Genomic DNA, 217500 nt, shown 5'->3' with positions numbered 1-217500 from the left:
CCAAATCATTTATATATATTACAAACAGCAAAGGTCCCAGCACTGATCCCTGAGGAACACCACTTGTCACAGCCCTCCATTCAGAAACACATCCTTCCACTGCTACCCTCTGTCTTCTTTGACCGAGCCAGTTTTGTATCCATCTTGCCAGCTCACCTCTGATCCCGTGTGACTTCACCTTCTGCACCAGTCTGCCATGAGGGACCTTGTCAAAGACCTTACTGAAGTCCATGTAGACAACATCCACTGCCCCACCCTCATCAATCATCTTCATCACTTCCTCAAAAAACTTGATCAAGTTTGTGAGACACGACCTCCCCTTCACAAAACCATGTTGCCTCTCACTAATACGTCCACTTATTTCCAAGTGGGAATAAACCACAGACACACACAGACACGCACACACAGACATGCACATGCACACACACTAACACACACACACACACACTGACACACACATACACTGACACACACACACATATACACACACACACACACTGACACACATACACACACACACACACAGACACAGAGACACACACACACACACAGACACAGAGACACACACACACACACACACAGACACAGAGACACACACACACACACAGACACAGAGACACACACACACACAGACACAGAGACACACACACACTGACACACATACACACACACACACACAGACACAGAGACACACACACACACACAGACACAGAGACACACACACACACACACACACACACAGAGACACACACACACACACACACACACACACAGACACACACACACACACACACACATATATAAATACACAGAGTTGATTTGACACATGTCCAGCAGGGATCATTGGGCAGTGATTGGGAGCAGGAACCCTGGTTGATTTCTCTCTGTTACCGTTGCTGGGATAATGGGCTGGGAGTCTGTACTCAGCTCTGTATGTCTGAAGGGCCTGATTGGTGAGCGCTTTGTAATATTTTACAAGGAAAATATTTTGAGTTCAACAAGAAGCTGTGCGGTGATTGGTTAATGGTTGATATCTATGGCCACAAACTGGAGTGACCTTTGAACTGTAAGTGCAGCGACACATTTGGTTAATGTGTAACACGGGGACCTAATCATCTGTTTTTAGCAAGTTAATGAGTGGTTTGTTTGGAGTGAGTGCCATATTATCCACATGATTGCCTTCTCATTAGGATATTGAAGCTGACACAGGGCTGGCGTCACGGAGAAACACAGGAGAGCCTCGGGACTATTAGCAATGCCTTATCTCTGAAATAGATCTTTAGATAGTAGATTCAGTGTAAAGGGCATGTCTGTGTGTTTATATGTCATGTCACATATGTTTGTCTGTGTCCGTCTGTCTATTTCATAATAACAGTGGGATAGCTTGATCTTGGGTTTGGATATAGCTCAGCACGATATTGAGGGCAGAGGGGCCTGTACTGAACAAAGAACAAAATCAGCCCGGGAAACAGGCCCTTTGGCCCAACGAGCCCGCGCCCCCATCTCAACACCACCAGTCCCCCCCTCCACCCTCGACCCCTATCCAATGTTTTATGGCCATCCAGATTGAGGGAAACTGATTTAGGGACAATTTATTCCTGCTAATCAGCCTAACAGCACATCTTTGGGGTGTGGGAGGAAACCGGAGCACCCGGAGAAAACCCACGCAAGCACGGGGAGAGTGTGCAAACTCCCACAGACACCGGCCCAAATCCATGTGTCTGCACAGCAATCAGCGATAGTCACTGAGCTGTCGTCTTGCCCAGTATCTGGTCCAGTTTAGGCACACACTAACGACATGAAGCACTCGGCCAATCTCGAACAACCAAGAGCAGCCCCAGTACGACCCATCGCGTGTATGCCCCTCGTTGGACACGAGGTGGACCGACTTAAAACCTGTGAATGAAAAGAGAAAAAACATTATTATCATACTATACCCATTTACATTACCAGGGACGCCCCAATGCTAATGACCCTTATTTAAAAGGTTCTCCTATATCCACCCATCTCCTGTCTAAGTTACTCTTAAATGACTCTGGCGTGTTTGCCTCCACCACCTTACTTGGCAGAGCATTCCATACCCCCACTACCCTCTGTGTGAAAAACCTCCCTCTAATATCTGTGTTGTACCTCTCCCCCCTCACCTTAAGTCCATGGCCCCTTGTCCTACATGTCTCTATCATAGGAAATAGCTTACCTCTGTTTACTCTATCTATACCCTTCATAATCTTATATACCTCTATTAGATGCCCCCTCAGTCGGCATCTTTCAAGGGAAAAGAGCCCCAATTTCTTCAATCTTTCCTCATACCCCAGTCCTTCCATACCAGGCAACATCCTGGTAAACCTCCTCTGCACTCTCTCCAGAGTCTCCACGTCCTTCCGGTAGTAAGGCGATCAGAACTGGACGCAGTACTCTAAATGCGGCCTAACCAACGTTCTGTACAACTGCAACATTAGACTCCAGCTCTTATATTCTATACCCCTTCCTATAAAGACTAACATACCATAGGCTTTCTTCACCACACTCTCCACTTGCACTGCCACCTTCAAAGACTTGTGCACTTGCACCCCCAGGTCTTGCTGCGATTCTATACTCCTTACGGGCTTACCCTTTATCATATAACTCCCCCCTACATTATTCAGGCCAAAATGCATCACCTCACATTTATCCGGATTAAACTCCATTTGCCGTGTATCTGCCCAATATACCAGCCTATCAATATCCCGTTGTATTGCCAGACACTGCTCCTCACTGCCTGCCAATCCAGCCATCTTGGTGTCATCAGCAAATTTGCTGATCACACCACTTACTCCCTCTTCCAGATCATTTATATACACTACAAAGAGAAGAGGTCCCAGTACTGAGCCCTGCGGCACACCACTAGTGACAGACCTCCAGCTAGAAAAGGACCCCTCCACAACTACTCTCTGACTCCTCTTTGCAAGCCAGTTCTCTACCCATCTAGATACCTGGCCACATATCCCATGAGCTTTAATCTTCTGTACCAACCTACCATGAGGGACTTTGTCAAATGCCTTACTGAAATCCAAATAGACGACAGCAACGGCTAGTCCTTCGTCGACCGTTTTTGTCACCTCCTCAAAGAATTCTACCAGATTCGTAAGGCAAGACTTCCCCTTGACAAAGCCATGCTGCGTATCCTTAGAACAGCACAGTACTGATCTGATTATGTTCTATGTTCTAACATAAGAAATAGGAACAGGAGTAGACCATTCAGCCCCTCAAACCTGCCCTGCCAGTCACTAAGATCAGGGCTGACTTGATCGTGCTCTCAATTCCACTTTCAAAGAACAAAGAAAATTCCAGCACAGGAACAGACCCTTTGGCCCTCCAAACCTGCACTGACTATGCTGCCTGACTTAACTAAAACCCCCTATCCTTTCTGGGGACCACATCCCTCTATTCCCATCCTATTCATAGATTTGTCCAGACACCTCTTAAAACTCACTACCGTATCTGCTTCCACTCCCTCCCCCGGCAACGAGTTCCAGGCACCCACTACTCTCTGTGTAAAAAACTTGCCTTGTACATCTCCTTTAAACCTTGCCCCTCGCACCTTAAACCTGTGCCCCTGAGTAATTGACTCTTCCACTCTGGGAAAAAGCTTCTGACTATCCACTCTATCCATGCCTCTCATAATCTTGTAGATTTCTATCAGGTCTCCCCTCAACCTCCGTTGTTCCAGTGAGAACAAACCAAGTTTCTCCAACCTCTCCTCATAGCTAATGCCCTCCATACCAGGCAACATCCTGGTAAATCTTTTCTGTGCCCTCTCCAAATCCTCCACATCCTTCTGGTAGCGTGGCGACCAGAATTGAACACAATATTCCAAGTGTGGCGTAACTAAGATTCTATAAAGCTGCAACATGACTTGCCAATTTTTAAACTCAGTGCCCCGGCCAATGAAGGCAAGCATGCCGTATGCCTTCTTGACTCCCTTCTCCACCTGCATTGCCACTTTCAGTGACCTGTGTACCTGTACACCCAGATCCCTCTGCCTATCAATGCTCTTAAGGGTTCTGCCATTTACTGTATATTTCCTATCTGTATTAGACCTTCCAAAATGCATTACCTCACATTTGTCCGGATTAAACTCCATCTGCCATCTCTCTGCCCAAGTCTCCAACTGATCTATATCCTGCTGTATCTTTCCCCCTGATGTTCCTCATCGCTATCCGCAAATCCACCAATCTTTGTGTCGTCCACAAACTTACTAATCAATCCAGTTACATTTTCCTCCAAATCATTTATATATATTACAAACAGCAAAGGTCCCAGCACTGATCCCTGAGGATCACCACTTGTCACAGCCCTCCATTCAGAAACACACCCTCCCACTGCTACCCTCTGTCTTCTTTGACCGAGCCAGTTTTGTATCCTTTTTTGCCTGTTCCTCATAACACTCGACTCCCCTTTCAATCCAAAATCTGCCCCACCCAGTGTAAGTGTCTGTGTGTAAGTGTCTGTGTGTGTGTGTGTGTGTGTGTGTGTGTGTGCACTTGCATCAGTCTGAGTATCCGTGTCAGTTTCTCTGATGGTCAGGGTCACGAGGGTTATGGTGGGGTTACAGTGGGGCTTACGGTTGAGGTTAAGATGGGGGGTCACAGGAGGTTACGGCAGGGGGTTATGGTGGGTGGGATCATAGGGGGTTACAGTGGGGGAGTCATGGGGGGGGTTATGGTGGGGGGTCATGGGGGGTTACGGTGGGGGGCTCACGGGGGGTTACGGTGGGGGGCTCACGGGGGGTTACGATGGGGGAGTCATGGGGGGTTACGGTGGGGGAGTCATGGGGGGGTTATGGTGGGGGGTCACGGGGGGTTACGGTGGGGGGGTCACGGGGGGTTACGGTGGGGGAGTCATGGGGGGGTTATGGTGGGGGGTCACGGGGGGTTACGGCGGGGGGTTACGGTGGGGGGGTCACGGGGGGTTACGGTGGGAGGTTACGGTGGGGGGGTCACGGCGGGGGGTTATGGCGGGGGGTCACAGGGGGTTACGGTGGGGGTTCACGGGAGGTTCGGGGGTTACGGTGTTGTTTTTGGTGAGGGTTATTCTGGGGATTATAATTTGAGTGTTTTGGTGTTTTTTCCGGATCTGATGGATTGAATCATTGAATTTCTCCCCAAGATGAGCTGTCTGCACAGTTACCAAGCAACAGCCAATGGAAATGTTACTCACACCCCCCAGGGCTGCCTGAAGCAACCAAAATATTACAGCTACATTGCGATATTGGCGCTGATTGCGACCACAATGCTGGTTCAGGTCAGTCACATGGTGAAGATTTGCCTGATGCTCCTGATCAGTACTGCCTGCGGATTGGTCAGTACCCTGGGCTGGAGAGAAGTCTACGACCAATACGATCGAGATCGCTTTAAGGAATTTCAGTAAGTGGATCACTGCGACCAATAGGGTGCTGAGGTTAGAATCATTCCAGCAGCGTCCAGTTTGTGAGGTTCTGAAGAACTGGCCAGCTTTGCAGTTTTGCACTTTCAGTGGTCAAAAAAATTAAAGGTTTGGGAAAATGCTGCAACTCAGCGAGATCTCAGAGGAACAGAGTGTTTACAAAGTCGAGGGAGGGACACAGGACATCAATCATAGAATCCTAGAGTGCAGAGGGAGGCCATTTGGCCCATTGAGTCTGCACCAACAACAATCCCACCCAGGCCCTATCCCCATAACCCAAGCCAGTTTTGTATCCACCTTGCCAGCTCGCCTCTGATCCCAATCGACTGCACCTTCTGCACCAGTCTGCCATGACGGACCTTGTCAAAGGCCTTACTGAAGTCCATGTAGACAACATCCACTGCCCCACCCTCATCAATCATCTTTGTCACTTCCTCAAAAAACTTGATCAAATTCATGAGCCACAACCTCCCCTTCACAAAACCATGTTGCCTCTCACTAATAAGTCCACTTATTTCCAAGTGGGAATAAATCCTGTCTCAAAGAATCCTCTCCAATAATTTCCCTACCACTGATGTAAGGCTCATTGCCTGTAATTACCTGGATTATTCTTGCTACCCTTCTTAAACAAAGGAACAACATTGGCTATTCTCCAATCCTCTGGGACCCCCAAATCGGTTGGACTTAAACCTGGTGTTGTCAGAGTTCTTACTGTGTTTACCCCAGTCCAACGCTGGCATCTCCACATCATGACCTCCTCTGTTGCCAGTGAAGATACAAAGATTTCTCTCAAGGCCCCAGCAATTTCCTCCCTTGCCTCTCTCAGTATTCTGGGGTATATCCCAGCAGGCCCTGGGGACTTGTCTACCTTAATGTTTCTCAAGAACCCCAATACCTCCTTTTTAATCTCAACATGACTCAAACTATTGACACATCCTTTCCCAAACTCATCATTCACCAAGTTCTTCTCTTTTGGTGAATACTGACACAAAGTACTTATTTAATACCTCACCCATTTCCTCTGGCTCCACGCACAGATTCCATCCCTTGTCTTTGAGTGGGCCAATCCTTTCTCTCGCTACCCTCTTGCTCTTTATATATGCATAAAAAGCCCTGGGATTTCCCTTGATCCTGCTGGCCAATGCTTTTTCATGACCCCTTTTAGCCCTTCTTACTCCTTGCTTAAGTTTCTTTCTACTTTCCTATTGCTGATTGCTGTGCAGACACATGGATTTGGGCCGGTGTCTGTGGGAGTTTGCGCATTCTCCCCGTGCTTGCGTGGGTTTTCTCCGGGTGCTCCAGTTTCCTCCCACACCCCAAAGATGTGCTGTTAGACTGATTGGCAGGAATAAATTGTCCCTAAATCAGTTTCCCTCAATCTGGATGGCCATAAAACATTAGACAGGAGTCGTGGGTGGAGGGGGGGACTGGTGGTGTTGAGATGGCAGCGCGGGCTCGTTGGGCCGAAGGGCCTGTTTCCCGAGCTGATTTTGTTCTTTGTTCTTTGTTCTTTATTCCACACTTGCTTTGTGTGTATATGACATATAAGGAGATTACAGATAGCTCCAAGTAAAATAGGGTGGTAATACTCGGAGATTTTAACTTTCCCAACATTGACTGGGACAGCCATAGTATTAGAGGGTCGGATGGAGAGAAATCAGGAGGAATTTCTCATTCGGTATGTGGATGGCCGGACTGGAGAGGGGGCAAAACTTGACCTCCTGTTGGGAAATAAGGAAGGGCAGGTGAGAGAAGTGTTAGTGAGGGATCACTTTGGGACTTGGGCCATGATTCCATTAGTTTTAAGATATCTGTGGAGAATGATAGGTCTGTCCCAAAAGTTAAAATTCTAAATTGGGGCAAGGCTAAATTTGATGGTACCAGGCAGGAACTTTCAAAAGTGAATTGGGGGGGTCTGTGGGAAGGCAAAGGGATGTCTGGTAAGTGGGAGGCTTTCAAAACTGTGTGAACCAGGGTTCAGGGTAAACACATTCCTTACAGAGTGAAGGGCAAGGCTGGCAGAAGTCAGGAACCCTGGATGACTCGGGATATTGAGGCCCTGGTCAAGAGAAGAAAGAGGCACATGATGTGCACAGGCAGCTGGGATCAAGTGAATCTCCAAGAGTATAGGGGGTGTAGGAGGTATCGAGGGTTAAGAGAGAAATCAGGAGGGCAAAAAGGGGACATGAGATTGTTTTGACAGATAAGGCAAAGGAGAATCCAAATAGCTTCTACAAATACATAAAGGGCAAAAAGTAACTAGGGAGAGAGCAGGGCCTCTTAAGAATCAACAAGTCACCTATGTGCAGATCCACAAGAGATGGGTGAGATCTGAAATGAATATTTCTCATCAGTATTTACTGTTCAGAAAAGCATAGATGTTAGGGAACTTGGGGAAATAAATAGTGATTTCTTGAGGAGTGTATACATTAACGATAAATCCCCTGGGACAATGTATCCCAGGACATTGTTGGAGGTTAGGGTGGAAATTGCGCATCCCCTAGCCGAGATATTTGGATCATTGACAGCCACAGGTGAGATACAAAGAACAAAATCAGCCCGGGAAACAGGCCCTTTGGCCCAACGAGCCCGCGCCGCCATCTTAACACCAGTCCCCCCCTCCACCCATGACCCTTATCTAATGTTTTATGGCCATCCACATTGAGGGAAACTAATTTAGGGACAATTTATTACTGCCTGAAGATTGGAGTCACTAGGGAGGTAGTGCCTGATCGACCAGCGGGACTGACGGTGGACAAGTCCCCAGGACCGGATGGAATGCATCCCAGGGTTCTGAAGGAAATAGCAGAGGTGATAGTAGATGCCTTAGCGATTATTTTACAAACCTCGCTGGATTCCGGGGAAGTGCCGGAAGATTGGAAAATGGCTAATGTTACACCGCTGTTTGAAAAGGGTAGCAGGCAAAAGGCAGGGAATTATAGGCTGGTTAGTTTAACGTCTGTTGTGGGAAAAATGCTTGAATCCGTCACCAAAGAAGAAATAGCGAGGCACCTAGAGAAGAATTGTTTGATAGAGCGGACGCAGCACGGATTCGTTAAGGGGAAGTCGTGTCTGACGAATTTATTGGAATTCTATGAGGATGTGACTAGTGCGGTGGATAGAGGGGAACCGGTGGATGTGGTGTTTCTCAATTTTCAGAAGGCGTTTGATAAGGTGCTGCACAAAAGGTTGTTGCAGAGGGTTAGGGGGCATGGAGTTGGGGGAAAGGTGTTAGCGTGGATAGAGGATTGGTTGTCTAATAGGAGGCAGAGAGTTGGTATCAATGGGTGCTATTCTGATTGACGGTTGGTGACTAGTGGAGTGCCGCAGGGATCGGTGCTGGGGCCTCAGCTATTTACCATTTATATAGATGATCTGGAGGAGGGGGCTGAGTGTAGGGTGACGATATTTGCTGATGACACAAAGATGAGTGGAAAAGCAAATTGTGCGGAGGGTGTGGAAAGTCTGCAGAGGGATCTGGATAGGCTGAGCGAGTGGGCGAGGACCTGGCAGATGGAGTACAATGTTAGCAAGTGTGAGGTTATCCACTTTGGCAGGAATAATAGTAGGAGGGATTACTATTTAAAGGGCGAAAAGCTGCAGCATGCTACGGTGCAGAGGGACCTGGGGGTCCTTGTGCATGAGTCGCAAAAACCCAGTCTGCAGGTGCAGCAGGTGGTCAAGAAGGCGAATGGAGTGTTGGCCTTTATAGCGAGGGGGGTAGAATATAAAAGCAGGGAGGTCTTGCTGCAACTGTACAGGGCACTGGTGAGGCCGCAGCTGGAGTACTGTGTGCAGTTTTGGTCGCCGCACTTGTGCGAGGATATTTTGGCCTTGGAAGGAGTGCAGAGGAGGTTCACTAGGCTGATACCGGAGATGAGGGGGTTGGACTATGAAGAGAGACTAAATAGACTGGGTCTGTACTCATTGGAGTTTAGAAGGATGAGGGGGGATCTTATAGAGACGTATAAGATGATGAAGGGGATGGATAGGGTAGAGGTGGAGAGATTCTTCCTGCTCAGAAGGGACAGCAGGACTAGAGGGCACAGCCTCAAGATAAGTGGGGGGCAGTTTAGAACGGAGTTGAGGAGGAACTTCTTCACTCAAAGGGTGGTGAATCTCTGGAATTCTCTGCCTGTTGAAGTGGTGGAAGCTACCTCGCTAAATATATTTAAGACGCGGGTAGATAGGTTTTTGACAGACAAGGGAATTATGGGTTATGGGGAGAAAGCGGGAAAGTGGAACTGATCCACTTCAGATCAGCCATGATCTTATTGAATGGCGGGGCAGGCTCGAGGGGTGGAATGGCCTACTCCTGCTCCTATTTCTTATGTTCTTATGGAGGGTGGCAAATGTTGTTCCTTTGTTTAAAAAGAGCTGCAGGGAAAAGCCTGGGAACCACAGGCCAGTGAGCCTCACATCTGTGGTGGGTAAATTGTTGGAAAATATTTTGAGAGACAGGATTTATAGGCATTTAGAGACACAAGGACTGATTAGGGACAGTCAGCATGGCTTTGTGAGTGGAAAATCATGTCTTACAAATTTGATTGAGTTTTTTGAAGGGGTAACCAAGAAGGTAGATGAGGGCAGTGCAGCTGATGTTGTTTACATGGACTTTAACAAGGCCTTTGACAAGGTACCGCATGGTAGGTCGTTGCATAAGATTAAATCTCACGGGATCCAACGTGAGGTATCTAAATGGATACAAAATTGACTTGACAACAGAAGCCAGAGGGTGGGTTGGAGAGAGTTGTTTTTCAAACTGGAGGCCTGTGACCAGCGGTGTGCCTCAGGGATCAGTGCTGGGCCCACTGTTTTTGTCATTTATATTAATGATTTGGATGAAAATTTATGGGGCATAGACAGTAATTTTACAGATGACACCAAGATTGGCATAGTGGACAGTGAAGAAAGTTATCTCCAATTGCAACGGGATCTTGATCAATTGGGCCAGTGGGCTGACGAATGGCAGATGGAGTTTAATTTAGATAAATGTGAGGTGATGCATTTTGGTCGATTGAACCAGGGCAGGACTTACTCAGTTAATGGTAGGGTACTGGGGAGAGTTACAGAACAAAGAGATCTCGGGATACAGGTTCATAGCTCCTTGAAAGTGGAGTCACAGGTGGACAGAGTGGTGAAGAAGGCATTCAGCATGCTTGGTTTCATCGGCCAGAACATTGAATACAGGAGTTGGGACGTCTTGTTGAAGTTGTATAAGACATTGGTAAGGCCACACTTGGAATACTGTGTACAGTTCTGGTCACCCTATTATAGAAAGGATATTATTAAACTAGAAAGAGTGCAGAAAAGATTTACTAGGATGTTACTGGGACTTGATGGTTTGAGTTATAAGGAGAGGCTGGATAGACTGGGACTTTTTTCTCTGGAGTGTAGGAGGCTGAGGGGTGATCTTATAGAGGTCTATAAAATAATGAGAGGCACAGATCAGCTAGATAGTCAATATCTTTTCCCAAAGGTAGGGGAGTCTAAAACTAGAGGGAATAGGTTTAAGGTGAGAGGGGAGAGGTACAGAAGTGTCCAGAGAGGCAGTTTTTTCACACAGAGGGTGGTGAGTGTCTGGAACAAGCTGCCAGAGATAGTAGTAGAGGTGGGTACAATTTTGTCTTTTAAAAAGCATTTTGATAGTTAGATGGGTACAGTGGGTATAGAGGGATAAGGGCCAAATGCAGGCAATTGGGATTAGCTTAATGGTAAAAACTGAGTGGCATGGACAAGCTGGGCTTAAGGGCCTGGTTCCATGATGTAATCCTCTCTGACTCTATGACTAATGCTGTCCTTATAAACTCCTATTTGAATTTGCACCAAGTCCCATTCTCCTGTTACCCCCGTGCTTGCTGACTGACACTGAGTCCCAGCCCAGCAGAAGCTTGATTTTAAATCCTCCTCATTATTTTGAGAATTGATCATGTCCTGGGCTTCTGCTGATATCTTTAACCCCTTCCAGCCCTACAACTCTCCCAGATCTCTGTGCGTTTCCAATGCTGCCTCTCAAAGCATTCTTGATTTTAATCTCTTTGCCATTGGTGGCCGTGCTTCCAACTGTTCAAAGAACAAATACAAAGAACAAAGAACAATAAGGCAGGGAATTATAGGCCGGTTAGTTTAACGTCTGTTGTAGGTAAAATGTTAGAATCCGTGATCAAGGGGGAAATAGCGAGGCATCTTGAGGAGAATTGCTTGATAGAGCAGACGCAGCACGGTTTCGTTAAGGGGAAGTCGTGTCTGACAAATTTATTGGAGTTCTATGAGGATGTGTCTAGGGCGGTGGATAGAGGAGAGCCGGTGGATGTGGTCTTTCTTGATTTTCAGAAGGCGTTTGACAAGGTGCCTCACAAGAGGTTATTGCAGAAGGTCAGGGGGCATGGAGTTGGGGGTAGGGTGTTAGCGTGGATAGGGGATTGGTTGTCAAATAGGAGGCAGACAGTGGGGGTCAACGGGTGCTATTCGGATTGGCGGTTGGTGACTAGTGGAGTGCCCCAGGGGTCGGTGCTGGGGCCTCAGCTATTTACCATTTATATAGATGATCTGGAGGAGGGAACCGAGTGTAGGGTGTCGAAATTTGCTGATGACACCAAGATTGGTGGAACGGCAAATTGTGCGGAGGGTGTGGAGAGTCTGCAGAAGGATCTAGATAGGCTGGGCGAATGGGCCAGGAAATGGCAAATGGAATTTAATGTTGGCAAATGGGAGGTTGTCCACTTTGATAGGAATAACGGTAGGAAGGATTATTACTTACGTGGCGAAAAACTGCAGCAGGCGACGGTGCAGAGGGACCTCGGGGTCCTTGTGCATGAGTCGCAAAAACCCAACCTACAGGTGTAGCAGGTGGTCAGGAAGGCGAATAGGATGCTGGCCTTCATAGCGAGGGGGATTGAATATAAAAGTAGAGAGGTCTTGCTGCAGCTGTATAGGGCATTGGTGAGGCCACAGCTGGAGTACTGTGTGCAGTTTTGGTCGCCGTACTTATGCAAGGATATTTTGGCCTTGGAGGGAGTGCAGAGGAGGTTTACTAGGCTGATACCGGAGTTGAGGGGGTTGAACTATGAGGACAGGCTGAATAAACTAGGCTTGTACTCGTTAGGGTTTAGAAGAATGAGGGGAGATCTCATTGAGACGTATAAGATGTTGAATGGGATGGATAGGATAGAGGTGGAGAGACTCTTCCCGCTCAGAAAGGACAGTAGGACTAGGGGGCACAGCCTCAAGATAAAAGGGGGGCGGTTTAGAACGGAGTTGAGGAGGAACTTCTTCACTCAAAGGGTGGTGAATCTCTGGAATTCTCTGCCCGTTGAAGTGGTGGAGGCTGCCTCGCTAAATATTTTTAAGACGCGGGTTGATGGGTTTTTGATAAGCGAGGGGATTAAGGGTTATGGGGAGAGGGCGGGAATGTGGAACTGAGACACGACAGATCAGCCGTGATCTTATTGAATGGCGGGGCAGGCTCGAAGGGCTAGATGGCCTACTCCTGCTCCTATTTCTTATGTTCTTATACAGCACAGGAAACAGGCCCTTCGGCCCTCCAAGTCTGTGCCGCTCATTGGTCCAACTAGACCATTCATTTGTATCCCTCCATTCCCAGTCTGCTCATGTGACTATCCAGATAAGTCTTAAACAACTCCAGCGTGTCCGCCTCCACCACCCTGCTTGGCAGTGCATTCCAGGCCCCCACCACCCTCTGTGTAAAATACGTCCCTCTGATATCTGAGTTAAACCTCACCCCTCTCATCTTGAGCCTGTGACCCCTTGTGTTTGTCACCTCCGACCTGGGAAAAAGCTTTCCACTGTTCACCCTACCCATACTCTCAATTTTATTCACCTCTATTAGGTCTCCCTTCAACCTCCGTCTTTCCAGGGAGAACAACCCCAGTTTACCCAATCTCTCCTCATAGCTGAGACAAGCTCGGAGCTTGTTCAGCTCCAAGCTCTGGAATTCCCTCCATAAACCTCACTCCCTCCCTCGCATTTTAGAAAGCCTAAAAACTCACCACTCCTGACCAGCTATTTTGGCCACTTGTTCTCGCATTTCCTTCTCTGACTCAGATAATATCCCTGTGAAGAATCCTGGGATAGAAAATGGGAGCAGGAGGCCATTCAGCCCTTTGAACCTTTCCACCAATCATTATGATCATGGCTGATCATCAAATTCAGTATCTGGGTTCTGCCGTCTCCCCGTGTCCTCTTGCCCCGAGAGTGAAATCTAATTCCTTCTTGACCATGTCTCCCTGCCTTCAATTCCAGAGTGAGAGGTTTGACCTGTTATCGGGTCTTGCCCAATAAACCACCCAGCTGGAAGCAGCGAGCTGACAACTCTTCCAAAAGGCCCATTAGTTCCTCAGGGCAACTGGACGCGGGTAATGATCATATCACAAGGGAAGGGCAATAACACGTGTGGGTTACAGCTGCATGGATACGATCATGAATATCGGGATCAAGGGATGTTCCCAAGGCTGAGCATGTGGAAAAGCAGGGTCAGGAATATCGCAGCAGAAGCGAGATAGAGTAGGATAGTCGTGTAGGATGGAGAGGCACAGGGGCACCTCGTGTGGGGGAATCAGTGCAGACATTGGCAGCAACGTCCCAGCAAAAAATAAACTCCTCTCGTGGCAGAATCTAGAATGAGGGGTCACTGTTTAATCAGACACTGACCCCGACCCTGACCCCAACCCCAACCCTGACCCCAACCCCGACCCTGACCTCAACCCCGACCCTGACCTCAACCCCGACCCTGACCTCAACCCCCACCCTGACCTCGACCCTGACCTTGACCCCGACCAACTCTTGAGCATGACGGACTCTTGACCTGATTGACTCTGAACCCAGCTGACCCTTGACCTTGTTTGACTGGTGACCCTGTTTGACGCTGACACTCAGCGATGTATCAGTTGATGATTAACTTCCTCTCCTGTTTGTTTCCACAGGTCCCTCATTCTGCCGTCTCGCTTTTCAATGGTCACCATGATCTTTGTCATGATGATGAGTTTTTACTATTTCACTCGACACGTAAGTGCAGCTTGCGGGGGTGTGTGAGGGGTGCCGGGTTTGGGACCTGGGCCTGCAGCGAGGGCTCAGGACACCTGGGGAGGGGGCCCAGGGTCAGGCGAACTCCAGAGAAACACCGTCATTGATTGATGATGATGCACTGGGATGCAGTGTACAATATTCCACATGGTGACATACGAAGGAGCAGCAGCATGGAATATTATTGCTTGTAGTTTATTCTTAGTTTTATTACCCAGTCTCCCTCTCTGCCAGGTGGAGAAATTGGCACGGACTCAGTTTCTGTGGAAGATGGATGTTCACGAACAGAAGGAGAGAGTTTATGAAATGCGACGATGGAATGAGGCTCTTGTCACCAACATGTTACCAGAGCACGTGGCTCGACACTTCCTCGGCTCCAAGAAGCGAGATGAGGTGACTGACGTGAACCAATTATTCCCCATGCTCTCTCCGTCTCCCTCTTCTCTCATCCTGCTCTCTCAGTCTCTACCCTCATTCTGGCAGCTGTTACTAACTATATTTTCTCCAATGTTTTTCTACCTGCAGGAACTGTACAGTCAGTCATACGATGAGATTGGGGTTATGTTTGCATCGATCCCCAATTTCTCAGACTTTTACACTGAGGAGAGCATTAACAACGGAGGCATTGAATGTCTGCGATTCCTCAATGAAATAATCTCAGATTTTGATGCTGTAAGTAAAGGTTCCTGATTTGTAATCCAAAGCACAATGTGTGAGAGGCTGTGGATTTAAATAAAAAGGAAAGAGTGTGACTCACTCTTAAAGCAATCATGCAACCCTTTTAGATGTCAGACAGTAAGGGAGCTGGGAGCCAGTGAAAGAAGAGGAAAGATCCCCAGCCAGGGACAGTTTATTAACCAAATAGCAAGCGAGTGGCAGAGTGAGCTCCCAAATACATTGATACAGAGAATGTTGATACATCTCCAGAGGGAAGAGATTTGACAATTTGGACATTGGGGTTGATGGCATAGCTGAGAGAAAAGAATCATAGAACCCTACAGTAGAGAAAAAGGCCATTCAGCCCATCGAGTCTGTACTGACCACAATCCCAACCAGGCCCTACCCCCATATCCCGACATATATTTTAACCAAGAATCCCTCTCACCTACACATTTCAGGACACTAAGGGGCAATTTTATCATGGCCAATCAACCTAACCCACACATCTTTGGACTGTGGGAGGAAACCGGAGCACCCAGAGGAAACCCAGGCAGACACGAGGAGAATGTGCAAACTCCACACAGACAGTGACCCGAGCCGGGAATCGAACCCAGGTCCCTGGAGCTGTGAAGCAGCAGTGCTAAACACTGTGCTACCGTGCCACCCATCTTTTCTTAAAAGTGTGCAAATGTGTACCTGGGGCTAAGGAAAGGATAACAAGCTTGGAATTCCGGGATATGATATTGTTATAGTCTTTAGTTCAACTCTGTTCCTTACCCACTGATTCCCCAGACTCTGTGTAAGGCTGACCCACACTGTTTGCACCTTCAATATTCTAACTGACCTTGAGCTGATCCCCGACCCAAATCCTCGCCATCACAAGAAGATGGACTTTTCTCTCTTCAACATCACTCGTCACTACCCTGCCTTAGTTCATTGGCTGGTGAATCCCTCATCTGTACCTTTGTTACCTTGTGTATGGAGAATTCCGATGCATCTGATGTTCTAATCTTCCAGCCCCCACAACCTCAGCACATCAAAACTCTGTAGCCTGTACCCAAACTATACTCAATTCGGTTACGTTCACCTTAGTGATGGAAAGGGATAGGCATGAACCTCGGGTCAGTAGTTTTAGCTGGGGGAAGGGTAATTATGAGGCGATCAGGAGAGAATTAGGAAGCATAGGTTGGACTAGGAGATTACAGGGACTGGGAATGTCTGAAATGTGGAGTTTTTTCAAGGAGCAGCTACTGCGAGTCTGTGATAGGTATGTCCCTGTCAGGCAAGGAGGATTTGGTAGAGCTAGGGAACCGTGGTGCGCTAAAAAAGTTGATTCGTTGGTTAAAAAGAAAAAGGAGGCTTATGCTCGGATGAGGCTTGAGGGCTCGGGTAGTGCACTAGAAAGCTTTAGATTGGCTAGGAGGGAGTTGAAGAGTGAGTTAAGAAGGGCTAAAAGAGGACATGAGAAGACTTTGGCTGATAGGATTAAGGAGAATCCTAAGGCGTTCTATAGGTATGTCAAGAACAGAAGGTTGGTTAGGGCAAGATTAGGGCCAGTTACAGACAGCAGAGGGAAATTGTGTGTGGAACCGGAAGAGATTGGTGAGGCATTGAACCAATATTTCTCTTCGGTGTTCACGCAGGGGGACATGAATATAGCTGAGGAGGACACTGGGTTGCAGGGGTGTAAAATAGACAGTATTGCAGTTGATAAGGAGGATGTGCTGGATATTCTTGAGGGTTTGAAAATAGATAAGTCCCCTGGGCCGGATGGGATTTACCCTAGGATTCTCTGGGAGGCAAGAAAGGTGATTGCAGAGCCTCTGGCTCTGATCTTCAGGTCGTCGTTGGCCTCTGGTATAGTACCGGAAGATTGGAGGATAGCGAATGTTGTCCCATTGTTTAAGAAGGGGAACAGAGACTTCCCCGGGAATTATAGACCGGTGAGTCTCACTTCTGTTGTGGGCAAGGTTTTAGAAAAAATTATTAGGGATAGGATTTATAGTTATTTGGAGAGTAATGAATTGATTGGAGATAGTCAGCATGGTTTTGTAGCGGGTAGGTCGTGCCTTACTAACCTTATTGAGTTTTTTGAGAAAGTGACCAAAGAGGTGGATGGGGGTAAGGCAGTTGACGTGGTATATATGGATTTTAGTAAGGCGTTTGATAAGGTTCACCATGGTAGGCTTCTGCAGAAAATGCAGATGAATGGGATTGAGGGTAGTCTAGGAAATTGGATCAGGAATTGGCTAGCAGATAGGAGACAGAGGGTGGTGGTTGATGGTAAATATTCGTCTTGGAGTTCGGTTACGAGTGGTGTGCCTCAGGGATCTGTTTTGGGGCCACTGCTGTTTGTAATTTTTATTAATGATCTGGATGAGGGTATAGTTGGGTGGATTAGTAAATTTGCTGATGACACCAAAGTCGGAGGTGTGGTAGATTGTGAGGAAGGGTGTCATAGTTTGCAGGGAGACTTAGACAGGTTGCAGAGCTGGGCCGAGAGGTGGCGGATGGAGTTTAATGCGGAAAAGCGTGAGGTGATTCACTTTGGTAGGAATAACACATGTGTTGAGTATAGGGCTAACGGGAGGACTTTGAATAGTGTGGATGAACAGAGGGATCTAGGTGTATGTGTACATAGATCCCTGAAAGTTGGGAATCAAGTAGATAAGGTTGTTAAGAAGGCATATGGTGTCTTGGCGTTTATTGGTAGGGGGATTGAATTTAGGAGCCGCAGCGTCATGTTGCAACTGTACACAACTCTGGTGCGGCCGCACTTGGAGTACTGTGTGCAGTTCTGGTCCCCACATTACAGGAAGGATGTGGAGGCTTTGGGGAGGGTGCAGAGGAGGTTTACCAGGATGTTGCCTGGTATGGAGGGGAGGTCCTATGAGGAGAGACTGAGGGATTTGGAGTTGTTTTCGCTAGAAAGAAGGCGGCTAAGAGGGGATCTTATTGAAACATATAAGATGATTAGAGGTTTAGATAGGGTGGACAGTGATAGCCTTTTTCCTCGGATGGAGAAAGCTAGCACGAGGGGGCATGGCTTTAAATTAAGGGGGGGTAGTTATAGGACGGATGTCAGAGGTAGGTTCTTTACCCAGAGGGTGGTGAGGGATTGGAATGCCCTGCCTGCTGCGGTTGTAAATGCACCTAGTTTGGGGGCGTTTAAGAGATCCGTGGATAGGTTTATGGACGAAAAGGGATTGGTTTAGGTTAGTGGGTCATTGTTTGTTTTAACTGGTTGGCACAACATTGTGGGCCAAAGGGCCTGTTCTGCGCTGTAATGTTCTATGTTGTTCATCAGTCGCTCTGCTTGCAGACTGCAATACCCTGGCTCCTGTTCCAGCAGCACTGGCTCCCAATCCAACTACACTGCCTCCTGCTGCAGGAACACCTCAATTTTAAAATTCTAATTTTGCTGCGGTTGTAAATGCGCCTAGTTTGGGGGCGTTTAAGAGATCTATGGATAAGTTTATGGACGGAAAGGGATTGGTTTAGATTCGTGGGTCAGTGTTTTTTTTTTAAAAAACTGGTCGGCGCAACATCGTGGGCTGAAGGGCCTGTTCTGCGCTGTAATGTTCTATGTTCTATGTTCTATGAAATATGGCCTCACATCCTTAATGGTTCCTCAAGTCATCGAGATTTACAGCATGGAAATAGGCCCTTCGCCCCAACTTGTCCATGCTGCCCAGTTTTTACCAACAAGCTAGTCCCAATTACCTGCATTTGGCCCATATCCCTCTATACCCATCATACCCATGTAACTGTCTAAATGCTTTTTAAAAGACAAAATTATATCCGCCTTAACTATTACCTCTGGCAGCTTGTTCCAGACACTCACCACCCTCTGTGTGAAAAATTTCCCCTCTGGGCACTTTTGTATCTCTCCGCTCTCACCTTAAACCTATTCCCTCTAGTTTTAGACTCCCCTACCTTTGGGAAAAGATATTGACTATCTAGCTGATCTGTGCCCCTCTTTATTTTATAGACCTCTATAAGATCACCCCTCAGCCTCCTACGCTCCAGAGAAAAAAGTCCCAGTCTATCCAGCCTCTCCTTATAACTCAAACAATCAAGTCCCGATAGCATCCTAGTAAATCTTTTCTGCACTCTTTCTAGTTTGATAATATCCTTTCTATAATAGGGTGACCAGAACTGTACACAGTATTCCAAGTGTGGCCTTACCAATGTCTTGTACAACTTCAACAAGACGTCCCAACTCCTGTATTCAATGTTCTGACCGATGAAACCAAGCATGTTGAATGCCTTCTTCACCACTCTGTCCACCTGTGACTCCACTTTCAAGGAGCTATGAACCTGCACCCCGAGATCTCTTTGTTCTGTAACTCTCCCCAACGCCCTACCATTAACTGAGTAAGTCCTGCCCTGGTTCAATCGACCAAAATGCATCACCTCGCATTTATCTAAATTAAACTCCATCTGCCATTCGTCAGCCCAATGGCCCGATTGATCAAGATCCTGTTGCAATTGGAGATAACTTTCTTCACTGTCCACTATGCCACCAATCTTGGTGTCATCTGCAAATAAGAACATAAGAAATAGGAGCAGGAGTAGGCCATCTAGCCCTTCGAGCCTGCCCCGCCATTCAATAAGATCATAGCTGATCTGTCGTGGCTCAGTTCCATGACAGATCTTACTAACCATGCCTCCTATATTCTCATCCAAATCATTAATATAAATGACAAATAACAGTGGGCCCAGCACTGATCCCTGAGGCACACCACTGGTCACAGGCCTCCAGTTTGAAAAACAACTCTCTACAACCACCCTCTGGCTTCTGTTAAGAAGTCAATTTTGTATCCATTTAGATACCTCACCCTGGATCCCGTAAGATTTAATCTTATGCAACAACATACCATGCAGTACCTTGTCAAAGGCCTTGCTAAAGTCCATGTAGACAACATCAATTGCACCGCCCTCATCTACCTTCTTGGTTACCCCTTCAGAAAACTCAATCAAATTTGTAAGACATGATTTCTCACTCCCAAAGCCTTGCTGACTGTCCCTAATCAGTCCTTGTGTCTCTAAATGCCTGCAGATCCTGTCTTTCAGAATACCTTCCAACAACTTACCCACCACAGACAGTCAAGTTCCAAACAGTCTCTGCTTGTCTCATCCTGGGACACAAATCAGTGTATCTCCGATTAGAAAGCCTTAAAGTTTAGCCTCAATCCCAACTTCTCATTTTGTTTCTTTCCTCAGTTACTGGATGAACCACAGTTCCGAAACATCACCAAAATTAAGACCATCGGTAGCACCTACATGGCAGCATCAGGTTTAATACCAGACACCAATCCCAGCAGCTATAATAGCAATGTCAAGGTAAGCCTGACTGAACATTGTATGTGAGAGAGAGTTTTTATTCGTATGATCAGATGTGGATGTGGATGTGGGAATCTCTGGCTGGGCTGGAATTCCGAGTTGCTCTTGAACAGAGTAGTTTGCTCAGTCATTTCAGCAGATGGCTGAGAATCAACTACATTGCTGTGGCTCTGGAGTCACATGTAGGCCAGACTAGGTAAGGATGGCAGATTTCCTTCCCTAAAGGACATTAGTGAGCCAGCTGGGTTTTTCTGACAATTGACAATGGTTTCATGGTCGTCATAGAAAAACATAGAAAAACTACAGCACAGTACAGGCCCTTCGGCCCTCAATGTTGTGCCGAGCTATGTCCAATCCCAAGATCAAGCTATCCCACTCCCTATCATTCTGGTGTGCTCCATGTGCCTATCCAATAACTGCTTGAAAGTTCCTAAAGTTGTGCTGAACATGTCCCTACCTTAGAGATTAATGCTGTCATCAGTAGACTTTGCATTCCAGATTTGTATTGAATTCAAATTTCACCATCTGCCATGGCAGGATTCGAACCCAGGTCCCCAGAGCTTTATGCTGGCTGTCTGGATTACTAGTCCACTGACAATACCAATGCACCACTGGCTTCCCTCATATATATTTGTATGTGTACGCATGCATGTGTAAAACCTCCCACAAGAGTACATGTATGTGTGATCCCCAGATGGAGATACCAACTAGGGTGTAATTTAATTATTTTCCAGAAGGATCAGCAAGTTGCAGCAAAGGAGCATTGGCAGCATCTCGCAGACTTGGCTGACTTTGCTTTGACGATGAAAATCACCTTAATGAACATCAATTATCAGTCGTTCAATAACTTCATGCTACGAATTGGTGAGTATTTTTCAAATGTGTTTGTTACGGGGTGTGGGCATCAGCATTTACTGCCCGTAGCTAGTTGTCCTTCTGGGTGGTGATGAGCTGCTGCCTTGAACTCGCTGCAGTCCATGTGGTGTAGGTACACCCATAGTGCTGTTAGGGAGGGAATTCCACAATTTTGTCCCAGTGACACTGAAGGAATGGTTTTATAAATCAGGATTGTGGGTGACTTGGAGGGGAACTGGCAGGTGGTGGTGTTACCATGTATTTGCTGCCCTTGTCCTTCTAGATGGAAGTGGTCATGAGTTTGGAAGGTGCTGTCTAGGGATCTTTGGTGAATTGCTGCAGTGCATCTTGTAGACAGTACACACGACTGCTACTGAGTGTCGGTGGTGGAGGGAGTGGATGTTTGTAGATGTGGTGCCAATCAAGCACGCTGCTTTGTCCTGGATGGTGTCAAGCTTCTTGGGTGTTGTTGGAGCTGTACCCATCCAGGCAAGTAGGGAGTATTCCATCACACTCCTGATTTGTGCCTTGTAGATGGTGGATAGGTCTTGGGGAGTCAGGAGGTGAGTTACTCGCCACAGTATTCCCAGCCTCTGATCTGCTCTTGTAGCCACTGTGTTTATGTGGTGAGCCCAGTTGAGTTTCTGGTCAATGGTAACCCCAAGGATGTTGACAGTGGAGGATTCAATGATGGTTACACCAGTGAATGTTAAGGGATGATGCTTAAAATGATTCAAGAAAGGCACAGATAAATGTAACCTCACTGTTTGCTAGATTTATGTAACCTCAATATGTCTCATATTAAAGTAATCTCAGCTTGACTACCATTACAATATGTACCTAATACACATCTACTGCTAACATTCGCCATGTGTTATATCCTAACGAATGGAGCATTGAGTGTGGATTGTTTTCAGTCTTTTGCTGTTATTCCAGGAATGAACAAAGGAGCTGTTCTGGCTGGAGTGATTGGTGCACGCAAACCACATTATGATATCTGGGGAAATACAGTAAACGTGGCCAGCAGGATGGAATCAACGGGTCAAATGGGAAATATCCAGGTAATGGAGGCCAAACACTGGGTATAGGGTCAACGATCAGAGTTCAGGGCCGGCTGAAGGGATAAGATTCGGAATGGAAGAGAGAAGACAGTGAGGGAGTGTGAAGTACCAATGAAAGTAAAATCAGTAAAGTTGCGAGGTGGTAATGTCAGGAGATGGATCTTTGTGAATGAAAGTTGTGTGTATGAAATGGTGAGTTTCTGATGCTGTCCTGCCCGAGGTGCTTCTCAATATCAGCCTGAGCCTCAAGTCTTGGGAACTCGTTAAATGTTCACCATTGTCTATCCCCCATCACTCCTTTAAGTAATGTTTCCTAATCTGTCATCGCCAACTCACACCTCATATCATCCTAGTTTCCTTTATTAAGATTCAGAATCCGAGTCTCAGAATCAACTACATCACTCTACATCCTGATGAAAAATTCTATCATGGGATCTCGCACAACCAGATTGGCAATGATTTCTTTCTCATTACACAACACCCAGTCTAGAACTGCCTGCTCTCTAGATGAATCAAAGAACAAAAACAGCCTGGGAAACAGGCCCTTCGGCCCAATGAGCCCATGCCACCATTTTAACATTACCAGTCCCCCCTCCACCCATGACCCTTATCTATGCTTATAGCATTCCACATTGAGGGAAACTAATTTAGGGACAATTTATTACCTCCAATCAGCCTAACAGCACATCTTTGGGGTGTGGGAGGAAACCAGAGCACCCGGAGAAAACCCACGCAAGCACGGGGAGAATGCGCAAACTCCCACAGACACCGGCCCAAATCCATGTGTCTGCACAGCAATCAGTGATAGACACTGAGCTGTCGTGTCGCCCAGCATCTGGTCCAGTTTAAGCACACACTAATGACATGAAGTACCAGGCTACACTCGAACATTCAAGAGCAGCCCAAGTACGACCCATCGCGTGTATGCCCCTCGTTGGACAACAAGGCGGACAGACTTAAAACCTGTGAATTAAAAGAGAAAAACATTATTATCATTCCACATCCTTATACATTACCAGGGACGTCCCAATGCTAATGAACCTTATTTAAAACAATCTCCTATATCCCTCCATCTCCAACCCACTCATGTGCCTGTCTAAGTTACTCTTAAACAACTCCAGCGTACCTGCCTCCACCACCTTACTTGGCAGAGCATTCCATACCCCCACTACTCTCTGTGTGAAAAACCTCCCTCTAATATCTGTGTTATACCTCTCCCCCCTCACCTTAAGCCTGTGGCCCCTTGTACCATGTGTCTCTAACATAGGAAATAGCTTACCTCTGTTTACTCTATCTATGCCCTTCATAATCTTATATACCTCTATTAGATCCCCCCCCAAGTCGCCGTCTTTCAAGGGAAAACAGCCCCAGTTTGCTCAATCTTTCCTCATAACCCAGTCCTTCCATACCAGGCAGCATCCTGGTAAACCTCCTCTGCACTCTCTCCAGAGTCTCCACGTCCTTCCAGTAGTAAGGTGACCAAAACTGGACGCAGTACTCTAAATGTGGCCTAACCAACGTTCTGTACAACTGCAACATTAGACTCCAGCTCTTATATTCTATTCCTCAACATATTGTCCAAGAAACCATCCCGTATAAACTTCAGGAATTCTTCCTTTATGGTTTTGGAGCTGATTGCCCAATATATATGCAGATTAAAGTCACCCATGACAACCCCTACCAACGTTTTTTTGCCGCTGGGGTTTCTTATCTCTACCCATAGAGATTCCACATTGTGGAACTAATATCCTTCCTCAGTATGGTGCTAATTTCCTCTTTAACCAGCAGTGCAACACCACTGCCTTTTGTCTGTCCTTCCTAAAAACAGAATACCTCTGGATGCTCAGTTCCCATCCCTGGTCACCCTGCCTCCATATCTCGAACTCAGGACAGAGCAGCGCTGCCGCTCTCACTCACACACACACACACACACACACACACACACGGATGTCATGCGCAGTCAATGTGACTGAATGGGGCAGCCAGCTCCATGTTAACTGCAGCACGGTATTATATCAAAGCTGTTTGCATTTATTTGTGATTAATTCATCCACTTTATTTTTTAAATGGAGACTGACAGGCGGTGATTCCTTTCTCCTTCACACCATTTTCTCTTCCTGTTTACAGATGGTTGAGGAGATGTACCTGGTGCTGAAGGATTATGGATTTCGCTTTGTGCGCCGGGGACCTGTCTACGTCAAAGGCAAAGGTGAACTCATCACCTACTTCATGAAAGGTCGAGAGAAACAGGGTTCCTTCATCAACAGCTCAGCAGTGACACTGCCCCATCAGGTGGTGGAGAATGCATGAGGACTTCCATTCCATCACTGTCCCAGGGCTCCATTCAGTGCCACGGCAAGGCTGAGGGAGGAGCCAAAAGCAGCTGGAAAGGGGACAGGTAGTGAAACAAAGGGCAGCCTCAGTATGAGTGGCAGAATGAGATGGGAGTTGGCTGGCCTGGTGATGAATCTGGCTGATTTCTGTCTTTGCTGCAAAAGGCAAAGTTCCAGAATGATCTCTGAGTGCTCGGGAGACATTCAAACCTTACTTTGAACCTGGCTACAGAGCAACTGAAGTAGGTAAAACCTCAGCCCAGGCCCCGTCAGAAATGCCTGTGAGCTGCAGCCGACACTAACTGTGGGAGGACAATGCCAGGTTACATCCACCTATTTTGTTTTGCTTTGTTCCTTCTTTCACATTGGCTGCTAATGTTATGATGTGTTAGCCTGTGGCACTGCATTCTTTGGAAACTGTCCAAGTGAATTTAACATCCTGTTGTGTATGTTGTTTGGCTGCAGTTGTTCAAGGTGTTTGCACCTATTGCTGTTCCAGTCTGTGTGACTCCCTCTTCTACTGTTTTTGGTTTATTTATTTATATATGCGTAAATAAGTGACTTTTATGTTAGCACAGGACCAAAGGTTAAATTGTGTCCTCCGTGTCTTTATTACCAACTGTCAGGTCTGTACCATTCACGGTCGGTGTTGATGTGGAGGCGTCACCAATTAGAGCACCTTTATCTTTGCGAGATACAGACCATCTGCTTCCAAATAGAAGACCCAACACAAGATCATTACAATCCAATCCTCATTACAACCCCATCACAATTATTACCCCATTTCCATTACAGTCCCTAAGCTATTACAGACCCATTGCTAGTCCACTCGTATCACCATTACAGCTCCATCCCCATTATAGTTGTGGTAATTTAGCCAGAACAAAGTAAGTTGAACACATTGTGACTTTTAATCTTATAAAAATATCAGAATACAGTACAGCACGGACTCAGAACAGAGGCAGCAAGTTACACCATTCCCTCATGGGAAAACTAGACCCGAGAAAGCCCGTACCATTGACGACGGCACTAGTGCAAGCTCATAACCATTAACGACGTTAGTAATTATATTCAAATAGGAAGATGCTCGACTGTAACACTCCAGAACACTTCCTCCCTCTTAATTTCATTCTCTGCTAAGGACAGACACATAATGAAACTCATGCCCCACCATCGATCAGTCTTTCAGGAGCTCTACAACCTGTGACCCTGTAGACACTGGGAGCCTTGTTTCACTGGAGCTTGACTTGTGGACTCAGGATTGGGTGAAGTATCTGTGAATCAGTGTCCCTCATCCGCTCCTGGAATAGATGTACTGGAAATTCTTGTACAATAGGAACCATCTCCTGTTGAATGTTCAAAGCAACATTTCCTTCAACTGTTTTATCTGGAATTTTTGCTGTCTCTGAGTCATAGTATTGATGCACTGGTCAGCTTCACTAACAAAGTTACTATTCCACACTCTGACTGGAAGATAGAATCCACAGAATACAATACAGAAGGAAGCCAGTTGGCCATCAAGTCTGCACAGTCTCTCCAAAAGAACATTCCCCCCCCACAACCTCACCCCATCCCACCCCACCCCCAACACCATCCCTGTAACCCCACATCTTGGAACATTAAGGAATAATTTAGTATGGCCAATCCCCCTATCCTGCACATCTTTGGCCTGTAGGGAGAAACAGAGCACCCAGAGGAAACCTATACAGACACAGAATCACTCAAGGCTGAAATTGAAACTGGGTCCCAATATTACAGCCCTGCCCCATTCCCACTACATTCCCATAATTGACCCATTGCAATTACAGGTCCATCAATATTACAACCCTAGCCCCATTACATCCCCATCCCCTTGTTTTAATTCATGGGACATGAGTGGCGCTGGTTGGACCAGCATTCATTGCCCATTCCTAATTGCCCTTTGAACTGAGTTCTTTACTGAGTAATTAAAAATCAACCATATTGTTTTAGTCACGTGTAGACCAGACCAAGTAAGGACGGCAGATTTCCTTCCCTAAAGGGCATTAGTGAACCAGGTGGGTTTTTACAGCAATCAACAATGGTTTCATGGTCATCAGTAGATTCTTAATTCGAGATTTCTATTAAATTCAAATTTCGCCATTTGCCATGGCGGGTTTTAAACCCAGGTCCCCAGAACATTACCCTGGTTTCTGGATTACTAGTCTAATTTCAAACCACTGCCTTCATTACTATCCCATCGACATTACAGCCCCATCCTCATTACTGCTTTATCACCATTACAACCTCATCTTCACCATTACAGGCCCACCACCATTATAGCCCCACCCCAAGTACTGGCACATCATTACAGCCTCATCACCATTATAGCCCCGTCGCCATTATGTTCACCGGCACTGCCTGACCAAATCCAAGATAATAAACAACCATATTCCAGCCTAGGCCCTGTACTTTGTAGTGCCTGTAAATGTAATGCCTGTAAATGTAATGCCTGTGCTTGTCCAAGTTTTAACAGTAATGGGTAAGAGTAAACACAACATCTACAGACAAAATCAACTGTCCTCAATTTGGACATTAAATTGCAGGTCAGACAGGATCATAATGATTGTCAGATTGATTTGAACGATGAGGGTGACTTTTTAGAAAAAGAAGATCCTGAGGGAAGTTGACAGGGTAGCGAGCAGGAGGGGAGACAGGAAGCAGCAAACAGTTTGAGACTAAAAGGCTGCCTTTTTTGAGATGGGGATGGGGAGAATTTTATTCTCTGAAGGTCTTTTAACTTTTGGAATTCTCTTCTCCAGAGTGTTGGAGGCTCAGTCATTGAATATTTTTCAGTCAGGTGTTTGACAAGGGAATCGAGGGTAACGGGGGGGGGCGGGGGGCAGATAGAAAAATGGGGCTGAGATTACAACCAGATCAGCCATCATTTTACTGAATCATGGAGTAGCTTCAAAAGGCCAAATGGGCTACTCCTGCTCCTAAGATCTATATTCCAACCATAACTTGCTGTTTAGTTACTGTGTTGATAGCAATGCAGATACCATCAAGTTAGAAAGAGTTGGAGAGAATGTGGAGGATGTCAGAAAGTGATTGGGAGCGGTCTCATGGATTGTGAGTGGAGGGCAGAATGAGATCAGTGAGTGTTGCTAAGATTTAGCATGAGTTTTGGTGAAAGGATAGATGATAGGGAAAGAAAGGCAGGACATTGGGCGTTTTGGGAAACTTTCAAACTCTGAGTGGGTGACAGGATTAAATCTGAAGCCTCCAGGTATCAGGAGTGAACAGAACTGTTTCAAACACAGCGACTATTGCAAGAAAAAGGTTCACATTTATATCATTGCCTTATCACATCTCCCAGAGTCCACTCACTACGAACCATATACAGCTAATTACTTACAAACATATCTAATCGTTTTGGTGCAGTGATAGTCCATAGATAGAAAGAGAGAAAACCTGTTTTAAATAGCCACAGTCTTTTCCCCAGACTAGGGGAGACCAAAAGTAGAGGGCATTGATTTAAGGTGATGGGGAAAGATTTAAAAGGGCTCTGAGGGGCAACTTTTTCTCACAGAGGGTTGTGTGTGTATGGAATGAGCTGTCACAGGAGATGGTAGAGATGGGTACAATTACAACATTTAAAATAAATTTGGACAGGCACATGGATGAGAAAGGTTTAGAGGGATATGGACCAAACACAGGCACATGAAACTAGTTCAGTTTAGGAAACCTGGTTAGCATAGACGAGTTGGGCCGAAGGGCCTGTTTCTGTACTATATCTTTATGACTCTAAATGATATCAAGGGATTATTTTGGTCAGAACTCACGTACTCTTCTTCCAGTAGTACCAGGGGATTAGAAATAGTAACAGGTGCTTCGAACAGTTTGTAGCACTATCCAGCCTGACACTTGGAGACTGGGCAGTGCCAGAAAGAACGTGCAAAGCATTCAAAGTATGTCATTGGTTTCTGCACTGATTTGAGTGTTTAATTATTTCAATTACCCATTGATGGTATAGCTTTCAGTTAACCAGCGAGTTAAATAGCACCCCACAAACAGTGGGCTCATCATTACACTGCCTCCTCTGTTAGTGTTGTGCCTAGCATAAGGAAATCTGAGTTGTACTTGAAGGAAACCTGTATTTGGGAAGGTTGCTGATAACTAACATTTTTTGCACAGAGGACCTCAAACCCGCAACCTGTCCTAGTGAAGCAGGGTGGCAGTGAGCCAGCTTGGCATCACCAAGTTCCTAGGGCAGCAGGGATTGCTCAGTGCCAGCCCATTGGAGGTTCTGAACCAGCTGCTGCTACAGTGGCTGGAAAGGTGGGACTGAAATTGATGCAGTGAAGGTCAGCAAACTTTTCAAAACAAAACAGTTTTCCAAACAGATCATTGTACAATCTTTGTAAAGTCTCTATTAAACAGTAATATTGTGACTTAGTCTGGTCCATTCCTTGTGTTAGAACCTCTGCTGCTTTGCTTACTAAAGACACTCAGTGTTAAAACTTGCTGGTTGTGGAGAGGCAGCAGTGATAGAGACTGTAGCCGTGCATGAATGTTTAAACCAAAGGTAAATACAGAGCTGTGGAAAGAGAGCAGGCACAGTTATCAATACACAGAATAGCTGCAAACAATGGATTGTCAATTCTTTTGCTGTCCGACTCCATTGGGTAGATGGTATCACATTCCTGGCATTGCCTGAATCCAGGACCCATCCCTGGGGAAGATGCTGCAAGATCCATATTCTCATCTCATATCTCTTGGAACAGTTTCATGGTAGTGTGCAACACAAGGCCAGCATGATAAACAAATCAGCAGCACCAGCAACTGTTGGTGCTCAGCACATTAGGAAATGGAGCATTTTCCAATTAAACAAGACCATATAGAACAATGGATCAGATCGAGTAAAGCTCCCTCTACACTGTCCCCCATCAAACACTCCCAGGACAGGTACAGCACGGGGTTAGATACAGAGTAAAGCTCCCTCTACACTGTCCCCCCATCAAACACTCCCAGGACAGGTACAGCACAGGGTTAGATACAGAGTAAAGCTCCCTCTACACTGTCCCCCATCAAACACTCCCAGGACAGGTACAGCACGGGGTTAGATACAGAGTAAAGCTCCCTCTACACTGTCCCCCATCAAACACTCCCAGGACAGGTACAGCACGGGGTTAGATACAGAGTAAAGCTCCCTCTACACTGTCCCCCATCAAACACTCCCAGGACAGGTACAGCACAGAGTTAGATACAGAGTAAAGCTCCCTCTACACTGTCCCCATCAAACACTCCCAGGACAGGTACAGCACGGGGTTAGATACAGAGTAAAGCTCCCTCTACACTGTCCCCATCAAACACTCCCAGGACAGGGACAGCACAGGGTTAGATACAGAGTAAAGCTCCCTCTGCACTGTCCCCCATCAAACACTCCCAGGACAGATGCAGCACGGGGTTAGATACAGAGTAAAGCTTCCTCTGCACTGTCCCCCATCAAACACTCCCAGGACAGGTACAGCACGGGGTTAGATACAGAGTAAAGCTCCCTCTACACTGTCCCCCATCAAACACTCCCTTCACCAGCCTTTGCATAACCGTTGACCTGCTCACTCAGATTCCATGGTGGCACAATGGTTAGTACTGCTGTCTCATAGTGCCAGGGACCCGGATTCGATTCCAGCCTCGGGTCATTATCTGTGTGGGGTTTGCACATACTCCTTGCATCTGCATGGGTTTTCTCTGGGTATTCCAGTTTTGTCCCACAGTCCAAAGATGCGCGGTTAGGTTGAGTGGCTATGCTAAGTTAACTCTAGCAACAGGGGGATTAGCAGTGTAAATATGAGGGTTTACTAGAATAGAACCTGGGTGGGATTATGAGTTGTGCAGACTCAATGGGCCGAACGGCCTCTTTTTGCACTGTAGGGATTCTAATGTCCCCTCTACACCCAATGACTCTTATATTGAATCTTTGTCTCCTGTTCTAGAATTCTCTACAACAAGAAACTATTTTATCCTGTCCACTCTCTTCTCATCATTTTGCACACCTCCATCAAGTCACACCATCAGCCTTCTTTGTTCCAAGGAAAATTACTCCTATCTATCTAATCTCTCTTCATAGCTATATTTTCTATTAAGTCTGGCAAAATTCAACTACATCTTTATTCAATCCAGGCCAATAAAAATTTTTTCATATTTTTGCTCTGGTTTTCCTTACTCTGAAATGACCTCCTACTGATACCTTGTGCTTGATGCAACACCCCCTTTCTGTACCCCATTAGCAATACCACTCGAACCTCTGTCCATTTTCCATCTGCCTGAATATGTAAAGAACAAAGAACATTACAGCACAGGAAACAGGCCCTCGGCCCTCCAAGCCTGCGCCGCTCAACCAGACCATTCGTTTGTATCCCTCCAGTCCCAGTCTGCTCATGTGGCTATGCAGATAACGATCCCAGTGTGTCCACCTCCACCACCCTGCTTGGCAGTGCGTTCCAGGCCCCCACCACCCTCTGTGTAAAATACATCCCTCTGACATCTGAATTAAACCTTGTCCCCCCTCACCTTGAACCTGTGACCCATTTACAAAAGGTCTCCATTTACTCATTAAAACATCTTCTAATGAAATAAAACTCCAGTACACACACACACATTCTTCAATGTATTTTTCTGATGCAACTGTTTTATCTCTACATCTTTCTGTTTAATTCTGCCAACTTTATTGAACTAAAAATATCCATTTCATCCTCCACCTGTCCTTGTTTTTTATTGACCATCTGGTCAAAAATTGTTTCTAATAACTGAACCTCAGCCTCCTTATCTTTACTCTGATTTCTCCTCCGGTCTCAACCTGTGGCTTTGTGATCTTGTTACCAGTCAGGAAATATATGCTTCCTGCAACACCTGTTTGTTGTTCCACTGGCTTTTCAAATACAGTAGGCATCATTCCCACCCATGAGCCACCTACATCGTTACCCAGGATAAACTATACCCCTTAAAAAAAAATCATTTCTCCATTACTCCTACTACCACGTTTCACCGGACTCTCCAACCTTTCCGTTCTGCAATTATCTCTCCCTTTCCTTATCCCATTGCTTCGAATTCAAGCTGTTCATTTGTAAACAAATTCTAGCCAATTCCAATTCTTCAGACTGTGACGCTGATAAATTTAAATGCGGAGTTATCGCTGGAATTCTGCCTTCCTCACCACTTCAGGTACAGCCAACTGCAGCATGCCCACCAAATCCAAAAGTGGTGCTTTAGCCAGCCTCTTTAAAATCACTCTGAGTGACTCTTCCACACTCAGGAAATCTTTACTCACTGAAAGAAGCATTTTTCAACACGGCAGGGCAGGGTGGCACCGCTGCCTCACAGAACCAGAGACCCAGGTTTAATTCCTGGCTTGAGTCACTGTCTATGCAAAGTCAGCACGTTCTCCCCATGTCTGTGTGGGTTTCCTTCAGGTGTTCCGATTTCCTCCCACAGTTCAAAAGACATGCTGGTTACGTGCACTGCCCACGCTAAATTCTGTGTACACAAGCAGGCGCCAAGTGTGGCAACTAGGGGATTTTTACAGCAACTTCATTGCAGTGTTAAAACAAATCTACTCTTAAAACATAGAACAGTACAGCACAGTACAGGCCATCGGCCCTCAATGTTGTGCCGAGCTATGTCCGAACCCAAGATCAAGCTATCCCACTCCCTGTCATTCTGGAGTGCTCCATGTGCCAATCCATAAAAGAGTAAAAAGTCTTGGGGTTTTCTTTTATCCGACCCACCAAGGATTTCTCATGCCCCCTCCTAGCTCTCCTAAGCCCTTTTGTTAACTCATTCCTAGCTACCTTGTAACCCTCAAGCGACCCAACTGAACCTTGTTTTCTCATCCTTCCTTTCTCATCTTGATAAGACATTCAACCTCTTTTGTGAACCATGGTTCTCTCACTTGGCCATTTCCTCTCTGCCTGACAGGGACATACCTATCAAGGACACGCAGTACTTGTTCCTTGAACAAGCTCCACTTTTTATTTGTGCCCATACCTGACAGTTTCTGTTCCCATCTTATGCTCCCTAATTCTTGCCTAATCGCATCATAAATACCCCTCCCCCAATTATAAACCTTGCCCTGCCGTGTGTCCCTATCCTTTTCCATTGCAATAATGAAAGACACCAAATTGTGGTCACTATCTCCAAAGTGGTCTCCTACAAACAAATATAACACTTGACCTGGTTCATTACCCAGTACCAAGTCCAATGTGGCCCCAACCTCTTGTCGGCTTATCCACATATTGTGTCAGGAAACAGTCCTGCACACACCGTACAAAAACTGCCCCATCCAAACTATTCAACCTATCAATATTCCAATCAATATTTGGAAAGTTAAAGTCACCCATGATAACTACCCTGTGACCTCCACACCTATCCATAATCTGCTTTGCCATTTCCTCCTCCACATCTCTATTACTATCTGGGGCCTATAGAAAACTCCTAACATCGTGACCGATCCTTTCCTATTTCTAACTTAAGCCCATATTACCTCAGTAGGCAGATCCCCCTCAAAATGCCTTTCAGCAGCTATTAAACTATCTTTGATTAACAATGTTACTCCTCCACCTCTTTTGCCGCCTTCCCTACTCTTACTGAAACATCTATACCCCGGAACTGCCAACAACCATTTCTATCCCTGTTCTAACCATGTCTCCGTAATGGCTACAATATCTTAGTCCCAAGTACCAATCCACGCTCCAAGTTCATCTACCTTATTCCGGATGCTCCTTGCATTGAAGTAGATACACTTCAACCCACCATCCTGTCTGCCTGTACACTCCTATGACCTTGATACTTTCCCACGAACCTCAACATTGGCTTTTGGACTACAGCTCATTTTCCCATCCCCCTGACAAATTAATTTGTCTTGACACTGTTGTCAAGACTATTGTGACACTTGACACAAATTATCTTTCCTCAAGTTGTGGGGGGGGGGGGGGGGGGGCGGGTGGTGTGGGCAGTTTAGATCGGAGTTGAGGAGGAACTTCTTCACTCAAAGGGTGGTGAATCTCTGGAATTCTCTGCCCGTTGAAGTGGTGGAGGCTACCTCGCTAAATATTTTTAAGTCACAGGTAGATAGGTTTTTGATAGACAGGGGAATTAAGGGTTATGGGGAGAAAGCGGGAAAGTGGAACTGATCCACTTCAGATCAGCCATGATCTTATTGAATGGCGGGGCAGGCTCGAAGGACTAGATGGCCTACTCCTGCTCCTATTTCTTATGTTCTTATCTTGACACTAATAAATAAACAAATTTAACCAAACTCAACACCTGGAAATAAACATCTATTCCTCAACACCCATTGTCTTATAGCTTTTAATCCCAGAAAAGAGCCCCCAGTGTTTGCAATGTAGTAGATCAGAAACCCCAGGGTATACTATGAAGCCAGACTAGACCCCAACAATTTTTCTATTTTTACATTAATATGGAGATAGGATGTTTCATTGCAGGCACAATTCTACTGACAAACTAGGGAACTTTTATCAAAAATTTAACATAGTTTAACTATGACAAATGAATTAGCTTAACTTTTAACATTTATAGAATACTTAAACATGACAAGATACAATTCTTAACTGCTAACCTATTTCTACGGGTTTCTAATCAACATTTCCCTTTGCAGGCTTAAACCCCTCTTTATGATGAGTTAGCAATACACAGGTACATTTGCTTGTGACTTAGGTTAATAGTCCTGGAGCTTTCAGAAAACCTCTAGAGAGAGAGAGACACATTTGTTTCTTCTGGCAGATCCAGGCAGCAATTGCTGGCATTTTGAAATGCAACTGGATCTGGTCTTTTCTGCAAGCTTAGCTCCTCCCACTAATCATATGCCTCTGTCCCTGTCAATCAACCTAATCAAAACTGTCAGGATTCTGCATACCTAGTCTAAAATCCCAAGATAAACTAAATAAATAAAGGTCTAGTAACTCTATAAAATAACACATCCCTAGCTAAAATCAGTCTGCATTTTTTGCATCTGCCATATGTTTCTCATACAAATTGATTCTTGTAAAACAGTTCCTCTTTAAAGCAACCCCATCTTAAACATAAAATATATCAAAATAGCACAGTGTCATCACACATAGGAAATGAGGTAAAAAGCTAGCTGTAGACCTGATCTGTGTACTGCTGCTGAGATAGCAGTGTGTGTGACACAACAGGAAGGGGCTGGGAAAGCTTGTAGACACAAAAGGATTTCTCTGCTGCTGGAGAAGTTCAGCAAAAACCACACGCTTAATTGGACATCTTTGCAGTTACCCTGCAAATTCCAGCAACCCTACAGTAACTGCTAGCCTGCCAGTCAGCTTTACAGGAATCACCCAATTTAACAGCCACAACGTAGCACCAGCTTCTACCATCCCTGACAAGCCATAGCTTGATTCAAATATTCTTCATTTTTATCACGACTTTTAACTTTGTGTGTGTGTTGCGTTCTTTATTATTTTCTGAATCTAATGAAACTTACTCTTCCTTTGACTCAAGAAAGCCCGGTTATGTTGGCTCCTCCTAAAAATACATTTGAATAAGAAAAGGTTTTCCTGAGAAAAGCGGTTCCTAATAAACCTTATTATGACCAAGGCAGAAGGACTGAATAAAGAAGGGTATGTGGCTAATTCATCCCCACCTGGGGGCTAAACAAATTACAGGTTCCATTCATCAAGTTAACAAATTAGGGGACCTCATCCAGATACTGGTAATAACAATGGTATTAAAACTCTTGATAGTAGCCATCCAGGCAAGTGAAGGCAAGTTGATGGAGAGGATTCTTAGGGATAGGACGTATGAGCACTTAGAGCGTTGCGATCTGATTAGGGATACGCAGCATGGCTTTGTAAAGGGGAAGTCTTGCCTTACAAATCTGGTAGAATCTTTTGAGGGGGTGACAAAAACGGTCGACGAAGGACGAGCCGTTGCTGTCGTCTATATGGATTTCAGTAAGGCGTTTGACAAAGTCCCTCATGGTAGGTTGGTTGAAAAGATTAAGGCTCATGGAATACAAGGCCAGGTATCTAGATGGGTTGAGAACTGGCTTGGTAAGAGGAGACAGAGTAGTAGTGGAAGGGTCCTTTTCTAGCTGGAGGTCTGTCACTAGTGGTGTTCCGCAGTGCTCAGTACTGAGACCTCTTCTTTTTGTAATATACATCAATGACTTGGAAGAGGGAGTAAGTGGTGTGATCAGCAAATGACACTAAGATGGCTGGATCGGCAGGCAGTGAGGAGCAGTGTCTGGCAATGCAACAGGATATTGATAGGCTGGTATATTGGGCAGATATTTGGCAAATGGAGTTTAATCCTGATAAATGTGAGGTGATGCATTTTGGCCGAAATAATGTAGGGGGGAGTTATATGATAAAGGGTAGACCTATAAAGAGTATAGAAACACAGCGGGACCTGGGGGTGCAAGCGCACAAGTCTTTGAAGGTGGCAGTACAAGTGGAGAAGGCTGTGAAGGAAGCTTATGGTATGTTAGCCTTTATAGGAAGGGGTATAGAGTATAAGAGCTGGAGTCTAATGTTGCAGCTGTATAGAACGTTGGTTAGGTCGCATCTGGAGTACTGCGTCCAGTTCTGGTCGCCTTACTACCGGAAAAACAGAGATCCTGGAGAGAGTGCAGAGGAGGTTAGAACATAAGAACATAAGAAATAGGAGCAGGAGTAGGCCATCTAACCCTTCGAGCCTGCCCCGCCATTCAATAAGATCATGGCTGATCTGTCGTGTCTCCGTTCCACATTCCCACCCTCTCCCCATAACCCTTAATCCCCTCGCTTATCAAAAACCCATCAACCCGCGTCTTAAAAATATTTAGCGAGGCAGCCTCCACCACCTCAACGGGCAGAGAATTCCAGAGATTCACCACCCTTCGAGTGAAGAAGTTCCTCCTCAACTCCGTTCTAAACCGCCCCCCCTTTGTCTTGAGGCTGTGGCCCCTAGTCCTACTGTCCTTTCTGAGCGGGAAGAGCCTCTCCACCTCTATCTATCCATCCCATTCATCATCTTATATGTCTCAATGAGATCTCCCCTCATTCTTCTAAACTCTAACGAGTACAAGCCTAGTTTATTCAGCCTCTCCTCATAGCTCAGCCCCCTCAACTCCGGTATCAGCCTAGTAAACCTCCTCTGCACTCCCTCCAAGGCCAAAATATCCTTGCGTAAGTGCGGCGACCAAAACTGCACACAGTACTCCAGCTGCGGCCTCACCAATGCCCTATACAGCTGCAGCAAGACCTCCCTACTTCTATATTCAATCCCCCTCGCTATGAAGGCCAGCATCCCATTAGCCTTCCTGACCACCTGCTGCACCTGCAGGCTGGGTTTTTGCGACTCATGCACAAGGACCCCGAGGTCCCTCTGCACCGTCGCCTGCTGCAGTTTTTCGCCCCGTAAGTAATAGTCCTTCCTACCATTATTCCTACCAAAGTGGACCACCTCGCACTTGCCAACATTAAATTCCATTTGCCATTTCCTGGCCCATTCGCCCAGCCTATCTAGATCCTTCTGCAGACTCTCCACACCCTCCGCACAATTTGCCGTTCCGCCAATCTTGGTGTCATCAGCAAATTTCGACACCATACACTCGGTTCCCTCCTCCAGACCATCTATATAAATGGTAAATAGCTGAGGTCCCAGCACCGACCCCTGGGGCACTCCACTAGTCACCAACCGCCAATCCGAATAGCACCCATTGACCCCCACTCTCTGCCTCCTACTTGACAACCAATCCTCTATCCACGCTAACACCCTACCCCCAACTCCATGCCCCCTTACCTTCTGCAATAACCTCTTGTGAGGTACCTTGTGAAACGCCTTCTGAAAATCAAGAAAGACCACATCCACCGGCTCTCCTCTATCCACCGCCCTAGACACATCCTCATAGAACTCCAATAAATTCGTCAGACACGACTTCCCCTTAACGAAACCAGGTTTACCAGGATGCTGCCTGGTATGGAAGGACTGGGTTATGAGGAAAGATTGAGCAAACTGGGGCTGTTTTCCCTTGAAAGACGGCAACTGAGGGGAGATCTAATAGAGGTATATAAGATTATGAAGGGTATAGATAGAGTAAATAGTGGTAAACTTTTTCCTATGTTAGAAATGCACAGTACGAGGGGCCACAGGCTTCGGGTGACCGGGGAGAGGTATAACACAGATGTTAGAGGGAGGTTTTTCACAGAGGATAGTGGGGGTATGGAATGCTCTGCCAAGCAAGGTGGTGGAGGCAGGTACGCTGGAGTTGTTTAAGAGTTACTTAGACAGGCACATGAGTGGGTTGGAGATGGAGGGATATAGGAGACTGTTTTAAATAAGGTTCAGTAGCCTTGGGACGTCCCTGGTAATGTATAAGGATGTGGAACGATACTAACGTTTTTCTCTTTTAATTCATAGGTTTTAAGTCGGTCCGCCTTGTTGTCCAACGAGGGGCATACACGCGATGGGTCGTACAAGGGCTGCTCTTGAATGTTCGAGAATAGCCTAGTACTTCATGTCGTTAGTGTTCGCTTAAACTGGACCAGATGCTGGGCAACACGACAGCTCAGTGACTATCACTGTTTGCTGTGCAGACAAATGGATTTGGGCCAGTGTCTGTGGGAGTTTGCGCATTCTCCCCGTGCTTGCGTGGGTTTTCTCCGGGTGCTCCGGTTTCCTCCCACATCCCAAAGATGTGGTATTAGGCTGATTGGAGGTAATAAATTGTCCCTAAATTGCCATAAGCATGGATAAAAGTCATGGGTGGAGGGGGGGAACTTGTAATGTTAAAATGGCAGCGCGGGCTCGTTGGGCCGAAGGGCCTGTTTCCCGGGCTGTTTTTGTTCTTTGTATATATGGACGACAGTCTTTGGAGTCAGGAGGTGAGTTACTTGCTGCAAAACTCCTAGCCACTGACCTGCTCTGGTAGACACAGTATTTATACGGCTAGCCCAGTTCAGTTTATTGGTTCTGGGGAATTCAGTGGTGATAATGCCATTAAATGTCAAGGTATGTTGGTTGGATTCTCTCACATTGACATGCCCTTGTGTTGGGAGAATGTCACTTGATACAGGAGTAGCACATACCTGACTGTAGCTGTTGAATTGTGAACACTCAATGTAATGGACCAATCTGCAAAGGGAATGAAAAAATCCATCTCCTACAGTTCTTTTACATAACATGCATCTCTCTGGAGAACCAAGATGGGACGGAGAAAGATAGGCTGTGTTAGAACATAGAACACCACAGCACAAACAGGCCCTTCGGCCCACAAGTTGCGTCGATCATATCCATACCTACCAGGCCTATCTATCACTCTCAATCCCATTAAATCCTATGTACTCATCCAGAAGTCTCTTAAAAGACCCCAGCGAGTTCGCCTCTACCACCACCGACGGCAGCCGATTCCACTCACTCACCACCCTCTGAATGAAAAACTTGCCCCTAACATCTCCTCTGTACCTGCTCCCCAGCACCTTAAACCTGTGTCCTCTCGTAGCAACCATTTCAGCCCTGGGAAATAGCCTCCGAGAATCCACCCTATCTATACCTCTCAACATTTTATAAACCTCTATCAGGTCGCCTCTCAATCTTCGTCTTTCCAGGGAGAAAAGACCATGCTCCTTCAACCTAAGGCATGCCTCCCAATCCAGGCAACATCCTTGTAAATCTCCTCTGCATCCTCTCAATAGCTTCCACATCCTTCTTGTAGTGAGGCAACTAGAACTGTGCACAGTACTCCAAGTGGGGTCTGACAAGGGTCTTATAAAGTTGCAGCATTACCTCCCAACCCCTAAACTCAATCCCTCGATTAATGAAGGCTAGTACACCACACGCCTTCTTGACATCCTCCACCTGTGAGGCCAATTTAAGAGTCCTGTGGGCCCGGACCCCAAGATCCTTCTGCTCCTCAACACTGCTAAGAGTCCTACCCTTGATATTATACTCCTTCATCCCATTGGACCTGCCAAAATGGACCACTACACATTTATCCGCATTGAAGTCCATCTGTCTCTTCTCTGCCCAGTCTTGCATCCTATCTATGTCACGCTGCAACTTCTGACATCCCTCCAGACTATCCACACCACCAACCTTCATGTCGTCGGCAAACCTACTAACCCATCCCTCCACTTCCTCATCCAGGTCATTTATGAAAATGACAAACAGCAAGGGTCCTAGAACAGATCCCTGGGGCACTCCACTAGTGACTGACCTCCATGCAGAAAAAGGCCCATCCACAATCACTCTCTGCCTTCTGCAGGCAAGCCAGTTCTGGATCCACAAAGCAACAGCCCCTTGGATCCCATGCCCTCTCACCTTCTCAAGAAGTCTTACACGGGGGACCTTATCAAACGCCTTGCTGAAGTCCACGTAAACCACATCCACTGCTCTTCCTTTGTCAATGTGTTCAGTCACATTTTCAAAGAACTCAACTAGGCTCGTAAGGCACGACTTGCCCTTGACAAAGCCGTGCTGACTATTTCTGATCATACTAAACTTCTCTAAATGTTCATAAATCCTGTCCCTCAGTATCCTCTCCATCAACTTACCAACCATTGAGGTCAGACTCACCGGTCGGTAATTTCCCGGGCTATCCCTGTTCCCTTTCTTGAAAATAGGAACCACATCCGCAATCCTCCAATTCTCCGGAACCTCTCCCATCTCCATCGATGACACAAAGATCACCACCAGGGGCTCTGCAATCTCTTCCCTCAACTCCCACAGTAACCTGGGGTACATCCCATCCGGTCCCGGCGACTTATCTATCTTGATAGAATTTAAAAGTTCCAACACATCCTCTTTCTTAACGTCCACATACTCAATCTTTTCAGTCCGCCACAAGCCTGCAGTACAACCTCCCAGATCACTTTCCACCGTGAATACTGAGGCAAAGTACTCATTGAGCACCTCTGCCATTTCTTCCGGTTCCACAGACTTTTCCCCCCTTCACCTTTTATAGGTCCTATCCCTTCACATCTCATCCTTTTACTCTTCACACATTTGGAGAATGCCTTGGGGTTCTCCTTAATCTTACCTGCCAAGGCCTTCTCATGACCCCTTCTGGCTCTCCTAATTTCCTGTTTAAGCTCCTTTCTACAAGCCTTATACTCCTCTAGATCCTTACCATCTCCTAGCTCTCTGAACCTTTTGTATGTCTTTCTTTTCTTCCTGACTAGGTTCATCACAACCTTTGTGCACCACGGTTCCCACGACCTACCAAAACCTCCGTCTCATCGGAACGTTGTCGTGCAGAGCTCCAGACAAACGTTCCTTGAAAATCCGCCACCTTCCTTCAGTGCTTTTCCCCAAGAACACCTCCTTCCAGTTTACTCGTCCAATTTTCTGCCTGATGTCTTCATATTTCCCCTTACTCCAGGTAAACATCTTCCTTCCCTGCCTGATCCTATCTCTTTCCAATGCTATCATGAAGATAGAATTATGATCGCTATCCCCGAGATGCTCTCCCACCGAGAGATCCGACACCTGTCCTGGTTCATTAGCCTGCACCAGGTCAAGCACAGCCTCTCCTCTCGTAGGCCTATCCACGTACTGTGTCAGGAAACCCTCCTGAATACACCTAACAAACTCCTCCCCAACCAAACCCATTAACTTAGGGACGTTCCATTCGATGTTTGGGAAATTAAAGTCTCCCATCACGACAACCCTGTTATTACTACCTCTCTCTAGGATCTGTTTCCCTGTCTGCACCTCAGCTTCCCTGTCACTATTGGGCAGCCTATAGAAAACACCCAGCAAGGTTATCGACCCCTTGCTGTTCCTAACATCCACCCGCCGAGACCCCGTAGACAGTCCCTCCATGGCATCCACCTTCTCTACAGCTGTGACACTGTCCCTGATCAACAGTGCCACTCCACCACCTCTTTTGCCTCCCTCCCTGTCCTTCCTGAAGCATCTGAATCCCGGCACCTGAAGTACCCAGTCCTGTCCCTGAGACATCCAAGTCTCCATAATGGCCACCACATCACATTCCCAAGCAGCAATCCACCCCCTAAGCTCATCCACTAAGCTCCTGGCATTAAAATAGACACACTTCAGACCCTTGGTCTGGGTGCTTCCCTTCTCCATCACACGTGTAACCTCCCTCTCATACTGCTTATCAGAAATACGTCACAAGGATTATTTCCCTATTGATGAGTAATTTTATTCGGCTTTACAAAATCTTCATTGTAAACAAGTAAAATTTAGTGAAAGGAAGATAGAATATGAGCATCTTTCACAACTCAAGATCCCTCAAAAGCTTTCAGCTAACTAATGTTTGAAAGGTAGTCACCATTATAATAGGGCTAAACATTAGTTAAATTATCAGTTGCAACATTTTTGAAGTTTGTTGAGGGAGGAACATTGCACAGAACAGCAAGGAGCCCGTTCTCTTCTGCTGATATTACGCAGATATTGTAAACATCCATTGAGGAGGCATGGACACTCGGAACATCTCATTCCAAAGATGGCATCTTTGACAATGCGGCACTCCCTCAGACTGACCGTCTGACAGTGCGGCACTCCCTCAGCACTGAAAAGTGCAGATTACGTGCTCAAATCTCTGGCCTGAGATTTGAAACCAAAGGCTTTTTAGCTCTGATCTCCAATAATACTTGAGCTCCAAATGACTCATTCCCAATTTGAACAAAAAGATGCAGAAAACTAAAAGTTTCAGAATCAATCATCCCTTTAAATGAATAATTCATGGCTTCAAGATCAAACCAGCTTGTCTCCTATCTCCTCTTCCATCTTTTTGTACAGTAAATGGTGAGGTGTGTGTGTGTGGAATTCAGTAGCAGTAGGAGCTGGCTGTAGAGAAGTTTCAGCTCGAGATGGCCACTTCTTCCTGCAGCTTTAAGCTGTCAAATACTCGGTGAAGTTCCACATTTTCAAAGAGCTGCCGATGACATTCTAACTTTGCGTCCGTGGATTCCGCATCTGCCCCTAGTATAATACAAGACAACTGTGGTGAGCAGGACACATTTGAACTCTCGCTCTTTTCATTCTCATACTAAATGAATATCTACATATAACGCCTCAGCCTCATACTAATTGTGCCCCCTAGCGGCTGGAGGCTGAACTAGGGAATTCACAGCAGCTAAGTTTCAACGCAATGCAATGTGAATGGTAGCACTGTGGTGTTACTGGGCCAATAATCCAGAGGCTAGACTAATACTCTAGGGACAGGAGTTCAAATCCCAAAAGGCTGGAGTCTTTTAGATATAATCAATAAAATCTGGAATATCAAGCTAGTCTCTGAAGTCAATTACGTATCTCCTTTTTACTCACTTTGGAGAAATTGTCATCGCACCATTTCACCACATTCTAAGGGCTGGATTTTACAACTTTGCTCAGGCAAGGTCATAAAAATCCCACCTAAAGCCAATAGAGATTTCTATTCTGGAAACCTCACCCACCCCAACCTCTTTCCTATATTCTGCCTCATCATTGTTCTGAGGTCCAACACACACATGCTTGTGTCATCAGCAAACTTGAAAATGGAGTTGGAGCAGAATTTGGCATGTCCACTACAACTTTTACAGAGGCACCGTAGAAAGTATCCTTTTCGGATATATCACAGCTTGGTATGGCTCCAGCTCTGATCAAGACCACAAGAAACTACAAAAGGTTGTGAACATAGCCCAGTCCATCACGCAAACCAGCCTCCCACCCATTGACTCTAAACTTCCTGCTGCCTCAGAAAAGCAGCCAGCACCCCACGCATCCCAGAAATTCTCTCTTCCACTTTCTTCAGTTAGGAAAAGATCAAAAGTCTGAGATCACGAATTAACTGACTCAAGAACATCTTCCCTGCTGCCATCAGGCTTTTAAATGGAGGAGCCTACTTTATATTAAGTTGATTTTTCTATAGCTATGGCTTTTATTCATTTGTGGGATACGGGTGTCACTGGCTGGCCAGCATTGATTGCCTATCCCACATTGCTGTTGAGGTGATGGTGAGCTGCCTTCTTGAAACACTGCAGTCCACGTGCTGTGGGTTGACTCACAATGCCATTAGAGAAGGAATTTCAGGATTTTGACCCAGTAACTGCAAAGGAACGGCAATATTTTTTCATGTCAGGTCCTATCAAAGGATCTTTAGTAAATTGCTGCAGTGCATCTTGTAGGTTGTACACATTGCTGCGGCTGTAACACTCTGCAGCCTCTCCTTTCCTTTTCCCCAATATACAAATGTACTCTATGAAAAGTATGCTTTGTATAGAACATAGAACATTACAGCGCAGAACAGGCCCTCTGGCCCACGATGTTGCGCTGACCAATTAAAAAGCAATGACCCTCTAACCTAAACCAATCCCTTTCCATCCATAAACCTATCCACAGATCTCTTAAACGCCCCCAAACTAGGCGCATTTACAACTGCAGCAGGCAGGGCATTCCAATCCCTCACCACCCTCTGGGTAAAGAACCCACCTCTGACATCCATCCTATAACTACCACCCCTTAATTTAAAGCTATGCCCCCTCGTGCTAGCTTTCTCCATCCGAGGAAAAAGGCTATCACTGTCCACCCTATCTAAACCTCTAATCATCTTATATGTTTCAATAAGGTCCCCTCTTAGCCGCCCTCTTTCTAACGAAAACAATCTCAAATCCCTCAGTCTCTCCTCATAGGACCTCCCCTCCATACCAGGCAACATCCTGGTAAACCTCCTCTGCACCCTCTCCAATGCCTCCACATCCTCCCTGTAATGTGGGGACCAGAACTGCACACAATACTCCAAGTGCAGCCGCACCAGAGTTTTGTACAGTTGCAACATGACGCTGCGGCTCCTAAATTCAATCCCCCTACCAATAAACGCCAAGACACCGTATGCCTTCCTAACAACCTTATGTACTTGATTCCCAACTTTCAGGGATCTATGTACACATACACCTAGATCCCTCTGTTCATCAACACTATTCAGAGTCCTACCGTTAGCCCTATACTCAACACATCTGTTATTCCTGCCAAAGTGAATTACCTCACACTTTTCTGCATTAAACTCCATCTGCCACCTCTCAGCCCAGCTCTGCAACTTGTCCAAGTCTCTCCGTAAACTATGACACCCCTCCTCACTATCTACCACACCTCCGACTTTGGTGTCATCAGCAAATTTACTAATCCACCCAACTATACCCTCATCCAGATCATTTATAAAAATTACAAACAGCAGTGGCCCTAAAACAGATCCCTGAGGCACACCACATAGTGCTCAAGAAATAATACTTTTCACTATGTACCAATGCATTAAACAATAATAAATCAAATCAAAAATCACCATCCCCAGGGCTCAGCAGATCACATCCAGCAGAGGTGGTGGCACAGTGACATAAAATCAGGAGGGAGTTGCCCTTGGAGTCCTCAACATCCATGTGGACTCCAAGAGGAGTCAGGTCAAACAGGGTGAGGAAACCTGCTGCTGAGAGGTGGGTGCGAGAGAGGGGAGTGTGCAAGAGGGCAATTAAATCCTTCCACTGAAAAATAACAAAAAGGTAAGCCTCAAGAATGGTTTTTAATAAGATAACTTTTTAATTATATTAAATGTATATACACGGCACAGTGGTTAGTACTGCTGCCTCACAGTGCCAAGGACCAGGGTTCGATTTCTAACTCGGATCACTGTCTGTGTGGACTTTCCCGTGTTTGCATGGGTTTCCTCCCACAGTCCAAAGACATGCAGGTTAGATGCATTGGTCATGCTAGATTGCCTCTTAATGTCCCGGGATGCGTAGGTTAGAAGGATTAGCGGGTAAATATGTGGGTTGACGGGGATAGGGTCTGGGTGGGATTGTTGTCGATGCAGACTCAATGGGCTTAATGGCCTCCTTCTGCACTGTACAGATTCTAATGATTTCTATGAAATGAGAAGTAGAAAAAAACTACAATAAATTCTTGACACCGAGATTGGCGGAGTAGTGGATTAGGTGGAGGGCTCTTATAGGCTGCAAAGAGACATTGATAGGATGCAGAGTTGGGCTGAAAGGTAGCAGATGGAGTTTAACCCTGATAAGTGCGAGGTAATTCATTTTGGTAGGGAAAGCTTGAATGTGGATTATAGGGTCAACGGCAGGGTTTTGAGGAACGTGGAGGAACAGAGAGATCTTGGGGTTCATATCCACAGATCTCTGAACATTGCCACTCAAGTGGATAGAGCCGTGAAAAAGGCTTATAGTGTATTAGCATTTATTAACAGGGGGTTTGAGTTTAAGAGTCGTGGGGTTATGCTGCAACTATACAGGACCTTGGTGAGACCACATTTGCAATATTGTATGCAGTTCTGGTCACCTCACCATGAGAAGGATGTGGAAGCATTGGAGAGAGTTCAAAGGAGATTTACCAGGATGCTGCCTGGTTTGGAGGGTATGTCTTATGAGGAAAGGTTAAGGGAGCTGGGGCTTTTCTCTTTAGTGCGGAGGAGGATGAGAGGTGACTTAATAGAGGTTTATAAGATAATGAGGGGGGTAGATAGAGTGGACGTGCAGAGACTATTTCTTCGGGTGGATGTAGCTGTTACTAGGGGGCATAACTATAAGGTTCATGGTGAGAGACATAGGAGGGATGTCCAAGGTAGATTCTTTACTCAGAGTGGTTGGGGTGTGTATCACTGCCTGCTGTGATAGTGGAGTCAGACACTTTAGGAACTTTCAAGCAGTTATTGGATGGGCACATGGAGCACACCAGAATGATAGGGAGTGGGATAGCTTGATCTTGGGTTCGGACATAGCTCGGCACAAGATTGAGGGCCGAAGGGCCTGTACTGTGCTGTACTGTTCTATGTTCTAAATTCAGTTTTTGTCTGTTTGCACCCCTTGTGCAAAAGCAATGACTTTTTCATTGTGGTTTAGCTCTTCAATACAATAAGAACTCAGCAGTTCATCGGTACATTTGGGAGGTCAAAAGCATCGTGTGGCTGGAAAATTTGGTAAACCCTGATCTAAATCTTGGTGTGCAGGGGACAATTTCAGTTGACACAAAACTTGGCAGTATTGTAAATTGTGATGGGAACAGCGTAGAACTTCAAATGGACATAAACAAGTTGGTGGAGTGTCAGATAGGTGGCAGATGCAGCTGAATGCAGAATTGGTTTAGTGACAGGAGGATGGTGAAAGGATATTATAGTGACTAGAAGCCTGTGTCCAATGGTGTACCACAGAAATTGATGCTGGGTCCCTTGCTATTTGTAAGTGTACAGTAATGATCTAGAAGTGAACGTGGGGGTATAAATCAGTAAATTGGCAGATGACACAATAATTAGAAACATAGAACATTACTGCTCAGTACAGGCCCTTCGGCCCTCGATGTTGCGCTGACCTGTGAAACCAATCTAAAGCCCACCTAACCTACACTATTCCAATATCATCCCTATAAGAACATAAGAAAACAAAATATGTTCATAAGAACACAGATATCATATGTTTATCCAATGACCATTTAAATGTCCTTAAAGTTGGCGAGTCCACTACTGTTACAGGCAGGGCATTCCACGCCCTTACGACTCTCTGGGTAAAGAACCTACCTCTGACATCTGTCCTATATCTATCACCTCTCAATTTAAAGCTATATCCTCTCATGCTAGCCATCTCCATCTGTCCACCCTATCTAATCTTCTGATCATTTTGTATGTCTCTATTAAGTCATCTCAACCTTCTTCTCTCTAATGAAAACAGCATCAAGTCCCTCAGCTTTTCCTCATAAGACCTTCCCACCACATCAGGCAACATCCTGGTAAATCTTTCCAATGCTTCCACATCCTTCCTATAATGCGGCGACCAGAACTGTACACAATACTCCAAGTGCATCAAAGAACAAAGAACAAAACAGCCCGGGAAACAGGCCCTTCGGTCCAACGAGCCCACGCCGCCATTTTAACATTACGAGTCCCCCCCTCCACCCATGACCCTCACACGTCGCACCAGAGTTTTGTACAGCTGCAACATGACCTCATGGATCTGAAACTCAATCTCTCTACCAATAAAAGCTAACACACCGTATGCCTTCTTAACAACCCTATCAACCTAGGTGCCAACTTTCAGGGATCTATGCACATGGTCACCAGAGGTCTCTCTGCTCATCCACACTACCAAGTATCTTACCATTAGCCCAGTATTCTATATTCCTGTTACTCCTTCCAAAGTGAATCACTTCACACTTTTCCACATTAAACTCCATTTGCCACCTCTCAGCCCAGCTCTGCAGCTTATCATTTTCCCTCTGTAACCTGCAACATCCATCCACACTGTCCACAACTCCACCGACTTTAGTGTCATCCGCAAATTTACTAACTCGTCCTTCTACACCTTCAACCAGGTCATTTATAAAAATGGCAAACAGCAAAACAGATCCTTGCGGTACACCACTGGTAACTGAACAACAGGATAAATATTTCCCATCAAACACCACTCTCTCTCTTCTTACAGCTAGCCAATTTCTGATCCAAACCGCTAACTCACCCTTAATCCCATGCCTCTATATTTTCTGCAATAGTTTACTGTGGGAAACCTTATCAAAAGTTTTACTGAAATCCATATACACCACATCACCTTCTCAAAGAACTCAATAAGGTTTGTGAGGCACGACCTACCCTTCATAAAAACGTGTTGACTCTCCCTAATCAAATTATTCTACATGATTGATAGTGTGATAAATGGCAAAGAGGTAAGCCTTGGATTACAGAACAATTTAGATAGACAGAACAGTAGCAAATGGAATTTAACCCTGAAAAGTGTGAGGTTTTTTGGTTGGACAGCAAAGCAGTTTTTCATGTTTTGAAATTTATTTATTAGTGTCAGAAGTAGGCTGGCATTAACACTGCAATGAAGTTATTGAAAATCTTCTAGTCGCCGCACTCCGGGACCTGTTTGCGCACATTGACAGTCAATGCACCTAACCAGCATTCTTTCAGGCTGTGGGAGGAAACTCCAGCACCCGGAGGAAATCTGCACATACACGGGGAGGACGTGCAGACTCCATGCAGACAGTAACAAGCCAGGAATCACACCCAGGTCCCAGTTGCTGTGAGTCAGCAATGCTAATCACTGTGCCACCCTGCAGCCCTAAGGGAATGAACATTAGAACTCTAGGAAGTACAGAGGACAAGAGGGACTTTGGGGCGCATGTGAATAAATTCATGAAGGCAGCAAGACAGTTAGATCAGGCAGCTGAGGTATCAGGGATGCTTGCCTTTATTAGCTAAGGCATAGAATATAAGATAAGAGGTCATGATAGAACTGTATAAAACACTCATTAGGCCACAGCTAAATTCTGGTCACCACACTCTCTCCAGCACCCATGTACAGTAGCAACAGTATGTTGTATCTACAAGATGCACTGCAGCAACTCACCAAAGCACCTTCAACAATACCTTCCAATCCTATGACCTCTAACACTTGGAAGGGCAATGACAGCAAATGCATAGGAACACCACCGATGCAAGTTCGCCTCCAGGCCACATACTATCCTGACTTAGAAATATATTCTTTTTTTACTGTAGAACATAAAACACTACAGCACAAACAGGCCCTTCGTAGTTAAGTAGTTGGGTCAAAATCCTGGAACTCTCTCTCCCTAACAGCTGTGCCTACAACAGCTGGACCACAGCGGTTCAGGAAGGCAGTTTAACACCATTTCTCAAGGGAATTATGGATGTGTTATAAAAATGCTGGACTAGCCAGCAATGCCTACATCCTGTGAAAATAATAATTTGCAAACTGTCTTCTCTCGAACCCAGAGGATCGCTGAACAGAGAATAGGTGTAAAAGACAGCAAATTATTGTGGATGTCAGAATCAAAATGAAAAGTAGAACATCTCAGCACATCTGTGGAGAGAAACCAACTAACATTTGGAGTATGACTGACCCTTCATATAAATATATGGGATATAAATTGCCCCATCGATAAGACGCAGAATAGGTTCATGAAGGGCAGGTCACGTTTGACAAATTGGGTGGAATTCTTTGAGAACATGCACAGTGAACAATGGGGAACCTGTGGATATGGTGTATCTGGATTTCCAGAAGGCATTTGACACAGTGCCACACTAAAGACTGCTACACAAGATAAAAGGTGAACAGTGTTACAGGTAATGTATCAGCATGAACACAGGATTGGTTAACTAACAGAAAGCAAAGAGTGGGGGTACATGGGTGTTTTTCTGGTTGGTGATCAGTGACTAGTGGCGTGCCTCAGGGATCAGTGTTGGGATCGTAATTGTTTACAATTTACACAGTTGATTTGGAGTTGGAGACCAAGTGTAGTGTGTCAAAATTTGCAGATGACACTAAGATGAGTGGCAGAGCAAAGTGTGCAGACAACACTGAAAGTCTGCAAAGGGATATAGATAATCTAAGTGAGTGGGTGAGGGTCTGGCAGATGGAGTACAATGTTGGTAAATGTGAGGTCATCCATTTTGGTAGGAATAACAGCAAAATGGACTATTATTTAAAAGGTAAAAGATTGCAGCGTGCTGCAGTGCAGGGAGACCTGGTTGTCCTTGTGCAGGAATCTCAAGGAGTTTGTTTGTAATTAAGAAGGCAAATGGAATTTTGTCCTTTATTGCTCAAGGGATAGAGTTTAAAAACAGCGAGGTTATGTTACAGCTGTATAAGGTGCTGGTGAGGCCACCTCCAGAGTACTATGTACAGTTTTGGTCTCCTGACTTGAGGAAGGATATACTGGCACTGGAGGGGGTGCAGAGGAGATTCACTAGGTTGATTCCAGAGTTGAGAGGGTTGGCTTATGAGGAGGAAAGACTGAATAAACTGGGGCTATACTCATTGGAATTCAGAAGAATAAGAGAAGATCTTATAAAAACATATGAGATCATGAAGGAAATAGATAAGATAGGAGCAGGGAAGTTGTTTCCACTAGCAGGTGAAACTAGGACTAGGGGGCATAGCCTCAAAATAAGGGGAAGCCGATTTACTTAGGACTGAGTTGAGGAGGAACTTCTTCACACAAAGGGTTGTGGATCTGTGAAATAGTTGAGGCTACCTCATTGAATGTTTTTAAGGCAAGGATAGATAAATTTTTGAACAGTAAAGGAATTAAGGGTTAAGGTGAGCAGGCGGGTAAGTGGAGCTGAGTCCAGAAAAAGATCAACCACGATCTTATTGAATGGCAGATCAGGTTCGAGGGGCCAGATGGCCTACTCTGCTCCTAGTTCTTAAGTTCATCAGAGCCATTGCCAGGTGCAGATACCCTGGCTGGTCCACATTCTCTCTAAACTGCATTCACTGCATAATGATCAGGAACAAATCACAGGACAGGCAATGTCATGGATCAGTTCCCAGTATCCATCACACAAAGTTAAAATTCACGTGCACCTCAGCAAGGCTCAGTAACAGCACATGGAGAAAGAACAATGCCATTGTCTGATTATCATGTACAGGAAGCCAATTCCTATCAGTTCTTACCTGTATAGGTGAGTGTAACTCCAGTTGGAAGATAGCATGCAAGATCCTTATAGACCAGTTTCACCTGGACGTCTTGCTCCATGTCCCCACACAAAATTGGATACCGAAACTTCAGTAAGTTATAGGCAGCATTCCTCTGTACTTGGCCAGTTAGGAACATGCTGTGGAGTTTCTGGGAAACAGAGTGTTACCATTGGTGAATAGCTTCTTATAACCCCACAGATTTGCAGCATAACACTCCCAGGAGCTTTTACTCTGTATCTAATCCTACGAGTGTTTGATGGGGACAGCGTAGAGGGAGTTTTACTCTGTATCTAACCCCATGCTGTACCTGTCCTGGGAGTGTTTGATGGGGGACCTGTCCTGTACCTGTTTGTGCTACCAAATAAACCTGTTGGACTTTAATCTGGTGTTGTGAGACTTCTTACTGTGTTTACCCCAGTCCAGCGCCAGCATCTCCACATCAGTGTTTGATGGGGACAGTGTAGAGGGAGCTTTACTTTGTACCTAACCCCATGCTTTACTTGTCCTGGGAGTGTTTGATGGGGACAGTGTAGAAGAGGCTTTACTCTATAACTTTAGCCTGTGGTTGCTCTGCTTTATACCTGTAACTGCTCCACCTGATATCTTCTGCTGGTGTAGGCATTCAGGGCGTCACGCAGTACATCCATGAATCGCCGCAGGTCCAGCTGGAGGTAGGTGCAAGCCATCTGCTCCACAGGGATGAAGGCAGGAATGTTGTGACAAATGATCTTGCGAGGATGCTGGGTCTGAATGTCCAGGTAATAGGAATCGAGGTAGGTGCCCTCATATGCAGTGTTGATGCAGAAAGTGAATGCAGAGTTCAGCTCTCTCACTTCAGCACTAATCCCTACACAGGAACAGCAAAAGACCAATGATAGCCAGCAATCAGCATCTGAACATCTTTTCACATCTTTCCCTCTGACTGCCCCAGTAACTCTGATATCTGACTCAATTTCCACATGGACAAATATGGTTAAATGACCTCTTTCTCTGCAATAAGTCTCAATGATTCAAAATAAATATTCAAATAAAAAAGAGCGGAGTTGAGGGGGTTGAACTATGAGAGGCTGAATAAACTAGGCTTGTACTCGTTAGAGTTTAGAAGAATGAGGGGAGATCTCATTGAGACATATAAGATGATGAATGGGATGGATAGGATAGAGGTGGAGAGGCTCTTCCCACTCAGAAAGGACAGTAGGGCTAGAGGGCACAGCCTCAAGATAAAGGGGGGCGGTTTAGAACGGAGTTGAGGAGGAACTTCTTCACTCAAAGGGTGGTGAATCTCTGGAATTCTCTGCCTGTTGAAGTGGTGGAGGCTGCCTCGCTCAATATTTTTAAGATGTGGGTTGATAGGTTTTTGATAGGCAAGGGGATTAAGGGTTATGGGGAGAGGGCGGGAATGTGGAGCTGAGCCACGACAGATCAGCCATGATCTTATTGAATGGCGGGGCAGGCTCGAGGGGCTAGATGGCCTACTCCTGCTCCTATTTCTTATGTTCTAGCATGCTTCAAAATAGGAATTACAGATGAAACAGAACTAAGAGTAAATAGAACCTACCACTATGATTATGGAAGCAGAAAACAAAGCAGGAATAGGCCATTTGGCCCTTCAAGCCTGCTCAACCATTCATCTTAATCATGGCTGATTGTCAAATTCAATATGCTGATTCCTCCCCCCGCCATATCCATTGGTCCCTTTAGCCACAAGAGCTAACTTCTTCTCAAAAATCTGATGATGTGTTAGCCTCAGCTACATTCTGTGGTACTGAAGAACATAAGAACATAAGAACATAAGAAATAGGAGCAGGAGTAGGCCATCTAGCCCTTCGAGCCTGCCCCGCCATTCAATAAGATCATGGCTGATCTGTCGTGGCTCAGTTCCACTTTCCCGCCCTCTCCCCATAACCCTTAATCCCCTCTCTTATCAAGAACCCATCAACCCGCTTCTTAAAAATATTTAGCGAGGCAGCCTCCACCACTTCAACGGGCAGAGAATTCCAGAGATTCACCACCCTTTGAGTGAAGAAGTTCCTCCTCAACTCCGTTCTAAACCGCCTCCCCTTTATCTTGAGGCTGTGCCCCCTAGTCCTACTGTCTTTTTTGAGCGGGAAGAGTCTCTCCACCTCTATCCTATCCATCCCATTCATCATCTTATACGTCTCAATGAGATCTCCCCTCATTCTTCTAAACTCTAACGAGTACAAGCCTAGTTTATTCAGCCTCTCCTCATAGTTCAATCCCCTCAACTCCGGTATCAGCCTAGTAAACCTCCTCTGCACTCCTTCCAGGGCCAAAATATCCTTGCGCAGGTGCGGCGCCCAAAACTGCACACAGTACTCCAGCTGCGGCCTCACCAATGCCCTATACAGCTGCAGCAAGACCTCCCTACTTTTATATTCAATCCCCCTCGCTATGAAGGCCAGCATCCCATTTGCCTTCCTGACCACCTGCTGCACCTGCAAGCTGGGTTTTTGCGACTCATGCACAAGGACCCCGAGGTCCCTCTGCACTGTCGCCTGCTGCAGTTTTTCGCCACGTAAGTAATAGTCCTTCCTACCATTCTTCCTACCAAAGTGGACCACCTCACACTTGCCAACATTAAATTCCATTTGCCATTTCCTGGTCCATTCGCCCAGCCTATCTAGATCCTTCTGCAGACTCTCCACACCCTCCGCACAATTTGCCTTTCCCCCAATCTTGGTGTCATCAGCAAATTTCGACACCCTGCACTCAGTTCCCTCCTCCAGATCATCTATATAAATGGTAAATAGCTGAGGCCCCAGCACCGACCCCTGGGGCACCCCACTAGTCACCAACCGCCAATCCGAATAGCACCCATTGACCCCCACTCTCTGCCTCCTATTTGACAACCAATCCTCTATCCACGCTAACACCCTACCCCCAACTCCATGTCCCCTGACCTTCTGCAATAACCTCTTGTGAGGTACCTTGTCAAACGCCTTCTGAAAATCCAGAAAGACCACATCCACCGGCTCTCCTCTATCCACTGCCCTAGACACATCCTCATAGAACTCCAGTAAATTTGTCAGACACGACTTCCCTTTAATGAAACCGTGTTGCGTCCGCCCTATCAAGCAATTCCCTTCAAGGTGCCTCGCAATTTCCTGCTTAATGACGGATTCTAACATTTTACCTACCACAGATGTTAAACTAACCGGCCTATAATTCCCCGCCTTTTGCCTGGCACCCTTCTTAAACAACGGCGTAACATTAGCCGTTTTCCAATCTTCCGGCACTTCCCCACATTCACCACCCACTGGGTGAAGAAATTCCTCCTCACCTCAGTCCTAATAGGTTCTCTCCTTATCGTCAAACTATGACTGTTAGTTTTGGACTCTCCACTATTGGGAATATTCTTTTTGAATCTACCCTGTCTAACCCTGTTAGAATTTTATAAGTTTCTATGAGATTCCCTCTCATTCTTCTAAATGCCAATGAATAAATCATAAACAACTTAGTCTCTCCTCATTTGACAGATCTGCCACCCCAGGAATCAGCCTGGTGAACCTTTGCTGTACTCTCTCTATAGCAAGGACATTCTTCCTCAGATAAAGACATCAAAACTGCACACAATACTCCAGGTATGGCCTCACCATCACCCTACACAATTGCAGCAAAACAACCCTATCATGTGCTTAAATCCACTCGTTATGAAGGTCAACATACTGTTTGCCTTCTTTACTGTCTGCTGTATCTGAGCACTTACTTTCAGTGGCTGATGCAAGAGAATACCAAGGTCTGACCGAGTATCCACCTCTCTCAATTTACACCCATTCAAGTAATAATCTGTCTTCCTATTATTGCTACCAAAGTGGATAACCTCACATCTATCCACATTACATTGCATCTGCCTTGCACATGCCCACACACTCAGCCTGTTCAAATCACACTGAAGGATCACTATTAGCAAATGACACTGAAGCATCTTTGTAGACAGTGTGAGAGCCAGTCAGACACAGATCTCACCCTACAGACGGTGAGAGTCAGTCAGACACAGATCTGTAGACAGTGTGAAAACCAATTAAAACAGTTTAATTGTGAGAGAATGGGCTGTTACTGCTTTGTTTTTCAGGTTGCTGTCTGAAAAGAGTAGTGTAGCAACATGTCAGATCACAGTATGAAGTTCCATACGAGGGACTGAGCGGTGTTTAACAAGCTATGAGCAATAACACAAGGCCCAGGGCATATTCACAGTAACTTCATTGCAGTGTTAATGTAAGCCTGCTTGTGACACTGGCAAATAAACTTAAAGTTACAAGAAAGAATATCTACTGCTGATTTCAGATTCGTTTGAAGTTTGTTTTGCTTACATTTTCTCTTGTCTAAAGTTGTTAACCCATTTTGGATAATGTGTTTTCTTGATCAGTGTTTAATGATGAGTGGCACGGTAGCACAGTGGTTAACACTGCTGCTTCACAGCTCCAGCATCCTGGGTTCGATTCCCGGCTCGAGTCACTGTCTGTGTGGAGTTTGCACATTCTCCTTGTGTCTGCATGGGTTTCCTCCCACAGTCCAGAAATGTGCAGGTTAGGTTAATTGGCCATGCTAAGAAATTGCCCCTTAGTGTCCAGGGATGCGGGGATTAGTGGGTATAATATGTAGGGATATGGGGGTAGGGTCTGGATGGGATTGTGTTCGGTGCAGACTCGATGGGTCAGAGGGCCTCTTTCTGCACTGTAGGGTTCTATGGAAAAATGATCCTTAGAATGCATTAATTTGCATATTCTACATTCTCTCCAACAGAAAGAGTTCTGCATACAAACTTCCCCTCCGTTCCACTAGGTTGTATACCCAGTGTAGTTTTGAAAGAGTGAATCATATGAAATGATGATCACAGTCATCAGAGGGCTAATCTTTACAATACCATTGCACTGAATGAAATATATAGTGGAGAGGATGAGATAGCACAGTCTGAATTAAAGCTATTACTGTTCATGATGCTGTTAGCTGGTCATATCTAGCACCGTCAATGAGCATGCCAAGTTTAATGTGGCCTAGTTCCACAACTCCCTCTGGGGGCCTATATCAACATTACAGTTCAATGAATAACTAAATTTGCTCAGAATTTAGCCTATTCAGAGCTTTGGTAGAACATAGAACATTACAGCACAGAACAGGCCCTTCGGCCCACGATGTTGCACCGACCAATTAAAAAAGCAATGACCCTCTAACCTAAACCAATCCCTTTCCATCCATAAACCTATCCACGGATCTCTTAAACGCCCCCAAACTAGGCGCATCTACAACTGCAGCAGGCAGGGCATTCCAATCCCTCACCACCCTCTGGGTAAAGAACCTACCTCTGACATCCGTCCTATAACTACCACCCCTTAATTTAAAGCTATGCCCCCTCGTGCTAGCTTTCTCCATCCGAGGAAAAAGGCTATCACTGTCCACCCTATCTAAACCTCTAATCATCTTATATGTTTCAATAAGGTCCCCTCTTAGCCGCCTTCTTTCTAACGAAAACAACCCCAAATCCCTCAGTCTCTCCTCATAGGACCTTCCCTCCATACCAGGCAACATCCTGGTAAACCTCCTCTGCACCCTCTCCAATGCCTCCACATCCTTCCTATAATGTGGGGACCAGAACTGCACATAATACTCCAAGTGCGGACGCACCAGAGTTTTATACAGTTGCAACATGATGTTGCGGCTCCTAAATTCAATCCCCCTACCAATAAACGCCAAGACACCGTATGCCTTCCTAACTACCTTATCTACTTGATTGGTACGAGTTAATATACAGCCAAAATGCAACATGTTGATTATCAATGCTTTATGTTATACGTGCAGTCAGTCAGTCTGTGCATGTATGTCAAATAAAGAGGCTGATAAAATATATAGACAGGGTTAGGTGAGTGGGAACAAGATGGCAGATGGAGTGTACTGTGAGGTTATTCACTTTCTTGTAAGAATAGAAAAACAGAACTTCTTTCAAAATAAAAGTTACGGAAAACTTTTAAATGTTGATGTCCAAAGAGATTTGGGTGCGCTCGTACAAGGAGCACCAGAAAGTTAGCATGCAGGTAAAGCAAGCAATTAAAAAGGCAAATGGCATGTTGGCCATTAATACAAGGGGACTGGAACACAAGAGTAGAGAAGTCTTGCTACAATTCTAGGTCTTTGGTGACCACATCCGGAATTGTGCACGCAGTTTGATTCTCCAGATTTAAGGAATTATATTACATTGGAGGTAATGTGGCAAAGGTTCACTAGATTGGTTCCTAGAGTGAAAGGCTGAGTAAATTGGGTCTATATTCTCTGAAGTTTATAATAATAAGAAGCAATTTCATTGAAACATTCAAAATTATGATGGGACCTGAGAAAATAGACAGAGGTCGTTTCTCCTGGCTGGGGAGTCTGGAATATGTGGCACAGTATTAGGATAAAAGAACATAGAACATTACAGCGCAGAACAGGCCCTTCAGCCCACGATGTTGCGCCGACCAGTTAAAAAAAAACAATGACCCACTAATCTAAACCAATCCCTTTTCGTCCATAAACCTATCCACGGATCTCTTAAACGCCCCCAAACTAGGTGCATTTACAAACGCAGCAGGCAGGGCATTCCAATCCCTCACCACCCTCTGGGTAAAGAACCTACCCCTGACATCTGTCCTATAACTACCCCCCCTTAATTTAAAGCCATGCCCCCTCGTGCTAGATTTCTCCATCCGAGGAAAAAGGCTATCACTGTCCACCCTATCTAAACCTCTAATCATCTTATATGTTTCAATAAGATCCCCTCTTAGCCGCCTTCTTTCTAGCGAAAACAACCCCAAATCCCTCAGTCTCTCCTCATAGGACCTCCCCTCCATACCAGGCAACATCCTGGTAAACCTCCTCTGCACCATCCCCAAAGCCTAGATACATACACCTAGATCCCTCTGTTCATCCACACTATTCAAAGTCCTCCCGTTAGCCCTATACTCAACACATCTGTTATTCCTACCAAAGTGAATCACCTCACGCTTTTCCGCATTAAACTCCATCCGCCACCTCTCGGCCCAGCTCTGCAACCTGTCTAAGTCTCCCTGCAAACTATGACACCCTTCCTCACAATCTACCACACCTCCGACTTTGGTGTCATCAGCAAATTTACTGATCCACCCAACTATACCCTCATCCAGATCATTAATAAAAATTACAAACAGCAGTGGCCCCAAAACAGATCCCTGAGGCACACCACTCGTAACCGAACTCCATGACGAATATTTACCATCAACCACCACCCTCTGTCTCCTATCTGCTAGCCAATTCCTGATCCAATTTCCTAGACTACCCTCAATCCCATACATCTGCATTTTCTGCAGAAGCCTACCATGGTGAACCTTATCAAACGCCTTACTGAAATCCATATATACCACGTCAACTGCCTTACCCCCATCCACCTCTTTGGTCAATCATTCAGGACTCAGAGGAGGAGAAATTAATTCACTGATGATCTTTGTGAATCTTTGGAATTGTCTGCTCCAGGAGTCATGGATATTCCATTGTTGAACATATTGAAGGTTGAAATGGATAGATTTAGTCTCTCAGGGAACCAAGGGATATGGGGAGTGAGTGAGGAAATGGAGCTACGGCCAATGATCATGTAACATGACAAAGCCAAGGGGCTATGTGAACCACTCCCACTTTTATTTTCTCATGTAGTCAGTGCACACCCCACACTAACCTCTTTTGGTTCTACCCAAGTGACCCACCTGTAAGATGATAAGCCTCTAGAATATGATGCAGAGTCTCGATCCTCTCTTTCAGTAATGTGGTACTGACATCTACCTGGTCCAACTGTGGTGTCGAGGCTGCTTGTGTATCTGCTAGGATATCCAACATGGGCTGCGCATAAAAGAATCCTGGTGTTAATGTGGGAATGTGAGACCAACACCAAACTGGTACTAGCTGTCTTGAGAGAATATTACACCTCAGCTTGTTATAGATACACTGAAACGCTATGGCACAGGAGGAGCCCTTCAGTCCATTGTCTACGCCAGCCAAAAAAAAAAGAAACTAGCCACTCATTTTAATCCTACTTTCCAGTACTTGGCCCACAGCCTCGCAGGTTACTTCAGGTGCAGGTCCAGGTACTTTTTAAATGAGTTAAGAGATTTTACCTCAATCACCAATCTAGGTTGTGAATTCCAGACACCTATCAGCCCCTGGGTGAAAATATTCATCCTCATACCCTCTCTAATCCTTCTACCAATCAGCTTAAATCAGTGTCCCTTGATAATTGACCCCTCAGCTAGGGGAAGCAAGTTTTTCCTGTTTCACGTGTCTAGGCTGCTCATAATTTTGTACACTGCAATCAAGTCACCCCTCAGCCTCCCCTGTTCCATCCTTGTACTTTTCGATAATGATGCTAAATCTAACTGTATTGGTCACTTTCTCCACAATGTTCCCCTCTGCACCTCATCCACTTGCCCAGCATCATTTCAAGAACGTCGTACCCTCTGTGCCTTCCACACTGTTTGTATCCCAGTTGATATCAGAGTAGTTGAATTCCCCAATGATTACAGTCACGTTGTTTTACACTCACAAATCTCTCTGCATATTTGGTCTTCTTTCCACTATTTGGGGATTTGTAGTACAGTCCTAACACTGCAGTGTCCCCTTTTTATTTCTAAGCTCAGCCCAGACAGCCTCATTTGGTGTTTCCTTCAACAAGTTGAGTTTTGAAGAGGTGACAAAGATAATTGATGAGGGAAAGGTTGTGGATGTAGTTTATATGGACTTTAATAAGGCGTTTGACGAAGTCCCACATGGCAGACCGAAATAAAAACTAAATATCATATGGGATTCGGGGTGGGCTGGCTACATGGACACAGAACTGGCTTGGTTATAGAAGATCCAAAGAGCACACCCGTCAACTCAGACTGATCAAGACCTTTGATCTGGACCTTCAGAGCACCCTCCGCTCTCATCCCACGTACTCCCCACGTTGGGAATCTCTACTGCCTCCTAAAGATTCACAAAGCAAACACACCCTATCATCCCATCGTATCGAGCAATGGGACCCTATGTGAGAACCTCTCCGGCAACGTCGAGAGCATCCTGAAACCCACTGTACAAAGAACCCCCAGCCAGGCTTCCTACAGAAACTCAGCACACACGGAGCAGTTGAACCAAGAGCACTCCTCGTCACAGTGGATGTCTCGGCACTCTACACCAGCATCCCCCACGACAACGGATTGCTGCAACTGCCTCAGTACTCAACGCCGACAACTGCCAGTCTCCAGATTACAACTCATCCACTTCATCCTGGACCACAACGTCTTCACCTTCAACAACCAGTTCTTCATCCAGATACATGGAACAGTCATGGGGACCAAATTCACACCTCAATATGCCAACATCTTCATGCACAGGTTTAAACATGACCTCTTCACCGCACAGGACCTTAAACCGATGCTGTGCACTAAGATACATCGATGACATTTTCTTCTTTGGACTCATGATGAACAATCACTGAAACAACTATATGACGACATCAACAAGTTCCATCCCACCATCAGACTCACCATGGACTACTCTCCAGAAATCGGTTACATTCTTGGACACGCACATCTCCATCAAGGACGGTCACCTCAGCACTTCACTGTACCGCAAGCCCACAGATAACTTTATGCATGATGCTCCACTTCCCCAGCTTCCACCCTAAACATGTTAAAGAAGCCATCTCCTACAGACAAGCCCTCTGTACACACAGGATCTGCTCAGATGAGGAGGCTCGCAACAGACACCTCCAGACGCTGGAAGATGCCCTCATTTGAACAGAATATGGTGCTCGACTCATCGATCGACAGTTCTGACGCGCCACAGCAAAAAACTGCACTGACCTCCTCAGAAGACAAACACGGGACATGATGGACAGAGTACCCTTCATCATCCAGTACTTTCCTGGAGCGGAGAAGCTAAGGCATCTTCTCTGGAGCCTTCAACATGTCATTGATGAAGACGAACGTCTCGCCAAGGCCATTCCCACACCCCTACTTCTTGCCTTCAAAACAACCACACAACCTCAAACAGACCATTGTCCGTAGCAAACTACCCAGCCTTCAGGAGAACAGTAACCACAGCACCACACAACCCTGTCACAGCAACCTCTGCAAGACTTGCCGGATCATCGACACGGATGCCATCATCTCACGTTAGAACGCCATCCACCAGGTACACAGTACATATTCTTGCAACTCAGCCAACGTTGTCTACCTATACACTGCAGGAAAGGATGTCTTGAGTCGTGGTACACTGGGGGAGACCATGCAGACGCTACGACAACAAATGAATGAACACCACTCGACAATCACCAGGCAAGATTGTTCTCTTCCTGTTGGGGAACATTTCTGCCATCACAGGCATTCGGCCTCTGATCCTCGGGTAAGCGTCCCCCAAGGCGGCCTTCATGACACACGACAGCGCAGTCACTGAGCAGAGACAGATAGCCAAGTTCTGCACACAAGGACAGCCTCAACCAGGATCTTGGGTTCATGTCACGCTATCTGTAACCCCCATGACTTGCCTGGACTTGCAAAATCGCATTAACTGTCCTGTCTGGAGACAATACACATCTCTTTAACCTGTGCTTAACCCTCTCTCCACTCACATTGTCTGTACCTTCAAGACTTGATTACATAGAACATAGAAAAACTACAGCACAAACAGGCCCTTCGGCCCACAAGTTTCGCCGATCATCTCTCTACCTACTAGGCTTACCTATAACCCTCAATCCTATTAAGTCCCATGTACTCATCCAGAAGTCTCTTAGAAGACCCTATTGAATTTGCCTCCACCACGACCGACGGCAGCCGATTCCACTCATCCACCACCCTGAGTGAAAAGCTTACCTCTGACATCTCCTCTGTACCTACTCCCCAGCACCTTAAACTTGTATCCTCTTGTGAAAGGACCTATAAAGATTTATTACCTATAAAGATTTGCATTCCAACCATTATTTTGTAAATTGAGTTTGTGTCTTTATATGCCTTGTTTGTGAACAGAACTTCCACTTGCTCGATGAAGGAGCAGCGCTCTGAAAGCCAGTGGATTTTGCTACCAAATAAACCTGTTGGACTTTAACCTGTTGTGAGACTTCTTACTTGGTTATAGAAGACAGACGGTAGCAATGGATGAATGTTTTTTGGAATGGAGATCTGTAGCCAGTGGTGTTCCACATGGATTACTGCTGAGATCTCTGTTGTTTATAGAAGAAAATATGGATTGTATGATTAGTAAATTTGTGGATGACACAGAGGTTGGTGGAGTTGCTGTTGGTGCCAGGGATCGTCAGCGGATACAGCAGGATTCGGACAGATTGCAGAATTAGGCACATAAATAGCAGATGAAGTTTCATCCAGAAAGTGTGAGGTGATGCACTTTAGAGGATCAAATTTAAGTATGAATTATACTGTAAATGGCAGAAACACTTAAGAACATTAACATACAGAGGGATCTGGGAATGCAGGTCCATAGTTCCTTAAAAGTGGCAACACTTAATCACCGAAGATGATTAAGAAGGCATGTTTATCATCATCAGCCGGGGCACTGGGTGCAAAAGTTGGGAAATCAAAACCTTGGTTAGGCTGTATTTGGAATGTTGCGCGCAGTTCTGGTCACCACGCTATCAGAAGGAAGCTTTAGAGCGTGAGTGCAAAGAAGGTTCACCAGGATATTTCCTGGTCTCGAGGGTGTTGACTTAGCCTTGTGTTTACTTCCCTAACTCTCTCATCCCTATGCCAATTCATAGGCTTGGTTATTTCAGCTGCCATTTATGCCTCTCTTCAAGGGTAGTCCTTCAGACCTTTGCTGCTGTTCTGATCCTTGCTGCTGTTCTGATCCTCCAGCCGAGACAATCAGTTAATATCAACTGAGACCAATGTTCAACAGCATTCATGACTCCAGACACTGAAGCTGTCTATGTCTATATGCAGTAATATAATATCCCAGGCTGCTGCTGATAATGGAAAGTAATGTTCAAACCACAAAAGGACCAGACAATGAGCATTTTCAACAAGAGAGAATCCAGCCATTTCCCCTTAAAACTCAATGGCAGCTGGATTCCACCACTATCAACATCCTGGAGGTTACAACTGACCAGAAACTGAACTGGACCAGCCATAAAATACTGTGGCAGAGGCTAGGAATTCTGCAATGAGTAACTCACCTCCTGACTTCCCAAAACCTGTCATTCACCCAGAAGGCACAAGTCAGAAGTGTACAGAATAGTCTCCATTTGCTTGGATGAATGCAGCTCCAGCAACTCAGGAAGCTCAACACCAGCCAAAACAAAGCAGTCCACTAGATTGGCACCCCATCCACCACCTTCAACACCCAATCTCCAACAGTGACATACAGTGGCTGCAGTGATTGTACCATGTGCAAGATGCACAGAAGCTGCTCCTTCAACAGCACCTTCCAAACCAGCAACCTCCATCACCTTTAAGTAGAAGGGCAGCAGATGCATGGGAACATGACCTGCAAGTTGCTGCCCAAGCCACACTCCTGACTAGGAAATACACTATTCCATCGTTATTGCTGGGTCTAAATTCTGAAATTCTCTACCTAACAGCACTGTGGATGTACCTATACCATATGGACTGCAGTGGTTCAAGAAGGCAGCTCACCAATCATCTTTTTAAGAGGCAATTACAGATGAACAATAAATGCTGGCCTCACCAATGACACCCATATCCTGTGAAAAAAATTTAAACATGAAGTATACATTGGTTTCATACAGAGTTCCCATTTTTGAAACACAGCCTCTCTCACAACTGAGACACTGCAACAGTGGCAGAGGACATAGTATTTTGGTTTGAACTCTAACAGTTTGTGAGGCGCACACACCCAGCAGCAAATAAAGCACAGATAAATTCAGATGAAAAAATCCCATTACAGTTACACCCCAAACCTCAAATTCCCACCCCACTATACTACATCTGCACTTCCGCGTTTCTTTCTCTATGAACGGTATATTTTGTCTGTATAGCACGTAGGAAACAATACTTTTCACTGTATGATAATATGTATTAATAATAAATCAAATCAAACCCTCACCCTTCTCTCTCTCATGCCCTTCGTTCTCCAGTCCATTCCCTCCCTCCCTCCCATCCCCCCCCCGCCAATCCAACCTTCCCTTCTTTTATTGTCCTGCACTTGTATTTTAACAGGAATGATTGATCTGAATATGTTCTCTTCTGCTTTAAGGTTCCCCTCTCAGTTACAGCTTTTGCGCTGAATTGAGAGTGTTTGAATCTAGTGCCTCCAACCCTGGAACTATACTCCAAATCTGTCTCCCCACTGCTACAAACATGAGAAAAGGGTGAAGGACTTTCCAAAAGAAAGAGGTGAAGGGAAGGATCTTGTCTCACACTTGTATCACACTGTAACAAAAGCACAAAGCACACGCAGGCTCATGCCATTGCTTACTCCAGCAGATTGTGCCGTCACTCTGGTCCGCAGTGCATCCCTTTTTGATCGCAGTTGCTGGATGACTGCTCTCTTTTGCTGCACAGCCTGCGCTCTGTGCTGTGCTTTCATTTGTTCTATGGCCAACGTGTTAGCACATTTCTCTAGTTTTCTCAAGCGCTCCAGTACACCTGCAAAGACAACAATGGGTCAACTGCTTTTGAAATCCTCAAGATTCAAAACATTACAAAGGAACACAGATGGCACGGTGGTTAGCACCGCTGCCTCAGAGTGCCAGGAACCTGGGTTTGATTTCCGGCTTAGGTCACTGTCTGTGTGGAATTTGCATATTTTCCCCATGTCTGCGTGGGTTTCCTTCCACAGTTCAAAAGGCATGCTGGTTAGGTACATTGGCTATGCTAAATGTTTGGGGTTACGGGAAACAAAAGAACTAGGAGCAGGAGCAGACTACTCAGCCCTTCGAGCTCACTAACCAAGATCATCGCTATCTTTTTGTGGTCTCAGCTCCACTTACAAAGAACAAAGAACAACACAGCACGGGAAACAGGCCCTTCGGCCCAATGAGCCCGCGCTGCCATTTCAACATTGTGAGTCCCCTCTTCTACCCATGACGCTTGTCTACGCTTATGGCACTCCACATTGGAAACCAGATTGAGGGGAGACTAATTTAGGGACAATTTGTTACACCAATCAGCCTATGAGCACATCTTTGGGGTGTGGGAGGAAACCGGAGCACCCGGAGAAAACCCACGCAAGCACGGGGAGAATGCATAAACTCCCACAGACACTAGCCCAAATCCATGTATCTGCACAGCAAACAGCGATAGTCACTGAGCTGTCGTGTTGCCCATCAGCTGGTCCAGCTGCCTGCTCACCATAACCCTTAATTCCTTTACTGTTTAAAAATTGATACATCCTTGCCTTAAAAACATTCAATAAGGTAGCCTCAGCAGGCAGGGAATTCCACGGATTCACAACCCTTTTAAATGAAGAGGTTCCTCAACTCATCGTAAACCTGCTTCCCCTATATTTCGAGGGTATGCCCCCTAGTTCTACTTTCACCTTCCATGGAATCTCCCTGCTTCTATCTTATCTATTCCTTTCATAATTTTATATGTTTCTATAAGATCCTCCCCTCATTCTTTTAAATTCCAATGAGTAGAGTCCCAGTCTATTCAGTCTCTCCTCAAAAGCCAACCCTCTCAACTCTGGAATCAATCAAATGAATCTCTGCATAGGGCAAGGGGGGTGGGCTTGGGTAAGATATTCTGTCAGAGAGTTAGTGCAGATTCGATGACCCAAATGGCCTCCTTGAGATTCAACGATTTTATGGAAATTAGAGAGATTTAGCTCAGTCACATTTTGTGCTCAGTATCTGAAAAATTTAAGGCCTTGCTTGTGCCTGAGTGTACCAAGGGGTCAGTTTGTCCCCTTGGTTTTGAAGCTTTGTTAAGTTGGGGCTTTCTCACCCTTATTCAGGGCTGTTGTAGACTCATTATTAATAAATTACGCCCGTTTTGAGCTCTCGCTGACCTTTCGTTCAAAACGGGTGTAGAATGCATTATTTTTATGAAACATAAGAACATAAGAAACAAGAGGGGGGGAGCAGGAGAGCAGGGTGAAGGGGGGTGCGGGAGGGGTTCTTTTGGGTCAAACCAAGTAGGCAAACTCAAACTACATTAGGACAAAGTAAAAGGGGGCGGCTCCCCAATTCTTGCGGGTCAAACCAAGTAAACAAACTTAAATTACGTTCGGACAAAGAAAAAGGGGGCGGCTCCCCAAAAGGAAAGGGGGACGGCCCGAACAAAAACAAAAGTACAAAGAAAACTTAAGACACCTCAAATCAAAATGTGATTGTCAGGGTCTATAACGCACCTCAGCCCCTGCGGTGCCAGCAGGGACGGAAGGCATCGACTGTGCCCACAGACACTGCATGCTCCCTCGCCAGGGACACCGAGCCGCGAATGTAGCCGCGGTAGAGGGGCAGGCAGTCGGGATAGACGCCCCCCCCACAACTGCCGGGACCTGTTGATGGCGCGTCTCGCCAGGCCCAGGTTCACGAGAAGATCGGCATCCCGACCCTCCCCTCTCTGCACCGAGTGTCCGTAGATCAGGAGCGTGGGACTGAAGTGCAAACAAAACATTAATAAAAGGTTCTTCAGAAAATCGAAACGGGAGTGTAATCTATAACACAAAACGTAGACCTGGTCCACGGACACCACAAGGCCACAGAAAGGGCAGTCTCGGGAGGCCGTGAACCAGTGAATCCTACGGTTGTGCAGCAGCCTCCACCCCAGGTCCCCGATATAATTGGGGGAGATCCCTCTGTAGAGCAACCTCCATTGGGGAAGGTGTGGGGTGTTTACCTGCGGCGGGATCTTGCGCCATTTCCAACGCTCGGTCGCGGCTCCTTTTCAAATTAACCGCCAAAGTTTCGCGGAACGCACTTCCGGTAGCGGGGATTACACTTCCGGTAGTGGTGATGGCGGATCCGGAGTCGGGGAACGGCGGTTCGGCTACCCCGGAGCCGGGCTCCCCGTTGGTGCAGTATGTGGTGCTCCGGGCTGATCTGCAGCCGGACCGTGGGTGGAGCCTCGGGGCTCTGGTAGCCCAGGCCTGTCACGCCAGCACCGCCGCCATTCACCTGTTTTACCCGGAGCCCAACACCCAGAAATACCTGAGAGAGCTGGAGAGCATGAGGAAGGTGGTGCTGCAGGTGAGGGGGGAGGGGGGAGGGGGGGAGGGGGGGAGGGAAGGGGAGAGGGGGGAGAGAAGGGGAGAGGGGGGAGAGAAGGGGGAGGGGAGAGGGGAGGAGGGGAGAGGGGGGAGAAGGGGGGAGGGGAGAAGGGGGAGGGGGGAGAAGGGGGAGGGGGGAGAGAAGGAGGGGGGGGGGGAGAGAAGGAGGGGGGGGGGGAGAGAAGGAGGGGGGGGGGGGGGAGAAGGGGGAGGGGGGAGAGAAGGGGGAGGGGGGAGAGAAGGGGGGGGAGGGGAGGGGGGGAGAAGGGGGAGGGGAGAAGGGGGAGAGGGGAGAGAAGGGGGAGGGGAGAAGGGGGAGAGGGGAGAAGGGGGAGAGGGGAGAAGGGGGAGGGGGGAGAGAAGGGGGAGGGGAGAAGGGGGAGGGGAGAAGGGAGGAGGGGAGGAGGGGAGAGAAGGGGGGGGAGAGAAGGGGGGGGAGAGGGGGGGAGAAGGGGGAGGGGGGAGAGAAGGGGGAGGGGGGGGAGAAGGGGGGGAGAAGGGGGAGGGGGGAGGGGAGGGGAGGGGGGAGGGGAGGGGGGAGGGGGGAGGGGAGGGGAGAAGGGGGAGGGGAGGGGAGAGAGGGGAGAAGGGGGAGGGGAGGGGAGAGAGGAGAGGGGGGAGGGGGGAGAGAAGGGGGAGGGGAGGAGGGGAGAAGGGGGAGGGGAGAGGGGGGGAGGAGGGGGAGAAGGGGGAGGGGAGAAGGAGAGGGGGGGAGGGGAGAAGGGGAGGGGAGAAGGGGGAGGGGAAGGGGGGGAGAAGGGGGAGGGGGAAGGGGGGGAGAGGGGGGAAGGGGGAGGGCGGGGGGGAGGAAGGGGGGAAGGGGGAGGGAGGGGGGAAGGGAGAGGGGGGGAAGGAGGGGAGGAGGGAGAGGGGGGCGGTATGATCCCAGTTCAGGCTGTCCTCTTGTGTGCAGAATTTGGCTATCAGTTTCTGCTCAGTAATTCTACATGTTGTAGTGCGACATAAACCCATCTTGATCTATACGTAATCCCCATGTCTTGCCTGGGTTTGTAAAACCTCACTTACTGTACAGTTTGGAGACAATACACATCTCTTTAACCTCTGCTCAGTGCTCCTTCCACTCACATTGTCAGCCACTTTAAGACTTGAACAGCAGGTTAGGTGTAAAGACTCATATTCTAATCAGTAATCTGTAAACTGTCTGTGCTTTATATGCTCTGTCTGAGGCCAGAACTCTTCATTCACCTGACAGAGGTAAACCTCGAAAGCTTGTGAGTTTACTATCAAATAAATCGGTTGGACATAAACCTGGTGTTGTCAGACTTCTTACTGTGTTGTGAACAGCCAGAGATCATGGTACATGTTGGTACTACTGACATAGGTGGGAAGAGTGATGAGGCCCTGCAGCAGCAGTTTAAGAAGTTAGGTAGAAAGTTAAAAAGGACCTGTAGGGTTGTAATCTCAGGATTACTCCCTGTGCTATGTGCTGCCTTGGAGAACGCTTAGTCAGATATCAGAGACTGAATGTTCTTGACCACTGAAATGTTCCTCAACAGGAAGGGAACACTCCTGCCTGGTGATTGCCGAGTGGTGTCCGTCCATACGCTGTTGTCGTGTCTGCATGGTACCATGCCTCGGGACATCCTTTCCTGCAGTGTATCAGGTAGACAATGTTGGCCAAGTTACAAGAGTATGTACCGTGTATCTGGTGGATGGTGTTCTCACGTGAGATGATGGCATCCATGTCGATGATCCAGCACCTCTTGTAGAGGTTGCTGTGGCAGGGTTGTGTGGTGTTGTGGTCACTGTTCTCTTGAAGGCTGCTTAGTTTGCTGCGGACAGTGGTCTGAGGTTGTGCAGTTGTTTGAAGGCAGGTAGTAGGGGTGTGGGGATGGCCTTGGTGAGATTTTGTCTTCATCAATGACATGTTGGAGGCTCCGGAAGTGTTGTATCTTCTCCGCTCCGGGGAAGTACTCCAAGGCGACACACAACAGGGCAGAATCACTGAGCAGAAACTGATAGCCCAGTTCCGCACACAAGGACGGCTTCAACCAGGATCTTGGTTTCATGTCACACTATTTGTAACCCCCACAACTTGCCTGGACTTGCAAAATCTCACTAACTGTCCTGGCTGGAGACATTACACATCTCTTTAACCTGTGCTTAACCTTCTCTCCACTGTCATTATCTGTACCTGTAAAGACCTGATTACCTGTTAAGACTCACATTTCAACCATTATCTTGTAAATTGAGTCTCTGCCTTTATGTCCCTGTTTGTGGACCCAACTCGTCACTCACCTGATGAAGGAGCAGTACTCCGAAACCTTGTGATACCAAATAAACCTGTTGGACTTTAAACAGGTGTTGTGTAATTTCGTACTGTGCCCGTCCCAGTTCAATGCTGGCATCTCCACATTCTGGAAGGCAAGGAAGGAAATTGCAGAGGCTTTGACCCAAATTTTCAATTCCTCTCTTTCTTGGAGGAGGTGCCAGATGACTGGAGAACAGATAATGTGGATCTGCTATTTAAGAAGGGTTGTAAAGATAAACCAGGGAACTTACAGAGCAGTGAGTTTCATGTCAGTGGTAGAGAGACTGCTGAAGAAGAATATCTGCCTACACTTGGAGAAACAAAGGTTCATCAGGGATAGTCAGCATGGTTAGCACTGCTGCCTCACAGCACCAGGGATCCAGGTTCAATTCCTGGCTTGAGTCACTGTCTGTGCGGAGTCGGCAGGTTTGTCTTAGAATTGACTAATTTTATTTTCAATGCAGGCAGCGGATGAGGAGACTCTGACCAAACTTGCTGCAACTTTGAGAGAAGCCAACATTGATCACAAGCTCTGGATTGAACAACCAGAGAATGTTGCCACTTGTTTAGCCTTGAAGCCCTATCCCAAAAACCAGGTACAGAAACTGCTGAAAAAACTGAAACTGCTGAAGTGAGTGGAGATCGAAAGGTTACATCCATCTAACCATGCTTCTCCAGAGATGTTTCTCTGTCTAATCACACTCAATCAATGGACCCTGTTTTGATCTGGGATTACAGATCTGACTGCCATGTCTTATTAAAGATGGATGATGAGTTGCAGTGTTATTTGTCCTGTTACCTTTCATGTTGATGACTTCAAGAATCCTACATCTCGCCTTTCTGTCCCTCCCTTCCCCACACAATTTAGGAAGTCCTAAAGTAAACTGAAATCTCCTATATGACTGCTTGAAAATTTTGAATTCAGTTTTGGAAAAGAAAATCAAACAAACAGAACTGCTGCCAGAAAACTGGTCATGAACCTCGTAAACTGTCAAAACTTCAACTGCCAGTCTAATATCTTTTAAGCAAGATGCAATCTGCTTTAAACATGGTTTTAAATTGCAGTTGAGTTAATCGATGTCCATAATCCAGGTTGCAGCATTTGGGTTTTTTCCAAACCTCTATCTCTTAATGATGTAATCAGTACACATGATGCATGAAAAAAAATTAATATATAGATTGTTGACACAATATAAGCAGATCTTGTCACCGAGTGAGCAAGTCTGAGATCCGCGACAAATAGTTAAAATTAACAACGGGAAGATAGTGTAAGAGTCTTGGAAGAAAGAAGTATGGTGAAATCTTCACCCGATGTAGAGAGTGGAGAAACCGGGTTTATAGTGGGTAAAATGGTGACCCAAACCCTGACACAATTTTGGTTATATCAAAGTCATCAACCGTTCCCACTGGCAAAATAACAAATCTCAGAATGATGTCTGAGAGGAGCTGGAATTCCACTCTGACAGCTCCAGATTTGCTAAACCTGTCTAAACTTATACAACAACACCAAACAGCCAGAGTGGAGTTAGACCATAACAAATGAAAAAAGCTCCAGCCTTTACAAGGTAGGCCATTGTAAAGTTTGAATAAAGACTTTTTCACACTTTCACTGCGTGACTGTTTTCATTCCCTATTCAAATCTTGTTTTCAACAAACTGCATGTGTTTAAGTGTTAGCATAGTTTGAATTTAAAATGTGTATTCTATAAGAGGAAAGTAGTGATTTTTGTAGTTGCTGAACTTGTTGCTTGAAATTCCTGTGCCTTGTGAGAATTTAGGACTTTTCATGGGTCTTGGGGGAATTGTGTTTCTAAGAAATGATCCCATGGAATTTAGCATCTAAAAAATAATCCTTTATAATGGCCGGTAAGAATCTCAGACTGGTCAGCGCAGAAGATCATTTGGCCTGTTGTATTTGGTACAGTGGTTAACACTGCTGCCTCACAGTGCCAGGGATCTGGGTTTAATTCCCAGCTTGGGTCACTGTCTGGAGTTTGCATGTTCTCCCTGTGTCTGCATGGGTTGCCTTTGCGTGCTCTGATTTCTTCCCACAGACTGAAAGACATACTGGTTAGGTGCATTGGCCATGCTAAATTCTCCCTCAGTGTACCCGAACAGGCACCGGAGTGTCTGGTAGAGGTGGCTGAGGGACTTCACTGGTGCATTCTGGGACAAGTCTGACCAGCAACATCTACCAAGAAGTGGCAAGCGGAAGATCTGGTGTCAAGGAGCATTTTGGCAAGGTGCAAAAGTAACAGGGTTATTGTGATGGATTTCAAATTTCCCTATATTGACTGGGACTCGGTTAGTGTGGGGGGGTGAATGGAGCAGAGTTTGTAAGGAGCATCCAGGAGGTGGTCTTGAAACAGTATGTAGATAGTCCAACTAGGGAAGGGGCCATACTGGACCTGGTATTGGGGAATGAGCCCGGCCAGGTGGTTGACGTTTCAGTAGGGGAGTTGTTCGGAAATAGTGGACATAATTCAATAAGCTTTAAAGTCCTAATGGATAAAGATAAGTGTAGTCCTCATCCTAGAAGCTTAGTTAGGCCTCGCTTGGAATACAGTGTTCAATTCTGGTTGCCATACTACCAGAAGGATGTGGAGACTTTGGAGAGGGTACAGAAAAGATTTACCAGGATGTTGCCTGGTATGGAGGGTGTGAGCTGTGAGGAGAGGATGGAGAAACTTGGTTTATTCTTACTGCCATGATGGAGCTTGAGGGGCAACTTGATAGAAGTCTACAAGATTGAGGGGCATGGACAGGGTGGATAGTCAGAAGCTTTTTCCCAGGGTGGAAGAGTCAATTACTGGGGGGACACAGGTTTAAGGTGCAAGGGGCAAAGTTTAAAGGAGATGTCCAAGGCAAGTTTTTTGCACGGAGAGTAATGGGTACCTTCCACATTCTCTCGCTGTGGTTGGGGGGGGGGGGGGGGGGGGGCCATGGATGCCGATATGATAGTGACTTTTAAGGGGCGTTTTGACAAATACGTGACTAGGATGGGAATGGAGGGATATGGTCCCTGGAAGGGTAGGGGGTTTTAGTTTGGTCAGGCAGCATGGTCGGTGCAAGTTTGGAGGGCCGAAGGGCCTGTTCCTGAGATGTAATTTTCTTTGTTCTTACTGTGGTGATTAGGAGATTTTCACAGTAACTTCATTGCAGTGTTAATGTAAGCCTGTTTGTGACATTAATAAATAAACTTTAAAAACTTTAGAGTCAACCACATTACTGTGGATCTGGAATTGTGTGTAGGCCAAACCAGGTCTACACATAATAGATCTCCTTCCCAACAGGTCATCAGTGAACAAGATGGATCTTTACAATAATTGAGAGATGTAAGTCCATACAATTATAATTGTTCGCCCCGGAACTATTTCAATCCTTTCCCCTCCAAAACCATCATGTCCCTTGTAAAGCCCAATATTGGACAGTACTCCACCTGGGGTTAAACTACAGGTTGAGATTCAGCATATCTTCCCACCATTATACTGAACACTTTTGTTTATGAAACTGTATGTTTTATTAACTCCTTTGTGAACTTGTCTTCCCACGTTCAATCATTGTGATATAGGTAGTGTTAGTTATGTAAGTTGGTGATTAAAACTGATTTAGAGTATTGCATTCAGTTCAATGCACCACACTTCAAGAGGAATATATTGACCTCACAGCTGCATTGCAAATTCACTGATAATTGGATTGAGGATTAAATTATAAAGAGGTTGGATAGCATAGCTTATATTTTCTGGAGTTTAAAAAATGCATGAGATCTAAGAAGGTGTTTTAAGAACTGGATTTGATTGTGCTGATCTTTCCCCTTTGTTAGGGTACCAAAGGTAGTTTTAAGGATTTTGTAGTGGTTATATATTAGGGATAAGCTAAATTTTTGTGATTTTAATTTTAATATTTCTGTAAGGAAAGGTAAAACCTATAGTTGGATTCATTGCTGGACAAAGATGATTACATGGGGGTTTGTTCAATTCAAACTGTGCTTCTGTTGCGCTTAGAGAGGGTTACTACATGAAGAGTAAATAAAGGCTGGCAGAAAGTGCAACACAATAAGAAGTCTCACAACACCAGATTAAAGTCCAACAGAACCAGATACGGTCTAGATAATCAGGAAATTTGGTCAAAAAGAATGTCTTATAATTGCTGGCGTTGAGGACAAAGACCAGGGTATTGTTCAGGAGAATTCAGGGGACAGATAAACAAAGTGTTCTGAGTTAGAGAGAGTTGCAGTAACCAGATTTTTTAAAGTTGGAAAGTAGATTTCAAAGGTAAATTGAATGTTTGGTGCCATTTCCCTCGAATCTGGAAATCGACAGTTAAAGCAGTAATGGTTGTACAACAGGTGAGACAAAGAAATCCTGAAGGGGGAATTGAAAATCCTGGATTCATTGTTAAAAGTGGACGGGAAGCTTTATTTAAGAATCATTTGGAAAAACTAGATTCTGGAATGCAAATTTTGGATGGAGAGCATTGCTGTGGAAAAAGATTTTAAAAATATGTTTTGGAAACTCTCATGTGACAATCATCTGGGTGGATTAGAAATCCACAGCCATTCATTGTGTTCAGGTGGAGAGCATATTTGACCACAACTAGCCTGTGCTTAAAAAGGACTTTGTGTTACTGAGACCATTGTAGTTTCAGATATGTTTTGTAATCTGTTAGACCTTAAAATCTGTATATTTGTTAAGCTAATGGGGAGTGAAGAAGCATTATATCAGCATCCAACTTTTCATGTTCAACCATATTTTGTTAAAATAGTTAGCAGTCCTGAGACTCTGACTCCACATTTAAGTTATGGTCACTTGAGCCAGATTTCCACTGAGATCTTCCCGTCCAGTTGTAACATTGAGTAAGATCGTAACACACTTTCCTCTCGAGAAAATGTAAAATTTGATTCCTGGTTTGGTTGACTCTGTGTGGAGTCTGCATGTTCTCCCTGTGTCTGTATGGGTTTCTTCCCACAGTCCAAAAAATGTGCTGGTAAGGTGCAGTGGCCATGCCAAATTCTCCCTCGGTGTACCCAAACAGGCACTGGAGTGTGGTAACAAAGAACAACCCAGCACGGGAAACAGGCCCTTCGGCCCAATGAGCCCGCGCCGCCGCATCTTCCTTCACCTACCCTGCCCTGTGTGTATGTGAGTGGAACCCCTAATGTAGCCAGATTCAGGGGAGAGTAGTGTCAATTTGGTACACCAATCAGCCTAAGAGCACATCTTTGGGGTGTGGGAGGAAACCCACGCAACCACAGGGAGAATGCGCAAACTCCCACAGACACTGGCCCAAATCCATGTATCTGCACAGCTAGCAGTGATAGTCACTGAGCTGTTGTGGTGCCCGTCTGCTGGTCCAGGATTAAGCACACACAACAACACCAAGTACTAGGCCACTCCCAGAACCTCCAAGAGCAGCCCACGCATGACCCACCGTGTGGCAAGGGAAGTGATTGCAGAGCCTCTGGCTCTGATCTTCAGGTCGTCGTTGGCCTCTGGTATAGTACCGGAAGATTGGAGGTTAGCGAATGTTGTCCCATTGTTTAAGAAGGGGAACAGAGACTTCCCCGGGAATTATAGACCGGTGAGTCTCACTTCTGTTGTGGGCAAGGTTTTAGAAAAAATTATTAGGGATAGGATTTATAGTTATTTGGAGAGTAATGAATTGATTGGAGATAGTCAGCATGGTTTTGTAGCGGGTAGGTCGTGCCTTACTAATCTTATTGAGTTTTTTGAAAAGGTGACCAAAGAGGTGGATGGGGGTAAGGCAGTTGACGTATATATGGATTTTAGTAAGGCGTTTGATAAGGTTCACCATGGTAGGCTTCTGCAGAAAATGCAGATGTATGGGATTGAGGGTAATCTAGGAAATTGGATCAGGAATTGGCTAGCAGATAGGAGACAGAGGGTGGTGGTTGATGGTAAATATTCGTCATGGAGTTCGGTTACGAGTGGTGTGCCTCGGATCTGTTTTGGGGCCACTGCTGTTTGTAATTTTTATTAATGATCTGGATGAGGGTATAGTTGGGTGGATTAGTAAATTTGCTGATGACACCAAAGTCGGAGGTGTGGTAGATTGTGAGGAAGGGTGTCATAGTTTGCAGGAAGACTTGGACAGGTTGCAGAGCTGGGCCGAGAGTTGGTGGATGGAGTTTAATGCAGAGAAGTGTGAGGTAATTCAGTTTGGTAGGAATAACAGATGTGTTGAGTATAGGGCTAACGGGAGGACTTTGAATAGTGTGGATGAACAGAGGGATCTAGGTGTATGTGTACATAGATCCCTGAAAGTTGGGAATCAAGTAGATAAGGTTGTTAAGAAGGCATACGGTGTCTTGGCGTTTATTGGGGATTGAATTTAGGAGTCGCAGCGTCATGTTGCAACTGTACACAACTCTGGTGCGGCTGCACTTGGAGTACTGTGTGCAGTTCTGGTCCCCACATTACAGGAAGGATGTGGAGGCTTTGGAGAGGGTGCAGAGGAGGTTTACCAGGATGTTGCCTGGTATGGAGGGGAGGTCCTATGAGGAGAGACTGAGGGATTTGGGGTTGTTTTCGCTGGAAAGAAGGCGGCTAAGAGGGGATCTTATTGAAACATATAAGATGATTAGAGGTTTAGATAGGGTGGATAGTGATAGCCTTTTTCCTCGGATGGAGAAAGTTAGCACGAGGGGGCATGGCTTTAAATTAAGGGGGGGTAGTTATAGGACGGATGTCAGGGGTAGGTTCTTTACCCAGAGGGTGGTGAGGGATTGGAATGCCCTGCCTGCTGCGGTTGTAAATGTGCCTAGTTTGGGGGCGTTTAAGAGATCCGTGGATAGGTTTATGGACGAAAAGGGATTGGTTTAGGTTAGAGGGTCATTCTTTTTTTAACTGGTCGGCGCAACATCGTGGGCCGAAGGGCCTGTTCTGCGCTGTAATGTTCTATGTGTGCATGCCCCTCGATTGACAACAAGGTGGACCGACACCTGTGGCGACTGGGGCATTTTCACAACTTCATTGCAAAGTTAATGTCAGCCTACTTGTGACTAATAAATAAACTTAAGTTTTTATTCAGTGCATGACTCACACATAGTCCACAGCCAGAATCACTTGGAGACTTTATTCACAGCTTTGTAGTTAAATGTTTGATAAATGGTAAGAATACAGGAGAAGCAGATGTTAGTTAAACTCCTCTGGCTTACGTTTGTAGATTCATTTTAAATACATCAAAATACATCTTAAACTCTTATAATTTGAAGACATTGCCTGTGCCGATGCAGGTTTCTTGCATCCTTTATGTATAAAACCCAAATCATTTTACCCACTAACAACCCTGTTTCTCCACTCTCTGTACACAGTGAACAGGTTATTAAAGGATCTTTTAATTAGTTATTGATCAGAGAATGGAGAAATCCTACCCAAGAATCTCTCAGGAGAGGAAACTGAAGACAATTGAAAAAAATCAATCAAATTAGGTTACAGCGATAACCACTGCCCCGCACAGTCAACCAGACTTGGTTACTGTAAATATTATGTTGTCTGATTGGACTTTATTTTTTCAGTCCTGGGATGCAGCTGGGCCAGTGTGCACTGCCCATCTAGAATTAACTTTGTGAAGAAGGTGATGAGCCACAATGTTGACGATTGCAGTCCATGAACAACACCCATAGTGCTGTTCAGGAGTGAGTTCAAGGAACAATGATATGTTTCCGAGTCAGGATAAGCAGCAGGGAAGGGTCTCAATAAAAAAGGTGATGGTCCTGATGAGGCTGCTGACCTCTACCCCACATCTTCCGCCCAGTTATTGATTCACTAAGGGTGATGTGTAAACAGGACATGGGCAGGGTTGCCCACCCTGCAAGTCTCCTAGAGGGCCACTTTACTAAGGGCACCATCCTCTCCTAGGACACAATTTCCTCTAAATGTATTTACTCCACCCACCATCCCCAAAAGGCTGTCATATTTGCTTAAACACAGCTTACAAATAGAATGATCATCCTCCTCCAGGGACCCCCATTGCAGTTCACTTGTAGATATGTCTGCAGGAAGGAGGGGATGGTCCAAGGACCATCAATGGAACTGAGTGTTTCCACAACAAAGAAACATTCAGAACAAGACTGCAACATCCAGAAATATTTACAGTGAGAAATAATCTACTTTGGACCATAGAATCTTAAATACAATGCTGCGCTTAACACAGCTGGAAATGTTCTCAGAACCTGCAGGATCAAGAACTCTTATCTACAAATATTTAATATCCCAATCGCTAATTATTGCTTCCATTGTTTTCTAATGTCCTCTTTCTCATTCTTGAATTATACAAAGCCAGGACTAGAATTACTGCAAAAGTTGGGACGTGGAGCAGTCTCTTGTAAACCATGGCTGGGTGCAATGTCAGATGTTGGCTATATGCTGAAGCTGCTTTTGTTGTGACCTGTCCCACGCACAGTCTGCTCCGACCCTCTAACCTCACGCCTTCTTTGTGCCACAGCAAACTCTCGCCTTCATCTGGTCATCTGTTGCTGCTCAGCTATATTCTTTACCTCCTCTTGCTGAGTGACTGGCAAGAGCTCCTGTACAGGTCTGAGACCATCCATGCCCTAACAAGAGGCAAAGAGGAATTGTGGACCAGTTTTGAATAGTCATCTGTCACTCCCTGCAGAACCTGTTTACTGTTTGAATCAGTGAGATGTGCAGTTTGTTCTTTCCTCTTCAACACTGTCACTCACTCTGTCAGCAGTTGCTGAAGGAGGCTTTTCTGTTGGCCCTGCGGAGCTTGTCCACGCGCTTGGCTTTTCTGGGACCCCATGGAGCCTGACTGGTTCAAGTAATTGTCTCCACCAACCACATTCACTGTACACTGAACGTCAGCAAACACTTGGACCTGTTGTACCTGTCAGGAGAAGTAGGACAGCAGTAAGCACTTGGACATGAGTGACCAGTTGAGGTCAGATGTTACAAAAAGGAATCTTTGCTAAACTGTTTACCTGCTCAGGGCACATTGAACTGATTGAAGGCAGCTGCATGGTCCCCATGTGCATCTGTCCAGACACCTGGCTGAGGTTGCTGACAGAGCCAGGTCCACTGTCCATTGACACAGTGATACTCATGTTGTTATACATCCCCAGATTGCCTGGTTGCTGTGGTCCGGCCTGTGTGTACACACTGGAATATAAGGAAGTCCGCATCAGTTACACACACAAACACAGACACAGCAAGGTACATCGATCAGTGGCTAACTGAAGCAAGCAGTGGATGGGAAGTTGCAGTACCTATTGTTTTCCAGAGTGTCTCTCTGCCACACCTTTGCTTCTGGTGTGTCATATCCAGGTGTGGCTGGAGCTTGTTGCATCACAGTACTCTGGGCTGGCTGGACAAAAGCAGACAGTGTTGGGCTGTTGGGGCTTAGACTTGGAGCCACAGGTACGTCTCCCTGTTGAGGTAAAGCTGCACAATAATTGGTACCGGTTATAAACTGTCAGTGTGAAAGCAACACATCACAAAGCAGGAACTCAGACTGATATCCCCTTGCTCCAATTCCTGGGAGCTTCAAATGCCTTATAGAAAAACTGAATCACAACAGAAAACTTGAGCTGAGTTCCTGGGACCTGATTGTGTCAGCCTGTTAACTCAGATCAATCGTCATGCACTTCATAGCACCTATTTCTTACCTGAGGTTGGGTACTGTGAAATCTTCTGCTGGATTTGGGGCATCAGACCTGCCCTGGGCTGTGGCCCTGTATGACTTGGCATTCCTGTATTCGACATTCCCAATCCATGGAGAGAGTTGCACGGGTTCGGCTGGGGATCAGCACTGGACACCGGTGGTGTGAATGGGCTAGCTGATGAAGACTGGTTCCCTGGTGTGCTGAAACTGGGTGGGTACTGGATTGGTGGAGGAGGGCAAACCAGGCGGGGTGAGACGTGCTGTCTCATCAGTAAGGCATGTTGCTGCATCATCTGCCACTGTCTGTGCTGCTGGCTGATGTATTCACGTTGTCGCTGAGCAACCATCTTCGCATTGAGGGGGGCCTGGAGAGAGAGAGAGAAACATTACAGAAACATCACTATTCTAAAACCCCTCCAAACCCAATCTGGGATTCCATCATCAGTGCTCTGGAATGTATTTGGAAGGATCGCCATGGTGTTTTAGTGTTCTGTATGTATCTGGAAATCTGTGTCAGATACCTGCATGAGGTAATCCACTAGGATCTCCAAGTCTGCTGGAGAATACAGGAGTGGGGTGTGAGGGTGCGATATCTCTGTTTCTTACCTGCACTTCCAGCTCCGGCGCTCTGAGTGCTGCTACATGGTCAGGGAAACCTAATGTGATCTGTATGCTGATTGAATACCTGGGCAGGGTTATGATGTATCCCAGCACGCAGTCCAACCCCCATCAAACTGGCACCTCCCAAATGACCCATCACAGCTTGTCGATTCTGGTGCATCTACAGAGAAAGCAGAGTGACCCGCATAATCATTGCAGCAGCCAGGGTTCCCACACTTCACTCACATCTCAAACAAATCACACACCAACCGCAAGTTTCCCACAGTGCCCATACTATACATACCATGCTGTTTGTGTGAACATTGCCCACACCATGTACACACTACCCACACCACCCATCCCATGTACACACTACCCACACCGCCTATCCCATGTACACACTACCCACACCGCCTATCCCATGTACACACTACCCACACTGCCTATCCCATGTACACACTACCCACACCGCCCATCCCATGTACACACTACCCACACCGCCCATCCCATGTACACACTACCCACACCGCCCATCCCATGTACACACTGTCCACCCCATGTACATACTGCCCATCCCATGTATCCACTGCTTGTGTCTCACACACTACAGCGACTGCGATACCCCCTATTTCACCTTTACAGCAATGGTGACGAGCCCTCTGTGATGATTCAGATGTTTGATTTAATGACTTTGGATTAGTTAGTGGAGAGGTGCATTTCTGGGAGGAGTTTATGTAGATAGAGGTTTGTACAGGAATGGGGATTATGGTTCATTCAGGACAGGGGGTTTCTATGGGACAGAGAAGAGGTTTTTGCAGTGGATAGCTATACAGGGTGGCAGCGGTTTATATGAGGCAAATTACACTGACCTGTTGTCCCTGTAGCCTCTGCTGTAGCTGGAGTCGGAGCTGGTTGGTGACAGTGGGTGATCGCACCAAGCTGTGTCTTGAATGTAGCATCATGCTGCTGAGGTAAGCTCCTCGAGATGTTATTTCACCAGGCACTGGGCTGAACGTGAGCTGCTGCTGGGCTGGGCCAGAGGACAGGTTGGGTACAGTGCAGTTAGGAGAGGCAGGCAAGTAACCCTGCTGGCATAGCGCAGACTTTGGCTCCACTGACACGTATGTGTGAGGCATTGCTCGATTTTGAAGCTGACCAAGTTCTCCACTCTACAGCAGATGGAGCAAGGCAAAGGGAGTGAAAAATAATGATGCACAAATTCCAGAGCTCAGAATAGTCTCCGATCTTTCTACTGCCTAATGGGGCATTTCACATCCAATGTTCCCAGGCAGGTAAAGAAAATTAGATACAGAGTAAAGCTCCCTCTACACTGTCCCCCATCAAACACTCCCAGGACAGGTACAGCACGGGGTTAGGTACAGAGTAAAGCTCCCTCTACACTGTCCCCCATCAAACACTCCCAGGACAGGTACAGCACGGGGTTAGGTACAGAGTAAAGCTCCCTCTACACTGTCCCCCATCAAACACTCCCAGGACAGGTACAGCACGGGGTTAGGTACAGAGTAAAGCTCCCTCTACACTGTCCCCCATCAAACACTCCCAGGACAGGTACAGCACGGGGTTAGATACAGAGTAAAGCTCCCTCTACACTGTCCCCCATCAAACACTCCCAGGACAGGTACAGCACGGGGTTAGGTACAGAGTAAAGCTCCCTCTACACTGTCCCCCATCAAACACTCCCAGGACAGGTACAGCACGGGGTTAGATACAGAGTAAAGCTCCCTCTACACTGTCCCCCATCAAACACTCCCAGGACAGGTACAGCACGGGGTTAGGTACAGAGTAAAGCTCCCTCTACACTGTCCCCCATCAAACACTCCCAGGACAGGTACAGCACAGGGTTAGATACAGAGTAAAGCTCCCTCTACACTGTCCCCCATCAAACACTCCCAGGGTAAGTATATATATATGTGTTACATACAATAATATAGGAATTAAATATATTAATGATCCATTCCACATTTAGCAAAACTCTCATATGTTCACATTACTATGTAGGTGTTACGGTTGCACATCTCACCCTGCCACGTGCTGATCACGCTGTTAGATGGCCATTGTGCTGTATTCTAAACTGTGGATTTGTGAGCCTTTGTAGTTTGCACTGTACACAAAACCAGCCACACATCAGCCTGTTGTACTAAGGTTGAACTGGCACGTTGAGGAGAGGTAGTGTGTGCTATTTCCTACTATCCACTGTTGCTACTGACTTGCCTGAATGAGTTTGTCGATTCCAAGAGCCTTGTCGATTTCCACAAGCTCCACCTCATCTTTGGCGCTAAGAAACGAGACGAGTTGATCGAGGAGTGCCTTCTCATCATTCCGTCCCTCGGTGCTTGTCGGAGGGCACAACAGCTGATCCATCTGGGAACTGAAGCAGGCCCTGAGAGACCAAGAGGCCTATTAGTGTTATTCACTTTAACATGCAGCACCCCCTCAAGGTATCACTCCATCACAGCATGCAGATACTCCCCATCACATTGCTCCACACAGCTGAAGGGCGCACACACATGCACACTCACCACATGCATGCACACACTCACCCCGTGAACAAATGTGCACACGCACACACATTCACGTATGCACGTACCACACATAAATATATGCATGCTACACACACACACAAATGAGGTAAGGACTGTTCTGCCTCAGATTTGATATTTCTCAATTAAAGCATTTCCTTCTAAGGAAATTCATTTTGGCCAAAACTATGGCACAGCAAACCTCCGTCAGTCCCCCAGATTTCTCACTGCAGCCCAGTTGCTCTGCACGCACACGCAGACACACACACACAGTTACTCTGCACACACACACACAGTTACTCTGCGCGCACGCGCACACACACAGAGTTATTCTGTGCGCACGCGCACAGTTACTCTGCACACACACACACAGTTACTCTGCACACACACACACAGTTACTCTGCACACACACACACACAGTTACTCTGCACACACACACACAGTTACTCTGCGCGCACGCGCACACACACAGAGTTATTCTGTGCGCACGCGCACAGTTACTCTGCACACACACACACACACACACACAGTTGCTCTGCACGCACACACACAGTTACTCTGCACGCACACACACAGTTACTCTGCACGCACACACACAGTTACTCTGCACGCACACACACAGTTACTCTGCACGCACACACACAGTTACTCTGCACGCACACACACAGTTACTCTGCACGCACACGCACGGTTACTCTGCACGCACACGCACGGTTACTCTGCACGCACACGCACGGTTACTCTGCACGCACACGCACGGTTACTCTGCACGCACGCGCACGGTTGCTCTGCACGCACGCGCACGGTTGCTCTGCACGCACACGCACGGTTGCTCTGCACGCACACGCACGGTTACTCTGCACGCACACGCACGGTTACTCTGCACGCACGCGCACGGTTGCTCTGCACGCACACGCACGGTTGCTCTGCACGCACGCGCACGGTTGCTCTGCACGCACGCGCACGGTTGCTCTGCACGCACGCGCACGGTTGCTCTGCACGCACGCGCACGGTTGCTCTGCACGCACACACGCAGTTGCTCTGCACGCACACACGCACACGGTTGCTCTGCACGCACACACACAGTTACTCTGCACGCACACACACACAGTTGCTCTGCACGCACACACACAGTTACTCTGCACGCACACACACACAGTTACTCTGCACGCACACACACAGTTACTCTGCACACACACACACAGTTGCTCTGCACGCACACACACAGTTACTCTGCACGCACACGCACGGTTACTCTGCACGCACACACACAGTTGCTCTGCACGCACACACACAGTTGCTCTGCACGCGCACGCACAGTTACTCTGCACGCACACACACAGTTGCTCTGCACGCACACGCACGGTTGCTCTGCACGCACACACACACAGTTGCTCTGCACGCACACACACAGTTACTCTGCACGCACACACACACAGTTGCTCTGCACGCACACACACAGTTACTCTGCACGCACACACACACAGTTACTCTGCACACACACACACAGTTACTCTGCACACACACACACAGTTACTCTGCACACACACACACAGTTACTCTGCGCGCACGCGCACACACACAGAGTTATTCTGTGCGCACGCGCACAGTTACTCTGCACACACACACACACACACAGTTGCTCTGCACGCACGCGCGCACACGGTTGCTCTGCACGCACACACACAGTTACTCTGCACGCACACACACAGTTACTCTGCACGCACACACACAGTTACTCTGCACGCACACGCACAGTTACTCTGCACGCACACGCACGGTTACTCTGCACGCACACGCACGGTTACTCTGCACGCACACGCACGGTTACTCTGCACGCACACGCACGGTTACTCTGCACGCACACGCACGGTTACTCTGCACGCACGCGCACGGTTGCTCTGCACGCACGCGCACGGTTGCTCTGCACGCACACGCACGGTTGCTCTGCACGCACACGCACGGTTGCTCTGCACGCACGCGCACGGTTGCTCTGCACGCACGCGCACGGTTGCTCTGCACGCACACACGCAGTTGCTCTGCACGCACACACGCACACGGTTGCTCTGCACGCACACACACAGTTACTCTGCACGCACACACACACAGTTGCTCTGCACGCACACACACAGTTACTCTGCACGCACACACACACAGTTGCTCTGCACGCACACACACAGTTACTCTGCACGCACACACACACAGTTACTCTGCACGCACACACACACAGTTACTCTGCACGCACACACACAGTTACTCTGCACGCACACACACAGTTACTCTGCACGCACACGCACGGTTACTCTGCACGCACACACACAGTTGCTCTGCACGCACACACACAGTTGCTCTGCACGCGCACGCACAGTTACTCTGCACGCACACACACAGTTGCTCTGCACGCACGCGCGCACACGGTTGCTCTGCACACACACACACAGTTACTCTGCACACACACACACAGTTACTCTGCGCACACACACACACAGTTACTCTGCACACACACACACAGTTACTCTGCGCACACACACACACAGTTGCTCTGCACGCACACACACAGTTGCTCTGCACACACACACACAGTTGCTCTGCACACACACACACAGTTACTCTGCACACACACACACGGTTGCTCTGCACGCACACGCAGACACACACACACAGTTACTCTGCACACACACACACAGTTACTCTGCACACACACACACAGTTACTCTGCACACACACACACAGTTGCTCTGCACGCACACACACAGTTGCTCTGCACGCACACACACAGTTACTCTGCACGCACGCGCACGGTTACTCTGCACGCACACACACAGTTGCTCTGCACGCACACACACAGTTGCTCTGCACGCGCACGCACAGTTACTCTGCACGCACACACACAGTTACTCTGCACGCACACACACAGTTGCTCTGCACACACACACACAGTTGCTCTGCACACACACACACAGTTGCTCTGCACACACACACACAGTTACTCTGCACACACACACACGGTTGCTCTGCACGCACACGCAGACACACACACACAGTTACTCTGCACACACACACACAGTTACTCTGCACACACACACACAGTTACTCTGCACACACACACACAGTTGCTCTGCACGCACACACACAGTTACTCTGCACGCACACACACAATTGCTCTGCACGCACACACACAGTTACTCTGCACGCACACACACAGTTACTCTGCACGCACACACACAATTGCTCTGCACGCACACACACAGTTGCTCTGCACGCACACACACAATTGCTCTGCACACACACACAGTTACTCTGCACGCACACACACAATTGCTCTGCACGCACACACACAGTTGCTCTGCACGCACACACACAATTGCTCTGCACACACACACAGTTACTCTGCACGCACACACACAATTGCTCTGCACGCACACACACAGTTGCTCTGCACGCACACACACAATTGCTCTGCACACACACACACAGTTACTCTGCACGCACACACACAGTTGCTCTGCACGCACGCACACAGTTGCTCTGCACGCACGCACACAGTTGCTCTGCAGTCACACGCACACACGGTTGCTCGGCACGCACGTGCGCACACGGTTGCTCCACATGCATGCACACACACGCATGCACACAGTTGCTCTGCCCGCATGCACACAGTTGCTCTGCACGCATGCACACACACAGTTACTTCACATGCATGCACACACACACACACAGTTGCTCTGCATGCGCACACACACACACACAGACACACAGTTGTTCTGCATGCACACACACAGACACACAGTTGCTCTGCACACACACGAACACATACACATAGTTGCTCTGCAGGTACGCGCATACAATTGCTATGCACGCGCACACAGTTGCTCTACATGCACACGCGCACGCACACACACTCACACACACACTGTTGCTCTGCATGCACACACACACACAGACACACAGTTGCTCTGCATGCACGCACACACAGAGTTGCTCTGCACGCATGCGAACACATACACAGTTGCTCTGCATGCACGCGCATACAATTGCTATGCACGCGCACACAGTTGCTCTACATGCACACGCGCACGCACACACACTCACACACACACTGTTGCTCTGCATGCACACTCACGCACACACACACAGTTGCTCTGCATGCACGCACACACAGTTGCTCTGCACGCATGCGAACACATACACAGTTGCTCTGCATGCACGCGCATACAATTGCTATGCACGCGCACACACAGTTGCTCAATGTGCACGCACACACACACACACTGTTGCTCTGCTAGAACTTGTACTTTTGGTGCTACCCTGAATTGACTCAAAGGTTGAGTATTTTTGCTCACCCATCCTCATTTCTGTCTGTCTTGCTGCTGTTGCTCCAGGTTTGCTGCTCTTCCGTCCTGGACATGGAAAGTTGCTGTCCCCTGAGCCCTGAGTCCAGTTCTGGCAAACCTTCCAACAAGGAGACAAACACCAAGAAACAAAAGGAACAATCAAACATGGACAATACATTAGCTTTAGATAAAGACAACCATAACTCAGACAGGATATTAAACCCACTCCAATTCATCCCCAGCTCCCCAAGCTCCTCCTCACAGCAACAAAGGGGTCGGAAAGACAAGGGAGGAGGGGCAGGAGGTTTGTTTGTGGGGGTGGGGAGATGTTTGAGTGACTGGGAGAGGGGTAGTGCAGTTAAGGTGACAAATACTCAATGGTCAAATATAACCTACTCTTAAGGCGCTGAAGTGTCCTGGTCACGCTGTTGGAGTGCAGTGGGTCACACAGCTGCTCCTTCCTCTCACCTCTGGATACCAGGCTGTTATTGGCCACGTCTGACTGGCAACTGTTGGGCAACTGAGCAGCTTCCTCCAAGGTGGGTAACATGTGATCAAGCTCTGTGAACTGAAAAGACATCACAACTTTCAACGTGCACATCCCCACTTCCAAAAACAGCACATCTAGTGACTGAGAAATTCCCTGAAACTTCTTGACTCTTTAAAAGAACAAAGAACAAAAACAGCCCGGGAAACAGGCCCTTCGGCCCAACGAGCCCATGCCGCCATTTTAACATTACCAGTCCCCCCTCCATCCATGACCCTTATCTATACCCATGGCATTCCACATTGAGGGAAACTAATTTAGGGACAATTTATTACCTCCAATCAGCCTAATAGCACATCTTTGGGGTGTGGGAGGAAACCGGAGCACCCGGAGAAAACCCTTTAAGATAAACACATGGGAGAAAGGAATACAAATTTTTGTATTTAGGTTTAGAGTGGGAGGAAGTTTGTGTGGAGCATTATATCAGCACAGATCAGGTCAAGAAGAACATAGAACATAGAACACTGCAGCGCAGGACAGGCCCTTCAGCCCACGATGTTGCGCCGACCAGTTAAAAAACAATGACCCACTAACCTAAACCAACCCCTTTTCGTCCATTAACCTATCCACGGATCTCTTAAACGCCCCCAAACTAGGCGCATTTACAACTGCAGCAGGCAGGGCATTCCAATCCCTCACCACCCTCTGGGTAAAGAACCTACCCCTGACATCCGTCCTATAACTACCACCCCTTAATTTAAAGCCATGCCCCCTCGTGCTAGATTTCTCCATCAGAGGAAAAAGGCTATTACTATCCACCCTATCTAAACCTCTAATCATTTTATATGTTTCAATAAGATCCCCTCTTAGCCACCTTCTTTCCAGCGAAAACAACCCCAAATCCCTCAGCCTCTCCTCATAGGACCTCCCCTCCATACCAGGCAACATCATGGTAAACCTCCTCTGCACCCTCTCCAAAGCCTCCACATCCTTCCTATAATGTGGGGACCAGAACTGCACACAGTACTCCAAGTGCGGACGCACCAGAGTTTTGTACAGTTGCAACATGACACTGCGACTCCTAAATTCAATCCCCCTACCAATAAACGCCAAGACACCGTATGCCTTCTTAACAACCTTATCTACTTGATTCCCAACTTTCAGGGATCTATGTACACATACACCTAGATCCCTCTGTTCATCCACACTATTCAAAGTCCTCCCGTTAGCCCTATACTCGACACATCTTTTGTTCCTACCAAAGTGAATTACCTCACACTTCTCCGCATTAAACTCCATCCGCCACCTCTCGGCCCAGCTCTGCACCCTGTCCAAGTCTTCCTGCAAACTATGACACCCTTCCTCACAATCTACCACACCTCCGACTTTGGTGTCATCAGCAAATTTACTAATCCACCCAACTATACCCTCATCCAGATCATTAATAAAAATTACAAACAGCAGTGGCCCCAAAACAGATCCCTGAGGCACACCACTCGTAACCGAACTCCATGACGAATATTTACCATCAACCACCACCCTCTGTCTCCTATCTGCTAGTAAAAAGTCTGACAACACCAGGTTTTAGTCCAACCTATTTATTTGATAATATACTCACAAGCTTTCGAGGGGACTGCCTCTTCGTCAGGTGAAATCAAGGCAGTCCCCTCGAAAGCTTGTGAGTATATTATCAAATAAGTAGGTTGGACTAAAACCTGGTGTTGTCAGACTTTTTACTGTGTTTACGCCAGTCCAACGCTGGCATACCCACATCATGACTCCTATCTGCTAGCCAATTCCTGATCCAATTTCCTAGATTACCCTCAATCCCACACATCTGCATCTTCTGCAGAAGCCTACCATGGTGAACCTTATCAAACACCTTACTAAAATCCATATATACCACGTCAACTGCCTTACCCCCATCCACCTCTTCGGTCACTTTCTCAAAAAACTCAATAAGGTTAGTAAGGCATGACCTACCCGCTACAAAACCATGCTGACTATTTCCAATCAATTCATTACTCTCCAAATAACTATAAATCCTATCCCTAATAATTTTTTCTAAAACCTTGCCCACAACAGAAGTAAGACTCACCGGTCTATAATTCCCGGGGAAGTCTCTGTTCCCCTTCTTAAACAATGGGACAACATTCGCTATCCTCCAATCTTCCGGTACTATACCAGAGACCAACGACGACCTGAAGATCAGAGCCAGAGGCTCTGCAATCACCTCTCTTGCCTCCCAGAGAATCCTAGGGTAAATCCCATCCGGACCAGGGGACTTATCTATTTTCAAACCCTCAAGAATATCCAGCACATCCCCCTTATCAACTGCAATACTGTCTATTTTACACCCCTGCAACCCAGTGTCCTCCTCAGCTATATTCATGTCCCCCTGCGTGAACACCGAAGAGAAATATTGGTTCAATGCCTCTCCAATCTCTTCCGGTTCCACACACAACTTCCCTCTGCTGTCTGTAACTGACCCTAATCTTGCCCTAACCAACCTTCTGTTCTTGACATACCTATAGAACGCCTTAGGATTCTCCTTAATCCTATCAGCCAAAGTCTTCTCATGTCCTCTTTTAGCCCTTCTTAACTCACTCTTCAACTCCCTCCTAGCCAATCTAAAGCTTTCTAGTGCACTACCTGAGCCCTCAAGTCTCATCTGAACATAAGCCTCCTTTTTCTTTTTAACCAACGAATCAACTTTTTTAGTGCACCTCGGTTCCCTAGCTCTACCAATTCCTCCTTGCCTGACAGGGACATACCTATCAAGGACTCGCAGTAGCTGCTCCTTGAAAAAACTCCACATTTCGGACGTTCCCAGTCCCTGTAATCTCCTAGTCCAACCTATGCTTCCTAATTCTCTCCTAATAGCCTCATAATTACCCTTCCCCCAGCTAAAACTACTGACCCGAGGTTCATGCCTATCCCTTTCCATCACTAAGGTGAACGTAACCGAATTGTGGTCACTATCACCAAAATGCACACCAACTTCCAAGTCTAGCACCTGGTCTGGCTCATTTCCCAGCACCAAATCCAATATAGCCTCACCTCTAGTTGGCCTATCTACATACTGAGTCAAGAAACCTTCCTGCACGCTTTGCACAAAAACTGACCCCTCTAATGAGCTAGAGCTATAGCTATTCCAATCAATATTAGTAAAGTTAAAGTCCCCCATAACAATTACCCTATTACTTTCACTCCTATCCAGGATCGTCTCCGCAATCCTTTCCTCAACCTCTCTAGAACTTTTAGGAGGTCTATAAAAGACTCCCAACAGTGTGACCTCTCCTCTCCTATTTCTAACCTCAGCCCATACTACCTCAACCGACAAGTCCTCATCAAACTTCCTCTCTGACACCGTGATACAATCCTTGACTAATAATGCTACCCCTCCCCCCCTTCTACCTCCTTCTCTACTCCGACTGAAGCATTTGAACCCCGGAACCTGCAACAACCATTCCTGACCCTGCTCTATCCATGTCTCTGAAATGGCCACAACATCAAAGTCCCAGGTACTGATCCACGCTGCAAGTTCATCCACTTTATTGCGAATACACCTCGCATTAAAGTATACACATTTCAAACCCTGCTCTGCTTCACCCCCACAATGCCGTGCATTGCAGTCCCCATCTATGCCCCCCTCACTTTCACCCCCTCTACTCAGTATCCCACCCCCCGTCTGAATCAGTTTAAACCTCCCTGCATAGCCTTAGCAAATTTTCCCCCCAAGATATTGGTTCCCCTCTGATTCAGGTGTAGACCATCACTCCTATAGAGGTCGCACCTTCCCCAGAATGAGCCCCAATTGCTCAAGAACCTGAACCCCTCCCTCCTGCACCATCCCCTCAGCCATGAGTTCAAACTTTCCCTCTCCCTGTTCCGCTCTACACTATCCCGTGGCACAGGCAAGAGTCCCGAGATAACCACCCTGTCCGACTTGGCCTTAAGTTTCCACCCCAACTCCATAAATTTCTGCTTAATATCCCCTTCCCTTAACCTCCCTATGTCGTGTGTCCCCACATGAACTACGACTTGGGGTTGATCCCCCTCACCCTTAAGAGTCCTGAACACCCTCTCTGAAACATCCCGGACCCCAGCCCCTGGGAGGCAACACACCAGCCCTGAGTCCCTACCATTACCTCTGACTCTCCTATCCGTCCCCCTAACTGTGGAGTCCCCAATCACTAGGCTCAATCTTTTACATCCCCTAACCACCTGAGCCTTCACAGCAGGCTCATCCCCAGAGACCTGCTCCCTTTGGCTATCTCCAGTTGATTCCTCCTCAACTGTAGCCTCCAGGACAGAAAACTTATTTTGGAGGGGAACAGCCCCAGGGGATTGTCCCCCCAATTGCTTCTTTCCCCTCTTCCTGGCAGTTACCAAGACCCATTTCTAGGAGTGACAGTGATAGCCTTTTTCCTTGGATGGAGAAAGCTAGCACGAGGGGGCATAGCTTTAAATTAAGGTGTGGTAGTTATAGGACGGATGTCAGGGGTAGGTTCTTTACCCAGAGGGTGGTGAGGGATTGGAATGCCCTGCCTGCTGCGGTTGTAAATGCGCCTAGTTTGGGGGCGTTTAAGAGATCCGTGGATAGGTTTATGGATGGAAAGGGTTTGGTTTAGGTTAGAGGGTCATTGTTTTTTAACTGGTCGGCGCAACATCGTGGGCCGAAGGGCCTGTTCTGCGCTGTAATGTTCTATGTTCTATTACCCACACACATCACTGTCCCCCTTATCCACCCACCCACCCCCCCATTACTCACACACATCACTGTCTCCCTTATCCACCCACCCCCCCACTACCCACACACATCACTGCCCCCCTTATCCAACCCCCCCATTACTCACACACATCACTGTCCCCCTTATCCAACCCCCCCACTACCCACACACATCACTGCCCCCCTTATCCACCCCCCCCCACTACCCACACACATCACTGCCCCCCTTATCCAACCCCCCCACTACCCACACACATCACTGTCCCCCTTATCCACCCCCCCACTACCCACACACATCGCTGTCCCCCTTATCCACCCCCCCACTACCCACACACATCACTGTCCCCCTTATCCACCCACCCCCACTACCCACACACATCACTGTCCCCCTTATCCACCCCCCTCACTACCCACACACATCACTGTCCCCCTTATCCACCCACCCCCATTACCCACACACATCACTGTCCCCCTTATCCACCCCCCCACTACCCACACACATCACTGTCCCCCTTATCCACCCCCCCACTACCCACACACATCACTGTCCCCCTTATCCACCCACCCCCATTACCCACACACATCACTGTCCCCCTTATCCACCCCCCCACTACCCACACACATCACTGCCCCCCTTATCCACCCCCCCACTACCCACACACATCACTGTCCCCCTTATCCACCCACCCCCATTACCCACACACATCACTGTCCCCCTTATCCACCCACCCCCATTACCCACACACATCACTGTCCCCCTTATCCAACCCCCCCACTACCCACACACATCACTGTCCCCCTTATCCACCCACCCCCATTACCCACACACATCACTGCCCCCCTTATCCAACCCACCCACTACCCACACACATCACTGCCCCCCTTATCCACCCACCCCCATTACCCACACACATCACTGTCCCCCTTATCCACCCACCCCCATTACCCACACACATCACTGTCCCCCTTATCCACCCCCCCCACTACCCACACACATCACTGTCCCCCTTATCCACCCCCCCACTACCCACACACATCACTGTCCCCCTTATCCACCCCCCCCACTACCCACACACATCACTGTCCCCCTTATCCACCCCCCCCACTACCCACACACATCACTGTCCCCCTTATCCACCCCCCCACTACCCACACACATCACTGTCCCCCTTATCCACCCACCCCCATTACCCACACACATCACTGCCCCCCTTATCCAACCCACCCACTACCCACACACATCACTGTCCCCCTTATCCACCCACCCCCATTACCCACACACATCACTGCCCCCTTATCCAACCCCCCCACTACCCACACACATCACTGTCCCCCTTATCCACCCACCCCCATTACCCACACACATCACTGTGCCCCTTATCCAACCCCCCCACTACCCACACACATCACTGTCCCCCTTATCCACCCCCCCAACTACCCAGACCGATCACACCCCTGCCCCCTCTCCCCTCATCGATCACCTGCAGAGGCAGCAGACCCCTCAGCCCCCCCACCAGAGATGCATCTGACCCACCTTCTCCTCCCTCCTGCCCCCCCCACCCCCCACCGACAACGATCTGGCCTCACTCCCCTCCCCCCCAACCAGAGAATGATCTGACCGCCCCACCCCACCCACCACCGAACGCGCCTCTTCAGCAGCTGGATCACCCGATTCAGACTTTTATTCAGCAGGTTGATAATGGTGCGGTTCTGGATCGGTAAACGCGGTGGTAAAGGGGGAAATGCTGATAAAGGCGGTTCATTAATTCAATTTAAATGCATGCAAATTCATTTAAATTGCCATTGCGCCTGTTTGGGGGGTGAATTGAATCGCCGCCATCCCTGGGTTTCGGTAAAGTAACAATCTGCGCGGACGCGGGCATGGATCGTGTTAATGGCCTCTCACCCGACTTTACCACGTTCTCACATCCAAGAACGGGCACAACGCAATGGGGGTAAAATTGGGCCCTCAATGTACCCAAACAGGTGTGGAATGTGACGACTATGGGATTTTCACAGTAACTTCATTGCAGTGTTAATGTAAGCCTACTTGTGACACAAATAAATAAAGTGTATGTTAACGAATGTTAAGAAGGCAGCTCACCACCACTTTCTGAAGGACAATTAGGGAAAGGTAATAAATTCCGGCCAAGCAGCGGTGCCCAAATCCCGTAAAAGAATTTTAAAAATGGTGAGGGGGTGGAAATTGAAAGCAAAATCAATATTTTTTTTCCAAACAGTACCAATACTGTAACAGAGAAAGAATCACTTGACTCATTCTTGGGATGAGTGGCTTATCTTATGAAGAAAGGTTGAAAAGGTTGGGTCTTTACCCAACCAGGTTTAGAAGGGTGAGAGATGGTTTTTGGTCCTGCCTGGAATGTGCTGGAGGCAGGTTTAATTGAGGCATTAGGAGGATATTAGAGGATTATCGCATAGAAACAATGTTCAGGGCTATGGGGAAAAGACAAGAGGATGGCACTAAGTCATGATGCTCATTTGGAGAGCCAGTGCCAACATGATGGGCCAAATGACCTCCTTCTGTGCTGTAACCATTCGCGAATTTATGGAAATGTCCAAGGTCCTGAGGGAATCTGATAGGTCGATACACAGAGGATATTTCCACTAGTGAGGGAGACTGTAGCTGATGGAGAAATTGATGCGTGGCATTCTCTTCCCCAGAAAGCAGCAGGGACTGTGTCACTGAATTAATTTCATAGAGTTGGAAGGGTTTTGAGAGACATGGGAGTTGTGAGTTACGTGGGTCAGACAGAAAGTGGACAACAATCAGCTCAGCCATGATTTTATTGAAAAGTGGAGCTGATTCAAAGGCCAAAAAAATCTACTCCTGATCTGCAGTCCTGTGTTTCTCTTCATAAAACATCTCATTTGCTCTCCCAAATTCAAAGATTTCTTGACATGCACCCTCATGTCTCTCTGTTTTTGTAACTCTTTTCAAAGTTATACCATTTAATTGATATTGCCTCTCCTCATTCGATCAAAAGGAATCACTTCATACACTGCATCAAACTGCCTCTGATCTGCCCATTTCACCACAGTCTATATCCCCTCAGGTCAACAACTAACTTCTCACTGTTTCATCTCTCCACAGGTTACTGCCTCTGGCTGAAATCTCTCATTTCACCACACTCCCACCAATGCCCCGCCACCTCCCACACCACCACCACCTCCCCCCCGCAACACACACAGACACTCCCCACCCACACTTCCCAATCCCCCAATCCCTCTCCCACATACAGAACATAAGAAATAGGAGCAGGAGTAGGCCATCTAGCCCTTCGAGCCTGCCCCGCCATTCAATAAGATCATGGCTGATCTGTCGCTGCTCAGTTCCACTTTCCCGCCCTCTCCCCATAACCCTTAATCCCCTCGCTTATCAAAAACCCATCAACCCGCGTCTTAAAAATATTTAGCGAGGTAGCCTCCACCACTTCAACGGGCAGAGAATTCCAGAGATTCACCACCCTTTGAGTGAAGAAGTTCCTCCTCAACTCCGTTCTAAACCACCCCCCTTTTATCTTGAGGCTGTGCCCCCTAGTCCTACTGTCTTTTTTGAGCGGGAAGAGTCTCTCCACCTCTATCCTATCCATCCCATTCATCATCTTATACGTCTCAATGAGATCTCCCCTCATTGTTCTAAACTCTAATGAGTATAAGCCCAGTTTATTCAGCCTCTCCTCATAGCTCAACCCCCTCAACTCCGGTATCAGCCTAGTAAACCTCCTCTGCACTCCCTCCAAAGCCAAAATATCTTTGCGCAGGTGCGGCGCCCAAAACTGCACACAGTACTCCAGCTGCGGCCTCACCAATGCCCTATACAGCTGCAGCAAGACCTCCCTACTTTTATAATCAATCCCCCTCGCTATGAAGGCCCGCATCCCATTCGCCTTCCTGACCACCTGCTGCACCTGCAAGCTGGGTTTTTGCGACTCATGCACAAGGACCCCGTGGTCCCTCTGCACCGTTGCCTGCTGCAGTTTTTCGCCACGTAAGTAATAGTCCTTCCTACCATTCTTCCTACCAAAGTGGACCACCTCACACTTGCCAACATTAAATTCCATTTGCCAGTTCCTGGCCCATTCGCCCAGCCTATCTAGATCCTTCTGCAGACTCTCCACACCCTCCGCACAATTTGCCGTTCCCCCAATCTTGGTGTCATCAGCAAATTTCGACACCCTACACTCGGTTCCCTCCTCCTGATCATCTATATAAATGGTAAAAAGCTGAGGCCCCAGCACCGACCCCTGGGGCACTCCACTAGTCACCAACCGCCAATCTGAATAGCACCCGTTGACCCCCACTCTCTGCCTCCTATTTGACAACCAATCCTCTATCCACGCTAACACCCTACCCCCAACTCCATGTCCCTCGACCTTCTGCAATAACCTCTTGTGAGGTACTTTGTCAAACGCCTTCTGAAAATCTAGAAAGACCACATCCACCGGCTCTCCTCTATCCACCGCCCTAGACACATCCTCATAGAACTCCAGTAAATTTGTCAGACACGACTTCCCTTTAATGAAACCGTGCTGCGTCTGCTCTATCAAGCAATTCCCTTCAAGATGCCTCGCAATTTCCTCCTTAATGACAGATTCTAACATTTTACCTACCACAGACGTTAAACTAACCGGCCTATAATTCCCCGCCTTTTGCCTGGCACCCTTCTTAAACAACAGCGTAACATTAGCCGTTTTCCAATCATCCGGCACTTCCCCGGAATCCAGCGACGTCTGGAAAATAACCACCAAGGCATCCACTATCACCTCCGCCATTTCTTTCAGAACCCTCGGATGCATTCCATCCGGTCCTGGGGACTTGTCCACAATCAGCCCCTCCAGTCTGTTGAGCACCGCCTCTCTAGTAACAGTAATGTCATTAAGACCCTCCAGTCCTACCACCTTTCCATCGCTAACACCTGGCAAAGTATTCACGTCCTCCTCCGTGAAGACAGAAACAAAAAAGTTATTCAATACCTTAGCCATATCCCCATCCCCTACCACTAGGTCCCCTTTCTCATCCTCTAAAGGACCAACATTCACCCTAGCCAGCCTCTTCCTTTTTATATATTTATAAAAACAGACATCCACATGCCCCAGTGTTACACTCTCTACTTTCACCACCCCTCCCAAAATAACCGTATCTCCCCGCACACGTGGTCTCTACTAGCACCACCACACCCCCCCGCCTCCCCCCCACCCCCCACCACTGAACATGCACAACTGCAGCCCCCCCACACAACCACAAACCTCAATCCCAGTTGGATCTCTTTCCAACCCCATCACAGCAAATCTTATCACCAACCCCCTCACCCCACCGCCCTCGGCTCGCCTGCTCCATCTTGTCCTGTGGGGCTTTGTTAAGACCGAGCGTGCAGGCTCCAAAACCGTCTACCCTCTCCGACTTCAATGTCACATCATCCAGACTGAGGCTGGGATTTGTGGGCTCGTCTTTGTCCAAGAGGTAGCGCAGTAGCTGGTGATCTTTTCCATCCTTTCTTCTGGAGACATCCCCTTCCTGGCCACATCGTGCCGCCTCTTTCCTGTCATTGGGAAGTAACAGTGCTGGAATTTCAGAGGGACTCCCATCCTGCTGGAGGAGACGGTGTAAGATTTTGTGGCGTTCAGTCAAAGAACTAGTGTGTAACATGTGGCAGGGGGCACTTTTTGTAGGTGTTTCGGAGAGAGAGATGCTGCCCTTGCTCACAGTATCTAGCTCATGTGTTCTACTCTGCTCCTGGTTATTTGTTAACAGCTCCATGAGCTTGGCATTGTTGATGTCCTGGGAGCTTTTGGTGTCCATGCTTGTTGGCTTCTCGAGCCCTGATGCAGGAATTGAACTGTTCCCCATGTGCTCAAAGCCCAGGCTTTCCCCAGCCCTCTCCGGAAACACCACCTTGCAGTCCAAAGCTGCCCCTTCTGTGGTAGTGGGCAGTGACTGAGAGCTGGGGGAGTTCTCAGCACTCAATGTGTCAGAGAAGCTCATTGGCACCCTGTTACCTTCACTCAGTGCCTGCAGAGAGTGAAGGGGTAAACTGGGCTTAGGACTGGGGTAAGGGCAAGGGTATGTACTGATATTGGGGTTAGGGTAGGGGTGCCTGGCTGATGGTGGGACACAGGGTGCACTCGGTGAGAAGGGGTTCCTGGGACTGCCAAGTGCTCTGGGTGCTATGAATCCTGACTCTGATGGGGTAACTGCTGTACTGCTCTGCTTGGGGCTCTCAGAAGTTGGGGAGTCCTGATTCATTGGACCACAAGCGCCCACTTGTACTCCAGACAAAAAGCCCAAGCTGGAGGGATTGTTGGCACCATTAGTGTGTAGGCTAGGACCAGGCACAAGCTTGAAATCCAGTTCAGAAATGTTCATTTTGTGCAAAGGAGATGCCTGGGCAGCGCTGACGCTGCAATTCTCCGAGCGAGGCACTGAAGACATGGACTCCAGGTTTTGTTGAGAATTGGTCAAGTTCTGTTCCCTGAAGAGAGGAAGCATATTGACAACACAAAGAGTAAATGCATCCAATCAACATCGTACCCAAAAACAAGTAGATTCAACTCAACAGAAAGCAAGGCACAGCGTAAGAAAGTGAGGCAGGGAGAGCGAGGGCGCGAGGCAGGGAGAGCGAGGGCGCGAGGCAGGGAGAGCGAGGGCGCGAGGCAGGGAGAGCGAGGGCGCGAGGCAGGGAGAGCGAGGGCGCGAGGCAGGGAGAGCGAGGGCGCGAGGCAGGGAGAGCGAGGGCGCGAGGCAGGGAGAGCGAGGGCGCGAGGCAGGGAGAGCGAGGGCGCGAGGCAGGGAGAGCGAGGGCGCGAGGCAGGGAGAGCGAGGGCGCGAGGCAGGGAGAGCGAGGGCGCGAGGCAGGGAGAGCGAGGGCGCGAGGCAGGGAGAGCGAGGGCGCGAGGCAGGGAGAGCGAGGGCGCGAGGCAGGGAGAGCGAGGGCGCGAGGCAGGGAGAGCGAGGGCGCGAGGCAGGGAGAGCGAGGGCGCGAGGCAGGGAGAGCGAGGGCGCGAGGCAGGGAGAGCGAGGGCGCGAGGCAGGGAGAGCGAGGGCGCGAGGCAGGGAGAGCGAGGGCGCGAGGCAGGGAGAGCGAGGGCGCGAGGCAGGGAGAGCGAGGGCGCGAGGCAGGGAGAGCGAGGGCGCGAGGCAGGGAGAGCGAGGGCGCGAGGCAGGGAGAGCGAGGGCGCGAGGCAGGGAGAGCGAGGGCGCGAGGCAGGGAGAGCGAGGGCGCGAGGCAGGGAGAGCGAGGGCGCGAGGCAGGGAGAGCGAGGGCGCGAGGCAGGGACAGCGAGGGCGCGAGGCAGGGAGAGCGAGGCTGAGACAGCGACTGTGGGCAGGGCACATGTAAAGCATGTCACGCATGACAAGACATTGTTTGAGGAAAAAAAGAGTAAGAGTCAGACAACTTTAGAAATACTTGGCTTTCAGATATCAGTGCAGTAAATCTTTGCTGCTCCCTCTTCAAGGGTAATATACCCTTCCTCAAGTGCAATATCCAGAATTGCTCACAATATTCCAGGTGTGGTCCCACCAGTGTTTGAAATACAGCCTCTTTGGATTCTAATCCTCTTGATATAAAAACCAGCATTTGCTTCTTTGTTTAATTTCTGTATCTTGATGATAATTTAATGATCTGTTACCAAGACACCCAAGGTCTTTGGACTTGCACTGCTTCTCGCTTTGCGTTCAGGCTAACCTGATGATGTGGATTCCATCTCACTGTCTAAGTCAATAATAAAAAGCAGTCTAACCCTCCTCACGCAGTTCCCCTGTCTTTCTCCTATTCTACCCCACAACCACACAGATGCCACCCTGGTCTGTCCCCTCTCTCTGATCATCTCAGTAGATATAACTTCACTCTGTTCCTTGCCCCAGAGACAAAGCCTTTGTAGGAAGGGAAGCATATTGCCTACCTGTACATGCAGTACATGCCCATGATGATGGGCTGTGTGTCCATGTTGGCAGGATAACAGAGCTTACACTTGGTCTGAGCTCTCAAGACTGTCCCATCACTCAGAGAGAATTGGTAAAAAGCACTCACTGCTGTCCCGTTCCTCAGGACTGTGAAGGAATAAAACAATAGAACCAGAATCATGAAACAACCGCAAACACTAACTCAAGCCAGACCATTGTAGAGCCTGGCGGATTCTCACTTCTCTCATTATCCAGGGCTAACAAGTGGCATATAATGTTTGTGCCACACCAGGCAATGATCATTTCTAGTAAGAGAGAATCTAACCATCGTGCCTTGACACTGCATTACCATCCCTAACTTCTCCATTATGGGGTGGGATCCTGAGTAGCGGGGGTGAAAGTGAGGGGGGCATAGATGGGGACTGCAATGCACGGCATCGTGGGGGTGAAGCGGAGCAGGGTTTGAAATGCGTATACTTTAATGCGAGGAGTATTCGCAATAAAGTGGATGAACTTGCAGCGTGGATCAGTACCTGGAACTTTGATGTTGTGGCCATTTCAGAGACTTAGAACATAGAACATAGAACATTACAGCGCAGAACAGGCCCTTCGGCCCACGATGTTGCGCCGACCAGTTAAAAAAAAAACAATGACCCTCTAACCTAAACCAATCCCTTCTCGTCCATAAACCTATCCACGGATCTCTTAAACGCCCCCAAACTAGGCGCATTTACAACTGCAGCAGGCAGGGCATTCCAATCCCTCACCACCCTCTGGGTAAAGAACCTACCCCTGACATCCGTCCTATAACTACCACCCCTTAATTTAAAGTGGAGCCGGAAGAGATTGGAGAGGCATTGAACCAATATTTCTCTTCGGTGTTCACGCAGGGGGACGTAAATCTAGCTGTGGAGAACACTGGGTTACAGGGTTGTAAACTGGACAGTATTGCAGTTGATAAGGAGGATGTGCTAGATATTCTTGAGGGTTTGAAAATAGATAAGTCCCCTGGGCCGGATGGGATTTACCCTAGGATTCTCTGGGAGGCAAGAGAGGCGACTGCAGAGCCTCTGGCTCTGATCTTCAGGTTGTCGTTGGTCACAGGTATAGTGCCGGAGGATTGGAGGATGGCGAATGTTGTCCCATTGTTTAAGAAGGGGAACAGAGACTTCCTCGGGAATTATAGACCGGTGAGTCTTACTTCTGTTGTGGGTAAGGTTTTAGAAAAAATTATTAGGGATAGGATTTATAGTTATTTGGAGAGTAATGAATTGATTGGAGATAGTCAGCATGGTTTTGTGGAGGGTAGGTCGTGCCTTACTAACCTTATTGAGTTTTTTGAGAAAGTGACCAAAGAGGTGGATGGGGGTAAGGCAGTTGACGTAGTATATATGGATTTTAGTAAGGCGTTTGATAAGGTTCACCATGGAAGGCTTCTGCAGAAAATGCAGATGTATGGGATTGAGGGTGATTTAGGTAATTGGATCAGGAATTGGCTAGCAGATAGGAGACAGAGGGTGGTGGTTGATGGTAAGTATTCATCATGGAGTTCAGTTACGAGTGGTGTGCCTCAGGGATCTGTTTTGGGGCCACTGCTGTTTGTAATTTTTATAAATGATCTGGATGAGGGTATAGTTGGGTGGATTAGTAAATTTGCTGATGACACCAAAGTCGGAGGTGTGGTAGATAGTGAGGAAGGGTGTCTTAGTCTACAGGGAGACTTGGACAAGTTGCAGAGCTGGGCCGAGAGGTGGCGGATGGAGTTTAATGCGGAGAAGTGTGAGGTAATTCACTTTGGCAGAAATAACGGATGTGTAGAGTATAGGGCTAACGGTAGAACTCTGAATAGTGTGGATGAACAGAGGGATCTAGGTGTATGTGTGCATAGATCCCTGAAAGTTGGGAATCAAGTAGATAGGGTTGTTAGGAAGGCATACGGTGTCTTGGCGTTTATTGGTAGGGGGATTGAATTTAGGAGTCACAGCGTCATGTCGCAACTGTACAAAACTCTGGTGCGTCCGCACTTGGAGTATTGTGTGCAGTTCTGGTCCCCACATTACAGGAAGGATGTGGAGGCTTTGGAGAGGGTGCAGAGGAGGTTTACCAGGATGTTGCCTGATATGGAGGGGAGGTCCTATGAGGAGAGACTGAGGGATTTGAGGCTGTTTTCGTTAGAAAGAAGGCAGCTACGAGGGGACCTTATTGAAACATATAAGATGATTAGAGGTTTAGATAGGGTGGACAGTGATAGCCTTTTTCCTCGGATGGAGAAAGCTAGCACGAGGGGGCATAGCTTTAAATTAAGGGGGGGTAGTTATAGGACAGATGTCAGGGGTAGGTTCTTTACCCAGAGGGTGGTGAGGGATTGGAATGCCCTGCCTGCTGTAAATGCGCCTAGTTTGGGGGCGTTTAAGAGATCCGTGGATGGGTTTATGGATGGTAAGGGTTTGGTTTAGGTTAGAGGGTCATTGTTTTTTAACTGGTCGGCGCAACATCGTGGGCCAAAGGGCCTGTTGTGCGCTGTAATGTTCTATGTTCTATTATCAACACTGGGGGGGTTACCATTGATCAACTGGACTAGCCATATAAATACTAAGGCCTGGAATCCTGCAGAAAGTAATTCCCCAAAGCTTGTCCACCTCCTACAAGGTACAAGTCAGAAATGTGATGGAATACTCTCCACTTAGCCTATACTCACTGATTTTTTAATCATAGAACCCTTCAGTGCAGAAAGGGGCCTTTTGGCCCATCGAGTCTGCACCGAACACAATCCCACACAGGCCCTACCCTCATATCCCTACATATTATACCCACTAATCCCTCTAACCTACACATCCCTAGACACTAAGGGGCAATAGCATGGCCAATCAACCTAACCCGCACATCTTTGGACTGTGGGAGGAAACAAGAGTACCCGGAGGAAACCCATGCAGACACAAGGAGAATGTGCAAACTCCACACAGACAGTGACCCGAGCTGGGAATCGAACCCAGGTCCCTGGAGCTGTGAAGCAGCAGTGCTAACCACTGTGCTACCGTGCCGCCCAATGTTATGTTACGCATTTCAGCATCTGACGAGTCATGAATGGTGCTGAACATCTCCACTTCTGATCTTATGATAGAGGGAAGGTCATTGATGAAGCAGCTGAAGACAGTTGGGCCTCGGAAACTACCCTGAGGGACTCCTGCATGATGTCCTAGAAACACAGAAACACTGGAGGTAAGAGCAGGAGGCCATTCTGCCCTTCCAGCCTGCTCTGCCATTCATTACGATCAAGGCTGATCATCCAATTCAATAGCCTAATCCTGCTTTCTCCCATAACCTTTGATCCCATTCGCCCCAAGTGCTATATCCAGCCGCCTCTTGAATATATTCAGTGTTTTGACATCAACTACCTCCTGTGGGAATGAATTCCACAGGCTCACCACTCTCTGGGTGAAGAAATGTCTCCTCACCTCCGTCCTAAATGATCTACCCTGAATCCTCAGACTGTGACCCCCTGGTTCTGGACTCCCCCACCATCGGGAATATCCTCCCTGCATCTACCCTGTCTAGTCCTGTTAGAATTTTATAAGTTTCTATGAGATCCCCCCTCATTCGTCTGAACTCCAGTGAAAACAATCCTAACCTGGTCAATCTCTCCTCATACATCAGTCCTGCCATCCCTGGAATCAGCCTGGTAAACCTTCACTGCTCTCCCTCGAGAGCAAGAACATCCTTCCTCAGAAAAGGGGTGGCATGGTAGCATAGTGGTTAGCACTGCTGCTTCACAGCTCCAGGGTCCTGGGTTCCATTCCCGGCTTGAGTCACTGTCTGTGTGGTGTTTGCACATTCTCCTCGTTACTGCGTGGGTTTCCTCTGGGTGCTCCAGTTTCCTCCCACAGTCCAAAGATGTGCGGGTTAGGTTGATTGGCCATGTTAAAAATTACCCCTTAGAGTCCTCAGATGTGTAGATTAGGGGGATTAGCGGGCAAATGTGTAGGAATATGGAGGTAGGACCTGGGTGGGATTATGGTCGGTGCAGACTCGATGGGCCAAAAGGCCTCTTTCTGCACTGTAGGGATTCTATGATAATCTAAAAGACCAAAACCGCACACAATACTCTAGGTGTGGCCTCACCAGGGCCCCTGTATAATTGCAACAACACATCCCTGCTCCTGTACTCGAAACCTCTCACAATGAAGGCCAACACAGAGGGATCTAGGTGTGTGTGTACATAGATCCCTGAAAGTTGGGAATCAAGTAGATAAGGTTGTCAAGAAGGCGTACGGTGTCTTGGCGTTTATTGGTAGGGGGATTGAATTTAGGAGTCGCAGTGTAATGTTGCAACTGTACACTACTCTAGTGCGGCCGCACCTGGAGTACTGTGTGCAGTTCTGGTCCCCGCATTACAAGAAGGATGTGGAGGCGTTGGAGAGGGTGCAGAGGAGGTTTACTAGGATGTTGCCTGGTATGGTGGGGAGGTCCTATGAGGAGAGACTGAGGGATCTAGGGTTGTTTTCGTTGGAAAGAAGGCGGCTAAGAGGGGATCTTATTGAAACATATAAGATGATTAGAGGTTTAGATAGGGTGGATAGTGATAGCCTTTTTCCTCGGATGGAGAAAGCTAGCACGAGGGGGCATGGCTTTAAATTAAGGGGGGGTAGCTACAGGACGGATGTCAGGGGTAGGTTCTTTACCCAGCGGGTGGTGAGGGATTGGAATGCCCTGCCTGCTGCAGTTGTAAATGCGTCTAGTTTGGGGGCGTTTAAGAGATCTCTGGATAGGTTTATGGACGAAAAGGGATTGGTATAGGCTAGTGGGTCATTGTTTTTGTAACTGGTCGGCGCAACATCGTGGGCCGAAGGGCCTGTTCTGCGCTGTAATGTTCTATGTTCTATGTTCTATGTTCTAACACACCAATTGCCTTCTTTACCACCTGCTGAACCTGCACACTTACCGTCAGTGACTGGTGCACAAGGACACTCAGGTCCCACTGCACACTCCCCTCTCCCAATCTACAGCCATCTGACACCTTGTTTTTGCTTCCAAAATAAATAACCTCACATTTATCCAAATTATGCTGCATCTGCCATTGATTTGCCCAGTCACCCAACCTGTCCAGATCATGCTGAAGGATTTCTGCATCCTCGTCACAGTTCATCCTCCCACCCAACTTGGTATCATCTGCAAACTCTGAGATGCTTCCCTCATCCAAATCATTAATATATATTGTGAATAGCTGGGCTCCCAGCACCGATCCCTGTGACACCCCACTAGTTACTGCCTGTCAAGTTTGAAAAGCACCCATTAATTCCTACTCTTTGTTTCCTCTCTGCCAACCAGTTTTCTATCCATCTCATTACACTCCCCCAGTCCCATGTGCTGGATCTGATATACAACCACAACTCTCCCTCTTTATGCTGGGTGTGACTCCAACCAGTGGAGAGCTAAGCCCTGGTTTCCACTGACTCCAGTTTTCCCAGACTTTTTGATAGCACACTTAATCAAATGCAGCCTTGATGTCAATGACAGTCATTCTCACCTCACCTTTGGGGTTCAGCTCTTTGGTCCATATTTGAACCACGGTTGGAATGAAGTCAGGAGCTGGGTGGCCCTGACAAGACCCAAACTGAGCGTCAGTGAGCAGGTTTTTGATGAGTATGTGCCGTTTGATAATGCTGTTGACAACACCTGCCATCATTTTGCCAAGAGTATACTAATGGGGTGGTAATTGGCTGGGTCACATTTGTCCTGGGACAACCTGGGCAATTGTCCACATTGCTGTGTAGACACCAGCATTGTAGTTGTACTGAAACAGATTGGCTAAGGGCCAAGTCTTGACTATTATTGCTGGAATCCATAGTCTTTGCAGCATCCAATGCCTTCAGTGGTTTTCTGGCATCACACGGAATGAATCAAATTGGCTGAAGACTGACATCTGCGACGCTGGGGAGCTCCAGAGGAAGCCGAGATGGACCATCCACCCGGCACTGGCACTCTGAAGGAGCAAGTCAACTGATGCCACTCTCTGCAAGCTTGCACATTCTTCCTTTCTGGATAATAATTGCAGAACTGAAAGGCAGATAGACTAGAGAGGCTTGGGTTGTTTTCTTTAGAGCAGAGAAGTCTGATGGGCACATGATTGAGATGTATAACATTATAAGGGTATGGACAGGGTGAATAGGGAGCAGCTGTGCCCCTGGGTTAAGAGGTCAATCACGAGGGGGCAGAGTTTGAGGCGGAGGGGCAGGGGATTCAGAAGGGATTTGAGAAAAAGCTTTTTTCAGTCGGAGGGTACTGAGAATCTGGAATGCGCTGCCTGGGAAGGTAGTGAAGGCCAGAAATCTTAAAACCTTTAAAAAATATTTGGATGAGCACTTGAAATATCATAAAGGATAAGGGACAAATGCAGAAAAATGGGATAAGGATACCTTTAGTGGTAGATGTTGTTGGTGCAGGTATGATGGGCTGAAGGGCCTTTTCTGCACTATATGACTCCACTACACTCTCAGGCAGTTCATTCCAGATTCTAACCACTCGCTGTATTAAAAAGCTTTTTAGTGCCAACATTAAGGGCATTTAAATGATCATTGGATAAACATATGGATATTATTGGAATTGTGTAGGTTAAATGGGCTTTAGATTGGTTTCACAGGTCAGCGCAACATCAAGGGCCTGTACTGCGCTGTAACGTTCTATGTTCCCTCCTGATGCCATTGCCGCTTACTTTAAATCTTGGCCCTCTGGTTCTTAAAATTGTTATTGTACAGGAGGCCATTTGGCCTATCATGTCTGCCCCGGCTCTCCAAACAAGCATCATGACTTAGTGCCATTGCCCTGCCTTTTCCCCATCCCCCTGCACATTGCCTCTAGAGGATGAGAAAGGGGAGCTAGTGGTAGGGGATGGGGATATGGCTAAGGTATTGAATAACTTTTTTGTTTCTGTCTTCACGGAGGAGGACGTGAATAATTTGCCGGGTGTTAGCGATGGAAAGGTGGTAGGACTGGAGGGTCTTAATGACATTACTGTTACTAGAGAGGTGGTGCTCGACAGACTGGAGGGGCTGATTGTGGACAAGTCCCCAGGACCGGATGGAATGCATCCGAGGGTTCTGAAAGAAATGGCGGAGGTTATAGTGGATGCCTTGGTGGTTATTTTCCAGACGTCGCTGGATTCCGGGGAAGTGCCGGAAGATTGGAAAACGGCTAATGTTACGCCGTTGTTTAAGAAGGGTGCCAGGCAAAAGGCAGGGAATTATAGGCCGGTTAGTTTAACGTCTGTGGTAGGTAAAATGTTGGAATCCGTCATTAAGGAGGAAATTGCGAGGCATCTTGAAGGGAATTGCTTGATAGGGCAGACGCAACACGGTTTCATTAAAGGGAAGTCGTGTCTGACAAATTTACTGGAGTTCTATGAGGATGTGTCTAGGGCAGTGGATAGAGGAGAGCCGGTGGATGTGGTCTTTCTGGATTTTCAGAAGGCGTTTGACAAGGTACCTCACAAGAGGTTATTGCAGAAGGTCAGGGGACATGGAGTTGGGGGTAGGGTGTTAGCGTGGATAGAGGATTGGTTGTCAAATAGGAGGCAGAGAGTGGGGGTCAATGGGTGCTATTCGGATTGGCGGTTGGTGACTAGTGGGGTGCCCCAGGGGTCGGTGCTGGGGCCTCAGCTATTTACCATTTATATAGATGATCTGGAGGAGGGAACCGAGTGCAGGGTGTCGAAATTTGCTGATGACACCAAGATTGGGGGAAAGGCAAATTGTGCGGAGGGTGTGGAGAGTCTGCAGAAGGATCTAGATAGGCTGGGCGAATGGGCCAGGAAATGGCAAATGGAATTTAATGTTGGCAAGTGTGAGGTGGTCCACTTTGGTAGGAAGAATGGTAGGAAGGACTATTACTTACGTGGCGAAAAACTGCAGCAGGCGACGGTGCAGAGGGACCTCGGGGTCCTTGTGCATGAGTCGCAAAAACCCAGCTTGCAGGTGCAGCAGGTGGTCAGGAAGGCGAATGGGATGCTGGCCTTCATAGCGAGGGGGATTGAATATAAAAGTAGGGAGGTCTTGCTGCAGCTGTATAGGGCATTGGTGAGGCCGCAGCTGGAGTACTGTGTGCAGTTTTGGGCACCGCACCTGCGCAAGGATATTTTGGCCTTGGAGGGAGTGCAGAGGAGGTTTACTAGGCTGATACCGGAGTTGAGGGGATTGAGCTATGAGGAGAGGCTGAATAAACTAGGCTTGTACTCGTTAGAGTTTAGAAGAATGAGGGGAGATCTCATTGAGACGTATAAGATGATGAATGGGATGGATAGGATAGAGGTGGAGAGACTCTTCCCGCTCAAAAAAGACAGTAGGACTAGGGGGCACAGCCTCAAGATAAAGGGGAGGCGGTTTAGAACGGAGTTGAGGAGGAACTTCTTCACTCAAAGGGTGGTGAATCTCTGGAATTCTCTGCCCGTTGAAGTGGTGGAGGCTGCCTCGCTAAATATTTTTAAGAAGCAGGTTGATGGGTTCTTGATAAGAGAGGGGATTAAGGGTTATGGGGAGAGGGCGGGAAAGTGGAACTGAGCCACGACAGATCAGCCATGATCTTATTGAATGGCGGGGCAGGCTCGAAGGGCTAGATGGCCTACTCCTGCTCCTATTTCTTATGTTCTTATGTTCTTATGTAATCAAATAATCATCTCACACCCTCTCCAATGCCTCGATTGAATCTGCCTCCACCATACTCCCAAACAGAACATTCCAGACCCCAGCCACTCACTGGGTGAAAAAGAGTTTTCTCACATCACGTTTGTTTCTTCTGCAAATCGCCTTAAATCTGTGCCCTCTTGTTCTTGTACGAGCAGGAACAGTTTCTCCCAATTTACTCTGTCCAGGCCCTCATGAATTTGAGCATCGCTATCAAATCTCCGCTCAGCCTTCCTCTCTCGATGGAGAACAGTCCCAACCTCTCCAATCTTTCCTCATAACTGAGGTTTCTCATTCCTGGATTCATTCTAGTAAACCTTTTCTGTGCTCTCTCCAACACATTCACATCCTTCCTATATTCCACTTGAGATCTAACTAGTATCTTGTAAAAGTTCAGCATAATTTCCTTGCTCTTGTATTCTGTGCCCTTATTAATAAAGCCCAGAATACTATGTTTTATTAACTGCTCTCTCCATCTTCCCTACCAAGTTCAATGATCTATACAAAGATACATCCAGCACTTGTTCATCCTGAACCTTTTAAAAATTTCATCCTTTATTTTACACTGTCTCTCCATGTTCTTCTACCTCACACTTCTCCGCACTGAATGTGATCTGCCCAAAAGGGAACTAAATTATGCAGTAAGTTGCTGTAATAGGTACTGACTAAAAGGGCAGTGGAAGCAGATTCATAAGAGATTTAGATAAGTAATTAAAGGAAAAAGTTCCAGAGGAAATCAGCCAGGATTTCTATAACTAATCTCTGTCCCGAGATCCTATGGGTTAGAGAGACCATGGAAATAATCTGGGTTCCTGCCCCTGGTCTCCGTTTAATGGTTGAGTGTAGAAAACAAGTACTTACCTTCCTGCAGCAGCTGTTTAGCGTAGGAGGGCCCTCGTTCCTGAGGTTGGAAAAAAGCATAGATACATTTCCTGACCAACTCCTCCCAGCCCATTCTCCCAGAAGCCCGCAGAGTGCTCGCATCAATGGAAATGATCTTTCCTAGAGAAAATAATAAATCAGAGTTAAATACCAATCAGAACTAATATAACTGGTCTCAGCCATAAACAAATAATGAAAAATGCTCAACAGCACCTTCCCATCAATCCCTCAATACTCCCCACTTGTCTGCACACACAATTACACAGGTAACTGAAATGTAAGCCTTCATTTCAAGGGGGAACACAGGAGGAGGCCATTCAGCCCCTCAAGCATGCCGCTTTATTCGACTAGATTATGGCTAATTATCTACCTCAACACCACTTTCCCCCACTATCCCCACATCCCTTGAAGTCATCAGTATCTAGAAGATTAGGGGCTGGATTATAATGGGGTGAAAGTGATGTTCAAGCTGTAAGGAACACTGCTAAAATGCTAGCTGTAGATTTGTGTTCAGTTCTGTACACTGACTGCACTACAGGAAGGATATGTGGATCTTGGAGAGGGTGCAGTGCAATTTCAACAGAATGATACCAGGGATAATAAGGTTACATCACAAGTACTGATTGCATAAACCATGCTTGTTTGTGATAGATGAAAGGGAGGGTGAGGGTGGGGTGGTGGTTTCTAACTGCAGTGTTTATGATGAAGGATTTGGCAAGGAGGATATTGAGAAGATATTTCCTTGACAGTGATGTCAGAACAAGAGGGTGCAGTCTTAAAATTGGAGCCAGGCTTTTTAAGCACTGAGATCAGGATGCACTTCTTCACAAATGGGAATAGAAATCTGCGACATTAAGCCCATAAGAACTAGGAGCAGGAGTAGGCCTCTGGCCCCTTGAGCCTGCTCCACCGTTCAATAAGACCATGGCTGATCTTTTTGTGGACTCAGCTCCACTTACCCGCCTGCTCACCATAACCCTTAATTCCTTTACTGTTCAAAAATTTATCTACTCTTGCCTTAAAAACATTCCATGAGGGAGCCTCAACTGCTTCACTGGGCAGGGAATTCCACAGATTCACAACCCTTTGTGTGAAGAAGTTCCTCCTCAACTCAGTCCTAAATCTGTTTCCCCTTATTTTGAGGCCATGCCCCCTAGTTCTAGTTTCACCCTACAGTGGAAACAACTTCCCTGCTTCTATTTTATCTATTCCCATCTCAATCTTATATGTTTCGATAAGATCTCCTCTCATTGTTCTGAATTCCAATGAGTTTAGCCCCAGTCTACTCAGTCTCTCCTCATAAGCCAACCCTCTCAACTCTGGAATCAACCTAGTGAATCTCCTCTGCACCCCCTCCAGTGCCAGTATATCCTTTCTCAAGTAAGGAGACCAAAACTGTACACAGTACTCCAGATGTGGCCTCACCAGCACCTTATACAGCTGCAACATAACCTCACTGTTTTTAAACTCTATCCCTCTAGCAATGAAGGACAAAATTCCATTTACCTTCTTCATTACCTGCAAACCAACTCTTTGAGATTCCTGCACAAAGACACCCAGGTCCCTCTGCACAACAACATGCTGCAATTTTTAGCCATTTAAATAATAGTCCATTTTGCTGTTATTCCTACCAAAATGGATGACCTCACATTTATCAACATTGTACTCCATCTGCCAGACCCTCACCCACTCGCTTAGACTATCTATATCCCTTTGCAGACTTTCAGCATCCTCTGCACACTTTGCTCTTTCACCCATCTTAGTGTCATCTGTGAATTTTGACACACTACACTTGGTCCCCAACTCCAAACCATCACATAAATCATAAACAATTGCAGTCCCAACGCTGATCCCTGAGGCACACCACTAGTCACTGATCGCCAACCAGAAAAACACCCAAAATTCCCCATTCTTTGCTTTCTGTTAGTTAACCAATTCACTATCTATACGAATACATTACCTGTAACACTGTGCACCTTTACTTTATGTAGCAGTCTTTGGTACAGCACCTTGTCAAATGCCTTCTGGAAATCCAGAATTCTTTCCCAAAAGACTGTGGTTATCAGGGGGTCAGTTAAATATAACAGTAATGGGATTGATAGATTATAGTTAAGCAAGAGTTCAAAGGGTAGAAATGATACAAATCAGGCACAAAAAGCAAAACAGGCTCTGCAGGCTGAATGGCCTACACCTGTGAGACCAACTAAAATATATAGGAAAACAAGTTGTGAGGACATAATAATTTGCAAAGAGATATGGGTAGAATAAATGATTGGGCTCAAATTTGGCAGATGGACTATGCGTGAAAATGTAATTGTACAAGTGCCAGGGTTCAGGACATCAGCTCTGAGCTGAAGAGGAACTTGCAGTGAGTAGAGAAAGGTCAGTGATCCTGGTTCAAAAAGGTGCCAATGACATAGGGAGAACTGGGAAAAGGATTCTACTTAGACAGTATGAGGAACTGGGCACTAAATTACAAAGCAGAAACTCAAAGATAATAACCACTGGATTATTACTTAAGCCATGAGAAAATTAGCATTGGACAAATAAGATTGGACAGTTAAATGCTCGGCTCAAAGATTAGTGTGGGAGAAATGGGATTCATGGAATTCTGACACCAAAGCTGAGGAAAGTGGAAGCTGTACCACTGGGATAGTGTTCACCTGAAGCATGCTGGATGAACGGCAATAATTATGGGGGATTTCAATCTACATGTAGATTGGTCGACCCATGTTGGATGCGGTGGGCTCGAGGAGGAGTTCTTGGAATGCTGCCGGGATAGTTTCCTCGAACAGTGTGTGTTGGAGCCGACGAGGGAGCGAGCTATCTTGGATCTGGTGTTATGTAACGAGGCGGGTAGAATTAGGGACCTTGTGGTGAAGGATCCTCTTGGGGAGAGTGATCATTGTGTGGTGGAGTTTCTGGTGCAGATGGAGGAGGAGAAAGTGGGTTCCCGGACATGTGTCCTTTGTTTGAACAGAGGGGAGTACGGTAGGATGAGAGAGGAATTGGCGAATGTGGACTGGGGGAGTGCGTTGGAAGGTAGATCTGCTGAGGAGCAGTGGAGGATCTTTAAGGAGATCTTTCTTGGTGCTCAGCAGAAATTTATTCCGATGGTTAAAAAGGACCATAGGAGGAGAGGTAATAAGCCGTGGAGAACGAAGGAGGTGAAGGAAAGTGTTAAATTAAAAGCGGAGGCGTTTAGAGTAGCTAAGAGTAGTGGGCGAGAAGAGGATTGGGAGAGGTTTAAAAGTCAACAAAGATTGACAAAGAAGTTCATAAAGAAGGGTAGGATAAACTATGAAGCTGGGCTAGCGCTTAATATAAAAAAGGATAGCAAGAGTTTTTATAAATATATAAAAAGGAAGAGGCTGGCTAGGGTGAACGTTGGACCCTTAGAGGATGAGAAGGGGGACTTAGTGGTAGGGGATGGGGAAATGGCTGAGGCCTTGAATAACTTTTTTGTTTCGGTCTTCACGGAGGAGGACGTGAACAATTTGCCGGGTGTTAGCGATGGAACGATGGTAGGACAGGAGGGTCTCAATGACATTATTGTTACTAGAGAGGCGGTGCTCGACAGACTGGAGGGACTGATTAAGAACATAAGAACAGAAGAAATAGGAGCAGGAGTAGGCCATCCAGCCCTTCGAGCCTGCCCCGCCATTCAATAAGATCATGGCTGATCTGTCGCTGCTCAGTTCCACTTTCCCGCCCTCTCCCCATAACCCTTAATCCCCTCTCCTATCAAAAACCCATCAACCCGCGTCTTAAAAATATTTAGCGAGGCAGCCTCCACCACTTCAACGGGCAGAGAATTCCAGAGATTCACCACCCTTTGAGTGAAGAAGTTCCTCCTCAACTCCGTTCTAAACCGCCCCCCTTTTATCTTGAGGCTGTGCCCCCTAGTCCTACTGTCTTTTTTGAGCGGGAAGAGTCTCTCCACCTCTATCCTATCCATCCCATTCATCATCTTATACGTCTCAATGAGATCTCCCCTCATTCTTCTAAACTCTAACGAGTACAAGCCCAGTTTATTCAGCCTCTCCTCATAGCTCAACCCCCTCAACTCCGGTATCAGCTTAGTAAACCTCCTCTGCACTCCCTCCAAGGCCAAAATATCTTTGCGCAGGTGCGGCGCCCAAAAATGCACACAGTACTCCAGCTGCGGCCTCACCAATGCCCTATACAGCTGCAGCAAGACCTCCCTACTTTTATATTCAATCCCCCTCGCTATGAAGGCCAGCATCCCATTCGCCTTCCTGACCACCTGTTGCACCTGCAAGCTGGGTTTTTGCGACTCATGCACAAGGACCCCGAGGTCCCTCTGCACCGTCGCCTGAATCCTTACACCTTCGCATTCTAATCAGGAGTCTCTAAACTGTCTGTGCTTTATATGCTCTGTCTGAGGCCAGAACTCTCCATTCACCAGACGAAGGGGCTAACCCCGAAAGCTTGTGAGTATATTATCAAATAAATAGGTTGGACTAAAACCTGGTGTTGTCAGACTTTTTACTCTGTTTACGCCAGTCCAACGCCGGCATACCCACATCATGACTACTTCCGGGGAAGTGCCAGAAGATTGGAAAATGGCTAATGTTACGCCGTTGTTTAAGAAGGGTGGCAGGCAAAAGGCAGGGAATTATAGGCCGGTTAGTTTAACATCTGTTGTAGATAAAATGTTAGAATCCGTCATCAAGGAGGAAATAGCGAGGCATCTTGAGGGGAATTGCTTGATAGAGCAGACGCAGCACGGTTTCGTTAAGGGGAAGTCGTGTCTGACAAATTTATTGGAGTTCTATGAGGATGTGTCTAGGGCGGTGGATAGAGGAGAGCCGGTGGATGTGGTCTTTCTTGATTTTCAGAAGGCGTTTGACAAGGTACCGCACAAGAGGTTATTGCAGAAGGTAAGGGGGCATGGAGTTGGGGGTAGGGTGTTAGCGTGGATAGAGGATTGGCTGTCAAATAGGAGACAGAGAGTGGGGGTCAATGGGTGCTATTCGAATTGGCGGATGGTGACTAGTGGAGTGCCCCAGGGGTCGGTGCTGGGGCCTCAGCTATTTACCATTTATATAGATGATCTGGAGGAGGGAACCAAGTGTATGGTGTCGAAATTTGCTGATGACACCAAGATTGGTGGAACAGCAAATTGCGCGGAGGGTGTGGAGAGTCTGCAGAAGGATCTAGATAGGCTGGGCGAATGGGCCAGGAACTGGCAAATGGAATTTAATGTTGGCAAGTGCGAGGTGGTCCACTTTGGTAGGAATAATGGTAGGAAGGACTATTACTTACGTGGCGAAAAACTGCAGCAGGCGACGGTGCAGAGGGACCTCGGGGTCCTTGTGCATGAGTCACAAAAACCCAGCCTGCAGGTGGTCAGGAAGGCGAATGGGATGCTGGCCTTCATAGCGAGGGGGATTGAATATAAAAGTAGGGAGGTCTTGCTGCAGCTGTATAGGGCATTGGTGAGGCCGCAGCTGGAGTACTGTGTGCAGTTTTGGTCGCTGCACTTACGCAAGGATATTTTGGCCTTGGAGGGAGTGCAGAGGAGGTTTACTAGGCTGATGCCGGAGTTGAGGGGGTTGAGCTATGAGGAGAGGCTGAATAAACTAGGCTTGTACTCGTTAGAGTTTAGAAGAATGAGGGGAGATCTCATTGAGACGTATAAGATGATGAATGGGATGGATAGGATAGAGGTGGAGAGACTCTTCCCACTCAGAAAGGACAGTAGGACTAGGAGGCACAGCCTCAAGATAAAGTGGGGGGGGGGCGGTTGAGAACGGAGTTGAGGAGGAACTTCTTCACTCAAAGGGTGGTGAATCTCTGGAATTCTCTGCCCGTTGAAGTGGTGGAGGCTGCCTCATTAAATATTTTTAAGACGGGGGTTGATGGGTTTTTGATAAGCGAGGGGATTAAGGGTTATGGGGAGAGGGCGGGAAAGTGGAACTGAGCCACGACAGATCAGCCATGATCTTATTGAATGGCGGGGCAGGCTCGAAGGGCTAGATGGCCTACTCCTGCTCCTATTTCTTATGTTCTTATGAGTCTCTGGAATGATGTGTGGTAGAAAGAGCTTGAAACTAAGAGGTCATATATCTAGGTTGTGAGGCGTAGATTTAAAACTGAGATGAGGAGGGACTACTTCTCGCAGACAGTAGTGAAATTGTGGAACTTGCTGCCCCATATCATGGTGGAGTCTGAATCATTGAATGGTTTCAAGAAGATAGTTTTATTTTTGATATAAAATGGGTTAAAGGGATATGGGGGACAGATGGGGAGGTGGATTGGAGGCAAGGGAGAGATTTTGGGGTATGAGGAAAGATTGAAGAAATTGGGGCTCTTTTCCCTTGAAAGACGCCGACTGAGGGGGGATCTAATAGAGGTATATAAGATTATGAAGGGTATAGATAGAGTAAACAGAGGTAAGCTATTTCCTATAATACAGGCACGTTGGCCAAGGGGCCATGGACTTAAGGTGAGGGGGGAGCGGTACAACACAGATATTAGAGGGAGGTTTTTCACACAGAGGGTAGTGGGGGTATGGAATGCTCTGCCAAGTAAGGTGGTAGAGGCAAACACGCTAGAGTCATTTAAGAGTAACTTAGACAGGAGATGGGTGGATATAGGAGAACCTTTTAAATAAGGGTCATTAGCATTGGGGCGTCCCTGGTAATGTAAATGGGTATAGTATGATAATAATGTTTTTCTCTTTTCATTCACAGGTTTTAAGTCGGTCCACCTCGTGTCCAACGAGGGGCATACACGCGATGGGTCGTACTGGGGCTGCTCTTGGTTGTTCGAGATTGGCCGAGTGCTTCATGTCGTTAGTGTGTGCCTAAACTGGACAAGATACTGGGCAAGACGACAGCTCAGTGACTATCGCTGATTGCTGTGCAGACACATGGATTTGGGCCGGTGTCTGTGGGAGTTTGCGCATTCTCCCCGTGCTTGCGTGGGTTTTCTCCGGGTGCTCCGGTTTCCTCCCACACCCCAAAGATGTGCTGTTAGGCTGATTAGCAGGAATAAATTGTCCCTAAATCAGTTTCCCTCAATCTGGATGGCCATAAAACATTAGATAGGGGTCATGAGTAGAGAGGTGGACTGGTGGTGTTGAGATGGCGGCGCGAGCTCGTTGGGCCAAAGGGCCTGTTTCCCGGGCTGATTTTGTTCTCTGTTCTTTATCAGCCATGATCTGACTGAATGATGGAGCAGGCCCGAAGGCCTGAATTACCTACTTCTGCTCCTAATTCCTATGTTCCAATGTTCCTAAATAGTAGGAGTGACGGATGAGTGAGGGAAGATCTGATAAATTAAAACGAGAGGGCAAGACATGAGAGGAAAGTGGCACTAAGGGAATGAATAATCCAAGTGTGGCAGCAAGGAAAAGAGCGTAGAAACTAAAGAATGTGTTAACAGATAAGGCTAGAGGTTACAGGATTGATGATGACATGAAAGCAAAGTTGGTTAAAGTGAATGGGCAATTTAGATAAAGAGTTGGTCAATAGAGGTGCCATGGCAGATACTTAAGGGAATATTTCAGAGGACAGAGAATCACAGAAGTGTTACAGCACAGAACCGGAAAGAACATTTCCAAGGAGAGGACCCACCATTTGTTATTAACTAACAAAGTTAAAGACAGTATCAAAAAACACATAATTACACAAGGGATGAGTGGCAGGTCATGGTATTAATTATAATATAAAAAACAGCAAAGAATGACTAAAAGATTAATAAGGAGAGATTGATTGAAGCTAGTCAGAAATAGAAAAAAACAGATAGTAAGAATTTCTCCAGATGTCTAAAAAACAAAAGTTAACAAAGTAAGCTCTGGTCCTAGAGGAACTGAGTCTGGGGAATTAAAAATGGAAAATAAGGAGATCACAGATGAATTAATAAGTATTTTTCATCAGTCTTCAGAGATACAAGTAACAACCCAGAAATAGCTGAAAATTAAGAAATGGGAGCAGGGGAAGAACTCAGGAAAATTAAAACCTCCAGGGAAGTGGTACTGAGTAAAACTTTGGGTGTGCAGGCTGACAAATCCATCGGTCCAGGTAGATCTCATCCTAAGGTCTTAAAAATTTTGGGGAAAGGTTAGCTAGTGAGATAGTTGATGTATTGCTTTAATTTTCCAAAATTCCCTAGATTCATGAATGGTTCCATTAGACTGGAAGATGGCAAATATAACTCCTTTATTCAAAAACAGAAAGCAGGGAACTACAGGCCAATTAGCTTAACTTCTGTTCTGAGAAAAATGCTAGAAGCCATTATTAAAGATGTAGGGGGTGAGCATGGCGGGCTGGGAGATATCAGTGCACGCTGTTTAGTGGTGCCTTGACCTCTGTGTGTCTCCAGGCCCTAGATTTCCAGCATCGTCAGCTCACCACCCCACATACCCCCCCACCCCCAGCCACACTGGAGTGAGTCACTCCTGGTGGGGGGTGGGGGAAGGCGGTGGTTAGGATTAGCAGCTATTTTGTCAGAGGGAATAAAAATGAAGTTTATTATCTAAATGGTGAGATATTGCAGAGCTCTTAGATGCAAAGGGATCTGGCAGTCCCAATTCATGAATCACTAAATGTTAATATGCACATACAGCAAATAATTCGGAAAACTAATAACAATAACGCTAGAGTGTTATTGTTTATTGCGAGGGGAATTGACAATGTAGAGGTAATACTTCAGTTATATTCAGCATTGGTGACACTATATGTGGAGAACAGGTCTCATTTATGGATGTAAATGCACAGAGGTTTGCTCAAATAATAGCTGGTATTGGAGGGTTCTCTTTAGACGAAAGGTCATGACAGACAAAGCTTATATCCGCTGGAGTTTAGAAGAGTAAGAGGACCGTCAGTGGCAGGGTGAATGTGGAGAGGACGTTACTCCCTGGGGGAGAATCTAGAAATCACTGTTTAACACAATGGGGTTGCCCATTTAAGACAGAGATGAGCACAATTTATTTCTCTCAAAGGGTTGTAAGTCTTTGGAGCTCTCTTCCAGAAATTTTGATGGAAACCAAGTCTTAAATATTTTTAAGGCAGAGCTCAATAGTTTTGGGGAAAGGTTAGTTAAAGCCACAATCAAATCAGCCATGATCTTATTGAATAATGATGAAGCAGGCGCAGGACTGAATAGTCTCCTTCTGATCCCAATTCAGATGTTGCTATGTAAAAAGGCTTCATGGATACTTGGATAGGCTAAGAGATTGGCAAGAACATGGCAGATACTTTTTTTTATTGCATTTATTTATTTTATTTATTATTGTCACAAATAGGCTTACATTAACACTGCGATGAAGTTGCAATATGAAAATCCCCTAATCACCACACTCTGGCACCTGTTTGGATCTTATGGAAAAGATTCTGAGGGTGCTGGCAGGGTGGGGGGCTGAAAAGATGCTTCTTCTCATGATGGAAATCTGGAACTGGGAGGCAGAATTTCAAAACCACAGGTCTGGAGATGAAGAGGAATTTCTTCTCTCAGACAGCCATAAACCTTTGGGATTCTCTTCCCCAGAGAACAGCAGGGGTTAGGACACTGAATATGTTCAGGGCTGAGTTAGACAGATTTTTGATTCACAAGGAAGTCAAAGGTTTTGGAGGCATGAAAGTGAAGTTGCGATTATGCACAAATCAGCCATGAAGTAACGCACTTCAGTAAGAAGAATAGAGGTTGAATATTACTTAAATAGAGAAAGACTGCAGAAAGATGCAGACAGAGTGATTTGGGAGTCCTTGTGCATAAATCATAAAAAGTTGTAATGCGAGTTCAGCAGGTAATAGAGGGCAAATGGAATGTTGGCCTTTATTTTAAAGGGAATGAGGTGTAAAAATAGGTAAGTCTAGCTAAAACTATATGAGGCACTGGTTAGACCACACCTGGAATGGTATGAACAGTTATGATCCCCTTATCTAAGGAAAGATATACTAGCACTGGAAGCAGTCCAGAGAAAGTTCACTAGGTTGATCCCAGGTATGGAAGGATTTTCTTATGAAGAGAAGTTGAGTTGGCTGCGTTGCATTCATTGGAGTTTAGGAAAATGAAAGGCGGCCTTCCTTGGATATACACAATTCTCAGGGGGGTTGATAGGGTCGATGTTTAGAGGTTGATTCCCCTAATGGGAGATTCTAGGGCCAGAGGGCATAATCTGAGAATAAGGAGATCGCCCATTAAAGACAAAGATGAGGAGGAATTCTTCTCTTGGGAACAGTGAATTTGTTGAATTCTTTCCCGCAGCGGATTGTGGAGACTGGGATGTTAAATATGTTCAAGGCTGAGATAGACAGATTTTTAATCAGAAAGGGAATCAAAAATTATGAGGATAAGGTGGGAAAGTGGACTTGAGGATTACACATCAGGTCAGTCTGAACTCACTGAATGGCAGAGCAGACTCGATGGATCAGACCACCTCCTTCTGGCTCCTACCTCTCACTGTCTGGTGATCTTATTGAATGGCAGAGCAGGTCTGATGGGCTGAATGGCCTACTCACTGCTTCTATTTCTTATGATTTTATGTTCCCTCGGTCCTTTGCCTTCCCAGAAGCACATTTAATTTTCTCTGATCCACTGCAATGTTTTTTGCCAGTAACATACCACCACTTATTCTCATTTCCTCCTAATTCCCAGAATTTGTTCCCCCCATCCCATCAATTGTATCAAATCACTGCTAACAGTTCACATGGTTCCAGCAAGTCTTTGTTAGAGTCACTGTCCTTACCTGTTGTGTCTTGTGTGGTAATGAATGTCTCAGACATGAGGTTGAGCTGTGGTTTTGATAATCTCCGGGCTATACATATCAAACAGGACTGCAGATCTGTGGAATAATTATAAAGGCCAACCTTAGAATCAGATGGACACATGTACAGTTGCCAACAAGGAAACAGGATGAGGCTGTAGCCAATCCTCGGCAGAAAAAGCTTTAGTCTTCACCCTCCCATGTTGCCAATGGTACACTGAGCTATGTTCCGACAACTCCCTGGAACACGCCATGAACAAACTCAGGCTCTCCATCAGAGCTAGCCTTATCCCAAGTTGTCTCAATCAGCGTTGAACAACCAACCTACTGGCAAACAGCAGACATTGGCATTGGGAGAAAAATGGACAGAAATGTCGCCAAGAGACACAAAAAGGACAAGAGGTCTCGAGCCAACTTAGATCCATTTTATTCTCCAAAACAGACTTACCATCTCCTTCCTCTTTAACAGACCTGGGCTGCGACACAGTGAAACATTGCATTATCTCATACTTCTGTCTCGCCTCCCGACTCTCCACAGTTGCCTCCTCCATTACCCGCACCAACATCCGGCAGTTGAAAGTATGACTGTTCCGCCTGTTACTCTCCTTTGACCAAGTGGCACTGTTCACTGAAAGGAGGAATAAATGGTTAGAGGGTGCTGGGATAAATAAACAGGACCCCAACATACCAGGAGAATCAGGCAGAGGAATACCATGCAGCAGAATTGAATAGTTACTTTGCATCAGTCTTCACGCTGGAAGACACCAGTGAGATGCCAGAGCTCCAGGAGAGTCAGGGAGCACAGGGTAGTGTAGTGGCCATTACTAAGGAGAAAGGTCTGGGGAAACTGAAAGGTCTGAAGGTGGATAAATCACCTGGATTGGATGGACTACACCTCAAGGTTCTAAAAATAGCTGAGGAAATTGTAGAGGCATTGTTGGTGATCTTTCAGGGAATCACTGGAGACAGGGAGGATCCCAGAGGAAAGTAGCTAACGTAACATCGCTATTTAAGAAGGCAGGGAGGCAACAGACGGGAAATTATAGGCCGGTTAGCCTGACTTTGGTCATTGGCAAGATTTTAGAGTCCATTATTAAAGATGAAATCGCAGAGTACTTGGAAGTGCATGATCATAGATCATAGAACCCTACCGTGCAGAAAGAGGCCCTTTGGCCCATCGAGTCTGCACCGACCACAATCCCACCCAGGTCCTACCTCCATATCCTGACATATTGTACCCACTAATCCCTCTAACCTACGCATTCCTGGACACTAAGGGGCAATTTCTTAGCATGGCTAATCAACCTAACCCACACATCTTTGGACTGTGGGAGGAAACCGGAGCACCCGAAGAAAACTCACGCAGACACGAGGAGAATGTGCAAACTCCACACAGACAGTGACCCAAGCTGGGAATCGGACCCAGGACCCTGGAGCTGTGAAGCAGCAGTATTAACCACTGTGCTACTGTGCCGCCCCTAAAATGATAAAATAGGACTGAGTCAGCATGGCTTTGTCAAGGGGAGGTTATTTCTGACAAATCTGTTAGAGCTCTTTGAGGAGTTAACAAAGAAGTTAGATAAAGGAGAAACAGTGGGTGTGATTTATTTAGATTTCTAGAAGACCTTTGACAAGGTGCCACACAGGAGATTGTTTAGTAAGTTAACACCCCTTGGTATTAATGGTAAGATCCTGGCATGGATAGAGGATTAGCTGAATGAACACAGTAAGAAGTCTCACAACACCAGGTTAAAGTCCAATAGGTTTATTTGGTAGCAAAAGCCACTAGCTTTCGGAGCACTGCCCCTTCATCAGGTGAGTGGGATTTCAGTTCACAATTAGGGCATATGAAGGCACAAACTCAATTTACAAAATTATAGTTGGAATGCGAGTCTTTACAGGTAATCAAGTTTTAAAGGTACAGACAATGTGAGTGGAGAGAGGGTTAAGCATAGGTTAAAGGGATGTGTAATGTCTCCAGCCAGGACAGTTAGTGAGATTTTGCAAGCTCAGGCAAGTAGTGGGGGTTACAGATAGTGTGACATGAAACCAAGATCCCAGTTGATAATGTGTGCAGAACTTGGCTATCAGTCTCTCTGCGCCGGTATGTGTCATGAAGGCCGCCTTGGAGAATGCTTAGACCGAATGCCCATGACTGCTGAAGTGTTCCCCAACAGGAACAGAACATTCCTGCCTGGTGATTGTCGAGCGATGTTCATTCATCTGTTGTCGTAGCATCTACGTGGTCTCCCCAATGTACCATCCCTCGGGACATCCTTCCCTGCAGCGCATCAGGTGGACAATGTTGGCCGAGTTGCAAGAGTATGTACTGTGTACCTGGTGGATGGTGTCCTAATGTGAGATGATGGCATCCGTGTCGATGATCCGGCATGTCTTACAGAGGTTGCTGTGGCAGGGTTGTGTGGTGTTGTGGTCATTGTTCACCTGAAGACTGGGTAGTTTGCTGTGGACAATGGTCTGTTTGAGGTTGTGCGGTTGTTTGAAGGCAAGAAGTGAGAATGTGGAGATGGCCTTGGTGAGATGTTCGTCTTTATCAATGACATGTTGAAGACTCTGGAGAAGGTGTCGTAGCTTCTCCGCTCCGGATGACAAGGGGTACTCTGTCCACCGTGTCCTATGTTTGTCTTCTGAGGAAGTCGGTGTTGTTTTCCGCTGTGGCGCATCAGAACTGTCGATCGATGAGTCGAGCGCCATATCCTGTTCTTATGAGGGCATCTTTCAGCATCTGGAGGTGTCTTTTGCGATCCTCTTCATCTGAGCAGACCCTGTGTATATGTAGGACATACGTAGGGACCTTCAGAGCACCCTCCGTGCTCTCAATCCACGTACTCCCCGCATTGGAGATCTCTACTGTCTCCTGAAGACACACAAGACAAACACACCCGGCTGTCCCATCGTATCGGGCAATGGGACCCTATGTGAGAACCTCTCCGGCAACGTCGAGAGCATCCTGAAACCCACTGTACAAAGAACCCCCAGCCAGACTTCCTACAGAAACTCAGCACACACGGAGCAGTTGAACCAGCAGCACTCCCCGTCACAATGGATGTCTCGGCACTCTACACCAGCATCTCCCACGACAATGGCATGGCTGCAACTGCCAGTCTCCAGATGCAATTTTACAACTCATCCACTTCATCCTGGACCACAATGTCTTCACCTTCAACAACCAGTTCTTCATCCAGATACACAGAACAGCCATGGGGACCAAATTCACACCTCAATTTGCCAACATCTTCAAGCACAGGTTCGAACAAGACCTCTTCACTGCACAGAATCTTCAACCGATGCTATACACAAGATTCATCGTTGACATTTTCTTCCTTTGGACTCATGGTGAACAATCACTGAAACAACTATATGACGACATCAACAAGTTCCATCTCACCATCAGACTCACCATGGACTACTCTCCAGAATCGGTTACATTCTTGGACACACACATCTCCATCAAGGATGGTCACCTCAGCACCTCACTATACCGCAAGCCCATGGATAACCTCACGATGCTCCACTTCTCCAGCTTCCACCCTAAGCATGTTAAAGAAGCCATCCCCTACAGACAAGCCCTCTGTATACACAAGATGTGCTCAGACGAGGGGGATCGCAACAGACACCTCCAGACGCTGAAAGATGCCCTCATAAGAACAGAATATGGTGCTTGACTCATCGATCGACAGTTCTGACGCGCCACAGCGAAAAGCTGCACTGACCTCCTCAGAAGACAAACACAGGACACGGTGGACAGAGTACCCTTCCTCGTCCAGTGCTTCCCCGGAGCGGAGAAGCTACAACATCTTCTCTGGAGGCTTCAACATGTCATTGATGAAGACGAACATCTCGCCAAGGCCACCCCCATACCCCTACTTTTTGCCTTCAAACAACCGCACAACCTCAAACAGACCATTGTCCGCAGCAAACTACCCAGCTTTCAGGACAACAGTGACCACAACACCACACAACCCTGTCACAGCAACCTCTGCAAGACATGCCGGATCATCGACATGGATACCATCATCTCACGTGAGAACTCCATCCACCACAGTACACTGTATTCAAATAGATATGACAATAAAATCAAATCAGGATTTATGTTGCAGAAGTGCTTAATGAGTACTTTACCTCAGCACTGACCCTCCAACAGTGCGGCACTCCCACAGCATTTACCCTCTGACAGTGCAGCACTCCCTCAGCACTGACCCTCTGACAGTGCGGCACTCCCTCAGCACTGACCCTCTGACAGTGCGGCACTCCCTCAGCACTGACCCTCTGACAGTGCGGCACTCCCTCAGCACTGACCCTCTTGACAGTGCAGCACTCCCTCAGCACTGACCCTCTGACAGTGTGGCGCTCCCTCAGCACTGACCCTCTGACAGTGTGGCGCTCCCTCAGCACTGACCCTCCTGACAGTGTGGCACTCCCTCAGCACTGACCCTCCTGACAGTGTGGCACTCCCTCAGCACTGACCCTCTGACATTGCAGCACTCAGTCATGATCTTGTGATTGGTGCAGCAAGCTCAATGGACTGAATGGCCTTCTTTATGTGCACTGATCATTTGCCCCGCTGATAGTAACAACTTCAGAGTGAACTGTGCTGCTGAGAATTCTAGTTTTTGCACTTTGCACTGCTAAAGCAGAAATACCCTGCAGGAAAATCATGTCTCACCTAGGGATTTGGGTGGTACGTTACGAGCAAACTCAGTATGATCACCAAGGTGCAGGATGTTGTAGACACTGGTGTTCATTAGCTCCTCTTGTTTATATCCCAGGTAATTGGTGACGTTCTCAGAGACAAACAGAATGCGGCCTTCACCATTCACAACAAAGAAAAATCCATCCAAAGCCTGAAAATTCACAAACCTTTTAGAAATCAGAGTGGTGAGACATGAACAGCCATCCCCTCCGCACACCCACCCGCCCGCACTCCCACCCACCCACTCCCTCCCTCCCCCGCCCACTCACACCCACCCGCCCGCACTCCTACCCACCCACTCCCTCCTCCGCCCACCCACACCCACCCGCCCGCACTCCTACCCACCCACTCCCTCCCTCCCCTGCCCACCTACACCTGGCTGCACTCCCACCCACTCACTCCCTTCCCCGCCCACCCCACTCCCACCCACACATCCCACAACTCACCCACACCACATTCTTGTTCGGCAATTATTAGTAACTGTAAAGTACTGCGTAAGAATGCAAATTTTATTTCTCTTTTCCTGCCTTAGACAGGGGTAAACACACTCTGCTGTGAGAGCTAAAGTACAGCACAGGAACAGGCCCTTCGGCCCCTCCAAGCCTGTGTCAATCACAATGCCCGAACTAAATATAAAATAAACCTGCGCTTCCTCAGTCCGTATGCCCCTATTCCCTCCTTATTTATGAACCCATTCAGATGCTCTTAAATGTTGGTCATGTTCCTGCTTCCATCACCTTCTCTGGCAGCATGTTCCAAGCACCCACCACTTTCTGTGTGAAAAACTCTCCACTGCACATCTCCCTTAAACTTTCCCCCTCTCACCTTGAACCTGTGCCTCTTGTAATTGACACTTTCACCCTGGGGAAAAGCCTCTGACTATTCACCCTGTGTCTGTGAGTCTCATCATTTTGTAGACCTCTATCAAGTCTCCCCTCAGCTTCCATCTTTCCAGTGAAAACAATCCCACACGCCCCAGACACTGTCTGGCCCACACGCCCCAGACACTGTCTGACCCACACGCCCCACACACTGTCTGGCCCACACGCCCCACACACTGTCTGGCCCACACGCCCCACACACTGTCTGGCCCACACGCCCCACACACTGTCTGGCCCACACGCCCCACACACTGTCTGGCCCACACGCCCCACACACTGTCTGGCCCACACGCCCCACACACTGTCTGGCCCACACGCCCCACACACTGTCTGGCCCACACGCCCCACACACTGTCTGGCCCACACGCCCCACACACTGTCTGGCCCACACGCCCCACACACTGTCTGGCCCACACGCCCCACACACTGTCTGGCCCACACGCCCCACACACTGTCTGGCCCACACGCCCCAGACACTGTCTGGCCCACACGCCCCAGACACTGGCCCACACGCCCCAGACACTGTCTCACCCACACGCCCCAGACACTGTCTCACCCACACGCCCCAGACACTGTCTCACCCACACGCCCCAGACACTGTCTCACCCACACGCCCCAGACATTGTCTCACCCACACGCCCCAGACATTGTCTCACCCACACGCCCCAGACATTGTCTCACCCACACGCCCCAGACATTGTCTCACCCACACACCCCAGACATTGTCTCACCCACGCACCCCAGACATTGTCTCACCCACACGCCCCAGACATTGTCTCACCCACACGCCCCAGACATTGTCTCACCCACACACCCCAGACATTGTCTCACCCACGCACCCCAGACATTGTCTCACCCACACACCCCAGACATTGTCTCACCCACACGCCCCAGACATTGTCTCACCCACACGCCCCAGACATTGTCTCACCCACACACCCCAGACATTGTCTCACCCACGCACCCCAGACATTGTCTCACCCACACGCCCCAGACACTGGCCCACACGCCCCAGACACTGTCTCACCCACACGCCCCAGACACTGTCTCACCCACACGCCCCAGACACTGTCTCACCCACACGCCCCAGACACTGTCTCACCCACACACCCCAGACATTGTCTCACCCACACGCCCCAGACATTGTCTCACCCACACGCCCCAGACATTGTCTCACCCACACACCCCAGACATTGTCTCACCCACGCAACCCAGACATTGTCTCACCCACACACCCCAGACATTGTCTCACCCACACACCCCAGACACTGTCTCACCCACACGCCCCAGACATTGTCTCACCCACACACCCCAGACATTGTCTCACCCACGCACCCCAGACATTGTCTCACCCACACGCCCCAGACATTGTCTCACCCACACACCCCAGACACTGTCTCACCCACACGCCCCAGACATTGTCTCACCCACACACCCCAGACATTGTCTCACCCACGCACCCCAGACATTGTCTCACCCACGCACCCCAGACATTGTCTCACCCACACACCCCGGACATTGTCTCACCCACACACCCCAGACATTGTCTCACCCACACACCCCAGACATTGTCTCACCCACACACCCCAGACATTGTCTCACCCACGCACCCCAGACATTGTCTCACCCACACACCCCGGACATTGTCTCACCCACACACCCTGGACATTCTCTCTTTTGCCTTCTTCCATCGGGAAAAAGATACAAAAGTGTGAGGTTACTACCAACTGACTCAAGAACAGCTTCTTCCCTGCTGTTGTCATCCCCAAATTTACTAATCAGGCCACCCACATTTTCCTCCAGATCATTTACATACACTACAAACAACAGAGGTCCCAGCACTGATCCCTGTGGAACACTCCTAGCTACTGATTTCCATTCTGAAAAACACCCTTCCATTGCTACTCTCTGTCTTCTATAACCAAGCCAGTTCTGTATCCATCTAGCCAGCCCACCCCGTATCCCATGTGATTTTAATTTTTGTACCAGTTTGCCATGTGGGACTTTGTCAAACTCCTTACTAAAGTCCATATAAACTACATCCACAGCCCTTCCCTCATCAATTATCTTTGTTACCTGTTTAAAAAACTCAATCAAGTTGATGAGATTTGACCTTCCCTGTACAAAACCATGCTGCCTGTCACTAACTAGTCCATTTTTTCCAAATGTGCATAGATCCTGTCCCTCAGTATCTTCTCCAAAAGCTTCCCTACCACTGATGTCAGGGTCACCGACCTATAATTTCTTGGATTATCCCTACTTCCGTTCTTAAACAAGGGAACAAACATTGACTATTCTCCAGTCCTCTGAAACTTCACCTGTGGTCAAAGAGGATGTGAAGGTATCTCTTAAAGCCCCAGCTATTTCTCTCTTCATCTCCTGCAATAATCTGGGATAGATTCCATCTGGCCCCGGAACTTATCTATCTTAACGCAATTTAGGATACTTCAACACTTCCTCCTTCAATATATTGACATTCTCTAGAGCGTTCTAGTGAATGCTCTAGAGGAGCCGTGACTAGTGGTGTGCCACAGGGATCGGTGTTGGGTCCATTGTTGTTTGTCATCTATATCAATGATCTGGATGATAATGCGGTAAATTGGATCAGCAAATTTGCCAATGATACAAAGATTGGAGGTGTAGTGGACAGTGAGGAAGGTTTTCAAAGCTTGCAGAAGGATTTGGACCAACTAGAAAAATGGACTGAAAAATGGCAGATGGAGTTTAATGCAGGCAAGTGTGAGGTATTGCACTTTGGAAGGACAAACCAAGACAGAACATACAAGGTAAATGGTAGGACACTGAAGAGTGCAGTAGAACAGAGGGATCTGGGAATACATAGAAACATAGAACATAGAACATAGAACATTACAGCGCAGAACAGGCCCTTCGGCCCACAATGTTGCGCCGACCAGTTACAAAAACAATGACCCACTAGCCTATACCAATCCCTTTTCGTCCATAAACCTATCCAGAGATCTCTTAAACGCCCCCAAACTAGACGCATTTACAACTGCAGCAGGCAGGGCATTCCAATCCCTCACCACCCGCTGGGTAAAGAACCTACCCCTGACATCCGTCCTGTAGCTACCCCCCCTTAATTTAAAGCCATGCCCCCTCGTGCTAGCTTTCTCCATCCGAGGAAAAAGGCTATCACTATCCACCCTATCTAAACCTCTAATCATCTTATATGTTTCAATAAGATCCCCTCTTAGCCGCCTTCTTTCCAACGAAAACAACCCTAAATCCCTCAGTCTCTCCTCATAGGACCTCCCCACCATACCAGGCAACATCCTAGTAAACCTCCTCTGCACCCTCTCCAACGCCTCCACATCCTTCTTGTAATGTGGGGACCAGAACTGCACACAGTACTCCAAGTGCGGCCGCACCAGAGTTGTGTACAGTTGCAACATGACGCTGCGACTCCTAAATTCAATCCCCCTACCAATAAACGCCAAGACACCGTACGCCTTCTTAACAACCCTATCTACTTGATTCCCAACTTTCAGGGATCTATGTACACATACACCTAGATCCCTCTGTTCATCCACACTATTCAAAGTCCTCCCGTTAGCCCTATACTCGACACATCTGTTGCTCCTACCAAAGTGAATTACCTCACACTTCTCCGCATTAAATTCCATCCACCACCTCTCGGCCCAGCTCTGCAACCTATCTAAGTCTCCCTGCAGACTATGACACCCTTCCTCACAATCTACCACACCTCCAACTTTGGTGTCATCAGCAAATTTACTAATCCACCCAACTATACCCTCATCCAGATCATTAATAAAAATTACAAACAACAGTGGCCCCAAAACAGATCCCTGAGGCACACCACTCATAACTGAACTCCATGATGAATATTTACCATCAAATACAGATACATAATTCCCTAAAACTGGCGTCACAGGTAGATAGGGTCGTAAAGAGTGCTTTTGGTACATTAGCCTTTATAAATCAAAGTATTGAGTATAAGAGTTGGAATGTTATGGTGAGGTTGTATAAGACATTGGTGAGGCTGAATTCAGAGTATTGTGTACAGTTTTGGTCACCTACTTACAGGAAGGATATTAATAAGGTTGAAAGAGTGCAGAGAAGGTCTACAAGGATGTTGCTGGGACTTGAGAAACTGAGTTACAGAGAAAGGTTGAATAGGTTAGGACTTTATTCCCTGGAGCATAGAATAATGAGGGGAGATTTGATAGAGGTGTATAAAATAATGAAGGGTATAGATAGAGTAAACAGTGGCAGGCTTTTTCCTAGATTGGAGACAAATATCACGAGGGGTCACGAGCTAAGGGTGAGGGGGGAAGAAGTATAATCTGGATACTAGAGGGAGGTTTTTCACACAGAGGGTCGCGGGGGTATGGAACGCGCTACCAAGTAAGGTTGTGGAGGCAGGCACGCTGGACTTGTTTAAGGTTTACTTAGATAGGCACATGAGTGAAACAGGGATGGACAGTTATAGGAGACAGTTTTAAATAAGGGTCAGAGCCTCGGGACAATACTGGAAATGTAATACTACATGTTAATGTTTTGTCTCTTTTAATCCGCAGGTGTGTCGGTCCACCTTGTTGTCTAACGAGGGACATGCACACAGTGGGTCGTGCGTGGGCTGCTCTTGGATGTTTCGAGAGTGGCCTAGTACTTCACGTCGTGGTGTGTGCTTAAACCTGGACCAGCAAATGGGCACCACAACAGCTCAGTGACTATCACTGCTAGCTGTGCAAATACATGGATTTGGGTCTGTGTCTGTGGGAGTTTGCGCATTCTCCCTATGGTTGCGTGGGTTTCCTCCGGGTGCTCCGGTTTCCTCCACACCCCAAAGATGTGCTCTTAGGCTGATTAGTGTACCAAATTGACCCTACCCTATTCTCCCCTGAATTTGGTTACAATAGGGGTACCATTCGCATACACACGGGGCAAGGTAGGTGTAGGAAAATGCTTTGTTAAGATGGCGGCGCGGGCTCGTTGGGCCAAAGGGCCTGTTTCCCGTGCTGGGTTGTTCTTTGTTCCCCTCAACCTCCGTCGTTCCAGTGAGAACAAACCAAGTTTCTCCAACCTCTCCTCATAGCTAATGCCCTCCATACCAGGCAACATCCTGGTAAATCTTTTCCGTACCCTCTCCAAAGCCTCCACATCCTTCTGGTAGTGTGGCGACCAGAATTGAACACTATATTCCAAGTACGACCTAACTAAGGTTCTATAAAGCTGCAACATGACTTGTCAATTTTTAAATTCAATTAAATTTATAACACCAACTGGGCTGTAATAAAATGTAAGCACTTATCCAGGATATCAAAACGAGGAGAAAGGCTTATTCGATGCTGGTTAGTAACAATTTGGTGAGAGATTTTGAATCGTGGAACACAAGTTACCGGACACTGAATTGTAAAACTTGTTTTGGGATTTATTGGTAACATAGAACACTACAGCACAAGCAGGCCCTTCGGCCCACAAGTTGCGCCGATCACATCTATACCTACCAGGCCATAGAACTATCTGTAACTCCCAATCCCATTAGACCCCATAGAACATAGAACATTACAGTGCAGAACAGGCCCTTCGGCCCACGATGTTGCACCGACCAGTTAAAAAACAATGACCCTCTAACCTAAACCAATCCCTTTCCATCCATAAAGCTATCCACGGATCTCTTAAACGCCCCCAAACTAGGTGCATTTACAACTGCAGCAGGCAGGGCATTCCAATCCCTCACCACCCTCTGGGTAAAGAATCTACCCCTGACATCCGTCCTATAACTACCACCCCTTAATTTAAAGCCATGCCCCCTCGTGCTAGCTTTCTCCATCCAAGGAAAAAGGCTATCACTATCCACCCTATCTAAACCTCTAATCATCTTTTATGTTTCAATAAGATGTTGATGTTGCCTGGACTGGGAGGCATGCCTTATGAAGTTAGGTTGAGGGAACTGGGTCTCTTTTCCCTGGAGAGACGAAGGTTGAGAGGCGACCTGATAGAGGTTTATAAAATGTTGACAGGAATAGATAGGGTGGATTCTCAGAGGCTATTTCCCCGGGTTGAAATGGTCGCTACGAGAGGACACAGGTTTAAGGTGCAGGGAGGAAAGTACAGAAGTGATGTTAGGGGTAAGTTTTTCACTCAGAGGGTGGTGAGTGAATGGAATCGACTGCCGTCAGTGGTGGTGGAGGCGAACTCGCTGGGGTCTTTTAAAAGACTTCTGGATGAGTATATGGGGTTTTATGGGATTGGGGGTTATAGATAGGTGTTGATGTGATCAGCGCAACTCGTGGGCCGAAGGGCCTGTTTGTGCTGTAGTGTTCTATGTTCTATGTTCTAAGATCCCCTCTTAGCCGCCTTCTTTCTAGCGAAAACAACCCCAAATCCCTCAGTCTCTCCTCATAGGACCTCCCCTCCATACCAGGCAACATCCTAGTAAACCTCCTCTGCACCCTCTCCAAAGCCTCCACATCCTTCCTATAATGTGGGGACCAGAACTGCACACAGTACTCCAAGTGCGGCCGCACCAGAGTTGTGTACAGTTGCAACATGACACTGCGACTCCTAAATTCAATCCCCCTACCAATAAACGCCGAGACACCGTATGCCTTCTTAACAACCTTATCTACTTGATTCCCAACTTTCAGGGATCTATGTACACATACAACTAGATCCCTCTGTTCATCCACACTATTCAGAGTCCTCCCGTTAGCCCTATACTCGACACATCTGTTATTCCTACCAAAGTGAATTACCTCACACTTCTCCGCATTAAACTCCATCCGCCACCTCTCGGCCCAGCTCTGCAACCTGTCTAAGTCTCCCTGCAAACTATGACACCGTCCGAGTGAAAAACTTACCCCTAACATCTCCTCTGTACCTGCTCCCCAGCATCTTAAACCTGTGTCCTCTCGTAGCGAACATTTCCGCCCTGTGAAATAGCCTCCGAGAATCCACCCTATCTATTCCTCTCAACATTTTATAAACCTCTATCAGGTCTCCTCTCAACCTTTGTCTCTCCAGGGAGAAGAGACCTAGCTCCCTCAACCTATCTTCATAAGGCATGCCTCCCAATCCAGGCAACATCCTTGTAAATCTCCTCTGTACCCTCTCAATAGCTTCCACATCCTTCCTGTAGTGAGGCGGCCAGAACTGCGCACAGTACTCCAAGGGTCTTATAAAGTTGCAGCACTCCTAAACTCAATCCCTCGATTAATGAAGGCCAGTACACCATATGCCTTCTTGACCACATCCTCCACCTGCGAGGCCCATTTAAGAGTCCTATGGACCCGGATCCCAAGATCCTTCTGCTCTTCAACACAGCTAAGACTCCTACACTTGATATTATATTCCTTCATCCCATTGGTCCTGCCAAAATGGACCACTACACATTTATCTGCGTTGAAGTCCATCTGTCACTTCTCCGCCCAGTCTTGCATCCTATCTACGTAACTGGTGGGATCAGTGAATCCTTCATGAATAAGTATCCACTTATGCCAGAACTAAGATTGGTGGAACGGCAAATTGTGCAGAGGGTGTGGAAAGATTGGTGGAACGGCAAATTGTGCAGAGGGTGTGGAAAGTCTGCAGAGGGATCTAGATAGGCTGAGCGAGTGGGCGAGGACCTGGCAGATGGAATACAATGTTGGCAAGTGTGAGGTTATCCACTTTGGTAGGAATAATGGTAGGAAGGACTACTACTTACATGGCGAAAAGCTGCAGCATGCTACGGTGCAGAGGGACCTGGGGGTCCTTGCGCATGGGTCGCAAAAACCCAGCCTGCAGGTGCAGCAGGTGGTCAGGAAGGCAAATGGGATGCTGGCCTTCATAGCGAGGGGGATTGAATATAAAAGTAGGGAGGTTTTGCTGCAACTATACAGGGCACTAGTGAGGCCGCAGCTGGAGTACTGTGTGCAGTTTTGGTCGCTGCACTTGCGCAAGGATATTTTGGCCTTGGAGGGAGTGCAGAGGAGGTTCACTAGGCTGATACCGGAATTGAGGGGGTTGAGCTATGAGGAGAGGCTGAATAAACTGGGCTTGTACTCGTTAGAGTTTAGAAGGATGAGGGGGGATCTCATTGAGATGTATAAGATGATGAAAGGGATGGATAGGGTAGAGGTGGAGAGGTTCTTCCCGCTCAGAAAGGACAGCAGGACTAGAGGGCACAGCCTCAAGATAAGGGGGGGTGCAGTTTAGAACGGAGTTGAGGAGGAACTTCTTCACTCAAAGGGTGGTGAATCTCTGGAATTCTCTGCCCGTTGAAGTGGTTGAGGCTTCCTCGCTAAATATATTTAAGTCACGGGTAGATAGGTTTTTGGTAGGCAAGGGGATTAAGGGTTATGGGGAGAAAGCGGGAAAGTGGAACTGAGCCACTTCAGATCAGCCATGATCTTATTGAATGGCGGGGCAGGCTCGAAGGGCTAGATGGCCTACTCCTGCTCCTATTTCTTATGTTCTTACGTTAACGAACAAGGCACTGGACAAGAGAAGGGAATTACTATGTGGCATACCATACAGATTAGAATCCAAAATGGCAATCAAAATTGTGAAAGTGTTCTTAAAGATGGAAGATGTGACTCTACTGATTTATAGAAAATAATCAAAAGTCAGTGCACTGAATTAGCAGATAAACTGGAAATAGGATTACCTTTCAGGGATAAGGAAGTCTGAGATAACTAACTGCATAGCAATGCATTTAAATCTCCAAGAGGCCTTACCAAGCCCAATATTTCGAGAAGTAAGGAAAGTTTTAATTAGAAAGAGCCATACAAATAAAGAAGTTAGAGATGTAGGAAAGAGAAAGAAAGAAAGCTTTCCAACAGGAATGAGAGGAAAGAGAGACAGAGTTTATAAGGGAAGTGGAACAAGATGCAAGAGAAAAGATAGTAAGTAAAATCCAATATTGCACACAGGCAGCAGAAAATGAAAGATTAGAACAGATGGTGGAGGAGAGTGGCTGTAGACCAGAAGTGGGGAGATATTCAGATATGTACCAGTGCTCCCAAAATTGAATGGAAGGGATATCGAGATTTTTTTGCGCTCTTGAGAAAATAGTCAAATGGATGAAATGGCCAAAAGAAATTTGGACATTACTTTTACAAAGTAGATTGGAAGGTAGGTGGTTGGTGGATTTACAGATAGCGATGAGGACCATCAGAGGATACAACAGGATATAGATCAGTTGGAGATTTGGGCGAAGAGATGGCAGATGGGGTTTAATTCAGGCAAATGTGAGATAATACATTTTGGAAGGTCTAATACAGATAGGAAATATACAGTTAATGGCAGAAACCTCAAAAGTATTGATAGGCAGAGGGATCTGGGTGTAGAGGTACACAGGTTACTGAAAGTGGCAATGCAGGTGAAGAAGGTAGTCAAGAAGGCATACGGCATGCTTGTCTTCATCAGCTGGGACATTGAGTTTAAAAATTGGCAAGTCATGTTGCAGCTTTATAGAACCTTAGTGAAGCCGCACTTGGAATATTGTGTTCAATTCTGGTCGCCACACTACCAGAAGGATGTGGAGGCTTTGGAGAGGGTACAGAAAAGATTTACCAGGATGTTGCCTGGTATGGAGGGCACTAGCTATGAGGAGAGGTTGGAGAAACTTGGTTTGTTCTCACTGGAACGACAGAGGTTGAGGGGTGACCTGATAGAAGTCTACAAGATTATAAGAGGCATGGACAGAGTGGATAGTCAGAAGCTTTTTCCCAGGGTGGAAGAGTCAATTACTGGGGGGGCACAGGTTTAAGGAGCGAGCAGCAAGGTTTAAAAGAGATGTACGAGGCAGATTTTTTTACACAGAGAGTAGTGGGTGCCTGGAACATATTGCCGGAGAAGGCAGTGGAAGCAGTTACGGTAGTGACTTTTAAGGGGCATCTTGACAAGTACATGAATGAGATGGGAATAGAGGGATATGGTCCCTGGAAGGGTAGGGGTTTTAGTTCAGTTGGGCCTATTTCCTTCACCTTACTCAGATAATTCTTTGAACTATCTTGAGAACTCTCCCCTTCTCTCATTGAGTCCATGCAGGCTTGGAGGGCCAAAGGGCCTGTTTCTGTGCTGGAATTTTCTTTGTTCTTTGTTCTTTACTGTATGAAATGTCTTGAACATTAGAATCTGGTTAATCAGAATAATTGGTTGGTGCAGAATTAACAAAACTGATGAAGTTCAAACAATTAATTGTGAGAACAATGAGATTATTGAACTTCAAACCAAAACGAATGAAATGCAGATGGAGGGTACGGAGATGGAGGGTCGGAGTGTCGCAATTTGAAAGCTGGTCCTGTGAAAAAAATCCATTGTTGTATACTGATGAAGTTGAGCAAAGAACTGATCCGAGTAATATTCCTGATGTATCCAAGTCAGTAACAGACAATAAGAAAACAACTGAAGTATCTACAAAATTGGAACTGAGAATTATCAATCAGAAATGCTAACATTGCAAAATAATCTTTCTGAGTAAGTGACCAAAGTCTCTGATGTAACATTGTTTGTCGGTGATACAACACAAGATGTAAGAAGAACACATGTGGAAGAAAGGTGGCTTGCCAAAGACAATTCAAAATCCACTGAGAACTGGACTGAGATAGTTCAGACATTGAACAAGAAAGTTGAAAGATCAGGACGAACTATGAAACTTCAGACAGAGGATGTGATATGTCTGAAACACAACTGAAAAGAATTCTCTTGAAATGAGACTGGGAATAACAAAAAGATCACAAAAAGTTCAAAGAACAAAGCAAGAATATGTTACTATTCTGAGTGAATAGAGAAAGCATCTTAACAATATTCTTGAAACAGCAAAAAGAGATTTTGATGAGAGAAATGTAATGCACAAAAATGACATTTTGACTGTGTTACATCAAAATGCAAATTTACCACATGAAAAGGAGTGTAGACTTAAATGAAATATTCTTTTCTGAATTACAAACTGAAAATCAAAAGAAAAAGAAACTTCAGTATGACAAGGTTACCATGTTTTCATTCTGATGATGCTATTGTTTAAAGGATTTATTATTGTCACAAGTAGGCTTACCTTAACACTGAAAGTAAGTTACCGTGAAATTTCTCTAGTCGCCACACTCCGGTGCCTGTCTGGGTACATTGAGGGAGAATTTAGCATGGCCAATGCACCTAAATAGCACATCTTTGGACTGTGGGGGGAAACTGGAATACCAGGAGGAAACCTGCGCAGACATGGGGAGAATGTGCAGACTCCACACACACAGACAGTGACCCAAGCTAGGAATCGAAGCTGAGTCACTGGCAGAGAGCGAACCACTGTGCCACAATGCTGCCCCTCCAGTGTGCCACCCCTGCTGACAATACTGCCTTTGTTTTTGTTTATTCATTGTAATCATTTTTTGAGCTAGGGTTCCATTCTGGGAGCCTCCTGTCTGTTATAACTCCACCGGGGATTGTAACACTCCCACCCCCATTCCAAACCCTTCAATAGTACAGGGGACTTAATAGGATTGAGGGTTATAGGTAGGCCTAGTAGGGAGGGATATGATCAGCGCAACTTGTGGGCTGAAGGGCCTGTTTGTGCTCTAGTTTTTCTATGTTCTACTAGGCAGGAGGTCACACCCCCACTGCTGCCCACATGCACAACCCACCCAGACACCCGAGGCCCCACCACAAAGCCTTCAGTAGGCAGGAACACACATGCACATGCATGCACACTCACACACCTCCACTACAAACCCTTCAGTACAAGCAACAGCGAGCAGCCCCTGAGCAACACCCATTCCACCTCTCCCCGTTCCAAAGCCTTGAGCATGTAGCAACATTGGGACCTGACCCATAACTATTTATTCCCACAACCCAATAAATGCTGTTTTCTCTAACCTATATCACCATTGTCCCATCCCACTGCTGAAACTATCCCATCCTGCAGTCACAGCGTCAATACAATATCAATCTAGTGAAGTCTGGGACCTGTAATATATGATGTTTTACCAGGAGTAGTGTGAATCCCTTTATATATGTCAATAATCTGTCCTTACCTCTAGGAGAAGAGGTCCTAGAGAGTCCTTTTCAATGAGAGATTGGCTACTGGATGAAATGTCAGACTTCTGAACCTCATCTTCCGCTTGTGCTGCCTTCGCTGTGTGAGGAAACAATATTGTTAATAAATGAGGAAAGACTCACTGCAGAGTCTGGGGGCAGAGAGTCTCCCAAATAGGCTGCACTGTAGCCCCACAGACAATGTGGGCATTCTGCACACACACAGGCAAGCACGCACATGCACTCGCACACACACACTCGCATGCATGTGCATGTGTGCATATGTGCACACACGCACGCACACACGTGCACATGCATGCATGCACGCACACAGGCATGCACACACACAAGCATGCGCACACACAAACACGCGTGCACATGCACACACACACACACAAGCGTGCACATTCATGCACGCTCACACACACTCTCACTCACACACACACACACACACACACACACACACACACACAGAGTAATGGTCCCGCTTGCATAGTTTTACCTCGTTCCATTCTTTTGATGAACTGAATCTGCTGGACAGTTTTGCGAAGAATTCTGCATTTGTCAGGTTTCACACTCAAACTGTCAATGTGACTGAGATTGGCGGACAATAACTCTGCCAGATCCTCAATGTACCGGCTCTCCTGTTCCCGCCGCTGTTTGTCTGCACTGTAGAGAGTGAATCATCAGTCTTTGCCAATCACAAACCTTGCATCTCATGAGCACATAATCAAGAGCCTTCCCTACTGTCCTGAATTATCTACAGTTATGGGTCAGAGGGGCACCGTGTCTGATGTATGGCTGAGACAGGCACCATCCAAAGCAAATAGCCAAACCGACCTCTCCTCCACCCCGTCCAAAGGCAGTCACTCTCCATGAGCTGCTGATGTGCAGGTCAGTGAAGCCAAAACTGACCAGGGCTGTAGATTGGAAACATTTTCATCACAATAATTTATTCCACCTCTTCATAATTTTAAATATTTCCATTAAATCATCATTTAAACTCTTTTGCCTTAATTAGAACAGCCCTTATTTTTCTGTTTTTATGACACCTAATCTCAGTTACTGTGCTATTCCCTAAGTCCCCATTGTGTGGAGTCCAAAATTGTACACAAACTCTCATTGTGGTCAGGTTTATACAATGTAAAGTTACAGCTCAATTTTTATATTCCATGAATCCCTGTATTCCGTTCACCTAGTTGCAGCCTTATCCACTTCAGCTCTTTTTACTCTTCTGTAAGCTTGAAGTGCTGAATCTCTACTCCCTCAAATCACTCACACTTATCATCCATTGCACCATTTTTACACAACGCTCATCCTCACACCCATTGACTCTGCTCCTTCATTCGCTTACCTGTGTCCCACAGTGTCACATGGAGACAGCCTCCGCTTGCGAGAGTCGGGCTTTGGTGGGTCTATTCTTCCACTCATTTTCACTGATTTCCCACCTGAAAGCAGACAGCAGACAAGACAGTTTACAACCAAAAGACTCATTTCCAACTGGGCATTAACATCCTTCAACCCAAACACCAGCACCAGAGCACAGTGTAGGTTACATAGGCTAAGCAGGTGACAGCAGAATTGAACTGACACAGCAATGCAGCACAACAGAAACTTCCTCATATTACAATGCTACAGCTGCATGTGTGCCCAGTCTGACTCATACCCCAGTGAGAGTCAGTGTGTGTGGGACCCGTACCCCAGTGAGAGTCAGTGTGTGTGGGAGCCGTACCCCAGTGAGAGTCAGTGTGTGTAGGACCCTTACCCCAGTGAGAGTCAGTGTGTGTAGGAGCCGTACCCCAGTGAGAGTCAGTGTGTGTAGGACCCTTACCCCAGTGAGAGTCAGTGTGTGTAGGACCCTTACCCCAGTGAGAGTCAGTGTGTGTGGAACCCGTACCCCAGTGAGAGTCAGTGTGTGTAGGAGCCGTACCCCAGTGAGAGTCAGTGTGTGTGGGACCCCGTACCCCAGTGAGAGTCAGTGTGTGTGGGTGCCGTACCCCAGTGAGAGTCAGTGTGTGTGGGAGCCGTACCCCAGTGAGAGTCAGTGTGTGTGGGTGCCGTACCCCAGTGAGAGTCAGTGTGTGTGGGACCCGTACCCCAGTGAGAGTCAGTGTGCGTGGGACCCTTACCCCAGTGAGAGTCAGTGTGTGTGGAACCCGTACCCCAGTGAGAGTCAGTGTGTGTGGGACCCGTACCCCAGTGAGAGTCAGTGTGCGTGGGACCCGTACCCCAGTGAGAGTCAATGTGTGTGGAACCCGGACCCCAGTGAGAGTCAGTGTGTGTGTGGGACCCCAGCGAGAGTCAGTGTGTGTGGGACCCGTACCCCAGTGAGAGTCAGTGTGTGTGGGAGCCGTACCCCAGTGAGAGTCAGTGTGTGTGGGTGCCGTACCCCAGTGACAGTCAATGTATGTAGGACCCGTACCCCAGTGAGAGTCAGTGTGTGTGGAACCCGTACCCCAGTGAAAGTCAGTGTGTGTGGGACCCGGACCCCAGTGAGAGTCAGTGTGTGTGGGAGCCGTACCCCAGTGAGAGTCAGTGTGTGTGGGACCCCATTGAGTGTCAGTGTGTGTGGGACCCCATTGAGTGTCAGTGTGTGTGGGACCCCATTGAGTGTCAGTGTGTGTGGGACCCCATTGAGTGTCAGTGTGTGTGGGACCCATACCCCAGTGAGAGTCAGTGTGTGTGTGGGACCCCAGCGAGAGTCAGTGTGTGTGTGGGACCCCAGCAAGTGTCAGTGTGTGTGGGACCCGTACCCCAGTGAGAGTCAGTGTGTGTGTGGAACCCGTACCCCAGTAAGAGTCAGTGTGTGTGTGGAACCCGTACCCCAGTAAGAGTCAGTCTGTATGAGACTCGTACCCCAGTGAGAGTCAGTGTGTGTGGGAGCCGTACCCTAGTAAGAGTCAGAGTGTGTGGGAGCCGTACCCCAGTGAGAGTCAGTGTGTGTGGGACCCGTACCCCAGTGAGTCAGTGTGTGTGGGACCCGTACTCCAGTGAGAGTCAGTGTGTGTGGGACCCTTTGGGTCAGTTTGAGACGTATAAGATGATGAATGGGATGGATAGGATAGAGGTGGAGAGGCTCTTCCCGCTCAGAAAGGACAGTAGGACTAGGGGGCACAGCCTCAAGATAAAGGGGGGGCGGTTTAGAACGGAGTTGAGGAGGAACTTCTTCACTCAAAGGGTGGTGAATCTCTGGAATTCTCTGCCCGTTGAGGTGGTGGAGGCTGCCTCGCTAAATATTTTTAAGACGCGGGTTGATGGGTTTTTGATAAGCGAGGGGATTAAGGGTTATGGGGAGAGGGCGGGAATGTGGAACTGAGCCACGACAGATCAGCCATGATCTTATTGAATGGCGGGGCAGGCTCGAGGGGCTAGATGGCCTACTCCTGCTGCTATTTCTTATGTTCTTATGGACCCGTACCCCAGTGAGAGTCAGTGTGTGTGAGGGACCTACACCCCAGTGAGAGTCAGTGTGTGTGGGAGCTGTACCCCAGTGAGAGTCAGTGTGTGTGGGACCCACACCCCAGTGAGAGTCAGTGTGTGTGGGACCCGTACCTAGTGATAGTCAGTGTGTGTGGGAGCCGTACCCCAGTCAGAGTCAGTGTGTGAGGGACGCGTACCTAGTGAGAGTCAGTGTGTGTGGAATCCGTACCCCAGTGAGAGTCAGTGTGTGAGGGACCCACACCCCAGTGAGCATCAGTGTGTGTGGGTCCCGTACCCCAGTCAGAGTCAGTGTGTGAGGGACCCACACCCCAGTGAGAGTCAGTGTGTGTGGGACCCCAGTGAGAGTCAGTGTGTGAGGGACCCACACCCCAGTGAGAGTCAGTGTGTGTGGGACCCGTACCCCAGTGAGAGTCAGTGTGTGTGGGACCCCAGTGAGAGTCAGTGTGTGAGGGACCCACACCCCAGTGAGAGTCAGTGTGTGTGGGACCCGTACCCCAGTGAGAGTCAGTGTGTGTGGGACCCGTACCCTAGTGAGAGTCAGTGTGTGTGGGACCCGTACCCCAGTGAGAGTCAGTGTGTGAGGGACCCACACCCCAGTGAGCATCAGTGTGTGTGGGTCCCGTACCCCAGTCAGAGTCAGTGTGTGAGGGACCCACACCCCAGTGAGAGTCAGTGTGTGAGGGACCCCGTACCCCAGTGAGAGTCAGTGTGTGTTGGACCCCAGTGAGAGTCAGTGTGTGAGGGACCCACACCCCAGTGAGAGTCAGTGTGTGTGGGACCCGTACCCCAGTGAGAGTCAGTGTGTGTGGGACCCGTACCCTTGTGAGAGTCAGTGTGTATGGGACCCGTACCCCAGTGAGAGTCAGTATGTGTGGGACCTGTACCCCAGTGAGAGTCAGTATGTGAGGGACCCGTAGCCCAGTGAGAGTCAGTATGTGAGGGACCCGTACCCCAGTGAGAGTCAGTGTGTGAGGGACCCACACCCCAGTGAGAGTCAGTGTGTGTGGGAGCCATACCCCAGTGAGAGTCAGTGTGTGTGGGACTCATACCCCAGTGAGAGTCAGTGTGTGTGGGACCCCAGTGAGAGTCAGTGTGTGAGGGACCCACACCCCAGTGAGAGTCAGTGTGTGTGGGACCCGTACCCCAGTGAGAGTCAGTGTGTGTGGGACCCGTACCCTAGTGAGAGTCAGTGTGTGTGGGACCCGTACCCCAGTGAGAGTCAGTGTGTGAGGGACCCACACCCCAGTGAGCATCAGTGTGTGTGGGTCCCGTACCCCAGTCAGAGTCAGTGTGTGAGGGACCCACACCCCAGTGAGAGTCAGTGTGTGAGGGACCCCGTACCCCAGTGAGAGTCAGTGTGTGTTGGACCCCAGTGAGAGTCAGTGTGTGAGGGACCCACACCCCAGTGAGAGTCAGTGTGTGTGGGACCCGTACCCCAGTGAGAGTCAGTGTGTGTGGGACCCGTACCCTAGTGAGAGTCAGTGTGTATGGGACCCGTACCCCAGTGAGAGTCAGTATGTGTGGGACCTGTACCCCAGTGAGAGTCAGTATGTGAGGGACCCGTAGCCCAGTGAGAGTCAGTATGTGAGGGACCCGTACCCCAGTGAGAGTCAGTGTGTGAGGGACTCATACCCCAGTGAGAGTCAGTGTGTTTGTGGGACCCGTACCCCAGTGACAGTCAGTATGTGTGGGACCCATACCCCCGTGAGAGTCAGTGTGTGTGGGAGCCATACCCCAGTGAGAGTCAGTGTGTGTGGGACTCGTACCCCAGTGAGAGTCAGTGTGTTTGTGGGACCCGTACCCCAGTGACAGTCAGTATGTGTGGGACCCATACCCCCGTGAGAGTCAGTGTGTGTGGGACCCGTACCCCAGTGAGAGTCAGTGCGTGTGGAAGTGAGCTGTGGTGGTTCTAAAATAACTTCCATCTTTTTAGGTGTTTTATATAAATCTTTACTATCAGTAACATGACCCAAATACTCCTGGTGCCCACGTGCTAGTGGAGTAGGAATAGCAGGAAAGGGCAAATGAATGTGTTGCTGAGGAGCTGGTAAAGGGGCAGGGATTCCGATTTTTGGAGCATTGTGAACTCTTCTGGGGCAGAGATGACCTGTACATGAGGGACAGGTTGCACCTGAACTGGAGGGGGACCAATATACGGGTGGGAAGATTTGCTAAACTATTTGGGAGGGTTTAAACTAGCCTGGCAAGGGAATGGGACTCTAAAGAGTAGAGACAAAAGAGGATGTTGTGACTGATACAGAATATAAAGAGAGCAAGTAAGGGCAGATGAATGCAGGGCATGGCTGGGACATGGGACTGGGAAATAACTATTATTGAAACATGGATGAGGAAGGGACAGGATTGGCAGCTCAATGTTCTGAGGTACAGATGCTTTAGGAAGGACACAGGGAGGCAAAAGAGGAGAGGGAGTTGCATTTTAGATTCAGAAGAACATGCAGTACTTCGAGAGGGCATTCCTGAGTGATCATCCAGTGAGACTACTGGATGATCACTACTGGATGTGGGTGGAACTGAGAAGTATGAGGGTGATAACTTTGATCTAACATCAATATGGGTGTGCCTACACCACACAGGACTGACTGATGTCCAATAATAATCATGAAACTTTCTCTCTAAAAACACTGTGGGAGTACCTACAACACATGGGCTGACTGACGTCCAATAACAATCTTGGAACTCTCTCTAAACTCACTGTGGTTGTACCTACACCACATGGACTGACTGATGTCCAGCAATAATCCTAGAACTCCATCCCTAACAGCACTGTGGCTATACCTACATTATATGGACTGACTGATATCCAATAACCTACATTACAATAACTGATACCCTGTAAATCTCTCTCTAATCTCACTGTCGGTGCATCTACACCATGTGGACCAACTAATGTCCAATAACAATCTTGGATCTGTCACTAAAAACACTGTGGATGTACCTACTCCATATCTGCAATATACCCCTCAACAGTTAGCGGAAATTGAAGAGCAAATATATAGGGAGATTTTCGATAGCTGCATGAAGAATAGGGTTGCAATCATGGGGGATTTTAACTTTCCAAACTTTTTTTTAAATTCATTTGTAGGACATGGGCATCATTGGCTGGCCAGCATTTAATGCCCATCCCTAGTTGCCCATGAGAACGTGCTGGTGAGCTCCCCTCTTGAATTGCTGCAATTTATGTTCTGTGGGTTGACCCACAATGCTATTCGGGAAGGAATTCCAGCATTTAGACCCAGCGACAGCGAAGGAACAACGATATATTTCCAGGTTGGTGATGGCTCAGAGGGGAATTGGCAAGTGGTGGTGTTCCCATTTATCTGCTGCCCTTGTCCTTCTAGATGGAAGCAGTTGTGGGTTGGGAAGGTGCTCCCTAAGGATCTTTGGTGAATTGCTGCAGTGCATCTTGTAGATAGTAGACACTGCTGCTACTGAGCGTCGGTGGTAGAAGGATTGAATGTTTGTGTCAATGTGGTGCCAATCAAGCACGCTGCTTTGTCCTGGATGGTGTCAAGCTTCTTGAATGTTGTTGGAGCTGTACCCATCCAGGCAAGTGGGGAGTATTCCATCACACTCCCGACTTGTGCCTTGAGGATGGTGGACAGGCTCTGGGGAGTCAGGAGGTGAGTTACTCACCGCAGTATTCATAGTCTCTGACCTGCTCTTGTAGCCATTGTGTTTATGTGGGGAGTTCAATTGAGTTTCTGGTCAATGGTAACCCCAAGGATGTTGACAGTGGGGGATTCAGTGATGGTTACATCATTGAATGTCAAGGAAAGTGGTTAGAGATTCTCTTATTGATGATGGTCATTGCCTGGCATTTGTGTGGCACGAATGTTACTTGCCCCTTGTCAGCCCAAGCCTGGATATTGTCCAGATCTTGTTGCAAACATGGACTGGGACTACAATTGTGTTAAGGGCTTGGATGGGGAGGAATTTGTGAAGTGTGTTCAGGAAAAATTTCTCAATCAATATGTAGATGGCCCCACACGAGAAGGGGCAAAACTCTTACCTACTCTTGGAAAATAAGAGAGGTCAACTGACCGAAGTGTTAGTGGGGGAGCACTTTGGGACCAGTGACCATAATTAAATTAGTTTTAAAATAGTTGTGGAAAAGGATAGGTCTGGTCCACAAGTTAAAATTCTAAGTTGGGGCAAGGCCAATTTTGATGGTATTAGACAGGAATTTTCAAAAGCTGATTGAAGGAGACTGTTCACAGGTAAAGAAGATCTGGCAAGTGAGAGGCTTTCAAAAGTGAGATAAAGAGAATTCAGGGCCAGCGTGTTCCTGTTAAGTGTGAAGGGTTGGCAGGAGTATGGAACACTGGATCACTACAGATATCGAGGCTCTGGCCAATAAAAGGAAGAAAGTATGTCAGATATAGGGAGTTGGGGGTCAGGTGAATTCCTTGAGGAGTATAGGGCCTAGGAGTACACTTAAAAAGGAAATCAGGAGAGCAAAAAGGAGATATGAGATAGCTTTGGCAAATAAGTTAAAGGAGAATCCAAAGAGATTCCACAAGTATATTAAGAGCAAAAGACTAACCAGCGAAAGAATAGGGCCCCTTAAAGATCAACAAAGTCATCTATGTGCGGAGCCACAGGAGATGGGCGAGATCCTAAATGAATATTTCTCATCAGTATTTACCATGGAGAAAGACATGGAAACTAGGGAATGAGAAAAGTGATGTCGTGAAAAGCATCCTCATTATAGAAGAGGAGATGCTGGAGATCTGAAAATGCATACAGATAGATAAATCCCCAAGACCTGATCAAATATACAGGAAGAAATTGCAGGGCCCCTAATGGAGATATTTGTAACATCGACAGCCACGAGTGAGGTGCCGGAGGGAGGCAAATGTTTTGCGTTATTTAATAAAGGCAGCAGGGAAAATCCAGGGAGCTGCAGGCCTGTGAGCTTGATGTCAGTGGTGGGTAAGTTGTTGGAGGGGATTCTGAGAGACAGGATCTACATACATTTAAATAAAACCATAGAAGATAGGAGCAGGAAGAGGCCATTTGGCCCTTCAAGCCTGCTCTGCCATTTATCATGATCATCATCCAACTCAAATGCCTAATCCTACTTTCTCCCCATAACCTTTGATTCCATTCACCCCCTCTTTAGAGGGGCAAGGACTGATTAGGGATAGTCAGCGTGGCTTTGTGCGTGAGAAATCATGTCTTACAAATTTGATAGAGCTTTTTGAAGGGGTGATCAACAAAATAGATGTGGGCAGTGTAGTCGATGTTGTCTACATGGACTTTAATAAGGCCTTCGACAAGGTACTGCATGGTAGACTGGTCAGTAAGGTTAGATCACATGGGATCCAGGGAGAGCTAACCAATTGGATATAAAATTGGCTTGGCAGTAAGAGACAGAGCGGGGTGGTAGAGAATTGTTTTTCAGACTGGAGGTCTGTGATCAGCAACATGCCGCAAGGATCGGTGCTGGGTCCGCTGTTGTTTGTCACTTATATAAACGATTTGGATGAGAATAGAGGCATGATTAGTAAGGTTAATAACGTCTCTACTTCTCAGGAGACTACAGAACTTTGGCATGTCCATTACGACTCCCACCAACCTTTACAGATGCACTACAGAAAGCATTCTTTCTGGTTGTATCACAGCTTGGTATGGCCCCTTATCTGCCCAAGACCACAACAAACTACAAAGGGTCGTGAGCAAAGCCCAATCCATCATTTAAACCAGCCTCCCACCCATCAACACCATTACACTTCCAGCTGCCTTGGCAAAGCAGCATAATCAAAGACCCCATGCACCCTGGACATTTCCTCTTCCACCTTCTTCCGTCGGGAAAAAGATATAAAAGTTGAGGACATGCACCAACCGACTCAAGAACAGCTTCTTCCCTGCTGCTGTCAGACTTTTGAATGCTGTTACCTCGCATTAAGTTGATCTTTCTCTTGGCTATGACTGTAACACTACATTCTGCACTCTCTCCTTTCCTTCTCTATAACAATATTCTTTTTCTGTATAGTGCACAAGAAACAATACTTTTCACTGTATCCTAATACATATCACAACAATAAATCGAGTCGAAGTAAGTTTGCGGATGACATCAAAATTGGTGGTGTAGCGGACAGCGAAGAAGGTTATCCAGACTACAATGGGATTTGTTCAACTGGGCCAGTGGGCTGAGGAATGGCAGATGCAGTTTAATTCAGATAAATGCCAGGTGCTACATTTTGGTAAGACAGACCAGGACAGGTATACTCAGTTAATATTAGGGCTCTGGGGAATGTTGTCAGAGAGACCTAGGGGTACAGGTAGGTAGTTGCTTGAAAGTGGCGTCACAGGTAGACAGGGTGATGAAGAAGGCATTTGGCACACTTGCCTTTTGGACATTGAGTACAGGGATTGGGATGTTATGTTACAACTGTACAAAATATGCATCGATCATAACGAATCACAGGATACTACAATGTAGAAGATGCCCTTCAGCCCATCCATTCTGCACGACACATGAAAGGACCTGACCTGCCCACCTAATCCCAGTTGCCAGTGCTTAATCCATAGCCTTTAATGTTATAAGGACAAAAGAATAGGAGCAGGAACAGGCCATTTGGCCCCTCAAGCCTGCTCCACCATTCAGTAAGACCATGGCTGATCTTTTTGTGGACTCAGCTCCACTTACCCGCCCGCTCACCATAACCCTTAATTCCTTTACTGTTCAAAAATTTATCTACTCTTGCCTTAAAAACATTCAATGAGGGAGCCTCAACTGCTTCACTGGGCAGGGAATTCCAGATTCACAACCCTTTATGTGAAGAAGTTCCTCCTCAACTCAGTTCTAAATCTGCTCCCCCTTATTTTGAGGCTATGCCCCCTAGTTCTAGTTTCACCCACCCACGGAAACAACTTCCCTGCTTCTATCTTATCTATTCCCTTCATAATCTCATATGTTTCTATAAGATCTCCCCTCATTCTTCTGAATTCCAATGAGTACAGCCCCAGTCTTTTCAGTCTTTCCTCATAAACCAACCCTCTCAACTCCGGAATCAACCTAGTGAATCTCCTCTGCACCCCCTCCAGTGCCAGTATATCCTTTCTCAAGTAAGGGGACCAAAACTGTACACAGTACTCCAGGTGTGGCCTCACCAGCACCTTATACAGCTGCAAAATAACCTCACTGTTTTTAAACTCCATCCCTCTAGCAATGAAGGACAAAATTCCATTTACCTTCTTCACTACCTGCTGCACCTGCAAACCAACTCCTTGAGATTCCTGCACAAAGACACCCAGGTCCCTCTGCACAGCAACATGCTGCAATTTTTTACCATTTAAATAATAATCCATTTTGCTGTTATTCCTAACAAAATGGATGACCTCACATTTACCAACATTGTACTCCATCTGCCAGACCTTCACCCACTCACTTAGACTATCTATATCCCTTTGCAGACTTTCAGTGTCCTCTGCACACTTTGCTCTGCCACTCATCTTAGTGTCATCTGTGAATGTTGACACACTACACTTGGTCCCCAACTCCAAATCATCTACGTAAATCATAAACAATTGCGGTCCCAACACTGATCCCTGAGGCACACCACTAGCCACTGATTACCAACCAGAAAAACACCCATTTACCCACAATCTTTGCTGTCTGTTAGTTAACCAATCCTCTATCCATGCTAATACATTACCCGTAACACTGTGCACCTTTACCTTATGCAGCAGCCTTTGGTGTGGCACCTTGTCAAATGCTTTCTGGAAATCCAGATACACATCCACAGGTTCCCCACTGTCCACTGCACATGTAATGTTCTCAAAGAATTCCACCAAATTAGTCAAACATGACCTGCCCTTCATGAACCCACGCTGCGTCTTACCAAGGGGTCATTTTATATCCAGATATCTTGATATTTCTTCCTTGATGATAGATGCAAGCATTTTCCCTGGTATATTATTACTTACGTGGATTATTACTTACGTGGCGAAAAACTGCAGCAGGCAACGGTGCAGAGGGACCTCGGGGTCCTTGTGCATGAGTCGCAAAAACCCAGCTTGCAGGTGCAGCAGGTGGTCAGGAAGGCGAATGGGATGCTGGCCTTCATAGCGAGGGGGATTGAATATAAAAGTAGAGAGGTCTTGCTGCGGCTGTATAGGGCATTGGTGAGGCCGCAGCTGGAGTACTATGTGCAGTTTTGGGCGCCGTACTTACGCAAGGATATTTTGGCCTTGGAGGGAGTGCAGAGGAGGTTTACTAGGCTGATGCCAGAGTTGAGGGGGTTGAGCTATGAGGAGAGGCTGAATAAACTAGGCTTGTACTCGTTAGAGTTTAGAAGAATGAGGGGAGATCTCATTGAGACGTATAAGATGATGAATGGGATGGATAGGGTAGAGGTGGAGAGACTCTTCCCGCTCAGAAAGGATAGTAGGACTAGGGGGCACAGCCTCAAGATAAAGGGGGGGGGGGGGGGTTTAGAACGGAGTTGAGGAGAAACTTCTTCACTCAAAGGGTGGTGAATCTCTGGAATTCTCTGCCCGTTGAAGTGGTGGAGGCTGCCTCGCTAAATATTTTTAAGACGCGGGTTGATGGGTTTTTGATAAGAGAGGGGATTAAGGGTTATGGGGAGAGGGCGGGAATGTGGAACTGAGCCACGACAGATCAGCCATGATCTTATTGAATGGCAGGGCAGGCTCGAAGGGCTAGATGGCCTACTCCTGCTCCTATTTCTCATGTTCTTATGTTCTTATAGAAGTTAAGCTAACCTGCCCTTTGTCTACCTTGTTTTTCAAACAGTGACATCACATTTGCTGTTTTCCGGTCTCCGGGAACCAACCCAGAGTCCAGTAAATTTTGGTAAATTACCACTGGTGCATTTGCTGTTTCCCCCACCATCTCTTTTAGTTCCCTGGGATACATTCCATCAGGACCAGGAGACTTGTCTACCTTTAGCCCCCATTAACTTGCCCAACACTACCTCCTTCGTGATAATGATCGTTTTTAGGTTCTCACCTGCCAGAGCCTTCCTGTCATCAATTTTTGGCATGTTATTTGTGTCTTCCACTGTGAAGACCGACACAAAATACCTGTTCAATGCCTCAGCCATTTTCTTATATCCAGTTATTACATCCCCCTTCTCATCCCCTAAAGGACCAATGTTTACTTTCGCCACTCTTTTTTGTTTTATATATTTGTAGAAACTTTTGCTATCAGTTTTTATATTCTGAGCTAATTTACTCACATATTCTGTCTTACCTTTCTATATAGTTTTCTTCATGGTTTTCCTTTAAAGTTGACCTTTAAAGATTTCCCAATCTTCTAGTTTCCCACTAATTTTTGCCACTTTGTATGCATTTTCTTTAGATATCCATGGCTGATTATCTCTTTTTCTATTGGTTGATGTGCCAAGTACACATCCAGGTACTTTTTAAAGGATGTGAGGCGTCACGCCTCCACCACCCTCTCAGGCAGTGCATTCCAGACTGACACCACCCTCTGGGTAAAAAGGTTTTTCCTCTAATCCCCCTTAAACCTCCCGCCCTCACTTTTAACTTATGTCCCCTCGTAGGTGACCCTTCAACTAAGGGGTACACCGGCTCTCTATCCACTCTGTCCATGCCCTTCATAATCTTGAACACCTCAATCAGGTCACCCCTCACTAGACTAAAAAAAACTCTTCTGCCCTCACTTGGTCCATATCCCTGCATTCCCTCCCTATTCATGTACCCATCCAGGTGCCTGGCAAATGTTGCTAATGTGCCTGCTTTCACCACCTCCTCTGGCAGCGCGTTCCAGGCACTCACCACTCTGCGTGAAAAACCTCCCCCGCACATCTCTCTTAAACTTTCCCCCTCTCACCTTGAACCTGTGCCCTCTTGTAATTGACACTTCCACCCTGGGAAAATCCTCTGACTATCCACCCTGTCTACGCCACTCATAATTTTGTAGACCTCTATCAGGTCTCCCCTCAGCCTCCATCTTTCCATTGAAAACAATCCTAGATTAATTATTCAACCTCTCCTCAACATAATGCCTCGAGACCACGCAACATCCTGGTGAACTTTCTTTCCAAAGCTTCCACATCCTACTAATAGTGTGGCAACCAGAGGGATAATGGCCCAAACACAGGCAAGTGTCACTAGTTCAACTTAGGAAACCAGATTAGCATGGACAAGTTGGCCAAAGTGCCTGCTTTCATGCTGATTATCTCTACAGCTACTGGAGCAATATCTGGAAATATCACACTTTTCTTTCTTGATACACAGACCATGTGCTTGAAGATGTTCCAATATTGCTTCTAAATTATTCAATACTCTTGTTCATTGCACGCTGTAATTAGAACGTCATCCAAGTAATATTGTACACCAGCGAGACCACTTAAAATCTGATACATTGATCTTTGGAATAGGGCTAGGGCAGATGTTATTCCAAAAGGCAATCTTTTATAAAGAAAAGGATCTTTTTATAAGTAACGATGGTAGACAATAGTTGCGATTCAGCAGCTACATGCATCAGTAAATATGAATTTCACCCACCTGATAACCCAGCAAATAAATCTTCAATAAAAGGAAGCAGATATTGATGAGCATAAAACAATGGATTCGTAGTTGTTCTAAACTCACCACAAATATGAACTGGCCATCTGGTTTCATCACAGGTACGATGGGGGTAGCCCAATCACTCATTGTAACTGGCTTTAGTATGCCATTGTTAACAAGATGTACTAATTCTTCTTCAATCTTGGGATGAATTGCATATGGCACCGTTCTTGTTTTGAGACTTTTTGGTTGACTATTAGCCTTTGTCTTGAGTTAGAATCCGATATATGGGAGTCTTTTAAAAGTCAGTTGTCAACAATTCAGGGCAAGTATGTCCCTGTAAAAATGAAGGATAAAGATGGCAAAATTCGAGAACCTTGAATGATGAGAGATTGTGAGCTTAATGAAAAAGGAGGCAAACATAAATTTCAGGAAATTGAAAATGGATAAGGCTCTTGAGGAATACAAAGATAGCAGGAAAGAGCTTGCACAGTGACTTAGGAGGGCAAAAAGGGGCCACGAAATATCCTTGGCAGGCGGGATTTAAAAGAATCCCAAGGCTTTTTATGAATATATGAGGAGGAAGAGGGTAGCTAAGCAAAAGGTGGATCCACTTAAGGACAGTGGAGGGAATTTGTGTGCAGCGCCAGACGAGGTGAGTGAGGTCCTTAACGAGTACTACGCTTCAGAATTCACAAAGCAGAAGGATGTGGTGGATGGTGAGAGTAGAAAGGAAGATGTTGACATTCTAGGACATGTTAAGATAAAAAGGGAGGAGATACCAGAGGTCCCCAGAGACAAATAGTGTCTACCCCAGAATATTGAGAGAAGTGAGGGAAGAAATTACTGAGGGTTTGGCCAAATTCTTTGTATCCTCACTCGCCATGAGCAAAGTACCAGAGGATTGGATAATAGCTAACACTGACCTCTGTTTAAGAAGGGTAGAAGAGACAATCTGGGAAATTACAGCCTATGAGCCTTACATCAGTGGTGGGGGAATTATTGGGGAAGATTCTTAGGGACAGTATTTACTCAACCTGGAACAGAATAGGCTTATTAGTGATAGGCAACATTGTTTTATGAAGGGGGTTGTGTCTCACAATCTTGATTGAGATCTTTGTGGAAGTGACAAGAAAAATTGACCAGGACAGGGCAGTGGGTGTTGTATACATGGCCTTCGATAAGGTTCCTGATGGCAGGTGAAGTCATATGGGATCCAAGGTGAGCTGGTAAGATGGATACAAAATTGGGTTGGGCATAGAAAGCAGAAAGTAGCAGTGGAAGGGTACTTTTCTAACTGGAGGTCTGTGACAAGCATTGTTCCACACGAATCATCACTGAGGCTACTGTTGTTTGGAATATATATAAATGATTTGGAGGAAAATGTAGGTGGCCTAATTAGTAAATTTGCAAATGACACAAAAATTGGGAGAGTGGCGGATAGTGAGGCGGATTGTCAGAGGATGCAGCAGATTATAAATTGGCTGGAGACCTGGGCCAAAAGATGGTAGATAGAATTTAACCGGACAAATGTGAAGTGATGTGATTTGGAAGGTCTACTGCAGAAAGAGTATACAGTAAATGATGGAGCCCTTCGAAATATTAGCATACAGAGGGATCTGGGGGTGCAGATCCACAGTTCCCCTAAGGTGGCAACTCAGATGGACAAGGTGGTCAAGAAGGCGTATAGCATGCTGGCCTTCATTGGTTGGGGTGTTGAGTATTAGAACTGGAAAATCACATTGCAATTGTATAAGACTTTGGTTAGACCGCATTTGGAGTATTGTATACAACACTGGCTGCCACACTACTGCAAGGAGGGGTGCAGGTGAGATTCACCAGGATGCTTCCTGAGATGGAAAATTGAAGTTATGAAAAGAAGTTGCATAAACTTAGGTTATTTTCACTGCAGCAGGTAAGACTGAGGGGCGACCTGATAAAGGCATATTAGAGTCTTAGAGGTTTACAGCATGGAACAGGCCCTTTGGCCCAACTTGTCCGTGCCGCTCTTTTTCTTTTAAAACACCTACGCTAATCACAGTTGCCCACATTTGGCCCATATCACCTCTATATCCACCGTACCCATGAAACTAAATGCTTCTTAAAAGATAAAATTGTACCCGCCTCTACTACTACCTCTGGCAGCTTGTTCCAGACACTCACCACCTTCTGTGTGAAAACACTGCCCCTCTGGACACTTCTGTATCTCTCCCCTCTCACCTTAAACCTTTGCCCTCTAGTTTTAGACTCCCCTACCTTTGGGAAAAGATATTGACTATCTACCTTGTCTATGCCCCTCATTATTTTAAAGACATCTATAAGGTCACCCCTCAGCCTCCTACCCTCCAGAAAAAGAAGTCCCAGTCAATTCAGCCTCTCCTTAAAACTCAATCCATCAAGTCCCAGTAGCATCCCAGTAAATCTTTTCTGCACTCTTTCTAGTTTAATAATATCCTTTCTATAATAGGGTGATCAGAATTGCACACAGTATTCCAAGTGTGGCCTTACCAATGTCTTCAACAAGACACCCCAACTCCTGTATTCAATGTTCTGGCCGATGAAACCAAGCATGCTGAATGCCTTCTTCACCACTCTGTCCACCTGTGACTCCACTTTCAAGGAGCTATAAACATGTACCCCTAGATCTCTTTGTTTGATAACTTTCCCCAGCGCCCTATCATTAACTGACCAAGTCCTGTCCTGATTCAATCTACCAAAATGCATCCCTGGTTTCCGGGATGGCAGTTCAGGCAGTAAGCTGCATCTCCTGTGGGATGTATGTGGTGAGGGACTCTAGTAGTGTTTCAGGTGATTTTACTTGTAGGAAGTGTGTTAGATTGCAGCTTCTGGAGGAGCGTGTAAAGGAGCTGGAGGTGGAATTAGAGGAGCTCCGCATAATTCGGGAGGCGGAGGAGGACATCGATAGGAGTTATAAGGAGATAGTCACTCCTAGAAATGAGTCTTGGGTCACTGCCAGGAAGAGGGGAAAGAAGCAATTGGGGGGACAATCCCCTGGGGCTGTTCCCCTCCAAAATAGGTTTTCGGTCCTGGAGGCTACAGTTGAGGAGGAATCAACTGGGGATAGCCAAAGGGAGCAGGTCTCTGGGGGTGAGCCTATTGTAAAAGCTCAGGTGGTTAGGGGATGTAAAAGATTGGGCCTTGTGATTGGGGACTCTACAGTTAAGGGGACGGATAGGAGAGTCGGAAGTAATGGTAGGGACTCAGGGCTGGTGTGTTGCCTACCAGGGGCTGGGGTCCGGGATGTATCAGAAAGGGTATTCAGGACTCTTAGGGGAGAGGGAGATCAACCCCAAGTTATAGTTCATGTGGGGACGCATGACATAGGGAGGTTAAGAGAAGGGGATATTAAGCAGAGATTTATGGAGTTGGGGTGGAAACTAAAGGCCAAGTCTGATAGAGTGGTTATCTCCGGACTCTTGCCTGTGCCACGGGATAGTTTAGAGAGGAATAGAGAGAGGGAAAGTTTGAACTCGTGGCTGAGGGGATGGTGCAGGAGGGAGGGGTTCAGGTACTTGAGCAATTGGGGCTTGTTCTGGGGAAGGTGGGACCTCTATAAGAATGATGGTCTACACCTGAATCAGAGGGGAACCAATATCCTGGGGGGTACATTTGCTAAGGCTATGCAGGGAGGTTTAAACTGATTTGGAGGGGGGGTGGGATCCTGAGTAGAGGGGGTGAAAGTGAGGGGGGCATAGATGGGGACTGCAATGCACGGCATCTTGGGGCTGGGGCGGAGCAGGGTTTGAAATGCGTATACTTTAATGCGAGGAGTATTCGCAATAAAGTGGATGAACTTGCAGCGTGGATCAGTACCTGGGACTTTGATGTTGTGGCCATTTCAGAGACATGGATAGAGTAGGGTCAGGAATGGTTGTTGCAGGTCCCAGGGTTCAAATGTTTTAGTTGGAGTAGAGGAGGAGGTAGAAGGGGGGGTGGGGTAGCATTATTGGTCAAGGACTGTATCACAGTGTCAGAAAGGAAGTTTGATGAGGACTTGTCTGTTGAGGTAGTATGAGCGGAGATTAGAAATAGGAGAGGGGAGGTCACCCTGTTGGGAGTCTTTTATAGACCTCCTAAAAGTTCTAGAGAGGTTGAGGAAAGGATTGCGGAGACGATCCTGGTTAGGAGTGAAAGTAATAGGGTAATTGTTATGGGGGACTTTAACTTTACTAATATTGATTGGAATTGCTGTAGCTCAAGCTCGTTAGAGGGGTCAGTTTTTGTACAAAGCGTGCAGGAGGGTTTTTTGAGTCAGTATGTAGATAAGCCAACTGGAGGTGAGGCTATATTGGATTTGGTGCTGGGAAATGAGCCAGACCAGGTGCTAGACTTGGAAGTTGGGTTGCATTTTGGTGATAGTGACCACAATTCGGTTACGTTCACCTTAGTGATGGAAAGGGATAGGCATGAACCTCAGGCCAGTAGTTTTAGCTGGGGGAAGGGTAATTATGAGGCTATTAGGAAGCATAGGTTGGACTAGGAGATTACAGGGACTGGGAATGTCCGAAATGTGGAGTCTTTTCAAGGAGCAGCTACTGCGAGTCTGTGATAGGTATGTCCCTGTCAGGCAAGGAGGAATTGGTAGGGCTAGGGAACCGTGGTGCACTAAAAAAGTTGATTCGTTGGTTAAAAAGAAAAAGGAGGCTTATGTTCGGATGAGACTTGAGGGCTCAGGTAGTGCACTAGAAAACTTTAGATTGGCTAGGAGGGAGTTGAAGAGTGAGTTAAGAAGGGCTAAAAGAGGACATGAGAAGACTTTGGCTGATAGGATTAAGGAGAATCCTAAGGCGTTCTATAGGTATGTCAAGAACAGAAGGTTGGTTAGGGCAAGATTAGGGCCAGTTATAGACAGCAGAGGGAAGTTATGTGTGGAACCGGAAGAGATTGGAGAGGCATTGAACTAATATTTCTCTTCGGTGTTCACACAGGGGGACAAGAATATAGCTGAGGAGGACACAGGGTTGCAGGGGAGTAGAATAGACAGTATTACAGTTGATAAGGAGGATGTGCTGGATATTCTTGAGGGATTGAAGATAGATAAGTCCCCTGGTCCGGATGGGATTTACCCTAGGATTCTCTGGGAGGCAAGAGAAGTGATTGCAGAGCCTCTGGCTCTGATCTTCAGGTTGTCGTTGGCCTCTGGTATAGTACCGGAAGATTGGAGGTTAGCGAATGTTGTCCCATTGTTTAAGAAGGGGAACAGAGACTTCCCCGGGAATTATAGACCGGTGAGTCTCACTTCTGTTGTGGGTAAGGTTTTAGAAAAAATTATTAGGGATAGGATTTATAGTTATTTGGAGAGTAATGAATTGATTGGAGATAGTCAGCATGGTTTTGTAGCGGGTAGGTCGTGCCTTACTAACCTTATTGAGTTTTTTGAAAAAGTGACCAAAGAGGTGGATGGGGGTAAGGCAGTTGACGTAGTATATATGAATTTTAGTAAGGCGTTTGATAAGGTTCACCATGGTAGGCTTCTGCAGAAAATGCAGATGTATGGGATTGAGGGTAATCTAGGAAATTGGATCAGGAATTGGCTAGCAGATAGGAGACAGAGGGTGGTGGTTGATGGTAAATATTCGTCATGGAGTTCGGTTACGAGTGGTGTGCCTCAGGGATCAGTTTTGGGGCCACTGCTGTTTGTAATTTTTATTAATGATCTGGATGAGGGTATAGTTGGGTGGATTAGTAAATTTGCTGATGACACCAAAGTTGGAGGTGTGGTAGATTGTGAGGAAGGGTGTCATAGTTTGCAGGAAGACTTGGACAGGTTGCAGAGCTGGGCCGAGAGGTGGCGGATGGAGTTTAATGCGGAGAAGTGTGAGGTAATTCACTTTGGTAAGAATAACAGATGTGTCGAGTATAGGGCTAACGGGAGGACTTTGAATAGTGTGGATGAACAGAGGGATCTAGGTGTATGTGTACATAGATCCCTGAAAGTTGGGAATCAAGTAGATAGGGTTGTTAAGAAGGTATACGGTGTCTTGGCGTTTATTGGTAGGGGGATTGAATTTAGGAGTCGCAGTGTCATGTTGCAACTGTACACAACTCTGGTGCGGCCGCACTTGGAGTACTGTGTGCAGTTCTGGTCCCCACATTACAGGAAGGATGTGGAGGCTTTGGAGAGGGTGCAGAGGAGGTTTACCAGGATGTTGCCTGGTATGGAGGGGAGGTCCTATGAGGAGAGACTGAGGGATTTGGGATTGTTTTCGCTGGAAAGAAGGCAACTAAGAGGGGATCTTATTGAAACATATAAGATGATTAGAGGTTTAGATAGGGTGGACAGTGATAGCCTTTTTCCTCGGATGGAGAAAGCTAGCACGAGGGGGCATGGCTTTAAATTAAGGGGGGGTAGTTATAGGACGGATGTCAGGGGTAGGTTCTTTACCCAGAGGGTGGTGAGGGATTGGAATGCCCTGCCTGCTGCGGTTGTAAATGCGCCTAGTTTGGGGGCGTTTAAGAGATCCGTGGATAGGTTTATGGACGAAAAGGGATTGGTTTAGGTTAGAGGGTCATTGTTTTTTTTTAACTGGTCGGCGCAACATCGTGGGCCGAAGGGCCTGTTCTGCGCTGTAATGTTCTATGTTCTATCACCTCGCATTTGTCTAAATTAAACTCCATCTGCCATTCGTCAGTCCATTGGCCCATGACAATTGGAGATAACTTTCTTCACTGTCCACTATGCCACCAATCTTGGTGCCATCTGCAAACTTACTAACCATGCCTCCTAAATTCTCATTCAGATCATTAATATAAATGATAAATAACAGTGGACCCAGCACTGATCCCTGAGGAACACTGCTGGTCACAGTTCTCCAGTTTGAAAAACAACTCTCTACAACCACCCTCTGGCTTCTGTCAAGAAGTCAATTTTGTATCCATTTAGATACCTCACCCTGGATCCTGTGAGATTTAACTTTATGCAACAACCTACCATGCAGTACCTTGTCAAAGGTCTTGCTAAAGTCCATGTAGACAACATCTGCTGCAGTGCCCTCATCTACCTTCTTCGTTACCCCTTCAAAAGACTCAATTAAATTTTTGAGACATAATTTTCCACTCACAAAGTCATGCTGACTGTCTTTAATCAGTCCTTGCATCTCTAAATGCCTGCAGATCCTGTCTCTCAAAATACCTTCCAACAATTTACCCATTACAGATGTGAGGTTCACTGGCCTGTAGTTCCCAGGCTTTTCCCTGCAGCTCTTTTTAAACAAAGGCACAACATTTGCCACACTCCAATCTTCAGGCACCTCACCCGTGACTATCGATGATTCAAATATCTCAGCTAGGGCAATTTCCTCCCTAGCCTCCCAGAACGTCCTGGGATACACTTCATCAGGTCCCAGGGATATATCTACCTTGATGCACTTTAAGACTTCCTCTGTAATATGTACACTCCTCAAGATATCACTATTTATTTCCCCAAGTTCCCTAATATCCATGCTTTTCTCAACTGTAAATACTAATGAGAAATATTCATTTAGGATCTCGCCCATCTCTTGTGGATCCGCATATAGATCACCTTGTTGATCTTTAAGAGGCCCTATTCTCTCCCTACAGGCCAGTGAGCCTCACAAGATTATGAGAGTCATGGACGGAAGCAGCTATTCCCCTTAGTTGAAGGGTCAGTCACAAGTAGACATCGGTTCAAGGTGAGGGGCAGGAAGTTTAGGGCCGGGACGTGAGGAAAAACCTTTTTACCCAAAGCGTGGTGATGTTCTGGAATACACTGCCTGGGAGGGTGGTAGAAGTGGGTTACCCCACATTTGTTACCATGGCACACGGTAACATTCAAGGCTATGAGCCAAGTGCTGGTAAATGGGATTAGATAGGAGTTTAGATGTTTCTAATGTGTCGCAGCAGAGTCAACGGGCCGAATGGCCTCTTTTGCGTTGTATGGTTTGATAATTCTTGTTTGTAATTGGTGAAGGTTATTGCTAATTTTATTCTTATATGTTAAATGCATTCTTAAATAAACTTTGTTTGATAAAATCTCCCTAGGGATCATTTGAATCATACCTGGGCTAGAACATCTCATGCTTACCCTGGCCAATTCAAAGTGCAAAACTTACAGTCTAGGCTGACTTCATAAAATACCTTGGAGTTTCTGACCTGGATTATAACAAAGGCCCTGTGTAACTGCAGCAAGTAACTGCAGCAAGACATCCCTGCTCCTGTATTAAAATCCTCTTACAATGAATGAATAACAAAGGAACAAAAATCAGTGCAGTACAGGACAGGTCCTTCAGCCCACCAAACCTGAGCCAACACACATGACACCTTCCTCAAAACCTTTTGCCTCTATATGGTCCATATCTCTCTATTCCCTGCCTATTCACGGACCTGTCTAGATGACTTTGTATCTGCTTCTACCACTTCCTCTAGCAGCGAATTCCAAGCACTTACCACCGTCTGTGTAAAAAAGAACTTGCCTCTCGCATCTCCTTTAAATGTTCCCTCTTTTACCTTAAACCTCTATCCCATAGTAATTAACATTTCTACCCTGGGAGAAAGACTCCAACTATTCATTCTATCCATACCTCTCATAATTTTGTAAACTTCAATCAGGTCGCTCCTAAGTCTCTGACATTCAAGTGAAAACAAACCAGGTTTGTTCAATCTCTCCTCATAACTAAGACCTTCCAATCCAGGCAACATCCTAGTAAACGTTTTCTGTACCCTCTCCTGAGGGTACCAGTCGTACCAGTAGTACAGGCAGGTACAATTTTGCTTTTAAAATGCATTTAGACAGATACATGGGTAAAATGGGTATGGAGGGATTTGGGCCAAATGCGGGCAACTGGGACTAGCTTAGTGGTAAAAACTGGGCGGCATGGACAAGTTGGGCCAAAGGGCCTGTTTCTATGCTGGAAACCTCTATGACACTATGATTAGTGTACGAGGACACCCAGGCTTCATTGCACATTTCCCTCTCCTACTTTATGGCCATTCAGATAATAATCTACCTTTCCATTTTTGCAACTGAAGTGGATAACCTCACATTTATCCACATTATGTTGTACCTGCCAGTCAACTGCCCACTCACTCAGACTATCCAAATCACACTGAAACATCTCTGCATCCTCTTCGCAGCTTCCCACCCAGCTTTGTGTCACCTCCAAATTCCCTCATTTAAATCATTAACATATGTTGTGAATAGCTGGAGTCCCAGCACTGATCCTTGTGAAATCTTGTCAATCATTCTGTGAAATCTTGTCAAAAGCCTGCTGTAGTCGAAATAGACCACATCCACTGCCTCATCAACTCTACTAGATACATCCTCAAAGAATTCCAGTTGATTTGTCAAGCATGATTTCCCTTCCATAAATCCATGTTGATTCTGTCCAATCCTGCCACTGTTTTGCTACAAAATCTTTGATAATGGATTCCAGAATTTTCCCCATTACAGACGTCAGGCTGATTGGTCTATAATTCCCTGTTTTCTCCCTATCTCCCCTTTTAAATAGTGGGGTTACATTAGCTATCCTCCAATCTGGAGGAGTTGTTTCAAAGTCTATAAAATTTTGGAAGATAACCACCAATGTATTCATTATTTCTTGGACCACTTCCTTAAGAACTCTGGGATGTAGAGTATCAGGACCTGAAGATTTATCCACCTTCAATCCCATCAGTTTCCCCAACACCATTTCTCTAATGCTAATCTCCTTCAGTTCCGCCCTCTCACTAAGCCCTGGGTTCCCCAACATTTCTGAAATCTTAACTGTGTCCTCCTTTGTGAAGACGAAACCAAAGTATGTGTTCAGTTGGTCAGCCATTTCTTGGTACCTCATTATAAATTCCACTGACTGCGAAGGACCTTCATTTGTCTTCACCAGTCTTTTCCTCCTCACATATCTATAGAAATTTTTACAGTTTTTATGTTCCCTGCAAGATTATTCTCATACTTTCTTTTCCCCCTTCTTACTCAATCCCTTGGTCCTCTTTTGCCAAATTCTAAATTGCTTCCAATCCTCAGGTCTGTTGTTATTCTTGGCTAATTTGTGAGCCTCTCCCTTGGATCTAATTTCCCTTGTAAGCCATGGTTTGGCCACCTCTCCAGTTTTGTTTTTGCGCAGACAGGAATAAACAATTGCTACAGTTCACCCATTACGCTCGTTAAATGTTCGCCATTGTCTATCCCCCATCACTCCTTTAAGTAATGTTTCCTAATCTATCATCGCCAACTCACACCTCATATCATCCTAGTTTCCTTTATTAAGATTCAGAATCCGAGTCTCAGAATCAACTACATCACTCTACATCCTGATGAAAAATTCTATCATGGGATCTCGCACAACCAGATTGGCAATGATTTCTTTCTCATTACACAACACCCAGTCTAGAATTGCCTGCTCTCTAGGTGATTCCTCAACATATTGTCCAGGAAACCATCCCGTCTAAATTTCAGAAATTCCTCTACAATGGTATCGTAACTAATCTGATTAGACACCTTCTTCACAACTTATTTTTGTACCTATCTTTGTATCGTCAGCAAATTTGGCTACAATACCCTCTATCCTTCACCCCAGTCATGGATTTAGATGATAAATAGTTGTGGCCCCAGTACCAAACCCTTGGCACTCTGCTAGTTACAGTTTGAGAGTCTGTGTCTGGACCCTATGCCGAATGAGAATCGGTGTGGGTGGAAGTTGTAATCCAGTGAGAGCCGTGTTTTTATGGAGAAGATGGCATTGTTAATGCTGGAGTTTCAGTATAATGTACAAATCAACTGCTAAAGGGGTTATGCGTGTCACTAGCTGGTACAATGCCAATTGCTACTCTGGAGTTCAGAGTTCATTCAACCCCACGCACACATGCATTTTCAAATTCGACCCTAACAGTAACCATTTTCACCAACACATTAAGCAGTACAGGAGACAGCAAAATCAAACTGGAGTACAGCTAATTGGAGGCTGGAATCACAACGTGACGCGCGCGCACACACAACGAGACAGGCACACAGCGAGAGACACACACATACACCCAGTAAGACACACACACAGCGAGACACACAGATACACACATAGACACCCAGACACACAGAAACCCACACAGACACGGGGAGAACACACAAACTCCACACAGACAGTGACCAAGCCGGGAATGGAATCGGGTCCCTGGCGCTGTGAGGCCATTTGCGATTCCTCTCATTCTGAAGCAGTCCATGGCCAAATGCAACAAGACCTGGACAATAGTCAGGCTTGGGCTGATGGGTGGCAAGTAACGTGCGCCACTCAAGTGCCAGGCAATGACCATCACCAAAAAGAGAGGATCTAACTATCGCCACTTGGGCACACAGTGCTTAGCATTGCTGCCTCACAGTGCTAGGGACCGGGGTTTGTTTCCCGGCTTGGGTCGCTGTCCGTGCGGAGTCTGCACGTTCTTCCTGTGTCTGTGTGGGCTTCCTCCAGGTGCTCTGGTTTCCTTCCACAGTGCAAAAGACATGCTGGTTAGGTGCACTGGCCATGCCAAATCCTCCCTGAGTGTACCCAAACAGGCACCGGAATGTGGCATTTAGGGGATTTTCGCAGTAAATTCATTGCAGTGTTAATGTAAGCCTACTGGTGACACTAATAAATAAACTTTAAACTTTGACATGCAACGGCATTACCATCGCTGAACCACGGCCCGCCCCGCCCCTCCCCCTGCCCCCCCGCCATCTCCCCCCCCCGCCCCCCCCCACACCCCACCACCACCCCCCACCCACCACCACCCCCCCCACCACCCCCCCACCACCACCCCCCCCCCCCCACCACCCCCCCCACCACCACCCCCCCCCTCCCCCACCACCACCCCCCCCTCCCCCACCACCACCCCCCCCCTCTCCCCCACCACCACCCCCCCCCTCTCCCCCACCACCACCCCCCCCCTCCCCCACCACCACCCCCCCCACCACCACCACCACAACCAATATCAACATCTTGGGTGTTGGCATTGACCAGAAAATGAACTGGAGTAGCCAACAATTAGTCTGGCTATCCAAGCAGGTCAAAGGCTAGGAATCCTGTGATGAGTAACTCACCTCCTGACTTCCCAAACCTGTCCATTTTCTAGGAGGCAAGTGTGATGGAATACTCTCCACTTGCCTGAATAAGTGCAGCTCAAACAACACTTAAGAAACTTGACAGCTGTACAGGACAAACAGCACACTAGTGTGTACCATCTACAAGACACACTGCAGGAACTCACCAAGGTTCTTTGGGCAGCACCTTCCAAACCCACGGCCATTACGACCAAGGGCAACAGCAGCAGATTCCTGGGGATACCACCACTAGGAGGTTCCCCTCCAAGTCACTCAGCATCCTACGAGGAAAGATTGTGGATGTTGTTCCTTTATTCAAGAAAGGGAGTAGAGATAGCCCAGGAAATTATAGACCAGTGAGTCTAACCTCAGTGGTTGGTAAGTTGATGGAGAAGCTCCTGAGAGGCAGGATTTATGAACATTTGGAGAAAGTATAATATGATTAAGAATAGTCAGCACGGCTTTGTCACAGGCAGATCATGCCTTACGAGCCTGATTGAATTTTTTGAACATGTGACTAAACACATTGATGAAGGAAGAGCAGTAGATGTAGTATATCTGGACTTCAGCAAGGCATTTGATAAGGTGCCCCATGCAAGGCTTATTGAGAAAGTGAGAGGGCATGGGATCCAAGGGGACATTACTTTGTGGATCCAGAACTGGCTTGCCCACAGAAGGCAAAGAGTGGTTATAGATGGGTCATATTCTGCATGGAGGTCGGTCACCAGTGGAGTGCCCCAGGGGTCTGTTCTGGGACCCTTACTGTTTGTGATTTTTATAAATGACCTGGATGAGGAAGTGGAGGGATGGGTTGGTAAGTTTGCTGATGACACAAAGGTTGGAGGTGTTGTGGATAGTGTGGAGGGATGTCAGAAGTTACAGCGAGACAGTGAAAGGATGCAAGACTGGGCAGAGAAGTGGCAGATGGACTTCAACCCAGATAAGTGTGAAATGAGTCATTTTGGCAGGTCAAATAGGACGTCAGAATATAATATTAATGGTAGAACTCTTGGCAGTGTGGAAGATCAGAAGGATCTTGGGGTCTGAGTTCATAGGACGCTCAAAGCAGCTGCGCAGGTTGTAGCTGTGGTTAAAAAGGCGTATGGTGTACTGGCCTTCATCAATCGAGGGATTGAGTTTAGGAATCGAGAGATAATGCTGCAGCTATATAGGACCCTGGTCAGACCCCACTTGGAGTACTGAGCTCAGTTCTGGTCACCTCATTATAGGGAGGATGTGGAAGCCATAGAAAGGGTGCAGAGGAGATCTACAAGGATGTTGCCTGGATTGGGGAACGTGCCTTAAGAGGACAGGCTGAGGGAGCGCGGCCTTTTCTCCTTGGAGAGACGAAGGATGAGGGGTGACCTAATAGATGGACAGGTTTGGGAAGTCAGGAGGTGTGTTACTCACCACAGGATTCCTAGCCTTTGACCTGCTCGGATAGCCAGAGTAATTGTTGACTACTCCAGTTCATTTTCTGGTCAATGCTAACACCCAAAATGTTGATATTGGTTTTGTGTGTATGTGTGTGTGTGTGTGTGTGTGTGTGTGTTGGTGGGGGGGGGGGGGGGGGGGGGAGAGTGTTCAGCGATGGTAATGCCATTGCACGTCAAAGGTGTATAATAGAGGTGTATAAAATGTTGAGAGGTATCGATCGAGCTGCCAGTCAGAGGCTTTTTCCCAGGGCTGAAATGGTTGCCACAAGAGGACACAGGTTTAAGGTGCTGGGGAGTAGGTACAGAGGAGATGTCAGAGGTAAGTTTTTCACTCAGAGGGTAGTGGGTGTGTGGAATGGGCTGCTGGCAACGGTGGTGGAGGCGGATTCGATAGGGTCTTTCAAGAGATTTTTAGATAAGTACATGGAACTTAGCAAGGTAGAGGGTTATAGGTAAGCCTAGTAATCTCTAAGGTAGGGACATGTTCAGCACAACTTTGTGGGCCAAAGGGCCTGTATTGTGCTGTAGTTTTTCTATGTTTCCATGATTCTATGATTCCTATTCTTAATAAGATTAAGGGTTATAGGTAAGTCTAGTAGGTAGGGACATGTTCGGTGCAACTTGTGGGTCGAAGGGCCTGTCGGTGCTGTAGTTTTTCTATGTTTCTATCAGATAGGTGAAGAGAAAAAGATTGGTGAAGACAAATGTAGGTTCCTTTATAATGGAATTTATAATGGGGAACAAAGAAATAGCTGACCAACTGAATACATACTTTGAATCTGTCTTCACAAAGGAGGACACAAGTAACATACCCAAAATGTTGGGAATACAGAGCTTAGTGAGAGGGAGGAACTGAAGGAAGTCAGTATGAGGTGAGAAATGGTGTTGAGGAAGCTGATGGGATTGAAAGCCAATAAATCCCATCAGGAAGTGGCCCAGGAAATAATGGATGGATTGGTATAAAGGCAAAATACTATGGATGCTGGAATCTGAAACAAAAACAGAAACTGCTGCACCAACTCAACAGGACTGACAGCATCTGCTCTGGTTTCTCTTCATCTTAATTCTAAAAGGTTTATTCCTTATTCTCAAACTATGACCCCTAGTTCTGGACTGTCCCGCCATCTTCCTGAATCTACCCTGTCTTTTCCTGATCTGATTTATTATTGTCACATGCATTAACATTCATTGAAAAGTATTGTTTCTTGCGCTATACGGATAAAACATACCGTTCATAGAGAAGGAAATGACAGAGTGCAGAATGTAGTGTTACAGTCATAGATAAGGTGTAGCGAAAGATCAAATTAATGCAAGGTAGCTCCATTCAAAAGCCTGACAGCAGCAGGGAAGAAGCTGTTCTTGAGTCCATCGGTACATGGCCTCAGACTTTTGCCTTTTTTTCCCCAAAGGAAGGTGGTGGAAAAGAGAATGTCCGGGGTGCGTGGGATCCTTAATTATGCTGGCTGCTTTGCTGAGACAGTGGGACATGTAGAGAGAATCAATGGATGGGAGGTTGGTTTGCAAGATGGATTGGACCACCTTCACAACTCTGTAGTTTGTGGTCTTGAACAGAGCAGAAGCCATACCAAGTTATGATACATCCAGAATGAATGCTTTCTATGGTGCACTCTCATTCTTCTAAAGTTGGTGACAGGCATGCCGAATTTCTTTAGCCTCTTGAGAAAGTGAGCGTGGAAGAGACCAGGACAGGTTGTTGGACACCTAGAAACGTGAAACTCTCGACCCTTTCCACCTCATCACCGTTGATGTAGGTCATGTCCTCCACTCTGCTTCCTGAAGTCAACAACTATCTCCTTTATTTTACTGACACTGAGGAAGTGATTATTGTCATCTCACCATTTCACCAGGTTCTCTCTCTCTTTCCCATACTCCGTCTCACCATTGTTTGAAATGATGACCCACTATGGTGGTATCATCAGCAAACTTGAAAATGGAGTTGGAGGGGAATTTGGCCACACAGTCACAGATTTATAAAGAGTATAGTAGGGGGTGAGAACACAGCCTTGTGGGGCACCAGTGTTGAGGTAAATCATGGAGAAAGTTTTGTTGCCTATCCTTGCTGATCGCTGTAAACTTGTTAGAATTTTGTAAGTTTCTATGAGATCCACTCTCATTCTTCGAAAGTCCAGTGAATATAATCCAAACCCACTTAGTCTCTCCTCAAACGACAGACCTGGCATCCCAGGATTCAACCTGGTAAACCTTTGCTGCACTCCCTCAGTAGCAAGGACATCCTTCCTCAGATAAGGAGACCAAACTGCACACAATACTCCAGGTGTGGCCTCACCAACGCCCTATATAATTGCAGCAAAACATCCCTATCCTCCTACTCAAATCTTCTCACTATGAAGGCCAATATAACATTTGCCTTCTTTACTGCCTGCTGTACCTGCACGCTTACTTTCAGCAACTGATGCATGAGGCTCCAAGGTCTTGTTGAGTATCCACCTCTCTCAATTTACACCCATTCAAGTAATAATCTGTCTTCCTATTATTGCTACCAAAAAGAATAACCTCACATGTATCCACACATATGTCTCATACTTATCAAATTCTAACAGGACTAGACAGGGTAGATGCAGGAAGGATATTCCCAATGGTGGGTCTGTCTGGAATCAGGGGTCACAGTCTGAAGGTTCGGAGTAGGCCATTTAGGACGGAGATGAGGAGGTATGTCTTTACCCAAAGAGTGGTGAGCATGTGGAATTTGTTACCACAGGAAATAGTTGATGCCAAAACATTGAATGTATTCAAGAGGCGGCTGGATATAGTACTTGAGGTGAATGGGATCAAAGATTATGGGGAGAAAGCCGGATTAGGCTACTGAATTGGACAATCAGCCATGATCGTGATGAATGGCGGAGCAGGCTCAAAGGGCCAAATGGCCTTCTCCTATCTTCTATGTTTCTATTGTACTGCATCTGCCATGCAGGTGCCCACACATTCAGCTAACCAAATCACACTGAAGCATCTCTGCATCCTCCTTGGGGTTCTGATCTGATACTCTAACAGGTAGCAAAGAGAGGAAGGCAGATTATTATCTGAATGGCTATAAATTGAGACAGAGGAATGTGCAATGGGACCTGGAAGGTAAACATGCAGGTACAGCAGACAGTAAAGAAGGCAAATGGCATGTTGGCCTTCATAGCGAGAGGATTCGAGTACAGGAGCAGGAATGTATTGTTGCGATTTTACAGGGCCTTGGTGAGGCCACACCTAGAATAACCTGCGCAGTTTTAGTCTCCATATCTGATGAGGGACTACTGCAAAATTTTGCCTGACTGATTCCTGGGATGGCGAAAATAATGTATGAGGAGAGATTTAATCATTTAGTCGGTCCAGAAACTTGTGGAGAACGATAGAGGTAGTCCCAGAGTGAAAGTGCTAAACTGGGGGAAGGTTAACTCCGACAGTATTAGGCAGGAGCTAGGGAATGTAGACTAGGGGCGGCTGTTTGAGGGTAAATTCACATCCAAAATGTGGGAGTCTTTTAAAAATCAGTTGATAACAATTCAGGACAAGTATGTCCCTGTAAAAATGAAGGATAAAGATGCAAGATTCGAGAACCCTGAATGACAAGAGAGATTGTGAGCTTAATGAAAAAGGAGGCACACATAAATTTCAGAAATTGAAAATGCGTAAGGCTCTTGAGGAATACAAAGATAGCAGGAAAGAGCTTAAACAGGGACTTAGGAGGGCAAAAACAGACCACAAAATGGCCTTGGCAGACAGTATTTAAAAGAATCCTAAGGCTTATTATGAGTCTATGATGAGGAAGAGGATAGCTCCACTTAAGGATCCACTTAAGGACAGTGAGGGAATTTGTGTGGAGAGCCAGATGAGATGAGTGAGCTCCTTAACGAGTACTATGCATCTGTATTCACAAAGGAGAAGGATGTGGTGGATGGTGAGAGTAGAAAGGAGGATGTTGAAATTCTCGGACACGTTGAGATAAAAGGGAAGAGGCTTTGGAGGTTTTGAAAAACATAAAGGTGGACATGTCCCCAGGTAGGGATCAAATAGGCTCTATCCCAGAATACTGAGAGAGACAAGGGAAGAAATTGATGAGGCTTTGGCCAAAATCTTTGCATCTTCTTTGGCCACAGGTGAAGTACCAGAGGACTGGGCAATAGCTAACACTAATCTCTGTTTAAGACAGGCATAAGAGACAATCTGGGAAATTACAAGCCTTACATCAGTGGTGAGGAAATTATTGGAGAAGATTCTTAGGCACAAGGTGTACTCACATCTGGAAGAAAACAGGCTTGTTAGCGACAGACAGCATGGTTCTGTGAAGGGGAGGGTCATGTCTCACAAACTTGATCAAGTTCTTTGAGGAAGTAACAAGAAAAATTGACCAGGACAAGGCAGTAGATGTTATATACACAGACTTTAGTAAAGCCTTCGATAAGGATCCTCATGGCAGGCTGATACTGAAGGTGAAGTAATATGGGATCTGGCTTTCCTTCAGGTGCTCCAGTTTTCTCCCAAACTCAAAAGATGTGCAAGTTAGGTGGATTGGCCATGCTAAATTGCCCCTTAGTGTCAGGGGAACTAGCTAGGGTAAATGCATGGGGTTGTGGGGATAGAGCCTGGGTGAGATTGTGATCGATGCAGATGATGCAGAATAGCCTCCTGAACTGTAGAATTCTATGGTCTATGGTTATGGAATCCGAGATGAGCCGGTAAGACAGATACAAAACTGGCTTGGGGATAGAAGGCAGAAAGTAGCAGTGGAAGGGTACTTTTCTAATTGGAGGTCTGTGACAAGCAGTATTTGACACAGATCAGTGCTGGGGCTTCTGTTGTTGTCATATATATATAAATGATTTGGAGGAAAATGTAGACGGTCTGATTTGAAAATTTGCAGATGATTCAAAAATTGTGGGAGTAGCAGATAGTCAGGAGGGTTGTCAGGGGATACAGCAGGGTATAAACCAGCTGGAGACATGGGCCGAAAGATGGTAGATGGAATTTAACTCGGATAAATGTGAGGTGATGCAATTTGGAAAATCTACTGCAGGAGAGTATACAGTAAATGGTAGAGCCCTTAGAAGTATTAGCATACTGAGGGATCTATGTAGATCCACAGTTCCCTCAGGTGGACAAAATCGTCAGGAAGGCGTATGGTATGCTGATCTTCATTGGTCAAGGCGTTGAGTATAGCAATTGAAAAATCATGTTGCAGCTGTATAAGACTTTGGTCAGGCTGCATTTTGAGTATTATGTACAATTCTGGTCACACACTACCAGAAGAATGTTGACGCATTGGAGAGAGTGCAGAAGAGATTTACCAGGATGTTGCCCAGTTTGGGGGATATGGACTATGAAGAAAGGTTAAACAAACTTGAATTGTTTTCATTGGAGTATCAGAGAATGAGGAGAGACCTGGTAGAGGTTTACAAGATTATGACAGGCTTGGTTTGTAGACAGTAGACAGTCAGAAGATTTTCCCACAGTTGGAGTCAATTACTCGGGGGCATAGGTTGACAGTGAGAGGGGGAAAGTTTAAAAGAGAAGTCAGGGACAAGAACATAAGAAATAGGAGCAGGAGTAGGCCATCTGGCCCTTTGAGCCTGCCCTGCCATTCAATAAGATCATGGCTGATCTGAAGTGGCTCAGTTCCACTTTCCCGCTTTCTCCCCATAACCCTTAATTCCCTTGCCTACCAAAAACCTATCTACCCGTGTCTTAAATATATTTAGCGAGGCAGCCTCCACCACTTCAACGGGCAGAGAATTCCAGAGATTCACCGCCCTTTGAGTGAAGAAGTTCCTCCTCAACTCCGTTCTAAACTGCACCCCCCCCCCACTTATCTTGAGGCTGTGCCCTCTAGTCCTGTTGTCCTTTCTCAGCGGGAAGAACCTCTCTACCTCTGCCCTATCCATCCCCTTCATTATCTTACACGTCTCTATAAGATCCCCTCTCATCCTTCTAAACTCCAACGAGTACAGGCCCAGTCTATTTAGTCCAACCCCCTCAACTCCGGTATCAGCCTAGTGAACCTCCTCTGCACTCCCTCCAAGGCCAAAATATTCTTGCGCAAGTGTGGCGACCAAAACTGCACACAGTACTCCAGCTGCGGCCTCACCAGTGACCTCCCTGCTTTTATATTCCATCCCCCTCACTATAAAGGCCAGCATTCCATTCACCTTCTTGACCACCTGCTGCACCTGCAGACTGGGTTTTTGCGACTCATGCGCAAGGACCCCCAGGTCCCTCTGCACTGTAGCATGCTGCAGCTTTTCGCCCTTTAAATAGTAATCCCTCCTACTATTATTCCTGCCAAAGTGGATAACCTCACACTTGCTAACATTGTACTCCATCTGCCAGGTCCTCGCCCACTCACTCAGCCTATCCAGATCCCTCTGCAGACTTTCCACACCCTCTGCACAATTTGCTTTTCCACTCATCTTTGTGTCATCAGCAAATTTCGACACCTGACACTCAGCCCCCTCCTCCAGATCATCTATATAAATGGTAAATAGCTGAGGCCCCAGCACCGATCCCTGCGGCACTCCACTAGTTACCAACCGCCAATCAGAATAGCACCCATTGATACCAACTCTCTGCCTCCTATTAGACAACCAATCCTCTATCCACGCTAACACCTTACCCCCAACTCCATGCCCCCTAACCTTCTGAAGCAACCTTTTGTGCGGCACCTTATCAAATACCTTTTGAAAATCGAGAAACACCACATCCACCGGTTCCCCTCTGTCTACCGCACTAGTCACATCCTTTTTCACACAGCAGTGTGGTGAATGCCTGGAACATGCTGCCAGAGGAGGTGGTGGAAGAACGTTCCATAATAATGTTCAAGAGGCATCGGGATAGATCATGAATAGGCAGGGAATAGGGGAATATGGACAACGTAGGGGAAGAAAATATTAGAGATATCAGTGTCGGCACAGACTTGGTAGGCCTAAAAGCCTGTTCCTGTGCTGTACTGTTCTTTGAAGGGTGCAGGAGGGCCTGTCAGGACCAACATAAGAACATAAGAAATAGAAGCAGGAGTAGGCCATCTAGCCCTTTGAGCCTGCCCCGCCATTCAATAAGATCATGGCTGATCTGAAATGGCTCAGTTCCACTTTCCCGCTTTCTCCCCATAACCCTTAATCCCCTTGCCTACCAAAAACCTATCAACCCGCGTCTTAAATATATTTAGCGAGGTAGCCTCCACCACTTCAACGGGCAGAGAATTCCAGAGATTCACCACCCTTTGAGTGAAGAAGTTCCTCCTCAACTCCGTTCTAAACTGCACCCCCCCCTTATCTTGAGGCTGTGCGCTCTAGTCCTGTTGTCCTTTCTCAGCGGGAAGAACCTCTCCACTCTACCCTATCCGTCCCTTTCATCATCTTATATGTCTCAATAAGATCCTCCCTCATCCTTCTAAACTCTAACGAGTACAAGCCCAGTCTATTCAGCCTCTCTTCATAGCTCAACCCCCTCAACTCCGGTATCAGCCTAGTAAACCTCCTCTGCGCTCCCTCCAAGGCCAAAATATCCTTGCGCAAGTGCAGCAACCAAAACTGCACACAGTACTCCAGCTGCGGCCTCACCAGTGCCCTATACAGCTGCAGCAAGACCTCCCTACTTTTATATTCAATCCCCCTCACTATGAAGGCCAGCATCCCATTTGCCTTCCTGACCACCTGCTGCACCTGTAGGCTGGGTTTTTGCGACTCATGCACAATGACCCCCAGGTCCCTCTGCACTGTAGCATGCCGCAGTTTTTCGCCACGTAAGCAGTAGTCCTACATCAGGCCAAGACCGCAAGAAACTACAAAAGGTCATGAAAGTAGCCCAATCCATCACGCAAATCAGCCTCCCATCCATTGACTGTCTACGCTTTTCATTGCCTTGGCAAAGCAGCCAGCATAATTAAGGACCGCACGCACCCCGGAACGTTCCCTCTTCCACCTTCTTCTGTCGGGTAAAAGATACAAAAGTCTGAGGTCATGTACCAACTCAAGAACAGCTTCTTCCCTGCTGCCATCAGACTTTTGAATGGACCTATCTTGCATTAAATTGAGCTTTCTGTATGCCATAGCTATGACTGTAGCACTACATTCTTCACTCTTTCGTTTCCTTCTCTATGAACGGTACACTTGGTCTCTATAGCACGCAAGAAACAATACTTTTCACTATATCTTAATACGTGACAATAACAAATCAAATCAGGCATACCTAAAAATGAGGTGTCAACCCTGGTGAAGCTACAATACCACTTGCGTGTCAAACAGCATAAGCAGCAATTGTTGGGCAGAGCTGAGCAATTCCCCAACCAATGGATCAGATTTAAGCTCTGCAGTCTTGTCACATCTAGCCGGGAATGGTGGTGAACTGCAAGAACTCACCAAGGCTCCTTCAACAGCACTTGCCAAACTCGTGACCTCTGCCACTGATAAGGACAAGGGCAGCAGATGCAGGTGAACACCACCACCTGCAAGTTCCCCTCCAAGTCACTCACCACCTTGACTTGGAAATATATCACAGTCCCCTCACTGTTGCTGGTCAAAATCTTACGACTCCCTCTCTAACAGAACTTTGGGTGTACCTACACCACACCGTACCACAGCAGCTCAACAAGGCAGCTCACCATCAACTTCTCAAGGACAATTCAAGATGGGCAATAAACGCTGATCTAGCCAGTGATGCCTATATCCCATGACAGATTTTTAAAAAATCAAACTGACACACAGGTAGGTCAACTCACAGGCTGACCAACAGACACATGCAAGGACATGGATAGATATAGACCCAGAGACACACACACACTGACAGACACAGACTGACACACACAGGCACAGACACACTCACAGGCAAACATGAGCACACGGGCGCGCGCACACACACACACATACACACACACACACACACACACACACACACACACACACACACGCACACGCACACAGAAAGGCTAACACAAGGTACACACTTACCTCATTACCCCAGCAACTGGAGTGCGTGCGTGTCTACTTCCCTTTCTATGTTCAACTCCCTCTCTCGGTGTCTCTCTCTCTCTCTGTCGCTGTCTGAAGTTAAACCCTCACCCTGCTGTCAAGAGCTCACAACATGACCAGGCACAGGGTGCTTGCTGTTTTCACACTGTCTAGCCCAGAGTATCTGAGCACTCAGCAGCGCAGTCAGCAGCTGCTTGCAGCACACACCCAGCCACAGGCACCAACACTCAGAGGCCCCAGCTGGGGGAACAGGCCCAAGCCTCTACCACTCCGGAACAGCAAATGGGTGCACTGTAACCATCTCACAACCCTCCACTGATGACTCTTAAGCACCAAACATACTTCCCCTCTCTTCTCAACCAAGGAAGCTGTATATTGGATTCTGACACACCTCAAAGCCTCTCCATAACCCCTCATTAAAGTTCCCTTTCATCTACTGCCTTCCCTCCCCATCCCTGCACTGAATGGTTGAGCTCAATGACGATGTACAGTTGTTATAGGTTCAAGGTTTTAACAATAACTTGTATTTATATAGCACCTCTAATGTAATAAAACATCTCCAGGTGTTTCACAGGGTGCTGTAAAAGCCAAATTATTTCAGTGAACAAAAGTTTGGTCGAAGATGTGGCTTTTTACAGGGTGTCTTAAAGAGAATGAGGCAGAGGGGTTTAACAAGGGCATTTTGAGCTTAGGGCCACCAAATGTGGAGCGATGCAAACTGGAGATGGTCAAAAGTCAGTTAAGGAAACCCCAACACTGACACCTGACATCCCAAACCCTGCATTCTATCCTGAGGATGCCAACACTCTGCCCTTGGGATCAGCCACAGCTCAGACTCCGTGTATGGGGAAGCAGAGAGTGATCCAGGAGTAGTGCTTTGTGAGTCAGGAATTCAGTGTGAGGAGATAAGGGAAGAGCAGCAGTGTGCTGGCTAGTGCCGCTTTTTATTCTAGTTTTCCAACCTCCAGAAGCTGCTGTGCCATCTTTTGTCTATAAGCTAGGAACCTGCTGTTACTTTAGCTAACTAAGCCATCATTAGCCACAGGTGAACTACCAGAAGACTGGAGGGTAGCAAATGTTGTGTCCTTCTTTAAGAAGGGCTATAAAGAGAAACCTGGGAATCACAGAGCAGTAAGCCTAACATCTATGGTGGATCAGTTACTAGACAGGATTCTAACGGCTAAGATATACAGGCAGTTGGAAAGACAGGGTTTGATCAGGAGTAGTCAGTACAGCTTTGTACATGGGAGATCATGCCTTACAAATTTGTTAGAGTTTTTTGATGAAGTGACCAGGAAGGTTGATGAGGGCAGGGTGGTAGACATAGTGTATATGGACTTCAGTAAGGCCTTTGATAAAGTTCCACATGGTAGACTGCTCTGGAAGGTTAGATCACATGGAATCCAGGGAGAGCTGGCAAATTGGATATGCAATTGGCTTGATGGTAGGAAGCAGAAGGTAATGATGGAAGGATGCTTGGATGCTTGTCAGACTGGAGGCCTGCGGTTAATGGTGTGCTTCAGGGGTCAGTGCTGGGCCCATTGCTGTCTTTTATCTATATCAATGATTTGGATGAGAATGTACTAGGCACGATCAGTAAGTTTGCTGACGACACTAAAATAGGTGGGATTGTAGACAGTGAGGAAAGTTATCAAAAATTGCAGCAGGATCTTAATCAGCTGGGGAAGTGGGCCGAGAAATGGCAAATAGAGTTCAATAAAGTTAAGTGTGAAGTATTGCATTTTGGGAAGTCAAATCAAGGTAGGAATTCCATGGTGAATGGTAAGACCTTAGGGAGTATCATGGAACACAGGGACCTTGGAGTTCAGGTACATGGTTTTCTAAAGATGGAGTCAAAGGTAGATAGGGCAGTGAAGAAGGCTTTTGGCATGCTGGCCTTCATCAGTCAGGGAATTGAGTATAGAAGTTGGGAAGTTATGTTGCAGTTGTACGGGGCGTTGGTGAGGTCGCACCTGGAGTATTGTGTTCCGTTTTGGTCGCCCTGCCATAGGAAATATATTATTAAATTGGAAAGAATACAGAAAAGATTCACAAGGATGTTACCAGGATGCAGGGGACTGAGCTATATGGAGTGACTGGACAGGCGAGGACTTTTTTCTTTGGAGTGTAGGAGACTGAGGGGTGATCTTATAGAGGTGTATAAACATCATGATAGGCATGGATAGGGTGAATGCACTCAGTTTCTTTCCCAGGGTTGGACAATAGAGAACTAGAGGGCATAGGTTTTAAGTTAAGAGGGGAAAGAATTAATGGGAACCTGAGGAGCAACTTTTTTTTTACAGACGGCGGTACGAATGTGGAATGAGTTAATAAGAACATAAGAAGTAGGAGCAGGAGTAGGCCATCTAGCCTTTCAAGCCTGCCCCGCCAGTCAATAAGATCATGGCTGATCTGAAGTGGCTCAGTTCCACTTTCCCGCTTTCTCCCCATAACCCTTAATTCCCTTGCCTTCCAAAAACCTATCTACCCATGACTTGCCAGAGGAAATGTTGATGCAGGGACATTGACATTATTTAAAAGGCATTTGGTCAGACACACGGATAGAGGTTTAGAGGGATATGGGCCAAATACAGGCAAAAGGGGTTAGTATAAAATGGAATTTAATGTTGGCAAGTGCGAGGTGGTCCACTTTGTTAGGAATAATGGTAGGAAGGACTATTACTTACGTGGCGAAAAACTGCAGCAGGCGACGATGCAGAGGGACCTCGGGGTCCTTGTGCATGAGTCGCAAAAACCCAGCCTGCAGGTGCAGCAGGTGGTCAGGAAGGCGAATGGGATGCTGGCCTTCATAGCGAGGGGGATTGAATATAAAAGTAGGGAGGTCTTGCTGCAGCTGTATAGGGCATTGGTGAGGCCGCAGCTGGAGTACTATGTGCAGTTTTGGTCGCCGCACTTACGCAAGGACATTTTGGCCTTGGAGGGAGTGCAGAGGAGGTTTACTAGGCTGATACCGGAGTTGAGGGGGTTGAACTATGAGGAGAGGCTGAATAAACTAGGCTTGTACTCGTTAGAGTTTAGAAGAATGAGAGGAGATCTCATTGAGACGTATAAGATGATGAATGGGATGGATAGGATAGAGGTGGAAAGACTCTTCCCGCTCAGAAATGACAGCAGGACTTGGGGGTACAGCCTCAAGATAAAGGGGGGACGGTTTAGAACGGAGTTGAGGAGGAACTTCTTCACCCAAAGGGTGGTGAACCTCTGGAATTCTCTGCCCGTTGAAGTGGTGGAGGCTGCCTCACTAAAAATTTTTAAGACGCGGATTGATGGGTTTTTGATGAGCGAGGGGATTAAGGGTTATGGGGAGAGGGCGGGAATGTGGAACTGAGCCACGACAGATCAGCCATGATCTTATTGAATGGTGGGGCAGGCTCGAAGGGCTAGATGGCCTACTCCTGCTCCCATTTCTTATGTTCTTGTGTTCTTTATAAATGGGCATTTAGGTCAGCGTGGACCAGTTGGGGCCAAAGGGCCTGTCTCTGTACTGCAGATTCTATGATTCTGTGAATGAAATGACTAATAAATAATATTAGACAAAGTAAGACAGTGTGCAATGTGTGGAAATCTGCATTGCAATTCAGGACAGCCATGTCTGTGATGAATGTCTGCACCGTGAGCAACTTTGGCAAGAGCTGCTGAGCTGGAATCTGAGCTGCAAGCATTGCACAGTTTCCTGGTTACTTTGTTCCAGGAGCAGTCGCAGCCCTTTGTTTAAGTTAAACTGCAAAAGATTCAGCATGTAGTGACGGAGGAGCCTCAGACCTTGACTTTAACCAACAGGTACAAGGTGCTGGTTACTTGTGCGAATGGGGAGAAGGACTGCAAGGTGATGAGCAGCCTGACCATGGCTACATAGTGAAGGATGGGGAGGAGTGAAGAGGAATGCAGTCATGACAGAAGACAGTACAGTCAGGTGGATCAAGACTGTTCAGTGCAGCCATGACCAGGAGCTCTGAAGGTTGTGTTGTGTTGTCTGCCTGGTGTCAAGGACATCACCTCACAGCTGGAGAGGAACTTGAAGTGTCAGTGGGAGGATCCAGTTGATATGATTCACACAGGGACCAATGACACAGATAGAATCAGAAATGATATTCTGAAAGGAGTTAAAGGTGATAATCTCTGGATTGTTACCTGATCCATGTGCCAATTCATGCTGGGTAAAGGAGAATAGAGAATTAAACATGTGAAAAGAAGGTATTTCAAAATGGCATCAATAGGATTAGCTCCAGTTAAACCAGCTGGGACCAGTGTCCTGGCAAATCATATGGCTAGGATCATGAGTAGGGCTTTAAACTAACAGAGTGGGACAAAGTTGTTTGGATGAAGTTAGATTTAGGAATCCTGAGAAAACAGTTGAGACTATAGGACAGTGTGGCGATGTGGGTAAAGGCAAGACGAGTAAACAAAGAACAAAGAAAATTACAGCGCAGGAATGTGGCCCTTCAGCCCTCCAAGCCTGCACTGTCTTTACTACCCCACTTAACTAAAACCCTCTAACCTTCCGGGAACCATATTCCTCTATTCCCATCCTATTCATGTATTTGTCAAGACGTCCTTTAAAATTCACTATCGTATCTGCTTCCACTGCCTCCCCTGACAACAAAATCTGCCTCGTACATCTCCTTTAAACCTTACCCCTCACACCTTAAACCTGTGCCCCCAAGTAATTGACTCTTCCATCATGGAAAAAAGTTTCTGACTATCCACTCTGTTCATGCCATTCAAATCTTGTAGACTTCTATCAGGTCACCCCTCAATCTCCGTCGTTCCAGTGAGAACAAACCAAGTTCCTCCAGCCTCTTCTTACAGCTAATGCCCTCCATACCAGGCAACATCCTGGTAAATCTTTTCTGTACCCTCTCCAAAGCCTCCACATCCTTCTGGTAGTGTGGCAACCAGGATTAAACACTATATTCCAAGTGCAGCCTAAGGTTCTATAAAGCTGCAACATGACTTGCCAATTTTTAAACTCAATGCCCCGGACGATGAAGGTAAGCATGCCATATGCCTTCTTGACTGCCTTCTCCACCTGCATTGCCACTTTGTGACCTGTGTACCTGTACACCCAGATCCCTCTGCCTATCCATACACTTAAGGGTTCTGCCATTTACTGAATATTTCCTATCTGTATTAGACCTTCCAAAATGCATTACCTCACATTTGTCCAGATTAAACGTCATCTGCCATCTCTCTGCCCAAGTCCCCAACTGTTCGATATCCAGCTGTATCCGCTGATGGTCCTCATCGCTATCCGCAAATCCACCAACCTTTGTATCATCCACAAACTTACTAATCAAACCAGTTACATTTTCCTCCAAATCATTTATATATATTACAAACAGCAAAGATCCCAGCACTGATCCCTGAGGAACACCACTTGTCACAGCACTCCATTCAAAAAATCACCCTTCCACTGCTATCCTCTGTCTTCTTTGACTGAGCCACAGTGGGACAGAATGGGACAGAGAGTTTACAATAGTACATCCGTGATTAAGGTCTATGCAGTGGATACTAGTAAAGAATAAATTTAAAGCCTCTGTATCAGAATGCCCAAAGTCTCCACTGCAAAGCAGATAAACTAGTGACACAAATAGAAAAGTACCATGAATGGCAGGTTGTCTTATGAGGAAAGATTAAGACGATGGATTTGAATCTACTGGAGTATAGAAGAGTAAGAGGCGACTTGATCAAAACTTTAAGATCCTGAGGGTTCATAAAAATCATAGAACCTACAGTGCAGAAACAGGCCCATCGAGTCTGCACCAAACACAATCCCACCCAGGCCCTACCCCCATATCCCTACAGATTATACCCACTAATCCCTCTAACCTACGCATCCCTGGACACTAAGGGGCAATTTTAACATGGCCAATCAACCTAACCCGCACATCTTTGGATTGTGGGAGGAAACCAGAGCACCCAGAGGAAACCCATGCTGACACGAGGAGAATGTGCAAACTCCACAAGACAGTGACCCGAGCCGGGAATCGAACCCAGGTCCCTGGAGCTGTGAAGCAGCAGTGCTAAACACTGTGCTACCGTGCCGGTTATTGACAGGGTGGATGTAGAGAAGATGTTTCCTCTTGTCAGAGAATCTAGAACTCAGAGTCACTATTTGAAAATATGAGGTCGCTCATTTAAGACAGAGGTAAGAATTTTTCTCACTCAGACAGTTGAATCTTTGGAACTCTCTTCCTCAAAAGGCAGTGGAAGCAGTGTCTTTGAATATTGTTAAAGCACAGCTAGATAGATTCTTGATTAAAAGGGGTGAAAAGTTATCGGGGGTGAGCAAGAATGTGGGGTTGAGGTTGTAATCAGATCAGCCATAACCTTATTGAATGGTGAAGCAGGCATGAGCAGCTGAGTGGCCTCCTCCTGCTCCTAATTTGTATGTTTGCAACATTCTCACGGTATCCATTCTAATAAAGTCCCCTTGGGATCATTTATGTTTCAACAAGATCACTTCTCGTTCTTCTAAACTCTAGTTCGTATAGGCACAAATTGTTCAACCTACCTTCACAGGAAAAGCCCCTTATCCCAGGACTGTCAAATGAACTTTTTCTGAACTACTTCTAATGCAAATATATACTTTTTCAAATGATGAAGGCCAAACTGTACACACCTCTCCAGATGAAGTTACACCAAGGGTTGGTATAGCTGCAGTGAAACATTCCTACTTTTCTATTCCATTTCCCTTGCAATAAACATCAATGTTTCATTTACCTTCCGACCTGATGGGCCAAAAGGCCATAGAAACATAGTGAATAGGAGGATTAGGTATTCAGTCCTTCAGGCTTTCTTCACTATTCATTACGAACATGGCTAATCATCCAACTCAACAGTCTGATCCTATCTTCCCTCCATATCCTTTGATCCCTGTAGCCCTAAAAGTTATATCATAGATGTTGCATTTTAATGGATCCAAATCAGGTGGGAGCTATCAAATAAATGGCAAAACCATCAGGAGCATAGACAGCCTTAGAGATTTGGCAGTACAGATCCACAGACCCTTAAAAGTAGCAGCACAGGTGGAAAAAGTGGTGAAGAAAGCATATGGCATGCTTGCTTTCATCGGATGAGGCATCAAGTATAAAAGTTGGCAAATTATGATTGTTATATGAAACACTGGTTTGGCTATATTTGGAATACTGCATCCAGTTCTGGTCGCCACACTACCAGAAGAACATGGAGGCTCTGGATATAGTTCAGAAAAGGTTTACCAGGATGTTGCCTGGTATGGAGGGTATTCGCTATGAGGAGAGATTGAATAAACTGGCATTGTTCTCCCTGGAAAGACAGAGGCTGAGAGGTGACTTGATAGAAGTTTATAAAATTATATGGGATGTAGAACAGGTAAACAGTTGGAAGCTTTCTCCCAGGGCAGAAACACAATTACAATGGGTGCAAGTTCAAGGTAAGGGGGAAGGTTCAGTGGAGATGTGCGGGGCAAGGTTTTTTCAGTGGGGGCCTGGAATGCACTGCCACACAAGGTGGTTGAGGCAAATACATTAGTGACATTTAAGACTTAGCTGGCAGAGAATAGAAGAGCACAGGCGGTTGGTCTAAATAGGACAACATGATGGACGCAGGCTAAAGGGCCTGTTCCTGTGCTGTACTATTCTTTATTTTAACTCCTTCTTGAAAACAATGTTTTGCCTTCAACTGCTTTCTGTGGTAGAGAATCCCACAGGCTTACCATTCTCTAGGTGAAGAAATTACTCCTCATCCCTGATGATACTGTGTCTTTTAGAAATGCATTTACGTCATGTTTCTTGTGTGGGATATGTTTAGAATTCAGTTCTGTAAACACGGTGCCAATTTGTCTGCACTCGGCAGCTCCATTGAATAACTGATTTTAACCAATGGACTGTTTGTTTTAATGTGAATTAATGCAGTTTTATTTATTTTTGGTTTTACCCTGGGGTTTCAGTATAGGGTTTGATTAGGTTGATTGGTAAGAGACCGATTATTAGGATGTTACCAGGACCTGATGGTTTGAGTTATAAGGAGAGGCCGGATAGACTGCACTGTACTTCTGGCAGCTTGTTCCAGACTTTTTTCTCTGGAGCACAGAATGCTAAGAGGTGATCTTATAGAGGTCTATTAAATAATGAGGGGCACAGATCAGCGAGATAGTCAATATCTTTTCCCAAAGATAGGGGAGTCTAAAACTAGAGAGCATAGGTTTAAGGTGAGAGGGGTGAGATACAAAAGTGTCCAGAGGGGCAATTTTTTCACACAGAGGGTGGTGAGTGCCTGAAACAAGCTGCCAGAAGTACAGTGAGACCTGATTATAACACGATGGTTGGGGTCCATAAAACGTTATCACGAAGAAAGCGGGGTCACACTAAATCAAAGTGCTATAGTTACATTACGGACGATCTCGGTGTCCGTCAGAGCTCTATTTGTTTATACAATCACTATACACTTCATTAACTTTACAAAGCTTTTGATTGGCAGGTCCAGGGTAGTTTCAAACAGGCAGTGGAGATGTTTATTTACACAAACTTTCATGGTCCATTAACTGTGAATACCTCCTCTTTCGAACAACTGTCTAATGTAGTTTTTTTTCTAAGTGAGAACCCCCTTTTATCTGAACTGGGCAAGGGGGGGAAGCAAGTGTTTTCTGTCCACAATTTCTTTCTAAGGCAGATTATTTTCACTTCAGAAATAGATTGCAGTAACCAAAAACTTTTCAGTTCCCCAGGAAGAGTGAAAAAAAAATCCAATGATTGTATCCGAATTCGAGCTAAATCGGGGCACATAAAATTGGAGTTTCACTGTAATAGTAGAGATGGGTACAATTTTGTTTTTTAAAAAAACGTTTAGACAGATACATATGTAAGATGGTAATAGAGGGATATGGGCCAATGCGGGCAATTGGGACTAAGCTTCTGGGTTTAAAAAAAAGGTCGTATGGATGAGTTGGGCCGAAGGGCTTGTTTCCACGCTGTAAATCTCTATGACGCTATGTGCTAATGGCAGAAGTTAAGTTTTCTGCGTGGTTCTGAAAGAAGTAAAAGGTGTCTTTCTCTATTTCTCTCTGGAGGCTGCTGTTTGGGACAGAAATACTGCCCTTGTCAGAAAACAAGGGCAGTATTTTCTCGCCATGCTTGCCCGAAAACCTGAAAATCCCACCTGAGGTCAATGAGTATTTCCCTGGTATACCCCTCACCCACTACGGTTCGTGTGGTGAGTGGAATGGGAAAATTGACCCCCACTTGTCTCTCTCTCTCTCTATCCAGAAGTATTAAAAGACTCTAGGACTGTTAACAAGTAAAAGCATGTAAGCCCATGTTGTTTGATAACTGATACTGAAGAGGAGTTTAAGTCTATGAGGAATGTTGCTTAAATTGGAACTAATTGAAAGAGATTAACAGTTAAGAATTGTATCTTGTCATGTTTAAATATTTCAACTGGTAAAAGTTAAGCTAATTCACTCGTAATAGTTAAACTGTATTGTTAACTAAAGTTTATTTTAAAAAAGCTTCCGAGTGTGTCAATAGAATCAGACACAGAGTGAAACACTTTATACTCACATAACTTCCAAAAATAAAAATAGTTGGAATCTGTCTAACTTCACAATATACCTTGGGATTTTTCATCTAGTCCCTAATACATCTCAGTCCTAAATGCTTTACCTCGTAACATCCCTAACCCCTTAGGTCTATGTCTCTCCAAGCACCCCCACTGTGAGGGGGTCTGTTCTGTCACTTTTGCAGACGTCTATTGAAGGCAGGACTGGGTCAGGCGTGTAAACCGAACAAGGGACCTTCTCTTTTGGAGAGATCATCACAGGGTTACTGAAGCAGGATTCTCCTCAGTTCCACTTCAGTCCAGAGGCCCACTTCTTCACATTCCATCTCCAAGTCCATACTTTTGCTGTTTGGAGGGGCTAACGTACAGTCAACTACAAGCTGAGGCCTGGCATTGGCAGTAGTTATTTCCATAGCCGTTGATGGGGTAGCTCAGGCAAGGACACCCTGGTCCTGTGATGGTCTATGTGCTTCAAGGTTTTACCCTGAAAGTTGACCTTGCAAGATACTGGTCCTGTTTTCTCCATGATGATTCCAGGGACCCATGTGAGATCTCCCCAAAAAGATCCTTACATGAACCAGCTTATCCATTGCAAATGTTATTTCTGTCCTCACAGGATTGTAGTTTCTTTTTTGGTTTTCCTGTCAGAAGTCCACCGTCCCCATCAAGTTTGTAAATAATAGGCTCAATCTGGTAAGAAGCTATCGTCCCATCAACAGCTCTGCTGGAGTAACACCTGTTGAGGTGTGCAGTGTGGTCCTGTAATCAAACAAATATTGTGCCAGTTTAGTCTCCATGGATGCTGCCAGTTGTTTCTTTACATCATTTTTGAAGGTTTGAACCACCATTCTGCCAGACCATTTAATGACAAATGATAAGGTGCAGTCTGGATGCATCATATACTATTGGAGATCACAAAGTTATAAAAATCACCACTAGTAAAGGCCATGCTGTTATTGGTAACCAGGACTTCCGGTATTCCATGTCTGCTGAAGCTTTGCTGCAATTTCTCAATTGCAGCTGGAGAAGTCCTGGAGCTGATGCAGTGCACCTCCAGCCAACTGGAGTGTGCATCCACCATTGTTCAAAACATAGAACCCACAGAGACCTGCAAAATCCACATGTACGCACAACCATCACCTGCCAGGTCACTCCCATGGGTGCAGGGAGCATAAGAATGGGAAATTTTCATTTTGCTGGCACAAGTTGCTTCAACAAGTCTGTGTTATCAGAGTCAAGACCAGGCCACTGGCATTTTTTTATTTATTAGTGTTACAAGTAGGCTTACATTAACACTGCAATAAAGTTACTGTAAAAATCCCCTAGTGGCCACACTCCGGTGCCTGTTCGGGTACATTGAGAGAATTTCGCACAGCCAATGTCTAACCAGCACATCTTTCAGTCTGTGGGAGGAAACCGGAGCATCCAAAGGAAACCTACGCAGACACGGGGAGAACATGCAGACTCCACACAGATGGTGACCCAAGCCTGGAATCAAAGAACAAGAACAAAGAACAATACAGCACAGGAAACAGGCCCTTCGGCCCTCCAAGTCTGTGCCGCTCATTGGTCCAACTAGACCATTCATTTGTATCCCTCCATTCCCAGTCTGCTCATGTGACTATCCAGATAAGTCTTAAACGACTCCAGCGTGTCCGCCTCCACCACCCTGCTTGGCAGTGCATTCCAGGCCCCCACCACCCTCTGTGTAAAATACGTCCCTCTGATATCTGAGTTAAACCTTGCCCCCCCCCGCCTCACCTTGAGCCTGTGACCCCTCGTGATTGTCACCTCCGACCTGGGAAAAAGCTTTCCACTGTTCACCCTACCCATACCCCTCATAATTTTATACACCTCTATTAGGTCTCCCTTCAATCTCCGTCTTTCCAGGGAGAACAACCCCAGTTTACCCAATCTCTCCTCATAGCTAAGACCCTCCATACTAAGGTTCCTGGTGCTGTGAGGCAGCAGTGCTCACAATAACACCTAGCCAGCACCTTCATTTCTGATACTACGTAGTCCCGTTAATACTGGGCGCTGTTGCTTAGGGTCGAAATGGATGAATGTAAGTTGAATGACAGTAACTGACATTTAACTGTAGAAAAAGCCTTTGTCTGCTGATCTTCCCAAGACCATCTGTGGTATTTTCATCACAGGGCACGCAAGGCGGTCAAGATGGAAGCCAAATTTGGAATAAATTTTCCATAATAATTGACTAATCACAGGAAGGATTTTAACTCCATGATGTTCCTTGGCCTTGGTGCCTGCTTGATGGCCTTTACTTTATCCTGTACTGGATGTACCCCATTGCCATCTATTGAGTAGCCTAAATACTTCAGCCACCTGGAAACTGTATTTCTCCTTCTTCAAGTGAACATCCATTCTGGAAAATCGCTGCAAGGTTGCTTCTAGGTTGGCCTAGTGTTTGTTCTGAAACCCCCGTATCCAAGGAGTCATTTAAATATACTGCTACTTTAGGTAGCCCTTGAAGGACGCTTTCCATAAATCTTTGGAAGATGGCACGTGCTGGCAGAATCCCAAAATGCAAATGGGCATGCTCGTAGAGTCCTTTAGGTGTACTGATTGTCATATATTTCCAGAAGGACTTAACCAATTCAAGCTGGAGATAGTTGTGGCTCATGTCCAACTTGGAGAACATTTTCCCACCTGTTAACATGGCATACAGATCTTCCATTCAGGGAATAGGGCACCGATTACGTTTGGAGGCCCAACTGACCATCAGTTTATAGTCCTTGCAAAGACAAACTGTCCAAAAGTCCAAAGGTGTGCGAGTTAGGTGAATTGGCTATGCTAAAGTGCCCCTTAGATTGGGCGATCAGTGGGATAAAATGCATGGGATTACAGGGATAGGACACAGGGTGGACACAGTTAAGTGCAGACTTGATGGGCTGATTAGCTTCCTTCTGCACTGTAGGGATTCTATGAACTGATTTGTCAGGTTTAAGATCAGGGATATAGGTACGGCCCATTATGCAAACTGCACGTGTTATTATATTCAAGTTTTCAAGGCACCCTAGTTCACCTTCTCCAGCATAGAGGAAAGGACTAGCGTTGCTCTGAACTACATAGATGTAATGTCAGGGTCAATGTGGATCTTGGCCTTGACTCCTTCTATTTTCCCCAAGCCCTTCTGAAAAACTCCAGGACATCTACTGATAACCTGGTACAGTCCCCGCAAGCCTAGCCTAAAGATCACCAACAAATTGAATCGAATCTGCTGGAACCAATCTCTCCCCATAAGGCTCGGCCTGTGCCCTGATGTAACAATGAGTGGGAGACATGCTGATTGCTGCCTATAAATCAGTAGGGCCACAGTGGTACCTTTTATTTGTAAAGGTTTTGCTGTGTAGGTGGCTAATCCAACCTTCATATTTTCCAATCTCAGGAACTGGACGCCCGACTTTTCAGTTAGTTCTCCAATAACGGAGACTGCAGCTCCAACGCCCATTTCCATCTTCAAGGGATGGCCATTCACTATGAATTCTACTATTATCAGGACAACATTCACTGTTACAATATGATTCAGTTGTATTGCAGAGGGCATACCTGCCTGTACACTCAGGTACTGGCCTCGTCCTTCTTCCTTGGCAGCATGCGTTTCCCTGTCCTGGAACTTTGTTGTGGCTGTGTCCTTTGACAGTGCCTGTAGTAATCCATTAACAGGCAGCTAGACCGCTCTGGAGTACGTTCTCTAATATATTCTTAGGATTGTCACTGTCTTTCATTGACTATCTGGTGGTGACGTTAGGGTTCCTATATTGACACAATCACTCTCCATTGGAGACCGGTTGCATGAGGTCCCTCATCTAGTTGGAAGGCATTGCTGCCAGATGCCTCTAGAAGTTCCTGAGCCACTTTCTCTGCATTCTCAAGGCTATCCTCAAAGGCATTTTTAAGTTAATGGGTTCTGCCTACAGCTTCTTTTGGATGGTTAGGTCATTTATACCACTTACCAATCTATCCTACAATATTTCATTAAGAGGCAGTCCAAATTTACAGCGTCCAGCTAGTTTCCACGACCTAGCCAGAAACTCAGTGGCAGTGGTCCCAGTCACATTGAAGTGATATCTCGGCAGAATTACAGGGGGCTTCAGGTTTTTTTGTCACTGGGGTTTTTTTTGCCAGGTCTACAAGTTCATTAAGGGTTTTTGAGTCATGAGCATCCTTCTTATCCAAAGGTCAGACTTCTTATCACACAAAGTCAGAGCCTCGCATTCTGTTAGCACTGTTATTTTTTGGCTCCTTCAATGTCATTAGCACAGATGAAATAATGAATGTGCTCAGCGTACTGGGCCCAGTCTTTCCCACTAGTGTCATAGGACATGGGTTTTCCAAAGAGAGGAATCATGATTTTTCTGTACCAGAGAAATTCTTGACATGAGGCTGGTATCCGGGGCAGGGTGGGGGGGGGGGGCTGTGTGTGTGGGTGGGTGGGTGTGTGTGAGTGTGTGTCATCAACACACTTTGTTGTGCGCCAAAGGAAAAGGCCACTCCTGTGGCTTACAGTCAGGTAGTCTTCACCCTGAGATTTATAACATCAGTCTGGGTAGTTACTGGCTTAAAAACCCCTGCTGATTGCTTCCCATTGGATGAGCCTCCACTCACTCAATAAGGCAGCTCAAATCCCACCAAGCCCATGGGTAGAAATGTGGAAACAAAGATCTATTGATTTATAGAATCCCAACAGTAGAGAGAGAGGCCATTCCGCCCATCAAGTCTGCCCCGACCACAATCCCACCTAAGCCCTACCCCCAATCCCTACATATTTACCCACTAATCTCTCTAACCCACGCATCTCAGGACACTAAGGACAATTTTTTTAGCACAGCCAATCAACCTATTGATGATCCGTTGTGGCCCTCATGGTCATCATAACAATTGGCCTGGATTGAAGATTGGTTAGCTAACAAGGAACAGAGAGTTGGCATAAATGGGACATTTTCTGATTAGCAGAATGTGACAAGTGGTGTGCTACAAGGATCGGTGCTGGGGCCTCAACGTTTTACATATACATATATACACAGATATATATATGGCTTGGGCAAAGGGACGACCGGTAAATTTATTGATGCAACAAAAATAGGTAGGACAGTAAAATAGGTAGGATACGGATAGCTTAAGTGAATGGAAAAAAAATCTAGCAAATGGAGTATAATGTGGAAAAATATGAAATTGTTGATTTTAGCAGGAGAAATAAAAAAGCTTATTATCTAAATAGGAAGAGAGTACAAAGCTTTAAAGTGCAGAGGAATCAGGGTATCCTGGTGCTTAAATCACAAAAAGCTATTATATAGGTACAGCAAGCAATCAGAAAAGGTAGTAAAATATGATTGTTTATTGTACGGGGGAATTGATAACAAAAGCAGGAGTTGATGTTTGGTCACACCTGGAGGGTACAGAGCATCACTGAGATCACATCCGGAGTATTGCGTACAGTACTGGTCTCCTTCATTACACAATGAGAAATGTAAATGTAATAGAAGCAGTTCAGAGGTTTACTCCATTACAACCAGGAATGGGCAGGTTGTTTTATGAGGAAAGCTGGGAGAGATTAGGTTTGTATCTGCTAGAGTTTCGAAGAGTAAGGGCCGCCTTGATCAAAACCTTGAAGATGCTGAAGGGAATTGACAGGGTGGATGGTTCTTCTTGTTGGATAATGTACAACTAGGGGTCTCTTTTTAAACATAAGGAATGGCTGAGTTAAGACAGGGAGGGGAGGGGAGGGGAGGGGAGGGGAGGGGAGGGGGAGGGGGAGGAGGGGGAGGAGGAGGGGAGGGGGAGGGGAGGGGGAGGGGAGGCATGGGGGAGGCATGGGGGAGGGGAGGCATGGGGGAGGGGAGGCATGGGGGGGGGGAGGCATGGGGGGGGGGAGGCATGGGGGAGGGGAGGCATGGGGGAGGGGAGGCATGGGGGAGGGGAGGCATGGGGGAGGGGAGGCATGGGGGAGGGGAGGCATGGGGGAGGGGAGGCATGGGGGAGGGGAGGCATGGGGGAGGGGAGGCATGGGGAGGGGAGGCATGGGGGAGGGGAGGCATGGGGGAGGGGAGGAGGGGAGGCATGGGGGAGGGGGGGAGGGGGGAGGGGAGGCATGGGGGAGGGGGGGAGGGGAGGCATGGGGGAGGGGGGGAGGGGAGGCATGGGGGAGGGGGGAGGGGAGGCATGGGGGAGGGGGGGAGGGGGAGGCATGGGGGAGGGGGGGAGGGGAGGCATGGGGGAGGGGGGGAGGGGAGGCAGGGGGGAGGGGGGGAGGGGAGGCAGGGGGGAGGGGGGGAGGGGAGGCAGGGGGGAGGGGGGGAGGGGAGGCAGGGGGGAGGGGGGGAGGGGAGGCAGGGGGGAGGGGGGGAGGGGAGGCAGGGGGGAGGGGGGAGGGGAGGCAGGGGGGAGGGGGGGAGGGGAGGCAGGGGGGAGGGGGGGAGGGGAGGCAGGGGGGAGGGGGGAGGGGAGGCAGGGGGAGGGGAGGAGGGGAGGCAGGGGGGAGGGGGGGAGGGGGGAGGGGAGGCATGGGGGAGGGGGGGAGGGGGGAGGCATGGGGGAGGCATGGGGGAGGGGGGAGGCATGGGGGAGGCATGGGGGAGGGGGGAGGGGGAGGGGGGGAGGGGAGGCATGGGGGAGGGGGGGAGGGGAGGCATGGGGGAGGGGGGAGGGGAGGCATGGGGGAGGGGGGGAGGGGAGGCATGGGGGAGGGGGGGAGGGGAGGCATGGGGGGGGAGGGGAGGCATGGGGGGGGGAGGGGAGGCATGGGGGGGGAGGGGAGGCATGGGGGGGGGAGGGGAGGCATGGGGGGGGGAGGGGAGGCATGGGGGGGGAGGGGAGGCATGGGGGGGGAGGGGAGGCATGGGGGGGGGAGGGGAGGCATGGGGGGGGGAGGGGAGGCATGGGGGGGGGAGGGGAGGCATGGGGGGGGAGGGGAGGCATGGGGGGGGGAGGGGAGGCATGGGGGGGGGAGGGGAGGCATGGGGGGGGGAGGGGAGGCATGGGGGGGGGAGGGGAGGCATGGGGGGGGGAGGGGAGGCATGGGGGGGGGAGGGGAGGCATGGGGGGGGGAGGGGAGGCATGGGGGGGGAGGGGAGGCATGGGGGGGGGAGGGGAGGCATGGGGGGGGAGGGGAGGCATGGGGGGGGGAGGGGAGGCATGGGGGGGGGAGGGGAGGCATGGGGGGGGGGAGGGGAGGCATGGGGGGGGGGAGGGGAGGCATGGGGGGGGGAGGGGAGGCATGGGGGGGGGGAGGGGAGGCATGGGGGGGGGAGGGGAGGCATGGGGGGGGGAGGGGAGGCATGGGGGGGGGAGGGAGGCATGGGGGGGGGAGGGAGGCATGGGGGGGGGAGGGGAGGCATGGGGGGGGGGAGGGGAGGCATGGGGGGGGGAGGGGAGGCGGGGGGGGGGGAGGGGAGGCATGGGGGGGGAGGGGAGGCATGGGGGGGGAGGGGAGGCATGGGGGGGGAGGGGAGGCATGGGGGGGGAGGGGAGGCATGGGGGGGGGAGGGGAGGCATGGGGGGGGGAGGGAAGGCATGGGGGAGGGGGGGAGGGGAGGCATGGGGGAGGGGGGGGAGGGGAGGCATGGGGGGGAGGGGAGGCATGGGGGGGAGGGGAGGCATGGGGGGGAGGGGAGGCATGGGGGGAGGGGGGAGGGGGGGGAGGGGAGGCATGGGGGAGGGGGGGAGGCATGGGGGAGGGGGGAGGCATGGGGGAGGGGGGGAGGCATGGGGGAGGGGGGAGGCATGGGGGAGGGGGGAGGCATGGGGGAGGGGGGAGGCATGGGGGAGGGGGGGAGGCATGGGGGAGGGGGGAGGCATGGGAGAGGGGGGGAGGCATGGGGGAGGGGGGAGGCATGGGGGAGGGGGGAGGCATGGGGGAGGGGGGAGGCATGGGGGAGGGGGGGAGGCATGGGGGAGGGGGGGAGGCATGGGGGAGGGGGGGAGGCATGGGGGAGGGGGGGAGGCATGGGGGAGGGGGGGAGGGGTGGCATGGGGGGGAGGGGAGGCATGGGGGAGGGGGGGAGGGGAGGCATGGGGGAGGGGGGGAGGGGAGGCATGGGGGAGGGGGGGAGGGGAGGCATGGGGGAGGGGGGGGAGGGGAGGCATGGGGGAGGGGGGGGAGGGGAGGCATGGGGGAGGGGGGGGAGGGGAGGCATGGGGGAGGGGGGGGAGGGGAGGCATGGGGGAGGGGGGGCAGGGGAGGCATGGGGGAGGGGGGGGAGGGGAGGCATGGGGGAGGGGGGGAGGGGGGAGGGGAGGCATGGGGGAGGGGGGGAGGCATGGGGGAGGGGGGGAGGGGTGGCATGGGGGGGAGGGGTGGCATGGGGGGGAGGGGAGGCATGGGGGAGGGGGGGAGGGGAGGCATGGGGGAGGGGGGGAGGGGAGGCATGGGGGAGGGGGGGGAGGGGAGGCATGGGGGAGGGGGGGGAGGGGAGGCATGGGGGAGGGGGGGGAGGGGAGGCATGGGGGAGGGGGGGCAGGGGAGGCATGGGGGAGGGGGGGGAGGGGAGGCATGGGGGAGGGGGGAGGGGGGAGGGGAGGCATGGGGGAGGGGGGGAGGCATGGGGGAGGGGGGGGAGGGGAGGCATGGGGGAGGCATGGGGGAGGGGGGAGGGGGGGAGGGGAGGCATGGGGGAGGGGGGGAGGGGAGGCATGGGGGAGGGGGGGAGGGGAGGCATGGGGGCGGGGGGGAGGGGAGGCATGGGGGAGGGGGGGAGGGGAGGCATGGGGGAGGGGGGGAGGGGAGGCATGGGGGAGGGGGGGAGGGGAGGCATGGGGGAGGGGGGGAGGGGAGGCATGGGGGAGGGGCGGAGGGGAGGCAGGGGGGAGGGGGGGAGGGGAGGCAGGGGGGAGGGGGAGGGGAGGCAGGGGGGAGGGGGGAGGGGGGAGGGGGGAGGGGAGGCATGGGGAGGGGGGAGGGGAGGCATGGGGGAGGGGGAGGGGGGGAGGGGGGAGGGGGGAGGGGGAGGGAGGGGGGAGGGGGGGAGGGGGGAGGATGGGGGAGGGGGGGAGGGGAGGCATGGGGGAGGGGGGAGGGAGGCATGGGGGAGGGGGGAGGGGAGGCATGGGGGAGGGGGGAGGGGAGGCATGGGGGAGGGGGGGAGGGGAGGCATGGGGGAGGGGGGAGGGGAGGCATGGGGGAGGGGGGGAGGGGAGGCATGGGGGAGGGGGGGAGGGGAGGCATGGGGGAGGGGGGGAGGGGAGGCATGGGGGAGGGGGGGAGGGGAGGCATGGGGGAGGGGGGGAGGGGAGGCATGGGGGAGGGGGGGAGGGGAGGCATGGGGGAGGGGGAGGCATGGGGGAGGGGGGGAGGGGGAGGCATGGGGGAGGGGGGGAGGGGAGGCATGGGGGAGGGGGGAGGGAAGGCATGGGGGAGGGGGGAGGGGAGGCATGGGGAGGGGGGGAGGGGAGGCATGGGGGAGGGGGGGAGGGGAGGCATGGGGAGGGGGGGAGGGGAGGCATGGGGGAGGGGGGGAGGGGAGGCATGGGGGAGGGGGGGAGGGGAGGCATGGGGGAGGGGGGGAGGGGAGGCATGGGGGAGGGGGGAGGGGGGGAGGGGGAGGGGGGAGGCATGGGGGAGGGGGGAGGGGAGGCATGGGGGAGGGGGGGAGGGGAGGCATGGGGGAGGGGGGGAGGGGAGGCATGGGGGAGGGGGGAGGGGAGGCATGGGGGAGGGGGGAGGGGAGGCATGGGGGAGGGGGGAGGGGAGGCATGGGGGAGGCATGGGGGAGGGGGGAGGCATGGGGGAGGGGGAGGGGGGAGGCATGGGGGAGGGGGGAGGGGGGAGGGTGGGAGGGGAGGCATGGGGGAGGGGGGAGGGGAGGCATGGGGGAGGGGGGAGGGGAGGCATGGGGGAGGGGGGAGGGGAGGCATGGGGGAGGGGGGAGGGGAGGCATGGGGGAGGGGGGAGGGGAGGCATGGGGAGGGGGGAGGGGAGGCATGGGGAGGGGGGAGGGGAGGCATGGGGAGGGGGGAGGGGAGGCATGGGGAGGGGGGAGGGGAGGCATGGGGAGGGGGGAGGGGAGGCATGGGGGGGGAGGGGAGGCATGGGGGGGGAGGGGAGGCATGGGGGGGGAGGGGAGGCATGGGGGGGGGAGGGGAGGCATGGGGGGGAGGGGTGGCATGGGGGGGAGGGGAGGCATGGGGGAGGGGGGGGAAGGGGGGAAGGGGAGGGGAGGGGAGGCATGGGGGAGGGGGGAAGGGGAGGCATGGGGGAGGGGGAAGGGGAGGCATGGGGGAGGGGGGAAGGGGAGGCATGGGGGAGGGGGGAAGGGGAGGCATGGGGGAGGGGGAAGGGAGGCATGGGGGAGGGGGGGAAGGGGAGGCATGGGGGAGGGGGGAAGGGGAGGCATGGGGGAGGGGGGGGAGGGGAGGGGAGGCATGGGGAGGGGGGGGAGGGGAGGGGAGGCATGGGGGAGGGGGGGAGGGGAGGGGAGGCATGGGGGAGGGGGGGAGGGGAGGCATGGGGGAGGGGGGGAAGGGGAGGCATGGGGGAGGGGGGGAAGGGGAGGCATGGGGGAGGGGGGGAAGGGGAGGCATGGGGGAGGGGGGGAAGGGGAGGCATGGGGGAGGGGGGGAAGGGGAGGCATGGGGGAGGGGGGGAGGGAGGGGAGGCATGGGGGAGGGGGGGAGGGGAGGCATGGGGGAGGGGGGAGGGGAGGCATGGGGGAGGGGGGGAGGGGAGGCATGGGGGATGGGGGGAGGGGAGGCATGGGGAGGGGGGGAGGGGAGGCATGGGGGAGGGGGGGGAGGGGAGGCATGGGGGAGGGGGGGAGGGGAGGCATGGGGGAGGGGGGGGGAGGGGAGGCATGGGGGAGGGGGGGGAGGGGAGGCATGGGGGAGGGGGGGAGGGGAGGCATGGGGGAGGGGGGGAGGGGAGGCATGGGGGAGGGGGGGAGGGGAGGCATGGGGGAGGGGGGGAGGGGAGGCATGGGGGAGGGGGGGGAGGGGAGGCATGGGGGAGGGGGGGGAGGGGAGGCATGAGGGAGGGGGGGGAGGGGAGGCATGGGGGGGGGGGAGGGGAGGCATGGGGGAGGGGGGGAGGGGAGGCATGGGGGAGGGGGGGGAGGGGAGGCATGGGGGAGTGGGGGGAGGGGCGGCATGGGGGAGGGGGGGGGAAGGGAGGCATGGGGGAGGGGAGGCATGGGGGAGGGGGGAGGGGAGGCATGGGGGGGGGAGGGGGAGGCATGGGGGAGGTGGGGGAGGGGAGGCATGGGGGAGGGGGGGAGGGGAGGCATGGGGGAGGGGGGCGAGGGGAGGCATGGGGGAGGGGGGCGAGGGGAGGCATGGGGAGGGGGGGGAGGGGAGGCATGGGGGAGGGGGGGGAGGGGAGGCATGGGGGAGGGGGGGAGGGGAGGCATGGGGGAGGGGGGAGGGGAGGCATGGGGGAGGGGGGGAGGGGAGGCATGGGGGAGGGGGGGGAGGGGAGGCATGGGGGAGGGGGGGGAGGGGAGGCATGGGGGAGGGGGGGGAGGGGAGGCATGGGGGAGGGGGGGAGGGAGGCATGGGGGAGGGGGGGAGGGGAGGCATGGGGGAGGGGGGGGAGGGGAGGCATGGGGGAGGGGGGGGAGGGGAGGCATGGGGGAGGGGGGGAGGGGAGGCATGGGGAGGGGGGGGAGGGGAGGCATGGGGGAGGGGGGGGAGGGGAGGCATGGGGGAGGGGGGGGAGGGGAGGCATGGGGGAGGGGGGGGAGGGGAGGCATGGGGGGAGGGGGGGGAGGGGAGGCATGGGGGAGGGGGGGGAGGGGAGGCATGGGGGAGGGGGGGGAGGGGAGGCATGGGGAGGGGGGGAGGGGAGGCATGGGGGAGGGGGGAGGGGGGGAGGGGGGGAGGGGGGGAGGGGGGGGAGGGGAGGCATGGGGGAGGGGGGGGAGGGGAGGCATGGGGGAGGGGGGGGAGGGGAGGCATGGGGGAGGGGGGGAGGGGAGGCATGGGGGAGGGGGGGAGGGGAGGCATGGGGGAGGGGGGGGAGGGGAGGCATGGGGGAGGGGGGGGAGGGGAGGCATGGGGAGGGGGGGAGGGGGGGGAGGGGAGGCATGGGGGAGGGGGGGGGAGGGGAGGCATGGGGGAGGGGGGGAGGGGAGGCATGGGGGAGGGGGGGAGGGGAGGCATGGGGGAGGGGGGAGGGGAGGCATGGGGGAGGGGGGGAGGGGGGAGGGGGGGAGGGGAGGCATGGGGGAGGGGGGGAGGGGGAGGCATGGGGGAGGGGGGGAGGCATGGGGGAGGGGGGGGAGGCATGGGGGAGGGGGGGAGGGGGGGAGGGGGGAGGGGGGAGGGGGGAGGGGAGGGGGGGAGGGGGAAGCATGGGGGAGGCATGGGGGAGGGGGGGAGGCATGGGGGAGGGGGGGAGGGGGGAGGGGGGAGGGGGGGGGGAGGGGGAGGCATGGGGGAGGCATGGGGAGGCATGGGGGAGGGGGGGAGGCATGGGGGAGGGGGGGAGGCATGGGGGAGGGGGGAGGCATGGGGAGGCATGGGGAGGCATGGGGGAGGGGGGGAGGGGGGAGGGGGGAGGGGAGGTGAGGGGGGAGGGGAGGCATGGGGGGAGGGGGGAGGGGAGGGGGAGGGGAGGGGGGAGGGGGGGAGGGGAGGCATGGGGGGAGGGGGGGAGGGGAGGCATGGGGGGGAGGGGGGAGGGGAGGCATGGGGGGAGGGGGGGAGGGGAGGCATGGGGGGGAGGGGGGGAGGGGAGGCATGGGGGGGGAGGGGGGGAGGGGAGGCATGGGGGGGGAGGGGGAGGGGAGGCATGGGGGGGGAGGGGAGGCATGGGGGGGAGGGGGGAGGGGAGGCATGGGGGGGAGGGGGGAGGGGAGGCATGGGGGGGAGGCATGGGGGGAGGGGGGGAGGGGAGGCATGGGGGGAGGGGGGAGGGGAGGCATGGGGGGAGGGGGGAGGGGAGGCATGGGGGGAGGGGGGGAGGCGAGGCATGGGGGGAGGGGGGGAGGCGAGGCATGGGGGGAGGGGGGGAGGCGAGGCATGGGGGGAGGGGGGAGGCGAGGCATGGGGGGAGGGGGGGAGGCGAGGCATGGGGGGAGGGGGGGAGGCGAGGCATGGGGGGAGGGGGGGAGGCGAGGCATGGGGGGAGGGGGGAGGCGAGGCATGGGGGGGAGGGGGAGGGGAGGCATGGGGGGAGGGGGGAGGGGAGGCATGGGGGGAGGGGGGAGGGGAGGCATGGGGGGAGGGGGGGAGGGGAGGCATGGGGGGAGGGGGGGAGGGGAGGCATGGGGGGAGGGGGGGAGGGGAGGCATGGGGGGAGGGGGGGAGGGGAGGCATGGGGGGAGGGGGGGAGGGGAGGCATGGGGGGAGGGGGGGAGGGGGGGAGGCATGGGGGGAGGGGGGAGGGGAGGGGAGGGGGAGGGGAGGGGGGGTGAGAGGGGAGGGGGGGGTGAGGGGGGAGGGGGGAGCATGGGAGTGGAGGGGAGGGGGGGTGAGGGGAGGGGGGGGTGAGGGGGAGCATGGGAGGGGAGGGAGCATGGGGGGGAGGGGAGGGGAGGGAGCATGGGGGGGAGGGGAGGGGGGAGCATGGGGGGGAGGAGGGGGGAGGGGGGGAGGGATGGGGGGAGGGGAGGGGGGAGTTTGGGCTGTTTGTGGGAAGGGGTTAGTGAGCGGGACGGGAATCTGGCTGAGACTCTGGCCATTGTGTTGGAGCTGAGGAACAATCGCTCTCAAAAAGCCCAAACCCTCCAGCCCTGTCACTCACCGAATCGGCTGGGAGATTAACTCGATCCCGTGGTCTCACTTCAATCATCAACGCCACAACCGCTTTACCGCATTTTAGTGTATTTACCTTCCGCGATTCCACCATCTACCGCCAGGGGCACTGCGGCCTGCTCCTCCCACCGCCAGGGGGCACTGCTGCCTGCCCCTCCCGCCACCGGGGGGCACTACAGACTGCGCCTCCCACTAGGGGGCCGCTGCAGACTGTTCCTCCCACTGCCAGGGGGCGCTGCAGCCTGCTCCTCCCACTGCCAGAGGGCACTGCAGCCTGCTCCTCACGCCGCCCGGGGGCGCTGCAGCCTGCTCCTCCCACCGCCCGATGGTGCTGCAGCCTGCTCCTCCCACCGCCCGATGGTGCTGCAGCCAGCTTCTCCCACTTCTCGGGCACTGCTCACTGCTCCGCCCACCTCCAGGAGGCACTGTAGCGTGCTGCTCCCACCGCCACGGGATGCTGCAGCCTGCTCCTCCCACCGCCCGAAAGTGCTGCACACTGCTCCTCCCACCACCAGGAGGCACTGCAGCGTGCTGCTGCCACCATTGCCGGGGGGGGTGGGGGGGAGCTGTAATGATGTGGAGATGCCGGCGTTGGACTGGGGTCAACACAGTAAAAAGTCTGACAACGCCAGGCTTTAGTTCAACCGATTTGGACCGAATGGAGAGTTCTCCACTCACCTGACGAAGAGGGAGTTCCCTCGAAAGCTTGTGAGTTTACTATCAAATAAATCGGTTGGACTAAAACCTGGTGTTGTCAGACTTTTTATCTGGGGGAACAGCAGCAGCACGCTCCGCCCATCGCCCGAGGGCGCTGCAGCACGCTCCGCCCATCGCCCGAGGGCGCTGCAGCACGCTCCGCCCATCGCCCGAGGGCGCTGCAGCACGCTCCGCCCATCGCCCGAGGCGCTGCAGCACGCTCCGCCCATCGCCCGAGGGCGCTGCAGCACGCTCCGCCCATCGCCCGAGGGCGCTGCAGCACGCTCCGCCCATCGCCCGAGGGCACTGCAGCATGCTCCTCCCACTACCAGGGGGTGCTGCAGACTGCTCCTCCCACTGCCAATAGACATTGTTGCCTAATCCTCCCACCACTGGGGACACTGTTAGCTGCTCCTTCCACTACCGTAAAAAGTCTGACAACACCAGGTTTTAGTCCAACCTATTTATTTGATAATATTCTCACTAGCTTTCGAGGGGACAGCCTCTTCGTCAGGTGAATGGAGAGTTCTGGCCTCAGACAGAGCATATAAAGCACAGACAGTTTAGAGATTACTGATTAAAATGCGAATCCTTACACCTAACCTGCTGTTCAAGACCTGAAGTGGCTGACAATGTGAGTGGTAGGAGCATTCTCCAAGGCGGCCTTCACGACACACGACAGCGCAGAGTCGCTGAGCAGAGACTGATAGCCAAGTTCCGCACACATGAGGACGGTCTCAACAGGGATCTTGGGTTCATGTCGCACTATCTGTAACCCCCGTGACTTGCCTGGGTTTGCAAAACCTCACTTACTGTACTGTCTGGAGACAATACACATCTCTTTAAACTGTGATCAGTGCTCCTACCACTCACATTGTCAGCCACTTCAGGTCTTGAACAGCAGGTTAGGTGTAAGGATTCGCATTTTAATCAGTAATCTCTAAACTGTCTGTGCTTTATATGCTCTGTCTGAGGCCAGAACTCTCCATTCACCTGACGAAGAGGCTGTCCCCTCGAAAGCTAGTGAGAATATTATCAAATAAATAGGTTGGACTAAAACCTGGTGTTGTCAGACTTTTTACTGTGTTTACGCCAGTCCAACGCCGGCATACCCACATCATGCCTTCCACTACCAGCAGACGCTGCTGCCCATTCTTTCCACTGACGGGGGGACGTGCCACCGAGCCGTCCCAGCTCTCCCACTGCTGGGTGCACTGCCACCCACTCCTCCAGCACGAGGGGATGCTGCTGTTACAGTCGCAATTGATGTTACTGAACATTAAAAATTGAAATCTAACAAAATACTTATTTTCTTCTTAAAAAATGTTTACTCCATTCTTAAAGTTATAAAGCCAACACTCAGAGTGGACCAGGCAGACTCAAAACTATCCCTTGTTTGCTCCAAAAATCAAATTCAACTTGAATCCAATTCATGGTACCCACCAGAGAGACAAACAACATCAAAGGTGACAAGAAAAGGCATCACATCCCAGCTTGGGTTTGATCTGACACTTGATCTTACCCAAAAGGCCAAGAAGCAAAGAATCGATACCACACTTGACCTTAGCTAAAAGGCCTTAGCTTAACAAATATACACAAGTGTAAGATTAAAATGTAAGTAACACCATTGTCCCAGAAGATCATAGGCTGTTCTCCCCTTTGAGGTGAAGAGCTGACTGGTAGTGATTTAAGCTGCGGGTCACCTCACCTCAGGGTCAGGTTGAGAAGGTAAGCCTTCATGAATAACTTCAGCTGGTATGGGAATTGAAGTAAGAAGTCTCACAACACCAGGTCTACATCACTGGAATTGAACCCATTCTTTTGATATCGCTCACAGATGACAGCACATTTGAATCTACAATGACCTCATTAACACAGTACATTTTTTAAAGTGCACAGACTGGCTGTGGTCAAATACAAACTCCTCACTGAACCCAAGTTAGTGATTGCGGATTTCTCTTAAGAATCCCCCTAATAATTGTCACATGAAAGTTTTCAAACTTCAGTCCCAAAGCAGCTTTAAGATCTTCTCTTTTCGTAATATTTTCCCTTAACGATTTGCATTCCAAAAATTAATCCCAGATTTTACAAATCATCTTTTTAAACAAAGCTTCTACTCCATTTTTAACAGCGAATCCACTCCAAAATTTTGCACCAACCCCCTTTGGATTTCTTTGTCTTGACTCCTTTAATGCACAAACTCCAACATCCAGCTACCAATTGCTCCATGGTTATTTTAATTAACATCTCAAAACTGTAGTAAGATACCACAAATCTTAGAACCACTTCAAAAGTTGTGGGTGGCACAGTGGCACAATGGGCAGCACAGTGGTTAGCACTGCTTCCCCACAGCACCAGAGACCTGAGTTCAATTCTGGCCTCGGGGTCAGTGTGTGTGGAGTCTGTACATTCTCCTCATGTCTGCTTGGGTTTCCACCGGGTGATCTGGTTTTATCCAATGCTCCAAAGATGTGCTGGTTAGGTGGATTGGCCATGCTAAATTGTCCCTTAGTGTCATGGGACTGGTTGAGTAAATACATAGGTTATGAGGATGGAGCCTGGGTGGGATTGTTGTTGGTGCAGGCTCTCTGGGCCAAATGGCCTTCTTCTGCATTGTACGGATTCTATGGGACATCTTTCTGACTTCTCACTAGCCAGCTCCTTTCTGATTTAGTGACTTGAATAAATAGCAAAGACAGTAGGACTAGGGGGCACAGCCTCAAGATAAAGGGGAGGCGGTTTAGAACGGAGTTGAGGAGGAACTTCTTCACTCAAAGGGTGGTGAATCTCTGGAATTCTCTGCCCGTTGAAGTGGTGGAGGCTGCCTCGCTAAATAATTTTAAGAAGCGGGTTGATGGGTTCTTGATAAGAGAGGGGATTAAGGGTTATGGGGAGAGGGCGGGAAAGTGGAACTGAGCCACAACAGATTAGCCATGATCTTATTGAATGGCGGGGCAGGCTCGAAGGGCTAGATGGCCTACTCCTGCTCCTATTTCTTATGTTCTTATGTTCTTCCAGTTCCTCTTTGTTCTTTAACTTCCTGGAAACTCTTCATTTTTCTGGTTTCCTTAAGTAGATGACCTTTAGATTTCTGGCATTGGTTTTCTTAACCATTAGCAAAGCTGAGAGACATTCCCTCTCTAGCTACTTGCCACCATTTGTTATAGCTTCCAGTTAAGAACTAAAGAATAAAGAAAAACTCTCCCTGTCCGAGATTAAAATTCTCTTTTAATTCACAGGTTTTAAGTTGGTCTGCCTTGTTGTCCAATGAGGGGCTTACACACGATGGGTCGTACTAGGGCTGCTCTTGGATGTTCGAGAATAGCCTGGTACTTCATGTCGTTAGTGTGCACTTAAACTGGACCAGATGCTGGGCAACACGACAGCTCAGTGACTATCACTGTTTGCTGTGCAGACACATGGATTTGGGCCAGTGTCTGTGGGAGTTTGTGCATTCTCCCCGTGCTTGTGTGGGTTTTCTCCGGGTACTCCGGTTTCCTCCCACACCCCAAAAATGTGCTATTAGGCTGATTGGAGGTAATAAATTGTCCCTAAATTAGTTTCCCTCAATGTGGAATGCCATAAGCATAGATAAGGGTCATGGGTGGAGGGGGGACTGGTAATGTTAAAATGGCGGCATGGGCTCATTGGGCCGAAGGGCCTGTTTCCCGAGCTGTTTTTGTTCTTTGTTCAACTATTTATTCTACACACTGTAAACCTCTCCAAAAACAATAGATTGCCAGGAATTGAAACCAAGCCCCGTCCATAGAAACATCTTTGTCCAACATGAATCTAACTATGGGTTTCATCCAGGCAAATAAACCTTAAATTAAACCGAGCTAAAGCTATACTTTATTTATAAGGGTCATAGAGGTTTACAGCATGGAAACAGGCCCTTTGGCCCAACTTGTCCATGCCACCAGTTTTTACCACTAAGCTAGTCTTAATTGCCATCATTTGACCATATTCCTTTATGCCTATCTTACCCATATAACTGTCTAAATGCTTTTTAAAAGACAACTTCTACTACTAGTGCCTCTGGCAGCTCATCCAGACACTCAACACCCTGTAAGTGAAAACATTGTCCCTCTGGACCCTTTTGTATTTCTCTCCTCTCACCTTAAACCCATATCCTCTAGTTTTCAACACCTTTACTTTTGGAAAAGATGTTGACTATCTACATTATCTATGCCCCTCATTATGTTATAGCTCTCTATAAGATCCCTAAGCCTCCTACCCTTCAGGGTAAAAGGTCCCAGTCTATCCAGCCTCTCCTTATAATACAAACAATTAAGTCCCAGTAGAATCCTAGTAAATCTCTTCTGCATACTTTCTAGTTTAATAATAGCCTTTCTATAATAGGGTGACCAGAACTGTCCACAGTATTCCAATTGTGGCCTTACCAATGTCTCGAACAATTTCAACAAGATGTCCCAACTCCTGATTTCAATGTTCTCACCAATGAAACCAAGGGGGAGTTTTTGCTAGAGCAGTTGGGAAAGGTTTAAACTAATATGCAGGAGTTTGAAAATGAGGGAGCAAGGACAAAACGTTTCAACTACATCAAAAACCAGGAAAAAAGTTAAAAGGAAAGATAACTGAGGAGATGTTAGTAATGGAAGTGTTAGAATTCAAAAAGGTACAAAAACTAGCATAAGGGCATGATATCTGAATGCTCTTGGCATTTGAAAGCGAACAGCACAAATCATTGTGAACGAGTATGATATGGTGGCCATTACAGAGACATGGTTGCAGGATAGTCACGACTGGCAGTTGAATATCCAGGGATATCAAACTGTTCAGAGGGCCTGACAGGAAGGTAAGGGAGGTGGTGTAGCTTTGATATTTAAGGATGATATCAGGGTGGTAGTGAGAGATGATACAGGTTCGATGATATAGGCTCGATGATAATAGGCAGCCTTCACGACACACGACAGTGCAGAGTTGCTGAGCAGAGACTGATAGCCAAGTTCCGCACACACGAGGATGGCCTCAACTGGGATCTTGGGTTCACGCCACACTATCTGTAACCCCCATGACTTGCCTGGGTTTGCAAAACCTCACTCACTGTACTGTCTGGAGACAATACACATCTCTTCAACCTATGCATAATGCTCTTTCCACTCACACTGTCAGCATCTTTAAGACTTGAACAGCAAGTTAAGAACATAAGAAATAGGAGCAGAAGTAGGCCATCTAGCCCTTCGAGCCTGCCCCGCCATTCAATAAGATCATGGCTGATCTGAAGTGGATCAGTTCCACTTTCCTGCTTTCTCTCCCTAACCCTTAATTCCCTTGCCTACCAAAAACCTATCTACCCGTGACTTAAATATATTTAGTGAGGTAGCCTCCACCACTTCAACGGGCAGAGAATTCCAGAGATTCACCACCCTTTGAGTGAAGAAGTTCCTCCTCAACTCTGTTCTAAACTGCCCCCCCCCTTATCTTGAGGCTGTGCCTCGAGTCCTGCTGTCCTTTCTGAGCGGGAAGAATCTCTCTACCTCTACCCTATCCATCCCCTTCATTATCTTATACATCTCTATAAGATCCCCCCTCATCCTTCTAAACTCCAACGAGTACAGACCCAGTCTATTTAGTCTCTCTTCATAGTCCAACCCCCTCATCTCTGGTATCAGCCTCGTGAACCTCCTCTGCACTCCCTCCAAGGCCAAAATATCCTTGTGCAAGTGCGGCGACCAAAATTGCACACAGTACCCCAGCTGCAGCCTCACCAGTGCCCCGTACAGTTGCAGCAAGACCTCTCTGCTTTTATATTCTATCCCCCTCGCTATAAAGGCCAGCATCCCATTTGCCTTCTTGATCACCTGCTGCACCTGCAGACTGGGTTTTTGTGACTCATGCACAAGGACCACCAGGTCCCTCTGCACCGTAGCATGCTGCAGCTTTTCACCCTTTAAATAGTAATCCCTCCTACTATTATTCCTGCCAAAGTGGATAACCTCACACTTGCTAACATTGTGCTCCATCTGCCAGGTCCTCGCCCACTCGCTCAGCCTATCCAGATCCCTCTACAGACTTTCCACACCCTCCGCACAATTTGCTTTTCTCTCATCTTTGTGTCATCAGCAAATTTCGACACCCTACACTCTGCCCCCTCCTCCAGATCATCTATATAAATGGTAAATAGCTGAGGCCCCAGCACCGATCCCTGCGGCACTCCACTAGTTACCAACCACCAATCAGAATAGCACCCATTGATACCAACTCTCTGCCTCCTATTAGACAGCCAATCCTCTATCCACGCTAACACCTTACTCCCAACTCCATGTTCCCTAAGCTTCTGAAGCAACCTTTTATGAGGCACCTTATCAAACGCCTTCTGAAAATCAAGAAACACCACATCCACCGGTTCCCCCCTGTCTACCACACTAGTCACATCCTCATAGAATTCCAATAAATTTGTCAAACACGACTTCCCCTTAACAAATCCGTGCTGCGTCTGCTCTATCAAACGATTCTTCTCTAGGTGCCTCGCTATTTCTTCTTTGATGACGGATTCAAGCATTTTTCCAACTACAGACGTTAAACTAACCGGCCTATAATTCCCTGCCTTTTGCCTGCTACCTTTTTTAACCAGCAGCGTAACATTAGCCGTTTTCCAATCTTCCGGCACTTCCCCAGAGTCCAGCGAAGTTTGGTAAATAATCACTAAGGCATCTACTATCACCTCTGCCATTTCCTTCAGAACCCTGGGATACATTCCATCAGGTCCTGGGGACTTGTCCACCATCAGTCCCGCTAGTCGATCAAGCACTACCTCTCTAGTGACAGTAATCGCATTCAGGCCCTCAACTCTTACCATCCTTCTATCTTTAATATCCGGCAAACTATTTGCGTCCTCCTCTGTGAAGACCGAGACAAAAAACTTATTAAAGGCCTCAGCCATTTCCTCATCTCCCACCACTAAATCCCCCTTCTCATCCTCTAAGGGTCCAACATTCACTCTAGCCAGCCTCCTCCACTTTATATATTTGTAAAAACTCTTACTGTCCTTTTTTATATTTAGTGCTAGTTTAGCTTCATAGTCTATCCTTCCTTTCTTTATCAGCTTCTTAGTCATTCTTTGTTGATTTTTAAACCTCTCCCAATCTTCTACTCGCCCATTACTTTTAGCCACTCTAAACGCATCAGCTTTTAATTTAATACTCTCCTTTATTTCCTTCGATAAGCATGGGCTGATTATCCCTTCTCCTACATTCCTTCTTTACCATTGGAATATATTTCTGCTGAGCACCGATAAAGATCTCCTTAAAGATCCTCCACTGTTCCTCAGCAGTCCTCCAGACCAATCTGCACCCCCAATCTACATTTGCCAATTCCTCTCTCATCCTATCGTACTCCCCTCTGTTCAAACAGAGGGCACGGGTCCGGGACCCTATTTTCTCATCCTCCATTTGCATCAAAAACTCAACCATACAATGATCGCTAGTCCCAGAGGATCCGTCACAACAAGATCCCTAATTCCTCCTGCCACATTACACAACACCAGATCTAAGATAGCTCGCTCCCTCGTCGGTTCCATCACACACTGTTCAAGGAAACTATCCCGACAGCATTCCAAGAACTCTTCCTCAAGCCCACCGCGTCGACATGGGTCAACCAATCAATATGCAGATTGAAATCCCCCATAATTATGACCGTTCCATTCCTGCACGCATCATTTATTTGCTTGTTTATAGTCCACCCCACCTCCAAGTTATTATTTGGGGGCCTATAGACCACACCCACCAGCGTCTTCCTCCCCTTGCTGTTCCTTACGCTCTTATGTTCTTATGACACAATGATTAGCACTGCTGCTGCACATCATCAGAGACCCCAGTTCAAATCCCAACTTTGGTCACTGTGCTGAGTCTGCACGTTCTCCCCATTTCTTTGTGGATTCCCTCTGGGTGCTCCGGTTTCTTCCCACAATCCTAAAGATGTGCCAATTTGGTATGTTGGCCATGCTAAATTTTCTCTCAATGTACCTAGACAGGGCGCCAGAGAGTGGCAACTAGGGGATTTCCACAGTAACTTCACTGCAGTGTTAATATCAGCCTACTTGTGACACTAATAAGTAAACTTTAAACACCGTACTGAGGTGCTCTACCAGATCACGGAAATCTCCAGACCAATGCAACCTTTGCTGAGCGTTCCAGTGGTTCTTACTGCTATCCTTTTTATTTAAAGCCTATTGCATGCATTACTAATCCTGTTCTTTATTTTCGCAGAGGAAAACACCACTAAAATGCCACCCCTACTATATTCCGCGAGAGCTCACTTCCATTATCCTGAAGCAGCTTACATCCCATCCCATGCGGTCGTGTAGATCGCACTGGACCAAATATACACCACTACGAATAGCCATGAGACGAAACATCCCGAGGCCTTGTTCATTGTGGCTGGGGACTTCAATCAGGCCAAGCTCAAGTGCGTACAACCAAGTTACTACCAACACGCCTCCTGCTCCACCAAAGGCCCAAACATCCTGGACCACTGTGATACAAATATCAAACATGCCTACCGCTCTATCGCCCGCCCATACTTTGGCAAATCAGACCACAAGGCTGAGCTCCTGCTCCCAGCTTACAAGCAAAAACTGAAGGGGGAGAATCTATCAAAGAGAATCGTGCAATGTGTAGGTCTGAGGAATAGGTGTTGATGTGATCGGTTAGGTGTTGATGTGATCAGCGCAACTCGTGGGCCGAAGGGCCTGTTTGTGTAGTGTTCTATGAATCAGGTGATCTCCTACGGGACTGCTTGGAGTCAGTGGACAGGTCAGTATTTAAAAACTTTGCGACCAGCCTGAACAAGTACACTACTACAGTAACTGAGTTCATTAGTAAGTGTACAGAAGACTGTGTGCCAAAGAAGCAAATCCATGTGTTCCCCAACTGGAAACCATGGATGAACTGGGATGCTAAAGTCTAAGTCTGAGGCATTCAAGTCGGGTGACACTGACCTTTACAAGAAAGTCAGAAACGACCTAAGAAGATCCATCAAAGATGCCAAAAGACAATACCGGACCAAGCTAGAATCCCTGGCTAGCCACATCAACATCTACCGACTATAGCAAGAAGTTAGAGTTTAGAAGAATGAGTGGAGATCTCATTGAGACGTATAAGATGATGAATGGGATGGATAGGATAGAGGTGGAGAGACTCTTCCCGCTCAGAAAGGACAGTAGGACTAGGGGGCACAGCCTCAAGATAAAGGCGGGGGGGTGGCGGTTTAGAACGGAGTTGAGGAAGAATTTTTTCAAAGAGTGGTGAATCTCTGGAATTCTCTGCCCGTTGAAGTGGTGGAGGCTACCTCACTAAATATTTTTAAGAAGCAGGTTGATGGGTTTTTGATAAGAGAGGGGATTAAGGGTTATGGGGAGAGGGCGGGAATGTGGAACTGAGCCACGACAGATCAGCCATGATCTTATTGAATGGCGGGGCAGGCTCGAAGGGCTAGATGGCCTACTCCTGCTCCTATTTCTTATGTTCTTATGCAAGACATAACAGGCTACAAGATGAAGGCATGTGAAATCACTGACTCCAACGCTCCCCTCCCTGATGAGCTCAATGCATTCTACACGTTTTGAGCAAGAGATTAGCGAGAGCATGCCCTCCATTCTGGAAGCCGTGGATGAATATGTATCTGGGGTCACCATTGCAGCTGCCAGAACAGTTTTCTTGAAGGTCAACCTACGGAAAGCAACTGGCCAGGATGGGGTACTTGGACGTGCACTCAGATCCTGCGCAGATCAGATAGCGGAGGTATTCACAGACATCTTCAACTTCTCTTTCCAACAACCTGAGGTTCCTATCTGCTTCAAGTACCTGAAGAAAACCAAGCAGTGTGCCTTAACGACTATCAGCCGGTGGCTCTGATATGCATCATTATGAAGTGCTTCTAAAGGTTAGTCATGGCACAAATCAATTCCAGCCTCTCGGACTACCTGGATCCACTACAGTTTGCCTACCGCCGCAACAGATCCACAGCAGATGCCATTTCCCTGGCCCTGCATTCAACCCTGAAACAGCTAGAAGTAACTTACCAAAATTCACTGGACTCTGGGTAGTTCCCGCAGATTGGAAGACAGCAAATGTGATGCTACTGTTTAAAAAAGGTGGTAGACAAAAGGTGGGTAACTATAGGCCGATTAACTTAACTTCTGTAATAGGGAAAATGCTTAAATGTATCATGCTGGCCTTTATAGCGAGGGGGATTGAATATAAAAGTAGGGAGGTCTTGCTGCAACTGTACAGGATACTGGTGAGGCCGCAGCTGGAGTACTGAGTGCAGTTTTGGTCGCCACACTTGCGCAAGGATATATTGGCCTTGGAGGGAGTGCAGAGGAGGTTCACTCGTCTGATACCGGAGATGAGGGAGTTGGACTATGAAGAGAGACTAAATAGATTGGGTCTGTACTCGTTAGATTTTAGAAGGATGAGGGGGGATCTTATAGAGACGTATAAGATAATGAAAGGGATGGATAGGGTAGAGGTAGAGAGATTTTTCCCACTCAGATAGCAGAACTAGAGGGCACAGCCTCAAGATAAGTGGGGGGGCAGTTTAGATCGGAGTTGAGGAGGAACTTCTTCACTCAAAGGGTCGTGAATCTCTGGAATTCTCTGCCCGTTGAAGTGGTGGAGGCTACCTCGCTAAATATATTTAAGTCACGGGTAGATAGGTTTTTGGTACGCAAGGGAATTAAGGGTTATGGGGAGAAAGCGGGAAAGTGGAACTGATCCACTTCAGATCAGCCATGATCTTATTGAATGGTGGGGCAGACTCGAGAGGCTAGATGGCCTACTGCTGCTCCTATTTCTTATGTTCTTATTAGGAAGAAGTAGGGAGACATCTGGATATAAAATGTCCCATTGGTAAGACACAGCATGGGTTCATGAGGGGCAGGTCATGTTTGACCAATTTGGTGGAATTCTTTGAGAACATTATATGCGCAGTGGAAAATGGGAAACCTGTGGATGTGGTGTATCTGGATTTCCAGAAGGCATTTGACAATGTGCCGGGCCAAAGACTGCTACATAAGGTAAAGGTTCATGGTGTTATGGGTAATGTATTAATGGATAGTGGATTGGTTAACTAACAGAAGGCAAAGAGTGGGGGGGTAAATGGGTACTTTTCTGGTTGATGACCAGTGGCTAGTGGTGTACCTCAGGGATCAGCGTTGGGACCACAATTGTTTACGATGATTTGGAATTGAGGACCAAGTGTAGTGTGTCAAAATTCGCAGATGACACTAAGATGAGTGGCACAGCAAAGTGTGCAGAGGACGCTGAAAGTTTGCAAAGGGATATAGATAGTCTCAGTGAGTGGGCAAGGGTCTAGCAGATGGAGTACAATGTTGGTAAATGTGAGGTCATCCATTTTGGTAGGAATAACAGCAAAATGGACTATTATTTAAATGGCTAAAAATTGCAGCATGTTGCTGAGAAGAGAGATCTGGGTGTCCTTGTGCAAGAAACACAAGGAATTGGTTTGCAGGTGTAGCAGGTAATTAAGAAGGCAAATGGAATTTTTTCCTCCATTGTTAGTGGGAGGATGATACCTTATTCAAAGAAATATACATAGAAAATAGAAGGAGGAAGTAATTCGGTCCTTTGGACCTCTCTGCCATTCATTATGATCATGGTTGATCATCAAATTCAATATCCTGATCCCACCTTCCCCCACCTCATGTCCCATGGTCCCTTTTTGCCCCAAGGCCTAAATCTGCTTCTTTCTTGAAATCACAGAATATTATGACCTCAACTACTTTCTGTGGTAGTGAATTACACAAATTCACCACTCTCTGGGTGAAGAAAGTTCTCCTCACCTCAATTCTCAAACTATGATCCTTAGTTCTGGACTCTCCAGCCATTGGGAACATTCTTTCTGAATCTATCCTGTCTAATCCTGTTAGAATTGTCTAAGTTTCTATGCAATCTCATTTCATTCTTCTAAACTCCAGTGACTATAATCCCATCTGACTTAGTCTCTCCTCATTTGACAGATCTGCCATCCCAGGAATCAGCCTCGTAAACCTTCACTGCACTCCCTCTATAGTAAGAACATTCTTTCTCAGATAAAGACACCAAAACCACACACAATATTTCAGGTTTGGCCTCACCAACACCCTCTACAATTGCAGCAGAACATCTCTATTCCTATTCTCAAATTCTCTCGCAATGAAGGCCAACATACCAATTGCCTTCTTTACTGCCTGCTATACCTGAGCACTTACTTTCAGCAACTGATGCATGAGGACATCACGGTCTCTCTGAGTAACCACTTCTCTCAATTTCAGGTAATAGTTCAAGTAATAATCTTTCTATTATTGCTACGGAAGTGGATAACCTCACATTTATCCATATTATACTGCATCTGTCATGCAGATGACCACACACTCAGCCTGTCCAAATAATGCTGAAGCATCTCTGCATCCTCCTCACAGCTCACCCTCCCACCCAACTTTGTATCATCTGCACATTGGAGATAACAATTTTGATCAGAAAACTAAATTTATTAAGACCCAGACCAGAAACTCCAAGGTGTTTTATGAAGTTAGCTTAGACCCTAAGTTTTTACCTTTGAATTTGGCATTGGTGAGTATAAGGTGTTTCACTCCAGGCATGATTCAAATTACCCACCAGAATCTCTGGAATTCTCTGCCCGTTGAAGTGGTGGAGGCTGCCTCGCTAAATATTTTTAAGATGCGGGTTGATGGGTTTTTGATAAGAGAGGGGATTAAGGGTTATGGGGAGAGGGCGGGAAAGTGGAACTGAGCAGCGACAGATCAGCCATGATCTTATTGAATGGCGGGGCAGGCTCGAAGGGCTGGATGGCCTACTCCTGCTCCTATTTCTTATGTTCTTAAGCTTTATCTAACAAAGTTTATTTAAGGACACTGTTAAAATGTAACAAAAAGAAATTAGCATAACTTTTACCAATTACAAGACTTAAATGCATTACAATATAAACCTTAACAGCTAGCTATGTTTTTCCAAGTCAAACACCATCCCATAGACATACAGCATTCGCGAGACTTGGCATAGAAACAAGTATGCTCACATGATGCTGGATTTTCAGCTTTTTTACACCTACTGTGAATTGGTTCTTTGAATGTTTGACTAAATCTCTGAGGCTTTCCAGGTCTGGAACTTTCAGCATGTTCAGAGACAAAGACACTGCTTTCTTCCACTAGCTTTTACCACCAACTGAGAACCAAAACTAATAACTGGACTTTTCTGTGGGAAAAAAACTGTCCCCTGGCATATCACCTGATTTGTCAATCATCCCCAAATCAAGCTCTACTCCACAATCCTCAAAGGACCATTAAATCACAGAACACTGCATTCGTCCACATTAAAATCAGCATGATATCAATTATATTGCCTCAGCAGCAATAAAGGACACTAGTCACATAAGAACATAAGAAATAGGAGCAGGAGTAGGCCATCTAGCCCTTCGAACCTTCCCCACCATTCAATAAGATCATGGCTGATCTGAAGTGGATCAGTTCCACTTTCCCACTTTCTCCCCATAACCCTTAATTCCCTTGCCTACCAAAAACCTATCTACCCGTAACTTAAATATATTTAGCGAGGTAGCCTCCACCACTTCAAAGGGCAGAGAATTCCAGAGATTCACGATCCTTTGAGTAAAAAAGTTCCTCCTCAACTCTGTTCTAAACTGCCCCCCCATTATCTTGAGGCTGTGCCTTCTAGTCCTGCTGTCCTTTCTACCCTATCCATCCCCATCATCATCTTATATCTCTCAATAAGATCCCCCCTCAGCCTTCTAAACTCCAACGAGTACAAGCCCAGTCTATTCAGCCTCTCTTCATAGCTCAACCCCCTCAACTCCGGTATCAGCCTAGTGAACCTCCTCTGCACTCCCTCCAAGGGCAAAATATCCTTGCGCAAGTGTGGCGACCAAAACTGCACACAGTACTCCAGCTGCGGCCTCACCAGTGCCCTGTACAGTTGCAGCAAGACCTCTCTGCTTTTATATTCAATCCCCCTCGCTATGAAGGCCAGCATCCCATTTGCCTTCCTGACCACCTGCTGCACCTGTAGGCTGGGTTTTTGCGACTCATGCACAAGGACCCCCAGGTCCCTCTGCACCGTAGCATGCTGCAGCTTTTTGCCCTTTAAGTAGTAGTCCTTCCTACTATTATTCCTGCCAAAGTGGATAACCTCACACTTGCAAACATCAGATGTCACATCTGTGACATCATGATGTCACAGACATCATGGCACCAATAAAATGCTACAAACATGATTAAAATACATTTCTTAAAGGTACAGTATGAACACAAAATCCTTAATATATAATGTGAAGAGTTTGGATCCTAGAACAAATCCCTATGGTACCCATTAGTCACTGCCAATCGGAAAAAGACACATTTATTCCAACTCTTTGCTTCTTGTCTGCTAACTAGCTTTTTATTTATCTCAAGACACTAGCCACAATCACATGCGCTTTACTATGTGATTTGCTATTTAAGAACTTTAAAACAAAATTATTCATTCATGGGGCATGGGCATTGTTGGCTGGCCAGCCTTTATTGCCCACCCCCAGTTGCCCTTGAGAAGGTGTTGGTGAGCTGCCATCTTCAATAGTTGCAGTCCAAGTTCTGTGGGTTGATCCACAATACTGTTTGGGAGGGAATTCCAGGATTTTGACCCAGCAAAGTAACGTCAATATATTTCTAAGTCAGGATGGTGAGTGGCTTGGAGGGAACTTGCAGGTGATGGTGTTCCCATGTATCTGTTGCCCTTGTCCTTCTAGATGGAAGTGTCATAGAGTCATAGAGGAAGTGATAGTGAGTTTGAAGATGTTGCCGAAGGAGCCTTTGTGAATTGCTGCAATGCACCTTGTAGATAGTAACACACTGCTGCTACTGAGTATTGGTGGTGGACGGAGTGCATGTTTGTAGGTGCCAATCAAGCGGGCTGTTTTACCTTGGGTGTTGTTGGGGCTGCAGCCATGCAGACAAGTGGAGAGTACCCCATCATACTTCTGACTTCTGCCTTGTAGATGGTGAATAGGCTTTGGGGAGTCAGGAGATGAATTACTCGCTGCAGTATTTATAGAAACATAGAAGATAGGAGCAGAAGGTCATTCATCCCTTCCAGCCTGCTCCACCATTCATCACGATCATGGCTGATCATTCAATTCAATAGCCTAATCCTGCTTTCTCCCATAACCTTTGATCCCATTTGCCCCAAGTGCTATATCTAGCTGCCTCTTGAATATATTCAATGTTTTGGCATCAACTATTTCCTGTGGTAATGAATTCCACAAGCTCACCACTCTTTGGGTAAAGAAAGATCTCCTTACCTCTATCCCAAATGGTCTACCCTGAATCCTCAGAATGTGACACCTGGTTCTGGTGAGGGTGACCATCAGGAACATCCTTCCTGCATCTACGCTGTCCAGTCCTGTTAGAATTTTATAAGTCTCAATGAGAACCCCCCCTCATTCCACTGAACTCCAGCGAAAACAATCCTAACCTGTCAATCTCTCCTCGTACATCAGTCCCACCATCCCTGGAATCAGCCTGGTAAAAAACCTTCACTGCATTCCCTCAAGAGCAAGAACATCCTTCCTCAGAAAAGGAGACCAAAACTGCACACAATATTCTAGATGTGGCCTCACCAAGGCCATGTTAAAACTGCAACAACACATTCCTGCTCCTGTACTCAAAACCTCTTGCAATGAAGGCCAACATACCATTTGCCTTCTTTACTATCTGCTGCACCTACACGCTTACTTACCTTCAGTGACTGGTGCACAAGGACACCCAGGTCTCGCTGCACACTCTCCTCTCCCAATTCCACCATTCAGATAGTAAACTGCCTTCTTGTTTTTGCTTCCAAAGTGAATAACCTCACATTTATCCAAATTATACTGCAGCTGCCATTGATTTGCTCACTCACCCAACCTGTCCAGATCATTCCAATCATTAGATCATTTCTACAGTTCACCCTCTCACTCAGCTTAGTATTATCTGCAAACTTTGAGATGTTACATTTGGTTCCCTCATCCAAATCATTAATATATATTGTGAATAGCTGGGGTCCCAGCACTGATCCCTGTGGCACCCCACTAGTTACTGCCTACCAAATTTGAAAAGCACCCATTAATTCGTACTGTTTATTTCCTCTCTGTGATTCAGGGTTTTCTATCCATTTTTATTTTCCCTTTCCTACTATTTTTTACTTGGTCCTTATCTGACTCTGGTCCTTGATTTCTCTGCCTATCATTTTCCTTATTCTCCTGTCTTTTCCTCTTGTTCTAAATTCTCCCTGCTCTGAATCTTTGCAAAGATTCCCCATATTAGTTTAAACCCTCCCCAACCACTCTAGCAAGTAAGCCCGCAAGGACATCAGCCCAATCCTGCGCAAGTGTAACCCATCCAGTTTGCATAGGTCCCAACGCCCCCAGAACTGTTTCTCTGTCTGTCTCAGTGTCTGTCTGTGTCTCGGAGGAACACAGAAACACAGGAAAACACAACAACACTGAAACACAGAGATACAGAGAGAGACAGAGAAACAGAGAGAAACACAGAGACAGAGAAACACAGAGAGAAATGATGTGGAGTTCAGTATGAGACTTTCCCTTCTTCAATCTAAAGATAGATCAATCAAGGCAGACCGATGCCCCCTCTTTAGATTGAAGCAGAGACTCATATAGAATCCTGTAGCAATATATATAGCTTCATCAAATCACCGTCTGATTAGAAGGTGAAATTCAGAAGGTATTGCAGACCAAAGCATCAGAAGAAAGTTCACACTTCCAACAGACAGGAATGGAGGGATATAGTCCCCAGAAGGATGGGGGGTTTTAGTTGTCAGGCAGACTGGTCAGTGCAGGCTTGAAGGGCCAAAGGCCTTGTTCCTGTGCTGCAATTTTCTTTGTTCTCTCCGTGTTTTGCTCTGTGTCTCTCTCCGTGTTTCTCTTTGTGTTCATCTGTGTCTCTGCCTGTGTGTCTCTCTGTGTGTTTCTGTCTGTGTTTCTCTATGTTTTGGTCTGTATCTCTGTCAGTGTCTCTCATTTTGTTTCTGTCTGCATTTCTCTCTGTGTTTCTCTCACTGTCTCTCACTTTGTTTTTCCGTGTCTCTGCATTTCTCTCTGTCCCTCTCTCTTTCTCCCTCTGTGTTTCTCAGTGCTTCTCTCTGTGCTTCATTGTCTCTCTCACTGTGTCTTTCACTGTGTCTCTCTCTCTGTGTCTCTCTGCGTTACTGTGTGTCTCTCGCTGTGGCTCTCTGCATTTCCCTGTGTCTCTCTCTGTTTCTCTTTGCATTTCTGTCTGTGTCACTCTCTGTCTGGCTGTGTTTTACTGTATGGATAGTCAGAAGCTTTATCACAGGGTGGAAGCATTAATTATTAGGGGTCACAGCTTTAAGGTGAAAGGTTTAAAGAAGATGTGTGAGACAGAATTTTTACATAGAGGGTGGTGAGTGCCAGGAACTCGCTGCACGGGAGATATTGGAAGCAGATATGATAGTGACTTTTAAGGGGCATCTGACAAATCCATGAATAGGATGGGAATAGAGGGATGTGGTCCCCGGAAGGGTAGGGGGTTTTAGTTAAGTCAGGCAGCATGGTCAGTGCAGGTTTGGAGGGCCAAAGGGTCTGTTCCTGTGCTGTAATTTTCTTTGTTCTCTCTGCATTTCTCAGTCTTTCTCTCATGTATGTCTGTCTCTCTGTCCTTTGAGTTTGTTTCTCACTGTGTTTCTCTCTGTGAATCTCCCTGTCTCTCTGTGTTTCTCTACATGTCTCTCCCTTTGATTCTCTCCGTGTTTCTCATTGTTTCTATCTGTGTTTCCCTCTGTGTCTCTCTCTTGGTCTCTCTGTTTCTTTCAGTTATTCTCAGTTATTCTCGGTGTTTATCCCAGTTACTCTCGGAGTTTCTCTCAGTTATTCTCGGTGTTTATCCCAGTTACTCTCGGAGTTTCTCTCAGTTATTCTCGGTGTTTATCCCAGTTACTCTCGGAGTTTCTCTCAGTTATTCTCGGTGTTTATCCCAGTTAGTCTCAGAGTTTCTCTCAGTTATTCTCGGTGTTTATCCCAGTTACTCTCGGAGTTTCTCTCAGTTACTCTCGGTGTTTATCCCAGTTACTCTCGGAGTTTCTCTCAGTTATTCTCGGTGTTTATCCCAGTTACTCTCGGAGTTTCTCTCAGTTATTCTCGGTGTTTATCCCAGTTAGTCTCAGAGTTTCTCTCAGTTATTCTCGGTGTTTATCCCAGTTAGTCTCAGAGTTTCTCTCAGTTATTCTCGGTGTTTATCCCAGTTACTCTCGGAGTTTCTCTCAGTTACTCTCGGTGTTTATCCCAGTTACTCTCGGAGTTTCTCTCAGTTACTCTCGGGTGTTATCGGAGTTTCTCTCAGTTATTCTCGGGTTTTCCCAGTTACTCTCGGAGTTTCTCTCAGTTACTCTCGGTCATTCTGGATCTTTCTGCGGGCGGCGGTTATTTTCCGGCCAATCCGCGCGCTGCTCCTTGCTGTCGGTTGTTTTCTGTCTCCATGGAAACGGCGGGAAGCGGCGCCGAGGCTCAGAGCCGGCATCGCGATCGTTATGTCCTGTTACCCGGTGCGGGGCCTCCCGGTGCTGCCCGGGAACACCTTCCGAGACCCGACGGTGAGACCCGCGGGATGGGGAATGAGAAGAGGGGGATGGGGAGAGACAGAGAACGGGGGAGGGGGAGGGGAGGGAAGGGGAGGGGAGGGGAGGGGAGGGGAGAGGGGAGGGGAGGGGAGAGAGGGGAGGGGAGAGGGGGGAGGGGAGGGAGAGGGGAGGGGAGGGGAGAGGGGAGGGGGAGAGACGGGACAGGGGAGAGATGGGGAGGAGGGGAGAGGGGAGGGGAGGGGAGAGATGGGGAGGAGGGGAGGGGGAGGGGAGGGAGAGGGGAGGGAGGGAGAGGGGAGAGGGGGGAGGGGAGGGAGGGAGAGGGGAGGGGAGAGGGGAGGGGGAGAGACGGGACAGGGGAGAGATGGGGAGGAGAGACGGGGGAGGAGAGACGGGGGAGGGGGGGAGGAGAGACGGGGGGAGGGGGGGAGGAGAGACGGGGAGGGGGGGAGGAGAGACGGGGGGAGGGGGGAGGAGAGACGGGGGGAGGAAGAGGGGGGAGGGGGGAGGAGAGACGGGGGGAGGGGACATGGGGGGGAGAGATGGAGGGAGGGGAGATGGGGGGAGGGGAGATGGGGGGAGGGGAGATGGGGGGAGAGGGAGGGAGGGGAGAGGGAGGGAGGGAGGGGAGGAGGGAGGGAGGGGGGAGAGGGAGGGAGGGGGGGGAGAGGGGGGGAGGGGGGGAGAGGGGGGAGGGAGGGAGGGGAGGGGGAGGGTGAGGGGGAGAGGGAGGGGAGAGGGGCGGAGAGGG

At 47.9% G+C, this 217500-nt stretch overlaps 4 protein-coding genes across 12 annotated transcripts in view; 2 read left to right on the top strand and 2 right to left on the bottom strand.

The window, feature by feature from the left end:
- Positions 1-26686, top strand: part of adcy3a (adenylate cyclase 3a) — a 66897-nt gene extending 40211 nt beyond the window's left edge. The window contains 8 exon segments of the mRNA XM_080199686.1: positions 5149-5405; positions 14367-14448; positions 14701-14859; positions 14992-15138; positions 20353-20472; positions 21207-21336; positions 22264-22388; positions 24516-26686. Of these exon segments, the coding sequence (XP_080055812.1) occupies positions 5149-5405; positions 14367-14448; positions 14701-14859; positions 14992-15138; positions 20353-20472; positions 21207-21336; positions 22264-22388; positions 24516-24698 (1203 nt within the window). The 3' untranslated portion in view covers positions 24699-26686.
- Positions 26687-41851: 15165 nt separating this feature from the next.
- cenpo (centromere protein O) lies at positions 41852-67033 on the bottom strand. The gene is made up of 6 exons (XM_080199880.1): positions 66951-67033; positions 64585-64754; positions 58866-58998; positions 51720-51985; positions 51115-51286; positions 41852-42646 (listed from the first exon to the last, which is right to left on the bottom strand). The coding sequence occupies exons 1-6, from the start codon at positions 66970-66972 to the stop codon at positions 42525-42527; spliced, it is 885 nt and encodes a 294-aa protein (XP_080056006.1). The 5' UTR covers positions 66973-67033; the 3' UTR covers positions 41852-42524.
- A 15-nt stretch (positions 67034-67048) lies between these two features.
- Positions 67049-71201, top strand: ptrhd1 (peptidyl-tRNA hydrolase domain containing 1). The gene is made up of 2 exons (XM_080199881.1): positions 67049-67300; positions 70057-71201. The coding sequence occupies exons 1-2, from the start codon at positions 67067-67069 to the stop codon at positions 70225-70227; spliced, it is 405 nt and encodes a 134-aa protein (XP_080056007.1). The 5' UTR covers positions 67049-67066; the 3' UTR covers positions 70228-71201.
- A 5466-nt stretch (positions 71202-76667) lies between these two features.
- On the bottom strand, positions 76668-197511 carry ncoa1 (nuclear receptor coactivator 1). 9 transcript variants are annotated; one of them, XM_080200894.1, is made up of 21 exons: positions 197414-197504; positions 183825-184479; positions 151778-152030; positions 139083-139176; positions 138231-138397; positions 137728-137828; positions 124827-125004; positions 120588-120767; positions 120122-120217; positions 109384-109524; positions 99850-99997; positions 97277-98417; positions 87105-87276; positions 86718-86826; positions 82066-82234; positions 80703-81002; positions 79919-80014; positions 79238-79598; positions 78839-79013; positions 78554-78731; positions 76668-78459 (listed from the first exon to the last, which is right to left on the bottom strand). In XM_080200894.1, exons 4-21 carry the CDS (start codon positions 139157-139159, stop codon positions 78292-78294), a joined length of 3957 nt encoding a protein of 1318 aa, XP_080057020.1. In that variant the 5' UTR covers positions 139160-139176; positions 151778-152030; positions 183825-184479; positions 197414-197504; the 3' UTR covers positions 76668-78291. The 9 variants fall into 9 exon arrangements, with proteins under 9 accessions (XP_080057020.1, XP_080057019.1, XP_080057023.1 ...); XM_080200893.1 differs by lacking the exon at positions 151778-152030; XM_080200897.1 differs by lacking the exon at positions 151778-152030 and having other exon boundaries at positions 183956-184479.
- Positions 197512-217500: the final 19989 nt, after the last annotated feature.

Source organism: Carcharhinus amblyrhynchos, chromosome 12, assembly GCF_965287045.1.
Source record: "Carcharhinus amblyrhynchos chromosome 12, sCarAmb.v2.hapA, whole genome shotgun sequence".
NCBI lineage: Eukaryota > Metazoa > Chordata > Chondrichthyes > Carcharhiniformes > Carcharhinidae > Carcharhinus > Carcharhinus amblyrhynchos.
The sequence above is the reverse complement of the archived record's forward strand: the minus strand, read 5'-3'. Positions and strand labels throughout refer to the sequence as shown.

Excerpts from the sequence above, each read along its gene's own strand:
- ncoa1 (XM_080200893.1), bottom strand. Across the intron at positions 138,398-139,082 it reads TGTGACACTGTGGGACACAG|TGCAGACAAACAGCGGCGGG; the intron begins GTAAGCGAATGA and ends CACTCTCTACAG. Across the intron at positions 87,277-97,276 it reads CACAGGACAAGATGGAGCAG|TTCACAGAGCTTGATCACAT; the intron begins GCGAGCCGAGGG and ends ATGTCTTTTCAG.
- cenpo (XM_080199880.1), bottom strand. The coding sequence starts at position 66,972 with ATGGCGCAAGATCCCGCCGCAG. Across the intron at positions 51,986-58,865 it reads AGAGGCTTATCATCTTACAG|GGATTAGTGCTGAAGTGAGA; the intron begins GTGGGTCACTTG and ends GTTCCTGTGTAG. Across the intron at positions 51,287-51,719 it reads ATCAGGTGGAGCAGTTACAG|AAACTCCACAGCATGTTCCT; the intron begins GTATAAAGCAGA and ends TCTGTTTCCCAG.
- ptrhd1 (XM_080199881.1), top strand. The coding sequence starts at position 67,067 with ATGGCGGATCCGGAGTCGGGGAACGGCGGTTCGGCTACCCCGGAGCCG. Across the intron at positions 67,301-70,056 it reads TGAGGAAGGTGGTGCTGCAG|GCAGCGGATGAGGAGACTCT; the intron begins GTGAGGGGGGAG and ends TTTTCAATGCAG.